This window comes from Marmota flaviventris, chromosome 18 (genome assembly GCF_047511675.1).
Source record: "Marmota flaviventris isolate mMarFla1 chromosome 18, mMarFla1.hap1, whole genome shotgun sequence".
Classification (NCBI taxonomy): Eukaryota; Metazoa; Chordata; class Mammalia; order Rodentia; family Sciuridae; genus Marmota; species Marmota flaviventris.
Genome location: NC_092515.1, coordinates 14,318,649 through 14,588,135, shown reverse-complemented (window position 1 = coordinate 14,588,135; position 269,487 = coordinate 14,318,649). Strand labels below are relative to the sequence as shown.

The 269,487-nt window shown below is 54.4% G+C and overlaps 13 protein-coding genes, 1 long non-coding RNA gene and 2 other non-coding genes across 22 annotated transcripts; 8 read left to right on the top strand and 8 right to left on the bottom strand.

Annotated features, from left to right (window-relative positions):
• Positions 1 to 23,519: 23,519 nt before the first annotated feature.
• Fbxo27 (F-box protein 27) lies at positions 23,520 to 28,595 on the bottom strand. 2 transcript variants are annotated; one of them, XM_027941479.2, is made up of 6 exons: positions 28,575 to 28,595; positions 27,930 to 28,319; positions 27,388 to 27,499; positions 27,206 to 27,301; positions 25,079 to 25,214; positions 23,520 to 24,407 (listed from the first exon to the last, which is right to left on the bottom strand). In XM_027941479.2, the coding sequence occupies exons 2-6, from the start codon at positions 28,291 to 28,293 to the stop codon at positions 24,264 to 24,266; spliced, it is 852 nt and encodes a 283-aa protein (XP_027797280.1). In that variant the 5' UTR covers positions 28,294 to 28,319; positions 28,575 to 28,595; the 3' UTR covers positions 23,520 to 24,263. The 2 variants fall into 2 exon arrangements, with proteins under 2 accessions (XP_027797280.1, XP_071460521.1); XM_071604420.1 differs by lacking the exon at positions 27,388 to 27,499 and having other exon boundaries at positions 25,079 to 25,158.
• Positions 28,596 to 76,330: 47,735 nt separating this feature from the next.
• Acp7 (acid phosphatase 7, tartrate resistant (putative)) lies at positions 76,331 to 89,841 on the top strand. Its single transcript, XM_027941197.2, has 12 exons — positions 76,331 to 76,448; positions 83,395 to 83,595; positions 83,828 to 84,010; positions 84,888 to 85,011; positions 85,244 to 85,306; positions 85,405 to 85,519; positions 85,594 to 85,701; positions 85,791 to 85,848; positions 85,928 to 85,995; positions 86,090 to 86,161; positions 88,626 to 88,763; positions 89,776 to 89,841. The coding sequence occupies exons 1-12, from the start codon at positions 76,331 to 76,333 to the stop codon at positions 89,839 to 89,841; spliced, it is 1,314 nt and encodes a 437-aa protein (XP_027796998.1).
• An 8,169-nt stretch (positions 89,842 to 98,010) lies between these two features.
• Pak4 (p21 (RAC1) activated kinase 4) lies at positions 98,011 to 137,048 on the top strand. 3 transcript variants are annotated; one of them, XM_071604293.1, is made up of 11 exons: positions 98,011 to 98,128; positions 100,839 to 101,020; positions 126,309 to 126,382; positions 127,428 to 127,665; positions 130,262 to 130,720; positions 130,888 to 131,325; positions 132,708 to 132,841; positions 133,356 to 133,482; positions 134,397 to 134,522; positions 135,615 to 135,749; positions 136,144 to 137,048. In XM_071604293.1, the coding sequence occupies exons 4-11, from the start codon at positions 127,462 to 127,464 to the stop codon at positions 136,297 to 136,299; spliced, it is 1,779 nt and encodes a 592-aa protein (XP_071460394.1). In that variant the 5' UTR covers positions 98,011 to 98,128; positions 100,839 to 101,020; positions 126,309 to 126,382; positions 127,428 to 127,461; the 3' UTR covers positions 136,300 to 137,048. The 3 variants fall into 3 exon arrangements, with proteins under 3 accessions (XP_071460394.1, XP_027797256.2, XP_027797257.2); XM_027941455.2 differs by lacking the exon at positions 100,839 to 101,020; XM_027941456.2 differs by lacking the exons at positions 98,011 to 98,128; positions 100,839 to 101,020 and adding an exon at positions 122,056 to 122,145.
• Positions 137,049 to 146,701: 9,653 nt separating this feature from the next.
• Positions 146,702 to 149,711, top strand: Nccrp1 (NCCRP1, F-box associated domain containing). The gene is made up of 6 exons (XM_027941196.2): positions 146,702 to 147,002; positions 147,419 to 147,481; positions 147,559 to 147,610; positions 148,169 to 148,264; positions 149,209 to 149,347; positions 149,459 to 149,711. Exons 1-6 carry the CDS (start codon positions 146,702 to 146,704, stop codon positions 149,597 to 149,599), a joined length of 792 nt encoding a protein of 263 aa, XP_027796997.2. The 3' UTR covers positions 149,600 to 149,711.
• Positions 149,712 to 150,725: 1,014 nt separating this feature from the next.
• On the bottom strand, positions 150,726 to 151,793 carry Sycn (syncollin). The gene is made up of 2 exons (XM_027941195.2): positions 151,399 to 151,793; positions 150,726 to 150,735 (listed from the first exon to the last, which is right to left on the bottom strand). The coding sequence occupies exons 1-2, from the start codon at positions 151,791 to 151,793 to the stop codon at positions 150,726 to 150,728; spliced, it is 405 nt and encodes a 134-aa protein (XP_027796996.2).
• A 16,639-nt stretch (positions 151,794 to 168,432) lies between these two features.
• On the bottom strand, positions 168,433 to 176,432 carry LOC114097309 (interferon lambda-3-like). The gene is made up of 5 exons (XM_071604184.1): positions 176,346 to 176,432; positions 169,158 to 169,235; positions 168,800 to 168,943; positions 168,609 to 168,704; positions 168,433 to 168,531 (listed from the first exon to the last, which is right to left on the bottom strand). Exons 1-5 carry the CDS (start codon positions 176,430 to 176,432, stop codon positions 168,433 to 168,435), a joined length of 504 nt encoding a protein of 167 aa, XP_071460285.1.
• A 2,837-nt stretch (positions 176,433 to 179,269) lies between these two features.
• On the bottom strand, positions 179,270 to 180,652 carry LOC114083001 (interferon lambda-3-like). Its single transcript, XM_027924124.2, has 6 exons — positions 180,643 to 180,652; positions 180,370 to 180,551; positions 180,008 to 180,085; positions 179,637 to 179,780; positions 179,446 to 179,541; positions 179,270 to 179,368 (listed from the first exon to the last, which is right to left on the bottom strand). Exons 1-6 carry the CDS (start codon positions 180,650 to 180,652, stop codon positions 179,270 to 179,272), a joined length of 609 nt encoding a protein of 202 aa, XP_027779925.2.
• Positions 180,653 to 183,125: 2,473 nt separating this feature from the next.
• LOC114083000 (interferon lambda-4-like) lies at positions 183,126 to 184,708 on the bottom strand. The gene is made up of 6 exons (XM_071604183.1): positions 184,600 to 184,708; positions 184,246 to 184,424; positions 183,764 to 183,835; positions 183,548 to 183,691; positions 183,361 to 183,435; positions 183,126 to 183,224 (listed from the first exon to the last, which is right to left on the bottom strand). Exons 1-6 carry the CDS (start codon positions 184,706 to 184,708, stop codon positions 183,126 to 183,128), a joined length of 678 nt encoding a protein of 225 aa, XP_071460284.1.
• Positions 184,709 to 188,704: 3,996 nt separating this feature from the next.
• On the top strand, positions 188,705 to 190,229 carry LOC139702652 (interferon lambda-4-like). The gene is made up of 6 exons (XM_071604182.1): positions 188,705 to 188,819; positions 188,971 to 189,149; positions 189,531 to 189,602; positions 189,675 to 189,818; positions 189,920 to 189,994; positions 190,131 to 190,229. Exons 1-6 carry the CDS (start codon positions 188,705 to 188,707, stop codon positions 190,227 to 190,229), a joined length of 684 nt encoding a protein of 227 aa, XP_071460283.1.
• Positions 190,230 to 192,699: 2,470 nt separating this feature from the next.
• On the top strand, positions 192,700 to 194,083 carry LOC139702651 (interferon lambda-3-like). Its single transcript, XM_071604181.1, has 6 exons — positions 192,700 to 192,709; positions 192,801 to 192,982; positions 193,267 to 193,344; positions 193,573 to 193,716; positions 193,812 to 193,907; positions 193,985 to 194,083. The coding sequence occupies exons 1-6, from the start codon at positions 192,700 to 192,702 to the stop codon at positions 194,081 to 194,083; spliced, it is 609 nt and encodes a 202-aa protein (XP_071460282.1).
• Positions 194,084 to 202,753: 8,670 nt separating this feature from the next.
• On the top strand, positions 202,754 to 204,397 carry LOC139702650 (interferon lambda-4-like). Its single transcript, XM_071604180.1, has 6 exons — positions 202,754 to 202,868; positions 203,020 to 203,198; positions 203,592 to 203,663; positions 203,736 to 203,879; positions 204,088 to 204,162; positions 204,299 to 204,397. The coding sequence occupies exons 1-6, from the start codon at positions 202,754 to 202,756 to the stop codon at positions 204,395 to 204,397; spliced, it is 684 nt and encodes a 227-aa protein (XP_071460281.1).
• Positions 204,398 to 206,874: 2,477 nt separating this feature from the next.
• On the top strand, positions 206,875 to 208,251 carry LOC139702649 (interferon lambda-3-like). The gene is made up of 6 exons (XM_071604179.1): positions 206,875 to 206,884; positions 206,973 to 207,154; positions 207,439 to 207,516; positions 207,741 to 207,884; positions 207,980 to 208,075; positions 208,153 to 208,251. Exons 1-6 carry the CDS (start codon positions 206,875 to 206,877, stop codon positions 208,249 to 208,251), a joined length of 609 nt encoding a protein of 202 aa, XP_071460280.1.
• A 6,237-nt stretch (positions 208,252 to 214,488) lies between these two features.
• Positions 214,489 to 214,591, bottom strand: LOC114082624 (U6 spliceosomal RNA). Its single transcript, XR_003581004.2, has one exon. It is a non-coding gene; the product is annotated as a U6 spliceosomal RNA (small nuclear RNA).
• Positions 214,592 to 215,833: 1,242 nt separating this feature from the next.
• Positions 215,834 to 215,906, top strand: Trnaa-cgc (transfer RNA alanine (anticodon CGC)). The gene has a single exon. It is a non-coding gene; the product is annotated as a tRNA-Ala (tRNA).
• Positions 215,907 to 220,517: 4,611 nt separating this feature from the next.
• LOC139702819 (uncharacterized) lies at positions 220,518 to 246,282 on the bottom strand. 3 transcript variants are annotated; one of them, XR_011705412.1, is made up of 5 exons: positions 246,212 to 246,282; positions 244,983 to 245,040; positions 243,279 to 243,447; positions 242,623 to 242,928; positions 220,518 to 221,147 (listed from the first exon to the last, which is right to left on the bottom strand). It is a non-coding gene; the product is annotated as an uncharacterized lncRNA (long non-coding RNA). The 3 variants fall into 3 exon arrangements; XR_011705410.1 differs by lacking the exon at positions 220,518 to 221,147 and adding an exon at positions 238,538 to 238,678; XR_011705411.1 differs by lacking the exon at positions 220,518 to 221,147 and adding an exon at positions 238,538 to 238,678 and having other exon boundaries at positions 242,623 to 242,914.
• A 6,409-nt stretch (positions 246,283 to 252,691) lies between these two features.
• Positions 252,692 to 264,295, bottom strand: Lrfn1 (leucine rich repeat and fibronectin type III domain containing 1). Of its 2 annotated transcripts, XM_027941510.2 has the most exons (6): positions 264,244 to 264,295; positions 261,782 to 261,814; positions 259,479 to 259,533; positions 259,195 to 259,214; positions 257,635 to 259,077; positions 252,692 to 253,757 (listed from the first exon to the last, which is right to left on the bottom strand). In XM_027941510.2, exons 4-6 carry the CDS (start codon positions 259,209 to 259,211, stop codon positions 252,857 to 252,859), a joined length of 2,361 nt encoding a protein of 786 aa, XP_027797311.2. In that variant the 5' UTR covers positions 259,212 to 259,214; positions 259,479 to 259,533; positions 261,782 to 261,814; positions 264,244 to 264,295; the 3' UTR covers positions 252,692 to 252,856. The 2 variants fall into 2 exon arrangements, with proteins under 2 accessions (XP_027797311.2, XP_027797312.2); XM_027941511.2 differs by lacking the exon at positions 259,195 to 259,214.
• Positions 264,296 to 269,487: the final 5,192 nt, after the last annotated feature.

The following is a 269,487-nucleotide window of genomic DNA, read 5'->3' as shown; positions in this document are numbered from 1 at the left end:
TATGAAACCACCCTTCAGCTCTGGTTTTCCTGAATGTTGGGTGGCCTGTGCCCTGGGGAAGAGGGAGGGAGATGGCAGAAAGCTCAGACTGACTATCATTGGTGCCATTCTGTCTCCATTGTCGCATTCCTATCTGTTTTCCACAACCTGGGTCATTCTGGGCTCCCTATTCCCATGTTAGAAATAATGAGGAGTGAGCTCTGAGCCGTGGCGGACGCCTGTAATCCCAGCAACTCGGGAGGCTGAGGCAGGAGGATACCAAGTTCAAAGCCAGCCTCAGCAACTTAGCAAGGCCCTAAGCAACTCAGCGAGACTCTGTCTCTAAATAAAATACAAAAAGAGTTGGGGATGTCCCTCAGTGGTTAGGCGCCCCTGGGTTCGATCCCTGGTTTAAAAAAAAAAGTAATAACAACAACAACAACGATCCGCAAGAAATCATGTGAGTGCTGGGAAGTGGGTCGTCAAGGCAAATGCACTTCTGCAGAAAGCCCCCTCCCAGCCGGAGTCTTGCGAGCGAGGGTCCTGGGCTCTTACCTTTTGCCTGCTCTTACCTCAAACCTAGCGCCACGCTGCCCTCCACTCTGATTGGAGGAGCTCCGGGCTTCCATCTCCGTGATTGGCTAACTTTAGAATTAGGGCGGGCAAAAGGGAAGGGCTCCAATTAAGGCTGTATTTCATCTTGAAGATGGACTCCCAGACTTTCTATTTCTCATGCCTGAGCCCCGTCCTAAATGTCATCATTTCCCTGTGAACCATGTCTTCTGTCTCCACCTGATTTGTCTACCAGAAATGTGTTCTGTTGGTGTCTCTCATTCACGGATGGTCTCTGGGGTCCACTGAATAACAGCCCATCGAAAATATCCACATCCCGAGCCCCAGGATCTGCAAATATATCACCTTACATGGCAAAAGGGACTTTGAAGATGTGTCAAGTTAAGGATCTTGCGATCAAGAGATTATCCTGGATTATCTGGTGGGTCCTGAATGAAATCGAAAATGCTCCTTCCAAGAGGGACCCAGGGGAGTTAGGCAGAGGGGTGTGGACTGAGAGCGGAAGCAGAGGCCGGAGGGATGTGCTTCAAAGACGAAGGAGAAGGCCACAAGCCAAGGAACGCAGGGGCCACTAGAAACTGAAAAGGGAAGCCAGGATTGGTGACGCGCTGCTGCAGACCCAGCTACTTGGAGGCCGAGGCAGGAGAAGCGCTTGGGTCCAGGAGTTTGAGACCAGCCTGGCCAACATAGTGAGACCCTGTCTCTTAAAAGAAAAGAGAAAACAAAACAAAACAAAAAACAACAACAAAATCACCCCTCCCCCCCAAAACAACAACAACAACAACAAAAAACTGAAAAAGGTAAGAACATGGATTCTTTCCTTAGAGCTTCCAGAAGGAACCAGCCTACTGACACCTTTTTTGGGGGGAGAGGGAGGAAGAATTGCTGGGGATTGAACCCAGGTGTGCTTTACCTCTGAGCTATATCCTCAGTCCTTTTTCTACTTTTCATTTTGATAGGGGGTCTTGCTAAGTTGCCCAGGGTGGCCTCAAAGTTGTGATCCTCCTGCCTCAGCCTCCTGAGTCACTGGGATTTCAGGTGTGGGCCACCACACCTGGCAGCCCCTGCTGACACCTTGACATTGGAGCAGGGGAGCTTATTTCCCACTCCCAACTCCAGAACTGCAAAAGAACAATTTTTGTTGTTTCAAGCTACTGAATTTGTGATAACGTGTTACAAAAATGACACACCTTGTTACAAATTACATGATTGGTTATGACAGCAGTGGGAAAACAAATAGGGTCTCCTTTGCCATCTCTTTGCCACGGTCCCTTGATGGCCCATCACTCTGTGTAGGTAAGAGTGTACTACAGGACTGTTTAGGCCATTTGTGCTGCTATCACAAAATACCTGGGACGGGGTGATTAGTACTGAACAGCCTGGTCTCCTTTGAAGAACTAGACCGGGGAAGAGAGTCAGCGGGATGGTTTTTGTTCAGCTGGCTGAGTCACCAGGGGGCTGTGGGTTGCCAGAGGGCTGCTGGCTAAGAGAAGAGAATTTCAAAAGACATGAAAAGAATTTGAAAACAGGATCTAGCTTTCATAAACGATATCTCCCCAGGGAAAGAAATAGGAGAGGTGTTTACAGGACGGGTGGAATGTGTACTGGTGGTGGTTTGCTGCTATGGTTTAGATATGTCCCCACCCCCCAAATCTGTATGAAAAAGGTGGGTGGCGCTGTTGGGAGGTGCTATGAACTGTAAAAGGTGGGGCCTAGTGAGACTCCCTCCCTAGTACATGCCCTCAACAGGGGTGGTGGGACTCTTGCCCTTCCTCTCTTTCTCCGCTTTCTGGCCCCAGATGTGAACATTTGCTCGGGCACATGCTCTGGTCATGATGCACCACCCTCACCAAAGGCCCACACCAATGGGCCGCCTGATCTTGAACTTGAATCTCCAGATCAGTGAACCAAAAGAAACTTCTTAAGTAGCCTGTGCCAAGTATTTCATTTCAGTGACATGAAACCAACTAATACAGTTGCCTTATGATTTCCAGAAAAGAGTCTATACTCATTAACAATTGAACTCTGTTTTGGGGGGAAATGCCAAACATTTACTGAACACACCAGATCTGTAAGAACTTGCTTATCACTGATCAGAACAGGATTGATAAAAAAAAAGAGGGTGTGTTCATGGGAGTTTGGAAAAAAACAAAATTTAGTTGCTGTAACAGGCATCCAACTTAAAAGTTTATTTCTCTTTCTCTACTCCTCTCCAGACTGAAAAAATGGCCTTCGTTCAAGAAGTGACTCAGGGACCTGGGCTTCTTCTAGGTCCCTGAACTATAACTTGCTGCCACTCTGTCACATCACATGTTGCTGGTCCAGGAAAAGATCAAAATGCAAAATTTAAAATATGTTAGTGATGGCATATTGCTTCACACCACGGTAAAATTAAAAAATGTTGCCATCATAAGTTGGGGACTCTGTATCTGTTAGCTACTGCTGTGTAACATATTACCCTCCCCCCCCCCAAAATAGTGGCTTAAAACAACAATTTTTATCTGACATCTTCTGTGGTCAGAAATCTGATGCCTCTGAATTAGGGTCTCTCTCAAAGATACAAGTAAGATGTCAGCTGGGACTTCGAGCCATTTCAAATCAATTGGGAGGATCCTTTCCCAAGATCACTGGCACGCCTGTTGGCAGGCGTCTGGTCCTGACTGGCTATTGGCCAGATGTTAGTTCCTTAGCAAGTGGGCCTCTCCATCGGGCAACCTGCCATGTGGCTCTCCACAGAATAAGAGAGTCAGCAAGAGAAGGCCAGTAAGACAGAAATCATAGGCTGACAAAGGAGAGAGGGTTTTGAATGTTCTCAATACAAACAACATATATGGGTGGTATTTTTTTGGGGGGTGGAGGTAACAGGGATTGAATTCAGGAACACTTAACCCCTGAGCCCCATCCCCAGCCCTCTTTCGAATTTTATTTAGAGACAGGGCTTTGCTGAGTTGCTTAGGGCCTCGCTTAGTTCCTGAGGCTGGCTTTGAACTCCTGATCCTCGGGCCTCAGCCTCCCGAGTTGCTAGGGTTAGAGCTGTGTGCCACCTCACCAGGCAAAATAGTATATGTTTATGGTGATATGTTAATTATCCTGATCTGATCTGATCATTATGCATGTATACATATATTTCTGTGTCGGACTACACACACACACACACACACACATAGAGGTCACTGTCCTTTTGAAGTCTCACTGCATCATTTTGCCATCTTTCCTTTGGTTACAAGTGAGTCACTAGGTACAGTTCACACTGAGGGGGAGGGGATTCCACAATGGTGTGAATACCAGGAAGTGGGGGTCATTGAGTGCCCTCCCAGATAGACACTGTCTCCTACAACTGTGGACAAAAGGGAGTCGGAAGTTGGGGACGATTAACTGTGCCTAGCACTGCACTGTCCCTCTAAGGGGAAAATCAGTTGAATGTATGCAGGGGACAGCGATGCTTCTAGACCCCAGTGGTGACCACAGTGACCCCGTGAGCTTCCCGGTGCTACAGGGGGAGGCGTTTGTTTCAAAGAAGGCCTCATGCTTTCATATTTGAAGTTAATTTCCAAGGTATTAAAGCTACCAATTAAAACATTGTCTTCCATAAGCTTCCAAGTTCTATTTACAAGGATTAATTCTATTTATAAACCTAAGAAATTTTAACAGCCACTTTCAGGAGCTGTTTGATTAATGTTCAACCAACTCGAGCTTCAACAGCCCCACATCCCACTTAGAATCTTAGCTAATTAAATTCCCTGAAATGTTCTGCTTTCGCAAATTTAAACTGTTCGATTTTTCTCCGGAAGCTCAACAGAAGTTTCTAAGAAGCAATACCTGCCCAGGCACTTAATGCTTATAATAAATTAAACATATCAAGGTCGGTTAAGCATTCTAGTTTCCTTTACTAACTTAGACCGAAAACTTCTTTTATTTATGTTTCAGTGAAAAAAAAAACCTCAAATCTAAAATAATGAATTACTCAATTATTCAATTTAGCTGGGAAGATGTACATTTATGGTTCACATTTGTCACACTTTTTTTTGGTACTGGGGATTGAACCCAGGTGCACTCAACCACGGAGCCACATCCCAGCCCTTTTTTTGTATTTTATTTAGAGACAGGGTCTCACTGAGTTGCTCAACGCCTCCCTAAGTTGCTGAGGCTGGCTTTGAACTCACGATCCTCCTGCCTCAGCCTCCTGAGCTGCTGGGATTACATGTGTGCACCACTGCGCGCAGTACTGGATTTTCTTAACAAATAGTTTTAATTCCAACCATCCCAAATGTTTCTTAAATATAATACACAAAAGTGTTTATTCTGTGGGTTTGGTTCCCGTCATCCCTGAAGGAAACAGAGACTTACAAAACCCTCAGGGAAAAAGGGAACTCATGAACCTGACCCACCAAAAGCAATTGACCAGCAGGGCAGTGGCGTAGGCCTGTAATCCCAGTGGCTCAGGAGGCTGAGGCAGGAGGATGGCGAGTTCAAAGCTACTCTCAGCAACTTACTGAGGCCCTAAGCAACTCAGTGCCACCCTGTCTCTAAATAAAATACAAAATAGGGCTGGGAATGTGGCTCAGTGGTTAAGTGCCCCTGGGTTCAATCCCGGTACCAAAAAAAAAAAAAAAAAAAAAGGTAATTGACCTACTCCCCCCACGACCTGGCTTTGTTAAACCCTATAATACTCTGCCCGTTGTTGGAGCCTGGCACCATTGTCCCCTTGAAAATGCGCCTCTCCACTGCTTAAAGAAGTGTTGCGATCTGCTGAGGGTGGCCTCTCTTTCTTCTTCTTTTTGTATCCTCTTTCACTTGCTTTCAATTCTTCTGTTCAAAGTCACGCTTCCCCGGCCTCCATGGAAAGAGGCTCTTAGGAAAACAGTTCACCCCCGTGTGGGGAGGTTCATTCTTGGTCAGAGATCGGGAGCCGGAGGGGAGACTTGGATTTCCTAGTTATGAAAAGACACGGACTGAGTCCTTTTTCGGTGGTCACCCTAACGAGAGCAGTTCCTGGGCAGCAAGGGTCTGGGCTGCGGCCTGCGTGCCAGGTTCTGGGGTGCCGTCCCCTCAGTTTCCCAACCACGACTGGCTCCTGAGTCACATGGTCTCTAGCAGAAGAGGCAGATGGAGGCACAAACCCAGGGACAAGGTTTTTCTTGGGACTCCGATAGAGCAGCATGGTGACACAGCATGGCCCGACAGGGGGGAGGTGCTGGCTCTTCTTCCTGGGTGAGGATCTCAGGGGTGGCACATCTAGGAATTTTAATTGGCTTTGTGCACATTTTCTAAGGGGTGTGTGTGTGTGTGTGTGCGTGTGTGTGTGTGAACACTTTAACCTTGAGGGAGGGGCGATCAGTCTGGGTCAAATGTTTCTCTCTCTCCCTGAATCCTCACATTTATCTTGTGAGAAGGATGAGTGGCTGCAGCTGTTTAGAGAACACATGGGGGAGGAGGAGCAAGCTCAAACCATGCCAGTTAACAGAAGTCAAGAATTCTGGGAATTTGCTGTTTGGGTGTCAACTCAACAGCTTTTTTTTCTTTTTTTCTTTTTTGGTTACAAGGCCACATCCTCAGCCCTTTATACTTTTTGTATTTTTCATTTTGAGCCAGGGTCTCACCAAGTGGCTGAGGGCCTTGCTAAGATGCTCTGGCTGGCCTCCAATTTGCAATCCTCCTTCCTCAGCCTCCCAAGTCTCAAGGATTGCAAGGTGGGCCACTGTGCTGGGAATCAATAGTTTTATTCTTTATGTTGTTTCTTCTTGGAGAGTCCTGGCAAGGCGATCCTGGCTTTAATGGTGTCCCTGGTTTCTGAACTGATTCGGCAGTTTGGGAGAGACTGAGTGAGAGGGTAGGGAAAGGGACATAGCATGCTTTCTTTGTGTGTGTGTGTGGGGGGGTGCCAGGAGTTGAACTCGGGCGCTCAGCCACTGAGCCACATCCCAGCCCTATTTTGTATTTTATTTGAGTCAGGGTCTCACTGAGCTGCTTAGTTAGCATCCTGCTTTTGCTGAGGCTGGCTTGGAACTTGTGACCCTCTTGCCTCAACCTCCCGAGCCGCTGGGATTGCCCAGCCGTAGCATGCTTTTCATAGCTAACAAGCCATGAGTTAAGGCCCAGGAGTGAATCTGCCCTATTTTAGGGGGTAGGGGGCTGCGGACTGGCCCATAACCAGTAACATCAGAAGGATGTGTGAAGCTGTCCCTCGGTGACTCACCGTGGATAGCCATGGGCTGGTCTAAGTACTGCCCAAAGCTACTCTAAATTCTTTCCACATTCAGTCGGGTCCAGCAACAACCCCTGGGGACAGTTAAATGACACCCAGTGTGCTGATGATATGACTCCAAATCCCTTTGCCTGGCTTTGCTCCTGGCCACGCTGAAGTCACGGATGGTGACCCAGAGATGAGCAGGCACAGCTCTGAGGGTCCCTCACGGGTGGCACAGATTGTCACCAGGAGAGCTCAGCTCCCGCCCTGTGTCATCAGAGTGTGGAGACAGCACAACAATCTGAAATCCAACAGGCTCCCACCCCCACCCCATCCAGTGTGTTAGCTTCCCACCCCCGCCCGGGGCCTGGTGCACTAGGCAGACCTCCCCCAGCCCCAGCTCCACTTCTTAAAACCTCAGAGGCCCCACAGGCTGGAGGAATGGAGGAGGAGGCGAGGGGCCCACTTGGGGGAGATCAGATGTCAGGCCAAAGGACTCCAAAGCCAGCCCTGCCCATCAGTCAGCCCGGGAGGAGCACCTGTGATTGGCAGCACCTATTATATGCAGAGCCTTGAGGGGGGGGCTCCCCCCTGAAGGTAGACAGCTGTCAACCAGGGGTTGTAGAGACCCTGCCTGATACTGGTGGCAAAAGTGGGACAGCGTATGCATAAATTCTGAAGGAAAATCAGCAGAGTTTGCTGTCGAATTGGATTTACTGTGAGAAGGTTGGGAGGGACGGGCGGGGGCCCACACAGGAGGCCGGGGCCTCTGCTCAGGGCAGTTGGCTAAATGGAGACACATCTCCCTAGAGAGGGGAGGGGAACAGGTAAGGACTGGTTCAGAGAGGCGCGAAATCAGATTTTCTGGGCTCATGCTCTGAACTTCAAGGCCAACGTTTTGTCTGGATTTTGTCACCATCACCTGAGCAAGGAATGCACTGAGGGAACAATCAACCCACAGATCATTAGACAGAAGTTTTGCAGCAGGACTCATCCCTCGCAGTGTGTTCTGATGTTTTCTATCATATTTTATTTTAAAAATTGCCTGGGCATGGTGGTGCATGCCTATAATCCTGGGGACCCCAGAGGCTGAGGCAGGAGGATCCCAAGTTCAAGGCCAACCTGGGCAATTTAGCAAGATTGTGTCTCAAAATAAAAAATACAAGAAGGGCTGGGGATGTCGCTCAGTGGTAGAGGACCCCTGGGATCAATCCCCAGTATCACAAAAAAAAATTTTTTTTAAGTGAAATAAAATAAAAATGAAGCAAGGTAAATTATGCCAACAAGGGGTCCCTAAAGGACTCTGACTCAGAGATAGGCACACTGTGTGATAGTCCATAAGTAAGTGGCCCAGGCTGGAGATGACTGAGGACCATGTGTGCTCTACTCACATGCTACAGGAGTGGCAGGACAGGCTAAGAATGTGTGGGGCCATGTGAGATGGGGCCAGTTAAATTTCAGCAGGTTCAATCACAAAGGGGAAGACAGGGAGAGATGTCACCTGGAGCTGATTGGTTTCTGCCACAAAACTATGGCAGGTACAGCACTAAGCTTGCACAAGTATGGTTTAATCCAATCTTCCCACAACCCTACGAGGAAGTTATATGACACAGGAGTGCTTTTGGTTGCAAGTAACAGGAACTCCAGCTAACAGTGGGTCTCAGTAACAAAAGGGTACTTATTGTTTTGCAGTATTGGGGGTGGAACCCAGATTCTTTATTTCTTGCACTGGGGATTGAACCTAGGGGTGCTTTACCTTTGAGCTATATTCCCACACATTTTTTTTTTTTAAATTCTGAGAGAGGGTCTTGCTGAGTTGCTGAGGCTGGCCTCAAACTTACAATTCTGCCTCAGTCTCCCAGGTCTCTAGATGATAGGCCTGTGCCACCATACCCAGCCAGAACCCAGATTCTTGAGCATGCTAGAAACGTACTCTACCACGGAGTCACAGCATCTCCAGCCTTTGAGGGCACTGATTTATTTAAGGAACACTTTGGGACAAGCTACCTCTGGCTTGGTCCAGTAGTTCAATGACATCTTCAAAGAGCAAGGTCGTTCCTATTCCTTTTTGCCATTAGCATGTTGGCTTTTATCTGTCAAGATGGCAGCCTCAGTTGCAGAACTTTATACTTAAAGGCAGGAAGATGTGGGAAGTGATGGCCATCCAGAAAAACTCTTCTGATGCCTCATTGACCAGAGCTGGGTCACATGGGCCACCTTTATCTGCAAAGGAGGCTGCAAGAGCAAGCATTCAGCAAAAGAGAGTAATTTCATGTGTTCGTCAGCTTTCTGTTACTATAACAAATACCTGCTCTAGTCAGTCTATAAAGAAAAAAGGGTTTTTTTTTTTTTTTTTTTGCTCAGAGTTTTAGATCAGGTGACCTGATTGGTTTCTGCCACAAAACTATGGCAGGTACAGCACTAAGCTTGAACAAGTTGCTTTAGGTCTGTGGTGAGGCAGCATGTCGTGGTTAAATGTGTGATGGAGGAAAACTGCTCATCTGGCTGCCAGGAAGCAGAGGAGGAGGAGGAGGAGCCTGGGGTCCCATAATCCCACAATTTGAGGGAACACCCCCGATAACCTAAAGACCTTCCTCTTGGTTTCACCTTTTAAAGTTTCCATCACCTCCCAATAGCACCACCCTGGGGACTAAGGCTCTAACACATGGGCCTTTAGGATCATTCAAGATCCAAACCATAGGCCCTGGGTTCCATCCCCAGCGCCACACACACACACACACACACACACACACACACACACGATCCAAACTAGAGCAGACAGCCATGCAGCCATGGATGGAGGGTTCCAACTCGTTGCCTGAGGCTGGACATACTGTTGCACTGAATTAAAAGTGGGGTTCTGTTAACAGGATCTCCCACGTGGGACTGGGGGGACTCCACAGTATTTAATAATGCTGTGGTGTAGCAGTGACCATCAATCCTGATGCAGGCTGGAGCAACTGACTGGGTTCCAGAAGCCCCCTAAGGTGGCCCTTTGGTTGTGGGATGTCAAGGGGACCTTGAGGAGGGAACAAAAGAGGGCGCTTGGCCAGGGACAGTCCCCTACCAGTGTGGAGGACCTTGGTATTTGAACCACCTGTTGGCTCTGTTCCAGATCCGCAGGAAGCCAGTCAAGAGCCCAGCCTCTTCCCCTGTGGCTCTGCAATCCCCTGGGGACGTTCATACAGCAGGACATGGCGCTTGTCTGTGTGAGGGAACAGACTCCCCAGAGGAGTTAGGCTGCGCCTTCGCACTTGGCATGCACCTCCACTTTCCGGCGTATCTATGATGTGCATGATATTAATTACATGCAGTAATTATAATTACCATAATCAGCCATCATCCCTCTGAGCCAGACTCGTTCTCAGCGTATCACACACATCCCCGCAGCCTGCATCCTGTTAGAGAGGGCCCGGGACAGGATGCAGCTTATGGGAGACCTGCCATCATTATGTGGAGGGGAGGAGGCCCTTAGGAAGTGGCTTGCCATCTGGGCTCGGTGACACATGCCTGTGATCCCAGAGGCTCGGGAGGCTGAGGCAGAAGGATTGAGAGCTCAAAGCCAGCCTCAGCCACGGTGGGGCCCTAAGCGACTCAGCAAGACCCTGTCTCTAAATAACATACAGAAAAGGTCTGGGCTGGGGCTCCCGGGCTCAATTCCTGGGACCAACAAAAAGGTTTGCCCAAGACAGCGGGTCTCCACTGGTGTGAGTCTGCCCCACCCAGGGCCCAGGAGGGACTCTGGCAGCATCTGGAGACATTTTTAGTTGTCCCACTAGGAGGAAGGGAGGCCCGGACATCTAGTGAGGAGGGCACAGGATGCTGTTAAATATTTGACCAGCCCCAGGACAAGCCCTCCCAGCCAAGAATCATCCAGCCTCTAAGGTCAATAGAACCAAGACTGAGAAACGCTGCCCTAGAGACCGTCACGCCCTTGGGACAGAGGCATGTAGGGAACAGCCACGGAAGCGGGATGAGTCATCGTCCCCAGCTGCCCACAGCGCGGTGTGTGGTCAAGAGTGGCACACACCGTGGTCAGCCATGCAACCAGCACGCTAGCTTCATACTAGGGGTTCGAAACATAGAAATTAACTAGTGATCATATTAAAGACACATGACTCTCAATTTACCCTTTATGCCCAGCTCAGAAACGGCTCCTCCCAGCTCCTGCCTCGAGCCACCTGATGTGGCAGCGAGGTTTACACAAGAGGCCAGCAAGAGAGAGAAAAACACGCCAGGGAGTGAGATTTTATCGGGGAACAAAAAATTCAGGGGAAAATTCCATCCAATGAAGGTCAAGGGGGGCAGCATTCCAAGGTCAGGGTCAGTGATTGGCTTTCAGGTCAGTGGTCAGCCACACCCCCACACGGACAAGCCCTCGCACCTGGGGAAGGGTGGGGAAGGCTCTGACACAGCTGGTCTAAGCACCTCACACCCAGCCAGGGAGGTAGCTCAGATCACGTGCGAGAACGGCTCCCCACGCTGTAGTCCAGTTGTGTGATGGACATTAGTGAACAACAGCCATCTTCACCAAAGGGGGTGGACTCAGGGTGATGTTGAATGAAAGAAGCCACCTTCACATGCAGGCAAAGCCACCTATGATACATGTACACCAGTGTGTGTGCGTGCAGGTACGTGTGCCCAGGTACACAATTCATGGATGGCGTTGGTGCTCTTGAACTTGGTATAAATGGATGCACAGAAACTGTAGGGTAGAACACTAATGGGGTGGGGAGAGATATTATTGCAGAACTCAGGATAGTGACAATCTCTGAGTAGGGCAGAAGGGGCAGGACCCACCGTGGGCTTCTGAGGCACTGGTCACTATTTGGTGGACACGGAAGTATGTATTTTATTATTGTTTAAAAATAAGAAACCATGAAAACACACACATGCACACACACACACACACACGCACAGTCAGTCAGAGCTTGTTTCTTATGTAGGGTTTCCTGGGAAACACTCTGAGCTGGGGACTCGCAGGCAGATGGTTCTGGGGGGCTCTGTGGGGTGACGCTTGTATGGAAGCGGGTGCTTCTGGGGTCTGGGGAGAAGGTACAGTGCCACCCAGCCTCAGCCAGTCCTACAGAGGACTTGGGACTGGGGATGGCCCAGTTGGGGAATGGCGTCAGACTTTTGTACACTTTTCTGAACAGACATAGAATGTGGCTGGCCCTGGGGATGGTCTCGAGCTTGAGCCAGACGGTTGTCTCTGGCTGCAGGGACGCCCTGAGACAGGCACAGCTGAGCCACCAACACCGACACTCCAGCAGCTGGGGGAAAGAGTGCCTCCGACCTGAAAGGGGTCTTTGTAGCAAGTAGCGGCACACACTGTGCTTTTGTGCCTGTGACATGTTTCCCAATAAAAAATTTCAAAAGATCTAATATAATATGCCATATTAACAAATTAAAGTAGAAAAGCACATTTGATAGAATTTGACACTCTCTTATAGTAAATAGTGATGGCCAACTAGGAATGAGAGAGAATCTTCATCTGATAAAAGGAACCTATCAAAACTCAGTAACCAATGCCCAACTTAATTAGAACAATCCCCCTTGCCAGGCATGGGGTGCACACCTGTCATCCTTGAAACTTCGGAGGCTGAGGCAGGAGGACCACAAGTTCGAGGCCAGTCTCAGCAACTTAGCAAGGCCCTAAGCAACTTAGTGGGACCCTCCAAATAAAAAATAAAAAGATCTGGGGATGTGGCTCAGTGGTAAAGGACCTCTGGGTTCAATCCCTGTACTGGAGAAGGAAAGGAAAGAGAGAGGGGGAAAGAAAAGGAAGGAAGGAAGGGAGGGAGGGAGGGAGGAAGGAAGGAAGGGGAAAACTAATCCCCTTAAAGCATTAACACAAAACTTCAGCAAGTCTGTGGGATATGAGGTCAACATAGGAAAAACATCCAATAGCACTTCTATACCAGCAGCACAATTATAAAACATAATTCTTTTTTTAAAAAAGATTCTATTCTCTTATATTTTTTTAGGTGTAGATGGACACAACACAATGCCTTTATTTTTATGTGGTGCTGAGGATCGAAGCCGGGTCCCACCCGTGCTAAACGAGGGCTCAACCGCTGAGCCACAATCCCAGCTCCTCTATTCTCTTATAAAACAAAAAGTCTGCTTAGCCCAAACGCCAAGAAAAGATTTCCCTGTTCTTTTGGAGTAAACTCTGAGCCTTATCACAGGACGACAAAGATGAGCTAACAAAGGAGACAGTGTCCCATCACAGAGGAGTCAAAGTGGACGGGTTAAACTTGACCAGAGGGGACAAAATGTATGATCCCACGAGGAATCTATCAGGTCCTTGGAACAGGCCAACACAGGGAGCCAGACAGCAGGAGGCGGGTGGAGTGGGATGGGGGTTAGTAGTGGGTACGGCGTCTCTGCTGGGATGATGAAGGAGTTCTGGAAGTGGATCCTGGGGACGGTCGCACCGTGTTGTCAGTGTGGTTTGGGCCTCTTCTGGATTATACACTTAAAATGGTTAAATGTTATATATATATATATATATATAATCATGTTAAAAAAGAAAGTGGCTCGGTGGACTGGGGCTGTAGCGCAGTCAGTAGGGTGCTTGCCTCGCATGCACAAGACCCTGGGTTCAATCCCCGGCACCACCAAAAAGAAAAAAAAAAAGTGAGTGGCTTGGGAGGCTGAGGCAGGAGGATCCTGAATTCAAAGCCAGCCTCAGGAATTTAGTGAGGCCCGAAGCAACTCAGAGAGAGCCTGTCTGTAAATAAAATATAAAAAAAGGGCTGGGGATGTGGCTCAGCAATTAAGGACCCTGGCCCTGAGTTTAATCCCTGGCATCAAAAACAAAATACATAAAAATATAATAATAATAATAATGGAAGAAAGGGGGAGAAAGAAGAATGAATTCAATATATTTAATTCAATATGTCTAAAGATGGAAAGTGTAACATTGAATGAAAACAAGTTGCCGGAGACCCATGAAGGTGACATTCTGCTACACCCGGACTTGGGTCTGGCCATGTGGAACAGACGAGCAAAATCACAACACCCTACAGGAGATCACGTCACTGCTGTCTTCACCCGCGCCTGCCTCCTCTCTCTGCGGTTCCTTGGATGTGGCTTTCCTCAGGGCCCGCTCTCCTCAGGGTCCAGAATGGAGCTCCGGCCATCACACACTCGTTCCAAGCACCCAGAGTGCTGAAGAGAAGGTGGAAAGTGGGCCGTGACTAAGCCAGAACTTAGTCAAATGCAAGGGAAGCTGGGAAATGTAGTTTTAATTCCAGGGAGGTTTTTCTAGCCAGAGATATTGTTATGGTTTCTATTGCTCTACTGGTAGGCGAGAATGGGCGTCAGAGGACACCGGGTGGGTCACCCCACACCATCTGTGACAGGAACTGCTACCTCCATCAGTTTCTTCATCTGTTTTCTTTTTCTTCCTCTCACCCATAAAAGCCATCAATATTGAGTGGGCCACCCAGTAGGAGTTCCCAGGCTCCTCTCAGCTAGATGTCCCCATGTGACTAAGTCCAGGCCAATGGATGTGGAGATATTTTGGGTGACTTCCAATTCACCTGCTTTAAAACTGAGCCATTTTCTCACATTTCCTTGTCGCCCTCTCCCCACTGGATTGGAAATAGTATTTCAATCGTTTCCTTAAACCTGGAGATGGAACGTGGTAGAAGATCCATCAAGGATCAATGCCACCCACCTGCCCAGCCTGCCCACCAACCTGTGGAGCATTAAATGACAGATGTGTTTCCTGTTGCTGAAGGTTCTGGGTTTTGGAGGGCTTGTTCCTGCATCCTCGCCTGCAACTTAATGAATATAGAAACTGATATCAGAAGTGAGATGCTAACTCCAAAGCATTAAAATAAACAAACAAAAAAAATTCTAAAGTGTGTGGCATTGTCTTAGTGATCGTACTTCAGAAGGAAAGACCAGGTACTGAGGGTGACACACTGGTGACTTGTTATGTCAAGAAAAATGTTCCGGGGGCCCAGGGTGTAGCTCAGTGGTACAGCACTTGCCTAGCACACGAGAGGCCCTGGGTTCTGTCCTTAGCACCACACACACACACACACACACACACACACAGTGTAGAAATGTCTTCTGTGATAATCAGGTTATCAGACCTTTGGTCACCTGAGCTTATAGGTTTCTAGGCAAATGCTTAGAGAAACTCCTTTTGGGGCGTACATACTGTTTGTACTCATGAGGGCTCTTCAGAGAAACAGAGCTAATGGGAGATCGGATACATTTTATTTATAGTCGTGCGTTGCTTGACGACATGACGTTCTAGGAACTGCATCCTTAGGTGATTTTGTTGTGTGAACATCAGAGAGAATTGAGCAAACTAAGACACCTCTGATGTTACTAGGCAATGAGACTCTGTGAGACACCCTGTGTGTGCACTCCCTGGCTGACGGGAACATCATCACGGAACGCAGGACCGCACGCGGACGCATGTGCTGACTTATTCATTGTGGGAATTGGCTTCAGTGCTTAAGGAGCCAGGAGGCCCCACACAAGCTGAGAACCGGGGAAGCTGGGGATGTGGCCATCTGAGTCCAAAGGCCTGTGACTCTGGAGCACAGTGGGGGGGGGGGGTCTGGGGGAGGGAAAGTAGGTGATGGTCAAAGTCCTGACCAGAGTCCAGAGGATCAAGGGACAAGAGCATCAATGTCTGAGAGCCAAAGACGGAGGTCCCAGCTCACCCAGGGACGGGGAGTCGGCCCTTTGTCTGCCCTCTGCTCTATGGACTGGGTGATGCCTGTCCACCTTGGCAAGGGTGGTCTTCTTTATTCAGCCTGCCAAGACAAGCCAGATCTCTTCCAGAAACACCCTCCCAGACATCAAGTTCTCCCAGCTAGCTGGGCATCCCCTAGCAGGTCAAGTGGACCTATAAAATTAACCATCAAGCAAGGCATGGTGGTGCACACCTGTAATCCCAGTGGCTTGGGAGGCTGAGACAGGAGGATCGCGAGTTCAAATCTAGCTTCAGCAATTCAATGAGGCCCTAAGCAACTCAGCGAGACCCTGTCTCTAAATAAAATACAAAATAGGGCTGGGGAGGTGGCTCAGTGGCTGAGTGCCCCTGAGTTCAATCCTGGTACCAAAAAAAAAAAAAAAAAAAAAAAAAATTAAGAATCAGACAGATAAAGAAGGAAGTTCTACATATTTAGAACAATCAAAGAAATTTGGGGTCTAGCTAGGTTCTCATTTCACATGAAACTCAATTCGGAAGTGTGCAGAAGAGAGGCAACATACAAGCTTGAAGTTTCTTATCTTTTTTGGTGGGTGGGGATCTCCCTATGTCCAGGTTGACTCCTGAGCTCAGGTGAGCCTCCTATCTCAGCCTCCCTAGTAGCTGGGACCATAGGTATTGCTACTGTGCCCCCTGAGACTTTTATTTTAATTAATTAATTAATTAATTAATTTTTGGTTCCACGGATTGAAACCAGGGTGCTTAACCACTGAGCCACATCCCCTATTTTATTTAGAGACAGGATCTCACTGAGTTGCTTAGGACCTCCCTAAATTGCTGAGTTTGGCGTTGAACTCATGATCCTCCTGCCTCAGTCTCCGGAGCTGCTGGGATTACAGACGTGGGCCACTGCCCGACAGTGAGGCTTCAGTGTTTAGAAGGGCATGCTGCCAAGGCTGGCCCTTGGCTGGCATCAGGAAGCTTGGATTTTGGAAGCGCTCCCACCACTCCCTGACTGATAAGGTAGTTTATTGTGACTAGACTGTGCAAACAAAGTGGTTCAGGCTGATCACTGTGTGAGCGAAGAGTACAGACTCCCAGAAGGGAGGGCACTTAAACCATATTGCTTGCGCAACCTTGTCAACGTGAGACTCGCTTATTAGTCCTGGAATCCAAGGTGCCAGATGTCAGCCAGGAGCTGGCCTTGCAGACTGGTCTCTCTAAAGATGCTAAGCATTTGGTGACAGTTGAATGGAAAGTAGGATGTTCACTTATCAGCTCTCAAACTATCTCCGCCCACATCCCGTGCCATCTGACTTCTTGTTGTTATTATTATTATTGGGCACCAGGGATTGAACTCAGGGACTCAGCCACTGAGCCACATCCCCAGCCCTATTTTGTATTTTACTTAGAGACAGGGTCTCGCTGAGTTGCTTAGGGCCTCGCCATCGCTGAGGTTTTGAACTTGTGGTCTTCCTGCCTGAGCCACCTGGTCCAACTCTGACTTACAATTAACAAAGGGCAACATCTTAGTTTTACAGTGAAAAATCCCAGCAAATACCCCCAGGACCAAGTGATCAAAGCCATTTGCACACATTATGGGTCCAACGAACCTCATGAGCCTCCTGCAACTTAACCTGACCAGAGGCCTGGTGGTCAGGGTGGAGGTAGAAGAAGTTCCCGAGGGACCTCTTGTGGCATTTCACAGCTTAGGTCCCACGGAGGGCTGTCTAAATCTGTGACGGTCTCAGAGTCCAAGTCCTATTCTTTGGCATGTGCCTGCTTTCTACTTAGCACAGCACCTGCTGAGGCTGAGCCCACAGAGACAGAAGGCTGTGGCCGGAGCCAGGCGAGCAGTTAGCACCGCGGCTGCAGGAGGCGAAGAGTCAGGGCTCCTCTTCAGCAGCAGTAAAGCCAAGAGGCTGCAGGCCAGAGGCTGTGCTCCAAGTCCCCTCGCTGCGCACGGCTGCCCTCAACCATTTCTCTCCTGTCAGTCGATTACTAAATGAAAGAATTAATCTGAAAAGATGATATGCTCCGTGATTCCAAGTGTATGGCATTCTGGAAAAGGTGAAACTGGAGAGAGAACAAAGATCCGTGGCTGCCAGGGTTTGAGAGAAGGGAGATGAGTATGTGAGCATCGAGCATTTGTAGGATGGTCAAACTATTCTGCATGACACTGTGTGTGTGTGTATGTGTGTGTGTGTGTTTTTCTTTCTTTTTAAAAAATTTTTTATTTTTATTTTTTGGTACTGGGGATTGAACCCAGAGGCACTTTGCCACTGAGCCACATCCCCAGCCCTTTTTAGTTTTTATGTTGAGACAAGGTCTTACTAAGTACTTAGGGCCTTGCTAAGTTTCAGAGGCTGGCCTCGAACTTGCAATCCTCCTGCTTCAGCCTCCCCAGCTGCTGGGATTATAGATGTGTGCCACCATCCCCGGCCATTATTATGTATTTGTGAAGGTCCATGGAATTTGTACGACACCAAGAGTGAACCCTAATGCAATCTATGGACTTTGGTGACAATGTGTCAACGTAGATTCATTGATGGTACCAAAGGTACCACCCCCCATGGGACATGCTAGTGGGAGGGAGGCGATGCATGTGTGGGGCAGGGGTATATATATTGGGAACTCTGTGCCTTCCACTCTTTTTTTTTTTTTTTGTGAACCTAAAACTGCTCTAAAAAATAAACAAAAAAAGGCAAAAAAATTTTTTTGCAGTTAGAATGAAAAAAAAATAGAAAGAATGTTCACTAGCCTGGAAAATGACCATCCTCTAAGGGTCGGGCATTTGATTTTTAACAGGGGCTCATTAGTCAGCTCTAAATTGCTTTTCTAAACTCTCAAAGTGAATTCCCATCTGGAGATTATGTTTCTTCACATCGTCTCCCTCCCCCCAAAGGCTCTGATAGGCCAAAATTATGGTAAAGCCATCGTTTTCGGAGACTGGCACTTGTTCTCAAGACCTGCACAGCATTCAATTATTCAAATTCCAGTCCTCTCACGGTGGCAAAGAGCAAGGCAGAAGCCACACCCACAGATTACTCTTGCAGATCTCTCTGCTCAGGTGACCTCTAATGTGTATTAGAAGCACAACTCTTTTGTGTGCTGGGGATTGAACCTGGGGCCTCACACTCAGCTACATCCCCAGCCCCAGCCCCCGGGCAGCTTTTCAAATTTTTCTCTTCCTCTGTTCCCACTGCAAGTTTACTCACGTCTTTAGCAGTCAACTTTTTTTTTTTTTTTTTGGCTTGGGCACTGGGGACTGAACCCAGAGACATTTAACCACTGAGTCACACCCCCATCCCTTTTTATTTTTTATTTCGAGACAGGGTCTGGCTAAGTTGCTGAGGCTGGCTTTGAACTGGCGATCCTCCTGCCTCAGAGTCACTGGGATCACACGCCTGCACAACCGCACACCCACCTTGCCGTAACCACTTGGCAGAGTTCATAATGGCCCAGAGATTTCAGCTGGGAGGAGGGTGGGCTCAGCAGCCTCTAAGGCTGAGGAAATCCCTGCAATCGTGTGTATTTTATTTTGTTTTTTCTTTCCATCTGGGTTACCTAAAGTATGGACCCAGCCTTGCAATTTTTTTTAAAGATTGTGTGTGTGTTTTTTTAAATTATTTTTAGTTGTAGATGGACACAATATCTTTAAAAAACATATTTTTTTCTTTAGTGGTCAATGGACCTTTGTTTTTTTTTTTTTCATTTATATGTGGTGCTGAGAATCCAACCCAGCGCCTCACACATGCCAGGCAAGTGCTCTACCCCTGAGCTGCAGCCCCAGCCCCCTGCAAACGGTTTTAACCATTTTTCTTCTCATTTGGAGGAGAACAATGCAACCTTTTAACATTTAGTTCATCTAAAACTCAGTGGGGGGGCATTTGACCTCTTTTGCTTCCCTCCTGGGACAGAGAGGGACAGGGCCAAAGGCCTCCCCTGCTGTGTTTTTTTCTGAGTGAGCTCCCACCCAGATGGGCCACGGTGGCTTGTGTCATGGCTCCAGACGTTGAATCTATGGTCTTAAGTTCCCTAGGTCACATCTGCCTCCTGCCACACGGCAGCTCATCCGCTGTTTCATACCATTGTAAAAGTCACTGATGCCAAAGTGGAGTCACTTCGGTACACATCCAACAAGAGGCACGAGAAGGAAGTCCCCAGACATGTACTCCCATGACAGGACTTACCACAGGATTCCCATCGTCACACAACTTCCCCAAGACACTGTTCTGACAGGCTGTGTGCACGCGAACACTCACCCGCCAAGGGCTGCGGTCAGCCTCCCGCGATCGCCAACTTCCCTGCAGCCCTCAGTCTTTGTAACTTTGGTTTTGAAATGACTTGTGTGGACTTCTTCTCTGTCTTTAAAATATTCTCCATCTGCTGGGCCTGGTGGCACATGCCTGTCATCCCAGTGACTCAGGAGGCTGAGGCGGGAGGATTGTGAGTTTAAAGCAACTTAGCGAGGCCCTAAGCAACTCAGTGAGACCCTGTCTCTCTCTAATAACACTAAAACAGGGCTGGGGATGTGGCGCAGTGGTTAAGTGTCCCTGGGTTCAATCCCTGGTACCAAAACAAAAAACAAATAAAAACTTCTCCTCTCCCCGGCTGCCTGGCTACACCTATGGCCAGCCAGAACGTGTGTATCCTGAATCGCAGATCACTTACTCCCCAAAGAACTCACTTATTCTGGAGAACTTGTTTGTTTCTTTCTTTTTTTAATATCTTTGTTTATTTTCATGTGGTGCTGAGGATCCAACCCAGGGCCTCACATGTGCGAGGCAAGCACTCTGCCACTGAGCCCCAGCCCCAGCCCCAGAACTTGTTTTTTGAAGTTTCTTTCTAGGTTGGAGCATGGGGTTGTGTCCTCTGTCTCCCTGTTTTCCTCTCCCTTAACTAGTGTGATAGGGATATTTTAGCTACTCAGGGTCATAAGACAAGGCAGAACCTGGAGGAATCCACACTCAGATGCTTCTGACCTCTGTCTCCCAGGAAGGTCACGAGTGTGTGACTTTCAGGGAAGATCATTGGAGGCATAACAACCAAAGCTCTTCCTGGGGACTGGTCACAAAGGCCCCTCTCCTTAGCAGGGAAGAACAGTGGGAAACTTCCAAGTTGAATCTTCCAGATGCCAGCCACGGGCCAACCCTGCCCGCAGGCCTCTCTAAGGATGGACCCTGGGACCTGCTCTGTGGATCCTTTTCTGAACAGATGGTTAGTGGATTGATGTGAGGTTCCTGATTTCGATAGTTGTAATTCTGCAGGAGGAAGCCTTTATTTATAGAAAATACACATAGAGGGGCTGGGGTGGTGGCTCAGTGGCCGAGTGCTTACTTAGCACATCCTGAGGCACTGGGTTCGATCCTCAGCACCACATAAAAATAAATAAATAAAAATAAAGGTATTGTGTTCATCTACTACTAAAAAATATATAGAAAAAGGAAATACAGTGAAGAATTTTATAGAGAGATTGATAAGGCATCAAGTGGGATATGCACTCCTAAATACTTGAGCATACATGAGGCTCTGGGTTCCATGCCTAGCACTGAAGAAGAAAAGGAAAAAGCTCTTTGTGCCATGCACTTCTTTAATATATACCATATATGTAAAAAAAATAATATAACAGGAGGGAATCCATAGGGGACGGGTGGAGAAAGAGAGGGATAGGTTATAAATTGACAACTACTAGGGCTGGGCAAAAGACCCGTGGAGGTTATCATACTCTTCTACTTTGTTTTGTATTTGGAATTCTCCATAATCACAAAATAAAATAACAGAAAGCTCGGTCAGCAAAGATGTCTTCTAGATGGGGTTACTTATGGAAGAGGAGGGAAATGGCACTGTGGGTGCTTTAGCTCTATCTGTAGCCTTGTATTTACACACACACACACACACACACACGCAGAACTTTAGAAACATAGATAAGCAAAATCACTAATAAATACAAAAATCTCACCACCATATATATTCATGCAGCGTAACATGCATGTGTGTGCATACATTCCTGCTGTGGTCTAGATGTTTATGTACCCACAAAATTTGCAGCCTGGAAGTTAATACCCAATGTGATTGTATTCAGAGGTGGGACTTTGGGATTGTCATGAGAGTGCCACCTTCATGAATGGGATTAGTGCCTTTATAAAGGGGTCGAGCAAGCCCCAGGCTCCTTCCAACAAGTGAGGAGACAAGTCTCGTCCATGACCCGCACAGATGGAGATGATCTGGGTTTCAAAGGGCTGGCTGCAACTTTGAACTAAGAAAGCGGCAAAAAATCACCCAACACAGACAGAAGTTTTTCAAATCGAGGGCAGGACGGCTCTGCGACATTAAGGGTCAGCTTCCACGCTGGAAAAAGAGCGCTGCCCAAGGTTCCTTTATCTTATAGCAGTGGGCATCAGAGGCAGGGATAAGGTTTCGGGGTGGAGTCTTGCTTCCTGATGTCTTGTGGTCAGCAGATTGACTGACATCTGGGCAGTCACACCCATCTCAGGTGCCGCGTGGGATCTTAGGCAGAGCTGGAGGGACAGGCGCACCTGCATCATGCGATCAGACAGGGAGCCCACGGTGCAGGCCTAGCCCCTCAAGAGGCCACGATGCACAATAGTTCACACACACAGCCCACGACAGCTCGTGACAGACAAGGACAGGCGCCATCTTGAAAACAGTCAGCCCTCAGCAGACACAGACCCAAGGGCAGCTTGATCTTGTGCTTCTCGTCTGCAGAACCTTGAGCACGTTTCCATTGTCCATAAGTCATCCAGTCTCATGTCGTTGGTGACAGCAGCCCAAATGCATGCAGACAATGCAAAATGAATGCATGTGACAGACACGTCTTCCAGGCAGTGGGTTCCCTCTTTCCGTTCCTGTAAAGGTTCACCTCATTCTTCATTTTCAAATTCCTCCACTCACCCACAAATGTCCTCTAGAGCGGAACTGGGTACTCTGGGACCACCCCCACATGTGGTTAGGACCTTCAGGTCTGCTGTAGACTGTCACAATCCCCTGTTCATGATCCTGGCGAAACTCCCCACATCTGGGTTGGCTCTTCAGTGGAGCACGCCCTGCTCCTTCCCCCACTCTGGCCCCCGACTTGCAATGGATTGGCTTATTTTTATTTATTTATTATTTTTACTTTATAATGGCATAAGATACTATGCATTACAAGGCGCACTGTGAATTTGGAATTCTCTTTCCCCAGACTAGACACGGGCGATCCAACACTCTCTCCTCATGCTGGGCATTGCTGGTGGACCACAGCTCCCGGTCACAATCAGGAGAGAAAACAATGGAGAGCGCCTACACTGTGCTGTTGCTAAGCCATGATGCTCCGTAGACTAGGTACAGTCAATGCATATTTGACTGATGGTATCAATTTACAATGGATAGCCCCATTGTGATTTTTTTCGGTACTGGGGATGAAACCCAGGACTCCCACTTGCTAGGCAAGCACTCTTACCACTGAGCCATCATACGTTTTAAAGAGCATCTGTATTGCAAGGCGAGACTGGACGTCTGAGCCATTCAAGATCAGGTGGACGTTGTGCAATACATCAAAAGCCACCGCACAGTGCCTTTGCTCAGGTGACCAGGCCTCAAACACCTCATTTATCCACCCAGCACCAAGTCAGCAGTGACCCTGGAATGGCCCAATCCTGCCATTGTGTGGTTCCATGTCACCTTCATGACTAAGGCCATGAATACGGTGTCACTTTGACCCTACACCCATCTGCTTCCCACCCACCATCTGCCTAATGCAAGGACACTGACTGGAAATTTTTGTCTGCATCAAACATTTTCTTGGTTCCTCTGAACCAAGTCATTAACTTAGGCAGTGACATGATATTTCTATTAAAAAGATCTGAGCCAGGTGTGGTGGCCCATGCCTGTAATCCCAGCGACTAGGGTGGCTGAGGCAGGAGGATCACAAGTTCAAAGCCAGCCTCAGCATAAGCAAGGTGCTAAGCAACTCAGTGAGACCTGTCTCTACAGAAAACACAAAATAGGGCTGGGGATGTGGCTCAGTGATCAAGTGCCTCTGAGTTCAATCCCTGGTACCAAAACCAAAAACCAAAAAACAAAGATCTGAGGCACTTTTGGCAAAATAATAAATTTATTATATATGATCACCAGATACATTCTAGATACATTATATATTATAGCTGATAGATTACTCTCTTGCTGTTCGGAAAACAAAATGTCAAAATGAAAAATAAAATCATTTTAAATATCACAATTACAGAGGTCCTTGAGGATCAGGGCTGGACTTGAGGTACCTCCTCATTTCCCAGGGAAGTCAGTGTGGGCAGATTTATCTCCAAATCCTGTTTGAACCTAGGTGACCTTTAGCTTCAAGGCCTGGGTCCAGCCCTGCAGCCCAGAAGGCCCCGGAGGTCAAGTTCACCACCCAAGGCAGCTGGAATCTGGCTAGAAAGAGTTCAGAGTCCAGTACAGGGCCTCCCTGAAAGGACAGCTAAGTCCCTGAAGCAGAAAGGAGAGGGGACAGAGACCAACAGAGGGGATGGGACAGAGGGGGCTGTGCTGAACTGCTGGTGGGGGGAAGAGGGGTGAGAAGGCCTCCTCAGGCGTCGCCTGTGGGTCTCCGTTACGCAGTGCTGTGCCCACCCAAAGCAGCAGCCGTAGGTAGACCTGATGGAAGACCAGGCTTCCAGTGGTTTCCAGAATCTGAATGCAGGGCCCAGAAGGACCCCTGGCTGGACCCTGAAGTTCTCAGTGTGCCAGGGAGGTAGAAGCACTTGGTTAACGAGGGGTCCCAGCCAAACGTCCCGGCGCCTAGACGGCATGGTCAGGCTCTCTCACAAGAAAGGCGTCCCTTGACTAGGACTGAGAGACTCGTATGATCACACTGGAGTTGGTCACACGGGCTCCATAGTGGCCAGCCCAGAACTGTGTGTCCTGCCCCCAGTGTTCGAAAGACACGAAACGGACGCCTGTCTTGATGTTGGAGAACACATGGGTGACCTGTAGATAGAGGAAGGGGTTGGTACTGTTATGTGATGGCTGAGATGGGGGGCAGAACCTTCTGGAAGAGGATGGCAGCAACATCATCTACCCTCCTACATGTTCTTCTAGAAGCTCGCTACTCCTTCATTAACTGGTGGAATCCAATCCCCTTCTCCTGGGATTTGGGTGGGTTTGCTTAGAACCAAGAATTTGGTAGAAGTGATGCTGAGTAGATTTGGCCAAGTGACTTCCCAGGCTAAGTCAGAAAAGGTGACAGACTCACTTTTCTTGCACCTCACCCCTGAGCCACCATGGAAGCAGCCTGACTGCCCTGAGGCCGCCATACTGTGAGGAAGCTCAAAGCAGTCCAAGCCCAGAGACCCCCGGGGAAGCTCTGGGACTCAATGAAAAAAGAGATTCTTGGCCAGTCACCAGTTGCCACCCACACACATCACCTGCCACCCTGCCCTTCAGCTCCAGGCCTTATCTGCAGGCCACTATCTGAGCATGAGGGTCTGAAGCCAGCACGGCCCACCTCAGCCTTTCTCCAACTACTGACTCAGGAGATGTGAAAGGCAACAAAAGGACTGCTGTTGATTTTAAGTCACTAAGTTTTGGGGTGATTTGTTACATAGCAATAAGTAACCAGTATGGACCCCACCATCCTTTCCCTACCCCGTCAGACTCACCTGAAAACAGATATTGTTGTTCCACTGCTCGATGGGGTCAGGCACAGCAGAGAATGTATCTAGGACAGTCTGGTCAGTGTCTAGAAGTTGGACAAGGAGTCGATACTTACAGCCACAGTCATGTCTGGCTCCCCACCTGTGGAAGGAGAGAGCCCTTGAAGGCTGGACTTGCCCCTCCATCTCTCTGGGTGTCTGCTACCTGAAGGCCTTCCCCAAATATACAAATCCAGCTTCTCAATGTTCTTCTGAGTGACCTCTGGACCCCTGGAACGCTGTGTCTGAGAGGTGTCTTTGTTTGATGGAGACTTGAGGATACTAGTGTCATAGGGCAGGGGCTGGTCATGCCTATATAGCTACAGGTCACTCCAGAGTGGGAGCTGGTCACTCCAAAAAGACCAACAATGAGGCTTTGGTAGCTTTGAGTCAATGTCAATTGATCTGAAGGCTGAGATTAACCACACAATCAGGCGGTGAATCAATAATGCCTATCAGATGAAGTCCCAATAAAAACTCTGTAAATGAAACTCGGTGAGCCTCCTGAGTTTCACCATGAAACTCATGGTGAGAGTCCATGAGTCTTGTCATACATCAGTGCTGGGAGGGTGACAAGTACTAACTGCAGGGGAAAAGACCAAGGGAATTTCTGTTTTATTTTTTGGTACCAGGGATTGAACCCAGAGGCTCCTAACCACTGAGCCACATCCCCAAGCCCATTTTATTTTTAATTTTTTCTTTCATCTTTTTTCTTTTTAATTTTTTAATTGTCAATGGACCTTTATTTATTTTTATGTGGTGCTAAGAATCGAACCCAATACTTGACACATGCTAGGAAGTGCTCTACAGCTGAGTCACAACCCCAGCCCTTATTTTTAATTTTTTTGACATAGAGTCTTGCCAAGTGGCTTAGGACCTCACTAAGTTGCTGAGGCTGGGTTTGAACACATGATCCTCCTGTCTCAGCCTCCCCAGTTGCTGGGATTACAAGTTTGTGCCACCTCGCCTGGCCCTATGTGCTTCTTTTGACTGATTTTACTCTGTATCTTCCTTGCAATAAACCATAATTGTATAATAGTTTTCTGTGGGTCCTTTAAGTGAATTAGTGAGAGTGGTTTTGGGAGTCCTCTAAACGTGAAGCTGGTATTAGAAGTGAGGGTGGTCTTGGGGACAGTGCCTTCTAACTCTTGGCTTTAAATTCTCACAGACATTGATGCCTGGCACTCACCCTCAGAAACATGATTTAATGGACATGCAGGAGTTTGAAAAGCCACCTGGGTGATGTGCAGAAAAATTTGGAACCCACTGATTCTTTTTTTTTTTTTTTTTTTTTTGTGGTACTTGGGGGGTGAGTGCTCTACAACTGAGTTACATCCTAACCCTATTTTGAGATAGGGTCTTGCCAAGTTGCTGAGGCTGGTGTTGAACTTGAGATCCTCCTGCCTCAGCCTCCTGATTTGCTGGGATTACAGGTGAGCACCCTGCTTCATTCTTTACAGTCAAATGATGTACCTGATCATAAGAGACAGGTATCACAATTTGACAAATAGTAATTAAATAAAAAATAAAATTTATTGGGAACGTATCTCTTAGATAAGTTTCAGGTAGGGGTTTTGTTGCCTTGACTATAAGTGAAATTGCTAAGACCCCAAATTCCAAAGTCAGTTGGCCTGGATCCCCGTTAGTCTTTACATCTGGGGACCACAAACGACAGTGAGGACTTTTTTTTCTCCCTTGTAAAGCTGAAGAAGGGGAAATGAGGAAGAGAGAGGAAAAACAACCAGGATCTTTCCACCATAGACAGGATCTGCAGCAGATGAATTTCAGAATAGGCCATATACAGCCATAGAGACTATGGGGTTTGGCTTCCTTAGAGTCACCTGAGTCATGTACCCCCCCCCAATCTTCATGTACTTCTGTTTCAACAAGACTGAGCTGGATCCAATCGGATGTTTTCCAATCCAGACCCCTTTGGAGAGGAGGAAAGGGCTCCAGGGTAGGATTGCCTCTTCCTCCCTGACCTGCAGTTTCTTTATCTGTAAGGGGTTGTTAGGAGCCCACATTGAGCTACCCATCAAAGGCCAAGCCACAGGCAGCCAGTCTTAGACAGGGGCTGCTTGTTATCACACTCACCAGTCAGAGACACAGATCTCAATCCTGCCACTGTCCAGCAGTTCTGGCCACAGACCCTCCTCCTCCAGGTCCAAGACCTGCTTCTTGCGGCACCAACTAGGAACGTGGGAGAAGGGTCCATGAGAACAAGCAGATCTTTCTCCTCCCCCACCTCCCAGTCCTTGGAGAGTAGGGGCTTTCACCGGAAGGAAGTTACGAAACAGGTTTGTGAAGGGGCCCCCGGCACAGTTCTCCTGTTTTCTTCCACCACCCAGCCATCTCCACCGTGCTGCACCATCCATTTCCGGAGGCCTTCTGTTAAATAAAAGGATGGTAATCCTAGCTACTGGAGGCTGACACAGGAGGACTGCAAGTTTGAGACCAGCCTGGGCAATTTAACGAGACGGTCCCAAATAAAAAAAATTAAAAGGGCTGGGGATGCAGTTTAGTGAAGATGGAATCCCCAGTACCGGAAAAACAAACAAACAAACAAAGCCTCCCAAACCCCTGAGGCCTGGGTCCAAGTTCCACTTTCCCACGGGAGACTGAGCACTGCCTCGCCCCAGCCCGGGCCATAGCTCCGCGGACCTCGCCCCTTCCCACCAGCTCCCTGCAGGCCCCGCCCCGCCCCGCCCCCAGGCCCAGGCGGACCTCGCCCCTTCCCACCCCCTCCCTGCAGGCCCCGCCCCGCCCCGCCCCGCCCCCAGAGGACCCCGCCCCTCCAGCTCCCGGCCGGCGCTCCCACCCTGGCCGCACGGGTTGCAGATGAGGTTGCGTCCCAACGGTCTGCGCACGCAGAAGCGGCCCAGAGGACAAGGCCTGGCGTCCCAAGCGGGGGGCAGGCAGTTGCGGACGAACGACATCAGGGCGCGGCCAGCGGCGCCGTGGTCCCGGGCCAGGATCAGGAGCCACAGGGCCTGGCCGTCCACCAGGGCGCGCCACTCCCGGCACACCCGGCGGCAGCGGGTGAGGAGCGTGCGTGGGGGCACGTGGCTCAGCACCACCAGGAGCAGCTCGGGTGGCAGTTGGCTCAGGTCCAGCGCCTCCTCGGGGTCCAGCTTCGGCCCGGGGACCCGGGTGGCCTGGCCCCTGGAGGCGGAGGCGCCCATGGTCCCCCAGCCGGAGCCAGCTGCGGCTGCGGGGAGAAAGGGTCAGGGCGTCAGGGACCGGCAGCCTCCGCGGCGCGCTACCTCCGCCGGCCCCGCCCTTGCCGGGCGCGCGTCCCGGAGTCTGAACAGCCCCCGAAGCACTCAGAGCCTCCCGCCCACCCTTCGCACCCCCACGTGTCCCCAGGTCCCCACCCTCAGCCCCTCCTCGCCAGCCCCCATCTCGCTCACAGCTCCCCGCCATCCAGCCCGCCCTAGTGGCCCAACTGTCCCCCGAGTCCTACTCCGGAGCCCGCCGATGTCCCTCGCGTGGGCCGCGCGGTGCGGCTCTCGGCCTCGCGCTCCCTTTTTACTCGCCGGCCCCTCCCCTCGGCTGGCACTCCTCTGCCGGCCGCGGTCCAATCCCCGGTGCCTTCCTCTCCAAACCCACCTCCTTCCCGCAGGCTGCGGGCGGCAGGGGAACGACTCAGCCCCTGGGACACCGCAGACGCGGCGGGGAACCGGCGGCGGGAATCCGGGCTCTGTCCCTCGCGATCCGCACCTTGTAATGTCCCTAATTCTGCAGAAGGCGCCTGGCACTGAACAACCGCAGTTATTTCGGTCCAGCATGAGGGCAGGAGACCTCCTTGGCGTTATCTCGTTTAAACTTTTCCATCACCTTTAAGGCGGGTCATGGTTATCCTCTTTCCCCAGGAAAAAAACAGACTCCAACCGCCAAAAATAAGCGTTCTAACCCAAAACACCAGACAGTCTTTAGGGACAGTCTCACTGCGGGCCCTCGTAGCAATCCCATGAAGTAGGCACTGCTCTGTTCCCATTTTACAGATGAGAAAACAGGCCCAACAGAAGCCAGGGGACTTGCCCATGGTCACCAGACTAGTAGTGACAGAACTGGGAATTGAACCCCGCTGTCTAGCTCCAGAATCCCCAATTTTAACCCATGTATCAGCTCTGTTCAATAAGTTTTTTAATTTTTCTTTTTAGTTATTCATGACATCAGGATTCAGTTTTACATAATTAAAAAAGCAGACTATGATTTGTTCAAATTTGGTTCCCAGTATTTCCCTTTCCCTTTTCCCTTCTCTCTCCATCTTTCTGTTGTTTTTTTATTTTTTATTTTTTTTAATTAATGCCTTCTGGATATCCATGATGGTAAGACTCACTGTGGTACCTTTCATAAAAGGACATAGGAAAGTTAGGTCAGATTGATTCCTCGGTTCTTCCCTTATCCAGCGCCCCACCCATTCCCCTTCCTCTAGCCCAGGGGCTTTTTCTATTTTGATGGAGTCTCCCCTGCCCCTCCGCACTTTCTTGCTCTCCTTATTTTGGACTGGCTCCCACATATCAGAGAAGGCATTGGACCTTTGCCTCTCTGGGTCTGGCTAATTTCACTTACCATCACAGTCTCCTCAATAAAAGTTACGATGATGAGTCATTTATGTTATTTTAAACACCAACAAACAAAACTGGACATGGATTCTTGGCCACATGGAACTTTCCTTCTAGAGGGAGAGGTATTGTGAACAAACAGACATAATAAGCGAATTATATAGCACTGGGGAAATTAAAAATAAGACCCCTGGCCAGTTCCCCCCCAAATACTCTCCACAAACGTGGAAAAGAATGAGAGCTTTAAAAATGAGTAGCATTGAGCCAGACCATAGAGGGCATCAGCCATGAAGAACCAACTGGCAATGAGTAAAGGACATCCTGTGCTAGGAAGTGATCAAAGCTAGGGAAACCTAGCAGGGAAGGGGGTGGGGCAAGGGCAGGCGGAGTGTGTGGGGGCAGACCTCCGGTCAGCGGGCTTCTCTTCACCAGTATTTAGCGGCAGAGTCCATTGGTGGAACCCTAGCACGGCTCATTTTCGGAGCAGAAAATAGCGATGGGCTGGAGCAATGGTCTGGGTTATTTAGGGTGGGGCAGGTGGGCGATTCCTGGGGTTCATTGTATTGGGGTCCTGCTGATCCCTTAGAGTGGAACAGGAATGTGAATGACATTGGGACTGAAGGTAGATGCACTCAATTCATGACCCGTGGAAAGGATGGCCTGAGTTCTTCTCTCTCCCAAGCTTTTTTTTTTTTTGGTACCAGGGATTGAACCCAGGGGCACCTAACCACTGAGTCACATCCCCAGCCTTTTTATATATCTTATTAGAGACCGGGTGGCGCCGAGTTGCTTAGGGCCTTGTGCTAAGTTGCTGAGGCTAGGTTTGAGTTCGTCATCCTCCTGCCTCAGCCTCCCAAGTTGCTGGGATTACAGGCCTGCTCCTGGCCTCACTCCAGTCTTCGCACCAAGTGCAGAATAAAAGCTGTGATGCCTTTGACTTAACATCTCCAGGAAGGAACTGGAATGAGACAATTGTGTGGGTCCCAATGAGACTGTTGTGGGTCGCCACAAAAGGACGGTGTGTGCTTTCCTCCTCCCCCACCATGGGCCTGCAGAGCAGCTGAACGCTCAGTCTAGTCACAAGGCCAAGGTGTCTGCAGGATGATAGCATCCACAGCAATTCCTGGGGTAAACTAAGCCCCCATTCCCCAAGGCCAGGGTGTTTGCGCAAGAAATAAAAAATCTTTAAAAATTGTGCCTCCAGCTGATGAAATATTACAGGCAGAGTCTCAAAATAGTTGGGGATATGGCTCCCTGGTGGAGACCCCTGGCTTCACTCCCTGCAACAAACAAACCAATATTGTTCCCATGAGGGGGCTTGAGGAGGGAAGCGAGCGTGAGGAGGTCTCTCGAGGGCTGAAGGAGGGCTCTGCTCAGATCTTCTGGGCTCGTGACACATCACAGAAGAGAGTTTAAGGATGGGTCGGGTTTTACCAGAGAGGACGAGCTTGACTAGGAAGTGAAAAGTGAGCGCGCTGCTCTCTAGGCAGTGTCCCTGCTAAAGTGACAGTGAGACACTGGCCAGGCTTAGGGTCAGGGTTTCTATTAGAGCATGGAATTAGGTGGGATAGGTCTGGCCTGGAGTGTTGAAGCCAGAATGAGACAGGCAGGCAGTACAGACAGGTAAATCAGGAGGATCAAGGAGGCCAATTCTGAGTGAATCTGGCAAGTTGGAGGCTGTCCCCCAGGGATTGGAATTTAGTTCCTCCAGAGCCCTTCCTCCACCCTTATCCAGAACCTCCCCCGCTCCAGCCTGTGGCCAAGATAACCTGTCCCAGGAATTGCCCCTCCCTAAGGGAGCTAAAAGGTGGTTGATTAATGTGTCCTGGGCCGCTCCATCCTGCCCTTCCCCCCCCAGCCCACCTGGTTCCCATCTTCGGGCCACCGCACCGAGTCACAGTGCACCGGAAGGAGAGAGATGAGGGGAAGAGGGCAGGAGAACAAAGGAAGCCTAAGACATATAAAAAGGGCAGAGCACCTCGCTTCTGGGGATACCCGGATACCAGCTGTGGCCCCATAGAGAAGTCTCTGTGACCCCCTTTCTAAATAAACCCTGCCTATAGGCTGCCTGGGCGCTTCTCTAATGTTCAAACTTCAACCTGTGGGGAAGCGGGATCAGTGGTGGGACTTCCCTTGGGATGGCATATATTGAGCAAGAACGAGTTTCCCCACTGCGGTGCTGGCCAGGCAGGTGGCTTCAGCTCGCATCTGTGGCTGACGGGTCATATTCATGGTCTAAGTCAACGGTAGCCCCTAGCTTCACAAGGTCAAAGGTCTCTTTCCATCCCTGAGGCTCCTCTGTTGGACTCAGCTGCCCTCAGAGGCCAGTCCACATTCCAACATGGACATCTCTCTACACATTCCTAAAATTCTATCTCAGTGGGACAGAAGGGCAGAGGCTGAAAAGTCCTTCTCTCTCAGTCCCCAATTCTCCTCCCCAGAGGTGGCCTCTGTCAATTTCTGCAATGACATCCCAGGCTATACTCTGAAAAAGGAAAACAATGAATGAGCTCAAGAAGGTTCTAGTTCCTAGAATATAATGGTTAGAAAGTAATGTTTCCTGGGGTGGGGGAGGGGAGGGGAGGAGGCAAGGCACCCAGGGGCCATTTGAGAAAGTTATGGGTCAGGGTAATGGAGGGTGCTGTTTGGGTCCCATGGAAGGTCACACCCAGAGAGTTGTCCCAATTCCTACAGTCATGGCACCCTAGGCTGGAGTCCCCACAGACTGGATTCGCTCTCCCGCCCCTGGAAGAAACAAGCTAACCAGGGAAAAAGGAATCGAGTTGCAGTTTGGTCAATTAGTGAGCTAACTACCTCTGCAGGCCCTACAAAAGTATTGCAATTTATAGAAACAAAAGCCAGGAAATCTACATATGTAGATGAGGTCGGTGGTGCTAGCTAGATATGTTATAATTGTGGTTTCATTGGCACCCTCAGGGCCAAGTGGGGCAGATTTTCAGTTTCTATTCTCAGTGTGAGAAAGCTGGGATGGAGAAATACTGGTTTTCAGGAAACTGAGGGCTCGGAGCTTTCCATTCCAAAGGGGGCTCTGTCACACTCCTATTATTCCATGTCCTGTGCATTCTCATGGAGGAGGTGTCAAAAGACAAAATCATGACAAATTGTAGTGTCGAGATCTTTACTGGCTGTTTTTGCAAGTCTAGAATCTGGTAACGCCTCGTCCTATAAAATAGAATGAGTTTTCTAATCAGCTGAGTAGAGGAGTTTGGTTGATAGGGAGAGACAAAGTCCAGGAGTTCAGGAAGGGTGAAGCAGATTGGTTGTTTCAAAGTTCCTTTTCTTGTAAAGCAAAGGGGATTCCTGGATTTGGCTCTTCTCTATCACTTTCCTGATGACTGGGAAGGTAAGATCACAACTCAGTGTCAGCTTGGTGACTTGGGACTTGAGCATGAGTGGCTCTACTTTGGTTGGTCTCTTGAGCTCAATCCAGCCAGTGGTCTCCTATGCATTTTATTTCACAGAGGAAAGCTGTTAATCTGCACTTAGAACCCAACAATGTCAAAGGTGTTAACAGATGCTGAATTTTCTAGAAATGTAAATACTAGGTTCACTGAATGAAGATCGTCCTTGGCTTTTCTTGGGACTTCTATCATGTTTTTTTTTTTTTTTTCTGCTATGGTTTGGTCATAGTTTAAGTATGTCCCCTGAAGGTTTATGTTGATAAAAGAAAAATTATGAAATGTCTTAAATTTAATTATAAAGGGCCAGAGGATGAAAGGGAGGAGGTATGGGGGAGGATGATCAGTTAAAAAGCTATGGGCTGAACAGAGCAACATACACATTCTAGAATTTGAATTAAAAACTGAACTCGTTGGCTAGGTGTGGGGGTGCACGTCTGCAATCCCAGCCACAGGGGAGGCTCAGGCAGGAGGATCTCAAGTTCCAGGCCAGCCTGGGCTCTTTAGTAATTTACAATTTAGCAAGACCCTGTCTCAAATAAAATAGGCCGGGGATTTAGTTAGTGGTAGAGTACCCCTGGGTTTAATCCCTGACACTGCAAAAAAACAACCCCCCCAATAAAAGAAGAATAGAAAAACTTAATACATCCTATCACAACACCTTAATTCATCCTATCATAACCCCAAATGATGCAGAAACAATTAATTGCTTCTTATGGACTTCCCTCCTATCCCAAAGCTTTCCCCACTCTGTGTAACCATCCTTCTCATCTATAGATCTAGTCAAAGTGGGGTCAATGTAAACATTTAAAATCTTCCTTCCCCAAATTTTCTTTTTATTATTTATTTATCTTTTTGGTACTGCGGATTAAACTCAGGGGCATTCGGTCACCAAGCCACATCCCCAAACCTATTTTGTATTTTATTAGAGAGAGGGGCTCAATGAGTTGCTTAACACCTTGCAGTTGCTGAGGCTGGCTTTGAACTCGTGATCCTCGTGCCTCAGCCTCCTGAGCCCCTGAGATTATGGCATGGGCCACCTCCACCATCCAAATTTTCATTTTTAAATACTCTGTTGTTTAGATCCAGTGGACACTTTCCCAACTGCTACATGACCTTCCTGCTGGGGCTGCAGAAACTTGTCCTAGGACTAGACTAGTCCCTTCTTTCTGGCTAGCATCTGTAGAGGCTCAATAAATCTTTCTTTTCTTTTTTTCTTTTTTTGTACCAGGAATTGAACCCAGGGGTGCTTTACCACTGAACCACATCCCCAACCCTTTTTATTTTTAATTTTGAGACAGGGTCTTTCTAAGTTGCTTAGGGCCTAGATAAATTCCTGAGGTTACCCTCGAACTTGCAATCCTCCTGTCTAAGCCTCCGGAGCCATTGGGATTACAGATATGCAACACTGCATCTGGCTCAATAAACATTTTTTATTTCAGAAATCTCTCTGTCTCTCAAGAGTACTAGTTTAAGATGGGTGAGATAGTGCACACCTCTAATCACCTTGGCTGGGGAGGTTGGGGCAGGAGGATCATGAGTTCAAAGCCAGACTTAGCAACTAAGTGCTAAACCTCAGTGATATGCAACTCAGTGAGACCCTGTCTCTAAATAAAATACAAAATAGGGCTGGGGACATGGCTCAGAGGTTGAGTGTCCCAGAGTTCAATCCCCACCCCCTTTCTTACCCCTGGAAAGGACTATTGGTCCTTTCCTATTTAACAATGTATTGAAATTTCATCGCCATTGCAAGGTATTAAGAAGGTGAAATCTTCTTAATGGTGGTGCACACCTGTAATCCCAGGGGCCCAGGAGGCCAAGGCAGGAGGATTGCAAATTCAAAACCAACCTCAGCAAAGCCAGCTTCTTTGGCACTTTTTTTGCACAACTTTTTTGGCACAGAGTTTAATCTCTGGTGCCAAAAAAAAAAAAAAAAAAGGTGGAATCTGACTCTGTTTAGAGGTCTGAGCCTTTGGGAGCTGATCAGGATTAGATAAGGTTATCAGGGTGGAGTCCCTATGATTAAACTGCTGGCTTCATAAAAAGAGAAACCAGAGGACACATGCATGTGCACATGCACGCGCGCACACACACACACACATTTTCTGTTTCTTTTTTTTAAAATATTTTTTAGTTGTAGATGGACACGATACCCTTGTTTTATTCATTTATTTTTATGTGGTGCTGAGGATTGAACCCAGGGCCTCACATGTGCTAGGCAAGTGCTCTGCCACTGAGCTACAGCCCCAGCCCACATTTTCTGTTTCTTGCCTTGCGATTTTCTGTGCCAACTCAAGAAGCAGCCAGCAAGAAGGCCATCACCTCCAGAATGAAAGCCAAAACAAACTTCTTTTCTTTATAAAAGTACCCAGCCTCAGGTATTTCATTATGGTAATAGAAAACAGACTAATACATCCTTCTGTTCAGTAAAACATCTCATGTAGGCATACCAGCTGTGGGTTTTACAGAGTTGTTGCTTCAGGGATTCCACATAAAAGGGCAAACATTCTGGGGATATACTAAAAGCACAGGTTCAGAGTATTGAGGTCTGCATTTGGAACACATTCCCAGGAGGTGCCTGAGTCATAATCATATCAAAACAAGTCTCTCTTGCATGTTGATCTACACACCTATTCTTTGAAGTACAAATTTTCTCTCCTTTTATTTTGCCCTTAGCTATAGTTAGGTCATTTTATTAACATTTGAACAATTACCCATGAAAACAGGTTTTGTTATTTAAGGACTTCATTTCAAGGTAGGAGAGGAGATGTGCGGAATTATTGGCTGGAAATCAAGGTCACTGGCTCCGGACGAGCTGGATCAACAAGGACGGTGAGGGAAAAGTGGGGTGGGGGGTGCAGGGCAGGATCCCTGCTGGAGCATGGGTGGGAGGCTGGAGGGAGAATCCTGCCTGTCTGGTTTGCAGAAGTAGAAAATTCCTGGACCTGGGAGTTGGGAAGTAAGTGCGCCACACCCGTTGGCCCAGGGAGAATACGGTTGTCACAAGTATTATCAGTGTTTTTTAATATATAGGATTACCTTTACCAGCACATGGTCATGCTGATGGCACTCCCAGGATGAAGAGGAGGACTCCTAGGGGTGTCCTGCTTTGGACCCTCCCAGCCGTTCCGCAGGCTGTGGGTAAGGTGGTTTCCTTAGGCGGGAGGTCCCTGTTACCTCTGCCTCCTTGACCCATCGGGTTCTTTTCCAAGCCTCCTCCATGAGTTTCCCATTCTGATGGGCCAGTTTTATTATTTGTTTTATTTTACGTATTTATTTATTCTTGTCACGGTGCTGGAGGTGAACCCAGGGCCTCACACATGCTGGGCCAGCGCTCTACCACTGAGCTACATCCCCAGTCCTGGGCCAGTGCTTTGCTCTTTAAAGCTTCTTATTTTGTTATGTTTAACCTTGAAAACTGGCTCTGATCAAAAAAACTGGCTCTGATTGTTGGTTGGTATGACTTCAATAGGAGGAAGCCCCTCTTTAGGGCAAAGAAGGTGTGTGGGTGGCTGGTTGGGGCGGCACAGTTTGTAATCCCAGCAGCTCAGGAGGCTGAGGCAGGAGGACCACGTGTTCAAAGCCAGCCTCAGCAATTTAGAGAGGCCCTAAGCAACTCAGTGAGCCCCTGTCTGTAAATAAAATGCAAAACAAGGGCTCAGGATGTGGCTCAGTGGTTAAGTGCCCCTGGGTTCCATCCTTGGTACCAGAAAAACAAAACAAAACTAATTTAGCTTAAGGCTCCTAATTGGTTTTTATTTGCCAGTCTAGAATCGGGCAACACCTCACTCGCCAAGATGGAGTAACGGGATGAGCTGAGCAGAGGGGCTGGCTTTATAGGCAGGAAAGAGTCGAGCAAAGAGAAACCGAACAGAAAGCAGATTGGTGGGTCCGGTTTCTCAGTTACTTTCCTTGTAAAGGTGACAGCAGAGAGTTCCTTATCAGGACCAGGAAAATTGGCCATTTTGGAATTTGACTTTTATCTCTCTCCCTTTCTCTTTTTCTCTCTCTCCTGGAAGATTAGATAAACAACTTAGTTTCCATTCATGTTTCAGCATGAGTGACTCCATTTTGGTTTGGTCCATTGGGCCTGGGGCAGGAGCTCGGCCCAGACCAACAGCCGCCTACCCACTTTATCTGACACCTCCAATAAACCCCCCGGGAAAGGGCGCGCAGCCCCTTCAGTCAGCAGAAGAATGCAAACTGGAAGAAAGGATTACGCATACACTGGAATCTGGAATGGCTAAAAACACCATCAACCAACAAACCCTCATTGTTGGTGAGAACATGGAACAACAGGCGCCCTTTGAAAGGGTTTGGGGGAGCGGGGTTACTGTCCTGTGCCTTGGAAAACTGCTAAGCAGCACCTATGGAAGGCAGGCCTGGCCGTGACCTTGGGGGCGTTCCGGGTGTATATGTGAGCTCCTCTGCACAAGATGGACAGGAGAATGTCCACCGCAGAAGGTACCAGCTTCAGCTAAATACAGAATGGATGGACTTTGGAGGCAGACAGTTAAGGAAATAAGTCAGACACAAAGGAGGAGCTTGATTTTTTTTTTTTTTTTTTTTTTTGGTACTGGGGATTGAACTCAGGGGCACTCGACCAGGGAGCCTCATCCCCAGCCCTGGAGACAGGGTCTCACTGAGTTGCTTAGGCCTTGCTAAGTTGTTGAGGCTGGCTTTGAACTCATGATCCTCCTGTCTCAGCCTCCGGGCTGCTAGGATCACAGGCGTGTGCCACCGTACCCGGCACATGCTGTGATTTCCTTTAATATATTTAGGAAAAGAGTGATGTTAGGGCCCAGGATGATAGTTGTCCTGGGGACATTACCTCACTGATGGCTAGAGACAGGCTCAGTTTGGCTTTTCTGTATGTATATTGTGTGAGAAGCAGAAAGTCTGGTGGTCCATTTTTAGGATAGAGTATTTAGCCTTAAATGTAAACTTGGGATGTAAGAAAGGCAGGGGGAGGGGACATGAGCAGAAGGGAAAGTCCCCAGTAGCTTTGGATCGGATGTGGCAGATCCAAAGTCCAGGCACTGAACAGCCCCTGGAGAAACAGGAGGTGGGAGGGGTCGGCCTGACCAGCAGGGACAGGGGTCTCTGTTAGGAAATAGTAACCTGGGGAAGGAAGTAAGAGCCAGGCTGGGGTGGGGCTGGGGCTGGGGCTGGGGCTGGGGCTGGGGCTGGGGCTGGGGCTGGGCTGGGGGGTGCCGAGCACTTGCCTTGCACATGGGAAGCACTGAGTTCAGTCCTCAGTACTTATAAAAATAAGTGTCCATCTACAACTAAAATACATATATTAAAAACAAGGAAGTAAGAGCTGCATGTGTGTCGGAATACACTCACCCAAGAAGGCTTTCCCACCACAGAGAACAAAGGGAGGCAGGGACAACCAAAGGTAGGTTTCTTCACATAACCCAAAAGGAGACCCTAAAACCTAGGTGATCTTCCAGAAGACTATGCACCCCATAGTACTCAGCCAGTGAGGAGTGGGGGAGGGACCCTGCACACGGGGGATAAAATGCTGATTGTGACCGTTCTGGGAGTCCCTGACCATGGGGCACCGGATCTTGCAAGACGGTCATTAAAGTCTATTTTTACTGTCCCCCCTGTCTCTGAGCCCGTTCTTTGAGTGTGAGTAGGTGAGCGTGTTCTCACCTATTACTCTTCAATAAAAGGTTAAAGCTGGATGCGGTGGTGCTCGCTGTAATCCCAGGGACTTGGGAGGCTGAGGCAGGAGGATCACAAGTTTGAGGCCAGCCTTGGCAAATTAATGAGACCCTGTCTCAAAATAAAAAAGGCCTGGGAATGTAGCTCTGTGGTAAAGTGCCCCTGGGTTCAACCCCTAGGACCAAAAAGAAAAATAAAAAATTAAAATAAAGCAAAGGGACAAAAACCCAAATCAAGCCTGGCTCTAAGTGACAGGGCTCCTGGTTTATCATGCTATTCTCCCTACTTTCGGTACCTGTAGAAGTTTGTTGGGTTCAGAAAATAGTACCCCAAAGTGGCATTTTGACATTGTCACACCTTGGATCTGTAAATGTCCCTCAAAGGCCCCTGTGTTAAAGGCCTGGTCCCTGGTGAGAGAGAGAGAGAGAGAGGGAGAGAGAGACAGCACAGAGAGGGGGGGGGGGGGAGAGAGAGAGAGAGAGGGAGAGGGGCTGGGCTGACAGCCAAAGACAGGAGGAGCCGCCCTGGTGCTGGGTGGGCTGGGGCGGGGGTGCCACTTCTGGTTTTGCCAGGTGGCTCTGGAGAAGTCATCTCCACTTATTTGTTCTGTGGCTGTTTATCTCTGAGACCTGGGACTGGAGGGGGCCATTCTTTCCCCATGAGGTGACTGCTTCTGCTTGGGGGGCTGTGGTCTCTCAGTGGGATGACCTTTTGCATGGGGGGCTCTGTTTTTCTGCAGGCTCAGGACCGAGGACTTCCAGGCGCCACTCCAGTGGGTCTGGGCAGGAAGTTGTATGAGGTGGCAGTTGGATGTCCCTGCAAATCCTGAGAATGCCGCCATTACTCTGATCTCGGTGCCTTGGGCTTTGGATGAACACGGCCTGGATGATTGACAGGCCACACGCAGAGCCCAGCAGGGACCTGACCCCGAGGTCAAGGACCAGCCCAGGCGGAGCCATGCTTCAACCCGCTCTTACCCGCCGGGCGCCAGCAGGCCCAAGTGAAGGGTCACATACCCTTTGTCCCTCTGGAGGTCCCTAAAAGTCTTAGAACCTCTCAGAAGTGGAGTGAGAGGGGCTGTGGCTGTGGCCCAGTGGTAGGGCGCTCGCCTAGCAAGAGTGAGGCCCTGGTTGGATTCCTAGCACGGCAGAAAATACATAAATAAATAAAATAAAGGTTCATGGACAACTAAAAAATATAGATATTAAAAAAAGTGGTGTTAGCAGAGGGGCAACCTGAGAAGTAGCCGCACTTGGTACCTATAGTCCTGCAAATTAAGTCATTTTCTCAGAAAGAATGTTCCACAAGCTGCCGGAGGAGTTCTTGAACTCGGTGACTGTAATACACCGTGGTCTCCACCTCCCCTAACCCGGGGAAAGGTGAGGAAGCACACAGCCAGACTGCGCCTGCGCAGGCTCCTCCCCTGCTGGGGAAGACGCCCCGCCCCCTCCTGAATAGGCATCACCATCCAAATGTCCTGCAGCTCCCCAGCTTCAGGCAGGTACAATTTGGGAAGTGATTTCCCTCCGTCTCCTCATTCACTACAAATAAATGTCACTCTGTGACCCTGTGCTTGGTGTCTGCTTCCTGATTCCCTCCTAGAGGCAGAGCCACTGAGCCTCTGACAGTGTTGGAAGGCCTGGGAGAGGACTGCAGGGCCCCGGCCTCTTCCTCCTTCTCTCTCTCTTTCCATTTCCCAGCCAGCAGGTGAGCCCAGTGCTCAGGAGTGCACTCCTGCCACAGTAAGCTGCCTCCCCACAGGCACCAAAGCCAGGAAGCCATTAGATCATGGAGGGAAGGAAACAGCCAACACTGGGACCCATTTTTTTTCTCTTTATAAGTTGATCGTCTCAGGTATAATTAGTTTCAGTAAGGAAAGGCCGATCTGGACCAACTGCAAAAGTAGTGTTTCCCTGACCCTCTCCCCTCCCCACTGAGCCCAACCCCATTTCTGCCTCCTCTGCCTCTCCCAAAACACAGGGAGGGTTTTCTTAGTTTTTCCCAGAGGTTCCCTTATCTGACTAGAGGAAACTCCTCCAGAAGGACTGAGCTGGCCTGTTCTTTGGGTGCTGCGGATCTTGAAAAAAATCACTAAGTAAAATTGCCTATGGCCCCACCCCTTCTGGGAACCAGGGCGCGGGGAAGCTTCTGTGGCTTTAGGATCTTGGGTGCCACTTCCCCTAGGGCTCCCTGTACCTGATAAAGTGCCTGCTTTTCTCCTGTCCCCTAGGGTCAGTTTGTTTGGTGGCCTCTGACCTTCACTGCAGAGGGAAGGAGGGAGGCCGCTCACCCCTACAGGTTTAAATATCTAAACTTCCCTGTCAGGAGCCATCTGAGGGCTGGGTGTGGATTGTGTTGCCCGCAGGAGCCCCTTGAGGGGACAGGCCTGGCTCCGGACCTCCCTGTCAGGGCCTGATGGCCTGATGCAGGTGCCCCTCCCCCTCCAGCTCTGCCTGAGACCCCACCCAGCATGAGATGGGGGTGGCCTGCCCAGATGTCAATCAACCTGCGGACACCCGACATCCCCGAGAAGGCTCCGCCCTCGAAGCCTTACCCCCTGCGGTGTCCCCACTACAGAATAAAGAAAATGCGGGCTCACGCTCTTTTCCAGCGGGGAAGCTGACCCCTGAGGTCGCAGAGCGTCCCTCCCTGGATTTGAAAAGGACTCTCAGTGTCGCCGCTTTCTGAGCTTAACGTCGCAGCCCGCTCTTCTGAACCAGGTCGCCTCCCCCGCGCGGGTCGTTGGCGAGACGGCCACTAAGATCCAGCGGTTCTGCCTCTTGGTTTTTCCCCCTCAAAATGAGAACAGGGTCTTGAACAGCTACGCCCTGCTCTGGGGAGGACATCGGTCCAGCAGGGGCAGCAGCCCAGGGGTCCACCAGCAGGTGACTACGGAAATGTAAAGTCTAGACAGGAGTCAGCCTTGAGTGGAAGGAGATCGGGCGACAGCATGGGTGAGCCTGGAGGACGTTACTCTGTCTGAGTCAGATTCTGTCCCCTTGTGAGGAACTTAGAAGACTCGAGTTGACAGAGACCCAAACTGGAAGGTGGTTTTCTGGGCCCGGGAGGGAGCAGGGGGCGGTGCTGGTTGATGGGAACGGAGTTTCAGTTCTTCAGGAGGGAAGAGTTCTAGAAAGTGATGTCCACACCTGAAAATGGTAAAAGTGGTCAATTTTATCTTATCTGGATTTGACCACGATTAAAACTCTTAACTGCAAAAGATCAACAATAACATTTTTCTATAAGCAACGATAGCTTTAAGGTAGCACAGCATAAACCCAATAAAAAATGAGCAATACTTTATGAGAAAATGTGTAAACTTTACTAAAGAGCACAGAAGAAGAGCTCGGTGAACTGAATGGACAGAGAGCGGTGCCCGGGTGACCTGGTGATATTGTGACACAAGAACATGGGGTCCCCCCATGGCCACATGGACGGATCCAGAAAGCACATCCTCAGTTCCAATGTGAAGGTGCAGGTTGTGACCACCCCCTGCCATTTATATAAAATTTATATAGAAGCACACGCAACAGTGCTGTGTCACAAATGTGGGGCACTTACCCCAAGAGGACAACACTACCTGAAATGTGTATCCTTTCCATTTATTTCAGGACAGTGGTTATGCCTTGGTGGGGGTGGGAGAAGAGAAGGTGCTATGGTTTGGATCTAGAATGTCTCCCAAGGGTGTTTAAGGCTTGGAACCTTTGAGAGGTGGGGCTTAATAGGAGGTCTTTAGGTCATTGGGGACACACCCTTGAAGGCTATTGTGGAGCCTGACCCCATCTTCCTTCTCTTTCTGCTTCCTGTCCATGAGGTGAGCAGTTCTGTGACACCAAGCTGTGATGAGCTGCTCCACCACAGGTCCAACACCCCAGGATCACCAGGCCATGGAGTGAAATCTCCATGATGGTGAGACACAATCAGTCTTTTCTCTGTATAAGTTAATGATCTCAGGTATTTCGTTATAGTAACAGAAAGCTGACTCACACAGAATGTTTGGTTTATGTCTCTGGAACTTAATTTATTTTAGAAAAAGAAAACAGAAAAATATGTTAAAATGTTGATCATATTAAATCTGAATGTTAGATCCATAGTATCTCTAGAATATTATTTTTGGTCATTTTCTGTAGTTTATACTTGAAGAAAAGAAATATATTGTTTTTCTCTAACCCTCATATGTTTGTATAGGATAAAACTCTTGTAACAAAAGGCAGATTAACAAAGAGAAAACCAAATAAGCTTATTATATTCAGTGCTCATTTTGCAGGAGAAAATTCAGTGATTATGATTATTGTTACTGGAGATTGAACCCTGGGGGTCTCAACTGTAGAGCCATATCCTTAGTCCTTTTTGTTTTTCTTTATGAGACAGGATCTTACTAAGTTGCTGAGGCTGGCCTCAAATTTGCTATACTCTTGCCTCAGCCTCCCAAGTTGCTGGGATTACAGGTCACGGAGGCCACCAAACAAACTGACCCTAGGGGACAGGAGAAAAGCAGTCACTTTTATCAGGTACAGGGAGCACTAGAAAGTGGCACCCAAGATTCTAAAGCCACAGAAGCTTTCCCGCGCCCTGGTTCTCAGAGGGGGTGGGGCCATAGGCAATTTTACTTAGTGATTTTTTTTCAAGATCCGCAGCGCCCAAAGAACAGGCCATAGCCGGGGACAAAGTTCTCCCGGGTTCTGGGTGATGGCTTTCAGTTTCTTCTTCTTCAGGGTTGACCTTCCCATTGCATGGAATGCCCGGATGGGGCTGCGGACAGCTCAGTCCTTCTGGAGGAGTTTCCTCTAGTCAGATAAGGGAACCTCTGGGAAAAACTAAGAAAACCCTCCCTGTGTTTTGGGAGAGGCAGAGGAGGCAGAAATGGGGTTGGGCTCAGTGGGGAGGGGAGAGGGTCAGGGAAACACTACTTTTGCAGTTGGTCCAGGTCGGCCTTTCCTTACTGTAACTAATTATACCTGAGACAATCAACTTATAAAGAGAAAAAAAATGGGTCCCAGTGTAGGCTGTTTCCTTCCCTCCATGATCTAATGGGCTTCCTGGCTTTGGTGCCTGTGGGGAGGCAGCTTACTGTGGCAGGAGTGCACTCCTGAGCACTGGGCTCACCTGCTGGCTGGGAAATGGAAAGAGAGAGAGAAGGAGGAAGAGACCAGGGGCCCTGCAGTCCTCTCCCAGGCCTCCCAACACTGTCAGAGGCTCAGTGGCTCTGCCTCTAGGAGGGAATCAGGAAGCAGATACCAAGCACAGGGTCACATAGAATGACATTTATTTGCAGTGAATGAGGAGAGAATTCACTTCCCAAATTGTACCTGCCTGAAGCTGGGGAGCTGCAGGACATTTGGGTGGTGATGCATATTCATGAGGGGGCGGGGCATCTTCCCCAGCAGGGGAGGAGCCTGCACAGGTGCAGTCTGGCTGCAGGCTTCCTCCCCGTTCACCACACCTGGATGAAGCCTCAGTTCCAAAGTAACCCAAAGCTGGGCACATGCCTAATCCCTTGGCTCAGGAGGCTGAGGTAGGGGGATCACGAGTTTAAAGCCAGCCTCAGCAGCTCAGGAAGGCACTAACCAACTCGGTGAGACCCTTTCTCTAAATAAAATACACAAAAAGGTCTGGGGATGTGGCTCAGTGATGCTTCTTGGTTCAATGCCCAGGACAAAAAAAAAAAGAAGTAACTCAAAGCAGTGGCTTTGGGTCCCACCTTAAGTAGTATTTAAGTAACAGTATTTTAAAGAGCAATAAATCAATCTTAAGCACAGTGACCACTCAGCTCCAGAGACAGGAACACGTGGGGAGAAGTAAATTCTGTTCCCAGATCTGAGCTAATAAGCAAGTGACACAGGACATCTATGTCTTTAGATGGGAGACAGGAGGGAGGTAGGGGGACCTTTGTTCTTGTGAATTGCTGTCCTGCTGGGGCACGCAGAGGAAAGGCACAGGACTTAACTATCTTCAGTTCCACAGTCCTCAAGATTTTAAGGAGAAAATCTGCTGAAGTTTGGGTCCTAAGTGTCTCCCAGAGACCCACGTGTTGGAAGCTTGTCCCCAGCAAGGCACGACTGGGGGGTGGTGGCATCTCTACCTCATAGACGGGTCAGACCAGGACTGACCCTTGGTCCTCAAGTTACTGGGGAAGTGCCCTTGAAGGGACAGTGGGAAGCTGGCCTCTTCCTCTGCATCTCTTTCATTTCCCAGCCACAGATGAGCAGTCCCACCCTGCCAGGCACTCCTACCGTGACATTCCGTGACATTCCGCCTGTGGGAGGCTCAAAAGCAACCGGGACAGGGCGGTGCTGGGGCTCAGGGGTAGAGCTCTTGCCTAGCACTGGGTTCCATCCTCAGCACCACGTATCAATAAATGAATAAAATAAATGTCCATCTACAACTAAATATATATATATATATATATATATATATATATATATGTATATATATATATATATTTATATTTACATATTTTTAAAAATCAGGTCATTCAAAAAAAGCAATGGGGCCAGGCCCTCAGGGACTAAAACTGTCCAAACTGTGAGCCACAATAACCCTCTTCTCTTATAAGTTGATTCTCTCAGGTAATCTGTTATGGTGAGGGAAAGCTGACTAACACAGTTTCCTTTATACTTAAAAATAGGTAACACTCAAAATAACCTCAGGAGTGCTCCCGGGGATGAGAACCAGCGCAGAGTCCTCAGACGGACTCATCTCTTCTGAGTGCTAGGAGGTCCCTGGAGCTGGCTGGCAGGTGCTCTAAACTAACCTCCTCGAGTTATCACACCTGTGCTGGTGCGTTCTGACCCTGCCCCGGGAGAGAGCAGGGATTCAGTGTGGGCCGCAGACTTGGAACCTTGGGGTTTGCCAAGTGGGAGGAGAAAGATGGTGCCTACGGCAGGCAGGGGAGGTGAGTCCTCAAGGCCCAGCAGGACTGACCCCCGAAGCCAGGACAGAACAGGGCCCGGATCATCAGTTCTGTTCACCAGCTGTTTCCACTTTCTGTCCGAATTCTTGCCCTCATGAACCTGAACCTCCTGAACAGCCCTAGGACCTCAATACCACTAACTCCATTTTACAGATAAAAACCCCAAACAAACCAAGACACAGAAGGTTAGCAGAAGTCCCCAGGTTCCACTCTGGCTTCTCAGTCTACACTTGTAACAATTCCTTGAGGCCCAGAAGGAGGCAGGAATGATCTGTTCCAGAATGTTCTGAATTGGTACTTTGATTTTAAGCTGCAAGCTCGTGAGCAGCTGGATCTCAGCAAGGACTCTCTGGCCCACCCTTTCCTGCCTTCAGCAAGTTGTAAAAATTCTTATGAGAAAGCTGCCTCCCCTGGGCCAACTCTAGAAGGTGACACTTATCACGAGTGACTGAGAATCGGTGCTGCAGTGGGTGTGGGTAGGTGGACCCCCCTCCCCCCACTAGCCTTGCACCCCTCCATTGGCCTCCTAGGGGCCCCCTGAATTCCCATCCGTAGCCCACACTCCTCTGTCTTGTGATTCCTTCACAAAATGTGTCATTCTTTTTGCAAAAAGTACAAAAGTTTCGGCTCCGTCCGTTTCTTGAAGTTCCTACTGTCTCGAGTGGGTGCCCGAGTAAAACCTGTTTTTCTCCTGTCAATCTGCCCTGCATCGATTTGCTTCCTAGCCCCAGCCAAGGACCCCACTTGAAAACTGAATTGGGTAGAGGGATTATTAGCTGCCCCTACAGCTCTGTGCCAAGGTCATGGATTTCTGGTGGGGAAGGACCAAGGCCTCAGGGCACCTGCTTCCACTTAAACCAAGGAGCCTCCTGTCAATGAGACTGTCTCCTTTGTCCAGTGACCAGATGAGCCAAGCAGCAAGGAAGAGCCAGCTCAGGTGCAGCCCTCGTGAATCTAGGTCTGGCTCCATCACCAGAGGTGGGCTGTGGCCTTCCCATCTGGGAAATGGGAGAGTAGCAATACCTAAATTGAGGGGGGGTTAGAGATCTGATGGAAGGAGGCGTATAAGATGTTCAGGCAAGTCCCTGGGGGAGAAGGCAGACGGGCTCGGGGAGCTCAGCTGTCCTCTGAGGGTCACCTCAGTGGCTGTATAAACCAGGGACAGAATTCCCACCAGAAGCTGGCTTCCCCGGGCCACCAAGACCACCATCACCAAGAGAGCAGTTCTTTCACTGGGGCATCATGGTGCCAGTGTGGGGGACAGGGACCCTGGATCTGGAGGCCGAGCACCCAGAGCCACCCCTGTTGGGAGTCTCCCTGAGAACTTCCCGGGCCTTTCAGATAAGGAGCCCCTAATGCACCGTGGCGGTGGGCAAGTTGCCAGTGGGCGGATAGCAAGCTGTTTTGAAAACCTTCTAATTGGCCCTCCCGTCTTCCGTGGTCGTGGACAGTTCGTGCCCCCCATGAATCTTACGCAGGGCGGACGGGCGTGTACCCTAGGTGATGACCTGACCTTTACTATGATTGGCCCCGGGGCTTCCTGGTTTAAGATAACTCTCACTTTCTATATAAGCTAGCACCAGCTTGCCGTAAAGTGCTTCGTCTTTGTCACTGCTGTCTGTGTGTGTGCATTTTAACCTTGGCCTTTCAACCCCTGCTGAGCTGGCAAGTCACTGGTCTTCTGACAGAAGCCCACGTTCTTCCTGGGTTCAACACAGGACACCCCGTTTGTTTCTGAGCCGGCCACGACTTCTGACGGAGCTCATAACTATCATTACGTGGCCGACCCACGCAGCACCTAGTTCAACGGAACCAGGACACTATGAGGAAGTGACACAGTCACTCACATATTCCTCAAGCATTTATTGAGCACCACATATTTACCAGGCCCCGGGCGAGGCCCTGGGGACAGAGCAGTGGAAGAGATAGGCAAAGTGTGTACCTTCCTGGAGCTGATGTTCTGCAGGACAAAACAGACCATAAATAAGGGAGGATGTAAATAAGTAGAATCTAGAAGGGTGGTAAGTACTAGAGAGAGAGCGAACAAATTTATGGGTGATAAATATGGGGGGAGGGGTTGCAGTTTCAGGCAGGGCTGTCAGAGAAGGCTGCACTGAGAGCTGACTTTGGGGCTGAGATCTAGAAGGGATAAGGGATTAAACCATATTGATATCTGGGGAAGAGGTCGTGCAAAGGCCCTGTGGCAGGAGCAAGGAGCAAGAAGACCCATGGGGCTGGAGCAAAATGGAGAGTGGTAGGAATAATACTCGGAGAGGTGAGGAGGCAGTGGGGGCATCCTGGGCCATAGGGGGGACTCTGTCTTTTTCTGAGTGGAAACTATGGGAGGATTCTGAGTAGGGGAGAACTTGATCTGATTCAGATGTTGATACTGAAGCAGACCAAGTACCCCTCGCCACACAAAAGACCCTTATCATAATTAAGCTTCTCCAAAGACCCTCCCCATAGGGACTGGGGATGTAGCTCAGTTGGTAGAGGGCTGGCCTCGCATGCACTGAGGCCCTGGGTTCAATCCCAGCAACACACACACACAAAACAAAAAAACTCAAAAACCCTTCCCCGTAAATACACTTCTTGTCTCTAGGATTTTACGAAGAGTATCAACAAGAGTTCACAGGATTCTGAAGACAGCTCAGTGTGGTTGGGAGCTTTCTTGTTCATGCCAGGTTTATAGACAAAAGGTGTGATAGATTCTGTCTCAGAGACAGCTTGTTGCTATGCTAAGATACTATCTCTGTTTTCTTGGTAAAAAGTGTGAAACCTCTGATTAGCCTAAGAATATGGGACAAAGAGTAATTGTCATGTACCTACCAATGTCATGTAACTGCCTTCCTGAGTGTAAATCTCCCAGGATTTCCAGACTTAGGGACCAGAGACTTTTCAGGCATGAGCCGCTGCAGCTTCAATAAACCTGCTTCCTGCCCCGCCTCCTCTGTCCCATCAATAGTGTGATTCACAACAGATACACACAGTGCTCGGTCTTTTCTTTCCCCTGTTTCCACACACACAACCCCTGTAACTCTTGGAATCTCCACAGTGATGAGGTGATGTGTCTTTGTTTTTTGGGGGGGTTTTGGTGCTGGGGATTTGTCGGGAGCCGCTCTGGAAATACACGCCCTTAAGTCCTGAGCAAGAGATGCTGAGCCATTATCACGTCCCACAATAACTTGGGGAGAAGCCATTCAAATGCGGCAAGAGGTCAGGTTTCAGGGGTTGAGTCTTGCTTCCTGATGTCTGCTGTCAGCTGGTTGACTGCCGTCTATCATTGTTGTGCTTTCTTTGCCGTTTTCCTAAGTTACTGGAATAGTCAGATTTTGTGAACCCAGCATTAGGTCACAGCAGGGTAGATGACGATGCTTTTCATTTAGAGACAGGGTCTCACTGAGTTGCTTAGGGACTCACGAAGTTGAACGTGGGATCCTCCTGCCTCAGCCTCCTGAGCCACTGGGATTACGGTGTGCGCCATCATGCCTGGCTGATAAGTGTCATTTTGCGTGTGAATGAGGTGTCTGAGGCTGGGGTTTCTAGGCCTCAGGATGGGGGCTGGTTGCCAGGGAAACCAATGTGTGATCAGAAGGTGGAACTTTCAGACCCCCAACCCCTGCACCTCCATGACAAATGAGTGAGGGCAGAGGGGCTGAAGGTCAAATTGATGAACTGCTAATGTGCGCCCCAAAAGTTCATATGCTGGGAACCTAACCTCCTAATCCATATGTTAATGGTATTTGGATGTGGGGTCTTTGGGAAGTAATTAGGGTTAGATGAGGTCATAAAGATGGGGCCTCCCATGATGGCATTAGTGACTATATAAGGAAAGAAGAGACCTGGGCCAGCATGCTTGTTCTGTCTCCTGTGTGATGCTGGGCACCATGTTATGACACAGCAGAGGCCCTCACCAGAATCCAGAACCATGCTTTGGACTTCTCATCCTCCAGAACCATGAACCAAATAAACTTCTATCTTGACCCATTATCCGGTCTCAGGTATTTTGTTATAGCAACAGAAAATGGATTAAGACATAAACCCATGCAAGCAGTCATGCCGGTGACATGAGGCCTCCATAAAAATCCAACTGCACAGGGTTGGGAGGACTTCCAGGCAGTGAACATAAGGAGGGTCCTGGATGGTGGCGGGTCTAGATGGGACACAGAATTTCTATGCCCCTTTCCCCACACCTCACCCTAAGCATCTCCTCATCTGTATCCTTTGTAATTTCCTTCATAACAAACGAGTGAGTGTAGGTCAAGTGCTTCTCTGAGGTCTGTGAGTGTCTACCACAGGATAGAATCCAAGAAGGTCATTGTGGTGTTTTTAGTCACTTTTTCACAGTGACTAAAAGACTCAACCAGAACAATGGTAGAATGTCGAGTTCTTCACGACTGAAACACTCAGGGTCACTCCAGGTGAACTGGGTGACCAGGTGATCAGGCGGGGCAGGCAGCAACCAAAGTTGGCAGATTTAAAAGAGCCGCTGAACAGGCTTTATTGAGATATCACTCCCGGGCGGAACTCGATCAGACCCACAGAGGGGACAGGGGAAGGGTCTGAGGAGAAACCGCATGGACTTCTAAGGGGCTTACAGCAGGAAGGGAAGGGCTTGGGACAGGAAAAGGTGTCTCTAGGGTCCCTTGCCCCCTTGGAGTTGGTCAGGGGAGTTGGCTGAACTCCAGGATTGGCCAGGGGGTCCTGCTGATTGACAGGTGTTAGTCAGGAGATCTGGCTGATTGACAGGCATTTCCGCAGGCATCTGATTGATGTTCTTTTCCGGAGCAGGCTGCTTTGTTCTAAGTTGCCACTAAGTCGCCACCAAGTCACCACCACCGACCTGACAGTGGGCTGCACGAAATAATCACACAGAGACAGAGAAATACCTTTTTTTTGGGTCCTGTGGCAGCTCCTCTGACCTTAGGGGTCCGTGGGAAGAGAGAGAGGAGGAGCACTGCTGAACCCTTTTATTAGGGAGAATCCATTCAAATGAGGCAAGGGGTCAGGTGTCAGGGGCTGAGTCTAGCTTCCTGAAGTCTGCTGTCAGCAGGTTGACTGCCATCTAGGAAGGCCACACCCAAAGGCAGAGCAAGAGAAGGGGACACACAAAGAGAGTTTCCATGGAACATTCTATCCCAAACGGGGCAAAGGGGTAGGATTACAAAAGAATAGGTGAGTGTCGCTCAACCCCAGGGGTATGGCTACTCAGAAGGGTGGCCTTGCTATCCCAGGGGGGTGGGGTGGGGAGAGGGGGAGGGGTGGGGTGGGGGAGGGGGAGAGAAGAGTCACCAGTCATGGCACTACCCATGGGACTAGGGACCTTTCAGATGGCCTTGCTGCATCAGCACTGGAAGGCGGGGTAACTCCATGAGGCTCCCCACAGTAGAGGGGGAAAATTTATTTGGGGGCTCAGGGTTTCAGAGGTCTCAGTCCATAGACAGCAGGTGACATTCCTGGGGCTCAAGGTGACCAGAACATCGTGGTGGAAGAGTATGAGAGGGAAGAGGCTCGTAGGACGATCAGAAAGGAGAGAGGGAGAGGGAGAGAGCAGGGCCGGGGTCTCCAGGGGCCAGACACAATATGCACCCAAAGCCACGCCCCCATGTCCCCTCCTGCAGCCGCGCCCCCCTCCAGTTCCCAGTCAGTGACTCCCACAGGTGACTCGGTCACTGAAAGGTTGGGGCTCTCACCACTCAACCCTTCTCCCCATCCTCCTGCCTTGCCTCACACAGGAGCTGACACGTGGGAGCCTCCACTGGTGGCCCTGGGAGGCCCAGGTAGCTGGTAGGAGGACGCGGTTGACTTGGGGGACCTCCGTGGGTGTCCACTGCAGAGTCGCTTGGTGTGAGGGGAGGGCCCCCTCCTGAGAAGTCACGGGGGGAAGGAGGACCTGCCTGGGCGGCTCCCACCTGCCCACAGGTGTCCACGGAGCCCCGCCCACTACACCTGGGAACAGCCGGGGGAGGGGCACACACAGGAAGCTGCTCTGGATCCCCTGGGCGACCCGGTGGGCTGTGCGGGGACAGGGGCGGGATCCGCCAGGGACAGGGTGTGGGGTGCAGGGTCCCCGTGATGGCGTTTGGGGAGCACACGGCTGTTGTGTGAAGCCCCGGCTTTGCCAACAGCGCGATGGGGGATCTCATGACAGAACTCATGGGGCCCGGTGGGGCTGGTGACCCCTCAGTGAAGATGTAGAGTCACCGAGAGAGGCGGGGGACTTGAGTGTCCACTTAGGAACCTGTGCACGTCAAATTCTCCGGAGTGACCAAGCACCAACTCTTCATGTCCTTTATTGTCAAATGTGTCATTTCTGGGCTAATTTAATGTCCCTCAGCAGGCAGGAGAGATGGTGACACTGTTAAGCGTCATGCTCTTCTGGCTCTGCTAATTTCTGAAGCCATTTATTTAAATGTTGGTGACCTAGGTGCCCCTGAGGCTGCCCCCCCTGCTGTGCCATCCCTGAGTACCAGCCTCCAGAGACTCTCCAAGGTTTCTCTGGGCTTGGTTGATGAGGATCCCAAAGGTAAGACTTCACCCGAGTAATATGAGTGAGAATTTTTCTGGTCATGTTAAATAATCGTGTTTGGAATTGTGTGGTATAAATGTAGAACCACCCATAGTCCACTCCGGCTGTTTTACACTCTTTAGGCCGTAAGCCCTGCATGTTTAGTCCTTCCACATTGACCTTGCCCCTGCCTTTAACCCACCAGTCCCCAGTGAGGATGACAGAAGTAAATAGCATGGCCTTGTGTCTGCCCTCCCCCAGCTCAGCTGAAGATTGGTGATAGATGGGAGATCATCTGTCACCATCACCTGGAAAGGCCTTGGTTTTGTGGAATCATGGTTTGAAAGTTTCTGGAGGAGAGAGGCTGTGTTAGTCAGTTTCCTGTTACTATAATAAAATACCTGAGATAATTAACTTATACAAAGAAAAGGTTCCTCTGACTCATGGTTTCGGAGATTTCAGTCTAAGATCCGATGGAGGCTTTGCTTTTAGGCTCTGAGGGGGCTGCCGGGTGGTAGTAGGATGTGATGGAGCAAAACTGCTCACCTCATGGCTAGGGAGCAAGAGAGAGGAAGAGGCCAAGGTTCCACAGCTTCCTGTGAGAGGAGGCCCCTGTGACCTAAGACCTCCCAGGCCCCTCCTCTTAACAGTTTGAACATCCCCCAGTAGTGCGGAGCTGGGGACCAAGCCTTTAACACATGAGCATTGGGGGGCATCCAAGATCCACATGACAGCCAGGCACAGTGGCACACGCCTGTCATCCCAGCTGCTCGGGAGGCTGAGCAGGAGGATCAGGAGTTCAAAGCCAGCCTCAGCAACTTGGTGAGGCGCTAAGAACCCAGGAGACCCTGTCTCTGAATAAAACATAAAAAAGGACTGGGGATGTGGCTCAGCGGGTAAGTGCCTCTGGGTTCAATCTCCACTCCCCAAAAAAGATCCAAATGATATCAGAGGCCTTGTAATTTTCCAGTTATGGGGAAGAAACTGGCAGGTCCTTAAGAGCCACGTGTCTCTTCCTGGCAGCAGGAGCTACAGGCTATGAATCACAGTTTCCGTGGTGGAAACAAAGGGATCTTCATCTACAGCAGGGAAAGGTGTAGACAGCTTCTCCTTAAAGGCACATCATCACCTCTGGTAAATCTGTTTCCCAAATAGTTAGCTTCAGCCTTGGACACTAAGGACAGCACAATTCTCAGATCACAGATCTGGTTCAAAGGAACCAGAACCGACCCACGTGTTTATATCTGCATTTTATCAGGCAGCACAAGCAGATTTTGATGATGCTTCATGCAGGCTGCAGGTTGTTATGTTTTAAGTAATAAAACCCAGTCTTCCTTCACGGGGTTTAAAAATAAAATACAAGCTGGGCGAGGTGGCGTACACCTGTCATCCCAGCGGCTGGGGAGGCTGAGGCAGGAGGATCCAGAGTTTGAGGCCAGCCTCAGCAATTTCGCAAGGCACTAAGCAACTCAGTGAGACCCTGGCTCTAAATAAAATATAATAAAGGGCTGGGATGTGGCTCAGTGGTTGAGTGCCCCTGAGTTCAATCCCTGGTACAAAACAACAACAACAACAACAACAACAAAAAAAAAACAAAACGGAAAACAACAACAAAACAATAAGAAGCCCTTGTGGGAGAGGCCAGGAGGGTCTGACAGTTGGCTTGGAACTGGGCAGGGGGTGAGGAGGCTGTCCTGGCTGCCTGCTGGTGGCCTGTGCAGGTAGTGGACCCCTGTGCTGCCTGCACCCCTCAGGTCGTCTGGGGGCAGCCCCCTGAGGACAGGACACAGGGCAGCAGGTGGACTCTCAGTGACCCAGATCGCTGGCCTCTCCCTATGAGCAAGTAGGGGCGTCCAGAGCCAGCCTGGGCACGCATTCTGGTGGCTGGTCAGTGGGGCCATCCCTTGCCAGGCTGCTGTCCCAGAACTGGGGTCCAGTCCTGGAGTCGCGTGGTGCTTCCAGCCAGCCTTGCCGAGAGCCGATGGCACCCTAAAGAGGACCAGGAGGACGGAGCCCCACATCCGGGAGGCCCCAGAGAGCCTGTGGCCCGGGCGAACCCAGTTCCTGGGCGGGAACCTCAAATCCTAAGGAAATCGCTACAAAATCCAGCCCCGCCCCCACCTGCACGGAGGACGCTCCCGCTGGGTCCCCAGAGAGGCGTCCCCAGGAGACCCCGCGACCGCGTGGCACAGGCAGGGAAATCAGCCCTCATTTCGGGGAAACTGAGGCTCGGAAAAGTGAAACCCAGGGCGCAGGGCAAGGGTGCAAAGCCACTTCACCTGGTGACTCCAGGCGACGCCACCTGCCCCGGGTCCCAGTGAGACTCCTCACCGAGCCGCAGTTGGGCTGCTGGGCTCCCTTAGGGGGACAGAGGAGGCTGGGGAGGCCATTGAGGCTTCAGGTGGGAGGGGACAGGTCTCTGTCCCCTGGGAGGCCAGGCCCTCTGAGGCTCCGAACCCCTTCCTGTCTGGACCTGGTCCTTGGGGAAGGGGAGCTGAAGGTCCCCTGTCTGTCCCCCGGGCGCAGGGCTCATTCCTGCTCACTCCCGCGTATCTGCTCCCCGGGGACCCCAGCTCAGGTTCCATCAGCCTGGAAGGGCCCCGTGCACAAGCCCACGGGACAGGTGTCCAAGGAAAGTGTCACCTTGCCCGGGGACACCGGGAAGCAGTCAGCCCATCGGTACCTCCAGGACTCAGGGGCCAGGAGCAGGCAGCGTGGTCCCTGTGGTGCTGGCGAGGACCACCTCCCTGTGGACCGAGCCCCAGGCTGGAAGGGGCACCCCAGCTGCCAGGCCCCCAGGTCAGCCGCGGCCACACCCTCACCCAGCCTCTCAGCAGACCCGTCAGGTCCAGCCCCACGCAGCCCGGGGCGGCACCTGCCCAGCTCCGCCCCCCACCGCGGCTGCCCCGCCTCTATCGACCCCACCCTGTCTGACCCACCCAGGATCCACCCCGTGTTCTGCAGCCAGAGGGCGCCTGTGAGCAGCTGTGTCAGATCACTCCTCCGCTCAGAGCCCTCCCAGGGTGTCATCCCGATGAGTAAAAGACAAGTCTTCCCTGTGACCCACAAGGCCACACATGACCTGCCCGTCACCTCTCTGACCCAGTGGCCTCCCACTTGCTCCCTTGCTCACCCTGCTCCAGCTACTCCTTGTGATTCTGTGACCACTTCAAGCGTGTTCCCACCCCAGGGCCTTTGCATCGGCTCCTCCCTCTTCATGGAACACACTCCCTCAGATCTCCTCATGGCTCCCTCTTTCCCCTACTCCAAGTCTTTGCTCCAGTGGCACCTTCTGGGCCCAGGCTCCCCCTTACAGCAGCCTTGGCTGTCACTACCTGTCCTTTCTGTCTCCCTTACCCTGCTGGGCTTCCTGGACTTCTCCACCAGCTCCTTCTCAGGATCTCAAGGAATCGCCATTGAACGTGGCCACCCTCCCACGAGCTCCCCACGAGGGCTGGTTGACTCCATGGTCCTGTTGGTGCTCTGTGCCTGGTGGCCTCCAGGGAGTGCTGACATTCCCTGGCTGGTGGCCACATCACACCAAGTTCCGCCCCAGCACAGTGCCTTTGCCTTGTCTGGACTGAACCTCTCTCTGACCCACATTTAAAGACACTTGCAGGGCTGGGGACACAGCTCAGCTGGCAGAGTGCTTGCTTGGCATGCACCAGGGCCTGGGCTCCGTCCCCAGACCACGACAACAATAAAGATGCTTGCTGTGGCAGTTAGGGCCACCCGATGACCCGAAATCTCCTGTCCCCATCCATCCACTCATCCCTGCAAAGATCCCATTTCCCTGGATCAGTGCATTTATAGGTGACAGGGATCAGGCTCCCTCTCTTCTGGTTGCCATAACAAAGTGCTCCCACCGGGTGACGTATGAACAACAGAAGTTTATTGTTAAAGACGGGAAGTTCAAATCTAGGCAGGTGCAGATTTGGGCTCTGGAGAAGGCCACCTGCTCACAGTGTCTTTTCCTGGGTCCTCACCTGGTAAGGGAGGTTTCCTTTATGAAGTCACCAGTCCCATCGGGAAGGCTCCCCCCCCAAGACGGGTCAACTCTCAGAGGCTCCACCCCCAATCCCATCATCTTGGCTGTTGGGATTTCCACATATGAATTTTGCAGAAAGTGTAAATATCCAAGCCAGAGTGGACCCAGACCTATTTGGGGCCATTATTCCGTCCACGAATATTCAGGCCCTGACACATAGTTATTGGCATTAAAAATGGTTCCAGCCAGACGTGGTAGCACAGGAGGCTGAGGCAGGAGGACCTCAAGTTCATAGCCAGCCTCAGCAACTTAGCGAGGCCCTAAGCCACTCAGTGAGACCCTGTCTCAATTTTTTTTTTTTAAGGGCTGGGATGTGGCTGGGTGGTTAAGCACCCCCGGGTTCATCCCCAGTACAAAAAAAAAAAAAAGTTCCAGGATAGATCTTTACGGATGGGGATCTGGGACTCTAGTCAGTTGGGTTTAAAGGTGCCCTCAACCCTGTTGCGGAGTTAGGGGACGCTGGTGTCGCACAACATACAGAAACAAAACCGTTACTTAATTGTCACCTGTGGTCACCTGCCACTAACAGGATCATCCACTCTACGCTGCTCTCCTTGTTCGTCCCTGGTGCTGAGGGCGGACCCAGGGCTCTGCGCGTGCTCCACCACTGGGTCCCCTCAGCCCGAGTTCTCCTTGTTATCCGAGGACGCAGCCGCTGGCCATCAGGGCTGCCGACTTCCTGGTTTTGGTGGGTGCTGAGTCTCCCCAAGCTCCTTTTAGGGGCGAGGGGCTTCTCAAGCACATCAGAGACTCTCCTGTGCCCTCACCAGCCGGACCACGCGGGGGTACGGGGCCCACTCCAGCAGGGACACGGTGGGAAAGCCGTGGACGTGCCAGGCCCTGGCCCCCAGATCCAAGCATGGAGGGTGCTCCACTGAGCACCCACAGGGCGGAGCCTGGCCCAGCCCAGGGTCATCCTGGTCCATGTCCTCTCCCTTGGTGCAATTAGCCCAGGAACGGGCGCCCCATCCAGTTCTGGCCAGTGGGGTGCAAGGAGGTGTTTAAGGGACGGTTTTGGAAAATTTCAGAATAAAGGATCCCAGGTTCCCGGTTGAGAGTGAGAATCTGTGTTCACTAGAACCACTGGAAGGAGGCCCGAGGGAGAACGTCTGCGAGGGGCGTGACCTGTCACCTGCTGCCCTGGGGAGGTGCGGATTGACGGCCACAAAGAGGGAGGTAAACGGCGGGATGACAGGTTTCCTTTAGGAACTTAAGTCACAGGACACCTGGCCATGGTGACACCTTACATTGGGAAATCGCGTGGGCTGTGGGATGGGCAGTCGCAGAGCGACCTGAGGGCGCCGACCACGGCAGGGTCCAGGGTGAAGAAGACACGGAGGTCTCCCTGTGGGGGAGATCTGGGCTTCCTGCATCAGTCCTTTGTGGCTGCAACTGGTGCAGCACGACACAGGGTCTCCTGCAGGGGCAACAGGCGATGGAGAAAATCAGAGACAAGGAGCCACAGAGACGTGATTGAGCGGAGCTGGGCCAGGCGGACACTGCCTGCTGATGGAGGAGAGTGGCCCAGGGCTAGCTCTGCGGGCTTATTCCACAGGGCCTCCCAATCAGGAAGCTGAACGGTCCAAGCCTCGGGAGTGATCAAGAGGCTTCTCTGTGCACTCAGAGGTCACAGAGCTAGAAACGTTTTTGCAGCTATCCTGCTGTTGCAGTGCCGGGATCTCCTGCTATCATCCTGCTGCACCCGGGAAGCCCACTGTCCTGGGTCATCTGATCACTGTGAGCGCCAGAGCCGAATGTGAGGCTGTTAGCATCCTTGGTTCCGCTTTTTGGCAAGGAATGTTTCCCAGATGGGAAGTTCAAAATCTGACACTGCAGCATCAGCTCTCCACACATTACCCTTTACTATAACCAAATAACTGAGGCTGTCGGCTTTGTAAAGAAAACAGGTTTGTTGTGGCTCACAGTTCTGCAGGCCCAAGACCCAGGGGCCGTGTCTGTCGATGGCTGTGTGACTCAGCTTTTGGTCACTGTGAGCAAAATACCCGACAAGAACAACTTAGAGGAGAGGGAGTTGATCCTAAAAGTGTTTGGGGGCTCATGGTTTTAGAGCCCTGCGCTTGGGTGAGGGAGCTACCCGGGTGTTAGCAGAGGAAAGTGGCTGAGGCCCTGGCGGCTGGGAAGCAGGGAGGTGGGGTGCGGTGGGGGGAGGGACCAGGGAAGATAAACCCTTCCAGGGCACACCCCTGTGACCTACTTCCTTCCCCTGGGCCCCACCTCCCAGGAGTCCGCCCGCCAGCAGGGGGTTAATCCAGGTGAGGTCAGAGCGCTCAGGTCCAATGGGTGCCTTAGGCTCCGCCCATGCACCTTGCTGCACCTGATTTTCCTTTTACACCAATTATACAAAGTCATGCGCTCCCCTTTTTTTTCCAGGATGGAGCCCTGGTTCATTCATGAAGCTGCGCACAGAGCTCCACCCGCTGCGCCCTGAAGTCACTCTGAGCATACAGAGCGGCTTTTAAGGCGAATCAAGTCTAAACTTCAAGAAAAATATTAAGTGAACAAGAGTCAAGAGGACCGTGAAGGCTGCGAGGTTCTCTTGGGCCGCCCGAGCCCGAGGTTCAGGACGCCTGGCCCAGGAGAAACCCTGCGCTGGTTCCCGCAGGAGTGACTTGGTCGCTGACCAGCTCTGTGACGTGGGCTAAGCCACCTACTCCCTCTGGCCTCAGTTTCCTCATCTGGGAAATCGACTCCACGTCCTGTGAGCACCAAATGGGGGAGAGAGAGAGGCCCCGGGGGCTTGACGCCAAATAGCTAAGGGAGGTGTGGGGGACCCAGGACCTGAGAGCTGTGAAGAAAGCCATCTTGGGCCCCTGACAAAGGCAGTCTCCTAGGAAGTCGAAGTGCCTGTGTAGGGGGTTGAAAGGCACAAACAGCCCCCACCGTGAACGGCTGTTTTTTTTTCGGTACCAGGGATTGAACCCAACCCAGGGGTGCTGAACCACTGAACCACATCCCCAGCCTTTTTTATTTTGAGACAGGGTCTTGCTGAGTTGCTGAGGCTGGCCTCAAAGTTATATATAATTAAAAAAATAATAATAGAAATAATGTCAGCACAGTGGACCACACCTGTAATCCCAGCAGCTGAGAGGCTGAGGCAGGAGGATCTCGAGTTTGAGGCCAGCCTCAGCAACTTAATGAGGCCCTAAGCAACTCAGTGAGACCCTGTCTCTAAATAACAATATAAAAAAGGGCTCTAGATGTGGCTCAGTGGTTAAACTCCCCTGGGTTCAATCCCTGGTACAAAAAAAAAAAAAAAAAGATAAAATAAATAATATTGAAAAATGCCAGGCATGGTGGTGCGGCTCTGGAATCCCAGTGGCTTGGGAGGATCACAAGTTGAGGCCAGCCTCAGCAATTTAGCAAGACCCTGAGCCACTTAGCAAGACCATGTTTCAAAATTAAAAAATGAAAAAAGGGGGGCTGGGGTGTGCTTAGTGGGGAGCACCCCTGAGTTCAATCCCCAGTACCGAAAAGACATAGTCTAAAGAAACCATGGAATTGCTGCCCCCAGAGTTAATGGGCACGTGCCCCCCGCCCAGCCCGTCTTGGTTTGGAGCCTGTTTGTGCAGGTGCCGGACGGTGGTGTTCCCAAAGAACCTGCTTCATTTGGGGCAGAGGGGTCCATGTCTGTGGGAGGAATGAGGGGTTGGGGGCGTTTATTCTTATGGTTAAACCATGAGGTGGTACACGCTGGTGTTGGGGTGGAGGTGAGATTGGGAGAGACCTTGATGAAGGGGACTTGGGCCCAAGCAGGTTGCAGTCTTGCCTGGCGTGGGCCTGGGCTGCCCGGATGCCCTCCTGCTGTGCTCCTTGGTGCTGTCTGGGGGAGTGTTTTCTTTCTGCAACAGACGCTGGATGGAGATAGAGCCATGCCGGAAGTGCTGGAGGTCATCTTTGAACACGGAGGCGACACGTTCCAAGATGAGATGCCATCATGCTGGAGATGACAGAAGAGGAAATGGGCAGAGGTGTCCCTTGCTGCTATTGCTGAGCCACCGTCCTGACCCACAAGTGGCTCTCCCTCAACCCTCCTGACTTGGAGTAATTATAAATGTCTTCATCAGAGAAGGCTCTTGGCACTGGGTTTCCTTTCACTAGAGCCCAAAGCATCTTGGGTATTATGCTGGGGTCACCAAGACCACCCTTGGGTTTGGTGAGTCACTAGAAGGACTTGCAGGTCTCACGGTTCTAATTCTCTACATTGAAACAATATGAAACCAATCAGAAAAGGGAAGAGGGGCATAGGGTACAGTCCAGAGGAAACAAGCACCAGCTTCTAGAATCTTCCCCTGAAATCGCCTAAGAGGCACTTAATTCTCCATCCACAATATGTGACAACACACGTGAAGTGTTCTGAACCTGGGAGTCCAGGATTCTTAGTGGGAGTTGGTTATGCAAGAACTGACTACAGTTGCTGAAGCTCCAGCAGCCCTGGAAGGAAAGCAGATATTCAACCACAAGATACCTTGTTTGACCAAACGACCTGGCCAAACTGGTTGTATGAGTCTATTTTCTGTTACTATAACAAAACACCTGGGGTTGGACCCTTTATAAAGAAAAGAGGTTAATTTAGATCACGTTTCTGGAGATTCAAGAGCATGGCACCAGCATCTGCTCAGTTGTGGCGAAGACCTCTTAGCCGCATTCCAACGTGGGGGGTGGCAGCACTGCAGGGTTGTGTGTGAAAGGGAGAGATCATGTGGTGAGATCGGAGGCTACAGGGACCCAGGGGCTTGGCTTTCTCTTTTTATAACAACGCACTCTGGCGGACACTAGCAGGGGTCCCACGAGGACTTCATTCATCACTTTCAAGGGTTCCCATGACTCCATTAAATCTCATAAGGCCACGCCCCTTAGAGGCTCCCCACCTCGCCATCACCACCTTAGCCACCAACCCTTGGGCGTGAATCTCATCCAGACCGCAGCCTGGGTGCCCCCGTAGTTCAAGACCCAAGTGGGCAGCACGTGCTTAGGAGGGCATTGGAGGAGTTCAGTTCCGGGCACCAGCCAAGGAACACGGGTCTCTCTGGGGACTGAGCAGGGACCTTGCTGAGTCAACTCTTCTCTGCACCAGTGACATCATTGCCCTCATTTTTTTTTTCTTGGAGGAAATGGAGATCTGGAGAGATTAAGAAATGTTCCCGGGGCTGGGGTGTGGCTCAGTGGTAGAGCAGCACCTGGCAAGCGAGGCCCTCACTAGAGCTGGTACCACGCTGCCTGGACTTTCACGCCTCCCAAACTCAGATAAAACCTCTTTTCTTCACAAGGTTCTCAGACTCAGGTATTTCATTACAGTAACAGAAAACATACTAATATGCCAGGGGAAGTTCTTTTTCTTTTCTTTCTTTCTTTTTTTTTTTTTTTGTTCCAGTGATTAGGAAAAGTCACCAGCACTTCCTGGGCAGGGAACCAGGATGCTAGATGTTCCAGGAGGCATCCCATGGTGCCCCAGACAGGCAGTCCCACACTGTGTCCCACTGGCCATTGCTGTAGGTAAAGAACTTATTCACAATTACCCAAGCCCAACCCTGAACTCCATTTTACACATAAACAAAATTTTAACTTTCTGGAAGGTAGCTACTGGGTAAAAACAAGAGAAGCCTGTTCATTGGCCATGATTTAGGTGCCTGCACACAGGCAGGACAGTGCCCCGTCTGTCTTCATTTGTGATGGTGCAGTCAGCATTCGGGAAGGTTCTGCCTCCAGCACCGATTCCTAAGCCCTGGGTGACGTCTTGTAGGTTAATCAGGCTCAGTCTTTTCATTGTTTTTCTATAAATTAATTTCCTCTTATTCTTCCATTATTACAATAAGGACATTATCCTGATTTCAAAAAAATTTAGGTGTGGGTACGTGACCATTAACCATAAACTGTACTTCAGGGTGATAAGAGCAACATAAAATATTTATTGTAGCATAATTTACAATGATAAAAATCAGGACATCAGTGGCCTCAGGGCCTGAATGATGGCAAGAGGAACAGGGCCATTTAAGCAGGTGTATTTTTAAAAATATTTTTTTAGTTGTAGATGGACGCAATTTATTTTTGTTTATTTTTATGTGGTGCTGAGGATTGAACCCAGGGCCTCATGCATGCAAGGCAGGCGCTCTCCCACTGAGCGCACCCCAGCCCTGTTTTGGATTTTATTCAGAGCCAGGGTCTCACTGAGTTGCTTAGCGCCTCGCTGTTGCTGAGGCTGGCTTTGGACTCACGATCCTCCTGTCTCAGCCTCCAGAGCTGCTGGGATTACAGGCGTGAGCCGCTGCGCCCAGCCAAGCAGGTGTATTTTATTGTGATTGTAAGATGAATTACAGCTCACTCAAGTGGAATAAAACATAAATTTTAAAATATCTGTATAGAAATTTTAAAAGTATATGTTAGAAGAAAGAAGTGTGGATCTGATGAGGCTTTGATATCAACGAAATGAAATTAGACTGGCACCTAAAAACCAGACAAAAACAGAATAGAATAAAGGTTCTGAGGATGGGGCAGGGCTCCGTGACAGAGAACTGTGTCTGGGCCCTGGGTTTTACACACACACACACACACACATACAATCTCAGTAGTGCCCTTATTAAGGATGAACAGGACATAATGAATTTTGCATGAATTATACAAAACTTTCAATTTTGTAATAGATACGTTTGTGTGTCTGTCTGTCTGTCTCTCTGAGTCTTGCTGGTCTGTGATGTAAATACGTTTCTTGTTTGAAACTGTAGTAGTCAAATATATGTTTTTTTTTTTTGATACCAGGGGTTGAGCCCAGAGGTACTTAACCACCGGGCCCCATTCCCAGCCCTTGTTAATTTTTAGTTACAGACAGAGGTTCACTAAATTGCTTAGGGCCTTCCTACGTTGCAGAGGCTGGCCTTGAACTTGCCACCCTGAGCCTCCCTGGGATGTACAGGCCTGTGCCACTGACCCAGCTCAATACATTTTTTGAAAACCCTAAAATAGTAGTTGCCCAACTTCCAAACACACTCCCCATCTCCCGGCAGCACATCCACCAGGAGGCGGGTGGACGGAAGCCCCTCACACACTCTTCCTGACGACGTCTGGTCTTCCAGCGTCAGCTAGGATCAGGTTGTCATGGTCTTACCTGGAAGCCCGCCAGTTAGGAGCTTGTGTTCGCTGGAAGATGACACGTGACAGCGGCGTTAGTTCTAGGGACCACGGGGAAGGAGGAGAAGGCAGAAGTAGTCAAGTTGTCATCATCTTGACAAGTTCATCGCGATGTCTACGTGTGACAGCCCAGGAGGACAGGGACAGAACTGGGGAATACCATCGCGCAGCGTGTCTGGGGCTGGCAGTGCCTCCACCTGCCTCCACCTGCATCGGGTCTGTGTCTGCACCTCACAGATCAGTGAGGAAGGAGCGATCCCACCAGGAAAGAACGCAGAGGATGTGAACAGGTCATTCGTAGAGAAGGACATTAATGGAGATCACAAGTATCTGAGTGAGAGAGGAGCTGATTGGCAGTAAAATAAGCGCAGATTCAAACCACACTGAGCCAGGCGCAGGGGCCCACACCTGGAATCCCAGCGGCTCAGGAGGCTGAGGCAGGAGGATCGCAAGTTCAAAGCCAGCCTCAGCAAAGGCGAGGCGCCAAGCAACTCAGTGAGACCCTGTCTCCAAATAAAGTACAAAATAGGGCTGGGGGTGTGGCTCAGTGGCTGAGTGCCCCTGAGTTCAATTCCTGGTACAAACAACAACAACAACAACAACAACAAAAAACACCACTAAAAAATGGAATTCCTGCCTGGCATGTGGGTGCACAGGGCTTGGGAGGCGGAGGCAGGAGGATTGCAGGTTCAAAGCCAACCTCAGCAACTCAGTGAGGCCCTAAGCGACTGTCTATCATCTGAACACTGCAGCCACCTCCCTGGTGTCTCTGCTCTGACCCTACCCACCGTCTATTCTCCTTGTACCCAAAGAGTATCAGAAGACAATTTGCCGTGAAGGTCCAGAGCCCTGGGGGTGAAGAGACCTTACTAGCTTCCAGGGGCCCAGGGGACAGAGAATGATAATCACAGCAAAAGACCCAGGAGCAGAAGGGCCTCTGACCTCTCAGGAGCAATATTGCAAGTGGGGGGGAGTGATGCTTGGAGAATTCTGAGAGAAACAGGTTTTTACGCCTGAATTTTCTACTCAGCCAAACTGTCAATCAGGATGGAAGGGCGGAGGGTTTTGAGTGTGCAAGTGCTCACCCACTTCCCTCCCAGGAAACCGTTCCCAGGAAGTTACAGGCAGGGGGAGCTCACCACGAGGGGAGCATCACCAGAGAGAGGAAGGACGGGCCCAGGACACAGGGGACTGACGCACAGAGGTGACAGGGGAATCCCCGCATGGGGCTGGGCATCCGGCTCAGACCCTGTGACCATGGGCCATGTTCTTGGGTGTCCTGGACTTGCCCTGACCGTGATCTCGCTCCCCCTTCAGGACCTAACTCCGACGCCCTGGGGACACCGTTCCCTCCCACAGCTGCTGCTGGGCCGCTCCTGGGAGCCGAGGGCAGCCTGCGGTGTGTTTGTCAAAAGGGAGAAACCCAAGCTGACAGCGCTCCTGCTGGCCACCCTGACAGAGACCCCCGGGGTGGCAGCCACGTGCCTTCTGGGATCACTCATGCTCTAGCCCACAGATTGTTCCAGAAGGCGTGTGTGCACTCTCAGGGACACGGGTCCCAGGCTTGACTTGGGTTTGGTTCTGCTCATTCTCTCTGGCCAGAGGCTGTCCCTCGAGAGTGGCCAGACCACCCTTCCCACACACACACAGGGCTCTTCTCTCTGAGCCACCGTATCTCGGCTCCGTGGCGCCCGCCCAGAATCCCAGAGGTTTGGGAGCCCGAGGCAGGAAGATGGCAGCCTCAGCAACTCAGTGAGGCCCAAGTAACTTAGAGACCCAGCCTCTAACTGAAGAATAAAAAGGCCCAGGGATGTGGCTCAGTGGTTAAGTGCCCTGAGTTCTAACCCTGGTACCAAAATAATAATAATAATAATAATAATAATAATAATAATAATAATAGTGCCCAGCCATCACCACAGAGTCTCATACAAACCAAACACTCCTTCACCATGTGATCTAATGATCATGGTCCTTGGTGTTCACCCGGGGAGCTGGACACTTATGTCCTCAAAAAACCTACAAGTGGGGCTGGGGTGGTGGCTCAGTGGCAGAGCACTTGCCTAGCATGTGTGAGGCCCTGGGTTGGATCCCTGGCACCACATAAAAATAAACAAATAAAATAATGGTGTGTCCCTCTACAGCTAAAATTTTTTTTTCCAAAAACTGTACAAATGGATGTTCATAGGAGTCTTCTTCTTCTTCTTTTTAATATTTTTAAGTTGTCAATGGACCTTTATTGTCATTTATTTCATGTGGTGCTGAGGTTCGAACCCAGCGCCTCTCACATGCCAGGCGAGGTCTCTGCTGCTGAGCCACCACCCCAGCCCCCACAGCTTTCTTCTTCATGGCCCCGGATGTGGAAGCAATCCAATGTGCTCCAGCAGGTGAGCAGATAGACAGACAGTGGGACTTCCAGAGAGTGAAGGAATAGTCAGGGCTCAAAAGAAAGGAGTGGTGACCTCGAGGGACATGGAAGACACCCAGTGGAAGAAGCCAGTCTGAAAGGGCTCCGCGTCGTTGGATTCCAACTACATACGACACTCCGGGAAAGCTCTGCAGACGGTAAAAAGGGCAGGGGCCGCCGATGGTCAGGGGTGGGTGGCGGGAGGGTTGGGCTGAGGGGCAGCAGAACCGTTCTGTGGGGTCCCTGATGGTGGACACGGGTCATCAGACGTTCGTGGAGACCCACAGAATGAACGGAGTGGACGCGATGAGGACAAACTGCACCCACGGGCCGTTCTGGGGGGACAGCGAGTGACAAGGGACCTCTCTGTCCCTTTCTCTCAATGATGCTGTCAACACAAAACGACTCTAAAAAAACGACGACTTTAGAAAAATCACAAAGAAACCAGACGTGGAAGATGGGTGAGATCCAAAAATAGTCGGGAGTCTTCTTAATAACCTGATAGCAGTGTGACTTTCTCAGTTTTGACACATGTGTCGCGTTCCGCGCGATGTCAACGTGCGGGGAGGCTGTGCGGGGAGGCTGCGCGGGGAGCGTGGGATTCTTCTCGCTCTCTTTACGCATCTGCTGCCAATCTAAAGCCCATCCCAGGAGGAGAGGAGAGAAAGGCTCAGTCCATGTCGGGCAAATCCATGGGTGCGCTGGGAAGAGAAGCCAGAGCCGGCGCCCCCTGTCACCCCAGCGCTCTGGAGGCTGAGGCAGGAGGATCAGGAGTTCAAAGCCGGCCTCAGCCCTTTAGCGAGGGGCTGAGCCACTTGGGGAGACCCTGTCTCTAATTAAAAAATTTTAAAAGGGCTGGGGATGTGGTCCCTGGTACCAAAAAAATAGGAAAACAAATATCGAGAAGCATGAGTAATTGATATAAATGTCACAATAATGGATACAGGGACTTGGGAGGGACAGACAGGAAGCACCCAAGTGCTCCTAGAAGTCCTGCTTCCTTACCGAGGAAATACACAGGCTTTTAGATTGCTGTTCCCTCCACTGTACCCAGGGCTTCTCTGCTCTGTTCCATATGGTGTGGAAAAGACAATGAAACCTTGGGGCAGTGTCTCAGGATGCCTGGTTGTCACCTAGGTGCAAGGGGACACTCCCAGGGAGTGTGCACACAGGGGACAGGCCTCAGTCCTGCGCTCTCTGGGAAAGCCCTTCCCTCCCAGACAAAACCGACTCCCCAGGGCTGTTCCACCCAGTGAGCACACAGGGTCCCTGTTCCTTCTCACAGACGGATCCCCTTCCACAGCAGCCAGGGTCCCAGCATGGACAGCTGCTTGTTCTGTTTTAGGGTGTTGGGGAGCAAACCCAGGGCCTTGCACGTGCTGGGCAAGTGTGTACCATTGAGCTACAGCCCCAGTTCTTTTTAAATTTAATTTTATTATTATTATTTTATTTTTATTTTTTTGAGACAGGATCTCACTAAGGGCCCAGGCTGGTCTCAATCTTTTAATCGCTTTGCCTCAGCTGCCTGAGTAGCTGGGACGACAGGTGCCACCCCGCCCGGCTCAAGCATATGTACTTTGAAGATGTCATAGATCCCATATGCAAGCCAGCCAGGTCCCCTGGCGTCTGCATTTTCTAAGACTTATCCAAACTAGTGTCCAGTGGCCCACGCCAAGGCCGGAGGGAAACCCAGAAGTCCTGGCGCAGCTTACTCAGAGACAGGAAGTCTGTGCTGGCTTCCTGCATCTGTGAAGTGGGTGCATCCCAATCCCTGCCTCACGGCCTTGCTATGAGGATGTCTGAAGCACTGGGAGCAGCGGCGAGCACCGAGCGTTCTGGGAATGTTGTTTAAAAAATACATTTGAAGAGATTGTAAAAGGTAATTTTTTTGTTTATTTTTGTGTGGTGCTGAGGATCGAACCCAGTGCCTCACGCATGCTAGGCGGGCACTCACCATGGAGCTCCAGCCTGCGCCCTAAAAAGGTAATTTTTAATGATTCCTATTGACTTTAAAATCCTCCACCAGCTGGGTGTAGCAGGGGCGCAGTCCTGTCATCCTAGCGGCTCAGGAGGCTGAGGCAGGAGGATCTCGAGTTCAAAGCCAGCCTCCACAACGTCGAGGCTCTAAGCAACTCAGAGACTCTGTCTCTAAATAAAATACAAAATAGGGCTGGGGATGGGGCTCAGTGGTTGAGTGCCCCTGAGTTCAATCCCTGGTACTAAAAAAATCAATCAATCAATCAATCAATCAATCAATAAAAAGGGCAGGGGGTGTGGCTCAGTGATGAAGAGCCCCTGGGTTCAATCCCAGTAGCCTCCCCCCCCCAAAAAAAAAGCCCTCCACCACCCTTGACTTGATTCCAGTGGAGAACGCAGCCAAGCCAACACTGAGGTGACAAGTATTGGGGCAAACATTATGAAATAGCTCCTTTTGTTGAGGGTTTACTCCATCCTGGGCCTCAATTCCAGGTCTCATGGAAACTTCTTCCTCACCCAGGACAGGGCGGGGCTGGGAGATGCCACTGAACTTGAAGCCTGAAGTCCAGGATGCAACGGCAGACTCCCCAGACACAGAGACATTTTAGGGACAGTGGAGCGCGGTGGCCTTGGAGCAAAGCCGGCTCTTCTTACTCACAGTGTGAGCTCAGGTGAGTGAGCTTCTCTGAGCCTCAGTTTCTTCTTCTGGGAAAGGAATTCCGAGGAGAGCGGAGGCCTCCCCTGGTCACGCACCCGTGAGCACTGGGTCTGTCACCGCGGCTTCCAAGCTCCGAGTGAGTCACTCTTCCTTCCTGCTGTAATTTGGAGCAGGGTGGCATGTCCCCAGAGGTGAGCTGTGCCCTGGGCACACCCCTCACCTCCGGTAGCTCACGGGCCCCTGATGCAAGACCGCACACACAGTCAGGATGAAATCATGGAGCCCAGAGTTTGGCACGGAAGGAAATGGATCTGTCCCTGCCACCTCCTCCCTATCCCAGAAGAGGACCAGCTACGGTCACTAGTCACAATCACCCCTGGTGGGGAAGGTGACCTTGGAGGACAGCTAATAAAGAATAGTTCATAGCCAGACTTGGTGGCACTGGCCTATAATTCCAGCAACTCAGGAGGCTGAAGCAGGAGGATCACAAGTTTAAGGCTAGCTTCAGCCATTTAGTGAGGCCCTAAGCAACTTAGTGAGACTCTGCCTCAAAATGAAAAGTACAAAAAGAAATGGGGTGTAGTACCCACACGAGGTACCACCCAGCCCCTTTTATTTATTTATTTTTTTTAAATTTTAAGACAGGGTCTCACTAAATGGCTGACGCTGGCCTCAAACTTTCGATCCTTCCACCTCAGCCTCTTGAGCAGCTGGGATTATAGGTGTGCACCATGTGGCCTATCATTTATTTTCAGTTTCTCCCAAGAACATTCGCACCCCAGGCTTTCAAATCAGGCCCACCAGGCTCCTACTCCTGCCTTGTGATCTTAGGTAGACGGCCCAGTCTCTCTAGCCTTGGTTTCCCCATCTACAAAGTGGAGTTGCTAACGAGGGTGCAGCATCAGTGCAATTGTTCATGCAAAGCACTTAGAATGCCCAGTGCCGTGGTGCACACCTGCAATCCCAGCAACTTGGGAGGCTGAGGTAGGAGGATCACAAGATCGAGGCCAGCCTCAACAACTTCGTGAAACTCTGTCTCAAAATAAAAATAAGATGGGCCAAGTGTGTAGCGCTGTGGTAGAGCACCTCTGGGTTCCATCCCCCGTGCAAAAGTAAGACCTAAAACACCAAACCCCCAAACACTTAGAATGACGTACAGCACACAGGAGTGCTCCAGACACAGTGGACATGGCAGATTCTTCCCCAGGGGGACCCCAAGACCTGTCAGTCCAGTCTCTGTCCCAGAGGTACGTGCCACCTTTCCTCCTGGAAGAAAGCTGTCTCCCCACACTCACGTCCTTCACACCCCACCAGGTCAGTGGCTTGAAGGTCACACAGAATTTTAGGCTTGTCCAGCCTCAGTTTCCTCATCTATAAAATGGGCTCCTAAAGTCTGTATCACAGGGCTCAGGAGTGCAGCTCAGAGCACTTGCCTCACACGCATGAGGCCCTGAGTCCCGTTCCCAGCACCACACACTAAAATAATACCCCAAATAATCAGGTCATTGTTGGCCCCTTAAATGGCCCATTCACACACAGAGCGCCCGGTTGGCTGCTGCTCTGGTTTTTCCGCCATGACTGTCACCAGCAATAGCTGTGTGGAGGTCCTCAGGGGTGTTTCCCAGAATTTTATTATGGACATTTCCAAACCTGTGGGGGCAAATGAAAGGCTTTTGCTGGGCACCGTGGCGCACGCCTGTGATCCCAGAGGCTCCGGAGGCTGAGACAGGAGGATCGTTGGTTCAAAGCCAGCCTCAGCCAAAGCGAGGCCCTAAGCAACTCAGTGAGACCCTGTCTCTAAATAAAATACAAACTAGGTCTGGGGATGTGGCTCAGTGGTCGAGTGCCCATGAGTTCAATCCCCAGTACCAAAAAAAAAAAAAAAAAAAGACTTTCACAAGGGACACACACTTACCTACCACCTGGATTCTATCATTAACATTGTACTATTGTTGCTCTATCACACATCTACTAATTCCTTTGAGTATCCAACAATTCATCTTATTTTGTTAGGATGAATTTCCAAATCACAGAATATTTCTATTAAGGTTTTTCAAGCAGGGTCAGGTACACTTTCCTGTAATCCCAGTAGCTCAGGAGGCTGAGGCAAGAGGATAGCAAGATCAAAGCCAGCCTCTGCAACTTAGGGAGGCCCTGAGCAACTTAGCAAGACCCTGTCTCAAAATAAAAAATAAAAAGGCCTGGGATGTGGCTCATTGGTTAAGGGCCCCTGGGTTCAATCTCTGGTGAGATATTTATGTGTTTTTTTTCAAGGACTCAGTTTATACCAAGTGCTATTTTGAGCACTGTTCTTAGTTGATGCCATCCATCCTTCTATTTGTCTAAATTTCTCCTCAACTCTCTACATATGTCAAGCATGCCGAATGGTATATTATCCCCACTTCACAGATGAGAAGATTGAGGCACAGAGCAGCAAAGGATTTATAGCTGCTAAATATTTGGAGTTGGGTTTGAACCTGATCGGAAAAAAAAAAACAAAAAAAAAACTGGCCTTTTACCCATTGATGCTCTCTCTTTTCTTCTCAGATTGGGTGCAGAAAGCCACACCATGGGACATCGTGAACCAGCAGGAGGGAAAGTCTGGAGGAGCCCAGTAAAGATAGCACTGGACCAGGGTGGTGTGGCCAGGTCGAACCCAAACCTTATGCTCCAAGGAGAGGCAAGCACGGGGTGATTACATAAAGTCCCTTCCGAATAATTGCAGCTATTATTTGCTGAGCTCCTTTTTGGGCCCCACCCTGAGTTACGGATGCTGTATCTTTCCAAGAATTTTTGAGGCAGGCACTGCTCTAGCCATTCTAGACACAGGACACCGAGGCTACAGGAAGGGCAGGCACTCGCCCAAGGTCACAGTGCCCAGGAGTGGCAGGACAAGATTCGAACGCCAGCTGGTCAGTTCCCTGAGCCACGAAACCTCCTCTGCTCTTTCTCCTTCTAACTATTAAGTCATAAAAGGATATTTTTTTTTCATAATTAAAAATAATTTAAAAAGTGAGGTCTCCCCTAAGAAAGTTGGTTCACTTTAAAATAAATGTCAGCCAAGAGCGTTTACTCTGAGAAAAATTAAAATCCCTACCTCACACCACACACAAAAAGTCACTTCCAGATGGATTGCCAGCCGACACGGAATGCAACATGGTGAAGCTCTAGGAAAATAACGTAACAGAGCATCAGCCTGTCTTGGAGGTATGCAAATATTTCTTAAACAAGATATATATATATATAGCTATCCAGGGCTCTGGATGCAGCTCAGGGGCAGAGCAATTTTGTACTATGCTTGAGGCCCTGGGTTTGATCCACAGGACTGAAAACAAAAACCAACAACAACAAAAAATCACTATCCAGAAAAGATTGATAAACTAGACTATGCTAAAGTAAAACCCTTTTTTTTTTTTAAAAAAAAGCCATTAAGTGGTGCACACCTGTCATCCTAGCAGCCCAGGAGGCTGAGGCAGGAGGACTGTGAGTTCAAAGCCAGCAACTTAGCAAGGTCCTGAGCAACTTACCGAGACCCTTTCTCAAAATAAAAGATAAAAAGGCCCGAGGATGTGGCTCAGTGGTTAAGTGCCCCTGGGTTCCATCCCCAGTACCACAAAAAGAAAGAACAAAGGCATCAACAGCACATAAACTGACAAATGGCTTGTATCCAGAACATTTAAAAATGGACAACTCAACAGAAACCAGCCGAGACACTTGAACAAGCACATCACAGAAAAAAACAAAAGGACAGACAGAAGGTCAATGTGTAAAAGAAAAGACGTTCTATGTCCTGACTCATGGGAAACGCAAATTAAAATGACAGCGAGCTGCCACCTCACGCCCACCAGGATGACTTAAAGAGAGACAGCCGACAATGCCGACGTTGTCGTGAGGGCCTGAAGCAATGGAAATGTCCCCTGGGGGCTGGTGGGAGAGAGATTGTTACAATGACCTTGGAAAACTCTTGGGTGGTATCCACTAGAGATGGACAGACATAGACCATGGGACTCAGGCATCCTGCTCCCAGGTTTATGTCCAGGAGAAGTGTGTGTGTGTGTGTGTGTGTGTGTTCACCCACAGAATCGGCTCTAGAATGTTAAGAACAGCAGCAAACACGGATCCCCACTGCCTGGTGGATAGGTAAATAGACCAGGGAACATGCACACAATGGATACTACTTGGCAACCAGGAGGAATGGATTGCATTTATCAGCCCAACCCAGATGAATTTCACAACAGTCATGCCGCGGGAGAGAAGTCAGCCCACGAGTCCACACTGCACATTTCTATCTGTTACCTATGCAAAAAAAAAAAAAGGCAAAAATGGAACTACTGTGGATCGGGAGGCATACCTAGGTAGGAAAAGCAAAGTCAGGTCAACGTCAGCAAAGTAGGTTTCTCCACATGGAGGGAGAAAGTAGTACCTGGGAAGGGTCAGGAGGGGGCTGGGGAGCTGTGAGGTGGAATTTCTCTGCCTGGATGATCGTCTCAGGAGGCTGAGGCTGGAGTTCAAGGCCAGCCTCAGCAACTTTTCAAAGCCCTAAGCAACTTAGTGAGACCCTTTCTCAAAATAAAAAAATAAAAAGGGTGTGTCTCAGTGGCAAAGTCCCTCTGGGTTCAATCTCCAGTATCCCCCCCCAAAAAAAAGAAAAGAAAGAAAGTTTAAAAAATGAGTTAGAAAAGTAGGCTCATTATCTTACAAGTGGTGGTGATGAGTTGTCTGGGGTTTAACTATAATTGGAAGGGATGTAGGATACTTGCTCTGTGCTAGGCACTGTTCCAAGTGTTTCATATCTATTCCTTTATTTAATCCTCACAACAATCCTTTGAGGTAGTTACTGTTATTATCCCCACTTAACAGATGGGGAAACTGAGGCATCATGAGGCTAAATCACTTGCCTAAGGCAGTCCGTTCTCTAGCTATCTGGCCCCAGAGTAGATGCTCTGGTCACCACCCCAAGATTATAGCAAGACCTGAGGGCCAAGTCCCACTCCACCACACAAGGCCCAGCACATGTGACTCTAATGGGGCCCTTGAACTTGGGTTGGCGGATGGACTTCCAGGGCCACAAGTACTTGGATAGGAGAAATAAAAGAACCAAAACCCTTCATCGCGTTTGCTTTTATTATCCTTCAAATGGATAGCCTTAAAATGCGGTCTGGAATCTCTATGGGTTCCCCAAGATCTTTTTTAGGGGTTCATATGTTCATAATGATATAAAATGTCTTTGTCTCTTTCATTCTTCAAAGGCTCCCAGACCTGTGACGAGACCGTCCCTCCGATGGCTTTTGGAATGAATGCATGCCTGTGCTTATTTTATTTCTTTCTCTATTTTAGTTTTCTACAGAGTCAATAGTAACAGACGTGACCCACAATATTAAAAAGTTCATAAGTTTTCAAAGTGACACTTCTGAGAGCCTTTGCTGTCCTTGAACTTCAGCTCGTCCTCCTGGGGTGAGGAACTCAGGGGACCACGGGATTATTTGTGAACACGGGGCTTTGTCCTTCGAGGAACTTACAGGGGGTTTCGAACCTATTACAGCCATTAGGGCGTCTCAAACGTCTTCCATGCACATCAAAACTTCTAAGTCACCTTATTCCTTTGGGCCTGCCACCCGAGTGACATTAAATGCATTAATAAATAAACACATGACATATTTGTTTTAAAAATATTTGTCTGTCTGTAATCAGCATGGTGTCTCTGTAACTCTGTGTTTGGTTTACACGTGTACAAACATGATCTTGAGAAGGGCTGGCCAGCTTGCCACAGGCGCTTTTAGCACAATGACAGTTAAGAATCTGTCCTCGTGGAGACCATCAGAAAAAATAAATAAATAAAACAAGGGGTGATGTCATGACGGAGGCCACAGTAGTGGTGGTTAGAGGTTCTTGAGTCCGAGATGCTTTTCTTTATATTTTAAGGTGCTATGGGGAACGGTGCAAGGTGGGGTGCAGAGGGTGGGGGCTCAAACCTGCAGAAGGTTCCTCTGCAGTTCAAGTCTCAAGTTGCCCGTGTGGGATTCTGGGTGCTGGTCAGCCACAGAAACCCACACTTTGAACTTACAAAGACAGGAGTGAGGTCATTTAGCTGCAGACAAGAAGGGGTAAAGAGGGGCTGGGGAGATGGCTCAGTTGGTAGAGTGCTTGCCTCACCCAAGGCCCTGAGTTCAATCCCCAGCACCGCAAGAAAAGGGGGGGTGGATCTTTTTAATGCATATTTTGGTGACAAACAGCCCCAACATTCAAATAGCTCACAAAGGTTTGCCAGTTTCTGGAATTCACGCATTCATACTAGTAAAAATACCAGGCTTAGGATGATGCACTTGAACCCTCTGCTATCCCTGGCACGGCAAAAACCGAACCTATATCTGGTTTGTATCCAGTCCTTACTGAGCCAGGCCGGATTTCCAGCATCAACTTGTTTAATTCGCACAGCAGCCCAGGGGTTATCAACTATTATCACCTCCTTTTTACAGGTGAGAAAACAGAAGTTCAGAGAAGTTGAGTAACTCGCCTAGTGCGCACAGCTCAGAGGCGGCACTGACATTCCAAGGGGGTCTGAGGAGTCGGCGCACTAAGTTCAGAAAGGGAAGAAGCCTCCAGGAGAAAGATGTCGCCGGCTGGGCTGGAGAGGCCGGGGATTCCGCGGTGCCCGCACACCTGGGTACCTGGGGACGGGGCATCGCCGGGCGGGGGCGGGTGTATGTACCTGGGGCTCCGCAGCTGGGCAGTGGGGGTGCGTGGGGGGACGAGCGCAGCCTTACCTGTCCCGGAGCTAACCCGGTGTCCGGCTGGGAGGCAGTGGCGACTGCGTGCTGTGCCTTTCTGGGTCCTCTTTCCTGTGCCCCACCCTGGGGGGCGGGCGGGCGTGGGGCGCTTGAGACCGGCCCGACCTGTGGGACCCGGGGCCCCAGCTGTCTGGGGAGCCGGTCACCCCGAGGCAACCAGTTCTTCCGGGGCTGGGACAACTGTGGGCGGCGGGAACCCAGCTGGGCGCCTGCAAGCTCATAAATAGTGCGGCGACACTGGTGGCCGAGACCAGCGTGCGTGCAGCCGGCGCCCGCGAGGGTGAGCCGCGGTCCCGGAGGGCGTCCCGGGTCCCAGCCGCCCGCCTTCGGGGGGACGGTTTCAGCCCCGATCAGCCCCAGATTGTCCCCGGGGAACCGGAGAGAGCCCTGGGGACAGAGAGGGAGGACGGAGAGGGCCGGGCGACAGCTGGGGGGAGGACGGAGGCGGGAGGACAGCGGCACTAAGGCAGGATGGGGTGCCGGGGGCCAGGGGAGAGGCTGGCTTCTGAGCGACCCGGTGATGGAGCGAGGGAGAGGGTCACTGAGACCGAAATGGAAGGCTGAGGATGGGGTCCCTGGGGACAGGTGGGACGCTAGGAATCTGGGCAATAAGGCCGAGGAGGCTGGGTTGCTCGAAGCCGAGTGGAACGCTGGGGATGGGGAACCAGGGACACCCCCCGCGCTGGGCGCCACCGAGTCCCCAGCCCGCTCCAGCTGTGAATTAGGGCCGTGCGCGGCCCCGGCGCCGGGCGGTCCAGGATTCAAATCCTCCCGGCTCCACCACGTCCTGGCCCTGCCACTGAGTCACCCGGTTGCTCAGTGTCCTCTCGGTGATAGGACGATGCTCGCCGCGGCCACCTCCTCCTGGGAATGCGGGAGGCGTCCCGGGTGCACCTGTGCTCAGTGCCCAGCGCGTCGCCAGGCTCAGAGCCTCGCGCTCGGCTCCCGCTGACGGGTCTCCTCTCTCTCCAGCATCTGGATCCCCAGCGCCTAGGAGGACCCCTGCCACCCTCCCTCCGTCCAGAGGAGGGACAGGCCGACGCCACTGCCCTGCGGGAGCCCCTTCTCTCCACCCCTGCTTCCTCCCGCGGTCCCTGCCTGCCCCCAGCGTCCCCCTACCATGAGCCCCCGCCGTGGCTGCTGCGCCTGCTGCTGGCTCCTCCTCCTCTCCTTGGGAGTCCAGCGGGCCCCAGGATACCCCAGCGCTGCCCCAGAGCAAGTCCATCTGTCCTACCCAGGTAAGTGTCCAGGGGTCCTGGCAATGAGTCTCCAGTGAGGCCCTGCCGTGCTTCCTTGGTTGGGGGGCAGGAAATCTGTGCCGAGTGCTGTGGACCCCAAGGCTGCTGGCTATTTCCTCCCGGGCCTCAGTTGTCTATCTCTGTGAAATGGGTCTACCAGTGTCCCGCCTCTGGCTGTGTGGGAAATGACGACGGTGTCCACCCCATCCTGGGTGCTCTCCTGCTCTCCAAAGGGGGCTGCTGCTGCCCCTGCTCACTGTGTCGCTGTTGTATCTTCAGGAACAGGCGTGTTAGTGCACAGTAGGCCCTAAGATCCATTGTGGAGGAAACTTCTAATCTTCCCCTCCCCCCAAAAGTACTGGGATTGAACCTAAGGCCTCTACCACTGAGCCACATCTCCAGCCTTTTTTTTTTTTTTTTTTTGAGACAGGGTCTCTCCTGCCTCCTGAGTGGCTGGGACTACAGGCATGTGCTTCCTCACCAACTCCTCCTTATCCTGAGTGGAGCAGTCACAGGGGCACATGTCTGTAATCCCAGTGACTCAGGAGGCTGAGACAGGAGGATCTCAAGTTCAAGGCCAGCCTGGGGCTCAGTCCCTGGGTACCAAATCCTGGTACCCCAAATAACTAATTAATTTAAAAAAGGAAAAGGTGTGAGATCTTGTAATCTGGACCTTCTGCATCCAGACCCCCTGGTTTTGAATCTCAATTTTGCTACTTACCTGCTGTGTAGTCTTGGGCAAGTGACTTAACCTCTTGGACTCCTCATCTGGACAATGGAGTAATAGGAGAATGACTTTGTGGTGAGTCCCTGTGGAGTGGCAGAAGTGAGCCTGGCATGCAGCAGTGATTGGCGTGCGTTTTTGTCTCAGGACAATGCTGAAGATGGTTGAGAACCTCAGAGGGAGCTTTAGTTTACATGTCCATGTCTATCAACATTCACCTACTTACTAGAAATGGGAACTGCAGCAGGGGGTGGCTCCATGGTAGAGCACTTGCCTAACACATGCGCCCCTTTGGTTCCCCCCCAAAAGCTGACACATTGAAAAATACTTATTAAGTCATTTAAAATGAGTAAGAACAAACACCTTCTATATTAGTATAAATGACTTTTTTTTTTTTTTTTTGTACTGGGGATTGAACTCAGGGGCACTTAGCCACTGAGCCACATCCAGCCCTAGTTCATATTTTATTGAGAGACAGTGTTTTTCTGAGTTGCTCAGAGCCTCGTTAAACTGCTGAGGCTGGCTTTGAATTGCAACCTTCCTGCCTCAACCTCCTGAGCTGCTGGGATTACAGGCACGAGCCACGGAGGATACAGGCATGTACCACCGCACCTTGGCTAAGTGACATTCTTAATGAAAAAAAAAATCCAGAAAATTCTATTTTGCCAAAAAAGAAATATAATAAGGACGAGGACAGTGGAATCGACTTAAATCTTTTATTCTGTCTTTTTCTTTTCTTTTTGTGGTATTAGGAATTGAACCCAGAGGTGCTCTACCACTGAGTGACAACCCAACCCAGTCTATTATTATTATTATTATTATTTTGAGAAAGGGCCTTACTAACTTGCCTAGGCTGGCTTCAAATTTGCAGTCCTCCTGCCACAGGCCCCCAGTAGCAGGGATCACAGACGTGCCACTGATCCCAACTAGATTTATACCTTTTAAAAGTCTGGCTGAACAGGTGACAACCAGACTGTCCCTCACTGCTCCTCTCCCAGTTTTTGTGGCACCTTGGTGCAGATGATGTAGGTGAAGGAGATCTGATCTCACCAGGCTTGTGGCTGAAACAGGGAGGAAGAGTTCAATAGGAGTTTCAGATAATTGTGGCTAGTTTTTCTTTGATACTGCACCAAAACACAACGTAAGTTTTTAAAAATTTATTTAGTCGTCAGTGAACACACAGTATCTTTATTTATTTTTATGGGGCACTCAGGAGCGAACCCAGTGCCCCACACATGTGAGGCAAGCGCTTTACCACTGAGCTACAGCCCCAGCCCCAAGTTTTTCCTTATTTTGAATAAAAATTTATAAAGGTTTTAATTTTGAAGTAATTGTAGACTTCCAGAAGAGTTTCAAGGGGTGTCTGGACTTCTTCTCTGCCCTGCATCCATCTTCCCCTCGGGGGACTCTCTTCCATCACCCCAGCCCTGTCAAGGCTCAGGCATGCCCATGGATGCCATGTTGTTTGTGAACTCTTGGGCTCCACCTCTGCCTTTACTCTAATCCACAACCCCAGCCCCTCTCGGCATTTATTTCTACCCATGTTGGTTCCTCAGTCTTTTCTTACTTTTAAGTCCTTGACTCCCCCAACCCCTGCTTTTTCCTCATTGAGACAGACTCTCACTATGTTGCCCAGGCTGGCCTTGAACTCCTGGGCTCAATTGATCCTCCTGCCTCAGTTTCCCCAGTAGCTGGGACTAAATATGCACACCACTGCACCTGGCTCCTTGACACTTTTTTTTTTTTTTTGGTGCCAGGGATTGAACTCAGGGAGACACACCCCCAGTCCTATTTTGTAGGGGTGCACCAGCACCCCTAATAATTTAGAGACAATGTCTCCCTGAATTGCTAAACACCTTGCCATCGCTGAGGCTGCCTTTGAACTTGCAATCCTCCTGTCTCAGCCTCCCGAGCCGCTGGGATTCCCAGCATGCGCCACTGCGCCTGGCTCAGGTTTAATGTTTTAAATAATTTATTTTGAATATCATATATAAATGTTGTATTCAGCATGTTTGAATCTGAACCTCAGAATGGTCTGTAGATTTTTTTTTAATTGAGACATAAGATCTGGATATCTTTAAGGGGCACATTATGAGAATTTGATACATGTATATAGTGTATAATCATCAAATCAGGATAATAAGCACCTTCATTTCTTTAATAATAACTATCATGATTTTAGATTTAACAGTGGTTTCCAAAAATATTACAGAGAATTCCCATTCCCCACCCCCACTCATTCCCTGTCTGTGAGCACCTTGTGTAATCATGGTACAATGACAAAAACCATTTTTTTTTTTTTACAAAAACCAATGCAGGCTCTCCCTGCATTCCAATTCCAGATTATATGATCTGGAGTCAGACTCTTCAGTTTCATGAGCCTCAATTTACTTCTTCATAAAATAGAGTGACAATAGGGACTACATAACATCCACAGCTTTACAACGGGACCTATACTCGACCTACACTTGCTCCAGGAAAATGGAGCCAGGCACAGCTGTGTGCATATTTAGTCCCAGCTACCTGGGAGGCTGAGGCAGGAGGATTGCTCAAGCCCAGGAGTTGGAGGCCAGCCTGGGCAACATAGCAAGCTCAAAATAAATAAATAAATAAAATAAAAATTAAAAAATTAAAAAAGCCAAACAAAACAACAAAACAGGAAACCAAGGCGTACAGGGCCTTGGACCCGCTGCAGGCCTGGTTCTGAGTCCACCAACTCCCCAAAGTCTGTGCTGTTGCAGGATCCAGTCCCGGATCTCATGCTACATTTTGTGGCTCCGCCTCCTGAGCCCCGTCCAATCTGTCAGTTTCTCGCTCCTTTGTCTGTGTGATCTGGGTATTTTTGAGTAGGATCAGGTATTTTGCAAGACGCCCCTCATTCTGAGTTTGTCTGGTGTCTCCTGATGGTGAATGAGGTTGTGAATTTAAGGCGACACTCCCATAGACGAGCTCTAGCGGCCCTTTCTCTGATTGATAGCAGAGGGTCCCTGATGTGGGTGTGGCTTTTGGCTGCTGCCGCTGCTGTTGACCTTGACGGCTTGGTTAAGGAGACAGATGCCTGCTGGCTTTCTCCGCCTAAAGTCATTATTCTCCTCTTCACAGTTAATAAATGGCTTGAGGGCGCAGCTCAAGACTCAGAAATCCTATTCTCCCCCAGTGTTCACCCACTAATTTTAGTATCAATCAGTGGATTTTGTCTGCAATAATTATTAGTGTGGTGCTTGCCTAACTGTGATAATTTTCTCATTCTCTCTTTCCACCTAATTGAACTGTTAGTATAAGGAGGAGTGGTCCCTCCCTCCTGCGCTTATTCAATTATTTACTCCTATCATGGACTCATGGGTATATCTTATTTTTCTTTTCCTTTTTCTTTTTGTGTTTTTGTTTTGTTTTGTTTCATTCTGAGGATTAAACTCAGGGGCACTTAGCCACTAAGTCACATCCACAGCCCTATTTTATTTAGAGACAGGGTTTTTCTGAGTTGCCCAGGGCCTCGCTAAGTTGCTGAGGTTGGCTTTGAATTTGAGATCCTCCTGCCTCAGCCTCCCAAGCTGCTGGGATTTTAGACGTGCACCACTGCGCCTGGCTCATGGATATTTCTTTTATTCCATAAGTGAATTCCAATGCTATTGTTAATTATTCTGCGGCTCACAGCGTCCCGGATTTGGTCCTTTGGGATTGCTCCTGATTGGCTTCTGTGTTCTTTCTTTCTAACCCCCCCCCCTGTTTTGAGCGCTTCCTCACTTTCTGACACCATAAATGATTTCCTGCCCCTTCCTGGGAATCACCTATTCTCCAGGGAGTCCGAACTCCTTTTACTGGAGAATGGTATTTAGACACCAGTCTCATCACCAGGTGTGCTCACTGGGCCTGGGGTGTCACTGGTTCATCTCTCTCAATAAGCAGAGCAAGGCGGTCCCTGCACACAAACACGCACACCGCACATCTAGATGTCTGTATTTGTCTGTGTCAATATCGACATCACGAGCTCCCGCTGATACCTCTGATTTCCACCTAACTTTCGTGTGCTGGAGGAAGAGCCCAAGTCCGAAACATTATGCTAGACCATCTGGTATTTTGACGCCTTGACTTGGTTGCTGACATTTAACTGAACCAACCCCTTTCCTTACTTGTGATCTCTTTCTCCAACACCGAGGAGTCTGACTCTCCCTCCCACCTACCTACGTGCCTGTTCCACCTTAGTGTATATGAAGCAGCCTCAGCAAGGACACTGGTCCCCCTCCCCCCCAGTTATTCTCCTCCCCTACTCCCTTGAGTGTGCTGTGCTAGTCATTTTTTTTATATCACGGGGGCCATGTGGTAGTGCTTATATTTCATATTGGGTTCCTTCCACACGCTGGGTGGTCTTATTTATTTATTTATTTACTTATAATATTTATTTTTTTAGTTGTGGTTGTCACAATACCTTTATTCCCTTCATTTATTTTTATGTGGTGCTGAGGATGGAACCCAGGGCCTTGCACGTGCTAGGCGAGCGCTCTACCGCTGAGCTACAATCCCAGCCCAGATCACACTCGTGTGCCTTTTTTTTTTTTAAATTTAATTATATTCCTGGAAATCATGCCATGACAGTGCATAGAGCTTCTTCTTTGTGTGTTGTACTAAAGATTGAATCCAGGATCTAGCACATGCTGAGCAAGCACTCTACCACTGAGCCACATCCCCAGCCCCATTTATCTTTTGAGACAGGGTCTCACCAAGTTGCTGAGGCTAGCCTTGAACTTATGATCCTCCTGCCTCAGCCTCTGGGATTTCAGACATGCATCGCAGCGCCAGCTCCTCATTCACGTTTGCCTCACTGTGTGGGTGGTGTTGAGGCTCCCTCCCATCCACAGGCATTTAGGTTGTTTCTGGAAGTTTACAATGACAACGAGTGCTGCCACCGCTGACCCTGTGCAGGCACACTTTCGTGTGCTGGAGGAAGAGCCCATGTCCGCAACATTATGCTAGACCATCTGGTATTTTGACGCCTTGACTTGGTTGCTGACATTTAAGAATTGGAAGCTACCACTTAAAAACCCGAATTTGCATATCTATCTATATTGTATGCTCCCGGGAGATAAAAGAAATCTCTGTGTAAAGATTTACTCTAGAAGTCGATAGGTTTGGTGGCGCCCCGCCAGTTCCTGCCTGGCAGCTCTCCAGAGCTGGGCCACCGCTGTCCCTCTTGGAGAGGGCGTGTTCCACGGTTTGCGCATGCTCCGTTGCCTGCTGCCTTACAGCTGGCCCTTGTCCCGGTTCATATCACCTCCCTGGCCTCCAGACATCTGCATTGGCATCTCTCGAATGACATCACGTGTGTGCAATGTTTAGTTAGCACAGAGCCGTGCACAGTGAAGAATATTGATAACGATATTCATTTAACCCTGACTGTATCAGGCATTGTTTCAAGTGCTTGGCTTCCAGTCTCAGTAGCCACCAGTGATTGGTTCTAGAACCTTCCATGAACACCAAAGCCTGCTGATGCTCATGCCCAAGTCATCCAGTGGCACAGCCTTTGCACATAACCTCTGTGCCTCTACCCGTGCACTTTAATGCCTCCCTAGATCACGTACAATACCTAACACAACACAAATGATTGCTCACTGAGTTGTTTGGGGAACCAGGCCAAGGGAAGACTCTCCGTGTGTTTACTACTGACTCATTATTTCCCCCCGGAACATTTTGAACCCCCAGTTAGTTGAGGGTCAAAAAGGATGTGGAAATCGCGGACACGGAGGGCTAATTTACTTTAAAACATATATTTTTAGGTGTCAATGGACCTTTATCATATTTATTTATATGCGGTGCCGAGCATGGAACCCAGGGGCTCACACATGCTAGACAAGGGCTCTATTAGATATATTAAATATATAAGTGCTCTATTATATATATTAAGCTTATTTTTAGTATTTATTTTTTAGTTATAGGTGGATGCAATATCTTTCTTTATTTCTGTGTGGTGCAGAGGATCGAACCAGTGCACCACCACTGAGCCACGACCCCAGCCCCCTGTATATCTATTTTTTCATCTAAGCTTGGTAATGACCTTGCAGGGGACCTGGTATCGTCACTCCGTTTACACCCAGGGGAACCGGGGCTGGGGCGGCGCGGCGACCGGGTGTTGTACTTGGGCAGCTCCCGGGTCCTTAGCCGACGGCTCTGCCAGCGCCCCTCCTGCCAGCCCCAGCGCCCAGGCCCCTGACCCGTGCCCTCCCGCAGGTGAGCCGGGCTCCATGACGGTGACCTGGACCACGTGGGTCCCCGCGCCGTCCGAAGTGCAGTTCGGGCTGCAGCCGTCGGGGCCCCTCCCGCTGCGGGCGCGGGGCAGCGCGCGGCCCTTCGTGGACGGCGGCATCCTGCGGAGGACGCTCTACATGCACCGGGTGACGCTGCGCCGGCTGCTGCCAGGGGCGCAGTACGGTGAGCGCCCAGCGGCCGGGGTCCCCGGGGGCCCGGGTCCCCGAGAGCTGGAGGCCCCCGTCGGAGACAGGAGCGCACCGATGATGCCCACGGGCGGTGGCCGGGTGGATTGGTGACCCTGCCCACCGCGCCCCCGACCCCGGGCAGCGGGACGGAGCCAAGGAGGGCAGGGGCCTCCCCTGTCACCCGGCCTGGGGCGATGCGCTGACCGTGGCCTTTCTCGTCCCCCCAGTTTACCGCTGTGGCAGCGCCCAGGGCTGGAGCCGGCGGTTCCGCTTCCGGGCCCTGAAGAACGGGGTCCACTGGAGCCCCCGCCTGGCTGTGTTTGGGGACCTGGGGGCCGACAACCCCAAGGCCTTCCCCCGGCTGCGCAGAGACACCCAGCAGGGCCTGTACGACGCCGTTCTCCATGTGGGTGAGGCATCGGCCCGGGCGCTGGGGACGGAGGGGCGCCCCGGAGAGGGAGAGGGACAGGGACCAGGCTGGCCCGGAGGTGGTGTCCGAGGGTCACCAGCCTGCCCAGGTCACAGTCCCAGCTCGGCCCCGTAGGGTGAGAGATTTTCCCTGTATAATAATGAAAATAGGTCGGGCCTGGTGGCCCGCAGGTCACCCACCGACTCAGGAGGCCGAGGCAGGAGGATCGCAAGTTCAAAGCCAGCCTCAGCAAGTTAGCCAGGCCCTAAGCAGCTCAGCGAGACCCTGTCTCTAAATAAAATATTTAAAAAGGGCCTAGGAATCAACAACAAGCCAAGGTGCTGCCTCTGAGTCCCTGTTGTTATCGCTGTCACCGTCCTCGGGGTCAGGGCTGGAAGATGGGGTGGGCCCTGCGTGGTTCACAGCACCAGCTCTGCAGTCAGGTCCCCTGATGGGACTCCTGGGTCTCACTTCCCAGCCGTGTGGCCTGGAGCCTCAGTTTCTCCATTTGCCACGGGGACAGTCGACACTCCCTTCTGGGGATGTTGCGGAGGTCGGAGTGACCGGGTGTGCGAGGCATTTGGAGTTGAGCTCGGGACACAATCATCCCCAAACTCTATGTGTACTGATGTCATTGTTGATCTGGGAGGGGACAAGTGACAGAGATGGGGGCTGGCGTGATCAGAGTGCAACAGACAGCATCCTCCGAGGGGGCTTGGGGACCAGACAGAGCATGTGCGGGTGGGTTGGGGTAGGGATCTGGGACCCAGGGGTGTCACAGCTCCCCCCAGCCACACCTGAACCACCAGGTCGGCTCTCGGTTCTGGCCAAAGCAGAGCCCCGTTGGTCCGACTCTCTCCCTGCCACTTGGCCCCCAGGAGACTTTGCCTACAACATGGATCAGGACAACGCACGCGTTGGGGACAGATTCATGCGGCTCATTGAACCCGTGGCCGCCAGCTTGCCGTACATGACATGCCCGGGGAATCACGAAGAACGCTAGTGAGGATCGAGGGCTGTAGGGGTGGCAAAGGCTGGGTCAGTTGAAAATGGCTTTGTCCTTCTTAGTGTCTCACCTTAGTCCCTCATGCTGCTGTGTCCCATTTGTAGTAGCCAAAAAAGAGGAGATGAGGGGTGGGCTGGGAGCTGGACGCTGGGTCTGACAGTGCAGAGGTGGGCTTGGGGCTGCAGCTCCCAGACCCTCACCCTCACCCTCTGACTTGCTTTTTTCTAGCAACTTCTCTAACTACAAGGCCCGATTTAGTATGCCAGGGGACAATGAAGGCCTGTGGTACAGGTAATCTGGGGAGAGCTGGCGGGTTGGCCTCGTTCCCCTGAAGGACCAGAGGTGCAGAGGAGACCCCCAGCTCTGACCCCTGCCCTTGGACCCCCCAGCTGGGACCTGGGCCCCGCCCACATCATCTCCTTCTCCACCGAGGTGTATTTCTTTCTGCATTATGGCCGCCACCTGGTCCAGAGACAGTTCCGCTGGCTGGAGAGCGACCTCCAGGTAGGTGGGTGGAGGCCCCTTGTGCCCGGGCCGGTCTCCTCTCTTCCTTGGCCTCACCGGGCCCTTCTCTCTAGAAAGCCAATCAGAACCGGGCGGCGAGGCCATGGATCGTCACCATGGGCCACCGGCCCATGTACTGCTCCAACGCCGACCTGGATGACTGCAGGTGGCATGAAAGCAAGGTGAGGACCCTCCGGGGCCGGGCGGGGCGGGGCGGGCAGCCAGGTGGCACCGCAGCCTGGGCCCCCCTCACCGCCTGCGCATCCACCAGGTCCGCAAAGGCCTCCACGGCAGGCTGTACGGGCTGGAGGATCTCTTCTACAAATACGGTGAGTGAGCCTTGCCACCCCCTGGCCCCGCCCGCCCGCCCGCCCCACTCAGGGCCCTGACCCCGTCTTCCTGCGTCAGGAGTGGACCTGCAGATCTGGGCTCACGAGCACTCCTATGAGCGACTGTGGCCAATTTACAACTACCAGGTGAGGCTCCCGGACAGACGGCCCAGGACCCTCGGGGCTGAGGTCAGTGTGGACACGGCCCCTGGACACGCCCGCCCTCCTGTCCCTTCTCCAGGTGTTCAATGGCAGCCTCAAGTTTCCCTACACCAACCCTCGAGGCCCGGTCCACATCATCACAGGATCCGCGGTGAGCCCCCGGGGACAGGGGCCTTGCTCTCTCCCCTTTGGATAGATATATGTGCATATATACATAGTTTTCTTTTCTTTTTTTTCCTGGTACTGGGGATTGGACCCAGGAAGGCTCTTCTTCTGAGCCACATCCCCAGCCTTTTTTTTTTTTTTTAAATTTTAAAACAGAATCTCACTAAATTGCTGAGGCTGGCCTTGAACTTGCCATCCTCCTGCCTCAGCCTCCTAAGTCGCTGGGATTACTGGCGTGCACCGCCGTGCCCAGCAAGAGGGTTTATTTTTAAAGTCGATTCTTACAAGCGATTAAGACCAAAGTCAGACTCGCCGGGGATCGAGATTCAAACGGTGCAGAGGGCAGGAGGTGAGCCTTGGCCGCCACGCCCCCCCTGCTGTTCTCGGTCCTCGTGTCTCTTGGGTGGCATTTGAAGCTGTTCCCTGCATATAGAAGTGAGTGATTGTCGAGACTGAGATGTGTTCTCGGATCCCCACTTTGCAAAGAGGACCTGGATCACGCTCAGACCCGGGGTTCTCAGTCTTGGGGCACATCAGCATTACCCAGGGGGCTTTTACAACTCAAAGTCTGGGCCCGCCCCAGACAAAACACGGGTCTTTGAGGGCGGGACCCTGACCTCAGACACACCTTGGAGCTACCACCTGGAAGAGGAAATAGCCGGTTACCAGGGTCTGCTGGCTTCTCCTCCTCCTCCCAGCCTCGGCCCACAGTGGTCACTATTCTGACCTTCCTCATTTGATTGATGGATGGACAGAGTGCTGGGGACTGAACCCAGCAGCCTGTACCTCTGAGCTCCATCCCCAGCCCCTTTTATTATGGTCCGACACACAGTCTTGCCAAGTTGCCGAGGCTGGCCTTGAACTTGCCATCCTCCTGCCTCAGCCTCCCAGGTCGCTGGGATCACAGGACCGTGTCGCTGAACTGGGCTCCTCTCATTTCCAATTGTGAAGTGATCTCAGACGTAGGGGCTGAGAGGTTGCAAACATGACATAAGGAGGTTCCATGTGCCCTTCACCGAGATTCCCCAAATTTGAACCTTTAGCCTCATTTGTGTTAATCTTACCCTCTCTCCTCTTAAGTCCTATTTTTAGATCCATTCAAGAGTACATTGCAGGGCTGGGCTGGGGCTCAGGGGTAGAGTGCGTGCCTGGCACGGGTGAGGCCCTGGGTTCCATCCCCAGCACCCCATAAAAATAAATAAGTAAAGGTTTTATGTTCATCGACAACTAAGAAAAAAAAAAAAGAAAGAAAGTCGCAGACATGAATTCCTTTTACCCACCTGTGTTTCCTTTAACAAAGGACATTCTCTCTCATCACTCAGTGTGATGACCAAAGTCAAGTCGCCAACATGGGTAATACACTGTCACCCAACCTACCGGCCTGATTCAGATGAGCCAATCAAGGCCAAAATAATCCTTCCCCAGCCCAGAGCTGGGCCGTGGTCACGTGTTGTGTTTAGGTGGCTTCTCTTTAGCTTCCTCTAATCAGGGACATTTCTCCACTCTCTCTCCATCTTTTGACATTGACAATTCTGAAGATTCTGTGACATTGCTTTGTAGCGTATCCTTCAACTCGGGTTTGTCCAACATTTGCCCATGATTAGATCAAAGTTCTACATTGGGGGGGACAGGGAGTAAGTAGCAGGGATTGAACTTGGGGGCCCTCAGCCACTGAGCCCTATCTCAGCCCTATTTTGTATTTTCTTTAGAGACAGGGTCTCACTGAGTTGCTTAGCGCCTCACTTTTGCTGAGGCTGGCTGTGAACTCGAGATCCTCCTGCCTCAGCCTCCTGAGCTGCTGGGATGACAGGCGTGGGTCTCGGTGCCTGCGAGGTCATGCATTTTTTGGTCACAACAGCAACCCTGGGTTGTCAGCGGGTCCTTCCAGGAAGCAGCGAGGCCTCTTGGACTTCTCGAGCCTCCTGTTTCCCAGCTGGGCATGTGGCCTGGTCTGAGTGGCTCCTGGCTCTTGCTTCAATCACTTGTCACCAAACGGGGTACAAAATGGTGATTTTTGAGTCTCCCTCCTCTCCGCCTGTGGAGGCTGCTTCTCTCCTGGCACGGACTCTTCCTGCCTCGGGCCTGGTGTCTTAGAAAGCTCTCTTAGAGGGTCCCCTGTGGCCGGGGGAGACCCACTGATCTCTTCTATTCTTCAAATGGCTTCTGCCTTTCCATGTGCGTCTCCCCAGCTTCGCGGTGGTCACCCCGGGAGGTATCTAGCTCAAGGGCCCGGGGCATTGGGGGGCTGCCATTGGGACACAGCCGGGTGCTTTTCCAGAAATCCGAAGCCCAGCGGGAGGAAGGCTGGCCAGGCCCCGCGCCCCCGGAACACGGCTGTCAACTGGCTTTGTCCCTCTGGGGGGCAGCAGGGCCTGGCCTGACGGGTCCTTTCTGTTCCTTTGGGTCCTGAACCTGCCCCAGCTCCGCCTCTGACCCACTCTTCCCCGCAGGGCTGTGAGGAGCGACTGACCCCCTTTAGCATCTCCCCGGGGCCCTGGAGCGCCCTGCGCGTGAAGGAGTATGGGTACACCCGGCTGCACATCCTCAACGGGACCCACGTCCACATCCAGCAGGTGTCTGATGACCAGGTCAGTGAGGGACGAGTCGTTAGAACCTGGAACTCAGGAATGAATAAGTCTCAGAGCTTGGGAGGCTGAGGCAGGAGGATCCCGAGTTCAAAGCCGGCCTCGGCAAAAGTGAGGCCCTAAGCAACTCAGTGAGCCCTTGTCTCTAAATAAAATGCAAACTAGGGCTGGGACGGGGCTCAGTGGTCGAGGGCCCCTGAGGTCAATCCCCGGGACCAAAAATAAATAAGTAAGTAAATAAGATAAAGCACTAGAGCTGGAAATCCTGGGTTCAAATCCTGCCTCTGCCTCTGGCTGCCCTGTCCTGATGCTCCCCTCACCAAGTACAGCCGGGAGCTGCGCTCAGACTCACACGCCTCGGGTCACACAGACGGAGTGTGCTGGGATATACCGGGTGCCTGGAGTCCAGGATTTGTGTTCTTTTAAAAAATTATTTTTGGTCCTGGAGATGGAACCCAGGGTGCCTTACCACTGAGCTACGTCTTTGGCCCTTTTTATTCTTATTTTGAGACTGGGTCTTGGTAAGTTGTTTGGGGCCTCACTAAATTGCTGAGGCTGGCCTCCAACTTGTGATCCTCCTGTCTTAGCCTTCACAGTCATTGGGATTACAGGTGTGCAGCACAGTGCCTGGAGTTGAGACTGTGTTCTTAATAACAGCCGCCTCCACTTCCCCAGTACTTGTCGCATCTGGGCTCCCCTTTTGCCCCTGTACACATATCTCATTTAATCCCCACAGTGTCTACGACAGAGGTTCCACCACTACCGTCTTTTTCTTTTCCTGGACTGGGGATGAGCCCAGGGCTTCGCACAAGCTCGCAAGCTCTCTCCCACTGAGCCACTTCCCCCGCCCTCAGCTCTACTTTTCAAATGAAGAAAATATCAACTCAGAGAGGTGTAGCAATTTTTCCAGGGCCACCCAGCCCTTCAGGGGCAGGGACAGGTGCTGAGCACAGGCCGCTGGCCCCCGGGCCGGGCTTTCAGCCCTCAGAGCCTTCCCTGGTTCTGTCCTCTGCAGGATGGGAAGATCGTGGATGACGTCTGGGTGGTGAGACCCCTGGTTGGCCGGAGGATGTACCACTAGGGATGGGGGCCACTGTCATCGGGCACTTGCCGCCGTGGACAGTACGACTGGACATTGCTGTGACTGGGTGGGGAGTCAGGCGGGTCCCGGCTCCCTACTCCCTAGAGGCCCTGTGTGTCCTGACGGGGCTGGACAGTGGGAGCCTGGCTGCAGGGGGACCGGCGTGACAGTGGAGCTGGCCCGGGTCTCGCCTGGCACAGACCCCCTCCTGGGTGGCATCGGGCACAGGCCTTGGGAATCAAAGGCTCCCAGCGGTGGCTCTGGGACAGGGGTCTGTGAGGGTGACAGGGACAGGAACTCGAGTCCACCACCTCCACCGAACCCTGCCCGGCTCTCTGGAGACGGTCTCTCCCGCTGGACTGTCAACCTGGGCCCGGGCAGAGCCAGCTGCTCCCAGGCAGCTGCACACAGACTCATTACATGAATGAAGGTCGCCACGTGTCCGGCTCTGGCCAGGGGACACTGGGGACAGCAATGAATCAGCCCCAGTCCTGCCCACTGGCAGCCCACAGGCAGCTGGGGAACCGTCATCCAACCCAGGTGACCAACGAGGAACGGGGGAACATCACGGAGGGACCAGGGCTGCGAGGTCACGGCTCAAGGCTGAGCTGGTGTCCCCTGTGGGCCTGGCATGTCCCGTCCCGGGCTGGGTGAGGCTGTGGACGTGCCTGGGCTGTGGTGTCCACAGAGGGCAAAGGCCTGGCACTGAAGCCAGATGGCCACTGGATTCAAGTCTCAGCGGTGGTGAAGTGTCACCCCCTTTCTCCACTGAGAAGTCCTACCTGGGCTGCTCCAGACATCCCCACCACGGCTGACTTTAGGGCTGTCCGCAGAAGAGTCTCTGCAGCAGAGTCCATTGTAGATAAACTTCCTATTTTCCTGTCGCCCTGTTTACTTGGCCACTGGCCAGGAAGATACCAGCACTCCAGGTGCTGGACACCCCGTCACTAGTTTTTCACAAACATGTATCCAGTAGAGTAGTTTGTAGAAATGTGCAGACAAGGCCTCTGGCCTCGGGCTGGGCTTCACAGAGATGTCTACGTTCCTTAGAGGAGAGAAGTTACCGCCTGGGCTCCATGGTGACAGCTGGCAGGGGGAGGAAGGAGAGGGGAGGAGAAGCTCCCCCCTTCTCAGGTGTTGTCCTTCAAGGGTTAACTTGCCCAGAACAGTGAGGGAAAAAGCTGCTTTATGTGAACTTCTGCAGACCGGGAACTTCTGAGCCCCTCCCCTTACATGCTGGGTATAAAACCCTGAAACTCCCTGAACTCGGGGTTCAGGGGATTGATTGATGACAGCAAAAGCTGTGCCCCCTGAGCCTGGCTGCAGCCAAATAAAACTGTGTCCTGCTGTCTCCGGTGCCTTGCCTCGTCTGTCCCTACAACAGGAGCACTTCCTGTGTGACTGGGGGCAAGTGACCCACCCTCTCTGAACCTCTGTTTCTTCATTTGTAAATAAGAATGATATTAAATGCGTGTGACAGTCCTGGTATTCCCAAGTCCTCTTTTTCTCGTGCCCCGCGTCCAATTAGCTGTAAATTCTGTGGACTTTGCTTTTAAAATGTACCCAGAATCTCTCCAGTTCCGCCACCTGCCAGCCCTGACCCTGGCCCTGTCTCTATTCACCTCCCGCCCACACTGGGGCTCCTGCGCTCTCCTGTCCCTGCAGTTCACCACCCACAGCCAAAGGGACCTGGAGCGCCTGGGTGGGTCATGTTCCCTCCCGCTCAGAGCTGGTCCTGAGATTTGTGTACTAAATAATAAGCCACAGTCCTCTGGTGGCCCATGCGCCCCGCCCCCTCCCTGTGCTCACCCCCCCTCACCCAGGGGCCAGGATGCTGTCCCCAGGTATCCACAGGGTCCCCTCCCTTCAGGGCTCTGCTCAGCGGAACCTTCCCCATAAGTTCTCCCTGATCACTGGGTCACACGTCCCCAGCTGGGGTGAGGCTCAGTGTGGAGCACTTGACGAACAGCCCTGGGTCCTGTCCCCAGCACCCCGAAATATGAAGACAAAGCAGCCCCGACATCTCCACCCTGCTCTACCTTGTGGAGCACGCTTAGATCTTGTGACCACCATCTGGACGCATTTCACTCATTTTTGGTCTCCTCCATCACCCCTAGGCCACGGGACAGTCTGCGGCTGTCCTGGTGCATAGTAGGTGCTCAGTAAACTGCCCGACCGCCTGGAGGAGGACTGGGTACAGGCCAGCACCTGGCACAGGAAGCGCATGACAAAGGGCAGGAATGACAGTGACTTAGGCGACTCACCCAGCCCCTGGGAGCTCCCACGGCCGGGTGCGCGGGAGGTAGGGAGGCAGGGAGGCAGGGAGGCAGGGAGGCAGGGAGGCCCGCGGGTGGGGCTCCTAGCTCCACGCATCTCCGCACATGCGCAGGAGGCTCCGGGTGGCAGGGGGGAGACCTGGGCTTCCTCAGGGCGGAGCGAGCGGGGTTTGGAAGGCTGCACAGATGGCATGCGACGCCGCAGAGGACGCGGGAGGCTTTGTGACCTGCTTTTCCTGCCTCATGAAATTCACATGGTCACATTGTGCATCCAGGCAATCACTGAGCTGCGCCCTCCCTCCTCCTCCTCCTCCTCCTCCTCCTCCTCCTCCTCCCTCTCTCTCTCTCTCTCTCCCTCTCTCCTCTCTCTCTAATTTTGAGCCAGGCTCATTAAGTTTCTTAGGGCCTCACTAAGTTGCTGAGGCCAGCCTCGAACTTCTGATCCTCCTGCCTCAGCCTCCTGAGTTGGTGGGATTACAGCTGTGGGCCACCACCGCCCCCAACTTCAGCTCCTTCATTTTGTTTATTTATTTTAAAATATTTATTTTTTAGTTGTAGTTGGACACAATACCTTTATTTTATTTACTTATTTTTAGGTGGGGCTGAGGATGGAACCCAGGGCCTCCCACGTGCTAGGAGAGCACCCTTCTGCTGAGCCACAACCCCAGCCCCAGCCCCTTCATTTTAAAAAATAAACCTTAGTCTTTCGAAACAGTCTACAGAAAAGTTGCAAAGACAGAACGCCCACAAACCCCACACCCAGCTCTCCCTTTCATTGAAATCTTAGTGTCTCATCTTGTTGTAATGAACCAATGGACAGGACCCGGGTGAATGGCCAGCCCAGGAGGCTGGGCCAAGGGAGGCCGTCTTAGAAGGCCGCTGACTGCAGGATCCCATTCAAGGCTTTGGGAAGGGAGTCTCACCTGTGCAGCCAGAGTGGACTCATTGTTGAATCCTAAAGCTGGGGGGGGGGCAGAGGGAGGATTAGGTGCCAAGGCACAGGAGGAAGCTCTGGGTGATAGAGATGTTCTCTCTCTGGTGCTGGGGATGGAACCCAGGACCCCACAAGGGGGAGGCAAGCACCGTACCACCGAGCCACACCTCGGGGACTATGTGATCTTTTTACGACTGCCTAGATGTGTTTTTGACTTGGAATTTTTCTTTTTAATTCTGCCCATTGCTTAATTTATATTATGTTATTTATTGATTCCTATATTTACTATGTATGGATCAAAAAAAAAAAAAAAAAAAAAGAGAGAGAGAGAGAGAGAGAGAGAGAGAGAAGTGGTTAGAAGCCCAGACCCTCCAAGCCAGGCTGCCTGTGTGGCTTTGGAGAAGTGACTTACCCTCTCTGTGCCTTGTTTGCACATTTGTAGAATGGAGATGACATGCTTAGACATGTTGTGGGGACAAAGGAGGCTGTGTGCATTAAATGCTCAGCACAGGCAGGGCCTGTGACGTGGAAGGCTCAGGGAGCATTCACAGTTGTCACTACCCAACATGCTGGGCTCCCCGATGGCATCAAGGGGTGTGTTCATGAGTGTGAGCCTCTGTCAGGGCCTCGGTGTTGAAGTCGGTCTCCCTTCCTGTTCCAGGTGGGGGCTTCGTTCTCCCTCTCCCCTGCCCCAGCCTCAGTTTCCTCATCTGTGAAGTGGCTCTAAAGGTCCCACCCTATAGACAAATGATGAGCAGTAAGTACAGTAAATACAGTAATGTGGGCAGAACCGTCAGAGAGGGCCAGGCGTAGAGGACAGGAGAAAGTCTGGCAGCAGCAGATATCAGATAACAGGGATTTAGATATTCCACGATCATCAAAAACCAATAAGAATAAAAATTCTTACAATAGTACTTGCAGGCTGGGCTGGGGCTCAGTGGAGAGCGCTTGCCCAGCATGAGGGAGGCCCTGGGTTCGATTCCCAGCACCACATACAAATAAATGAATAAAATAAAGGCCCATCAACATCTAAAAAAATATTTTGAAAATAGTACTTACCCCTGATGAATATTTTCCACATATACGTTTATGCCTAAGTCTGTCTGTCTTTCTCTCTCTCTCTCTCCATATTTGGAATTGAACCCAGAGGCACTTTACCACTAAACTACATTCTTGGCCTTTCAATTTATTTTATTTCAGGACAGGGTCTTGCTAAGTGCTGAGGCTGGTCTTGAACTGTGGTCCTCCCGCCTCAGCCTCCCAGGTCGCTGGGATCACTGCTGCACCACCACACTCAGCTGCCTTTCTTTCCCTTTAAGATCAATTCCAGAGTTGGAGTTGCTGTGTCAAGTGAAGAGTAGGTGACATCGTTGAGTCTCTTGATGGCTATCACCAAAAGGCTGCCTGAGAGGTTTTTAATTTTTTTTTTAATTTTAAGAGTCCTTCTTATTTTGTATTCTTACCAGCACTGATTATGATATTTAAAAGATTTTTTTTCTCAGCTAAGTACAATAGCTCATGCTTATAATCTTAGCAACTCAGCAGGCTGAGGCAGGAGGATCGCGAGTTCAAAGCCAGCCTCAGCAACGATGAGGTGCTAAGCAACTCAGTGAGAGCCTGTCTCTAAATAAGATATTAAAAAAAAAATTAGAGGCCAGCCTCCGTAATTTAGTAAAAAGTCTTGTCTCAAAATACAAAATAAAAGGGGCTGAGCTGTAGTTCAGTGGTAAAGTGTCCCAGGGTTCAGTCCCTAGTGTGTGTGTGTGTGTATTTTTTTCTCCCAAGATACCTAAAAAATCAGTTTAGTATGCATTTTATTCATTGCTTATTCACCAATTCCATTTTTCTCATTTATTGTTTGGATTTTTTTTTGTATTTCTGTTCATATCTTTTGCCTATTTTTCTGTTGTATAGACAGCTGTTTTATTGACTTGCAAGTGCTTTCTATATATGAAGGACCTAAAGCCTTGCTTGCTGTCCATACACAGTGATTCACCGTTTTCCTTGATACCTAGAAATCTACAATCTTTATTGTTATGAGTTCAAATGCTCCTCCCCTCTTCCCCGGTCGCCATCCTCTAAGAGTCACCTCCACAACACTCCTCCAGGGAGGCTCTGATTTTCTTCTTCCAAGGCCTTGAAGTAGGAAGGGGGGTCCTGCCCCACCCTGAGTAAGCTCTTGGGGCAGGTCTGTCACCGGGATTGTCCCAGGGGTCTGATCTCTACCTGGGTCCTCAGCTAAGGTACAAGGGGGCTTCCCCTAACACAGTTCTGCAGCCCATTGCCCTGAAACTCGGGCTGGGGCATCAGAGAGACAGACTGCGCCCGTTTCTCCTCCCATCACTGTGGCCTGGGTAGGATTCCATCCTCAGCCCCTGGTCTTGCTCCTTCTAGAGCAGAGATTCTGTGAGGAGTCAAAGGAGCACAACCCAGAGCCTTTCCTGCCGGCGAGGAGCCGCGGAATGCGGAGCGGGATCACACCATCTTGTCATACGTGCTCAGGCCACCAGGGGGCAGCAGAGGGCAGCCGGTGAGCCGCGCTCAGGTCCAGGGTTTGCCCCACGAGGTTGAGGCTGAGCGAGGGAAGAGGTTTCTTTCAGCCTCAGTGGCCTCCTGGACGAGCAGAGGTGGGTGTCAGAGCTCGTTGTTCAAATCAAATGGCTGAGCAAGGCGCGGTGGCGCACGCCTGTAATCCCAGCGACCTGGGAGGCTGAGACAGGAGGACCACAAGTTCAAGACCAGCCTCAGCAACTTAGGAAGGTCCTAGGCAATTTAGGGAAACCCTTTCTCAAAACAAAAAATAAAAAGGCGGGGCGCTGGGTTACACCTGTAATCCCAGCGGCCCGGGAGGCTGAGGAAGAAGGATCTTGAGTTCCAAGCCAGCCTCAGCAAAAGCGAGGCGCTAAGCAACTCAGACCCAGTCTCTAAATAACATACCAAAAAGGGCTGGGGATGTGGCTCAGTGGTCAGCGCCCCTGGGTTCAATCCCTTGTGCCAAAAACAAACAAACAAAAAAATCAAATGGCTAGAATTATGACTCTATCAAGAGTCATAATCATAGAAATGCTTGAAACACAGGAAATGTATTAAATCTTCAAAATGGACATGCTAGGATTTGGGAATGTAGCTTGGTGGTAGCGCCCTTGCCTAGCATGCCAAGTCCCTGGGTTCGATTCCCAGCACCGCAAATAAATATATAAGTGTACATTCCCTCTAACTCAACCGTTCTATTCATGGTAGTCTATTCAGAGGAAATAATTAGAGCTGTGCACAAATGTTTAGCTCTTTGGATTTTTTAGGAAACAGATTTATAGTAGCAAAATATGTATTAACAGTATAGATGCTCCAACAGAATAGAGTGTTTAAACAAATTAGAGTTCATTGATAGGATGCTTCTTATGCAGCCCTTAAAAATAATCTTCTGAAGAATGTTTAATAACATGGAAAGATACTAGTGATATCTTGTTTTTAAAAGACACAACGTTCTTTAGAAATGTTTGTCTCTGATCCTATTTATTTATTTATTTTAGTTGTTGATGGATTTTGTTCATTTATTTCTATGTGGTGCTGAGAATCGAACCCAGTGCCTCACGCGTGCTAGGTTGAGCCACAACCCCGGCCCTCCTATTTCTTTTTAAAGATAGGAAAATGTAAAGAGAACATACCTCAGCATCCATCATTCAGTCATGGTTTTCAGACATTAATGAACTGCCTACTGTGTGCTAGACGGTCTGTTGGGGCACAGGAGCTGCATCAAACATTTAAGTGCATCTCTGAAGAGTGGAATCACCAGTCGTTCAAAAACTACATCCCCAGCCCTTTTCATTTTATTTTGAGGCAGGGTGGCCTCAAACTTGGGAACCTCCTGCCTCAGCCTCCCAAATAGCTGGAATCATAGGCTGCACCACCATGCCCAGGCCATTTAACAAATGTTTATTGAGCACTCCCACGTCATGGATGCCAGCGCCCTGGGTACGCGACGGTGAACAAGGACAAAAATCCACTATTTTCTTGGAGCTGACATTCCAGCAGAGGAGACAATTGACAATAGACGCAATCAGCAAGCACTAGTAAAGGTTTTGGTAGCATCTGAGAGCCATGTTTGCTGCTTTAGGAGGGGTGGGCAGGAAGGAGCCCAGTAGGAAGGTGACATTTGAGGAAAACGCTGAAGGAGGAGCAGAGGAGCTAAGTGAACACCGGAGAAGAGCATGCTCCAGACAGAAGGGAAAGCCAGCGCAAAGGAAGACCTGCAGCTGAAAGTGCTCCTGATTTTTTTTTTTTTTTTCCCCAGGAATTGTGAGAAGACTGGAGGCTGGTGAGTGAGGTCATAGATGTCCGAGTTTATTCGTTTTTGAAGTTTAAAAGGGTTTTTAAAATTTTCTATTGTTTTATTCATTACTTTAAAAACTTATTTTAAAAAGGAAGACCAAACAGTGTCAGATGACTGTCCTTCAAAACCTATTCCCTACTTTTCTGGGATCCTGAGCCAGCTAGTCCCCCTTTGAACCTGTTTCTTATCTGTAAAATGAGTAATAGAAATAAAACGGGCTGCGCTGAGTGTCCGGCTAATCCCAGTAAAGCGTTTACCGCATGGCCGTCGCCTCGTGCTTAAGAACTGTTCCTGGCGATTATTAACCCATTGCTGTCTTCCGTCCCCTAATTCCTCCTGGGAGAAGGTGGGAGCGCGTGCGACAGGAAGACAGTCATTTCCCCTTTAAAACAAACTGGGGTGGGCCGGGAGTGGGCTTCTCCGCACCTTTTCCAAATTCTCCAATCCCCGCCTGGCATTTTCTGCCCGAACGTCTCCGATTGAACCGTCTGCACCAATTAGAAGCTGGAGCGGGCGCAGCCCCGCGCTCAGCTCCGCCCCTACGCAGGCCCTGCCCTCTGCCCGGTCAGCCCCGTTGCTATGGGGACTGGTGGGCGGCGAGGGGGAAAGCCCCGGATGTTCGTTGGGGATTCAACATGGCGGCGGTAGTAGCCGCGGTGGCGGCGGCGCCAGAGAGCTGAAGGCGGCGTAAGGGCGCGGAGTTCCGGGCCGAGCAGCCAGGCCGCCAGCGACGGTGGCGCCGAGCCGGTAGGCTAGGCGGTCTGGGCAGGGATGGGGGGGTAGGCCGGGCGCTGGCGGTGGAGGAGCTTTTAAGTAGGAGGGGGCGGGGCCGCCGGTGTCAAAGTTCACAAGTGGAGGGAAGGGTCGCGTGGAGAGGGTCGGGGGTCAGCGCTGAGGGGAGGGAGGCGTAGAGGAGATCCGAGGTCCCGCTCTGGGGGGCGTGGCGAAGGGCAGGGCAAAGTTTGAAATTTGAAGTGGGGGCGCGGAACGAGTCCCCCAAAAGTGTGGGGGGGTCAGGGTTACTAATTTGAGGGGAGGGTGCGCCTACATGGGTCAGAGGTCACAACTCCGGGGACGTTGGGTTGCAGATCTAAAGGCCACAACTAACAGGACAGGTGAATGAGTTTTAGGTTTGGGGGTCTTTTAGGGGGTCAAAGGGGGCGTGGTTAGAGGGGACAAAGGTCAAAATCTGACCGGGAGACTGAGGGTTCGGAGGATCTAAAACTGAAACCCAGGGGACATAGTGCTGGAGCGAAGGGGCAGGGACATCCAGAAGAGAGGTCAAAAGTGCTTCCTGGTGGTGGGAGTCGGGGAACCCCTCCCACAAATTTTGACGATAATAGCAAACACTGGGAAGGCGCTGGTCTCCTGCTAGCTCTCTTCCCCTGCTTCACTGTGTCCCCATCTAGCCCCCCACAGCCCCGTGGGGTCTCAGCCTGTTGTTAAGAACCTGAGTGACTTGCCCAAGGTCAGCTGGTAAGTTGTGCTGCCCAGAGTCCCCCTCTGGATTCTCTCTCAGAGCCCTGTGTTTCTGCCTCTCCAAGAATCAGTGTTGGTTAACGTTTAATGAGGGCTCACCTCGGCCGAGTGCCCGTGCCTGGTTTTGTTCCATGGCTGTCACAATCGGAGCAGTGAGTTCTGGAGATAAACCCACTTTACAGACAGAAAAAGAGAGGCTCAGAAAGCCGCCGAGGACAGGGGCAGATTCAGAGTCGGGCCAGAATGCTCCCAGAGCTCCTGCCTCTAGCTTCCACACTGACCATTCCCCAGTGGGTCTGGGTCTGGAAGCAGCAGGTTGGGCAAGGCTGGGCCACTCCCTGGGCAGGAACAGAGTGTCTGTTTGGCCTCCTTGGAAGGGTGTGATGTGGGCGGGTTCCCGTGGGCCTGTTGGAATGGGATGTTGGTGGGTGGCCCAAAGTTCAGGGAGACTGATGGGCTCATGGCTGGGAGGGTGTCCCTTGGGGGACCCTGTGAAAGCGGGATGTTGTGTGTTCTTGGCCCCCAGGCCCTCCCTGGGTCCTCAGTGGCTCCCACCTCCTTTCCTGCCGCTGTTCCCCAGCTCCCAAACTCTCCAGCTTCAGGCCAGGCCTCCTCGCAGGCTCTGACCTCCCTGTTCCCTTTGGCTGGAATTTCCCCGCCGCCAGCCGCTCTCAGCCTGCCCTGGGCCACCTTGCCGCCGCCCCCTGCAGCCTCTCCCTCTGCTGCTTCCCAGCCCTCTGCCCGCCGCACCTGTTTACTAGGGTGCGCCTGGAGTTCGCCTCTGTTAGAAGTGGGTGTTCCAAGCGCTGCCGGGCTTTGGGGAACGACCTAGTGGTGGCGGGTGATTGCTGGGCCCTGGGACTGCAGCAGAGGACAGGAGCCACAGAGCCCCCAACCTCAGGGTCTCCTGTGGGAGCAGACTAGAACCCAACGCCCACCTGTGACACATGGTGACGTCTCTGCCAACCGTGATGAGGGCTGGAGCGTCTCCATACCCTGGGCCTGGCCTGAGACCTTTGTCCCTGGGAAAGTCCCTTGAGGAAGCTCCGAAGGCGAGGTAGCTGGGAAGGAGCGCCGGGCGCCGGCTGCAGCGGAGGCCATGTGTGGGGTTGGGGAGACCCCGAGGCTCAGCCGGGGAGCAGGGGGGGCAGGAGAGGGGCCAGGAGTCTCCTCCCGTGTGACACAGGCACAGTGCTGGGCTGCCTCGTGGAAGTGCTGCGGGGATGCAGAGCGCCTGTCCCGGCCTGGATCGGGGGGCCTGGCATCAGGGGGCACGTCAGCACTAGGCTTGCTGCTGCCACTGCCACCAAGAAGGGCCTCGGAACTGGTGCGAGGCCTCGCTCCACCTGCCCCTGGCTCGCTCTGCGGCCGCCCCTCCCCCATGGGGCCTGGCATGGCTGGGAGCAGGCAGGCCGCCAGCAGCCCTCTGAGGCTCCCAGCTCAAGCCTTGTGGTGCCAGCTTGGCACAGCGAGGGGAAGGCTCGGCCGTCAGAGACCCACACTTTCAGGTTCCTGCCTCGTCACCCAGCAGCCTGGGACCTTGGGCAAGTGGTTTCTTATTAGCTAATTTTTACCTCGTGGTAGATTTTAGGCTGAAAATGTGGGGACGGGTTGTAGGGGTGCTCAGGAAGGTCAGAAGGGAACTCTCCCAGGTCCCAGGGGGGCCAGCCGTGCTACATGGCGCGGAAGCCACCTCTCACTGCAGCCTGCCTTCCCGGGCCCTGGGGGCAGTGGGAGCTTCCCTGCCCAGCGCAGGCACACGTCCCACTAAGCCTAGAAATGGTGTCCCGTCAGCATGTCCCCATGCCCCGTGCTTTTCATGTTCCATCTTAGACTTTGGATCTTGCTCTGGGCAGCGTTCATTTTTCCTGCCGTTGGGGTTTTGTGATTGGGTCTCAGGAGTTATCCATTTGCACTCTTGGTGGCCCTTCTGCTGGCTTCCGTCGGAGCTGTAACAGTGTTGCGGTGAACATTCTAGACTGTTTGCTGTATACCTGGCCGAGTCTGGCGGAGTCGCCTTGCAGTGGCAGTGCTGCCTGTGGCTTCACAGCCCAGGCCCAGCGCCTCCTGAGGGGTTTCCGTGCACCTCCCGACAGCTCCCAGCTGACCTCGCGCCACAGTCTGCAGCCACGTGACAGGAGGCTGTGGGGCACCCACCCGGTAAGCTCGTTGGGAACGTTGGAAAGATGGTTCATGGCACTGCCTTAGCTGGGGCTGGACACCAACGAGTCCCACATCAGAGGCGGAGGCAGGCTGGGAGGGCTTTGACCTCTACCCCCAGGGCAGGCAGGACGCTGACCAGCTTTGATTCAGTTCTCCTTGGAGAGCAGCTGCCAGGCTGGCGTTTGGGTGAGGGGCTGGGCTGACCTGAACCTGCTCCAGGGGCGAGGAGCGGGGAGTAAAGGTGGGAGGGGGTGGCACTGCCTCACTGCACTCTCGCATGTGACCAGCACAGACAGCCTCTGACAGACTTGCTGACTCCAGACAGTGACAGCCCAGAGTCAGGACTGTGAGGGAGGAGCCTCAGGCAGCCCAGGGCCATACCTGACCCAGCCTGGGACCAGCCTGGGAATTCCGCTAGGGCTTTCTAGAGAAAGGGACCAGAAAGGTTGATGAGAAACAGTGATCCGGGCTGGAAAGGAGGCAGAAAGAAAGAAAACAGGCAGTGGGTACGGAAGGTGCAAAGGCCCTGAGGCCAGAGTGCGAAAGCCCATTACATCAGCTGAGCGGGGGATGCGGTGGAGGAGAAAGGGGTGTGGCGGGGTTCGCCTGTGTGAGGGGAAGTCATTTAAGGGCTTTAACATCTGGTTTCCCTTTATAAGGACTGTGCAGGCCGCTCTGGGAGGGAGGGACCCAGGGTGCCAGGGAGATGAGGGGGTGCTGCTGTCCTAGTCCACGCAGGAGAAGAGGGTGGGTCGGTGAAGGTGACTGTGATGTGGGCTTGTCCCCTGTGCTGGCCGGTCTGAGTTCTGACCTGCATTAATCCGTGATCGTCCGGGCACTCTGTGAGACAGTACGTTACTGTCCCACTTTAGGGATGAGAACACAGAGATCCAGCCAGGGGTGACTTGCCTCCGGATATGGCAGGCAAGGCAGAGGCGGAACTGCACCCCAGGCTTAGGGCTCCAGAGTCGCTGCTCACTGTGGCCCCCCCTGGCCCCTTCCTGTCCCCTTGCTTCTTACCCAGGCTCCTTTTTAGACAGAAGCCCCGGGGACCCTCTGGACGCGGAGTCCCTCCTTCCTCAGGCCCCGTCCCGCTCCCCTCCGTGTGTGCCGCACCCTCCTGCAGCTCGTGGCAGCTGGACTTCCTGGCCAGACGCCGTCGGGGTGTCCCCGCAGCTGTTTCTTCCATCTCCAGAGCAGGCAGTTAAGGTGCTGCCAGCAGGAAGCCGTCCCCTTCCAAGTCGCGGCCAGGGAAACGGGACCCTTCCCGTCCCAGCCACTCATCCGGGGCCAGGACTTATTGTCTGCTAGACACATTGACCACAGGAAGCTCAGAGGGAACTCTCCAGGTCCCAGGGGAGCCAGCTGTGCCAGATGGCACGGAAGCCACCTCTCACTGCAGCCGTCTTCTGGGCCCTGTCCCCGTCCCCGGTGGTGGCCTGCCTTCCTGGGCCCTGGGGGCAGCGGGAGCTTCCCTGCTGGGGCGCACAGCTGCCCCCAGGGCGGGTGCTCCCCTCAGGGCTGAGGAGGGGCTGAGGCCACGGCCTGTGAGGTGCTGGGCCCGGGCTTGGCGCAGACCTGGGCGAGCCCTTGGTGAGCCTTGAGCTTGATGGCTTTCCCGGCCGCTGTCCTGTGGGCTCCCGGTCCTTAGCAGCTGTGGTCACCTGGCTCCCGTTCTTGGCTTCATGAGCGTCACCGCCAGGGCTCTGCTCAGGGACCCTGAGGACCAGGTGCTCCTGGCCCCCTTTCTTCCTGCTGTGTTTCGTTGCAGGAGGCAGGTTTTGCCGGTGTGCCTGGGTCACCTAGCCCCTGAAACGCGCTGGAAGTCCTGCACAGCCAGCAGGGTGGCCGCCCCGGGGCCGACGGCCTCCCTCTGGCTGCGGTCCCTTCCCAGAGACAGGGTGCCCGCGGTTTCCCTCCTCTTGCCATGTCTGTTCCTGGGAGCACCCCCGCCACCGCCACCGATTTTACCCAGAGGTCACAGGAGGCCGGGTCTGTCCTGCCCCTGGCATTTTCACTCCGAGGTTCTGGGTCAGAACAGCTGGTGCCGCCAGTGCCCGGCGGCTCGTGTGTGCCCCGCTGACCCCTTTCTGGGCAGGCCAGGCCGGTTTCCCTGCTGTTAACAGGGCCACACCTGCGTGTGATCGTGGCTGGGGACATCTTCTAGAAGTGGGCTTGAGATACGTCCCTTCAGCTCTGCCAGTATGTCCCACCCTGCAGACAGGTGGTGCCAAGTCACACTCCCACCCTGGTGTGTGGCAGCTCCACAGCTTCGCTGCCTTGGACGGTAACACCTTTGACCTTTGCCACTTTGATGGGTGACATCATCTTTCTCATTTTAATAGAGTGGAGTGGAGTGTGGTGTGTAGAAAGCTGTCGGAGTGTCCTTTTCTGAGTTGTCTGAACCTGATCATTTTCCTTTTCCGGAGAAGGGGAAGCAGGCCTAGGCCCCACCCCAGGCAGGTGACAGATCTGACCTCCCCCCAGCCTTCCTGGCCCCACCCTGGAGCTCTCACCTGCCTGGTGCGGAGCGGGCGGGAGGGCTGGGCTCGCCACTTCCTGGCTGAGTGTGCGGAGCAGTCACTGCCCCGTCTCTGCCCTGTGTCCTTGTCTGTAAAATGGGGATATCACGGCGCGTCCCAGTAGGTTGTTTTGAGGATATAAATGCACATTCAGCAGGTGAGATACTAAGTGCCAAGGACCATGGCTGCTGAGTTCAGTAGTTGCGATAGTACCTGGCCCACGCCATTAACAGGCGCGGTCTACGTGCCTTCTGCAAACTAACTCAATGGGCCTGTTCCTCCCATCAGCGCCAAGACTCGGTGTCATTATCATCTCCCTTTAATAGGGAAGGGATGCTAAGCATGGTGGGACACGCGTGCAGTCCCAGGTACTTGCGAGGCTGAGGCAGAGGGTCACGAGTTTAAGGCCAGCCCAGGCAGTGGGCGAGACCCCAACTCAAAATAAGCTTTAAAAAGGAAGCCAGGCTGAGTGGCGCACGCCTGCAGGCCCAGCGACTCAGGAGGCGGAGGCAGAGACACCACAAGTTCGAAGCCAGCCTCAGCAACTTAATGAAGCCTTAAGCAACTTGGGGAGACCCTGTCTCATAATAAAAGATAAGAAAGAGCTGGGGGTGTGGGTCAGTGGTTAAGCACCCCTGAGTTCAACTCCTGGTACCAAAAAAAAAGAAAAGGCAGGGCTGGGGTTGTAGTTCAGGGGTAGAGAGCTTGCTAGCATGCTGGGTTTAGGCCCCAGTGCTGGGAAAAATGGGGGAGGAAATGAGGACCTGGGTCACTCGCCCAGGGTCAGCCCTGGGTCACGGAGCAAACAGGACTGGGACTGGCTCCACAGGCCTGGCTCCTGCCCTGGGACCCCTCCTGCTGCTGCTCGTCCCTCCTTCCCACAGCCCCTTCTAGGATGTCCTCATTCCAGGCAGGCTGCGGGGGAGCTTTGAGGGGGCACTGTGGTGGTGGGGACATGGCAAAGTCCTCTCACTGCGAGCCTCGCTCCCTCCCACCCCAGGTGCTGGCCGGAAACTCCTGATAAAGCAGCCTTGTGTGAAGCTTCGAGCTTGTTCCCCAGTCTGGTTTCCCCACTCCCACGGGACAGAAAGTGGCTTGTCATTCTGGACTGAGGGAGATGCTAGGGACTCCCCACTAGCCCTCTGACCCCACCAGTGGCCATGGTCGGGCATCGGAGAAAGAAGGACACTGCAGCCACCGGCTCCTCGGGATACTCTCCCTGCAAGTGAGGAGCCCCTGCAGGGCCTTGAGCGAGGGGCCAGTCCCTTTCTGGTGCCCACAGGGGCCTCCCCAGGCCTGGCCTGCCTCCCCAAGTCTCCCACAGTGGCCACTCCCCGTTACTTGACTCTGACAGGCGTCTGCCAGCCCCTGCTCTCCAAGTGTGTGTGCTGCAGAGGGGCATGATGTGCGTGCCAGTTAGCAGAGTGTCACAGGTGGACAGACCTTCATCCCCTCCTGGTCCCAACCTCCATGGTGACCGCCATTTGTTCCTGATGGCCAGCGGGGCCTTGCTTTTCCAGAGAGCGTGTACACGGGTGTGCGTTCCCCGCCGCGGAGCGCCGCCCCTGCTGGCCGTGCGCCTGTCCCTTCCTTCACCCCTCCTTGCTGCCAGTGAGTGTCTGTTTCTCTCTCTTGGTGGCTTCCCTGTTCCTTGCTGCACATGCATTTCAGGAGCACGACGGGGAGTGCGCTGTTGGCACAGAGAGCCTGGTGTCACCACGATGTGTGTCCCCTGCAAGGTGGGGGTGACAGCGTGGTCACTGCACAGCCCCACACTGGAGACTGTCATTTTCAGTTGCCACTAGGACAGGTTTATTCTTCTCTCCTGCCAAAGTAGCACTTGGTTCTCGTTGGGTGGGTCCCCCTGCTCCTGCCCGCCTGTGCGGAGGAGTCAAGCGTGGATCCCTGATAAGCCTGCGCTGCGGCCGGGGACCCCGGGGTGAACCCCAACGTCAGCAGCCTGCACAGAGCCCTCCAGCCGGGGTACAGGCCTGGATCGAAGAGTGACACCAGGACAGGGCAGGACTCTGACATCCAAGCCCCCATCTTGTCCCCTTCGCCCCCTGCTGGGCCCAAGCCTGGTCTTGTCCCCAGCCCTTCCTCTCCTCATCCTGAATGGCAGCACCTGTCCCTCCCTCAGGCCACCTCACCGCCCGACCCTCCCCAGGGCCTCCTCGCTCTTCCCTGCTACCCTTGCAGCCTGTCCTCATAACACCTGGCCACATCACGCCCGGCCCTGACGGGGACCCTCTGTGACTCTCTCTGCCAGGGGAAGAGCCTTCAAGGCCCAGGGCCCTGACCCGGCCTTCCCGCCTGCCACACCCTCCGCGCCCTCCGCCCTCCGCCGTTCCTGGCCATTCCAGGTCGGGTCTCGCCCCAGGGTCTCTGTTTCTTCTGTTCCCTCTGCTGACAGCGCTGTCCCTCTGTCCATTCAGTCACCCTCAGAGACCCCTGCTCACAGGGTCTGCGGTGGCACATCCCACACCTGCGTTTTTCTTTGGCTGCCCCTGGCTTGACCTTCGCCTTGGTGCTCATCACTGTGATGCTCGTCACTGTTACTTACGCTAGGTGGTGATGGGGGGATCTGTTGGGTTGGGGTGCATCCCTGCCCCTTCGAGAACTTGGCGCACATTATTGGGGGTGGGCGTGTCACTGTGTCCCATATTTTGTTCCCATGGTTGGTGGGCAGTGGTCTCAATAAATGCTGGTGGGCTGGCGCAGGCACATGCCTGTAATCCCGATTACTCAGAGGCTGAGGTGGGAGGATCAGAATCACGAGGCCAGCCTCAGCAATTTAACGAGACCCTGTCTCAAAAACCAAAAAGGACAGGGGATGCGGCTGTGAGTAGAGTGCCGGGTTCAGTCTCCAGCACCAGAAAATAAATCCATAAACAAATGCTGGGGGGCTCGCCCTGGCTGAGCTGTGATGATTGAGGGTTGTCACAGTGTCTAATGGGATCTGCTGTGGGTGGGAGCGCAGCAGCTTTCCTGAGTAAAAGTGTCACTCTGAGAATGACCTGGCCTATCTAGGGGAGGAGAGGTTGTGGGCGCGGGATTCTGAGGCACAGCCCGTGGGGTCCCACCCCACGAGATCACAGGGCCCTTTGAAGAGTGGGGAGAAGAATGGGGCTGCCCGGGTTCCCATTCTGAAGCCCTCGGGCCGCGCACCTCAGGCCTTCCTGCCCAGCGCAGGCCTTTCTCAAGTCGTGCCCTTCACATCCTCGCCTGGCGCCTGGCGTGTCCACCTAGATGTGATTGTCTAGTTTTAAACACGTGCTGGCCTGCTGTGACCTCCAAGAGGACACAGTGGTAGATAAACAGACCCGGCTGCCACCCCTGGAGCCTGTCTCCTTGCCTCACAGCCGCCCGGGGCAGCCCTGCTCGGAGGCAAAGAAGGCCTGACATGACCTTGAGCTGGGGAGTCCTTTTTCTGGACACAGGATCCTCGTTAGACTGATTAGAGGGCAGGACGAGCCAGCGAGGTTTGCGCAGCCCGTCCTTCCTGGAACCCCGAGGTGGCCACACCCACCTGACCCATTTCACAGACTGAGGCTGGTGGCTGCCGTGGTGGCCAGTCCTTGGCGCGTTGCGGGCTGGCACTGAGCCGAGCGGATCCGCAGCGGCTCCTGGCCTGGGGACCGCGGGTGGAGCCACTCCCAAGCTCTGGCCTTGGCCGAAGCCTGACCAGGCCACTGCCCGCGTCCCACCGGCTGGCCGTCCTTTCTTCTTGATTTCTTATTTCTTCAAGTTGAACCCCGGGTCCGGGAGCGCCTCGCTTGGGTGTTTTGCGGCTTCCCCAGTTGGGGGCTTGTCTCCCTCTGAGGTCGAGTCCTGCCATGAATAACCGGGCTCCCTGTGGGGTCACTCTGCCGCCATCTCCCTACGGCTCTACATTCCTGCTCCTCACACGTGGCCGTGGCGCTGCTGTGTGTAGGTGTGAGGGCGGCCGGGACCCACGTCCCAGCACCAGGCATTCAAAACAGGCTGCCCACCCCGCCCTGGTGGCGGCTCTCGCTCCTGTGCCCAGCCGTCGGGGGGCTCTCCCCTGGTGCAGGCCATCGCGCACCGCGCTGTCCTCGCTGTCCTCCTGTCCCCAAATCTTGGCTGCCGTGAGAGGACCCACCCTCCCACTCGCTCTCCTCCGGAGCGTCCTGGCCGGTCCTGGCTTCATGTTTTCATTTAACTATTAGCGCAGCAGCTTGTCAGTGCACGCCCCCCACCCCCCATGCGTACTGGTCCATGAACTTGGTGTGCCTTGGTCATCTCCCAGCGTCTCTCGCAGAGTGTCACCCTTGCCCACAGGGGCCTTGCCCACTTCCTGGTCTGTCACCGTGGCAGGAGGTCTCTGCCCTCCCTGGCACCAGGCAGGTCTGGCCACAGGCTTGGCCTTGCGGGGGAGGATCTCTGGCGTGGCGGGGCCACCCCTCATTCCCTCCCTCTTCCCGACACCACCTCTGAGCCCTGGAAGAGGGTGGCAGGGCCCCCAGAGGGGAGGCTGTAATTTTCCTGAATGATTTCAAGGCTAATGAAAGGGTTTCCTTGACTAATCAGCTTACAGTTTAATTATCAGGGAGCAGGATGCGGGGAGCAGCTGTGCTGGGGTCTCCCCGCCACGTGGCGGGAAGGAGGTGGGGCCCAGCCTTACCCATGGGGGGGCAACAGCTGGGCCCACCCAGCACCCTCCAGGAGGTAAGCAGGGTGGCTGTCCCTGAGGGTCCGGGGTGCAGGACAGCAGGTGCTGGGGGGAGCAGCCCCTCCCCCTCTGCTAGAGGAGCCGCGGCCCCTGGCCAGGCCCCTCATGGCCTCACTTCACTTACTTTCGGCACCTCTGGAGGCCCTGCCCAGCTGGGGGCCAGCTCTGATTACAGTTGTTCTGTCCCTCCTCATCCTGCCCACACTGCTGAGTGCACTGGAGGGGCGGCCAGGCGGGGCGCTGGGGCTGGGAGCCCAGAGGAGCCAGGGCCCTGGGGTGGAGCTGAGGCGAGGGCTGGGAGTGAGGAGCAGGCCCGGACTGTGGTGCTGGGGCTCCCTGGGAAGGCAGTGGCTGGGCCCGGGATGGGGTGGGACCTGGGGATGGCCGTGCCAGGCTGGCTTCATTCCTTGCATTCCTCAGCAGGCCCCAGACTCTGGTGGCCCTGGTGGGGGAGGGTGGGCCAACCCCTGGACACTGCCCTGCGCTGCGCTGCCCCCTCCCCTGGCCGCCCCAGGCCTCACTTTACACCCTCGCCCCCTGGGGAGCAGTGAGTGCTGCGTCCCAGGCTCTGGCTATGGGCGCCTGAGTTACAGGAGTGACAGCAGACCCAGTGACTAAGTGATGACACAGTGGGAAGTAGGGCTGGTGTCCCTATGCTCTGGCAGGGGTGGCCTGCCAAGGCCCAGGTGGGCTTCTAGGCTGCCTCGTCTGCCTTGGCCGCCCTGGGTTCCCGTCCGGGGCTGTCCAGCCATCCGGGCAGCTGTGCCCAGTCCCTGCTTCTCAGCCTCTTGTCCCTCCCCAGCCCCTGCGGCTCTGCTTCCTCCCCCCTGGCAGAAGGGCCCGGCTCTGTGTTTTGCAGTGGGATCCTGCTGAGGCCAGAGGCCCGCCGAGTGTCTGGTGGCAAGGGTGCTGAGGCGCTGGGCGGCCCCCCTGCACTTGGGGTCTGACCCACAGTGGGGCTGGTGCTGGGGCTGAGTTGCAGCCTGGCAGGAAGGACACCAGACCCCTCCGAACCCAGAATCTGGCCATCCACTGCCAGTTTTCATTTGCAGCCCTCGGGAGGACTGCCTGCCGGCCCCTGGCTGGCCACCAGCACAGGCGGGTGCTGCAGAGCCCACGTGGCATCGCAGAGAACCTTAGTTATTTCATGGAGACCGCGAGTGATGGCCAGTGCTCCTGTGTGTCCCTGCCTGTTGGGGGCCGCCGGCCGCCTCTCCCCCGGTGCAGCTCCAACACAGCCTCCTCTGTGCCTCAGGGAGCCCCTGAGCCTCAGAGTTCCTGCTAGAGGATTGCTCGAGTTGGCTGTGCACAGGCGCCACGCAGAGCTGCTGCCCCGTGTCACAGTGGTCCCTGTGACCGTTACTCCTGTTGCAGTCATTAGAGAGGCAAGGGTGCAAGATCTCAGGGTGAGCGATCCAGGACTTGCCACTCTGCGATTAGGTCACATCTCCTTTTAAAAAAATGTGTGACTCTGTGCCGTGGAAATGCTCACACAGTCAGGAGAATGGCCTCCTGCCCTCTCCAGGTCCCTGGTACCAGCTTTAGCAGGTACCAGTCGTGACCAGACTTTCCCGGCTGTACCCACAACCCCTACCTCCCGATATTTCAAAACAGTTTCCAAAGATCGTGCACTTTACCCAGGAACGTTTCAGACTTAGTTATAATTTAAAAAAAAATTTTTTAGTTGGACACACACCTTCATTTTATTTATTTTGTGTGGTGCTGAGGATCGAGCCCAGGGCCTCGCACGTGCTAGGCGAGCGCGCTCTGCCGCGGAGCCCCAGCCCCCCAGACTTATTCATAAGCACGAATTCCTTCACGTCCTCACGTTTCCCAGTTGTTTTCAAGTCCTTTTCCTTCTGTTGTGTGTCGGTCCAGAGTCTGCCCTTGGCCTTGGTTGAAAGGCTCCGAAGCCGCCTTCCACCCTGCGTGTCCTGTGGTTTTCCCCAGTCTGCATCCAGCCCGGCCTCGTCCCCAGGGGCATCTCCTGGGCTACCTATAGCTGGGAGCAGGTCCAGAGGCTTGGCCTGAGGGGAGCACCTTCCAGGGGTGGCAATGTGTGAACCTGGGGGGCACTTAATGTCCGCGTGGCTTCCCAGTTAACTTTGAAAATTAAGATTGCCAAGTGGAAAAAAACGAGTGGATTAAAGCGGACCTTTTAAAGCTCTCCTCATGAGGCGGTGCCGGACACAGCAGGTGCAAGGTGGGGGACCCAAAGGACGGAGGCCGGCAACTCCCCAGGGCCGGTGTGTGACGGCTCCAGCTTCAGGTTGACCCCTGGGTCCCCGTAATTGACTCGTGGTGCGCGGCTTTGGGGTCCTATTCTGCTAAAGGCGCAGGCCCTGCTCTGCCCCTGCCTGCCGGGCCACCCCGGGCAGCTTTCCCAGCCTCTCCGCCTCTTCTTCCTCGTCAACAGGGTGGTGACCATGTCCTTTGGAGGACCAGTGCTCCAGAGCTGCTGTTCCTCTTGGGCAGGACCTTGGGCCTCAGCTGCCCACCGCCCTCAGGCTCTGGCTCCTGGCCCGCCCAGCCCCCCCAGTGTCCTCTCCCGACCCCCCAGGGCTCCCTCATTCTTTCTGATCTTTGCTGATGTGCCACCACGTCAGGAGCCTTCCCAGACTTGTCCTCTTGTACAGCACTTTGTCACTCTCTCCCTTTTCCCACTTATTTACTAGAACATCAGCCCGGGAGGGCGGGGACTCTGTCTTATTCACTGCTGTGGGTGACCCCAGTGCCTAGAGGAGTGGCTGTCCCCACGAGCGCATGATGCAGAGCCCTGACTGCAGATGAATGGGGTGGTCAGGTCAGACCTGCTCTGCTCTGTCCTGTGCGACCTGGGTCGGCGCCTTCCGTCTGAACCTCACTGTTCTCTGCCCGTCTTGCTTGGCGCTGCCGCTGCCCTGGTTCTGTGCGTAATGCTTTGTGGGGGCCTCATTGCTGTCCCCTGTCGCCAGCACAGGGCACAGAGGAGCCGGTCAGGGGCTGTCCCTGCCATGGGATGCTTCACCTGATCTTAAGTAATAATAACTGCTTCCAGCTTCCGTGACCGGCTGTGGTGCCCAGGGCTGACCGGGACTGGGACGCCTTGGGCTGTTTGGTGGCTAGAAAGGCATCCTGGGCTGGGACTGTGATTCCAGAAGGACGGCAGAGTGGCAGGTGTGGAAAGGCCTGGGTGTTCAGGATCGAGGGCTGTCGGCTTCCAGACCCGCCTTCCTTGCTGGAAGCGGACCAAGAACTGCAAGGGTCAAGGGCACTGCTGTGCCTGTGGTAGCACTTGCAGGCTGGGCCGGGGTGGGGGGACCGAGACTGTCCGTAGGCCACAAAGACACAGAGGGCACGCCCCGGGTCCGGCCATGCTGCCTCGTGCCCCTGCGTGGTGGGAGTCTGGCCCGCGCGTGGGAGCTCCACGTGCGGTTTCGTGACTAGTGATGCCCTGTGGCTGCCCCAGATGGAGGGCGTGGGCACCGTGGCCCCGGGACCCGCCTGTCGCTCCACTAGGTCCTTTTCCTTCTTTCTTCTTGTTGTCTGTTGTGAAGGACTTTGGATGTCCCCAGGAGAGCAGAGAGTCACCTTGCTGACGTCCCTCTGGCCCGCCACCCAGCTTAGACGAGCCTGTTGGCATGGCTGAGCCCGCAGCGGCTGCCCGTGTGCCCAGCGCCCTGCGCCCTGCCTGCCTGAGCCACAGGCCTGGCGCTGTAGGTCTGCGGGGAGGTGCGTGCGGCAGGCGTCCGCGGCGTTTTGCTCTCAGGGTTCCGCTGGGCACACGAGGGAAGCCCTGTGCTGTCCGAGCCTCTCCTTGGCGGGTCGGAGGTCCCTTCTCTGAGGCAGCCTTGGTGCCCTCTGTGATCCTGCCACCCCGGCTGCCTCCGCTCACCTGGCACCAGCCGCTTCCCCAGCCTTTGGAAGCAGCAGTGGAAGCTGGGCTTCCTGTTCCCAGTGAGCACGCTGGTGCCCAGGTCACCAAAAGGGACTCGCTTGCAGGCCCTGAGCACCTGTGCAGTGTTAAGGGTGCTCTGGTCCCCCTGGCAGGTCTGTGTCACGCACAGGGACCTTCCTGCAGGAGGGCCTTTGCCCCTCCCTCCACCCCATCCCCCGTTAGCCAGCTGCCTATGGCCCCTCGTGGGGACCTGATGGGGCAGAGATTACTCATGCTCCGCACCTGGCTGCCTGGGTTTGCCGCACAGCCCTGCCACCTTCAGTTAGTGACTTTGGACATGTGGCACCCCCCACCCTGCCTCTGCTGGCCTCTTTCCCATGTGGAGACTGCTGTGTAAGGGACATCTCATCCACGGAAAGCACTCAAGAGCGGGCGCGGAGATGGCTTTGTGTCGTGGAGGAGGGTTGTCACCGTCACTTGTTCACTCATTTAGCGGATTCACTGTGTGCCTCCTGGGAGTCCAGCCCGTCAGCCACCCCCGTGACAGGCTGGCGGTGACCTGTCAGGCTGAGGACCTGCCCCCGTGGGACTTGTAGATACATACCAGGTCCGGTGACAGCAGGGGCAGGGGGAGGGACCCCGTGGCTGTGGGAGGCCAGGCTTCAGGCTGGGAAACCTGGGAAGGGTTCCTGGAGGAGGGGACATCTGGGCTGAGGAGCAGGAGGTAGTGTGTGGAGGTCTGCTTTGAGGAGAGTTCAAGGCAAAAGGGTGGGAAGGGCCTGGCATTTTAAATAAATTATTAGTATTTTTAAGTAAACTTTTTGAGACCACCGTAGATTCACATGTAGTTTTAAGCAGTGTGAAGGGGGATCTGGTGCCCTCTCCCCTCTTCCCCTCAGTGAGGCCATCTTGCAAAACTGGGGACAAGCCCACACTCAGCGTGGACGTGGACAACGGTCAGGTGCGGAGCCGCCATCGTAGTAGCCCTCCTGACGTCCTCTAAGCCCACCCCGGCCACTCGCCCACCTGTTCCCGGGTGTGATCCTGTCGTGTGAGTGGAATCCCACCCCGGGCAGCCTTTGGAATGGGCTTCTGCACGCTCCTGCCCCCAGAGTGTCATGCGGACAGCGCGCACTGGGAGTCCCTTGCGTGTGGTCGCTGCCAGGTGCTGCGCCGACGCGTGGCCGTGCGTTGAGCCCTCAGTCAGGGAGGTGCGGGTGCTTGTCCCTGCCTTCGCCATCGCACTGAGAGCGGCTGTGGCATCCCCCTGCAGGTTTTCGTGGGGCACGGGTTTCGTACCTCTGGGGTGAACACCCAGCGGGGGATTGCAGGAGGGGGTGGCGGTCGCGTGTTTTGAGGCAGTTTCCCCGAGGGCGGCACCGCGGGGGTTCCCACCGGGAGTGGGTGAGCGGTTCCGGTTCCTGTGGCCTCGCCAGCACTTGGTGTTGTCACGGCTTTTTTATTCTGACTCTTCTAATAAGTGAAGTGACAGCTCGCCGTGGCTTCAGTGTGCACCTCTGACGGCTGATGACATTGGACATCCTGTCCTGGCGTCTCTGCCATCTGGCTGTCCTCCTTGGTGGGATCTCTCAGGCCTCTTATTTTTCTTTCTTTTTTTTTTGTTGTTGTTGTGGTGCGGGGCTGTGAGCCCCGGCCTTGTCCACGCGAGGCCTTGCACACTCCGGCCCCTGAGCTCTCTCCCCTGCGCCTGGATTGTGCGGTTTTGGCTCTTGAGGCCTGAGGACGCTCTGCTGCCCGGGACAGCAGGCCTCGGTCAGTGTGACCTGCAGACCTTCCTCCCGTCTCGGCCTGTCCTTTATCCTCTTCACGTGGACTTTTGTAGAGCAAGGTTTTTAATTTTGATGAGGTCACTTCATTAATTTTTCCTTTTACGGATCGTGCTTTTGGTGTCAGCCTAAGAGCCCTGCGCCTTGTGCTAGATCCTGAAGATAGTGCCCTAGTTTTGTTTTTTTTTTTTCCAAAATTTTTATAGGTGTGCATTTTGCTTTTAAGTTAACTATAGTGAGATAACCCTCCACACCTGCCAGAGTGGCTGCCATCACTAAACAAAAATAACCAGCGCTGAGAGGATGTGGAGAGAGCAGAGCCCCACACTTTGCTGTGGGCATGTGAAATGATACAGCCTCTTTGGGGATCAGCTGGGCAGTTTCTCAGGATAAACATGGAAGTACCACGTCACCCAGCAGTTCCACTCCCAGGTACACATCCAAAAGAAGTGAAAGCAGGCATGTGAACAGATACTCGTACACCCAGGTTCATGGCAGCATTACTTACTGCAGCCAAAAGGTATGAGCAACTGGTTCAGTGTGCATCCGTACACAAATGGAGAAATGAAATGTGGTGCACACAGTGGAATATTATTCAGCAATGAAAAGGAACAGTGCAATTATGTGGATAGGCCTTGAAAACATGCTTAATGATATAAGCCAGTTATGGAGAGAAAGAGTCTTTGATTCCACATGTGTGGGGGACTGAGAACGGGCAGGCAGAAAGTAGAAGAGAGCTTCACCAGGGCCAAATGGGCAGGAAGGTGGGGCAAGTTATTTTTGGTGGGATGGAGTTTTTGTTAGGAGTGATTCAAAGGTGCGGGTGTGGATGTGGTGGTGCACAACACTGTGAATGTATTTAAAGCCACCCAAAGTGAAGTACGAGTGGGTTAGTAGATAAAGCCTCCATAATAACTATGTTCACCACAATTAAAATAGCTTAATTTTTAAGAACCCGGTTCAGCCTCTTGCTGCAGGTGTGTTTCCGGGCTCTCTGTGCTGTTCCCTGCTCTGTGTGTGTGTCCCTTGCTGTGGCTCTGTGGTGGCCTTAACGCTGGGTGGAGTGATAACGTCTCCTCCTCTCCTCAGCCCCGCCCTGGGTCGCGCTCCCCTTGGGTCTGGCCTGGAGGCCCTTGGTGCAGGGTGGCACTGTGGCTTGCCCAGTCTCAGTCATCCTTGCCACCTCTTTGTCCTCAGCCCCGGTGTCCCACCCGTCACGAGTGTCGCTGTTTCTCGGTGGGCGGAACTCGGGGCGTCCCTCTGCACCTGCTGCTGTCCTGGCTCCCATCCTCGGTTGCTGGGCCAGCGCTGTCGCCTCACCCCTCGTCCACTCCACTCAGGCCCCTTGGTCTCATTCTGTCTGTGTGGAGCTTGACCCTCACTCCGTAGGCCTGGACCGTGCTGGGTCCACCGCCCGGGCGACGTGTGGCGGACGTGCGCAGGTTGGTCTCTGCTGAGGACCTGGGCAGGAGGTGGAGCGGCTGGAGCAGGTGACGGGGAGGAAATGAGAGAGGAGGTGGGCACGACCCGGGACCCCGCGAGGAGACGGCTTTAGCTCCGAGGCCTGAGTGCGTTTGCAGCAGAGAAGGACAGTCGGACTAGGCTACAGAGGTCTCCCTGACCAGCAGAGAGACAGCGGGGGCTTTGCCGAGGGAGGCCCTGGGGGAGAGGCCTTCAGATGGCTCCGTGAGAGTGAAGGCTGCTGCCCTCAGTAGGAGGCCGGCTGCGGAGATCGGAGGGGCTGGCAGCACCCCGTGCCCTGGGGCTCGAGCTGTGAGGGGACAGCCCCCTGGCACAGGGGGCCAGCCATTCCCCTCTAGGCGGTGGCCACAGGCAGGGCGCGCCTGCACAGCCTGCCGCGGTCGAGGAGCAGACGGTAGAGCCACCAAGTGGCACCAGGGGCTGGCCCAGCCCTTCCACGAGGGGACACTTGGCCAGGACAGGCACAGGAGACATGCGGTGCAGACAGACCGGGACGCACAGACAGACCGGGACGCGCATGCTGCTTTTTCTTTAAAATCATGATTTCACAATCTGCACTGCTCCAGGGGCAGCTCCCCGCGCCCTGTGAGGGCCCCCCCCCCCCCCCCCCCGCGGCCAGCCCCCTTCCTCCCTGGTCTTGGCTGCGTCTGGGCCTCCTAAGCAGCGCCTCCCCTCGCCTGGTCTTGAACTCTCAACAGAACCTGGAGGCGCTGTGTTTGCGTCTTGTGTTCAGCCTCCTCTGGCTGTTTACCCACACGTGCTGAGGCCACTCGTCACCCACTGGGTCGCATCCCAGGGAGCCAGCGGTCACCAGCTGGCCTTCCTCTGGGCGGCCCCTGCTGTTTCCAGCCCTGGCTGACTCACTCTGTGCTTCTCTGGGCTGCGTCCTGGGGGCGTGTGCCAGCGGGCGCCTGCCGGGTTCCGTGCGCCTCACAGCCCCGGGAAGCCGCCAGCCCTGCAGGGAGGAAAGTGACGTGCAGAGTGGGCCCTCGCGTGCTGCGGGGTCTTCAGAGGCGGGAGGCGTGTGTGCAGTGCCGCCCCCAGCGCAGGATCCCTGGCAGGGCCGCCTCCAAGACAGAGCGCACAGTGTCCTCGGAGCCTTGGGCTTTGGCACCAGGCGCCGTAGAGACGGAAAGGAAAGGGCAGGTGACTGACGCTGAGGACCCCACATAGGGACCTTGTTTCCTGCTGCAGCCAGGGCTGCCCAGCCCACCCCCTCCGGCCAGAGCCTGAACCAGCTGGTCTGGTTTGGGGAGGTGGCTGCTTTCTGGTGACTGCTGCTAGGTGCCCCACCCCCACAGGAGGTGGGGCCTGCGGTTTGGGTCTTCTGGGACCCCTCATACCTGGCCTGCTCTGGCCCAGGCCTGGTCCAGCCCCTGCTTAGAGCCCTTGGCTGGGAGGACAGCGGGTGGACAGGGCTGGGCTGCGGCTGTGGGCCCCTGGCAGGGTGCCGTCCGTCCTCGCAGCGCCTGCCCTGTGCATGGAGGGGACGTTGTCCTCAGAGACCTGGCTGCTGTTGGGAGGGGGGCAGAACGGGTGGACAGGACACAGGTGTCTGTCCACACACTCACCTTGTCACCTGCTTGCTTCACCAGGGTCTGGACCCTGTTCTGGCCCGGGCACCCAACAGGAAGGGGACGGATCTGCTGCCTATGAAGCGGACCCCCAGCAGAGGCCTGTCACTCAGCCCCTAAGGGGCTGCTCTCTGCTGACCCCACAGGGCCTCCAGGCCGCGTGTCCAGGGGCGGGTGTGAGTGCAGGAGGGAGAGAGGCAGGCAGGCCACCGGGCTGGGACCCAGCCTGGAGCCTCAGGGTCGGCTTCCAGAGCAGGTGCCGGAGGCCAGGCCATGCCCTCAGGAGGCTTTCAGCCCTGGGAGGGACTGATAGGTCACCGCACCAGGGGCCGTGCCCTGGGCCAGCAGGGAAGGTGGGGCCTGAGGGAGAGGGGCTGGATCCCCTCAGGGTGCTGGAGAGGCGGCTCTGGGCAGGCTGGCCTCCCCCTCAAGCCTGGTTAAGGTGCTCGCCATCTGTACCTGGGCGACACTCGGCTTCCTCCCTTTCCAAAATGGGCCTGCTGCAGCATCTGTCCCGTCCAGGGCAGCGGCTGGGTGACCACGCTCAGCTTAGGACCTGACCCGACCCGGAGCGCTGCTCCTGAGGCGGCCTCTTGCACTCCCCAGCGCTCGCTTCCCCTGAGACTGAGACGGAGATGGGCCAGCAGCCACCGACGCCCCCTGCACACACTTGTGCTCTTACCGTGGAGCCCGATGCCCAGTTACCAACACCGGCAAGTGGACGTCCTGCTACAGACACACACACGCGTGTGCAGCCTCGGTGCTGGGGCACTACACACAACGGAGCCCCCAGACCACCTCGCAGACACGCAGAATGGACGGCAGACACACAGAACCACGGACGCTGGTCACAGGGAGACCTGGCAACGCACCCTGAGCCCCTGGCAGCAGCCAGCACAGGAGCAGGGGCCCTGGAGCTGGTGGCTAGGGCTCAGTGCCTTGCTCACTGTGAAGCACGGGGCAGGGACATGTGCCCTGAGCCTGAAGTCCTGCCTGGAACATGGGGCACCAACAGAGTTCAGAGGCATCAGCGGGAAAACGGAGGGAGGAGCTCCGACACCGTGGACCCCATCAACTCTCAACCAACAGGGGGGCGGGCGAGGTGGCCCGGAGCGGGGCCTGCGCCCTCCACAGACACGCAGGGAGCCACGCACCCCAGAGAAGCAGGAACTCCCACAAGGGACACGCTGCAGGGACCCGGGGAGCCCAGGGACACACACTATGGAGGGCAGCCACCCCCAGAACACGGGATGCGCCCACAGGCACGCAGTCCACGGACCTCCCACGATGGCCGAGGGTTCCCGAGACAAGAGGCAGCAGGTACTGTGCCCCTCCAAGGGACTCGGGTGCGTTCCCAAAGTGCCTCGGTCACGGCAGGAACCCTCCCGCCCAGGAGACCAGACCCAGTAACGTGCAGAGCACCGAGGCCAGGAGCCTGCTGAGACTCGGGTCAAGTCCCCGCTGACGGCACCAGCACCACACAGAAAGGACCATGACCCGCCCTGGCCCAAGAAAGGTGTGGGCAGTGAGATGGCCCGGCCAGCTCCCTCCCCTCCTACTCCCTGAGCCTGGGCCACACCCTCAAAGGGGCGGCCAGTGGAGGTTCCAGCAAGGGGGACGAGGCGAGTGCACGCGCAGAACCAGCGGAGCAAAGTGGCTGGCCCTGCACCTGGCTGCCCTGGCGGTGCTGGTGGCAGTACTGGTGATGGCCCTGGTGACAGCCCTGTACTGGCAGCCGCTGAGCCTGGATGTGGCTCCCACCCACGGGAGGGAGGCGGAGGAGGAGGGAGGGCGAGCTGGGAGACCAGAGCTGGAAGCCCACGGCAGCGGGCAGTGGGGCGGCTGGTGGGTACCTGCTCCCGCCAAAATGGACGGTAGCTCCACGAGGACAGGACCTACTATCTGGCCACTGCCCAGCACAGGGATGGCCCAGGGGATTGCGAGTGGCTAAGAGCAAACCACCCAAACTCAGGTACCAACTCACTTCGGCAGGCTCAGCCTCCACTGACCTCCTCCACTGACCTCCTCTTTGACCCTGACGCCAGGCTGGCCCCCAGGGCTGGGAAGCCACAGCCGGGCAAGGCGGAGTGCCTGGGGCCCCTGGGAGGCCAGTAGGTTGGAGGCAGGCTCAGGTCAGGGTGCATCAGGGTGGTAGTTAGGTGCAGGGTGAAGGGCCCTTGGGCAAGGGCTGGGTGGCCTCTCTGATGTGCAAGGGTGTCTGGAAGGAGCCCCACCCTGGATTCCAGCCAGTGTTGTAGGAGCCAGCCAGGGGAGGTGAGGGGACACAGCCAGGGGAGGTGAGGGGACACAGCCAGGGGAGGTGAAGGGGCACAGCCAGGGGAGGTGAGGGGGCACAGCCAGGGGGGTGAAGGGGCACAGCCAGGGGAGGTGAGGGGACACAGCCAGGGGAGGTGAGGGGGCAGCCGGGAGGGGGCTGTGAACGAGAGAGAGGACGGGGCTGGGACCTGGACGCCTGCTGCTGGCCCATCTCTGTCTCAGTCTCAGGGGAAGCGAGCGCTGGGGAGTGCAAGAGGCCGCCTCGGGAGCAGCACTCCGGGTCGGGTCAGGTCCTAAGCTGAGCGTGGTCACCCAGCCGCTGCCCTGGACGGGACAGATGCTGCAGCAGGCCCATTTTGGAAAGGGAGGAAGCCGAGTGTCGCCCAGGTACAGATGGCGAGCACCTTAACCAGGCTTGAGGGGGAGGCCAGCCTGCCCAGAGCCGCCTCTCCAGCACCCTGAGGGGATCCAGCCCCTCTCCCTCAGGCCCCACCTTCCCTGCTGGCCCAGGGCACGGCCCCTGGTGCGGTGACCTATCAGTCCCTCCCAGGGCTGAAAGCCTCCTGAGGGCAGGGCCTGGCCTCCGGCACCTGCTCTGGAAGCCGACCCTGAGGCTCCAGGCTGGGTCCCAGCCCGGTGGCCTGCCTCTCTCCCTCCTGCACTCACACCCGCCCCTGGACACGCGGCCTGGAGGCCCTGTGGGGTCAGCAGAGAGCAGCCCCTTAGGGGCTGAGTGACAGGCCTCTGCTGGGGGTCCGCTTCATAGGCAGCAGATCCGTCCCCTTCCTGTTGGGTGCCCGGGCCAGAACAGGGTCCAGACCCTGGTGAAGCAAGCAGGTGACAAGGTGAGTGTGTGGACAGACACCTGTGTCCTGTGGGGTAGAGGACAGTGAGTGCTTGGGTTCCCGGGCCAGGGAGGGCCCTATCGGGCCTCGTCTCCCTCCTTCCTGCCCGGCCTCAGGGGAGGGACGAGTGAGTCCTAGTCTGACTCCCTGTCCCCTGGCTCACCACGCTCTCAGGTTTGCTGTGGCATCCATCCCCGCCCTGGGCGCCTCTGGGGATGAGGGGCACAGTGTCCGTTCTGTCTGTGCCCCATTGTCGTGGCCTGTTTAGGAGCGGGGGCTGGCAGGTAAAGGAAGCACCGTTTCTATTCAGCCACGCTGTGCCCTGTGCCCTCCTGTGCTGGGCAGGGATGGGGACACCAAGTGACTAAGGTGGCTGAAGCCCTGCTTTTGGAAGAGAATAACCTGCTCTTGGAGGGCGGCCTGTCGTTGTCCTTCTTCACCCTGGAGAACTGAGGCGAGCATGTGCCTGCGGGCAGCCGGGCCTGGCCGGGCCTGTGCTCTTTGATGTGTCCACTCATTCATTCGTTTGTGCGGGAGCAGCAGTGGTGGCAGAGCTAGCCTGGAGTGGGGACCCACGTGGCCCAAGCGTTGTTCTACGTGCTGTACTTGTGTCATCTCCATTTCTGTCCAAACATCCCCATGAGGTAGGGACTGTCATTACTCCGAATCTGCAGATGAGAGCACTGAGGCCCAGAGAGGTTGAATGATTTGTCCCAGGGACACACAGCTTGGGATGGTAGAGTTGGTACCTGAGTTTGGGTGGTTTGCTCTTAGCCACTCGCAATCCCCTGGGCCATCCCTGTGCTGGGCAGTGGCCAGATAGTAGGTCCTGTCCTCATGGAGCTACCGTCCATTGGCGGAAGCAGGTATCCATCAAAAGACCACTTGACACGGACAGTGCTGGCTGGGACGGAAGGCCACTCGGAGATGGCAAGGTATGGGGCAGTTGGAGGGTCAAGGAGGGGGCAACTGGGGGCCCAGGCCAAGTGTACAGTGTATGAAGGCACTGAGGGGAGGGTAGTGCCTTCTCGGCTCTCCCGATGACCAGCTTCCCAAGGTGAGGGCACCTCTGGGCTGTGTTGCTGTGACCTGTCCCCGTGTGGCCGCTGATGGGTTCTTGAGGCCTCTCTGTGGTCCGCCTCCTGCCCTCTTACCTAGAGCCCTGGCCACGAGGCTTGGGTGAGGTTAGTGAGGCTCCCTGCAGGGGGACAGCCTGGAGTTGGTCACAGTGGGCACGGATGGCAGTGTTGGGCACACACACCGGGCTCTTTGCTGAATTCCGAGGCATCAACGTCCGACTCTGAGGCGGAGTGGAAGAGCGGCCTTGGGGACTCCTGTCTGCCCTGTCCCTCCTCTGCCTGCTCCTCCTCGGGTTCAGGACTCCTGTTGGCAGTAGCGTCAGTCTTTGTCCCCAGGTCTTTACTGAGAGCTGCTGGTGCCAGGTGTTGCTCAGGTTGCCAGGAGCCATGCTCTCCTGGGGGGTCTGGGGAAGGGCCCACATGTGACACCCTGTGGCAAGTGCCCTGGGGAAATAGAAAGCAGACCCCAGCTTTGTCGAGGGTCGGGCTGGCTCCTGATGGCCAGCAAGGGGAGTCGCAGCTCTGGGCAGAAGGGACAGTGGGTACGCCACAGGCTTTGGCGTGACCAAGGGGGGAGGTCCTGGTGGCCAGGTGCGAAGACGGAGCCCCAGGAGGAGGGGAGCAGGGGGCTTGGTCCCTTTGTTGACGGCCAGCTCCCTGTCCCCAGGCAGTGTTCCCATCTCAGCCCTGGTCATGTGGGGAGTTGTCTCTGCTCATGTCCCATGAACCTCTGGGTCCTTCCTCTGGAGTGGAGCGAGCCCCGATTTCCCCTGCTGTGGTGTCTCCCTGGGGAAGGGGTGGAGCCCTCCTCCCTGGGCTCTGCCCATTGTCCCCTGCGGTGCCTCTGCTGCCCTCCCTGCCTGCAGCCCCAGGCCTCCTCTCCCGCCTCAGTCCCTCTCGCCCCCCCCCCCCAACCCCACACCTCCTGAACCCGCTGAGTTTCCTCCGGGTACTTCCGGACCTTCTGACTTGCCTCCTTCCAGAAGGTGAGCCCCGCAGGGACAGGCACGTTTCTGGCCGTCCTGTCTGTAGCTGAGGGCACCCGCCTGGTCTGGGAGAGTCCACCTCAGAAGTCATGACGGGCCGTCAAGTCGACGGGTGGGGGTGTCGGGGTCGCTTATGCATAGAGAAGGTGGGGACCCTGGGGGAAGGGGAGCTGGGGCAGATGTGGCGGGGAGGGAGGGTGGGGGAGATGTGGCAGAGGGAGTGGCGTGGCTGGGGTGGAGTGGTAAGGAGCCACGGGGGGCTGCAGAGGGAAGCCAGACCCCCCACCCCCCGCTGGTCAGCCCTGGCGGGAGCCGTCCTACCTTCCAGAAACAGTGGTGGACATGATGGCCGGGGGACAGGCTAGGCGGAGGCCTCCATGCGGGCGGGGGCCAGCAAGTACTTCCTCCCTGGCTCTCCCTCCCAGGGTTTCACGTTGGTGACTAGGAAAGGGTGTCTGTGACCCTGGCTGTGTCCCCTGGGCTTGCCATGGGCCCAGTTCCACTTGGGTCAGCCTGGAGGGCAGGGTGGAGGGCGGGCAGGAGGGTTCCTGGCCACACGTGTGCCCACGGGCACACACACGCCAGGTGGCTTCGTCACACGGGGAGCTTGTTCTTCCCCGGGCCGCACAGTGACGGGGCCTGGGCAGTGTGTCACTTTCCTCTCGTAAAAGGTGGCGGGAGGACGAGCAGGTGAGGGGCCACTGGAAACGGCCGCCGCCGCTGGGCCGGGCAGGAGCCGCGGGGGCTGAGGAAGGCGAGAGCTTTGCGTTGACGTGAGCACTTTCCGTGGTCCAGGGACACAGGTGCCTCATGTTCAGGATCCAGCACGACTTCAGGGGCACCTGTGCTTATCCTCTGGTCTCTTCCCGGGGTCCCTGGGTCGCTCTCTGCCCCTGGGTCCCCGGGTCCCTCCTGACTGTCCAGTGCCCTGGTCCTGTCTGTGGTGGCTGGGGTGGTGCAGCAGGCGCAGGTGCCCTGCCCTTCTCTGCTGTTCCCCAAGCGCCTGCGGGGGCGGGGGGGGGGACAGCATCTAGGTGTCGGCGTTGCAGGGAGCAGGGTGGGACAGTCCTTGTTCTCCAGAGCTGACCTTCGAGGGGAGAGGTGGACACAGAAGACTCACAGTCCCGCCGCACAGACTCACCGTCACCCCACATGGCCAGTGCAGCAGGGGACGATCGGCAGAGGGTGACAGGCAGGACGGGACGTCTGAGTGTAGACCTATGGGGGCAGGTGGGCAAAGGAGAGTCAGGGTGGCCCTGCAGGGGCACTCGCTGCGCAGCCGGGCAGGGTGACCGTGTAGCGAGCAGAGCGAGCGCAGGCAGGGGCGGCAGGAGGGCAGTGAGGTGACGGGCAGGCCCTGCAAGGACAGTGGCCCCAGGAAGCAAAGGGCTTGAGGCAGCTCATCCGGAGTGAACTGGACGGCCCAGAGCCAGCTCTGCTCGATGGCTTTAGAGAAGGACTTCACCTCTGTGAGCCTCAGTCTCCACATCTACAAAATGGGACCCAGAGTGGCCACTGTTCCCAGGTGCAGGTGGCCTGTGAGCTCCGCCTGGGCACTGAGGTGCGGGTCCCCTCATGGTGACCCCACGGTGCCAGGCGCAGAGCTGGGCCCAGAGAGCTGCGGCGGCGGTCCTGTCTCCCTGCTGCTGCACACACCGGGCGGGAGGCCGAAGAGGCAAGAAGCAAAAAAGGGAGGGAGGGGCCGGAGCCCTGCTGCGTGCTGCTCCCCACACCCCTCAGGACAGGACAGCCAGGGAGGAGGTGGGGACCCCTGGAGGGACCAGGGACCAGAGGGAAAGCGAGGTCTGGGCATAGAGCAGGCAGGGAGGGGGGGCGTGGCCAGGGCTGGCCGGGGGTGATGGTAGGCGAACCCCGCAGCCGGCCGCAGCCCCCCGGCAGGACAGGCAGGCAGAGCGCAGCCTCTGTCCGCTGCCTGGTTCACATCCTGGCTGCCTCTCCCTGGGCGCCCTGGACCGGGGGTTCCGCTCTCCGGGCCTCAGTTTCTGCATTTGAGGATCAGGGTGTGTCTTAGGCTGGCCACGAGGACAGACTCGGATTAGGCCCGAGAGCAGTGCCACACAAGCTGACCTCCGCTGGCGGCCACCACCGACTCCCACAGCTGGTGCAGCTGCAGGTTCAGGGTCAGAGGGGCCAGAGGTCTGTCCTGCCTCCCTCGCTGTCCCCTGGGCAAGTAGGCTGTCCCGGCTGCCTTTTTCCTTGTCTCTGGCGTGGGCTTGTACTGTCCCCTTCTTCCTCCTGGGTCAGACGCTCGGGCTAAATGAGGGGCGGGGCTGAGGCCTTGGGAGAGGCCCGGCTGCTCAGCCCGGGTGGCAGCTGCGGGTAGGGGTGCCCGGGTGCCCTGCGCTGAGCGCTCTCTGTGCGTGGCTTGTCCTGGCTCTGGCCCCGCGGACTCAGGCAGGCCTCAGCGCCTGTTTCCCTGTGTTCTGGTGAACAGCAGAGCGTTCAGGGGGACGAACAGGCTGGACGCGAACGTCCTAGGACTCGCTCGTGTGGCGCCTCGTAACCGCTCCAGGGAGCACTGCCGTCATCGCTGCCTACTGACGGGGGAGCCAGGCGCAGGCCCCAGAGCTGCCCGGGACAGTGCTGGAGCTCCCTAGACGGGGCGGGCCAGGTCCCCCTTCACGGGGGCAGTGAGGTCGCCCTGCCACTAACAGCGAGCCAGCTGTGGGCGCTCAGCTGCCGACTCACGTTCCCAGCGGGCTGCGGACCCGTCCCAGCACCCCTGCCCACGAGGCCAGGCGCTGGCCAGGACTGCAGCGCCTGGAGCCGGCTGGGTGGGGCTCCCATGGTCATTATAAACATGGCCAGTTCCTCTGTTTGTCCTGTCCTCAGGGCTGTGCCCAGAGGAAAGGGGTGGCCCAGGCAAATATCCGGAGGTGTGCCCCTCTGCCCCTTCCCCGCAAGGGCACATGAGGCTGTAGCCTGCAAGGTGGCTTGGGGGTGTATGCAGGGGCTGTGGGGCAGCGGGAGGCAGGCCACCCCGGACAGCCCCGCCCTCCTGGTCCTGGGTTCCTCTTATCTCAGTATCTGTTCCTCCCCCCCTGGGTTTAGTGAGGGGTCGTGGCTAACCCTGTGCCCTTAGCCGGCAGAGGCCATGGGAGCCGCCTTCGTGCCCGACAGTGGGAGAAGGAGCTGATAAACAGCACGGAAAGTTCAAGATGAAGAACAGGCTGCACACGGAAGACGGGGAGGGGGTGGGGACTTTCAAGGTTGTAGGGACAACCCTGGGAGCCAGGACTAGAGACCTAGAGTTGAGCCAGGGAGCAGAGAGTGGCCAGGGCCACCAGGCGGACCAGGGGTGCATGGCTGGAGGACAGATGGACAGTGTTCAGGGCTGGGGAGAGACTGCGCAGGGGCTTGCTGACCCTCCTGGGGTCAGAGAGGGGGCTGGGGTGGAAGTGGAGGGTGCCCTGCCCGCCCAGGTCTGCTTACCACACACCCGGGCCCTGGAACCCAGGGCCAGCAGAGAAACAGGGCCAGCGGGGGAACCCTGGCCAAGCCTGGCTCTGGCCACCCTCTGGCCTTTATGGACCAGTTGAGACAGGTTGGCTGCCTGTCCCCACCCGCTTCCCACTGGGCTCCTGCTGCCAGACCGGTTCCCCTGGTTGGCTCCCCAGGACGGCCTTCTCTGGCCAGGGCTGGCCGCCTCCCCCTGGGAGCTGCACTCAGGAGAGGAGCCCAGGAGCCAGAGAGCCAGGCCTGGGGTGGGGGCGTGTGGCCGCAGACCCTCTGCAAGTACCCTCTCCCTAGGCCATGAGACGGTGCCACCCTGCGCCCAGCACTGTCGGGCACGGGGAGCCAGCTGGGAACAAGACGGAAGTCCTCCTGGAGTGTCGCTCCTTGCCCTGCTCCTCCACTCCTGTGGCCCTCTCCGTCCAGAAGCCCCCCTCAGCCCGCACTGTCCCTTCCTGGCTGCTCCAGCTCCCTGGATCCCAGCTCAGACCACTCTGAGTTGTCTTTTTTTTGGGGCCAGATTTTTTTGCCCCATAGAGACAACCCCATGAGGTCAGAGACTGTCCAGGTCACCACTGTGTTCCTGCTACCAGCCAGCAAAGAGCTGGGCACAGAGGAGGCCCGTTGTCGAGTTCCTGAATGAGTGGACGGATGGATGGACAGACGGACGTTTTCTCCCTGTTTTACAGATGAGTCATCCGAAGCCCCGAGAAGGCACATCACCTGCCCTTGGGCACTTCTAGCCCAGCCACCCTCAAACCAGGTCTGTGTAACTCCAGGGCCCATGTATTAGGGCATTGGGGCGGGGCCCCACGGCAAGTGGCAGTGCCTGGAGCCCTCCTCCCACAGGCACCTGCACGGCCTTCCAATACTTGATGTCACTTGTGCCCAGCCGTGAGCTGGGCACGTTGTTCACTCATTCATTCCTCACAGCGCCCTGTGGGATTGGCCAGCACTTGGAGAGGTTCAGTCACTCAGGGTCCCAGGTAGCAAATGGCAGAGAGATTTGTGCTCCAGACACCTGGCTTCTCTGCCATCCTTTTGAGGGCTCCTGTAGGGTGCCACCATCACCCTCCCCTTGGGGGCCCCAGAACAAGTTCCAGACCCTAAAGACAGGTTCGTGTCATAGTGAGAGTACCCGGCACCCTGCCTGTCCGTGGCTGTGGGTGGAGTCGTAGCTGAAGGTGGGCAGCAGCTGGAGCCCAGGGTCAGGGCCGGGCCAGCAGGGTCAGGGCGATGGCTGAGCGCTCAGAACGCGCTAGGCCCGGGTGGGACCCGGAGGAGACTGGGCAGCCAGGCCTGCCCGGGCCCTGGTGTCTGTTGGAGGGGGTGATGGAAACATCGAGCAGGGGACACGAGAAGCAGCACAGACTTTTCACAAGTTAAACCATCGCTGAAGGTGACACGGTAGAGGGCCGGTGGGACGGGGTGGTTTTACTTGGGATGGGGAAGGATTCGCTGAGCGCTCAGTGCTGAGGAGGAGGGGCGTGGGGTGCCGGGCAGGGCGCCCAGGCAGAGGACAGCCGCCCAAAGACACCGAGGGGTGACGGAGGGCGCCCCGAGGTGAGAATGGAGAGTACCACGGAGGGCTGGGGGGTTCTTCCCGTTGACCCCGAGCGGGGAGAGCTGCTGGGGGCTGCGAGTGACAGGGCCGTGCCTGACCTCCGAGTGCCGGACGGACCTGGGGCCTGGAGGAGACTGCTGAGGAGGGGCCGAAAGGGACCCGGGCAGAGGAGAGGGAGCATCGGGCAGGTGTGGGCAAGCCCCACTGACCCCTGGCCCGCCACTACCAGCATGTCCTCCCGCAGGTGCCCTGGTAGAGGAGCCCGAAGCCCCGGCGCCATGTTTGGGAAGAGGAAGAAGCGGGTGGAGATCTCTGCGCCATCCAACTTCGAGCACCGCGTCCACACGGGCTTCGACCAGCAGGAGCAGAAGTTCACGGGGCTGCCCCGCCAGTGGCAGAGTCTGATCGAGGAGTCGGCCCGCCGGCCCAAGCCCCTCATCGACCCCGCCTGCATCACCTCCATCCAGCCCGGGGCCCCTAAGGTACACCGCCGCCTGCCACCGTCTCCCCGACCCCCACATCCCGGCCCAGTACTGGCCTCCCCACCCCCACCCACTTCCCTGCTTCCCCACCCCAAGCCCTTACTGGTCCACTGGCCTCCAGGCTCTGTAATCCTGTCCCCAGTGCCAGTCACCCAATTGCCAGCCTGCCCAGAGCCCCTTGGCAGTGGGGGGACAGGCCTGCTCCCAGGCAGTGACCAGCACCAAGTGGTCTGGGCTGGGGTAGGGCGCACAGAGGAGGCCCGGACCCAGGCCAGGCCTGAGGGTGAGCGGCTCAGAACGGTGAGCTGCGGGCTGTGGAGGAGGCGGGCGGGTGCCCGGGAGGCCTGGGGGGCTTTCACGTTTCCTGGGCTTTTCTGCCATCTTGAGCACAGCGACCAGGCTGGGGTTGGGGCCAGGACGTGGCTTCAGCCTGTACTCTGCCCCCTGACCCCACCCCCATGTGGAGTTTAGGAATTATGGTCCTGGTGGCCCCGGGGGTGGCCAGGCTGGCCTTGGGGTGCAGAGTGCCTGGTGAGGCCATTCTTCATCCAACGGTGATGGGACCCACAAGGGCTGCAGGCCAGGGCACTATAGCCAGGTTGTCCCCAGTGGGTGGAGATGGGCACGCCCGTTTCTCGGCAGACTGGCGCCCTGGCAGGCCTGTGGCTGACTCATCCTCCCCCAGTGCCCTGGCGGGGAGGAGGCCGAGGTCATCGGGTTGACGGTGGACGAAGTGCTGGGTCTCAGTCTGGGGCCGCTGGGGCGCTCGTGGCTCTGCGGGGTGCTGACTGCTGTGGCCTCTTTGCTCCTGCTTAGAAAGCAGGGTTCACGTCCAGAGCTGTGTTTGGGCTTCTCCTGCTACACACCAGCCACAGCCACAGCCCAGTGGCGGCCACCTCTGTAGGTGAGCACTGGTCTTCTGTGCCCACACTGCCCCTGTGGCACTCCAGGCCCTCCCTGTGGCCACTGTGTGCTGGCGGGGCCCATACTAGCTGGCTCTGCTAGCCAGGAGCCCTGCCCTGCAGCTGGCCCACCGCGAGGAAGGGGCTCCTGTCTTAATTCACACAGAGGTGACCCTCAGTCCAGCACTGTCCTCAGGCCCCACGGGCTTTGTGTTGGCTGCCCTGGGCCAGGAGTCCCCACGCCCCCAGGGGCCTCTTGGCCTCCTTCCAACCCCGCTGCCCAGCCACACCCTGCATCTCAGGGGAGGCCGGGCTTCCGGGCTGGAGCTCAGACTCTGGAGGCAGGGGCAGCAGCAGGCCACCAGGGGCTGTTTTTTGCACATTAGAGGAAGTCCCGGGCCCCTGTCCCTGCTGCCAAAGAGCCACAGCAGTGGTAGAGCCCGCCCCCAGCAGGTCCCATGGTTGGCTCCTGTGGCCTCTTCCCGCCCGCACCCTTCCCACTGGGCTGCTGCGTCTGCTGAGCACCTCTGTGTGCTGCGCAGCTCTGGGGCCCAGATGTCGCGGGACTGGAAACTGATGGGAGAAAACGGTCACTGCCCTAGGAACATGGCACGTGGCAGAGCCCCGCAGTGGACAGGTGTGCTCCTACTGCACTGGGGTCAGTCCCTGGAGAAAAAGAACACAGGGAGAGGCGGGAGGTGGGAGCTGGTGTTCTAGACTTCGAGGGGCTGGGGTCAGCCGAACCTGAGAAACCCAGTTTGAACAAAGACCTGAAGGGTGGGAGGGAAGAGGCCATGGCTCCCTGGGAGATGTAGGGTCCAGGTGGAGGGACAGCCAGTGCAGAGCCCTGAGACTCGCACCTTGTACGGGGCTTGAACCCTGAGGCGCTTAACCACTGAGCCGCCTCCCCAGTCCATTTTATTTTTTATTTTGAGACAGGGTCTCCCTAAGTTGCTCAGGCCTCACAGAGTTACTTAAGGCCGGCCTTGAACTTGGGATCCTCCTGCCTCAGCCTCCCAGGCTGCGGGGATAACAGGCGTGGCCATCATGCCCAGTGTGTCTGCAGCTTAGCGGGTGTGGGAGAGCCCTGAAGGCCACAGCTCTGCCTGAGGGGAGGCAGGTGGTGGCCACGGAGTGCGCGGGTGGCTGCGGGCTGCGTTTGCATTGGCCATGCGGCACCCAGGGCCCCCTTCCCTGCAGTTTGGGCCCAGGCGTGTCCACTGTCCCTGCACCCCACCTCTGGCCTCCAGGGGAGCAGAGAGCTGGTTTGGGAGTAATGACCCTGGCAGCTGTAAAGGAGGACGTGCCCAGCTGGGCCCCAGGCACAGCGTCCTGTCACTCACGGCTCTTCAGAGCTGACGATGGGGCAGGTGGCTCCCTCCTCCCACCAGAGCAGGTCTCTTCCCGTCCAGGGAGCCAGATGAGGGGTTGCCACCTAGGGGTGGCTCCTGTCCTGGCTCTGGGGTGACAGCCGGGCCCTGACGAGTGCTCCTTCAGCTCCCTCCTGCCCTGAAGTGTGGTGGTGGAGGGCCCAGTCCCCTCCCCCGCCCTCCCGTCCCCCTCCATCACCCCCTGGCATTTCTTCATTGCGTCTCTGTCTTGTCTCTGTGTTGTGTCGTCCTGTCTGTCGGATGCACTTCCTGTGTCCCTTCCTCCTTGCCTGGCCCCCACCCTGCCATTGCCCGGGACCCCAGACCATCGTGCGGGGCAGCAAAAGTGCCAAGGATGGGGCCCTCACGCTGCTGCTGGACGAATTTGAGAACATGTCGGTGACACGCTCCAACTCCCTGCGGAGAGACAGCCCGCCACCCCCCGCCCGTGCCCGCCAGGAAAACGGGATGCCCGAGGAGCAGGCCACCCCAGCCAGAGGGGGCCCAGAGAAGTCTGGTGGCCGAGGCCGGGTCACTGGCCGCAGCGAGGCGGGTGGCGGCAGTGGTGACAGGCGGCGGGTGGGGCCCGAGAAGAGGCCCAAGTCCTCCAGGGAGGGCCCAGGAGGGCCCCAGGAGTCCTCCCGGGACAAACGCCCCCTCTCTGGGCCTGACGTCGGCATCCCCCAGCCTGCCAATCTGGCCAGTGGGGTGAAGCTGGCGGCCGGCAGGCCCTTTAACACGTACCCACGGGCCGATACGGACCACCCGCCCCGGGGAGCGCAGGTAACCCGTCCCTCACTGTCCCCTGCCCCTTGCTTCACCCTCCCCGCCTGCCAGCCCCAGTCCAGGCCCAGCCCCTGTGCATCACTCATCCTGACCACCATGTGTCTGTCCCTCAGTTCGGAACAGAGCCGCGCTGGCCCCTCAGCCCCCTCTCTCTTCTGTTTCAGGGAGAGCCTCACAGCAAGGCCCCGAACGGGCCCTCGGCAGGGGGCTTGGCTGCCCCCCAGTCCTCCTCTTCCCGGCCTCCCACCCGAGCCCACGGCACCCCCAGCCCCGGCGTGCTGGGCCCCCACGCTTCCGAGCCCCAGCTGGCCCCTCCGGCCCGCGCCCTCGCCACCCCCGCCGGGCCCCCTGCTGCCGGGCCCCCTGGACCCCGCTCACCCCAGCGGGAGCCACAGCGAGTGTCCCATGAGCAGTTCCGGGCTGCACTTCAGCTGGTAGTGGACCCCGGGGACCCCCGCTCCTACCTGGACAACTTCATCAAGATCGGGGAGGGCTCCACGGGCATCGTGTGCATTGCCACCGTGCGCAGCTCCGGCAAGCTGGTGGCCGTCAAGAAGATGGACCTGCGTAAGCAGCAGAGGCGTGAGCTCCTGTTCAACGAGGTGGGTGGCGGGGCTGCAGCCAGGCCTCGGGACAGGGCAGGGCCGGGCAGGGAGGGTGCCTCTGGGTGGAGTGCCCAGGGGGCCGGGGCCTCGGCTCTCCCCTCCTGCTCTGTGCGCCAGCCACCTCCCCACTGGACGGTTCTGTCTCCGCCCTAACAGCGCCCACCCCTACGTCCCAGTGCACCTCCTAGCCTCAGGGGAGGTCCTGGGGCCCCCTGAGGCCCTCCCTCAGTGTCCTCTGAGCCTTGCCACCCATCAGGGTCCAGCTGGCCGACAGATCATCCCCTCAGGCCTGTTCCTCCTCTGGTTCCCTGTCTCCAGGAGACCCCACCACCCCGTCTCTGTCTCTAGGACAGCTCCCTGGACTCTCTTTGTCCCCCACCCACGTCTCTATGCAGCCTCCCCTCTTGGACATCCCCTAAACAGTCCCCATACAAGAGCCCAGGCTGGCCAGATGCACTGGTGCATGGCTGTCATCTAGCAGGTCAGGAGGCTGAGGCAGGAGGATCCCAAGTTCAAAGCCAGCCTCAGAATTTATTGAGGCTCTAAGCAACTCAGTGAGACCTTGTCTCAAAATCGTAAAAGATTGTTTTTAAAATCAGGCTGGGGTGTGGCTCAGTGGTTAGCACCTCTGGGTTCAATCCCTGGCCCCCCCCCCCCACCAAAGAGCCAGGGGTGTTTGCCATGTAGGCCAGCCACGTCCCACTCCGCTGCACAGACCTTCGCAGCGCCCGCCCCCGTGCTCTTAGGTGGAGCCCTGGCCCTTCACTGTCCCTTGAGGTCCTTTTTGATCCAGCCCCAGTGAGGCGCCTGGTCTGTCCAGCTTCCTGCTCTGGCTCTCGTGGCCTCTTCCATAGGCAGCTCCCGGCTCTGTCCCCAGGGAGTCTGGGTAGGAGAAGTGTCCCCCTCTGATGCAGGATTCCTCAGAGGAGCTCAGGTTGGAGGTCCTGGGGACAGCCCCTGTCCTCCTGTCTCTGCGTTTCCTGACCCTCCCTGGAACCCACCCTGTGCTCCCTGAACCCCACCTGCCCATCCCCTGTGGGCAGGGTCCCCGCAGGCCCGGCTTCCCCTTGCAGCCTCTCGCCCCTGCACGTGCGTCTTGTTCACCTCAGGCTGCGGGGCTCGCCCGTTCCTCTCCAGCGCCAGCCTGGTGGTCAGGGCCCGCCACCGCTCACCCAGGCGGGAGTGGAGGTCGGGGTCAAAAGGCCGGGTGGTGCATGGGGTGAAGGGTCGGCCCCCCAATGGAGGTGTCGGGCCTCCAGCTGGCTTTAAGGCCTGCTCAGGTTGGGCAGCGGGGAAGGCCACAGTGACCCGTGAGCAGAAGTGGGGGGGTGGAACCTCCCCGGGGGGCGCTGCGCCCTGCCTCACGGACACCCCCCCAGGTGGTGATCATGCGGGACTACCAGCATGAGAACGTGGTGGAGATGTACAACAGCTACCTGGTGGGCGACGAGCTCTGGGTGGTCATGGAGTTCCTGGAGGGCGGCGCCCTCACCGACATCGTCACCCACACCAGGTACGCGGGGGCTGCACCCTGGCTGACCACCAGCCTGCTGGCTCCCAAGCTCCCCTTCACACCCCCCTCCCGTGACAGGGCCACGTCCCCCCAGATAGGATGGGTAAGGCCACATCTCAGCCAGCAGTGCCATGAGCTCCAGCCTGGGTCCCTGTCCTCTTAGATTCTTCCCTGTCCCCACTCAAGGCAGGTCTGTGTCCCCTATTGACTGGGATTGTGTCTTCTCAGATCCCCCCACCCATACCCCAAGTCAGGGCCATGTCCGTCTCAGACCCCCGAAGCAGGGCCCTGTCTGCTCCTCGCCCACTGCCCCCTCGCTCCTCACCCCTCACCCCCTTGCCTCTCACCCACTGCCCCCTCGACCACTGCCCCTTGCCCCTCGTCCCTCACCCACTGCCCCCTCGCTCCTCGCCCATTCACCCAGTGCCCCTCGCCCCCTTGCCCCTTGCCCACTGCCCCTCGCCCCTCGCTCCCTCGCCCACTGCCCCTCGCCCACTGCCCCTTGCCCCCGCAGGATGAACGAGGAGCAGATCGCGGCTGTGTGCCTGGCCGTGCTGCAGGCCCTGTCTGTGCTCCACGCCCAGGGCGTCATCCACCGGGACATCAAGAGTGACTCGATTCTGCTGACCCACGATGGCAGGGTGAGGAGGCGGGTGGCCATTTGCTGGTGCTCCCCCACCTCTCCCCAGGTCCCCTCTGCCATTGGGGACACGTGCTGACCCTCCGTTCAGGGCTGTGAGGAGCAGTAAGCTGATCTGTTTCCCGTGGAATAGTCCAGACCTGGGCCCAGGGCAGGCGCCTAGACTGGCCGGGCCTCGGCCAGGTGCTTCTGCCTCCGCTGAGCAGCTCCCGTCCAGCCCGCAGCCCGTGGGCGCCCAGCCGCCGCCCTGCCGTAGACTGAGGTTCTGAATCCAGGGCAGTACCCAGAACTTGTATATAACCCAAGGGGGACGTCACTGTCCTCGGGTAAGGGAGCTCGAGGTCCCTTGTGTTCCTGCGAAGGCAGAGGGTGCGCGGTTTTCACGGAGCCCGAGGCGGAGACCCCAGGCTCTAGACAGGTGTGTTTGGGAACGTCTGTGAGCCTCCTGAAATCGCAGGCTCCCCCCGAGAGCGTGCTTTCTGGAAAGATCTAGATACCCTCAGTAGTCGGGAGGGGCCCAAGGTTCCAGACCCTTGGTTCTGGGGTCTTGGCTGTTGCCAAGGCAAGCTGTGTCTGTCTGTCTGTCTTTCTGTCTCCCCCACCCCTATGGGCGTGCACACGCACACACACACATACACACTGGGGCACAGTGTGTTGCTTGTCCCCATCCCCACCCGGCCTTTGGTATGTGCAGGACTCAGGCCACTTCCCTTAAGAGCCCCAGGGCACCTGGTGTCCCCTACAGAGTTTGTTCCAAGATAAGAGACCCCGAGGGCTCCGCAGGGGTTGGCTGCAGACCCCGGCTCTCACCTCTGGGCTGTGCCATGGCATCAAGGTGTCCAGGGCAAGGAGAGAGCCTGGTGGGCCCCTCTGCTGCCCCCAAGGCCACGCCCTGACCTGGCTCTCTGTCCCCAGGTGAAGCTGTCAGACTTTGGGTTCTGCGCCCAGGTGAGCAAGGAGGTGCCCCGGAGGAAGTCGCTGGTGGGCACACCCTACTGGATGGCCCCGGAGCTCATCTCCCGCCTTCCCTACGGGCCAGAGGTGAGCGCAGTGGCCCAGCTGTCCTGGTGACGTTTGCAACATGGCCCTGGTGCTGGGCTGAGGAGGCCAGTCTGGGCAGCGGTCGCAGGGACGGTGCAGTGGAAGAGGGCGGATGCGTGTTCTCGTCGTTGGTGGAGCTCTGGTTCTGGGCTAGGCCCGGGGCCTGGCAGTGGGAACAGAATGCTGGCAGAAGTGGTCACTGTGGGAAGGGGCCACGGCTGTGGGAGTTCACAGTGGGGAAGCCCGATCTGGCTTCAGGGAGCCCACGTGCCCTCATGGCCACTCTCAGTGTGCTGAGGGGCCCATCCTCTTGGAGAGGGCAGACACTCTCCAGCCATCCCGCTGCCAGCCCTAGCCTGTGTCCCCCTCCTTGCCCTGGCCTGTGTCCCTCCCGCCAGTAGCTGCTTGGCGCAGGACTCCTCCCTGGTCAATCCACAGGACTTGACCCAGTGCCTGGCCAGGAGAAAGGCACCCTGGGAAGCACATGGGGGACTCAGGCTGGAGTGGGGTCACCCTGGCAGGGGAAGCTGGTGTGACTCTGAGGGGACATCTCAGAACCGTCTGAGACTGACAGAAACCCTCATAATCAGATTTAGAAAAATGTGAAGGTCGTGGATCCCAGAACCGTCCCAGGCTTCCGACAGCCACCACGTGTTTGTTCCCTCCCCAGCCCTGAGTTCCTCGGGTGGCCCGTGCCCGGCAGGCGCCCCCCGATGGAGCAGAGGCGGCCTCTGGGGGAGAGGCTCTCCCCTGGGAGAGCCTCGCTGTTTCCTGGGTGTTTCTGCTGAAGCCCCAGGACTAACTCTGATTGGCTCAGCTTGGTCACGTGCCCTGTGTCCCCACAGCTGACCCAGCAGCCTAGGTCATGGCCACATTGGGCCACAGTAGACCTGGTGCACTGAGAGGAAGGGCTCAGCGGAGGAGGCGCGAGTGCCCTTAGAGAGCAGGCGGGCAGGGCCGGGCGGGCAGACCCTCAGGAGGAAGCCACCCTGGGTCCAGGGGTCCAGGAGCAACGTGGCGAGGGCAGACCAGATCCCGGGCGTCCCACGGACTGGCCGCTCCTTCTCAGTCAGCTTGCTGTCCCTCCCCCAGGTGGACATCTGGTCACTGGGGGTCATGGTGATTGAGATGGTGGACGGGGAGCCCCCCTACTTCAACGAGCCACCCCTCAAAGCCATGAAGATGATTCGGGACAACCTGCCGCCGCGACTAAAGAACCTGCACAAGGTTAGGCCCTGGCAGTGTGAGGGGCGGGTGGGACCGCGCCCCGGACATGGGCGCCCAGGGTCCCGCCCCTCATCGTCCCCAGAGGTGCCGCCCAGCCGAACACGCCACACGGCAGGGCCGGGACCTGCCCACTCGCCCAGACAGGTCAGACCCACTCCAGGGCCCGGCCGTGGCCACGTCCTCCCAGATCGCAGCCGTGGGGAGGAAGTGAGCCCCAGAGGCCGTGGGTCGTCACTGCCCCAGGTCAGGCTCTAACCAGGGCTTCCGGGCCCTCCCTGGTCAGCAGGTGCCATCCGCACATTCGAGGAGGCAAGGGAGACCTGAGGAGGTGGCAGCGGAGCTGGCCCTGGGCCCGGTGCGGGGCTCTCTCGACCCTCCCCTGCCTCCCCCACAGGTGTCGCCGTCCCTGAAGGGCTTCCTGGACCGCCTGCTGGTGCGCGACCCGGCCCAGAGGGCCACGGCAGCCGAGCTGCTGAAGCACCCGTTCCTGACCAAGGCCGGGCCGCCCGCCAGCATCGTGCCCCTCATGCGCCAGAACCGCACCAGATGAGGCCAGCGCCCTGGCCCTGAACCAAAGAGCCCCTTGGGTCACTCTGCCCTGCCGGAGGCCAGTAGGGCAGCGTCCCCACCCCTCCCAGCCCACGAGACACTCCGTGTGTCGCCACCTCCTCACGGGAGGCTGTGTGGGACCTACTACTGAACTCTGGTTTTGGACTTTGTGACTTTGAAAAACACAGGGACTTGGAGCAAGTGAGGCTCCTAGGACCCCCCACCCTCCGGGGCAGGCCCTCCCCTGTGTCTGTCTCCAGGACAGATGGATGGACGGATGGTGGCCCACACGTCACTGGGAACCTGCAGCAGGGTCGCTGCAGGCGGGGACATATGGAAGGTGTGTGAGTGCGCGTGCCTGCGTGTGCACCTGGCAGTCCCTCTGTCCTCAGCCCGCAGGTGGGCGTCTCTGAGACCTCGCCTGGCCTCCAGCCTCCTGAGCCATTGTGGAGGTCCATCATGAATGTCTGAGAGTGGCCTTCTCCAGAGCCCGCACCCCTGGGGCTGCAGGGGTCAGGGGGCCGCCCCAGCCCCGCCTCTGCAGCTCGTGACTACTGCACCAGACAGCCTCGGTTTTCTAGAGATCTATTTATATTGTCATTTTATAACACTAGCCCTGCCCCCAACTGGGGACAGACGATCCTTGTTCTGTGGGGTGGCACAGGGACAGAACCACTGCCTGAAGATCGGGTTCCTGCCCCGCCCTCCCCTGCCAAGTCAGTTTTACAATTAAAACATTTTCTTGTTTTGTGGGGTTTGTGCGTGTGGTGCCTGAGGCCCCGGCCTGGCTGCTTGGGGTGGGCTCGTGGGCAGAGGCCTGGTTGACCAGGATTTTGTGACGGTCCCCCACCCAGGCCCCAGACAGGAGTGGGACAGACCCCGGTCCTGGAAGCAGCCCAGCAGGCTGAGTCCATGGGCCACAGCTGCCAAATGGCAGTTTCCTGGAAACTTCGAGAGTGTTTTGAGCTGACCTCACCCTCATCGTGACTACTGACCAGACAGCAGATGAGCCAGTGACAGCAGACTGGCCACGCGACAGACGGGCTCTTTAGGGACCTGATGAAGTTGAGTGACCTGGAGCCGCCAGCCTGAGCTGCTTACTGGGTCAGCAGAGGGCGTCCCCTAAGCCGAGGGGCTGAGCCCAACAGGGTGGGAGCAGTGGGCGGGCACGGAGGTGACCACCTGCCTCCTCCCCAGCACCCAAGAGGGGGGCAGAGGCTGACAGGAGCTCCCCCTGGAGCCCACTGGGCACTCTGCCACAGGACCTCTGCCTGCTGGCGGGGTGGGCCCAGGTGGGTCTGCCAGACCTGCCCTCGCCTGGGCGTCCTGGGCGCTCACTGTCGGTGCCAGAGCTGTGCTCAGCCCGCAGGGTCCCCATGGGGACAGATTTAAGCCTGAGAGTGAGGAGCCGCCGCTGCACGAGAACCTTCTTGAGGCCCCGGGAATGGCACGTTCTGGAAAGAAGAGGCCCGAGCTGGCAAGACGAGGCAGAGACCAAGACCCAGCCACGAGAGCCCGCACGGGGGCCGGGGCTCCGGGGGCACGCCTCGCCTCGCACTGAGGCCTGGCTCCGTCTCAGCCCAAAGTGAAGTGGGCGGCCTTGGCCGTGGGCAGTTCTGCCAGTGCCCACCACGGGCTGGGGAGCAGGCTGCTGCTACGCTGTGCGAGTTGTTCCAGAAAATAGGAGCCCAGGCAGGCGCACGCCAGGCTCCCCGGTGACTGCTGGTTGGGGCGCCCTGTCACTGCAGTGGAAATGACGTCCTGGGGGAAGGGGAAGCTGCCAGGCCTTGTCCCCAGGGAGCAGCGGCTGCGGGTCAGCAGGGGAGGTGGGGGGGCAAACAGCCCAGCAACCCGTGAAGACAGGAAGCTGCTGCCACCCACGTGCCATGCTGGGACAAGGGGCCGGTGTGGTCACTTGCAGGAACACTGGGAGGCCCGCTTGCCTCTGCTGTGTACCCCCCCCCCGCCCCGCCTCCACCCTGGGCTTCAGGTGCCTCCTGCTGGCAGAGCTGGCTGGTCCCGCTGCGCCTGCCGAGTGGCTCTCAGGCCTCAGTCTGGGCAGAACCAGCGCTCAGAGGGGGGGGTGAGCCTGGTGGCAGCCGCCTGGGGCCACAGGGGCCTCACTTTGCCCAAGTGTGACTGACCAACCTCCATGAGCAACGGGAGGCCAGGAGGTGCTGTGGCCGTGCTCAGGCCCAGGGTCCAGGCAGAGGAGTCGAGGGGTGTTAGCCGTAGGCCAGAGGGCGGTGACGAGGCCCCAGATGAGCCACTTAACAGGTCAGACCAGTGCAGCAGCCTGGGAATGTAGAAATGCAAATTTGTGGGTCCCACCCCAGGCTGAATCAGACTGGGTGGAGCCAAGCAATCTGTACCCCTGCCATGCTGGGGACAACACGGGTGCTCTCCACTGGGCTGCATCCAGCCGTTGTCATTTTGAGACAAGGTATCCCTGAGTTGCTGAGGCTGGCCTCAAACGTGATCCTCCTATCTCAGCCTCCTGAGTCGCTGGGACTGCAGGTATGCGCCACCGTGCCAGCGGCAGTCTGTGGTCAAGGCCTGTTCAAGTGTGGAAACCCCTGAGGTCCACACTGCTCGGGTGAGACACGGACCCGTGTGGGATTCCCCCCTCTGAGGCGTTGGATCCCAGTGACCCTCCTTCCACCTCGTGCCTTCATTGGAACTAGCGCTCCTCATGGGATAAGGTACAAAAGGCCACACCACCACAAAGGGCTGGGAAAGGTGGGGCGCTCTCCTCCAAGGGTTTGACCCAGAAGCAGCAGCATTTCTCCGTGGGCCAGTGCCCTGTCACACACGGTGCCTGGGCGCGAGGCACTTGGGAATGCAGTCTCATTCTGCACAGCCCTGTGGCCCCCAAAGCTATGGAACTGTGATTCCTCGCCTCGGTGGTTCATTGAATTTTCTTGGCCTCAACTGAAGTTTTGAGTAACGGCACAACAGAGAACCCAGAGGCAGACCAGATCCGTGCAGAAGCTTCCTAGCCGAGAAGGATGGCCCACAAACCTACAGGGGAAATGTTAAGGCAGGTCGGTGGCCCCGCCTGTGATCCCAGCAGCTCAGGAGGCTGAGGCAGGAGGATGGCCAGTTCACAGCAGCCTCAGCCACTCAGACCCTGTCTCTAAAGAGCCTCTGGGTTCAATCCCCGGGACAAAAAAAATCATTTATAATAGGATTCAGAAATGGAGAAAATATTTGCAGTCTTACACTGATAAGACACCTTGGGGGAGATAAGAGGGCAAAGGGGCGAAGAGGAAGCTTAGAGAAGAAAGAACCCAAGACCAACAAGGACACGCAAAGGCGCAGACTCGGGTCATCAGAGGAGTCTAAAGTCGGACGACCCGATGCCGTCTCACGCGGTGAGCGGTGGATCAAGTCGGCCTTGGTCAGATTAGGCACCGGACACATGCAGCTTCCTGTCACTCCAGCAGTCACCCCGGGACTTCCCAGAGCTATGTGCAGTCTAGACACGGGGACCAAGCTCGAGGGTGTCCACGCAGCTTTATTTATGGGGCAGGAGCTGGACACAGCCTGCGTGCCCTCTCTGGGGACAGAGTGCAAAAACGGGGGGCTGTCCCCAGGATTCCTGTGCAGCTGTCAGAGCCAGGGACCAAGGGTGGCCCTGGGGAGGAGGGTCAGGCCAGTGAGACACAGAGGAAGTCCAAATAGCAGGTCCCAGCGTTCACATTACAAATTAAGGGCATAAACAATGGTCCTCATTTGCAAGTCAAAATACCAATTAAATACTACAGCCACCGACTCTGGGGATCAAGGGAGAAGCAAGACCTCGATGGCCCATGGCCATGCTCTGTCTATTTTCTCAGCAAAGGGCACTTCCACAAGTCTCAGGTATCACAGGTAAAAATGATCCAGGTAAACCAGGCGAGGTAGTGCACACTGTCATCCTGGCAAATCAGGAGGCTGAGATCGGAGGATTGCTAGTTTGAGGCCAGCTTCAGCCTCTTGGCGAGACCCTGTCTCAAAATAAAAAATAAAACAAGGACTGGGGGGGCGCTTACCTAGCATGTGTGAGGCCCTGGGTTCCGTCCTCAGCACCACATAAAAATAATGAAATAAAGGTGCGCTGTTCACACACAACGACAAAAAAAAAAAAAAGACTGGGGACGGGGCTCAGTCGTAAATCACCCTTGAAAAAAAAAAGACTCCAGGTGATTCCAATGTGTAGCCAGGAGTGAGGAAGGAGACGGCGGGTTCACCTGCCTCAGTGACTCCTGCTGCACCCACACTTCATGCCTCCTGGTAACACCCCACGTGTATCAGAAGACCCACTTCCCAGACGTGGAGACTGAGCCCCATGGAGGGGAAGGGCCAGGCCGGGGGCTGGTGGGGGTGCCTCAGCCCAGCCCAGGAGCCTCGGATTCCCTTATCCCCATGGCCAGACGGGGACGTCGGTGGGCAAGTGGGTGAGGACCAAGGGCCAAGTTTGGAGGGGCAGCCGCTGCCCGGGACGCTTGGCCTTGAAGGTCACCAAATGTTCTGATTTTTTATTTTTTGAGAAACCCCATTTCTCTGCTGAAGCCCTTCGATTTTAAAGGAACCAAATCACACAGACAGGAGCCATCGGCCACCATCAAATCCGACTGCGTCCCGCCTCTTCTAAGCCCCTGGTTTGACCTCATTCAACCCGAGTGGGCTGAACGGTGTCCCCAGGAGACGCGTCCTCCTGGGACCTTGGAGTGCGACCCTTGTGAACAGGGCCCGCAGCTGTGGCTGGGTCGGGTCTCCAGTCTCTGGGAGAAGCCGGAAGAGGCAAAGGATTGTCCCCAGAGCTCCCGGGAGGGAGGCCTGCTGACACCTAGATCTGTGGCTTGGGCTTCCAGGACGTGGGAGCCGCGGTCTGAGCCCCGTTTGTGGCCACGTGTCCAACAGCCCAGGAAACAGGAGGAGCCCAGGACCAAGGCCCTCCCTCGGCCCCTCCACAGATGTCACCCAGCCAGGAAGGGGTGGGGCACTGGGCCTGGGGTCTCTGCACATACTCACCATGCCACACGGGTCACTGTGCCCTGGAGGGACCACAGTGTGGACAGGAGAGAGTCAGCTTCTCTCTTCCCCAGGTGGCCAGTCCCTCCACGGGGCCAGAGAGGCAGCTGGGGCGGCCCAAGGAGACGCCTAGGACTGGGGGACAAGAGGGCTCGTTCGGGAGGTGGGACAGCTCAGCGTCCTTCTGCAGAAGCCCCGGGTCATCTTTGGAGTCCCGGGACCTCGGCGGCGTCCTCCCCGTCCTTCTTTCCCACCCTTCCTCTGACCCTCCGCCAGGTCCTCACGGGGCTGTGGAATCTCATCCGCGATGTGAACAGGTGACCCAAGCCCAAGGCACCAAATGCACCAGATGGCAAAGTCGACCTTCCTCCCTCTCCTCCCCGCCCCCCAGTTCCCCTCCCGAGACAGCCACTGGGACAAGAGTCTGCTGTCTCCTTCCACAAAAGCAGCACCCACAGGAAACAGCGCCCACGCACCCGCGGACTCGCTTTGCTTTGCGGGTCAGCATGATGCCAGGGACGTCTGCGTCTTGCTTTTTCCTGCCTAACAAAGCACCTTGGTGGCTGTCGCTTGATGGTACCTAAAAAGCAGCCTGGCTCTGATCGTGGCTGTGTAGTACTCCTCCCAACAGAAGAACCAGGACAGATGGAAACTGTGCTGTTGACAGACACAGAAGGAGCTTGTGGCTGTCGGTGTTCTAAACGACACCATGGCAGAGATCTACTGGCACATGATTTACCCAGCACACCTACACTTCCCCGGATGCTCACCTGCCCTGGGCCCCAGGTGATGTCTCTGGGTATCCCAGATCCTCTGGTCCTTCTCTGGCTCTGACCACCCCAGTCTCCGTGTCTCTCTTGCTGTCTCTATGCCTCAGCCTGTCTCTTTCCCTTTCTGTTCATCTCTTTGAGCCCAGTGATGCCCGACCACGGAGCCACATCCCCAGCCCTTTTTAGTTTTTATTTAGAGACCGGATCTCACTAAATTGCTTAGGGCCTCGATAAGTTGCTGAGGCTGGCCTTGACTTTGCCATCCTCCTGCCTCAGCCTCCCATGCCGCTGGGATTCCAGGTGTGCGCCAGCACGCCCCACACTCAGACTCTACCTTTGACTGGCTCTAGCTCCTTCTGAATCCATCTCTTCCTCCCCTGTTGCCCACCCCCCATGTCTGCCTCTGTCACAGCCGGGAAGGGGACAGACCTCGGCTCACCACCTGCCACCCCAACACGGAGCACTCAGCCTGCCCCACCCCAGCCCCTTCCAACGCAGCTGCAGCCTCCTGTCCTGCAGCCCTGGTGGGAGCCCGGCCTGCTCCCCCAGCCTGGGCACCCGCTTCCCGCAGGATCCCTCTTAGGGACATGCCGGCTTCTGGGGTGACGTGGGTTCTGCAGGGAAGCGGGGAAGCTGGCCCAGGTTCCGACTGGACGCTCTCCTCCTGGCCTCCTGGCCCTCCCTGCCTAGCAACCGGAGCCGCTGGGCCAGTCTGAACTGCGGACAAAGAGTGAACAAACCTGCCCAGGCCCTGCCCAGGCCCTGCCCTGGTGACACTGACATTCTGGCAGGATGAGCCAGATCATGACCCAGCAAACACGTTCAGGACTCCGCGGATTTCTGGAGCACAATAAATGCGAGAAAGGACGGGGCGTGGCAACAGAAAAGCAGAGCTAGGAAGTCTGACTCGCCCGGGAAGACCCCTGGCCATCCCTGTACATGAGGACAGCCAGCAGTGTCTTAGGAAGTGACGTCGGAGTGGAGATGAGGGCGGCGGTGGAGGCAGCTAGGAGAAGGCCATGCGGGCGGAGGGCAGCATGTGCAAAGGCCCTGAGACAGGAGTGAAGCTGGAGGGCCCAGGAGCACAAAGAAATATGGAGCACCGTGCGCAGGACGGGGTGCATGGGCTGCCCCAGCAGGAACCAGGGTGGACTGAAGCTCACTCCTGGGGAAACCCAAGGCTTCAAGAAGGAATGTCCTTTGCCAAGGACACTGTGATTATGGTAGGCGTTGTTACATCCAGGCAGCCCGGGTTCTGCACAATGCTCCATGTTGTGTTGCTGTGTGTGTGTGTGTGTGTGTGTGTGTGTGTGGCTGGGAGTCAAACCCAGGGCCTCTGCCAGCCCAGCACACCAGCATTACCTGGGAATTCATTTAAAATGTAAATTCTCGATGGGTGCCGTGGCACATGTCTGTAATCCCGGTGAATCAGGAGGCTGAGGCAGGAGGATTGCAAGTTGGAGGCCAACCTCAGCAACTTAGTGAGGCCCTGTCTTGATATAAAAAATAAAAAGGGCTGGGGATGGGGCTCACTGGTAAAGCACCCCAGGGTCAATCCCCCCCCCCAGAGTTAAAAAAAAAAGGCAAAGTGTCAGGACCACAGAATCAGGGGAACGGGGTAGAGGCCAGCAGCCCACAAGTTCTCTGAGGGCTCTGAAGGGCGCCTGAATTTGAGAACCACTGAACTAAGCTCTCCTGCCTGCCCGAGCCTTGTCCCTCTCCCCTGAGTGACCCCGACTGCAGTGGGTGGACAGTGGGACCCATGAGTGCTGCTTAATCTGGGGAAAAGGGTCAGTTGAGCTAGAGACCTCGAGGTGAGCTGATCCTGGGCCATCTGGTCGACCCACAGCACACTGACCACTGAGTGTCCTGAGAGGAGGGAGGCCCAGGGGCCACACAGGCAGGGGCTGCAGTGACGGGGCTGTAAGCAGAGGGTGCAGCAGCCACCAGACCCTGGGAGAGGCGAGGAAGGCCTCCCCCGTGCCTCTGGAGAGAGCCACCTCGAAGGGGCTTAAGGACAGGGAGCCTCCAGGGAGGAGGATCATCCTGGTGTCAGGGACAACGCGGGGCTTGGCCCTAACCTAGCCCCTCCCCAGGACACTGGCCCAGCCGAGAGCACAGACCCTGGGGCCCAACTGCCAGTGTCCAGGCCCAGCCCTGCCATTCCCTGGGCAGGTACTTCACCCCCCCCCCGTGCCCCAGTTTCCACATCTTTTTGGGGGCAATGGGGATTGAACTCAGGGGCACCCGGCCACTGAGCCACACCCCAGCCCTATTTTGTACTTTAGAGACGGGGTCCCACTGAGTTGCATAGGACCTCACCGTGGCAGAGGCTGGCCTCCAACTTGCAGTCTTCCTGCCCCAGCCTCCCGAGCCGCTGGGATTCCAGGTGGGCACGGGCTCCCGGCCTGATCCGCAGAGTGAAGTGTTTCTCAGGCTCCAGGCCCTTCCAGATTCCCAGCGTGGGGCTTGGGAACTAGCCTTTTTCTTTCTTTCTTTCTTTTTTTTTTTTTTTATGGACACACACCTTTATTTTATTTAGTTTTATGTGGTGCTGAGGCTCGAACCCAGGGCCTCGCACATGCTAGGCGAGCGCTCTCCCCCTGAGCCCAGGAGTTGGCCTTTTAAATAAGCTTCCCGGGTGATCTGACTCGCCCTAAGATCCGGAAACCACTGAGGGTGGGGACATGGGGGGCACGGGGTGGGGCAGCACTCCAGGAGGAAGAACGTCACAAGCAAAAAACCCAGGATGGAGCCTGCTCCGTGGCGCACACCTATCCCAAGTTCCAGCAGCCAAGCGAGACCCTGCCTCAAAAATAAAAGGGCTGGGAGTGTGGTTCGGTGGTTAAGCCCCCGGGTTCCATCCCCAGGATCAAACACCATACACCCTGCCATGGAGAGAACGGATCATGGAAATCCAGGGCCTGAATCCAAAGAGCTGGAGTCTCCTCCTGAAGGCACTGGGGAGCCATGGAGGGTTCAGGTGAGAGAGCGGCTGGCTGGGCGTGGTTATCGTGCCCTCCCACAGGGCTGTTGTGTGGTGGGTGGATCACAAGTGGGTGAGGAGCCCAGAAGGCCAAGATGTGGGCAGCATGGTGGGGTCAGCGCCTCCTGGACTCCTCAGGCCACTCCCTGCCCTGGATTCTGGCTCCACTTGGCAGAGGTCCTCCTGCCCCATGACAGGTCTGAGGCAGTGGGTGGGCAGCCCGGGCGAGGGTGTGCGCTGAGTGCCTGTGGTGGCCGGGAGTGTTCCTGGTTACGGGTGTGTTGTGGGTTCTGCTGGGGACTTCCGAGTGCACCCTGGGTGCACGCCTACCATCCGTATCCCCTGATGTGCCCCCCCCAGGGCCTGGCCACTTCCCGGGTCTCCCAGGCAGGTCACTTCGCCCATCCGGCCTCAGTTCCACTATCACCAGCTGCTGCTTCTGCAAGCTGAAGTGAGGCTGAATGAGTTCAAGACAGACATTAATGTGCCCATGGTCCCCTGTCTGCTTCTGGGTGAACCAGTGTTTGTTCCAGGGGTGGATTTGGCTCTGTGTCCTGTGCAGCGCTTCTGAGTCTCTAGGGTGTGCCCAACTCACCAGGTCCAGCTGTGCAACCTAGGGGAGTTACTTGACCTCTCTGTGCCCCAGTTTCCTTGTCTGCGCCCTGGGCATACCAACAGTGTGTGTGGAGGCCGGGTTGCTCCACCTACAGGACCGGGAAGAACGCCTGGCGCGCAGGCAGCCCTCAATTACCCAGCATCATCACTGGGGTGTCACCGTCTGTGACAGTTTGAGCACATGTCCCTGTGTCTCAAGGGAATGTGGAGCAGGAAGTGCCGTGGGAACAGGTGGGGGCCAGTCCTGGGGGGGTGGCCCCTATTTTCTCATCTGCAGAGTGAGGAACAGCAGCACCTCCCCGGGCTGCGCTGGGGTGCGGGGCGCCCCCTCCCCACCTTTGATGGGAGATGAAATGAACCGGAACCCCTAGAGCAGCACCTGCAAGCAGAGGCACTGTGGGGACAGCTAGTGACCGTCCCCACGGGGGGGGGGCACTCTGCGCCTGGCTTTTCTGAACCAGCGTGGGATGTGGCAGGAGGTGGCCCTGGGCACCTGGCCTCACAGGTTCCTCCACTCCCGCCGGGTCCCCAGCGCCCATCCCCCTGCGCCCATCCCCCACGGCAACGCCCCCTGGCCTGGGGGGGAGGGGGCCAGCAGCCCCGCGCCCTGCCCCCCCCCCGCGGCTCCCCAGGTCCCCACCTTGGCCTCTGCGCCTCCCTGGGCCTCTCCTGACTGCCCGGACCGAGAACAGCGGGCCGAGGGCGAGGGCGCAGGGGAGGGACCGAGGCTGGCGACCTCCGCGGAGGGACAGGGCGGGGAGGGGGTCGGGGTCAAGGAGCCCCTCACCTGCCGGGTCCCTTAACGAGGTGGCTCGGCCCAGGTGTCACACCCTCTCCGGGGCCAGCGGGTCCTCAGGTGGCCCCGGGAATGGGGCGGGGCGTGGGGGGCGGGAACCCCGGGAGGAGGGAGGTGGCCCCGGGCGCAGCGCCGTCCCCAACCGCCCCCGGCTGCGGCGCCCCGCCCCCCAGGTAACCCCGAGCCCCGCGGAGCCGCGACCGTCGCGCAGACCCGGGCGATGGAGGCGCAGCGGGACCGCGACGCGCTCGGCGGCGGGACGGGGGCTGACGCGCCCGAGAGCCCCCAGGAGCCGCCGCCGTCGCCGCCGTCGCCGCCGTCCCCGCCGTCGCCAGCCACCCCCGAGAGCCCGCAGCTCCCGAAGCCCGAGCCGCCCGCGGAGGCCCACGCGCGGCAGCTGCTGCTGGACGAGTGGAGGCCCCTGGGCGGGCGCCTGCAGCTGCCCCCGCGCCTCACCTGGAAGCTGCTGCTCGTGCGGCGGCCGCTCTACCGCAACCTGCTGCGCTCGCCCAACCCCGAAGGTGCGGACGCTGCACCGGCGCCACCCGGACCGTCTGGATCTTCATCTTGGCGGCTCAGTTTCCCTGTCCGTTGTTCCCACCCCCCTCCACCTTCTTCATCCTTCTCGTCTCCTGTCTTGTCCTGTGTCTGTCCCTGCGTCCCTCTGTCCTGCCCCGCATCTCCACGTCCTAGCGTCTCTGCCTCCACCTGACGTCCCTGGGCGTCCCAGCCTCTGCCTGTCTCTGTCCCCGGGAGCCTCTCTCCCCTGTTTCACCGCATCCCCCTCCGGATACCGACCTCTCCCGGGGTCTGAGTCACGGCTCCCTGCCGGGCTGGTCTGGCCCCACACAGTTCCCTGCCCTTCCAGTGCCACCCCGGGGCAGGGAGGTGACGGTGCGGAAGGACTGGCCTGAGGCTCCCCCTTTGTGCATTTCAGGGATCAACATTTACCAGCCAGCACCCCCTACCGGCCCCACCCGGCAGCCCCTGGAGGCTCTAGGTAGGTGCTCCCAGCGGCCGCTAGCGGAGGGTGGACCCCCAGAGGAACGGGCTGACCCTTGCCTCTTCCACCGCCAGGCAATTTCCGGGGATGGCACATTAGAACAGAGACGCTCCAGCAGGACCTCAGGTGAGCCGCAGGCTCTGGGGCCTGCCCCAGATTCCCTGCTGCAGCCGTCTTGGCTGGGCAGCCTGCAGAAACTGACTTGGCCTCTCTGGGCCTCCTTTCCTGCTGTCAACAGGGTTGGTCATGAGAGAGGATGCTGGCCAAGCGCCCAGCACAGGGCTGGCTCGGTGCGCCCAGCACCCAGTAGGTGCTCAGCCCATTCCACCATTACTGTTACTGTTCTCAGCCTCTTTCCCCGGGATGGGAAGAGTCACCTGAGGCCACACCTGTCCTCCATTATCCGCATCCCTGCTCTGTGCAGAGGGTGAGAGGGTGGGACTTGGTGGCTTGGAGTCTCACAGGCCTGGGTTGGGTCCTGGCTCTGCCACTTCTTTGCTGCTTGACTTTGATCTTAAGCCTCAGTTTTCCCATCTGCAAAAAGGGTTCAGATTGCATCGACTCCAGGGGGCGGTGGGAGCCAGACGGTCAGGCACCGCTGCGGGTGGGTCTCCTCCTCCCAGGGCCTGGGAGGCCGGGGGTCACAGCGGGTGCAGACCCCACCTCCCCTGCCCCCCTTTACAGCTGGACGGTGAAGCAGCAGTGCGTGAACCTCCTGGCCGAGGGCCTGTGGGAGGAGCTGCTGGACGATGAGCAGCCGGACATCACCGTCATGGACTGGTGCGTGCCCGCGCATGCGCTTGGTGGCCCAGGGACTCCCCAGAGCCCAGACTCCCCTGCTCCCCTGACACTGAGCTCCTCACTGACACCCCGCCCCACGCTGCAGGCCCCGCCGTGCCCAGCTCTCTGGCCTGTTCTCTGAGTCTCTCAGGTTTCAGCCTTTCCAGGCCCCTAAATCTTTGGGCTTCGATGAGGCTGTTCCTTTTTGTATGAATGCTTGTCCCCTCTGTTATTGTTTTTCCTTTCTTTCTGGTCCTGGGAACTGAACCCAGGGGCAGTCTACCCCTGAACCACATCCCCAGCCCTTTATTTTCATATTTTGAGCAGGATCTCACTAAGTTGCTAAGGCTGGCCTCTAACTTGTGATCCTCCTGCCTCGGCCTCCATAGTTGCTAGGTTACAAGCATGTGCCACTGTGCCCAGCTTCTCTGTTATTCTTGGGATGGATTCATATATATGAATACACACACACACACACACACACACACAGACTTTTTTTAGTTGTAGATGGACACTATACCTTTATTTTGTTTATTTAGTATTTTTTTTTAATGTGGTGCTGGGGATGGCCTCCAGCCTCATGTGCCAGGCGAGTGCTCTACCTCTGAGCCCCGGCCCAGGATGGCCTCCCTTGACTGCAGGAGTCAGTTGCTCAAGGCTGGGGGGGAAGCCTTCCCTGACCACACCCTGCTGGGTCACATGGGTTTGCCCCAGGGCTCTGGTCCCGTCCCATCCTGACCCCTCTGCCTGCGCCCCCCCTTCCGTCCTAACCAGATGTGGGACTGTGAGTCCCCTGAGGACAGGGCATGGGGCTATCTCGGTCCCTTGGCTGCCAGGGCCGTCCAGGCTGGGCCTGCAGACTGGATGGGGAGCGGGTATTGAGTGCCGGATGGGGACACGGTTGTTGGGATGTGGTGGCAGCCCAAGGCCCGACCCCCCTGCAGGTACGAGGACAGCCGACTTGACCAGTGCGTCTACGAGCTGCACGTGTGGCTGCTGGCCGCGGACCGTCGCACGGTCATCGCGCAGCACCACGTGGCCCCCCGGAGCTCTGGGCGTGGCCCCGCTGGCCACTGGATACAGGTGAGGTGGCCTGGCCCCGCCCCGCGTGACAGCCGCTGCTTCCCCACGACCTCGCGGGGCGGGCGGAGGGGAGCAGGTGGGCTCTAACCAGGACTCCCTCCCTCCGCCCAGGTGTCCCACGTGTTCCGCCAGTACGGCCCCGGGGTGCGCTTCGTCCACTTCCTGCACAAGACCAAGAACCGCATGGAGCCCGGTGGGCTTCGCCGGACAAGGGTGACCGACTCCTCCGTGTCTGTGCAGCTCAGGGAGTGACAGGCTGACCCTGGGCCTCCCAGAGCCTCCCCTGACCTCGGAGCACCCCCTGACCTTTGACCGCGACCTGGGCTTCTCCCCTGAAACCTTCACACATCCCTGAATGTCTGACTCTGGCACTCTGAGCTCCAGAGGCAGGGCCACTCCTTGTCAGATAGTAGGTGCTCAATAAACTTCCGTGAGTGAATGAATGGCCACCTGTGTCCTGGGATGCTGGGTGCCGCCCTGGTCTCCCCTCCCTAGAACTTCCCTCATTTCATTTCTCTTTGCAAACTCTCCAACCCTTGGCCCTCCAGCATCTTCATGAGCCCTGGACTTTTTGCTCTGACCCCGACCTCTGTGATTTCTTCACACTCCTCCCCAGTACAGACCACTCGACACCCCTCCCACCATTTCTCCTGTGTCTCTTAACCCCTAGACTCTTCCCAAGTCCCCTCTGGCCCCAGCCGCTGCCAGTCATCATGCCCCAAGGCTGTCCCCATGCCCCTCCCCCCACCTTCCCTGCGTCTCTGCTCTAGTCCCTCAAGGTCTCCAAACCCAGATATCCAGCAAGGGCACTTGTCCCTAGGGTGGGGACACAGGTCGTAGCCTGAACAGAAAGATCCAGATTTGAGCTAAAGTGTCTTCCACGTGTGGGGGGAGGGGGATTAAAAGTACTCAACCCCACCTCAAGGTTAAGCTCTAGCAGACCACTCCACCTGCCTGGGTTGGGGGGGGCAGGTCCCTAGAAGACCCCTGGTATCCCAGACCCGTCTCCTGAGGGTCCCAGCTACCTGAGGGCCAGAACAGCTCAGGGCAGGATTTGTACCCAAAGCCTGGAGATGTTTCACTACCAACCACCAGCCAGCTCCTCCCGCACTCCTCCTGCGCGTCTCTGCGTCCCACCCCAACTCCATATCGCAGCTGGTGGCTGGGCCACCCTCCCGGGCATTTGCATGGCCAACCGCTGTCCCCACAGTCCCACCCAGTCCTGCGTGGACGTGGGTCCCAAGCACACGCAGATGGCAGACGGACAACTTGTCAAGGGCTGTATTGCAGACAGGGTGGCGGATGGCGGGCTGAAGGCGCCCTCCTCCTGGGTCTTGAGGCCGGGGCTGGGTGGGGGCTGCAGTGGGAGACTCCGGGATCAGTAGCACCTGCAACGTAATCCGAGATGGTCACCAGGGCTGTCAGGGCTGGGTCCAGGGCGTGGTGGGGAGCTGGGGTGGGGGTCCAGGGCTCCGAGTCGGATCGGGGCTGCTGGCCCGGGAGTGTGTGGCTGGGGCTCCTGGGGCTCTTGGGGAGCACGGCTGGGCTGCTTTGGGGGTGACACAGTAGGTGCCAGCGTCTGGGGGCCTGGGTATTTGAGTGTAGGGTGGGCTCAGGGGCCTCCAGGGCTGGGCTGGGGACTCAGGGACTGATTTGAGGGTTGGGGCTGATCTAGGGGGTGCAGGTGGGTGGGGAGCCCCAGGGCGGCTGGTAGGGGTGTCCTGGAACGGTCCTGGGGTCTCCAGGGCTGGTGGATTAAAGCCTGAGAGTCCCAGAGTTGGGTGGGGGAGCTTTAGATGTGACAGTCTGCAGCAGGAGGCTGGCTGGGCCTGGGGCTCCTCCCCTCAGGCGATCCTCCCTGGGGAGCACATGGGGGGAGCAAGTGGATCCTTCCAGAAGGGGGCGGGGTCTGAGTTGAGGGAGCTGAGGGATCCAAGGCGCAGGGGCTGCCTGGCGCAGGCTGGGGTGAGGTGCCGGGGGACCCTGGACTTGGGGACACCCAGGACTGGCGTCTCTGGGTGGCGGCTGGGGCGGCCCCGGGGCGCGGGCACCTGCAGTACAGCGCGGAGATGGCGTTGGACCAGTCCCCGAAGATCCCGAGGCGCAGCTCCTCCAGGCGCGGGTAGGAGCCCGAGGAGAACTTGCGCGTCTTGCCGGCCTTGCCCGCGCGGGACCACACGGTGAGCTCGCAGCGCGGCGCCACCACCAGCGAGGACGCCGTGTTGGCCCAGCCCGAGGGCAGGAAGGGCAGGTCGGCGCCCGGCTCCACCGAGAGCTCGGCGCCCCGGCAGCAGTTGTCGTAGTAGGGGTCGCTCTTGTCGTAGAGCTTGGCGCAGGTGCGAGTCCCATCCTCGCGCTTGAGGTCGGCCGGCACCGGGCAGGTGCCCTGGGCACCCGGCACAGCCACCAGGACCAGGGCCAGCAGCAGCGGGCGCAGGAGGGACATGGTGACACGGCAGGGCTGGCCCCCTCGCGGTTTTATGCACCTGAGCCGTGGGAAGGGAGAAGGTGCAAGATAAGGACTTGGGAGGGAAGGAGGGGGCGCCCTCCCCCCCAGTGGGGACCTTCCAGTCCCAGGCCATGGACACAGGTGGAGGAGAGCAAGCTTGCAGAAAGCCTGGCACCTAGCATTTGACACGGCAAGGCCACCATGGTCAGTAGGCGGGACTTGAGGTCATTTGCAATACATAGGGTGGCTTGGGGTCCCTGCATGGGGAAGGCAGGGTTCTCAGGCACTGACAAGGCAGCCCAGGGTGGTGGCCCTGGCCTGTCATCCCAGGGGCTCCAGAGGCTGAGGCAGGAGGATCTCCAGTTCACAGCCGGCCTCAGCAAAAGTGAGACACTAAGCAACTCAGTGGGCCCTGTCTCTAAATAAAATACAAAATAGGGCTGGGGGTGTGGCTCAGTGGTGGAGTGCCCCTGAGTTCAATCCCTAGTACCCTGAAACAAAAACAAAAATAAAATGGACAAGGCACAGAACAATCCCCCTACTAAATAAGGAGAGGCAGGCAAAGGGAGAGGGAGGACCCAACCCTGGGAAAAGGAGAAGCTGGAGCTAAGGAAAGGCGCTCTGGAGGAGAGGGGAGGGGCCGAGGAAGAGCTCCTCACCAGGACAGGAAGATGATTCCAACCAAGACTGGACACCAGCATCTAGGGTTGATGATTCACAGAACCCTTTCAACCTTTGAAGACACCATACAAAAAAGGCATGGAGAAATTTTTGCCACACTCAGATAACAGAGCTGATAGCTATAATATATAAAGAGTGCTTACAAATGGACAAGAAGAAATCAGCACACACCCCAACACCCAACACGTGCATACACTGAAGAACAGACCCAGGAGGGGGAGAAGAAGGGGGAAAGAGGCTGCCACCCCACCCTCTTTCCCAAGAGCCAGGAGACAGGGAGGGAGGGAGGGAGAGAGATATGCTGGGACAGAATACAAGGCCTCGCATGTGTCAGGCAATTGCTCTCCCACTGAGCTACACGCAGCCCCACCAGGAGCTGTCTTAACCAAGTCTGGAAATCTTGAATCTGTAAAATAAATGGTGGCCCTGTTGAGCTGTATAAAGTGGGAACAATTTATCTGGCTCTGGTGGCACACACCTGTAATCCCAGCTACTCAGAAGGCTGAGGCAGAAGGACTGAAATTTCAAGACCAGCCTGGGCAACTATAGTAAGACCCTCCCTGTCCGAAAAATTAAAAGGGCTAGGGGTGTAGCTCAGTGGTAGTGCACCCCTGGATTCAATCCCCAGTACCAAAGCAACACAAAGCAAACAACTAAAACCACTGATTAGACTTTCCTAATTTTTTTTATTTAGTTGTAGTTTGGAGACAATTTTCTTTATTTATTTGTATGCGGTGCTGAGGATCGAACCCAGGACCTCACACATGCTAGGAAGCACTCTACCACTGAGCCACAACTTTAGCCCCTGATAAGACTTTTATATAGTAAACAAACAAACAAATACACCTGATCTGTCTGGGGAAATGATCTCAGTTCATACAGTACACAGCGAGCTCTCAGCCAAAGGAAAAAATTCAGGGGAACCTAGAAAGGGAGAGAGGCTGGGAGCTCAGGGCTGGATGGGACTGAGCGCAGCCCTGCAGGAGCTCTCCAGAGAGGACAGCGTCAGTGGCGCAGAGGGGCTGACGGGGGACGGGGCCATGGCTCTGTGAGTGAGCACGAGTCCGAGCCTCAGTCTTCTCATCTGTCAAGTGGGTATTGCTTCTTCCTATACCGTGTGTGTGTGTGTGTGTGTGTGTGTGTGTGTGTGTGTGTGATACGGGGGCCGTGAATTCAGAGAAAAGCCCAGGGAGCCAGACGGCCTGTGCACAACACCGCCCCCAAGGCCTCATGGGCGCACGGATCCTGACTTCTGCTGGTGCAGGATCAATGAGTTGATCCAGGTCACAGTGTTTAGAGAAGGCCCAGCTCTTGCCCAGTGCCATCGTCATCACTATAAAACTCCTAGCGGGGAGGCTGGCACAGAGTAAGAGCCATGAAATCTCGTAGACGTCAGCCGTCACCACAGCACAACACAACAACACTTTGTGCCTTCCAAGGCCACTGGGTGAGCCCTGCTGTGTCTTCTGCCTTGGGGGTGGGTAGCGCAGTGGTTAGGGATTTTGACTCTGCCACCTGCTTGCTGAGTGGCCTTGGGCAGGTGCACTTACCTCTCTGAGCATCGATTTACTCCTCCCTTCAGTGGATAAGAGAAAGTAAGGTTTCTATGTAAAGTGAGCTGTACTCATATGAAACGTTATGAGCACGCCATGTGATTATTACTATGATATAAATACTTGTTGTATGATGTTGAACAACAACAAGGAATGGATGTAATATATGAAGTGTGAGGGTGGGTCCCGGCAGGTGCCCAATCAACAGGAGCTTCATGACTGTTCTCACAGTGATCCGACCCCCGGCCCTCCCCTGGCCGGCTCCGGGTCCTTCTCCCCGCTTTCCTCCCGTGACCCCGTGAAATCTAATCTCCAGCTGCTCACTTCCCAGAGAGCCTCCTTGACAGAGCCCCGCCTCCTGGCACTGCAACGAGACACGTAAGTGTGGCACGGTCACCCACAGTCCCACCATGAGGGTCCCAGGAGCCTCAGACACAAAGGGCAGGGAGACCCTGAAAGGGAGGCAGATCCAGGGCCAGCGTCACGCAGAACCACGGAGACCAGGGCATGTCACCAATCCAGCACCTGCACTCACACAGGTAGGGGACAGGGCAGCTCCTTCGCACTGTCCCCAGTGTGACACGACTGTCACCAGTGCCTCCAACACCACTGGTGGTCATGGATTCTCACTGGTGAATTCCTCTCCCTCTCTCTCTCTCTCTCTCCTGGGGATGAACCCAGGCTCTGCGCTCTAGGCTCATGACTCTCAGGGAGCCTCACCCCAGCCCCTTACTGGTGACTTTGGAAGGTCTGCACACTTGAGTGCCAACGAATGCTTGAACCGCGGCCTGGGGACACGCTCACCGACACCCTCATTGGAATGTGCACACAGTGGAGTCCCACCGACAAGCCCCCAGCCCCGGCCCCCAGCCCTGCACCCACGAAGTCTCCGTGCACACCTGAGCCTCACACGTGCGTGCAGCGCTCCACGCAGGTGTGATCCCCCCTGTTTATTAGCACAGACTGCACAGGGCTAGAAAACATCGGCCTCTCTTCACTACACAATTTTTTTTTTTCAATTTACACCGAAGAACGTCCTGCCCTAGGGGAACCCATAAGCCCTTGAGAAAGTGGGACGGTAAGTCAATAATTGGGCACCACATGAATACAGTGCTAGCAGAGGACTTCGGGGCGAGAGGTGGGGAGAGAGACAGGCTTGAGGTTTTAATCTCCACCGCTGTTTTGGTTTGTCTATGAGACAGAATAAGAAGCCCTCTCTTCAGATCCCACAACCTTGATTCCACATTTTTCGGCAGACAATGAAAAGGACATGGCCACAGACTGCCACTGCCACTGGGAGGAAAGAGGAGGCGTCTGCCTCCCTCAGGATGGCATCTAGGCGCGAACGGCAGGCGGGTGGCACATGGTTCAGTTGACGTGCGACGGGTGTTGGTCAGATCGGCCCTGAGGTTCATGTTGGGCCATCAGAGCTCATTACCATTGTGTCATGATATGTCACCGAACAGGATTATTTTTATGTACAGTCACTCGTCACTGAACAATGGGGACACATTCCGAGAACTGTGTCGCGATTTTGTGGTGCAAACTTGGAATACGTACACAAACTAAAGCGTCATTAGGTGATACCATCTCAGGGACCAAATCCTAAATGTGGCCCCTTGTTGATGGAAATGTCATTATCTGCAAGCATGGCCGTGATTCCTAAGGGATGATATGACCTCAGGGAGCCATAAATGGTTGGGAGGCAGTGGTTCTCAAAGTGTGGTCCCTGGACCAGCAGCAGCAGCAGCTGCTAGAACACTAAGTTCCAAACCCCACTCAGTCCCACCAAAGCAGGGACTCCAGGCGGGACCCAGCCACCACCCCCAGGTGATTTTGATGCACAAGAACTTGGGCTTTGGTCCAGGGCTTCAGACATCACTGGTTGTATATTAAATTTAGATAATTTTCTGTATTGATAACCCCCATTTGCTCAGCTCCTTTAAAAGTATATTTTATAGCCAGGTGCAGTGGCAGGCGCCTGTCACCCTGCTGCTGGGGAGGCTGAGGCAGGAGGAACTCAAGTTCAAAGCCAGCCTCAGCAAAAATGAGACGCTAAGCAACTCAGTGAGACCCTGTCTCTAAATAAAATACAAAATAGGGCTGGGATGTGGCTCAGTGGTCAAGTGCCCTGAGTACCAAAAAAAAAAAAGGAAATTTTATATAATTTTCCTGGTTGCAAAACCTTAGCGATTAGAAAAAAGAACATTTATTTCTTGGGTGGGGGGTGTCTCAGGTGGATCTTCATAGGGCAGTGCCTGGAACCCAAATGCTTAAGATGAACTTGAACTTCTCCGATACAGTCAAGAAGATGGGTCACCATCTAACGTCAGGACACGGTTGACATCCATTTTCTCAGACACACCTGCGTGCAGGTGAGGGGTGCCTTTTCTCAAGGTTCCCTGGGTCCCACAGCTACCTTTGGGTCTAGGCCAGAGCTATGCATAGGTGACCCAAATTGCCCGTAGGCTCCCGCCCAGGGCCGGTTCTGACGCGCGGTCTGTGTCTCCCGCACAATCCAGGTGACGCCCGGCGGCCGGGGACACTCTTTTAAGTCTCCCCGAGACAGATCAAGCAAGAACACGGCCTCGACTTGGAACCTGCGGCGGGAACAGAGGTGAGCAAGGCCCGGGAAGGAAGGAAAGTGACGAGGGAGAAACTCGGACCAAGTCCAGAAGGAGCCGGGCGAGGAGACTCAACCCTCCGGGCGGGCGCAGCCTCGGCCCTTGCTGGCCAGGGAGGCGGAGCCTCCACGCCGAGCGCGGAGAGGGGCGGGGCCTCTACGCCAAGCGCGAGAGGGGGCGGGGCCTCGCTGGAAGCTGGACCGGGAAACCTGGATCCCGGAGCGGGCGCGAGGTGGCGCCAACGCGCAGAGGCTGAGCGAGTTGGTTCTGGATCCCTAGACCCGGGTTCAAATCCCGGCTCTGCTGCCTACGCGCTGTGTGACCTGGGGCGAGTAATCAACCTTTCTATGCTCCAGTTTCCCTCATGTGCGAAGTGAACGTGATTCACTCAAAAACTAGTTGCACCCGCTTGGAATTTTGAGATCTGCAGGGAAGTTGGCACTTGCTTTATTTTGGTAGTTGGTGCATCCCCCCTTTTTCTTTTTAATCAATGATGAGTTACAGCTGCACCCCTTTTAATAGTCTTTCCAAATGAGCAACAATAACCCGTGACCTAGTGGATCTTGTGTACTACATATTTGGGGTTTTCTCCTTTAATGCGTTCTTATTTCAGTAACAACGACAGTGACAACATTTCTTTCCTTTGTGCACTTGGCTTTTATTTCTTTTATTCTGTTTTCTTTGCCTTTATTGTGCTGTTCTTTCCTAGCACTTGAGATTGACATTCGAGTGCTGGTTTTCAGCCTTTTCTTTCCCCACATTTCTATTTAAGGCTTTATGGATTCTGTATAGGATCGCTGTGTGGCTTCCATGTGACAAAAAAGCCCAGTGTGCTGAGACCATTTCAGGCACACGAAAAGAGATCAGCAGTTTGCTAATGAAGATGTTGGTTTGGGTTATTGTTGTCGTTATTATCATTATTGGTGCTGAGGATTGAACCCAAGGGCTCTGACCACTGAGCCATGGTCCCCACACCTTTTTGATTTTTATTTTGAGACCGGGTTTCACTAAGTTGCTGAGGGCCTTCCTAAGTTGCTGAGGCTGGCTTTAAACGCGCGATCCTCCTGCCTCAGCCTCCGGAGCTGCTGGGATTACAGGCGTGCGCCCCAGTGCCCTGCAGGATTATTATTATTAATCAGGGATCTTGAAGACGGAGAAAGATTCAGGGCAAGAGGCCTGAACCAGCCTTTGGTGAGTTTCCTACAGCGATCATAACAAATGACTGAAACTCAGTGGCTTAAGACGTCACGTTTATTCTTGCAGTTCTGGGCATCAGGAGTCCAAACTGGGCCTCACTGGGCTGACGTGAAGGTGTCACAGGGCGGGTTCCTCTGGAGTGTGTGTGGGGGGAGGCCTTTTCCTTGGGGTTTCTGGCTTCTGGAGGCCACTCGCCTTCCTCCTTCATCAAAGCCGGCAGCATCTTCAAATCCCTTCCCATATCCTCCTCTTCTGCCTCTCTCTTCCTCCTTAAAGGATCCAGGTAATTGCTTTGGACTCCCCTATAGAATGCAGGGTGATTCCCATAGTGACGTTCTGCTTGGAATAAGTGTCCCCTGAAGGCACGTGTATGAAAGGCCTGGTCACCAGCCCTTGGTGCTGTTGTGAGAGGGTGGAACTTAAGAGGTGGAGCCTGGTTGGAGTCCTGGGTCACATGGGGAGGTCCTGGTCCTGCGTCTCTCTCTCTCTCTTTAGCACCTGGGTGCCATCAGGTGATCAGCTTAACTTTCTCACATGCTCCCGCCATGACGTCCTGTCCTGCTACAGGCCCCAAACCACCACCCACTGACCATGGGCTGCAACCTCCCAAACTGTGAGCCAAAATCAGCCTTCTCTCCTTCTAAGTCGGTTATCTAAGGCATAACCATCGTGGAAAGTGGAACAACCCACCCCCTATCCATGGGCGATATGTTCCAAGAACCCCACTGGGGGTCTGAGACCACAGATGGTACCCACTCTGTACGTGCTCTGTTATTTCCCTCTACATACAGACCTACGATGAAATTCAATGACATTTCCATCTTGACTAAGTGCTTATCGTGCACTGTGGCTGTAATTTTTGCAGTTTGAGGTGCCACAGAAAAACCAGCGTGAATTTCCTTTTCCTTTTTTACAAATTCACAGATAGAAGATTGGTTTTCAGCAGCTCTTAGCAACCTCAGCGTAGGACTTTTTTTCTTTGCTTATTAAGTCAAGAGCATTCACCTTTTCACTTAAAGCAAACATTTTATGGCTTCTCTTTGACATATCTGAATTGCTGGCATCATTACTCTTGTGTTTTGGGGAAATTTTTAAGAAAAATGGATGTTTCCGAACACAAAGACTGCAATACTATGACAGTTAATCTGATAACCAAGAGAACTACTAAGTGATTAACGGGCAGGTAGCATATACATCGAGGATACACTGGACAGAGGGAAGATTCACGTCCCAGGCTGGATCAAGAAGGACTGCACAAGATTACATCCTGCTACTCAGAACACAGTGTGCTAAAAAAAATACTTATGAATTGTTTATTTCTGGAATTTTCCATTTAATATTTTCAGACCACAGTTGGCTATGAGTAGCTGAGACCATGGGAAGTAAAACTATGGAAGAAGGAGGACGCCTGTATTTTAAGATCAGCTGATTAGTGACTTAATTTCGTCTGTAACCTCAACTTCCTTCTTGCTGTCTAACTTAATCACAGTTCTGGTGACATCTCTGGGGGCCATTATTCTGCCCACAGATAAGTATTTGGTTTTACCGCTAATGAGGAATATTTTTCTTTTTCATATCAAGAGAGAGAATTGCCGAGGCCATCTGGGGCTTCCCCGTGGCAGAGCCCAAGCTTCATGTGTCTTGTGCTTGATCATCAATAAGTGGCTTCCTCTTCATGGTCTTAGGTGGCTGCTTGGGCTCCATCCTTCACGCCTGCGTCATGACCAACTCATGGAAGAAGAGAAGGAGGGAGAGAGCTGAAGGGGGCGCTCATCCCAGAAGTGACGTAAGTGACACGCCTGTCTATGTCTTGCTGTCAGAGTTTAGCTCTAGCTGAGTCTGGACTCAGGTCAGCCCTTGGCCTGGCCACAATCAAGTTCCCTATTACTGAAAAAAGAACAGATATTGAGGACCTGTCCCAAAGGTTGGTAAGAGACAGGTCGGGTGGATGACAGAGAGTCAGACAGGGCGCAGGTCTCCAGGAAAAGGGAAATCTAGACTTTCTACAACTGGGTGCACAGAGGAGGGGAACGGTAGTAGCTCGCGGTCTCTGAAGATCGCCAGGGCCTGTCCAGGAACCTGCACATGTGCCCTTATTTGGCAGAAAGGACTTTGCGGATGTGCTTGAGTTGAGGATCTGGCAAGGAGGAGAGTGTCCTGGAGTATCTGAGTGAACCATAAATGGAATCACAAGTGTCCCTTTTAAGAGGACACAGGGCTGGGCACGGTGGTTGGGAAAGCATCCCCAGCAGCAGGAACAGAGGGAACAGCCAATGCAAAGGAATATTTGAGGACTGGCAAGGGATTTGTGGCGTCAGAGTGAAGAGGTAGGTGGAGAGCCAGAGATGAGGTCAGAGGGGGGACCTTTATAAGACCTTTGTCACTCTGATTAAGTTGGCATGGACTCACCCCAAGCAAGACAGAGCCATGGGATGGCAACCCCCCCTGAAGTCCCACTCTGAGAAGTGGACCATCCTTGGTCTGAGCCCGCTGGGTCATCTTGGTCCCTTGCCAGTGACTGTTTAGGTTAGGGCATGTGACACCATTTTGAGTAACACAACAATCGTTTACTCCTCCAACAAACACTTACTGTCAGGCACTGTTCTGGGCCCTGGGAAGGAGTAAAGCAGCTGAGAGCCCCCGCCTGGGGAACTTCCCTTCTAGCAGGGAGAGAGAGACGGCCATGAGCCCCGGGATGAGCGGCTTGACCGTGGGCTGGGGGTGGTCCACGCTGGGAGGAGAGCACAGGGCAGGGACCATCAGGAGCCGTGTGTCAGGGTGGAGTGTCAAAAAAAAAATTCTTTTTGGTACCAGGGATGGAACCCAATGGCACTCAACCACCGAACCCCATCCTCAGCCCTTTTTTTGTATTTTATTAGAGACAGAGTCTTGCTGAGTTGCTGAGGCTGGCTTTGAACTCGCGATCCTCCTGCCTCAGCCTCCCGAGCCGCTGGGATTACAGGCAAGAGACAAGGCACCCGGCCGGAGTCGTGATTTTTAATGAGATGTTAGCGTAGGTCAAAGGGGATTCTGATAAGAGGCTGTTGGGGAAGGGTTTCCTTCACAGTGAGACACACAGTAAAGTCTGTCCCTTTTCTTCTTCTGGACCTTGCCAGGGCATGGAATGCCTGTAACTTGTGACCGTGAGGAACTCCCAATTTGAGGATGCGGAGGACGCTGAGGCCGAAAATGGGAAGAATCTCAATTATTGTAACACTGGTGCGATGTCCTGAGTTAACCAGCCCTGATCGACCTCACCCCAGACTTCCTGTTATGGGAGATCACAAATTCCTGCTTCTTTATTTGTTTATGTGGTGCTGGGGATTGAACCCAGGGCCTCACATGTGCTAGGCAGGTGCTCTACCACTGAGCCACAGCCCCAGCCCCAATTCCTGCTTTTTAAAGCAAGTTGAGTTGGGTTCTCTCTTAAGACAACATCCTGATGAATTTATTTATGTCTCATAATGCAAGAAGATGGCTCTAATTGTTAATATGTAATGTGAGGTTTCATTAAAAAAAAAAAGAGAGAGAGAGAAAGTAACCTGTCAGTGCTGGAGAAGTTAACAGGTATCCATCAAAGACCAGGGATCAGCCAGCTATAGTGGCGCACACCTGTCATCCCAGAGGCTTGGGAGGCTGAGACAGGAGGATCATGAGTTCAAAGCCAGCCTCAGCAACTTAATGAGACCCTAAGCAACTCAGTGAGACCCTGTCCCCAAATCAAATATAAAAAAGGGCTGGGGATGTGGCTCAGTGGTTGAGTGTCCCTGAGTTCAATCCCAGGTACAAAAAGAAAAAAACAAACAAAATAAAATAAAATGGGCATCAAAGAGGCCACTTGCAGACTCGCAGGTGGTGGTGTGGTGGCCTTTGGTACCAAGGAGAGCAGCCTGTGACCTCAACCCTTGCTTCTAGGGCTTTCCATTGGCCACTATCTTCCATGGATCATTGTTCAGAGTATGGCAAGGGAGCCAGCCAATGAGGGATCCAATCTGAATAGAACTCAAGACAGCTCTTACTGCACAAGAATAAAACATTTTGAAACCAGAATGGGAGAGATGAGGGGCTGGGCTGTGGCTCAGTGGTAGATGCTTTCCCAGCATGCAGGAGGCCCGGGCTCGATCCACAGGAGCACACCCACACACAAAAGGGAAATGAATCCAAGGTGGCTTAGACCGTCTGATCATTTGCAATAGTTTCTTCCCTTCCAAAATGAGGAATTTGTTTCTTTGTTTGTTTTGGTACCGGAGATCGAACTCAGGGATGCGCCATCACTGAGCCACATCCCCAGCCATTTTTGTATTTTATTTGGAGACAGGGTCTCACTGAGTTGCTTAGGGCCTCACTAAGTTGTTGCGGCTGGCTTTGAACTCGCCATCCTCCTGCCTTGGCTTCCTGAGCCGCTGGAATGACAGGCATGCGCCACCGCACCCAGCAGGAATCCATTTCTTGGGGAATATTATAAATCTCTGCCTATTGATCTCAGGCTTGGCCATGTCACCTGCTTGGGCCAGGGCAGTGCGGGTGGAAGCGGAGTGACATGTCTCTAGGAGCCGGAGCATACCCACTGCAGGCTCTGATCTCTCCCTTGTGAGACTGTCAAATGTCCCTGTTGGGGGCTGCACCTTCATCTGGATCCCAGCAAGGAGCCAAGACAGAGCTGCCCTGGGTCCTGTCGATCGATGCAGAAAAAGCATTTTCTAAACCTCAACAGCCATTCGTGACTTTTCAAAATCTCTCAGAAAACCAGGGATGGGGGGGACGTCACTCAAGCTGGTGGAGCATCTGTGAAACCTGGGGCTCACATGATGCCGTCTGGTGAGACACTGAGCGCTTCCTCCCTACGACCAGGAGGAAGACAATGTCCTCTCACCAGCTTTTTCCAGGTACTGAGACTGGACCCACTGTCTCTTCCAGGTGTCCCATGGCCCCTGGGGATGCCTGCACCTGCCCCCCAGGCCTGTCCAGGTCCCCACAGGACCCCAGTGAGCTGCTCGGGGAAGCGTGTCTTTGGTTTTCCCCTCTGGCTATCCCCAGCCCTCCTGGTGCTGGGGACTGAACCAGGGATGCTCTACCACTGAGCCACACCCACAGCCCCCCTCCATTTTTTCCCTTTTTTGGGGTACTGGAGGTTGAACCCAGGGGTGCTTAAGCACTAAGTCACATCCCCACTCCTTTTTATTCTATTAATATTTTTTCTTTTGAGACAAATTCTCACTAAGTTTATTAGGACCTTGCTAAGATGCTGAGGGTGGCCTCCAATGTGTGATCCTTCTGCCTCAGCCTCCTGAGCCGCTGGGATTACAAGCATGAGCCACCACGCCAGCCATCTCTTGTCATCCTTACTGAACATACCACTAGGAGTTCCACTGATTGAAAAAGTAAGGGAAGGAATGGAAAGTTCAGGAAAAGGAGACATAGAACTCTTTACCGGTGACATAATCATCCACATAGAAGATCCAAGGAATCTACAGAAATAGTCTTGGAACTGCTGAGGGAGGTGAGCAAGGTCACAGGATACAAGGCAAATACACAAAAGCCAACATAGTTCTAAGCAACAGCAATGAATGCATCCCTCTGTCATCAAGCACTTACTGAGCACCTACTGTGTGGCAGGGACTGTTGTAGATGCTGGACACAAAGAAAAACAAACAGACAAGAATCTGCTTGGAACACTGAATTCAAACTCCAATGCTGCTGTGTGCACACCTGTAGTATCAGCAACTCGGGAGGCTGAGGCAGGAGGATCGAAGGTTTGAGGCTGGCTTCAGCAACGTAGCGAGGCCTTGTCTCAAAATAGGGCTGGGGTGCAGCTTGGTGATAGAGGGCCCCTGGGGTCAATCCCCGGGACCACAAAAAGAAAAAAAAAAACCTATAATACCATTTTCAGTAATGAAAAAAATGAAACATTTAAGTGAATCATAAAAAAACATGCATAGGACTTATATATACTAAAGGTGACAAAATTCTGATGAAAGACATCAAAGGAGACTTAAAAGCAAAGAGAGCTACTGTGTTCGTGGATGGGAATGCTCAAGAGACGCCCATCCACTCCGTACTGATAAATGGGTTTAATGTGATTCCTATCAAAACACAGGCAGGATTCTTTCTAGATTGCTCTAAAGTTTACTGCAGAGCTAAAGGATCTAGCACAGGAATAGAATAAAGTGGGAGGGTGAGGCTCCCTGACTCCAAGGCTTAGTGGACACACGGTAATGATGAAGACGGTGTGGTGTCCCTGCAGAGCTGGGCAGAGAGCAGGGGACAGACGCAGGGACTCACCCCCGACTGACTCTTGAAAAAAGTCAATTCCTGCTAAGGAAGGCCGGGGGATTCCACAGCAGGAGGACAGTAACCTCCAACCAATGGCACCAGAACATTCGGACATCGGTGAGCAGAAGGGACAGACTGCACACGGGTCCCAGGCTTTCATAGAGACTGCAGAACCCTGAAACCGGGCGCACCCCTGCCGTCCCAGCCACTCAGGAGACAGGGGCAGGAGGATTGGGAGTTCAAGCCCAGCCTGGGCAACTTCATGAGGCCCTGTCCAAAACAGACAGACAGCTGAAAACCTCTTAGAAAAGGAAAAAAAATGACTGACGGACTGTCGGTGGGGCAACAGGAACTCTTAACTCTACAAGGGTGTGAAAGCCACATGCACCGAGTGGAGATGGTACTTTGAATCTTGATCTCTTTCCCAGTCAGTGATGGGGTGCAGTGCTTTCTCTCCCCGCCCCCCGCCTCTCATGCTGGCCACCGAGCCCAGGGCCTCATGCACACTAGGCAAGGGCTCCACCCCTGAGCTCTATCCCAACTCCCAGGGACCATGTCTCCAAGAAGCCGGGCAGTGGCAGCCGCTGCAGCTCCCCGTCGCCACGTGACCACCGACACCCTGTAGCGGGCCGTGTTGCTGGGCTGTGGTGTCCAGTGGTAGATGGACCAAATGCATTTTTGACTTGTGATGTTTTCAGTCTGTTCATAAGTTTGTTGGACAGATCTCCATGGGAAGTAGAGGAACATCTGTTTAGAAGAAAAAATCTTTGAGATCAAGGGCTACACAAACAGCTCTTAGACTCGACACCAAGATCACAAGTCACGAAAGGAAAAAAAAAAGGTAAATTGGATGTCATCAGTATTCATATTTTTGTTCCATGAAAGACCCCAATAAGAGAACGAAAGACAAGATTGGGAGAAAATGTTTGCAAACCACATATAATGAAGGAGCAGTATCTGGAATGTCTCTATAGGTTTAACATCTCAAAATTGAAACACTGGGAGCAGGAAGACCATCGTGCACACCTGTGATCCCAGCAGCTCACTCAGGAGGCTGGGGCAGGAGGATGGCAAGTTCAAAGCCAGCCCCACCACTTAGCCGGGCCCTGAGCAACTCAGCGAGACCCTTTCTCACAATAAAAAAATAAATAAAAGGGGCTGGAGCAGTAGTAGTACTATTACTGCTACTACTAATAATAATGACACAAATAAGTGAAATAAAGACAACACTCTAATTAGAAAACAGACAAGGACAAGAAGAGACATTTCACCTAAGAGGCTACAAAGGAGCCCACGTCCGATATGTTAACGATCATTAGCCACTGGAAAAATGCACATGAAGACAACAATGAGATCTCACCACACACCTATCAGAATGATCAAAACAAAAAACTGACAACACCAAATGCTGAGGAAGATGCTGATAAACCGGTCACTCCTGCATTGCCGGTGGGAGTGGCAATGGTGCAGCTGCTCTCCACCATGTTTCTCTCCTGAAGAAAGAACTGGATGCAAGAGGCAGAGTCCTAAATGAGGTTCAAGACTCAGATTCCAGACCTTTCCCCAGCCTTTCAGGATTTTCATTTTATTTCTTTTTTCCAGGGTCTCCCACATGCTATTACTGGGTTACACCCCCAGGACTTCTTTTATTATTATTATTATTTGTTTGTTTTTTGGCACTGGGGATTGAACCCAGGGGCGCTCAACCACTGAAACACATCCCCAGCCCCTTTTTGCACTTTATTCAGAGACAAGGTCTCACTGAGTTGCTAAGTGCCTGGCTTTTCCTGAGGCTGCCTTTGAACTTGCGATCCTCCTATGTCAGCCTCCCAAGCCTCTGGGATGACAGGTGCCCGGCAGCACTTCCTGTTTTATTACAAAATATTTAAGACTTACAAAAGAATATTTGAAGTGCACACATGAGTCATGCATGTTAATGGTAAATGAATATTTATAAACCCCTTCAGTCAGTTAAACTCAGAACATGGCGATGCCGGGAGCCACCTTTGGGCCCTTCTTGATTCCATTCACCTGGTGCCCGGGCAGCCAGCTGGCACACGGCTTTATTTATTATCCCAGTGCTTCTCTGTTTGGTTTAATTATACAGGAGTGGGTAGTTTGATTGCTGTTAACGCTTACCAAAATGCCACCTTAGGCTACGCAGACTTCTGCAACTTGACGTTGGAACTCAATGTCATGTCCCCAGATCTGTTAAAATCTGCCATGGAATGAGGAGGGCCGGGGGTTTATTGGCAGGTGAAACCTGGGAGAGCTACAGAGGAGGTGAGATCTGGCAGGGAAAACCTGACACTGGGATGCAGAGGGGACACATCTGGAAAGGAATGGGGATTAGTGCCACCAGGAAGGGAGAGAAGCAGAAATCGTCTGTGGCTTCTCTGGTCTTGGCTTCGGAATGGAGGCGGATTCTGCAGGTGCTGTGGCTGGAAGCGAACTGTACCTCCTGAAGCTAAGTGGCATGTTCTCTTTTGGAGGGGCATCCAAGTGGCGTCCTTCCAAGGATGCCAGAGTTCTAAGATTAATCCACATTGAGAAGTGTAGCCAGACGCAGTGGCGCACGCCTTGAAATCTGAGCTACCTGGGAGGCTGGGGCCGGAGGATCATGAGTTCAGGCCAGCAACTTGGCTTTGCCTCAAAACAAAAATGGAGCCGGGTGCTGTGATGCACGCCTGTCATCCCAGGGGGTCTGGAGGCTGAGGCAGGAGGATCACAAGTTCAAAGCCAGCCTCAGCAATTTAGCAAGACCCTATTTCAAAACAAAACAAAACAAACAAACAAAACAAAACAACAACAACAAACTGGAGATGTGGCTCAGAGGTTGAGCACCCCTGGGTTCAGTCCCCAGTACCAGGAAAAAAAAAAAAAGCTGTTCATTAATTTTCTTTACTTTTTTTAATATTTATTTTTTAGCTTTAGGTATCTAGGTGGGTGGACACAATATCTTTATTTTACATTGATGTGGTGCTGAGGATGGAACCCAGTGCCTCATGCATGCTGGACGAGTGCTCTACCACCGAGCCACAGCCCCAGCCCTCATTCATTCTCTTACTGCATAGTTTCCCAGACCCCATTTCCTTTATCCATCCAGTTGGTGGCTCTTAGGGTGGTGTCTAATTTCTCGTTGTCACCAACAATGCTCCAAAGTACATTCTTGTGCCGGCTTCAGTGCACAGGTGCTGGAGTCTCCATTGATATATCTTAGAGGGAGAGTTTCTGGCTCATAGAGTCTGCATCTATTGGACTTCCAAGGTAATGCCAGAAGCTTCCCCTCGACTCCTTAACACGTTTTCACGGCACCCACCGTTCCCCTTCCACTTAGGCTAGCTCAAGAGGGTTTCTGTTGCTTGCAATCAAAATGAGTTCTAACCTACCTAGGCCCATCAAAGAAACGCCTTCTGGATGACATCTCTCTCTGGGACATTCCTCCCAAGAGGTCCCCACCCTGACAGTAGTCACCTGCAGAGTGCAAGTCGAAATCTCATTGCCACTGCAACAGCAACAAGAGGCGGAACTACAAGAGGTGACTGGGTCACGGGCCGCCACCTTCAGGATGGATGAAGGCTGTCCCTAGCCCGGGAGGGGGCTCCCGCTGAGTTCCCTGGATGGTCCTGCTCCCACGCATGCGCCTTTCCGGGCAGGCGAGAGGCCACGCCCTCCACGCGCTCTGTGGCCTCGGGCGGGCGCTCCCTGCAGAGCTGGCCAGAGCCCTGGACTCCCCAGCTCTGGAACTGGAAGAAATAAATCTCCCTTCTGTGTGGACTCTGCGGTCCCAAGGACGCGGTCACAGTGGCCGAGAATGGAAACCACCACCAAAGGCGGTGATGGCGGATGTGACACAGTCACGACCAGTGTCCTTAGAGACACACCCGGTGCAGACCCGAGCCCAGGAGGAGGCCACCGTCCTGCTGACCTGACCCGGACACAGCCCCCCCGGGCAGCTTGTTCCTTGTTACTGTTGGTCGTGTTTAAATCAGCGGCTGGGAAATGGCCCAGGACGTGCCGCCGAAAGTGTCCCTGGTGATCCCCATTTGTTCCTTGAGGTTCTCCCTCTCCCCCTTTCTCACTGTCCCCCCCCCCCCCCCCCCGTCTCTGTCAGTCACAGTCAGACACAGGGTGCAGTCACTTAGACAAACAAAGTCAATGTCACGGGCAAATTGTTTACTTTTCACAATGTGCATAAAAATCACAAGAATAAACATCTTTGGGGACTTTACAACCAAATACCTTTGGAGGCCGCGATCGAAGGGCCTCATGATATCTAAGGGGCTGGGACATGCAGCAGGGTGTGGGTCAGACGCACAGGTGTCCACTGGCCACACACTTCAGGTCGCGCATCAGGAGGCAGAGGAGGTTGAAGGTGACAGAGTCCTCGAGGCAGGCGGGGGACTCCTGTGGGGACCAGGGGCTCAGTGGCTGCCGTGGCCAGGGCCAGCTGCTCCAGCCTCCGTCCTCTGACACCCACTCACCTTCTCGGGGGCCTGCTGCAGCCTCTGAAGCCAGTGGGACAGGCGGTGGCGGTGGCGACCCTGGGGCCTGGGGCCTGCTGTGGGCTGAGCCAGGGCCTGTGGGCAGAGGAGGGCGTGTGAAGTGGGCCTGGGCACAGGGGACGTGCGGGTGTCACAGCCATGACCCAGCCGCCCAGGACCCCAGGACTCACACAGGCCTGCAGCTGGGACTGGATGTGGCCCAATGTGTGAAGGGGCTGGTCCAGGATGTCCCCCAGGGTCGAGTTGGCCATGGTCCCCAGGACCCGCAGCGTCAGGGCCAGCTCTGCCTGCAAGGCCACAGGGCGCTCCCACACCTGAGGGGGACAGAGACAGTGAGAGGTCTCCCTGAGAGAGCTGGGAGGGGACAGGGAGGGAGGGCAGGGAGAGGGAGGAGGAGGGGCAGGGAGAGGGCACAGCACAGCCAGTGCAGGCAGGCAGGACTGGGGAGGGACTGGTGAGAAGGACAGGGTCCCTGGGAGGCGCTGAGTGGGCCCAGGAGGCCAGGCTGGCCTGGCTCTGCCAGCTCACCTGCAGCTGCCGCAGGTCCCAGGGCCTGGGGAAGAGCGGGGAGCGGCACTCGAGGTCCTTGAGCAAGAGGGACTCCTCCTGGGGAGCAAGGGCACAGGTTAGCCCACACTGGAGGGCGAAGGTTAGCCTACACAATTGAGGTCCAGGGAGCCTCATGAAGGGGTCCTTCACCCTCTCAAAGCCTCACCTTCACCTCCCCCAGCTTCCTTCCTGGCTCCTGGGCCTCTTCCCCAAGAGGAGGCTGCAGCTCTCCCAGGCTCAGGGTCTCACACTTGCTCTCCTAGGGCATCTCTGACCTCAGTCTCCTCTTCTAGATCTCAGCCTCAAAATGCCAGCATTTTTAAATTGATTTTATTTTTTAAATACATAACAGTGGAATGCATTACAATTCTTATTACACATATAGAGCACAGTTTTCCATATCTCTGTTTGTATATAAAGTATGTTCACACCAATTCATGTCTTCATACATGTACTTTGGATAATGATGTCCATCACATTCCACCTTTATTGCTGACCCCCCCTTCCTCCCTTCCCCGCCCGCCCCTCTGCCCTATCTAGAGTTCATCTAATCCTCATCTAATGCTCCCCCTCCCTACCACACTATGAGTCAGACTCCTTATTATCAGAGAAAACATTCGGCATTTTTTTTTTTTTTTTGGATTGGCTAACTTCACTTAGCATTATCTTCTCTAACTCCATCCATTTCCCTGCAATGCCATGATCTTATTCTCCTTTACTGCTGAGTAATATTCCATTGTGTATATTTGCCACATTTTTTAATCCATTCATCTACTGAAGGGCATCTAGGTTGGCTCCACAGTTTAGCTGTTGTGAATCGTGCCGCTATAAACACTGATGTGGCTGTGTCCCTGTGGTATGCTGTTTCTAAGTCCTTCTAACTGATGGTTTGAATTGATTTTAGGAACCTGGTAAAATCCTGTGTGTAAATCATCACAAGGAGCATGCAGTCCAACACACCTCACAGCAATCCTACCAGAGAAACGTTAGGAGCAACTCTATTAAAACTAAGAAACAGGAAAAAAAAAATGCCAGCACTTCCCGCTCCACCCAGGCTGTCACCCCCGCCCGAGCTCCTGGGCGTCGGGCCAGGAGGGCACACCCCGCCGCCGCTGCAGGAAACGCGCCCACACTGCGGGCACCGGGAGCCTGGGGCCGGGGAAGCCCGGGGCGGGGCCGGGGAGCCCTGGGAAAGGGAAACCGACCCAGGTTCCGAGTTCTCCCACCGGAAGGCGACTTCCTGAGCGGGACGATTCCTGGCAGCTCGGGGTGGGTCCAAGAGGCCGGCCCGCCGGTGCGGGGCAGGTGTGGGAGGGGCTTGTTCTGGCCACGCCCACACGGGGGGCGGTGAGCAGGTACTGTCTTGGGGGAGAGGTTGTTGGAGGCTCCTAAAGGGAGGCTGCTTAGGGGAAGGGAGACCACCCAGAGGGAGGAGTGCTGTGGGATGGGAGGACAGAGAGAGTTAATAAGCCAAAGATAGAACTAAAGAAAACTAAGAGGGTAAGATGCGGCGCGCAGGCCTGTAACCCAGACCGGGAGGCTGACGGAGGAGGCTCACAAGCTCCAGACCAGCCTCAGCACCGAAGCAGGACGGCCTCAAAACACAACAGTGCAAAGGCTGGGGATGCAGCTCAGTGGTAAAGCCCCCTGGGTTCAATCCCCTGAACCAAGATAACAATTATCAAGAACATAGAGAATTGAAGGATTTGATCAGTGCGGGCCCATTCAGGTCCTGAAACATCTCACCGAACTGCATTCATAGGAACACTTGATACACGTTACTCGAAAAGAAAAGAAAGTGTGAAGATGGGAAGTTCATTGATTGGATCTGAGTGTGCACCGAGCAACAGGGACTTGTGATTGTTACTAAACGTATGGACCACAAAGTTTATTATCAGATGGTCACTCGTGAACCTGTGGGCCCGGTGTGATCTGCAGAGGGTGAAATCAAGGAAACATTTCTACCTGTTAATTCCATTTATAATTTGTTTTCTTCTTTCTTTAAAAATTCTCCTTCTTTCAATGTGCTTATTGGCCTCTGAGTGATAGCAAAGCTTCTTCTGGGTAAATTGTGGTCAGGTGTGGACATCCAGTTTCACTTAAAGCCTTTTGGGGTTCAACCCTCTTTTTTTCTTTGTTTAGAATTATTTTAGTGTTATTTTAGCCAGGCATGGTGGCGTATGCCTGTAATCCCAGCAACTGGGGAGGCTGAGACAGGAGGACACAAGTTTGAGGCTAGCCTCAGCATAAGTGAGGTTCTATCTCAAAATAAAAATTTAAAAGGTGGTGGTGGGGGAGATGGAGATGTAACCCAATGGTAAAGCACCCCTGGGTTCAATCCCCAATACCAAAAAAAAATTATTTTAAAACTGTACACATTTTGGGGGGGGATACAGTGTGATAATTTGATACAAGGATACGGTGTCAATATCCAGGCTTTAAAAATTATTCTTGTCAATTGTGAGCGTGCATCAGAATAATAAATAGTCAAAAACTTTTACACACACACAAATGAAAGGACAGCCCCCCACATCTGATACCAATGGGGAGACAGTAATGAAAGTGTCACAGAGGAGTTCAGGTGCAGCTAAAGCCTTTGAAGGACCCCGTTGACTGTGACCAACCCTTTCCTCTATTTAGCCCATCATTGGTCCAGGAAGTATTTATGGGGCGTTTGCTGTGGGTGGAAACTTCTAGACATCCCGGATCTACCAAGAACAAAAGTCACGAAGACTATGCCTGCCCCTCCTGGAGGTGTTCTAGTGGGAGGGCCAGACGATAGCAAAACAATGAATAATAACAACGAAGTCCGTTGCAAGAAGTGCTTTCGAGAAAAATTAAGCGGGAGATGGAGTGGGGTGTGCAGAGGGAGCCACGTGCTGTGAGACGGTTGCGGAAGGTGACATCATCACAGATAGAGGGACCGTCAGTGCCAAGGGAGCACGTGAGGGGCCCCTCACCGGCCCTGCCCGTCCTGACATTCCCACACATAAGACAGAATCCGCAGTGCACCACGCCTGCCACCCCAGCAGCCCGGGAGGCTGAGGCAGGAGGATTGCGGAGTTCAAAGCCAGCCTCAGTGAAAGTGAGGCCCCTCAGCAACGCAATGAGACCCTGTCTCCAAATTAAAAACAAAAAGGGCTGGGGTGTGGCTCAGTGGTGAAGGGCCCCTGAGCTCAATCCTTGGTACCTACGCCCTAAAAAAGATGGAGAGTCCTCTTCACACTTTGAAGGTGGGAACTGGGCTTCCTGTTGCCTTGACAGTGAGGGATTGGCGAGGAGACCTGGCTGAGCCTGCGCAGCAGGGACGCGCTGAGGGAGGCGGAGCTCGTCTCACACCTGTTCTCACCTGCACCTCCTGCCTTCAGAGGCGTGGGGTTTCCTGAGGACACTTGGCTGGGTTCTCTGTCACCTGACTCTTGCACATCTCAGGAGTCCCCTGAGGGGACACAGGGGCTGACTTTTCTTGTCCACCCAATCCCCTACCCTCCCTCCTCGTCCTAGATATGGAGACCAGTATTGGCCACTGTTATGGTGTGGAATTCCGTGGTCCCCAGGGCAGCAGTGTTCCGAGGGGCTTTGGGGGAGAGATGTCATCCGTGGATTAGTCCACGGGTGGATTCATGGTCGAATGGACTTTGGGGAGGTAGAGGAAATTGTGGGAGGTGGGGCGCAGCTGGAGGTGTGCCCTGAAGGATATGTCTTGTCCCCAGCGCTCTCTCTCTCTCTCTCTCCCTCTCTCTCTCTCTCACACTCTCTCCTTTCTGACCACTGTGCTCCCCACCATGATGGTCAGCCACAGGCCCAGAGACAATGGAGCCCAGTGACCTTGGACCGCAGCCTCTGGAATGTGAACCCAAATAACTCTTTGCTCCCCTAAGCTGGTTCATTTTGTCACAACTGTGGAAAGCTGAGGATGACTGCCCCCAAACTGAAGATTCCCTCTCCTCTCATCCTCTGGGCTCCCTGTGGCCGCGTGACTTCCCCCTCCCCAGGACCTAGCCTTGAAACACAGGCAGGTGGCCCTGCTCTGTTGGAATCAGGACCTGCCTGAGGGGCAGACTTTCCTGTGCAGATGAGGACAGACCCAGAGCAGGGCAGAACAATCCAGGGTGGGATGTGGTTTGGAAGGGCAGGAAAAAAAAAAAAAAAAAAAAAATATATATATATATATATATATATATATATATATATATATATATATATATTCATTCACTTCAACCTAAAATTTGACATTTCCTGTCTGTATTAGTCTCTTACGGCTGCTATAACAAAACAGCATAAACAGTGTGTAGAACAACTCAAAATGGGCAACGATGAATGGATCAGCCAAAGGTGTGCATCCAACTCAGTCCTGGGAAGCGAAAAAAAACAGTCACCAAAGGACAAATACAACGTGACCACACTTACAGGAAGTCCATAAAGAGGTCACATGCAGAGAGACACAGCAGGATGGTAGTTGCCAAGGTGAGGAGGAGTGGGGGGGCAGGGCTGGAGATTTGGTTTAGCGGGATGGACAGGGCCGGGCAGTTGTAGCTCCACAGGGTGAATCTGCTTCAAACAGCTGAACTGGAGGCCTTGAAGTGGTTAAGATGGCAGACATGGGGTATATTGGCTACAGTAGGACAGGACTGGGGGTGCAGCTCAGTGGTAGGGCACTTGCTTAGCACGAGAGAGGCCTGGAGTTGATCCCCAGCAACACAAAACCAATGCACAAATATGTAAATGGAAATTATTTAATCAAAAGGAACAGGAATAGGGACAAACCGACCAGCCAGTGCCTCAAAAACCAAGGAATTCTGAAGGTCAGACATCTGAACTCAAGGTTGGGGGGCCAGTTCCTTCGGGGTCCCCGAGACAGGGTTCACCTTTTCAGCTCTGAGACTCCTGCGTTCCAGGCTCCTGGCTCCCTCACGTCACTGCACCCTCCTGCTCCGCTTGTCACCCCTCCTGGAGGGACACTAGCCTCCTGTCTCCCCTGATGAGGCCCTCAGTGAGGGCACTGGACAGCCCAGACGTCCTGTCCCCATGGCCTTCCCTTCATGTCACCTGCAAGTCCCTCTGCCAGGCGGGGCTACACATCCTCAGGGCCCAGGAGTTAGGGCCGTGGGTGGGGCCACCATTCAGGCCACCACACACCGTCACAACGCGGGCATCCAGCCACAGGAGCGCCAGCAGACCTGTGACTGTCACCCGAGGGCCTCCCGCACACTCACTTCTGCCCCTTCAGGTCCCTTTAGCTCATCTCACTCCTGAGCACGGTGGTTGTTACGGCAGCCAAGTGACTCCGCCATGCCACACAGTGACGAAGAAGCTCGTGGACAATGACATCACGGCGGGAAACATCCTGATGCCAATGTTACGTGGCCCCGGGTGGCTCCGTCCTGGGCGCCTTCTCCTGCTGAGGAGGATCGGGCTCCGCCAGGCGCTGAGGCCCTGAGCCAGGACGCTGCAGCCCTGTCCTGGGGACTCGGAGCAGGACCGCAGGGAGCCCGGCCGGACACACAGAGTCCTCCTGTCCCTCTCTGACCTCCTGTCCGGGTGGAGGGCACAGGGCCCCGCTCCTGCCTTCTGCCATGTCCTGGTGTCTCGGTGACCTGCTCGGCTGGCGGTCCCCACCAGCGGGGCGGCCCTGGGCCTGGGCCGGGGCAGCGGGTCCGCAGCCGGACTCTTGTTGGCTTGGACAATTTAGAGATCCTTGTAAGAAACAGAGAAGAGAAATATTTTACTTTCCTGTTTTTATAAAAATAAGCAATCATGGGAATATATGGAGAGGGTCACCCCCAGGCCTGGGGAGGGACAGAGCCAGGGCAGGCCACATGGGCCACCTGCTGCTCCACCCAGGTCCCTTCATCAGGACCCCACCACACCCCCGTGTCCAGTGCTCGGGGCTCCTGGGGACATTCTTTCTGGGGAAAGGGAAGGACAGGGAGCCACAGGCAAGTGCCTCGCCTCAATCTAGTCCCTTCCGAGTGGACAGCCCATGGCCAGTGTCAGCTGCCACCAAGGGACTAGAGCCCCTGAAACGGCTGCAGGAGGGACAGCTCTGGGGCCGCCCAGTGCCAGAGCTCCTCAGTGGGGGGGAAGGACCCGGCTGCACTTGGGGGAACCTTGGACCCTCTGCTGTGGCCCCTCACATCCCTGCAAGGTGTCCCCTGAAACCGCCTCCTCAGAGGTGCCCCTCAGCGCTCCCAGGAGCCAGGCCTCGGCCTTCCTCCCCAAAGAGGTCCCAGTGGACTTGGCTCTGAGCCTCAGGAACAGGATCACTGGCTGCTGGGCTGGCCGTGGGGACCCGCGCATGGAGACAGGTGGAGAATGCAGGTTCCTGCCGTGCTCAGTGGCGCAATGGAGAGAGCCGTCACCCTGGTGGCAGGGGTGGGACGCTGGCAAGAGGAGGCTGCGAGGGACAGAATCCCTGGTGCCGGAGAAACTCGGGGAAACGGAGCAAGGACCCTGGGACCCGATGGCTCTGGCCGAGACGCTGATTCTCAGAGACACTGAGAGGCTCAGGAGATGCAGTGCCATCACGTCAGAGGGACCCCAGGTCCGTGCTGGTCCTAGAGGAAGAGGACACGGGAGAGCGTCTTCAGAGCGGTAGAGCCCCACGAAGGGTGACTCCCAGCCACCAGGGCCCCTGTCCCTGAGGGACTGGAGAACTGCCTTGGGGACACGGGGTCAGAGCAGTGACAACCTCCACTCCCAGAGCCCCCTGGGCCTGCAGGAGCAGCTATGTCCCCCTAGTCAGAACTGGAGGTGTCCCCAGCTGGGTGATCTGGCAAGGACTTCAGATGACAGTGACGCCAAGCAGACCGTCACCTTCATTTCTGGCTCCTCCACGTGTGTTGGCTTACATGGCACCAGGCTGTCCCTGAAGTCCTGGGGCCACAATCCTAGTTCAGCATCCAGGGGCCCCAATCCAGTGCAGCTGGAGGGAGGGCCCCACTCCTGGGGGCTCCCAGGGCACAACCACTTTCTCGCCCACTGGCCCTGGAGGTCCCCCGTGTTCCTTGGTGGTGGTCTCTGAACTCCACCCTCAGGATCTTGGGGTGTCTGGCAGGAGCCATGTTCCTCCTGCTCAGCCCCATCTCCACGGGGCCTCTCCCTGCCCACGTCTGGGAGCATAGGTCCCCCTATGGGAGGTCACCAGTCCCACTGCATTGGGCCCACCCTGATGGCTTTGCTTGCTTGATTGCCACTGTAGAGACCGTCTCCACAGAAGGTCACATTGTAGGTGGGGGACGAGGACTTCAGCATATCTTTGGGACAGCTGGAGGACCATAATGCAGCCTGGGCGGGTGGGTGAGGGAGAGGTCACCAGCCTGGAGCCTTCTCCTGTGACAGAACGTGTGCCAGTCCAGCAGGGGCGATGGAGGCTGGGAACTGGGAGCCCAGGTTTCCTGGTGGCACCTCAGGAAGAGGGTGGGAGGGGGGTGAGGCTGGGAATGTCCCATAGGGCTGGATGGCCTCCCGCTCTGGGGCCCACAGAGGGGTTTCAGGGGTGACCTTCTGACTTCCAAGGGGACAAGGGAACCCAGACCATCAAGACACCCCAAGGTGGCTCCGTCAGGGCCAGGAGGGGCACTCGGGGATGCTCCTAGAAGCCGGCTCCCTGATGGCCGTGGGCGTGCGAGGACCTGAGACAGGAGGCCAGGCAGTGACACGGACGTCCTGGGAAGGCAGATGCGATTGTCGCGATGGAGAGCGTGATCAGACTGGCCGCCTGCGGGTCTGACCCTGGAGACCTGGGGTAGAACAGACGTCTGGGGGGGGGGACAGGTGGGCAGCCATGGGGGGTCTCTGAATTTGCACAAATAAAGAAACCCAGGAGCAGGGCCCGGGCTGTGGTCAGAGGCCCCGAGAGGAAGCCCTGTGCCCTCGCCCAGGAGGCAGCCTGAGTAGGCTTCCAGGGCCGGTGGGAAGGAGGGATGGGACCCCGGGAGAGGGACCTACAGCGTCACAGCAGGGGTGTCCAAGAGCCGTTCCTCAGCCCTTCTGCCAAGGGGCCCAGGACCTGGGTGCTGCGCTGCCTTGAGCAGCTCCTGACAGCCAGGGCGCATTCCCTGACTTGTCGTTGCTGTTGCTGCTCCTGTTTGTCCTGGGGGCTGAACCCAGGGCACCTGGCCACGGGGTCCACAGGGAGCCCCCCACTTTATCACTTGGAGACGGGGTCTCCCTGCGCTGCTGGGAGGAACCTCCAACGTGGAATCCTCCTGCCTCAGCCTCTCAGCAGCTGGGCTGCAGGTGTGCGCCTCTGCCCTCCAGGGGTTAAGGTCAAGGAGGGCGTTTGTATGTGAACGAAGCCATTTAAAATGTAAAGGACACTTAGGACAACTTAGATATAAGAGATAATTAGTATCAAAAGCCCCTTTCTACTTACTTCATGTATCACTCTGCCCTTGAGGTCCACACGTCTCCTGGGTTGGATTATGTCCCCCATAGTGTGTGGGGAAGTCCTAACCCCCGTACCTCAGAGGGTGACCCCATTTAGAGACAGGGCCATTGCACACAGGAGCAGTTAAGATGAGGTCATGGAAGGGGGCTGGAATGAGTTAGGTCTGGTGTCCTCATAAGAAACCGAGGAAGAGAGAGGAAGGGGAGACCCCGGGGAGCAGAGGCCGTGGGACAACGGAGGCACACATTGTGGGTGCCTCTGAGGAAGGCCCAGGATGGCCACAAACTCCAAAAGGATATCCGAGGCTCATGGTTTCAGAGTCTTGAGTTTATAAAAAGCTGGTTCCATTTCTTGGAGCTCGAGATGGGGATGGACATCAGGGCGGAGGGTGTGGCAGAGGGAAGCAGCTCACAGGACGCCCAGGAAGCAGACTCCATGCCCAAGACACCAAATGGATACGCCTAGCCCCGTCCCCATTGCCCCGCATCCTTCAGCCACCCCCGGCCTCCAGTGACCGCTCAGTTAATCCCTCAGGGGTTAAATCCCTGATGAGGCCAAGGCTGTGGCCCAGCCATTTCTCCCCCAGACCTTCCTGCATGGTCACACACGTGACCTTAGGGGGGACACCACATCTGAACACACCAAAGACCTAGGACACTAAAACACGCTGTCCCTGGCATCGACGTGGCGGGGACGGAACACCCAGGGCCACTCTGCAGCTCTCCCGAGGTCCCAGCTCACTGGCAGCCAGACCTTGGCCGTGGTGGTATGTTGTCACCATGGAACCCTGCAAGGCCCCAGATTGTGTCTTTCTTCACCCACGGCCAGTTGTCACCTATTACCTGCCCAACACCGCCAAGGGGCCACAGGCCACTGCCCTGAACAGAATCCTGGGACAGAGGATCTGGGTGACTATGGAACCTGGGGACCCAGCAAGCCACACTGAGCCTCCTGTCAGCATGGGGACACCTGGGGAAGGGGTTACATGGAGTCCTGACCAGGCAGGGCCAGAGATCTATGGTGATGAGAGAAGATAAAATAGAACCTCTGTCCTGGTCCCCTCCCATCCTGGCCATGACAGTAAGCGATGACATCCCAGAGGTGAGGGCAGAAACCAGGGCCGTCCTCAAAGGGGGAGGGCGGCCATGATTCCTGGAGCATTAGGACTGTTTTCCAGGCGGGTGCACAGCTCTGGTCCCAGAGGGGCAGCGTCCCTGGGGCAAGGACCAGGACCAGGCTGCCATCCCGCTGCGGTGCCAGCAGAGGCCTCAGTCCTGAGCACCAGGGAGCAGCTTGTGGCCCCTGCCCGCGAATGGGAGGGCTCCCTGCAGGGTCCCAGGACAGCCCAGGGGACACTCTGACTTCTGCCCAGGAAACCAGGACCCCACAGTCTGAGACCCTGGCTCCCACGGCAGACCCCAGACAGGTGACAAGGGGCTGTGGGGAGCTGCAGGTGGGGGAGACAGAGATGGCCACCAACAGGACACACACGGACACGGGCCTCGCAGGAGAGCCTGGGACTCGCCGTTTATTTGCACAATGTTTACAAAAGTAGAAAAATAAACAAAATTCATTGGATCTGAGTCTGAGAGTCACACAAATAAATAAGGCCACGTGGAGGGCTGGGGACAATAAATTAAGGAGTGTCGTCGCTGACAGATGAGACCTGAGATTCCTCGACGGCTCAGCAGGGTGTGGGTCAGACGCACAGGTGTCCACTGGCCACACACTTCAGGTCGCGCATCAGCAGGCGGAGGAGGTTGAAGGTGACAGAGGCCTCGAGACAGGCGGGGTACTCCTGTGGGGACGAGGGGCTCAGTGGCTGCCGTGGCCAGGGCCAGCTGCTCCAGCCTCCGTCCTCTGACACCCACTCACCTTCTCGGGGGCCTGCTGCAGCCTCTGAAGCCAGTGGGACAGGCGGTGGCGGTGGCGACCCTGGGGCCTGGGGCCTGCTGTGGGCTGAGCCAGGGCCTGTGGGCAGAGGAGGGCGTGTGAAGTGGGCCTGGGCACAGGGGACGTGCGGGTGTCACAGCCATGACCCAGCCGCCCAGGACCCCAGGACTCACACAGGCCTGCAGCTGGGACTGGATGTGGCCCAGCGTGTGAAGGGGCTGGTCCAGGACGTCCCCCAGGGTCGAGTTGGCCATGGTCCCCAGGACCCGCAGCGTCAGGGCCAGCTCTGCCTGCAAGGCCACAGGGCGCTCCCACACCTGAGGGGGACAGAGACAGTGAGAGGTCTCCCTGAGAGAGAGCTGGGAGGGACAGGGAGGGAGGGCAGGGAGAGGAGGGGGAGGGGCAGGGAGAGGGCACAGCAGTGCAGGCAGGACTGGGGAGGGACAGTGGGCAGGGAGGGAGAGGGACCGGTGAGAAGGACAGGGTCCCTGGGAGGCGCTGAGTGGGCCCCGGAGGCCAGGCTGGCCTGGCTCTGCCAGCTCACCTGCAGCTGCCGCAGGTCCCAGGGCCTGGGGAAGAGCGGGGAGCGACACTCGAGGTCCTTGAGCAAGTGGGACTCCTCCTGGGGAGCAAGGGCACAGGTTAGCCCACACTGGAGGGCGAAGGCTGGACCACAGCAGGGGCCTGGAGGGGCCAACGGTAGGAAGAGGGCAGGTTCCCTCAGGGGAAGGGCAGGCTCCCTGCGAGAGAGACCTCAGGTCCCCCAGAGCAGCCAGAGCGGGAGGGAGCCCAGGGTGGACAGGGCAGAGGCCAGCCCTGCAGGGAGGCTGAGGGCCACCCACAGAGCTGCACGGGGAGGCCCAGGGAGGAGGCCAGGGCACAGGCAGGAGGGACAGGGACACTCACAAAGGCGTCTCTGGCCTTCCTGAAGGCCTGCAGCTCCCGTGGGGCCAGAGTCTTGAATTGGGCCATGTCACAGTCCCTGGCATCTGGGTGGGCGCTGAGGGGACTGGGCACAGGAACTGCCCGTGTCCTCGTCAGCACCGCAGACGTCAGCGTCAGGAGGAGCCAGCAGCCTGCAGCCGTGCCTGGAACCCGAGTGGACAGGGTCAGGGGCTGGGGATGCGAGGACAGAGCGGGGACTGGGGGCGGTGACCTGGGCCACGCTGTGGGGCTCACCCAGCTTCATCCTCGGGTCTGGTGGCCGTCAGCGATGGGAACACAGGGTGCGCCTGCGGCTGTGTCCAGGCTCTCTCCCGAGGTCCTTGGGTCTGGGTGCTGCAGTGTCCCCAGCTTCTGTCCCCGTGGTGCAGGGTGGACTGTCCCTGCAGCTCCATGGGGCAGCATTTATCCCTGCTCAGGGCAGCCCCAGCTGATGTAGGAAAAGCGAAAATGCGCCCAGGCCTGCGCTGGCCACCAGGGGAGCCCAGGCTGGGGAAGCCCGGGGGCGGGGCCTCGCACAGGTGAGCAGCTGAAGCGAAAGGGAAAGGGACAGGGACTCAGCCTGGCCATGGCAGGAGACTCCCAGGGAACCCTCAGCCCTGGGGCGGCCCTGAGTCACAGGAAGGGGTTCTGGTGGCTGCTGGGAGGGACCCAGGACTGGGGTGCACAGAGAGATGGGGACCAGCCTCGGGCAGGATGTCCCTTGCAGGGACGAGATGGCAGGGCACCCCAGGGAGCGGCTGCCCTGAAGATTGCAGCTTCCCACAGGGCGGGGAGGGGGCAGGGTGGAGGCTGCTGGCGGGAGGGTCAGGAAGGGAAGGTCCAGAGTGAGGAGGCCAGAGCACCCCACCCCTCTCCACCTGCTGCCCAGAGCAGGCCAGGGACAGAGCCCTGGAAAGAACTCGAAACTGTCCTTCCTGAGCACTGTTCCTTGCAGGGGCAATTGGCAACTGGGCAGCTGCCCTGTGCTGTGTCAAGTAACACAAAACAAAACTGGAGAGGCAGGGGCACAGCAGGGCGTGTGCAGCAGGCAGGTCCTGAGGAGAGGCTCTGAGCACAGAGCCAGGGGAATGAGGGACGGAGCCCACTCAGGGAAGGAGAGCCACCCCTTGTGCTGAGCCCTGTCATGTCCAGCTTTGCTCCAGATGCTTCATCTCACCTGGCACTGGACATGCACATTCGCACCCAGGGAGCACTGTGGCTTGCCTCCTTTTGCAGTAAGTAGTAAACTACAGAATCTCAGAGAGGTTAAGAGACCTGCCTAAGGACACACAGCAAGGAAGCAGTGAGGTCAAGACTGTGTTTCCTCTGACACTTGGAGGCCAATCCCAGTCTCCCTTGTGGTTGGGTCTCCTGGACCTAGAGCTCATGACTGTGAGAAAAGACAGTCCTCTGTGACACTTGCCTCCATCCCAAAACCTATGTCCCTCATTCACACTTCCAGGAAACGGATACACAGTCACACTCTCTGAGCTCTGATTCAGACAACGGCTTCCAAATGGAGAGCAGGATATGCCCAATGCACCTCCCAGTTCAGTTTCCAGTACAGGAGCCTTAATCCTGCCTGGAGGAGACACTGTACCCACTGCAAATCTGCACATTGTCACAGATTGCAAATCCCTTGGCACCACACTGCTTTTGTCTGTGTGAGTGTGAGTGTGTTAGTGTGAGTGTGAGTGTGTGGTGTGGGGATGGGACCCAGGGCCTTGCCCATGTTGGCCACTGCTCTGCCACTCTTCCACATGCCCTGTCATCTGCTTGGACAGTCAGCCCAGGCAGTGACCTGCAATCGCTCTGGAGCTCAAGGCCCTTAAGAGCTGTGTGGCCTTGGGGAGGAGGCTGCAGGTGGCAGCCAGGAGGGCTAGTCCCCTGGTTCGGACAAAGAGCACTAATCCGAGTATTTCTGTACCTGTGCGCAGGCTCCTTTGATGGACGTCATTTGGGAAGACCCCGAGGATGTCAGCAAGGACCTTACAAACACCACTTGCAGGTGTGCTGCTCCTTTGCAAGAGAAGCAGCCGCCCTCTCTGTGCAGATGGGGAGACTGAGCCTCCCACAGATCTCACTTTCCTGGAGTAGCTCTAATTGAATGGCAGGGTCAGAATTGACACTCTTGTCCCCTGATTCTGGGCATTCAGTCCTTCTTGCTGTTGAGGGCGAGTCCAAATGAAAACACAGAACAGAAAAGATGGAAGGCAACACTGTGTATGAACTGTAATAAATTAACAACAGGGGTCAGGAGCGCTAACAGGGACTTCACAGTACAAGGAACACACATGTAACAGAGTCCAGGGAAGACACTAATCCAGGACCAGGTGCCCTTCACTCCCCAGTTCCTTCAGGAATGGGGGCCCTTTGGATGTCGGTCAGAGACTCAGAGATTCAGACTCTCAAGGCGGCTTCCAGGGTCCCAATCAAGGGACACGATTCCTGAAGTGGGTTGAGGTTCCTGGCAACCTCAGTGTTGAAGGCAGCGAGGGTCGTGCCCAAGTTCAAGGCTCTTCTGCCTTACTAGCCACTGGAATAACTGGAGGTCATTCATCCACGATAAAGCCCCGCATCCTGGGGACCCACAACTTCTCTCAGGGAAGAGCGGGTGCCAGTGGGTCCTGGTGGGGCCAGTGTCTGGAGCCTCAGCGTCCATTGGCCAAGAGACATGCCCGGTCTAGGGCCCAACATCCAGTGGCTCCAGGTTCGGGATCCCCGCGAAGCCCAGCAGGTCAGACACAGGGTCCCGAGTGCGCCAGCAGCCTGAGGTCCCGCGTGAGCAGGCGCAGCAGGTTGAAGATGACAGAGGCTTCATGGCAGCGAGGCGAGTCCTGGAAGCCGGCAGGAGTCAGGACTGTCCTTCCCCAGGACCTCCTGGACAGGGCCCCGTCGCCCCCAGGCTCCTGGTTATCTTTCCACCCGCTGCTGTCCCCTCGGTGGGAGCCCTGCACTGCCCGCTGCACTCACAGCTCTGCGTGGTTTGTGACGCCTCCGCGGTGGCCTGGGGGACTTCCTCCTGGAGCCCTGCGGGATCAGCTGGAGCTGCAGGGGCGACGCGGGTCAGTGGGGCAGCCGCCGGCCCCTGCGTCCCTCCTAACCAGACCCAGACCCAGATTTCTTGGGCACCACGAGGACGAGAATCGCTGTCACTCACGCAGGTCTCCAGGTCGCGTCCCGCGGCCACCAGCAGCTGCAGGGTCTGGTCGGTGCCAGGGAGCATCTCCGGGTGTCGCAGGCCCCTCAGCACCTCCTGGGCGTCCGCGATGCTGCGGGCCACGTGGCGCAGCCCAGCACAGGACTGTGGAGACCCGATGGCAGTTAGAGTCGCCGCGCCAGCGCCCCGCGCCCCCTCCCAGGCACCTGGCCTCACCGAGGGCCGCGGATGGTCCCTCCGGGGGCGGAAGGAGCAGTTGCGTGGCCTCCAGCTCAGGGTCTCTTCCTCCTGCGGGACAAGCGTCAGGTGAGGCTGACACCTAATCGCGGAGCCCGCGAGGATGTGGGGACGCGGCGCGCGTCTGGCCAGGTGGCTCCCCCCCCCCCCCGTGGTCCCCTGGGCGCAGCAGCTCTGCGACGCGGGGTCGGGGCTGAGATGTGCCCCGCGCTCCATCGGCCCCGCCCAGCGCCGCCACCGGGACCCCCCGCCGCCCAGCGCGACGTGTCCCTCCGCTGGCGCCCAGCCTGGGTGGTGCTGGAGCTCGGGCTCTGGGGAGCGTCCTGCTCAGAATCCTGCTGCACAGTCCCAGAGGCGCGGGTCAGCGCTGGTCGCTGAGGCGCTGGGGACATGGATGGGTGCGCGCTGGCCGCTGGTGGGCTCAGGGCTGGGCGCAGGGCTGGAGGGCGGTCCCCACTCACATAGCTGTCCCTCAGCGCCTTGACTGCCGCCAGCGCCTTCGGGTCCAAAAAGCGGTAGTGCGACAGCAGGCAGAGCCTGGGCACTGTCCCCCTGGAGTCCGACTCCACACCCAGTGTCCACAGGACCCACAGCCACAAGGCCACCCAAAAAGCTCCGCTCCTGGGCCTCATCTCTGGTCCTGCAGGAGGCGAGGACGTCAGGGAAACCCAAGGATGAGCCTTCCAGGGCAGCCCCCTGCCTGTGGTTCCAGTGGAGGGGTCTCATCCTCAGAGAGCGTGGCTGATCCCATACAGGGACAGACCGCTTCGACCTCGATGGTCTCCACCGCTGCCCTCTCTCCCTTCACTCCTCACCCGTGTCTCCCTCCCCTGCCTTGGGCTGCTGCGGGACCCACCGTCCACCATCCTCTGTGTGGGGAGCTGAGCGCTGTCCACCTTCCACACTGCTCCCTGCTCCGGCCATGGCAGTGGCTTTTATGAGGGAGAGCTCGTAGCCGGGCTTCCCCAACCTGGGGATCCTTTCTGAACGTCAGCGCTGGCTCCAGTCCCCCAGGATCCCAGCCAGGGTTACCCAATAAATGGTCCTGAGCCAGAGGTGGCTTCCGGCCGTCCCTGGCCACCAAGTTCAATCTCTGCTCTCCCTCTGTCCTTTCTCTTTGTCCTTATCCTTCTTCTATCTTCATAACAGACCCCGAGCAAGCAACCACAGCGCCCCAGGCTGTGTGTTAAGCTTACTCGAATCCAGGTCATCTCGGGGTTTGAAGGACACACTATGTGGCTTTAAGGCCTGTCCCGTAATGCCATGGCCGCCTTGAAGCTTTTCAGGGTCTACTTTGCTATCTGTTTTCATTTCACCAGTCTCTTCTCTCGATTCCTTCCTTCCTTCCTTCCTTCCTTCCTTCCTTCCTTCCTCCCTCCCTCCCTCCCTCCCTCCTTCTTTCTCTCCTTTTTGGGATCCATCCCTCTTCTTATTCCTTTTACAACCAACGTTCAGCTCAGAGTCTCTGGGTCTGTCTCAGTCAATCTGTGTGTTTCAGTTTTGAATAAAGTTGGTCTCCATCTTTGATGACGGTACCCAGTCATGTTCATAGAATAAGGCCTGAGAACAGAAAATCACAAAAGAAAAAATAAAGACCTCACCTATGATGTCCCCACCTTTCACCCCACCTCTGCATCAGTTTTCCAGATAAAAACTTTCTAAAATGTTAGTTGTGTGTACCCTTTCTGATTATTGAGGTGACACTTTCTTATAAACATTAATATAAAAACACCACTTGGACAGTTGGAGGAAGCCTTGAGTCCCACTTCCTAGAGGTAGACCTATTTTTAACAATTTGTAAGTATTTCTCCTGTTCTTTGCCTTTCTGTGAGCAATTGCACTCCACCTGGAATCAGCTTTCCTCCATTTGGTAGCTGCTGTTCAGGTGTCTTCCTGATCTCTGTTGGCATCTTCCCACGTCTTTAATTACAGCGTATCAGTTAAGGTCAGCAGGCAACAGCTGGCCCAATCAATTTAGGATAATTTGAGGCGAGGTTGACACCAGGAGCATTTACGAAAGGATTGTGTCCTGAAGGAGAGTGACAAGGGACAGTGCAATTTCCTAGGGCCTGCAGGGGCCTGGGCGGGCACCCCTTGCCCTAAAGGAAGGAGCAAGAGGAGGATCTGGTTGCTGGTCCTGGGAAGGAGGGTCCCACAGATGGGTCAAGGAACAGATCAGCTTGGGTCGAGCCACAGGGAGGAAGCGGGAGGAGCCAACACCCTGCCCTCCTGTCCCTCTCCCTGGTTTTACTGCTAAAGGTCTCTTAGGGGCCAAAGGCCAGCCTCCTCCATCCAGAGCAGGAGGAAGGAGCAGGGACAGTGGCCTTGGGGAGACCAGCCTTTCCCAGCTTCTGTCCCAACAGGATCATTGACTAACCAGCCTCCTACTGGTTGGCATTGAAGTTTCCCCCATTGTTTGATTAAAGCCTTGGTTTTCAGTGGGGTTGGGAGAAGGGACCATGTTTCCCCCCATTATCTTAACAGTATCTTTCTCAGAGCCACGATTCCCAATTTTCAGTTTTAGCTTTAGTTTTAGTTGTTTTGATTATGCCTTTCGTATTGTATCCAAAAAGTCATCAACAAGCCCAAGGTCACCTAGACGTTGTCTTCTAGGGATGTTCTGGTTTGGCGTTGTACATTTAGGTTTATGCTACATGTTGAGTCCATTTTGGTGAAAGGTGTGGGGTCTGTATCTAGATTTATTTATTATTTTTTTGCATGTGATGTTCAAATGTTTCAGCACCATTTGTTGAAAATAATAAAAACCTATCATTTCTCCATTTTGTTGATTTTTTTTCTCCTTTCTCACAACTCGGTGGACCACATTTGTGTTGTTCTGTTCCTGGGCTCCACTGATCTATCCACCTATCATTTGGCCAACACCCCCCTGTGCTGACCGTCATAGTTTTGAAAGAAGTCTTCAGGTTACATCATGCCAATCCCCCCACTTTGCTTGTCTCCCTTACTATTGTGTTGCTCTTCTGGGTCTTTTGAATCTCCTTACAAACTGTTGATTTATCCGTATCCTCAAATAACATGCTTTGATTTTTTTTTTCAGTGCTGGGGATAAGCCCAGGGCTTTGAGCACCCCGGCAAGCCGGGGTTTGGGTTGGATGGCACAGACTGTGTAAAAAAGAAGTTGGGAAGAACTGACTTCTCACAATATTGAATCTCCCTATCCATGAACATGGAAGATCTCTCAAGTTTTAGATATATGTAATTTCTTTCATTAGGGTTTTGTAGTTTTGCTAATACAGATCTTATACCTGTTGTGTTAGATTTGTCCGTAAGTATTTCACTTTTGGGGGGTGCTAACGTAAATGATGTTTTTTTGTGGGGACTGGATATAAACCTTGTATGTGCTAAGTATGGGGTTTACCATTGAGTTATATCCTCAGCCCTATAAACAGTGCTTTTAATTGCAAATTCAAATTGTGCATTGTAATTAAACAAGAAAGTGATTGACATTTATGTATTAATCTTGTATCCTACAGCCTTGCTACAATTACATATTGGTTTAAAATTGTGGGTTTTTGGAGTTTCTTTTTTCCTACCAGGGATTGAACTCAGGGGCATTGGACCACTAAGCCACATCCCCACCCAATTTTGTATTTTATTTAGAGACAGGGTGTCACTGAGTTGCTTAGGTCCTTGACATTGATGAGGCTGGCTTTGAACTCAAGATCCTCCTGCCTCAGCCTCCTGAGCCGCTGGGATTACAGGTGTGTGCAACCGTGCCTGGCTCTATAATTGTAGTTTTAAATGCATCATATTGAACACACAGGACTATGAAGGAGGCTAATTATACCGAAACAAAATTACCAAACCAGAAAAAGAATTTTGTGATACAGTAATATAAGTGTCTCTTCATCGATGTGTTAAGGAGCAAGATACAGCAACTCGTCTAATAACTACTATACATTGGAGGTGGTAATAACTATAAGTGATATTTCAAAGGTGTGTGATACCGCTGTAATGTGCTGAAAAAATATGTGTCTTCTTTCAATGACTTTGTCGATATTAACAGATTCTAATACTATTGTTGTTTCTTTCTTCTGTTTTCTTCTTTCTTTGATTCTGGTGCTGGGAATGGAACCCGGGGCTGGAGAAAGCTAGGCAAGTGCTTGTCCTGTCCCATCATCCCCGAAGTAGAATACACATAAATTGTGAGCAGTGAGTATACCAATTCTGAAAATTTAAAATAATTGTTATGTTTTTGAGGTCTACTATTTTGAGTAAGGTAATAGGCGAATGGTTAGAACATTTGACATCATATATCTGTTTTCTATATTTATATACAGATGAATATATACACAAAGGGTATATAAGCTCTAGATGATTATTTGTAACCTATTTTAATGCATCTGCATCGATTTCATTGAAATATTCTCAGAAACAAAAACGTGGCACTTAATGGGTTAAAAACCACAATGAGATCCCATTCCATACCTACCAAAACAGCTAAAAGAGAAATCTGCGGTAAGACCCAATGCTGGTGAGGACGCAGAGAAACTGGATCACTCTCGCATTGCTAGTTAGACTGCAAAATGGCACAGCCACTCTGGAAAGCAGTTTGACAGCTTCTGCAAAAACTACCATGTGGGCTGGGGTTTGGGCTCAGGGGTGGAGCACTCGCGTTGCACAGGGGAGGCACTGGGATTTCAGTGGCTCCTGGAGTGCAGGAGGAGAAGCAGGCGGTGCAAAAAGACAAACCTGTGTTTGGAAAGGAGTCCAGGCCACTTGCCCTGGAGCAAGAGTTGAGCCAAGCCTGGCACCAGACCATTGTAGGGTAAAGTCCTCTGAGCCAGGCAGGGATCCCACGCGGCCTGGGGCCAGCGATGACGTTGCGAAAAGGGTACCTGGGACGGGGAAGCCTGGCGGGGAAGGGCTTCTCATCCACTCACATAAAAGTCACCATGGATGGCCCTGAGGCCACTGCGGAAGGTGGACACCACTCTGCACACCACACAGGAGACAGAGAGGGGCACCTCCAGGCATCGAGTGCACATCGGAGGTGAAGAGGGAGGGGCCAGAGGTGAGAGGACACAGGGCCTCGGGGTCCACGCGGTCTGTCCTCTGCATGCCTACAGCGCATGCTCTCTGAGGACCCCTCCACTCAACCAGAGGCAGGGGGCTGCCCTGGAAGGCTCATCCTTGGGTCTCCCTGACGTCCTCGCCTCCTGCAGGAGCAGAGATGAGGCCCAGGAGCGGAGCTTTTTGGGTGGCCTTGTGGCTGTGGGTCCTGTGGACACTGGGTGTGGCGTCGGACTCCAGGGGGACAGTGCCCAGGCGCTGCCTGCTGTCGCACTACCGCTTTCTGGACCCGAAGGCGCTGGCGGCGGTCAAGGCGCTGAGGGACAGCTACGTGAGTGGGGACCGCCCTCCAGCCCTGCGCCCAGCCAGAGCCCTCAAGCGGCAGCGCGCACCCATCCATGTCCCTAGCGCCCCTGCGACCAGCGCTGAGCCTCGCCTTTGGGACTGTGCTGCAGGATTCTGAGCAGGACGCTCCCCAGAGCCCGAGCTCCAGCACCACCCAGGCTGGGCGCCAGCTGAGGCGCACGTCGCGCTGTGCTGCAGGGGTCCCTGTGGTGACGCCAGGAGGGGCATTTCAGCCCCGCCCCCGCGTCGCAGAGCTGCTGCGCCCAGGGGACCACGGGGGAGCCACCTGGCCAGACCCGCGCCGCGTCCCCACATCCTCGCGGGCTCCGCGATTAGGTGTCAGCCTCACCTGACGCTTGTCCCGCAGGAGGAAGAGACCCTGAGCTGGAGGTCACGCAACTGCTCCTTCCGCCCCCGGAGGGACCATCCGCGGCCCTCGGTGAGGCCAGGTGCCTGGGAGGGGGCGCGGGGCGCTGGCGCGGCGACTCTAACTGCCATCGGGTCTCCACAGTCCTGTGCTGGGCTGCGCCACGTGGCCCGCAGCATCGCGGACGCCCAGGAGGTGCTGAGGGGCCTGCGACACCCGGAGATGCTCCCTGGCACCGACCAGACCCTGCAGCTGCTGGTGGCCGCGGGACGCGACCTGGAGACCTGCGTGAGTGACAGCGATTCTCGTCCTCGTGGTGCCCAAGAAATCTGGGTCTGGGTCTGGTTAGGGGCCGGCGGCTTCCCCACTGACCCGCGTCGCCCCTGCAGCTCCAGCTGATCCCGCAGGGCTCCAGGAGGAAGTCCCCCAGGCCACCACAGAGGCGTCACAAACCACGCAGAGCTGTGAGTGCAGCGGGCAGTGCAGGGCTCCCACCGAGGGGACAGCAGCGGGTGGAAAGATAACCAGGAGCCTGGGGGCGACGGGGCCCTGTCCAGGAGGTCCTGGGGAAGGACAGTCCTGACTCCTGCCGGCTTCCAGGACTCGCCTCGCTGCCATGAAGCCTCTGTCATCTTCAACCTGCTGCGCCTGCTCACGCGGGACCTCAGGCTGGTGGCGCACTCGGGACCCTGTGTCTGACCTGCTGGGCTTTGCTGGGATCCCGAACCTGGAGCCACTGGATGCTGGGCCCTAGACCGGGCATGTCTCTTGGCCAATGGACGCTGAGGCTCCAGACACTGGCCCCACCAGGACCCACTGGCACCCGCTCTTCCCTGAGAGAAGTTGTGGGTCCCCAGGATGCGGGGCTTTATCGTGGATGAATGACCTCCAGTTATTCCAGTGGCTAGTAAGGCAGAAGAGCCTTGAACTTGGGCACGACCCTCGCTGCCTTCAACACTGAGGTTGCCAGGAACCTCAACCCACTTCAGGAATCGTGTCCCTTGATTGGGACCCTGGAAGCCGCCTTGAGAGTCTGAATCTCTGAGTCTCTGACCGACATCCAAAGGGCCCCCATTCCTGAAGGAACTGGGGAGTGAAGGGCACCTGGTCCTGGATTAGTGTCTTCCCTGGACTCTGTTACATGTGTGTTCCTTGTACTGTGAAGTCCCTGTTAGCGCTCCTGACCCCTGTTGTTAATTTATTACAGTTCATACACAGTGTTGCCTTCCATCTTTTCTGTTCTGTGTTTTCATTTGGACTCGCCCTCAACAGCAAGAAGGACTGAATGCCCAGAATCAGGGGACAAGAGTGTCAATTCTGACCCTGCCATTCAATTAGAGCTACTCCAGGAAAGTGAGTTCTGTGGGAGGCTCAGTCTCCCCATCTGCACAGAGAGGGTGACTGCTTCTCTTGCAAAGGAGCAGCACACCTGGAAGTGGTGTTTGTAAGGTCCTCGCTGACATCCTCAGGGTATTCCCAAATGACCTCCATCAAAGGAGCCTGCGCACAGGTACAGAAATACTCGGATTAGTGCTCTTTGTCCGAACCAGGGGACTAGCCCTCCTGGCTGCCACCTGCAGCCTCCTCCCCAAGGCCACACAGCTCTTAAGGGCCTTGAGCTCCAGAGCGATTGCAGGTCACTGCCTGGGCTGACTGTCCAAGCAGAGGACAGGGCATGTGGATCAGTGGCAGAGCAATGGCCAGCACGGGCAAGGCCCTGGGTCCCATCCCCATACCACACACTCACACTCACACTACACACTCACACTCACACAGACAAAAGCAGTGTGGTGCCAAGGGATTTGCAATCTGTGACAAGGAGCAGAATTTGCAGTGGGTACAGTGTCTCCTCCAGGCAGGATTAAGGCTCCTGTACTGGAAACTGAACTGGGAGGTGCATTGGGCATGTCCTGCTCTCGATTTGGAAGCCGTTGTCTGAATCAGAGCTCAGAGAGTGTGACTGTGTATCCGTTTCCTGGAAGTGTGAATGAGGGACATAGGTTTTGGGATGGAGGCAAGTGTCACAGAGGACTGTCTTTTCTCACAGTCATGAGCTCTAGGTCCAGGAGACCCAACCACAAGGGAGACTGGATTGGCCTCCAAGTGTCAGAGGAAACACTCATAGTCTTGACCTCACTGCTTCCTTGCTGTGTGTCCTTAGGCAGGTCTCTTAACCTCTCTGAGATTCTGCAGTTTCCTACTTACTGCAAAAGGAGGCAAGCCACAGTGTTCCCAGGGTGCGAATGTGCATGTCCAGTGCTGGTGAGATGAAGCATCTGGATCAGAGCTGGACATGACAGGGCTCAGCACAAGGGGTGGCTCTCCTTCCCTGAGTGGGCTCCGTCCCTCATTCCCCTGGCTCTGTGCTCAGAGCCTCTCCTCAGGACCTGCCTGCTGCACACGCCCTGCTGTGCCCCTGCCTCTCCAGTTTTGTTTTCTGTAACTTGACACAGCACAGGGCAGCTGCCCAGTTGCCAATTGCCCCTGCAAGGAACAGTGCTCAGGAAGGACAGTTTCGAGTTCTTTCCAGGGCTCTGTCCCTGGCCTGCTCTGGGCAGCAGGTGGAGAGGGGTGGGGCACTCTGGACTCCTCACTCTGGACCTTCCCTTCCTGACCCTCCCGCCCAAAGCCTCCGCCCTGGGCCTCCCCCTCTGGGAATTGCAGTCCTCAGGGCAGCCGCTCCCTGGGGTGCCCTGCCATCTCGTCCCAGCAGGGGACATCCTGCCCGAGGCTGGTCCCCATCTCTCTGTGCACCCCAGTCCTGGGTCCCTCCCAGCAGCCACCGGAACCCCTTCCTGTGACCCGGGGCTGCCCCAGGGCTGAGGGTTCCCTGGGAGTCTCCTGCCGTGGCCAGGCTGAGTCCCTGTCCCTTTCCCTTTCGCTTCAGCTGCTCACCTGTGCGAGGCCCCGCCCCCGGGCTTCCCCAGCCTGGGCTCCCCTGGTGGCCAGCGCAGGCCTGGGCGCATTTTCGCTTTTCCTACATCAGCTGGGGCTGCCCTGAGCAGGGATAAAAGCTGCCCCATGGAGCTGCAGGGACAGTCCACCCTGCACCACGGGGACAGAAGCTGGGGACACTGCAGCACCCAGACCCAAGGACCTTGGGAGAGAGCCTGGACACAGCCGCAGGTGCACCCTGTGTTCCCATCGCTGACGGCCACCAGACCCGAGGATGAAGCTGGGTGAGCCCCACAGCGTGGCCCGGGTCACCGTCCCCAGTCCCCGCTCTGTCCTCGCATCCCCAGCCCCTGACCCTGTCCTCCCGTGGTCCAGGCACGGCTGCAGGCTGCTGGCTCCTCCTGACGCTGACGTCTGCGGTGCTGACGAGGACACGGGCAGTTCCTGTGCCCAGTCCCCTCAGCGCCCACCCAGATGCCAGGGACTGTGACATGGCCCAGTTCAAGACTCTGGCCCCACGGGAGCTGCAGGCCTTCAGGAAGGCCAGAGACGCCTTTGTGAGTGTCCCTGTCCCTCCTGCCTGTGCCCTGGCCTCCTCCCTGGACCTCCCCGTGCAGCTCTGTGGGTGGCCCTCAGCCTCCCTGCAGGGCTGGCCTCTGCCCTGTCCACCCTGGGCTCCCTCCCGCTCTGGCTGCTCTGGGGGACCTGAGGTCTCTCTCGCAGGGAGCCTGCCCTTCCCCTGAGGGAACCTGCCCTCTTCCTACCGTTGGCCCCTCCAGGCCCCTGCTGTGGTCCAGCCTTCGCCCTCCAGTGTGGGCTAACCTGTGCCCTTGCTCCCCAGGAGGAGTCCCACTTGCTCAAGGACCTCGAGTGCCGCTCCCCGCTCTTCCCCAGGCCCTGGGACCTGCGGCAGCTGCAGGTGAGCTGGCAGAGCCAGGCCAGCCTGGCCTCCGGGGCCCACTCAGCGCCTCCCAGGGACCCTGTCCTTCTCACCGGTCCCTCTCCCTCCCTGCCCACTGTCCCTCCCCAGTCCTGCCTGCCTGCCTGCTGTGCCCTCTCTCTGCCCCTCCCCCTCCTCTCCCTGCCCTCCCTCCCTGTCCCTCCCAGCTCTCTCAGGGAGACCTCTCACTGTCTCTGTCCCCCTCAGGTGTGGGAGCGCCCTGTGGCCTTGCAGGCAGAGCTGGCCCTGACGCTGCGGGTCCTGGGGACCATGGCCAACTTGTCCCTGGGGGACGTCCTGGACCAGCCCCTTCACACGCTGGGCCACATCCAGTCCCAGCTGCAGGCCTGTGTGAGTCCTGGGGTCCTGGGCGGCTGGGTCATGGCTGTGACACCCGCACGTCCCCTGTGCCCAGGCCCACTTCACACGCCCTCCTCTGCCCACAGGCCCTGGCTCAGCCCACAGCAGGCCCCAGGCCGCAGGGTCGCCACCGCCACCGCCTGTCCCACTGGCTGCAGAGGCTGCAGCAGGCCCCCGAGAAGGTGAGTGGGTGTCAGAGGACGGAGGCTGGAGCAGCTGGCCCTGGCCCCGGCAGCCACTGAGCCCCTTGTCCCCACAGGAGAACCCCGCCTGCCTCGAGGCCTCTGTCACCTTCAACCTCCTCCGCCTGCTGATGCGCGACCTGAAGTGTGTGGCCAGTGGACACCTGTGCGTCTGACCCACACCCTGCTGAGCCGTCGAGGAATCTCAGGTCTCATCTGTCAGCGACGACACTCCTTAATTTATTGTCCCCAGCCTTCCACGTGGCCTTATTTATTTGTGTGACTCTCAGACCCAGTGAAGTGTTTATTTTTCTACTTTTGTAAACATTGTGCAAATAAACGGCGAGTCCCAGGCTCTCCTGTGAGCCCCGTGTCCGTGTGTGTCCTGTTGGTGGCCATCTCTGTCTCCCCCACCTGCAGCTCCCCACAGCCCCTTGTCACCTGTCTGGGGTCTGTCGTGGGAGCCAGGGGGTCGGACTGTGGGGTCCTGGTTTCCTGGGCAGAAGTCAGAGTGTCCCCTGGGCTGTCCTGGGACCCTGCAGGGAGCCCTCCCAGGTCGCGGGCAGGGGCCACAAGCTGCTCCCTGGTGCTCAGGACTGAGGCCTCTGCTGGCACCGCAGCGGGATGGCAGCCTGGTCCTGGTCCTTGCCCCAGGGACGCTGCCCCTCAGGGAGCACAGCCCTGCCCCGTCTTCCAGGCTTGGGATCTCTGCTCCTTTCTCCCCCTCCTCTCTTCAGCCTGTGGCTGAAGAGCATCCTCTGGTCTTAAGGGCCCCTGTGCCTGGGTGGGACGCCATCACCCAACCAAGACAGTGTCCCTAGTTAAAGTCCGCAAGCCTTAAATACCCTTCATGTCCCTTTGTCAGAAGTTCCAGGGCTGGGCTGGTTGGCTTCCTGGGAGCCCTCGTGCAGCCTGTCCCAACACTTGGTGACTATGTGTCATGTGTGTCATTGTGTGTCATTGTGTGTGTGTCCTGGTGGTCCTGGCCCCTCAGGATGGAGGGGAGGCCTGGGGCTGGGCTCAGTGGGAGAGCGCTGGCCTGGAGTGTGGGAGGCCAGGCTTCGACCCTCAGCGTCACACAAAAATCAACAGCAACCAACCTACAGTGTCCGGCTACAGCTGAGGATGTTTTTGAAGTGAAGTGTGAGGGGATGGTGGGACAGTCCCCTCCTCAGCACATTCTCGTTCCCTTCACCCTCCTTCCTTCCTCCACGGGTCAGGAGGCTTGTGATGGGGTGACCCCGACCCTTGTACGTGAATGGTCAAGCCCTGGTCACCATGATCTTCCCTACCTTTCACTGAACATGGTCAGTCGCACGACCAATGTGTCCCCAGCCGATGACCGGGCACTGAACATATCCTTCCCTGCTCTGGTGCTACAGCCCCACTCCACCTGGTGACCAGGGACAGGTGTTCTTGACAGATGTTGGCTGCTCTCTTCCCTCACTGGGCATTTGGCAGAAGAGTACCGCGACGGGCCACCAGCTGACCTTCGTGTCCACTGGCACACTTGGCGGGTTCTAGGTAGAAATTCTACTCCTCTGGGAGGGCCGGCCTCTCCAGCCGCTGAGCCTCCTCTGGGGGATCCCTAAGGTGTCAGGGGGGGCTATGATCAGCAACGCCCCTCTGGTATTCACCCTTTGATTCCCAGGCTCATTTGTCTATATTCTGGGGACCCTAATGAGAGACTGAGGGTCCCTCTGAGAGCTATGGGCGTCCCTCGGTGTGCTCCTTGGTGTTGGTATTATAATGAAATACCCGAGGCCAGGCCTCCTTTGTAAGCACAGTAAGTTCAGACGCTGCTCCCAAGTGCCAGGGTTCCTTCTGCCGACGGCCTTCTTGTTGGCCAAGCCCTGAGTTGGCACATGGCCGGGAGGTGCTCCTGCACCTGGGGTCCTCCACCGTCTGTCCGTCTTCCAAACCGTGCGAGTTCCATCACCATGTTCCCATCTTGGGTCCGTATCTCCTCCCAGTCCCTTCCTGGGGCCCAGCTCTCGACACCACAGTGACTAGGAGACCCAAGCAGCACAACTGTGAAGGAGGAAGAGCTTATCTGAGGGCTCGGGGCTTCAGGGCTCTTAGTCCAGGGACAGCAGGCTCCATCCCGGGGGCTCAGGTGCGTCAGGACATGGTGGCAGAGAGGGTGGTGGAGGGAAGCGGCTCACGTGGTGATCAGGAAGCAGAGACTCCACTCTCCAGATGCAGGTACAGACCCCGATCCTCCACCCTATGCCCACCTCCTCCAGCTACGCCCCTGCCTCCAGTTACCCCCCAGTGAATGCCATCAGGGGGTCACCTCACTGATGACTCTAAGATTCCCACGACCCCATCATTTCCCCTGGACCTTCTGGCATCGTCTCACACGTGAGCGTTTGGGGGACGCCTCACATCCCCACCTTAGCAGCACCATGGTAGGTCGGATCCGTTTCTGCCCTCCACACCTCACAGTGGGGTTCACTGTGCACACAGGAAGCCTTGGGGGAGGCCCAGCCCAGATCCACGCCAAGGTGCGGTCTGCCTCACAGAGTCTCACTGCCAACCTGTCACCCAAGCTGCACCTCTAAGAGGTCGCTTGATGGCTCTGAGGGGCCATGAGCTTCTACCCAGGGGCCTGGGAGGAGCAGGAGGCCCAGCCCCCGCCACTGCTCGGCTTCCTTTGTAAGGAGTGTGTCTCAGCCCTGCTGAGGTTCTGCACGTCTGTCGCGCATCCGGTTTCCGTGACCCTAGGGGTTCTTCCTGGCCAAGGCCCGAGGTCAGGAAGGGCACAGCCATGGCTGGCTTATGCCAGGCCAGGTGCCCCCTGCCCTTCCAGGGCAGAGGCTCCTGTGTGCAGGCTGGGCTACTGGACACCTCTGCCCGGCAGGCTCCGCCTCAGCAGCGGCTCTGTGACAGCCTGGTGCCCGGGGGCTCGAGCACTGCTCCACACTGGCCCTCAACTGTCACCACAGCTGCTCAATCTTGTGCCCTCGGTTCTGAGCCGTGGCTGATGACGGGCTGGGATGTCAGCGACTGGCCCAGCCACGATTTCTCCTGGTTGATGAGTGCCACTTGGTGCTAGATTCTCTGGGGACCAGGACGTGAAAAGTAAAGGACCGTTACACTTTGAGCCGCCTCTCTGTTGTGCATTGAGTGGATCCCCAAAGACTGAGGTCCTGGAAGCTTGGTCCCCAGTGTGGCAATGGGGGGCGGTGGTGGGGCCTTTAAGAGATGTGGCCTCGTGGGGGGAGGTTAGGATGTTGGGCCTCTGCCCTCCGCAGGGATTAATTCTGGCTTTGCAGAGTGAGTTTGCTTTTGAGAGATCTGGTTGGTATGAGGGGAGGTCCCTCTACCTGTGCACCCGCTTCTGAGTACTGCTGAGTCCCTTTCCATGTCGTCCCTACGTTGTGATATATGGCAGGGCCCTCCCCGAGGCCAAATGGATGGAGCAGCTCCATCTTGGGCTTTCGGTCTCTAAAACTATGAGTGAAATGATCCATTTTGGCTTATAAAGCACTCAACCTAAGGCATTTTGCTATAGCAACAGAGAGCTACAAGGCTCTTTCAGCCCATCCATATGCCTTGGTCCCAGGTGTCCTCACCAGCATCACCTCAGCTTTCATCTCTCAGGCTGCTGACCAAGTGCCAGGGTGGTACCACTGCTCCTGTGTCCAGATCTGGTCACCTCGGGCTACTTCCCATTTCTCATGTGGACTATTTCCTTTGCCACCTGGACCTGTGCCCTTGGGAATCTTGCCTCCCTCCGGTGTGTCCGGCCCCTGGATTCAGCTGTGAACTCCTGTCCTTTCTCCTTAGCCTCCTGGGAGCCAGTCCACCCGTGGACCATGCACTGGCCTTTCATTCTCCACCATTGGTCCTGAGGGTACCTGCCGTGGGGCCACGGGACTGAGCAGAACAGGTGCTGGTTTGACATTGTGCCCGTCAGGGAGTCAGGACCCCTGTTCCAGAAGCCTTAGTGTCCCCTGGTCCTGCCTGTCCCGGATCCTGCACCCATCAGCTCCATTTTGGAATCGATTGCTGTTTGGTGTCCCTGATCTGATTTGGTGGGTCACTCTGTGTGTTGTGGCCCTGTAGTTCCTCTCCTCTGTGACCCGATAACGGGCTGGATGCTGCTTTGGGACCCTCTGTTCTTTTCTGTCGATGCCTTGACCTTGCTCCAGTCCCTGGGGGCTGCACTGGGACTCGCCCGTGGGGGCCCCGTGAACTCTGAGCAGGGCACTTTCTCACCACACACCTCTGACCGGAGGGTCTGTTGGGCCATCAGCCGGCCCTGGGCCCTAGGCTTCCTGTCCAGCACGACATCGCCCCACGTTAATGCCCGGGAATCATGCTTGAGCAACATGTCACTTTGACAACGTGCCTAGCAACCCTGTGGCTCTTCCTGAGTGACAGGAGGTGGGAGGCACTGGCTTTATTTGGAGGGGTCTGACAGCCCGGAACCTGGATTCCTAGAAACTTCACACCTGAGACCAGAGCTGGGCCTTCCTGGGGTCATCTACTCCCCCGGGAGGTCGTTCTTCCAATGTCCTCGTCACATCTTCCCTCTTCCTCTGGCGCAGGGATGGTCTGGGGGAGGGCGGCGTGGCCCCCACTCAGCTGATACTGATTACGGCAGGGCAGCAGGCTGCAGGCCCCGGCCAGGCTCCCCCTGGGCTCTGGACGTCCTCTGTCAGTGGGAACTCCTCGGCCTCCTTTCCAGTGGGGACCGGGGACTGCATTCACCCGCTCAGTGGCCACATAACCAAAGTCCTAGGACCTGTGTCCTCCTTGTAGCCAGGATTCCACGTCCAGCACAGCAGCTGCAGGATGACCTCTCCTGGGGGAGACTGCAGAGGCCCCTGTCATCTGTCAAGGTCCATCTGGGTTTGATGGGGACAAGGGGTGAATTAAATGGGGGTTCGAGGTGGACCCAAATTCCTGCAGCCTTCCACATTTGAGGATGGCCCTGGTGTCTGCCGTTACTTCTGGACACTATGACTGTGTTTTCCGTCATGGCCAGGATGGGAGGGGACCAGGACAGAGGTTCTATTTGGTCTTCTCTCATCACCATAGTCTCTGGGCCCCCCCCGGTCAGGACTCCATGTAACCCCTTCCCCAGGTGTCCCCATGCTGACAGGAGGCTCAGTGTGGCACGCTGGGTCCCCAGCTTCCATAGTCACCCAGATCCTGTGTCCCAGGATTCTGTTCAGGGCAGTGGCCTGTGGCCCCTTGGCGGTGCTGGGCAGGTAATAGGTGACAACTGGCCGTCGGTGAAGAAAGACGCAATCGGGGGCCCTTGCAGGGTTCCATGGGGTCAACACACCACCACAGCCAAGGTCAGGCTGGCAGTGAGCTGGGACCTCGGGAGAGCTCCAGAGTGGCCCTGGGTGTGTCTGTCCCCCCCAAGTCGATGCCAGGGACAGCGTGTTTTAGTGTCCTAGGTCTTTGGTGTGTTCAGATGTGGTGTCCCCCCAAGGTCACGTGTGAGACCATGCAGGAAGGTCTGGGGGAGAAATGGCTGGGCCACAGCCTTGGCCTCATCAGGGAATTAACCCCTGAGGGATTAACTGAGGGTCACTGGAGGCCGGGGGGTGGCTGGAGGAAGCAGGGCACTGGGGACAGGGCTGGGGGATACACCTGGTGCCTGGGGAGGGGAGTCTGCTTCCTGGGCGTTCTGTGAGCTGCTCCCCTCTGCCACACCCTCTGCCCTGATGTCCAGCCTCCCCTGGAGCCTGAGGAACCAGCCGGCTGTCCCCGGATTGAGACCTGGGAACGGTGAGCCCTCGGGTGAAGGTGTCCTGCTCTAGGACTGTTCTGGCTGGGTCCCTTCAGCCACCCCAGTGAAAACGCTGACAAAAACAGGCTTCAGGAACAGGGCAGCCCAGGGGGCTCAGAGGGACAGCTTCCACCGTCTTCCAGGTCTGGAGGCCGGAAGTCACACCTGGAGCCCTGGGCAGGCCGGTTCCCTCTGACACCTGTAGGGGAGACACCTTCCTCGTCTTGTCCAGCTTTTGGTGTTCTTGGGGGTGATCCTGGCATTCTTCAGAGGTACCCCCCAATGTCTGCCTCCATTGTCCCAAGGTCTTTCCTCCCTGGGGGCTCGCTGGGACAAGGACATCAGGGACACCAAAGGCATGAGCCTTCCAGGGCAGCCCCTGCCTGTGGTTCCAGTGGAGGGGTCTCGTCCTCAGAGAGCGTGGCTCATCCCATGCAGGAGACCCCGACGGTCTCCACTGCTGCCCTCTCTCCCTTCACTCCTCACCCGTGTCTCCCTCCCCTGCCTCCGGCTGCCGTGAGACCCACCGTCCACCGTCCTCTGTGTGGGGAGCTGAGTGCTGTCCACCTTCCACACTGCTCCCTGCTCCGGCCATGGTGGGGGCTTTTATGAGGGAGAGCTCTTAGCCGGGCTTCCCCGACCTGGGGATCCTTTCTGAACGTCAGCGCTGGCTCCAGTCCCCCAGATCCCAGCCAGGGTTACCCAATAAATGGTCCTGAGCCAGAGGTGGCTCCTGGCCTGTCCCTGGCCACCAAGTTCAGATTGTGTCATTTAACCCTTAACAACCTCGGGAAAGCAGGGTCCTGTCATCACTCCTTACAGACAGAAACCTGACATCCAGCAACTTAAGGGGACTGTCCCCAAATACACAGCTATTAAACTGAAGTGGGGTTTAAAGGACACACTAGGTGGCTTCAGGCTTTTCCTCTAATGCCATGGCCACCCTGAAGCGTCTCAGTGCCCCCTTTGCTGACTGTCTCCATTTCCCCAGTCTCCTCCCTCGGGATCGTCATCCATTTCTTGGCCTTTTTTCTCTCTCTCTCCCTCTCTCTCTCTCTCTCTCTCTCTCCTTTTTGGGATCCATCCCTCTTTTTATTCCTTTTCCAACCAACGTTCAGCTCAGCGTCTCTGGGTCTGTCTCAGTCAATCTGTGTGTTTCAGTTTTGAATAAAGTTGGTCTCCATCTTTGGTGAAGGTACCCAGTCATGTTCATAGAATAAGGCCTGAGAACAGAAAACCACAAAAGAAAAGAAGACCTCACCTATGATGTCCCCACCTTTCAGCCCACCTCTGCAACAGTTTTCCAGGGTATAAAAACTTTCAACAATTTTAATTGTGTGTTCTTGTCTCAAAATAAAATTGAAAAGGGCTGGGGATGTGGCTCAGGGGTTAAGCAGCCCTGGGTTCAATACCCTGGTTTTAAACAAATAAACAAAACCCTCATTTGAGGGATTGTGTGCAGGGGGAGTCAGGTCACTTTTCCAAAATTATTTGGATTTACCAACTAAAAGATGTGATGTTGGGAAGGGTGGGGAGAGGTGATAGAAACTTGCAAGGTATGCTTAAGACATTTTGGGGTGTATCTTCTAATGTTTTGGTAGTATTGCCCTTATGGGTTTTTAGAATAATTACACTCTAAACATTTTGATGTTTCATAAAAGTTCTGTGCTTTTTTAAATTCAATGCACCCAAGCATTTTCTAATACTTTCCTTTACAAAAAATTTTTTTTGGATGGACACAGTACCTTTATTATTATTTTTTTAATTTTATTTATTTTTTTAAGAGAGAGGAGAGGGAGAGAATTTTTTAATATTTATTTTTCAGTTTTCGGTGAACACACATCTTTATTGTATTTTATGTGGTGCTGAAGATCGAACCAGCACCCCGCACATGCTGGGTGAGCCTGTTACCGCTTGAGCCACATCCCAAGCCCATTTTATTTGTTAATTTTTATGTGGTGCTGGGGATCTAACCCAGTGCCTCACGCATGCTAGGCAAGCCCCCTACAACTGAGCCACAACCCTGGGCAATACTTTCCTTCTTTATAATTTTATTCATTTGTTTTAATGTGGTACTGAGGGTTGAACCCCGTCCCTGACACATGCCAGGCAGGTGCTCTACCACTGAGCCACAACACTAGCCCCAAGCTCTGTGCTGTTGAACAGGAAACTTACACTCAAAAAACATGAGTTTGGAATATTAGTGAGTAAGAGGGAATAGCCTCGAAAAAAGTCATTATTCATCCATAATTGTCAATATTCATTAATTAACTTAATGACAATTCAAAGTGGTCCCCTGAAGAAAGCATGGATATTTTGCTAGAACAGACCTCAGCCATTCTAATAGGGACAGGAGACAGCAACCATCTCCAACCACAACCCAGACATCTGCGATCAAATCCCCACTCCAATGGGCCTCAGTGTCCTCATTTGTACAATGGCGGGTAGGAGGATCTACCCACCGTGTTGGGGGAGAAAACCCAGTGGACACAGGAGGAGAGGGTAGGATGGGGCTTGCCCGCGGGAGATGCCCGCCCGCCTTGGCAATGTCATTCTAAGCCACGCTTAAGGACAGTCCATGGTTCTAGTTCTCAAGAAGAATCTACTACTTCTATAATTAGTAAAGAAATGAATATTACTTAATATCAGAACAGGAAAGTGTGTGTTCAGCAGAGGCAAAGAAAAGGCAGGGAAAGGAAGGAAGAAGAAGAGATGGGCAAGTAACCCCAAGGCCCAGGACGGGAGCAGGACCACTGCAGGGTGAGCTCCCAGGCGGCCACCTGTGCAGGTGGGCAGGGAGCCGCACTGTGGCTGGTGAGAAGGGAAGGTGGGCTTTCAGTGGCTCCTGGAGTGCAGGAGGAGGAGCAGGCGGTGCAAAAAGTCAAACCTGTGTTTGGAAAGGAGTCCAGGCCACTTGCCCTGCAGCAAGAGTTGAGCCAAGCCTGGCACCAGACCATTGTAGGGTAAAGTCCTCTGAGCCAGGCAGGGATCCCACGCGGCCTGGGGCCAGCGATGACGTTGCGAAAAGGGTACCTGGGACGGGGAAGCCTGGCGGGGAAGGGCTTCTCATCCACTCACATAAAAGTCACCATGGATGGCCCTGAGGCCACTGCGGAAGGTGGACACCACTCTGCACACCACAGAGGAGACAGAGAGGGGCACCTCCAGGCATCGAGTGCACATCGGAGGTGAAGAGCGAGGGGCCAGAGGTGAGAGGACAGAGGGCCTCGGGGTCCACGCGGTCTGTCCTCTGCATGCCTACAGCGCATGCTCTCTGAGGACCCCTCCACTCAACCAGAGGCAGGGGGCTGCCCTGGAAGGCTCATCCTTGGGTCTCCCTGACGTCCTCGCCTCCTGCAGGAGCAGAGATGAGGCCCAGGAGCGGAGCTTTTTGGGTGGCCTTGTGGCTGTGGGTCCTGTGGACACTGGGTGTGGCGTCGGACTCCAGGGGGACAGTGCCCAGGCGCTGCCTGCTGTCACACTACCGCTCGCTGGACCCCAGGGCGCTGGCAGCAGTCAAGGCGCTGAGGGACAGCTACGTGAGTGGGGACCGCCCTCCAGCCCTGCGCCCAGCCCTGAGCCCGCCAGCGCCCATCCTTGTCCCCAGCGCCCCTGCGACCTAGCGCTGAGCCTCGCCTCTGGGACTGTGCAGCAGGATTCTGAGCAGGACGCTCCCCAGAGCCCGAGCTCCAGCACCACCCAGGCTGGGCGCCAGCGGAGGGGTGCGTCGCGCTGGGCGGCGGGGAGTCACGGTGGCGGCGCTGGGCGGGGCCGAGGGAGCGCGGGGCACATCTCAGCCCCGACCCCGCGTTGCAGAGCTGCTGCGCCCAGGGGACCACGGGGGGAGCCACCTGGCCAGACCCGTGCCGCGTCCCCACATCCTCGCGGGCTCCGCGATTAGGTGTCAGCCTCACCTGACGCTTGTCCCGCAGGAGGAAGAGACCCTGAGCTGGAGGCCGCGCAACTGCTCCTTCCGCCCCCGGAGGGACCATCCGCGGCCCTCGGTGAGGACAGGTGCCTGGGAGGGGGCGCGGGGCGCTGGCGCGGCGACTCTAACTGCCATCGGGTCTCCACAGTCCTGTGCTGGGCTGCGCCACGTGGCCCGCAGCATCGCGGACGCCCAGGAGGTGCTGAGGGGCCTGCGACACCCGGAGATGCTCCCTGGCACCGATCAGACCCTGAAGCTGCTGGCGGAGGCGGGACGCGACCTGGAGACCTGCGTGAGTGACAGCGCGGATCTCAGCCTGCTTATGCCATGGAGCCCCACCGGTTTGCAGAGCTTTTCTGCTCCTTGGGACACCAGTCCCGATTCTCCTCCTCATGACACCCACCAAATCAGGGCTGGGTCGGCAGCAGGGAGGGTCACTGGCTGGTTAGGAGGATCTTTGTGGCCGGTGGCTGCCCCACTGACCCCAGTCGCCCCTGCAGCTCCAGCTGATCCCGCAGGGCTCCATGAGAAAGTCCCCCAGGACACCGCGGAGGCGTCACAAACCACGCAGAGCTGTGAGTGCAGCGGGCAGTGCAGGGCTCCCACCGAGGGGACAGCAGCGGGTGGAAAGATAACCAGGAGCCTGGGGGCGACGGGGCCCTGTCCAGGAGGTCCTGGGGAAGGACAGTCCTGACTCCTGCCGGCTTCCAGGACTCGCCTCGCTGCCATGAAGCCTCTGTCATCTTCAACCTGCTGCGCCTGCTCACGCGGGACCTCAGGCTGGTGGCGCACTCAGGACCCTGTGTCTGACCTGCTGGGCTTTGCTGGGATCCGAACCTGGAGCCACTGGATGTTGGGCCCTAGACCGGGCATGTCTCTTGGCCAATGGACGCTGAGGCTCCAGACACTGGCCCCACCAGGACCCACTGGCACCCGCTCTTCCCTGAGAGAAGTTGTGGGTCCCCAGGATGCGGGGCTTTATCGTGGATGAATGACCTCCAGTTATTCCAGTGGCTAGTAACGCAGAAGAGCCTTGAACTTGGGCACGACCCTCGCTGCCTTCAACACTGAGGTTGCCAGGAACCTCAACCCACTTCAGGAATCGTGTCCCTTGATTGGGACCCTGGAAGCCGCCTTGAGAGTCTGAATCTCTGAGTCTCTGACCGACATCCAAAGGGCCCCCATTCCTGAAGGAACTGGGGAGTGAAGGGCACCTGGTCCTGGATTAGTGTCTTCCCTGGACTCTGTTACATGTGTGTTCCTTGTACTGTGAAGTCCCTGTTAGCGCTCCTGACCCCTGTTGTTAATTTATTACAGTTCATACACAGTGTTGCCTTCCATCTTTTCTGTTCTGTGTTTTCATTTGGACTCGCCCTCGACAGCAAGAAGGACTGAATGCCCAGAATCGGGGGACAAGAGTGTCAATTCTGACCCTGCCATTCAATTAGAGCTACTCCAGGAAAGTGAGATCTGTGGGAGGCTCAGTCTCCCCATCTGCACAGAGAGGGCGACTGCTTCTCTTGCAAAGGAGCAGCACACCTGGAAGTGGTGTTTGTAAGGTCCTTGCTGACATCCTCGGGGTCTTCCCAAATGACCTCCATCAAAGAAGCCTGCGCACAGGTACAGAAATACTCGGATTAGTGCTCTTTGTCCAAACCAGGGGACTAGCCCTCCTGGCTGCCACCTGAAGCCTCCTCCCCAAGGCCATACAGCTCTTAAGGGCCTTGAGCTCCAGAGCGATTGCAGGTCACTGCCTGGTCTGACTGTCCAAGCATCAGGACAGGGCATGTGGATCAGTGGCAGAGCAGTGACCGGCACAGGCAAGGCCCTGGGTCCCATCCCCACACCACACACTCACACTCACACTAACAGACTCACACTCACACAGACAAAAGCAGTGTAGTGCCAAGGGATTTGCAATTTGTGACAATGTGCAGAATTTGCAGTGGGTACAGTGTCTCCTCCAGGCAGGATTAAGGCTCCTGTACTGGAAACTGAACTGGGAGGTGCATTGGGCATGTCCTGCTCTGATTTGGAAGCCGTTGTCTGAATCAGAGCTCAGAGAGTGTGACTGTGTATCCGTTTCCTGGAAGTGTGAATGAGGGACATAGGTTTTGGGATGGAGGCAAGTGTCACAGAGGACTGTCTTTTCTCACAGTCATGAGCTCTAGGTCCAGGAGACCCAACCACAAGGGAGACTGGATTGGCCTCCAAGTGTCAGAGGAAACACTCATAGTCTTGACCTCACTTCTTCCTTGCTGTGTGTCCTTAGGCAGGTCTCTTAACCTCTCTGAGATTCTGCAGTTTGCTACTTAATGCAAAAGGAGGCAAGCCACAGTGCTCCCTGGGTGCGAATGTGCATGTCCAGTGCCAGGTGAGATAAAGCATCTGGAGCAGAGCTGGACATGACAGGGCTCAGCACAAGGGGTGGCTCTCCTTCCCTGAGTGGGCTCCGTCCCTCATTCCCCTGGCTCTGTGCTCAGAGCCTCTCCTCAGGACCTGCCTGCTGCACACGCCCTGCTGTGCCCCTGCCTCTCCAGTTTTGTTTTGTGTTACTTGACACAGCACAGGGCAGCTGCCCAGTTGCCAATTGCCCCTGCAAGGAACAGTGCTCAGGAAGGACAGTTTCGAGTTCTTTCCAGGGCTCTGTCCCTGCCCTGCTCTGGGCAGCAGGTGGAGAGGGGTGGGGCGCTCAGGACTCCTCACTCTGGACCTTCCCTTCCTGAGCCTCCCCACCTACAGCCTCCACCCTGCCCCCTCCCCGCCCTGTGGGAAGCTGCAATCTTCAGGGCAGCCGCTCCCTGGGGAGCCCTGCCATCTCGTCCCTGCAGGGGACATCCTGCCCGAGGCTGGTCCCCATCTCTCTGTGCACCCCAGTCCTGGGTCCCTCCCAGCAGCCACCGGAACCCCTTCCTGTGACCTGGGGCCGCCCCAGGGCTGAGGGTTCCCTGGGAGTCTCCTGCCATGGCCAGGCTGAGTCCCTGTCCCTTTCCCTTTCGCTTCAGCTGCTCACCTGTGCGAGGCCCCGCCCCCGGGCTTCCCCAGCCTGGGCTCCCCTGGTGGCCAGCGCAGGCCTGGGCGCATTTTCGCTTTTCCTACATCAGCTGGGGCTGCCCTGAGCAGGGATAAAAGCTGCCCCATGGAGCTGCAGGGACAGTCCACCCTGCACCACGGGGACAGAAGCTGGGGACACTGCAGCACCCAGACCCAAGGACCTCGGGAGAGAGCCTGGACACAGCCGCAGGTGCACCCTGTGTTCCCATCGCTGACGGCCACCAGACCCGAGGATGAAGCTGGGTGAGCCCCACAGCGTGGCCCGGGTCACCATCCCCAGTGCCTCTGTCCTCGCATCCCCAGCCCCTGACCCTGTCCACTCGGGTTCCAGGCACGGCTGCAGGCTGCTGGCTCCTCCTGACGCTGACGTCTGCGGTGCTGACGAGGACACGGGCAGTTCCTGTGCCCAGTCCCCTCAGCGCCCACCCAGATGCCAGGGACTGTGACATGGCCCAGTTCAAGACTCTGGCCCCACGGGAGCTGCAGGCCTTCAGGAAGGCCAGAGACGCCTTTGTGAGTGTCCCTGTCCCTCCTGCCTGTGCCCTGGCCTCCTCCCTGGGCCTCCCCGTGCAGCTCTGTGGGTGGCCCTCAGCCTCCCTGCAGGGCTGGCCTCTGCCCTGTCCACCCTGGGCTCCCTCCCGCTCTGGCTGCTCTGGGGGACCTGAGGTCTCTCTCGCAGGGAGCCTGCCCTTCCCCTGAGGGAACCTGCCCTCTTCCTACCGTTGGCCCCTCCAGGCCCCTGCTGTGGTCCAGCCTTCGCCCTCCAGTGTGGGCTAACCTGTGCCCTTGCTCCCCAGGAGGAGTCCCACTTGCTCAAGGACCTCGAGTGCCGCTCCCCGCTCTTCCCCAGGCCCTGGGACCTGCGGCAGCTGCAGGTGAGCTGGCAGAGCCAGGCCAGCCTGGCCTCCGGGGCCCACTCAGCGCCTCCCAGGGACCCTGTCCTTCTCACCGGTCCCTCTCCCTCCCTGCCCACTGTCCCTCCCCAGTCCTGCCTGCCTGCTGTGCCCTCTCCCTGCCCCTCCCCCTCCTCTCCCTGCCCTCCCTCCCTGTCCCTCCCAGCTCTCTCAGGGAGACCTCTCACTGTCTCTGTCCCCCTCAGGTGTGGGAGCGCCCTGTGGCCTTGCAGGCAGAGCTGGCCCTGACGCTGCGGGTCCTGGGGACCATGGCCAACTCGACCCTGGGGGACGTCCTGGACCAGCCCCTTCACACGCTGGGCCACATCCAGTCCCAGCTGCAGGCCTGTGTGAGTCCTGGGGTCCTGGGCGGCTGGGTCATGGCTGTGACACCCGCATGTCCCCTGTGCCCCGGCCCACTTCACACGCCCTCCTCTGCCCACAGGCCCTGGCTCAGCCCACAGCAGGCCCCAGGCCCCAGGGTCGCCACCGCCACCGCCTGTCCCACTGGCTTCAGAGGCTGCAGCAGGCCCCCGAGAAGGTGAGTGGGTGTCAGAGGACGGAGGCTGGAGCAGCTGGCCCTGGCCACGGCAGCCACTGAGCCCCTTGTCCCCACAGGAGTCCCCCGCCTGCCTCGAGGCCTCTGTCACCTTCAACCTCCTCCGCCTGCTGATGCGCGACCTGAAGTGTGTGGCCAGTGGACACCTGTGCGTCTGACCCACACCCTGCTGAGCCGTCGAGGAATCTCAGGTCTCATCTGTCAGCGACGACACTCCTTAATTTATTGTCCCCAGCCCTCTACGTGGCCTTATTTATTTGTGTGACTCTCAGACTCAGATCCAATGAATTTTGTTTATTTTTCTACTTTTGTAAACATTGTGCAAATAAACGGCGAGTCCCAGGCTCTCCTGCGAGGCCCGTGTCCGTGTGTGTCCTGTTGGTGGCCATCTCTGTCTCCCCCACCTGCAGCTCCCCACAGCCCCTTGTCACCTGTCTGGGGTCTGCCGTGGGAGCCAGGGGGTCGGACTATGGGGTCCTGGTTTCCTGGGCAGAAGTCAGAGTGTCCCCTGGGCTGTCCTGGGACCCTGCAGGGAGCCCTCCCATTCGCGGGCAGGGGCCACAAGCTGCTCCCTGGTGCTCAGGACTGAGGCCTCTGCTGGCCCTGCAGCTTGATGGCAGCCTGGTCCTGGTCCTTGCCCCAGGGACACTGCCCCTCAGGGACCAGAGCTGTGCACCCGCCTGGAAAACAGTCCTAATGCTCCAGGAATCATGGCCGCCCTCCCCCTTTGAGGACAGCCCTGTGTCTGCCCTCACCTCTGGGATGTCATCGCTTACTGTCCTGGCCAGGATGGGAGGGGACCAGGACAGAGGTTCTATTTGATCTTCTCTCATCACCATAGATCTCTGGCCCCCCCCTTGTCAGGACTCCATGTAACCCCTTCCCCAGGTGTCCCCATGCTGACAGGAGGCTCAGTGTGGCACGCTGGGTCCCCAGCTTCCATAGTCACCCAGATCCTGTGTCCCAGGATTCTGTTCAGGGCAGTGGCCTGTGGCCCCTTGGCGGTGTTGGGCAGGTAATAGGTGACAACTGCCGTTGGTGAAGAAAGACGCAATTGGGGGCCCTTTGTCGGATTCCATGGTGACAACACACCACCACGGCCAAGGTCAGGCTGGCAGTGAGCTGGGACCTCGGGAGAGCTGCAGAGTGGCCCTGGGTGTGTGTGTCCCCCCCAAGTCGATGCCAGGGACAGCGTGTTTTAGTGTCCTAGGTCTTTGGTGTGTTCAGATGTGGTGTCCCTCCCAAGGTCACGTGTGAGACCATGCAGGAAGGTCTGGAGGAGAAATGGCTGGGCCACAGCCTTGGCCTCATCAGGGAATTAACCCCCTGAGGGATTAACTGAGGTCACTGGAGGCTGGGGGTGGCTGAAGGAAGCAGGGCACTGGGGACAGGGCTGGGGGATACACCTGGTGTCTGGGGAGGGGAGTCTGCTTCCTGAGCGTCCTGTGAGCTGCTTCCCTCCGCCACACCCTCTGCCCTGATGTCCAGCCTCCCCTGGAGACTGAGGAACCAGCCGGCTGTCCCCGGATTGAGACCTGGGAACGGTGAGCCCTCAGGTGAAGGTGTCCTGCTCTAGGACTGTTCTGGCTGGGTCCCTTCGGTCAACGTAGGGAAAACGCTGACAAAAACAGGCTTCAGGAACAGGGCAGACCAGGGGACTCAGAGGGACAGCCTTCACCGTTTCCCAGGTCTGGAGGCCGGAAGTCACACCTGGAGCTGTGGGCAGCCGGTTCCCTGTGACACCTGTAGTGGACCCGCCTTCCTCACCTTGTCCAGCTTTTGGAGTTTGTGGCCATCCTGGGCCTTCCTCAGAGGCACCCACAATGTCTGCCTCCGTTGTCCCACGGCCTCTGCTCCCCGGGGTCTTCCCTTCCTCTCTTCTTCCTTGACTTACAAGGACACCAAGGTTCAGGCCCCCTCCAATGACCTCATCTTAACTGCTCCCGTGTGCAATGGCCCTGTCTCTAAATGGGGTCACCCTCTGAGGTACGGGGGTTAGGACTTCCCCACACACTATGGGGGACATAATCCAACCCAGGAGACGTGTGGACCTCAAGGGCAGAGTGATACGTGAAGTAAGTAGAAAGGGGCTTTTGATACTAATTATCTCTTATATCTAAGTTGTCCTAAGTGTCCTTTACATTTTAAATGGCTTCGTTCACATACAAACGCCCTCCTTGACCTTAACCCCTGGAGGGCAGAGGCGCACACCTGCAGCCCAGCTGCTGAGAGGCTGAGGCAGGAGGATTCCAAGTTGGAGGTTCCTCCCAGCAGCGCAGGGAGACCCCGTCTCCAAGTGATAAAGTGGGGGGCTCCCTGTGGACCCCGTGGCCAGGTGCCCTGGGTTCAGCCCCCAGGACAAACAGGAGCAGCAACAGCAACGACAAGTCAGGGAATGCGCCCTGGCTGTCAGGAGCTGCTCAAGGCAGCGCAGCACCCAGGTCCTGGGCCCCTTGGCAGAAGGGCTGAGGAACGGCTCTTGGACACCCCTGCTGTGACGCTGTAGGTCCCTCTCCCGGGGTCCCATCCCTCCTTCCCACCGGCCCTGGAAGCCTACTCAGGCTGCCTCCCGGGCGAGGGCACAGGGCTTCCTCTCAGGGCCTCTGACCACAGCCTGGGCCCTGCTCCTGGGTTTCTTTACTTGTGCAAATTCAGAGACCCCCCATGGCTGCCCACCTGTCCCCCCCCCCCCCCCCCCCCGCAGACGTCTGTTCTACCCCAGGTCTCCCGGGTCGGGCCCGCAGGCGGCCAGTCTGATCACGCTCTCCATCGCGACAATCGCATCTGCCTTCCCAGGACGTCCGTGTCACTGCCTGGCCTCCTGTCTCAGGTCCTCGCACGCCCACGGCCATCAGGGAGCCGGCTTCTAGGAGCATCCCCGAGTGCCCCTCCTGGCCCTGACGGAGCCACCTTGGGGTGTCTTGATGGTCTGGGTTCCCTTGTCCCCCTGGAAGTCAGAGGGTCACCCCCGAAACCCCTCTGTGGGCCCCAGAGCGGGAGGCCATCCAGCCCTATGGGACATTCCCAGCCTCACCCCCCTCCCACCCTCTTCCTGAGGTGCCACCAGGAAACCTGGGCTCCCAGTTCCCAGCCTCCATCGCCCCTGCTGGACTGGCACACGTTCTGTCATAGGAGAAGGCTCCATGCTGGTGACCTCTCTCTCACCCTCAGGATAAAGGTCAAATCTCGGGACCTGTCTGTGGGACAGAAGGGGAGCTTGGTCACCTGCCAGCGTAAAATCCGGCCCAGGCTGGATTATGGTCCCCCAGCTGTCCCAAAGATATGCTGAAGTCCTCATCCCCCACCTACAATGTGACCTTCTGTGGAGACGGTCTCTATATTGGCAATCAAGCAAGCAAAGCCATCAGGGTGGGCCCAATGCAGTGTGACTGGTGACCTCCCAGAGGGGGACCTATGCACCCAGACGTGGGCAGGGAGAGGCCCCGTGGAGATGGGGCTGAGCGGGAGGACACGGCTCCTGCCAGACCCTGGGATCCCGGCCATCCCCCTGCAGGCGAAGGAGGCCAGGGAGGTCCTCCCACAAGTCGCAGGGGGCTGGCCCTGAGTTTTGGCCTTCTGACCCCAGAACTGTGAGACAAATACCGTGACTTTGAGGCAGCTGGTCCTGGGTACTTTTCTCCCCCAGCCCTTGGAGACTGGAGCACCGGCTGCACCTTCTGCGCATCTTTATTGTGGAAAACTGTGGATCGGGGCTCAGAATCTGGAGTTTGGTTTTCCTCTGGGCCTGTAAAATCAGGCTCGGAGTCCTCCTCCTCCCGTTCCTTGACCAGCGACCATCTTGCTGACACTTTGCGCCCCTGCTGCTACTGACTGTTTATGCTGCAGTGTGCGGTGCCCTAGAGTAGAATGAGACGGCGCCTCCCAATAGTCTGGGATCTCCTTCACCTGGGGACCTGCACCGTCCTGTCTGCGACTGCCACTAGACTCCCTGGAGAGTTGGGCCAACTCTCATGAATCATCAGGATAAAGGTCAAATCTCGGGACCTGTCTGTGGGACAGAAGGGGAGCTTGGTCACCTGCCATGACCTCCTGCAAGGGGGCCCTCAGTATCAGGGACTCCCACAAGGGAGCCATTCATCAGTGCGGGGAACTCTGAAAGGGGGGGTAGTGTTTTTAAATCCCTGAGTGTGCGAGTGAGGAACTATTTGTGGCTCCCCGCGTGCACTACAGGATCCCAGGAAGCCCCCACCTGCGGTCCCGTGGTGACTTCCTAAGGCATAACACTGATTCACGTCCTATAATGGGACCTCTGGCCAAGCCCAGGGTTTCTGCGGGTTCACCTTCAGCCACGAAGCATCTAAACTTCCTTTGGGAAGGCGGCCAGGCTGGCGCTGTGTTTGACACCCGCCTCCCCTGCCTGTCTTGAGACACGGACCCTGGGTGTCACTTTAAATGCAAGCTGCCGTGGGACATACATGTTTTCCCGTTTCTTGCATTCTAGAATTCTTCCTTATTCAGTTCCTCTCTAAACGGCTTTCTCTTCTCTCCAGATGGGCACAGGGAAGAAAAATGGAAAGATCCCAAATATGCAGATTTTCTTTTTCTTTTCTTCTTTTTAAAATATTTTTTAGTTGTAGATGGACAGAACGCCTTATTTTATTTGTTTATTTTTATGTGGTGCTGAGGATTGAGACCAGAGCCTCTTCACATGTGCTAGACAAATGCTCTGTCACTGAGCCACAACCCCAGCCCAAGTTTTTTTTTTTCTTAAAACCTTTTTCTGAGGATTTCATAGGCTCCCACATTCTTTTTTTTTAATTCTAATTTGTTATATATGACAGCAGAATGCAATATATAGTACACAAATAGAGCACAATTTTTCATGTCTCTGGTTGTACACGAAGTAGAGTCACACCATCCATACATGTACTTAGGGTAATGGTGTCCGTCTCATTCCACCGTCTTTCCTAACCCCACTCCTCCCCTTCCCCTCCATCCCCTCTGCCCTATCTAGAGTTTGTCTAGTCCTCCCACGCTGCCCCTCTCATCCCCTTTATGAATCAGACTCCTTATATTAGAGAAAACATTTGGCATTTGGTTTTTTGGGATTGGCTGACTTCACTTAGCATGATATCCTCCAACTCCATCCATTTACCTGAAAATGCCATGATTTTATTCTCTTTTAATATTGAGTAATATTCCATTCTGTATGTGTGTGTATATGTATGTGTATATATATATATATATATATATATATATATATATATATATATATATATATATATCACAGTTTCTTTATCCATTCATCTACTGAAAGGTATCCAGGTTGGTTCCACAGTTTAGCTATTGTGAATTGTGCTGCTATAAACATTGATGTGGCTATGTCCCTGTAATATGCTGTTTTTAAGTCCTTTGGGCATAGACTGAGGAGAGGGATAGCTGGGTCAAATGGTGGTTCCATTCCCAGTTTTCCAAGGAATCTCCACACTGCTTTCCATATTGGCTGCCCCAATTTGCAGTCCCACCAGCAATGTAAGAGTGTGCCTTTTCCCCCACATCCTCGCCAACACTTAATTGTTGTTGGTGTTCTCAATAGCTGCCTTTCTGACTGGATATTAAGAGATGTGCCTGTGGTAAAAATTTGCTCCCATTCTGTAGGCTCTCTATTCACTTCACTGTTTCTTTTGCTGAGAAGAAACTTTTTAGTTTGAATCCATCCCACTTATTGATTCTTGATTTTAATTCTTGTGCTTTTATAGCAGTCTTATTAAGGAAGTCGGGCCTAATCCAACATGATGGAGATTTGGGACTACTTTATCTTCTAATAGGCGCAGGGTCTCTGGTCTAATTCCTAGGTCCTTGATCCGCTTTGAGTTGAGTTTCGTGCATGGTGAGATACAGGGGCTTAATTTCATCTTGTTGCACGTGGATTTCCAGTTTTCCCAGCACCACTTGTTGAAGAGGCTATCTTTTCTCCAATATATGTTTTTGGCACCTTTGTCTAATACAAGATAACTGTAATTACGTGGGTTTGTCTCTGTGTCCTCTATTCTGTACCACTGGTCTACCAGTCTATTTTGGTGCCAATACCATGCCATTTTTGTTACTGTTGCTCGATAGTATAGTTTAAGGTCTACTGTAGTGATGTCGCCTGCTTCACTCTTCTTGCTAAGGATTGCTTTAGCAATTCTAGGTCTCTTATTTTTCCAGATGAGTTTCATAAATGCTTTTTCTATTTCTATGAGGAATGTCATTGGGATCTTGATTAGAATTGCATTCAATCTGTATACTGCTTTTAATAGTATGGTCATTTGGACAATATTAATTCTGCCTATCCAAGAACAAGGGAGATCTTCCCATCTTCTAAGGTCCTCTTTAATATCGTTCTTTAGCGTTCTATAGTTTTCATTGTAGAGGTCTTCCACCTCTTTCATAAAAATACGGAACACTTCACGAATTTGCTTGTCATCCATGCGCAAGGGCCAATCTAATCCTCCCTGTATCGTTCCAATTTTAGTATAGGTGCTGCTAAAGCAAGCCCACTCCCACATTCTGGGCTGACTCTAATCTGATCCAAAGTGCACTCTATGGTGATAAAGTTGTTGTATGCGCACCTTCTCTAGAGTAATTAATTACAGCCATGTCGTTTGGGGGTCTTTGTCTTTTCCTGAGCTCAAGTGTATTTTTTAATGACAAATTCACCTTTTCTCCTGAACCGTTAGTCTTGTTGTCTAACTGAAGTTTTTTGCCCTCTGTATTTCTTTCTGCTGTCTTGGCTCAGAGCAGTCGTTCAAGGGTTAACTCTCATCTACACGAGAGAAAGAAGGAGCCCTTCTCCTTTGAAGAGCAGGAAAAGGAACAGTGAGAGTAAATCTGCCTCCACAAGGATGAAAGGACAGCTGAACCTTTGACTTCAGCATCCACCATGACTAAGAAGACTTTATTCCGAATGTTCCCAATTTCACAGGCTCTATTTTAATTTCTAAAGGGCTCAGTCTGACAGTCTGTATAAGAAACCCTTATAGCTCTTTTGAATCCTATCTGGGGAAGTCATACCTGGCAAAAAGCTATAAAAATTTTTGTTTTCTGCTAATTTCCATGTCTCTGTGTGCACACCTGCGTATTCTAAGTTGTGTCTACTTGTGTGCTTGTGTCTGCATCATGTACATGGTACCGAAAGTTGGCACGTGGATAAAGAGTGCTCACACCATTAAAAATGGACCCAAATACCTTTCAGTTCAAGGGACTTAAAATGGTTAAAGAGATAAAACATTTTTTTTAAAGAAAACAAAAGCCTTTAAAATTACAAACACACACAAATTGTTTTCCAGGTGATCGGCCACAAAGGGTGTTATTTTCTATAAAGTGTTTAAAGTGTACTGTGCTTTGCTTCTAGGATTTTTTTCCTCCACAGAAAAGGATGGCTTAAAATGTCCACTAAACTTGGTTTTCATGAGTAACCCAAGTTGAAAATGGGTGAATCAGATTTAATGTAAATGGGGTAAACATTGTAAATGTGGGTTTTTTTAATTGTTGGCCAATGGCCTGTGTAACTCTACATCATGTACAACCAGAAGAATGAGAAGTTATACTCCATTTCTGTATGATGTGTCCAAATGCATTCTACTGTCATGTGTGACTACTTAGAACAAATTAAAAAATGCAAATGGTAAAAAAAAATTGTTGGTCAATGGTAAGAGAGTTTAAGATTGCTTTTTTTTTTTTCTGAGTCTTCACTTACAGCAAGATGACTAAGGTTTAAAATTCTACTTTCAGGGCTGGGGTTGTGGCTCAGTGGTAGAGCGCTTGCCTCGCATGTGAGAGGCCCTGGGTTCAATTCTCAGCACCACATAAAAATAAATGAATGAAATAAAGGTTCATCAACATCTAAAAAAATATTTTTTTAAAAAAATTCTACTTTCATGTATGTTTTATATACAAGGATTAAAAGAAGGAAAAATAATTCAAAAGATGATAAAATACTGTTGTTTTATTTGGACCTAAGAAGCATTCGATATTCTGACTCAAACTTTAGGCCCCTCAAGGCCAACACTCCTGGATTCTGACTCTGGGAAGGGTGTCACCAATGAGGGGGAAGCATCTGGGCCAGCTGCAGGGGCTCCCCCTCCCCACCTGCCCTGCACCCTTCACTCTCCAAGAGAAGGAAAAATCTGCATGTGCAAGTTTGTCTGTTTTAAAGGTTCCCGCCTGTCAGCCCTGGTTTTGGTGATCTCTTGTTTTTCTTATCTGTTACCTGCCCTTTACAACGTGGCATATTACATTGATCTCTTTAAAAAATCTTAGCTGGGGTGGGGATGTGGCTCAAGCGGTAGCACGCTTGCCTGGCATGCATACGGCCCGGGTTCGATCCTCAGCACCACATACAAATGAAAATGTTGTGTCCGCCGAAAACTAAAAAATAAATATCAAAGAATTCTCTCTCAATCTCTCTCTCTCTCTCTTAAAAAAAAGTAAAATAAAGATATTGTGTCCACCTATAACTAAAAAGAAAGAAAGAAATATTTTTTTAAAAAATGGTGCCACGAGGCATTGCCTCTAATATGCAAGGATAGTGGGACACCAAAAAAAGAGAGGAAGGAAGGAAGGAAGGAAAGAAAGAAAGAAACGGGGGGGGGGGGTTGTTTTACAAGAGTTAAATCCTTTCAACCTGGTGCTGTGTCTCAGCCTGGCCCCAGGCAGCTGCAGATCACCTGGCTGGGGGCTCCTACATTGAGTATCAGTAACCTGGTATAAGAAAAAGGCTCAAAAGGAGAACCTGGCACAACTGACAGTGGGGAACTCACTGAAGATCGATGACATTATGATAAAGATAAGGGAGACAGGTCAGGCTCAAGAATAACCTGTGCTGGGGCTGGGGCCGGGGCTCAGTGGCAGAGCACTTGCCTCACACATGTGAGGCCCTGGGTTCCATCCTCAGCACCACATTAAAAACAAATACAATAAAGATAGTGTGTCCATGTATGACTAAAACAATATTTTTTAAAAAATATATACTGCCACAGTCCAGCTGCAGCAAACTAACCCGGGGGTGACGAACAACTTGTGTAGATTGATGCAGCAGGAGTGGGAGCCATTTAGTGCAGGACAGGAGCAGTATTTATACATTCCACACAGCTTATCTAATTAGCATAAACTAGATACATCAGTCAACCAATAAGGAATCTCCACACTTAATGGCTCGCTTTTGTTACTTCTCAAACCACTCCCTCTGGCATTTTGCCAGGCACCATCCAGACTTGTTTACGAACTCTTAACATTCCCCTGGCAAAATGCCAGGTGTTATTTTGACTTGTTTACAGACTCTAACAATATACCCTGTGCTCCAACCTCTTGACTGCAACTTGGGAGAAAAAGATTAAAGCACAGTTTTTGTATATATTACATTGTCTGAACCCGCTCCTGGGATGAAATTTGTAATTTGTTGTGTGAATAAAATGCACAGATAACATTCATTAGGATTGATTCAGAATATGAATTTAAGACAGGGTCAGTTCCCCTCCCTCTCAGCCTTTCTCCAGGACCCTCATTAACCCTCATTAACCCTGGGTTCCTACTTTTTTTTTTTTTTTTTGCTAATATTTTTTAGTTGTCAGTGGACCTTTATTATTTATTTATTTATATGTGGTGTTGAAAATCGAACCCAGGGTCTCACATGTGCTAGGAAAGTGCTCTGCCACTGAGCCACCACCCCAGCCCAAGGGTCCCTACTTTTTGGATTGTTAATAGCTGCCCTGGGAGTCCGACTACCCCCTCTTGAAATATAGCAGATACCTGTGAAAAGGGCCCTTTCTTCTTCTTCTTCTTTTTTTTTGAGAGAGAATTTTTTTAATATTTATTTTTTAGTTTTCGGCGGACACAACATCGTTGTTTGTATGTGGTGCTGAGGATCGAACCCGGGCCGCACGCATGCCAGGCGAGCGCGCTACCGCTTGAGCCACATCCCCAGCCCCGGGCCCTTTCTTCTTCTGTGTCTCTGTGCACATGTTCGTGTTAGAGACCCAGCACGAGGCCTTCAGCCGCATACATCAGGAATTTTTTAAAGCAAGAAAAAGCCCCAGTGATAGGAAGGGCCCACGACGACACCAAATAACCTAGAGGTGGTGAGAGACTGGATCAGGCTCAGAATTTGGATTTTGTGTTCCTCTGGGGCTGCCGGCGTGAGATACAGTCTGGCGTTTTCTCTTCCTTTCCGAGGCCTGTTGCTGCTTCTCGACCAGTTTCTGCAGCACCTTTACAGAGTACCCAAGTGCAGGCCCCCGGCACGCTGATGTCCCTGGGCCCTGACACTAGACCTTTCCTGGCCCTGTGATCCCTCGTGGTCTATTTCCTTGTTCCCTTCGCAGAGGCCGCACATCCCCAGTGAGGTTTGGGGGAGCACTGACCTTTACTAAAATTGTCCTTGGGAAGTGAACATTGTCACATTGTCATGGAGCTGAAGAACAGGCCTCCAAAGCTGTCCCTGTCCTTTTACCCACTACACGAGCTTATACACATTTCTTTATTCAGGGAAGAAAATTTTGAAGCTCACCAAGTCAATGATTTTTTTTTTTTTTTTTTTTTGCTACCAGGGTTTGATACCTGAGCCACATCCCCAGCCCTTTTTATTTATTTATTTATTTTAATTTTGAGACAGGCTTCTGCTAAGTTGCTTAGGACCTCGCTAAGTTTCTGAGACTGGCTTAGAACTTGCGATCCTCCTGCCTCAGCCTCCTGAGTCCATGTGCGCCGCTGTGCCTGGTCCAAGTTAAGAATTTTGAGGAGGAAAGATCATGCTGAATTGCCAGGGGGCAGTCACGGGGATCTCAAGGAGAGAAGAAGTAGCACACACACAGGAGACACTGGGAACACACAGCAGAGAGCCCTGAGGGTGGAGGGCAGGGACCACCGCCAAGGAACACGGGGGACCCCCAGGGCCAGTGGGCGAGAAAGTGGTTGTGCCCTGGGAGCCCCCAGGCGTGGGGCCCTCCCTCCAGCTGCACTTGGACTGGGGCCCCTGGATGCTGAACCAGGATTTGTGGCCCCAGGACTTCAGGGACAGCCTGGCGACATGTAAGCCAACACACATGGAAGAGCCAGAAATGAAGGTGACGGTCTGCTTGGCGTCACGGTCATCTGAAGTCCTTGCCAGATCACCCAGCTGGGGACACCTCCAGTTCTGACTAGGGGGACATAGCTGCTCCTGCAGGCCCAGGGGGCTCTGGGAGTGGAGGTTGTCACTGCTCTGACCCCGTGTCCCCAAGGCAGTTCTCCAGGTCCCCCAGGGGCAGGGGCCCTGGTGGCTGGGAGTCACCCTTCGTGGGGCTCTACCGCTCTGAAGACGCTCTCCCGTGTCCTCTTCCTCTAGGACCAGCACGGACCTGGGGTCCCTCTGACGTGATGGCACTGCATCTCCTGAGCCTCTCAGTGTCTCTGAGAATCAGCGTCTCGGCCAGAGCCATCGGGTCCCAGGGTCCTTGCTCAGTTTCCCCGAGTTTCTCCAGCACCAGGGATTCTGTCCCTCGCTGCCTCCTCTTGCCAGTGTCCCACCCCTGCCACCAGGGTGACGGCTCTCTCCATTGCGCCACTGAGCACGGCAGGGACAGTATGCTCCACCTGTCTCCATGCGCGGGTCCCCACGGCCAGCCCAGCAGCCAGTGATCCTGTTCCTGAGGCTCAGAGCCAAGTCCACTGGGACCTCTTTGGGGAGGAAGGCCGAGGCCTGGCTCCTGGGAGCGCTGAGGGGCAGCTGCAGGCAGAGCTCCGAGGAGGCGTTTTCAGGGGACACCTTGCAGGGACGTGAGGGGCCACAGCAGAGGGTCCAAGGTTCTTCCAAGTGCAGCTGGGCCCTTCCCCCACTGCGGAGCTCTGCAGCTGAGTGGCCCCAGAGCTGTCCCTCCTGCAGCCGTTTCAGGGGCTCTAGTCCCTTGGTGGCAGCTGACACTGGCCATGGGCTGTCCACTTGGAAGGGACTAGATTGAGGCGAGGCACTTGCCTGTGGCTCCCTGTCCTTCCCTTTCCCCAGAAAGAGTGCCCCCAGGAGCCCCGAGCACTGGACATGGGGGTGTGGTGAGGTCCTGGGGAAGGGACCTGTGGAGCAGCAGTGTGGTCCGTGTGGCCTGCCCTGCACTGTCCCTCCCCGGGCCTGGGGCGACCCTATCCACATAATCCCAGGGTCACATGCTCTTGTACCATTCTCTAAATAAGCATCTCCCCTTCTCTTCTCAGGAAGGTCACCTGAGGTGTCCAAGCCAACAAGAGCCCAGCTGCAGACCCGCTGCCCCCGCCCAGGCCCAGGGCCACCCTGCTGGGTGGGGACCCCCCAGCCAAGCTGGGCATGGAGGTGCCAGGACGCGGGCGGACGGCAGGAGCAGGTCCCTGCACCCTCCACCCAGACAGGAGGTCAGAGAGGGACACGAGGACTATATATATACATATTTAGTTGTAGTTGGACGCAATACCTTTATTTTAATTACTTATATGTGGTGCTGAGGATCGAACCCAGGGCCTTGCATGTGCTAGTCAAGCACTTTACCACTGAGTCACAACCCCAGCCCCTGAATCTGTTTTTTTTTTTAAATCAAGTGTAACTGTGTTACTTGTCATAGTGGCCATTGTGAACTAATACGGTTCATCATTAAAGAGACCAGGATCTATTCCAGTTAATTTTTATGAAAAGGGACTTATTAGAAGATTTTAAATGGTTTACAGAAGTGTCAGGAAAGTAAGTGGAATAGATCCTGTACTGACAGCTCAGGTGGCACTTCAAGAACCAAACCACAGAACTGGGCCCCCCGAGACCATTTTCCTTCCAAGGTCAGAATGCTTAAGCAGGAATTGGCCACCACCAACATGATCAGGACGGCAGCACGACCAGGAACTGACACTGTGAAAAACAACTGTCCTCAGGAGACTGCTGGGATCCAGGTCACCACAGCAAGCAGACCTGCCCCTCACCCTGCAGCCAACAGACCCATGGCCACCGCCAGGCCCACCAGCCAAATCTTGCGTCCGTGCATCTGATGGGAGGAATCCAAACAGGAGACAGAGTCTGCCGGGTGGAAGTCTAAGAATAGGATTCTCGGTTTCCCAGTCCCTGTTGACAGGAAAATGTAACTAATAAGGTTCTTGAAAACACAAAATGAGTCAGTACACATACAAATACAAGTTCTCAGCACAGGATCAGTGTTCAAGAAATCTTAGCTCCTGTCTGCACCACCGATGCCTGTCCAGGGTCCTGAGTCTTCATTTCCCTCAAGAGCTTAATGATTTCTCCAAATGCTGTGAGGCTAGGGTCTCCTGGCTGGGGCTTCTTGGGAATTCTTAGCCAACAGTGAGAAGAGGCAACGGTATCAGGAAGGGAACAGAGAGCCCCATAAATAGCCTCAGGCTATGGGGAAATGAGCTACCAAAAGATTTCAAGAAAAATGCAAGAAAAACTTATTTTGACCTTGTTGTCGAAGAGCACCTTAGTGATGAAAGTTTTTCCATCTTAATGGAAACTCTGGGCTGCTTTCTCGAGAACCACAATTGATGGTGCAGAATCTGCCAGCTACTTTGTGATCAGAATCATCAGTGGCTGCTGCTACAGTCTCTGGGTAAGAAGTCGGGGAACAGAATGTGCTCACGATTGCAAGTCTCATCCCACAGGTGACTTCTTAATTTGAAGGAAGGACAGAAACTTTTACAGTGGGGAAATCAGACTAACTCCAGCTTACGCTGATCACCGAAAAGGGGACACGCTGACAACGCTCCTCCTGATCTGATGCGCTGAGGATACAGTACCATCCTGGAGCTATTTGGGGGGAAATGTTTAGACTGAATCTAAATCAGGAAGACAGGACCAGGCAAACCCAAGCAAAATATCCTATAGAACAACTCCCTAGGACTCTTCAAAATGTCAGTGTCATGAGACTAAAACAAACAAAAAGACTGTGGAACCATTTTAGACCAAAGGGAAGAAAGAAACAAATTATTGATTTCTAACTGTGATATACAGGTATTGATTGAACCAGACCTTGGATTTCAAATATATACATTTTTTTAAAGAGAGAGAGAGAGAATTTTAATATTTATTTCTTAGTTTTCAGCGGACACAACATCTTTGTTTGTATGTGGTGCTGAGGATCGAACCCGGGCCGCACGCACGCCAAGCAAGCGCGCTACCGCTTGAGCCACATCCCCAGCCCCAAATATATACATTTTTAATTGACAAAAATTATATATATATGGGGCTGGGGTTGTGGTTCAGCAGTACAGCACTCACCCAGCACGTGTGGGGTGCTGGGCTCAATTCTCGGCACCACATAAAAATAAAATAAAGGTATTGTGTCTAACTACAACTAAAAAATAAAAAAATATATATGTATGATGTACAACATATTTTGGAATATGAATACATTGTGGAAAGGCTAAATTCAGCTAATTAACATATACATTACGACATACGCTAGTCATTTTGTGTGTGTGTAGTAAGAACAATTCAAATCTACTCTCCTAGACATTTTTTTTTTCTTTTTTGTTACCAGGGATTGAACCCAGGGGCGTTTAACCTCTGAGCCACAAACTCAGTCCTTTTTTATATTTTATTTAGAGACAGGACCTCACTGAGTTGCTTAGGGCCTCACTAAGTTGCTGAGGCTGGCTTTGAACTCTTGATCCTCCTGCCTCAGCCTCCCAAGCTGCTGGGATTACAGGCGTGTGCCACCTCACCTGGCTTTCCTAGCCATTTTCAAGTATACAGCATCATTGTTATTAACTGTAGGCACCCCAGATCTTATGCTACCTGTGTTAGTCAGCTTCCCATTACTATAACAAAACAACTCAGATAATCAAGTTAAAAAGAGGAAAGGTAGGCTGGGGATGTAACTCAGTGGCAGACTGCTTGCCTGGCATGCACGAGGCTCTGGGTTCAATCACTAGCCGTGGAAAAAGAAGAAAAAAGATTTATTTTGGCTCATAGTTTCAAAGGTTTCAGTCCACAATCAGTGGGCCGGTGGCAAGACAGCATATCCCAGCAGGTAGAGCGTGGAGAAGCGATCTGTTCACCTTGTTGTGGTTGGGAAACAATGAGAGGGCGAAGGTGGAAGAGCCTGGGGTCACAGCGACCCCTTCAAGAGCATGCTCCCGTATGGCTGGAAGACTTCCAACCAGGCCCATCTCTTGGAAGTTCCACTGCCTCCCAGTAGCACCACAGACTGGGGACCTAGCCCCTAACACATGGGGCTTTGGGGGACATTCCAGATCCAAACCTTGCCACCCCACCTCATTGACATTTTGGATTCTTAGAACAGCATCTCCCCAACTTCCCCCTCCTCAACCCCCAGAACCTACCCACCACCAAGGTGCTCTCAGCTTCTATGAGCTAAAGTATATTATTTCAAAAAACAAAGCTGTTATTGGTATAAGTGGGTAAATTCGAACATGGAGTGTGTGTGAGATAATGTGTTTTGACGTCATTGACGGAATGTGTGAATTTTGGAGCACTGAGGTCTCTGTAGGAGAATGGTCTTATTTTTCGGAGATTTATGTGAAGTATTTACGCCTGAAATACTTTGAGGTCAGCAACTCAATTTCAAGTGGGAGAGAGAGAGAGAGAGAGAGAGAGAGAGAAGGGAGGCGGATCCCCTGGGACTCCTACCTGGTGTGCTTTGTACTATTGTTAAAATTTTTTCTACAAGAATGACAGTTTTCGAGATAAATAATTGAGGCTGAATCGACACGTATTTCTCATTAAGACCTTTACATGTTTCCAGCAATTGTAAGAGTTTCTTCCATTCCTTGGAGTGTCAGCCAGGGCCTCATTCACTCACCATTCACTGCATGCTGACTGTGAGCGAGGCTTTGTTCTAAGGGACAAAACACAAAAATCCTTGCTCTCGCAGGAGGACATCCTAGTGGGAAAAGCTCCCCAGCCCTTTTCTGCACCTGCACCCTCGACGTCTGGCTCCGGGCATGCGACAGAGAGTGCTAGGTGCCTGGGCTATGTCCACCCTCCGCTTTCCTTTGTAACAGAACTCCCATTTCATTTCAGGTGACTGTCCGGCCTGGCAAAGATATTTACCAGCCTCCCTTGCAGCTAAGATGGCTAAGGCCACACCAAAAAAAAATTCAAATATTTGGATGGGGCACCCAGAAACATTTCTTAAAGGGATTCAATAGCTGACAAGTGTCCTTCAGTCCTTCTTTATTATTTCTTTTTTTTTTTTTAATGTGAATATGATGGCTGAAGTTCCAGCCGCCACAATGAACCAAGAAATCAAACCCAGAGTGCAATCTATGCGCTGAGATTGGCAGAACAGAAGGCTAGAAGGAGCTTGATCCCTGCTGACAGTGTAGACGTGTAATCCTGACCTACCTCTGGACTCGTTTTATAGGAGAGAAGTAAATCTCTGTCTGATGGTCAGTCTCTATTCTCAATCAAATATGACTCGAAGCCCTTGGGAACCACGAACCAACCACCTAGAGCTGATGAGGGAAGGTGACCGAGGGCCGTTGTTTATGGAGTGCTATCGATGGGCCAGACGTCGGGCTTATCCAGCCGTCACAATCGCACTTTGAGATATACCCATTTTACAGGGGAGGACACTGAGGCACAGAGCAGTGGAGTCACTTGGCCAAGTTAACACAGCTAATGAGTAACGAGTGGTACAGCCAGGCTATGCATGCATCCATTTGGCACCAATGGTTGCTGTCTTGCAAAAACAGTGAAGCCCCCAGGCAGTGTCAAAGACTCATCTGGGTGGCCCTGTGAGCCACTCCTGTCGGACGCTCCATGTGGTCTTCCTGCCCACTGAGGGCGGGTGAGACAACAGGGCATTCACAGGTAAGTACCCGAGCTCGGACCTCGAGCTCTTGGAAAGACCCTCCCCACCACGAGAGGAAGCCCAGCCTAGATCTGAGTGATCGAGGACCACCAGGAAAGGGCAGCCACGTGAGCAGCCCAAGTGACCAGGACCCAGGCAGCCTCAGGAGTGGGCACAGGAGGGATCAGTAGAGGGACCACCAGGTCAACTCACGGAATCTTGAGAAATAAGAATCGCACTGCTGTTTCTGCCCCCCCCCCACCCCGTGTTGGGGTCATTTGTTACATGTCAATAGAGAACCAAAATAGGTAGGTAGAGATACAGGAAAGGACCAGAGGAAATATATAGAAAAGGGACAATTCTTTAACCAGCGTCTCAGTCTGTTGTGCTGCTATAAAGGATACCTACGACTACGTGATTTATAAAGTACAGAAATTCATTCCTCAGAGGTCTGGAAGCCAGGAAGCCCAAGATGGAGGTGTCTCCCTCTGGGAGGACATTCCTGTTTCCTTCTCTCATGATGGAAGGCAGGCGGGCAAGAACGCAAGCTGACCGATGGCCACGTGAAGCCTCTCCTGTGACACCATGGATACCAGTCAGGAGGGTGGAGCCAGCAGGGACTGATGGCCTCTTGGAGTCTGAATTTCCTAAAACTATCACACTGGCAACAGCTGAATTTTTTTTTCCTTCTTTTGGTATGGGGGGTTGAATCCAGGGGTGCTAAACCACTGAGTCACATCCCCAGCCCTTTTTTATATTTTATTTGGAGACAGATCTTGCTAATCTGCTGAGCCTGGCTTTGAACTCGAGATCCTCCTGCCTCAGCCTCCCGAGTTGCTAGGATTACAAGCTGTGCCACCACAACCCAGCAACAGCTGAATCTGTGAGAGGATCTTGGCGACCATTCATGGACCCTGTGTAATGTAGGACCCAGAGGAAGCCAGGGAGGGGAAGAATGAAGTCAGCATATCCAAGTGATCAGCCATCGGGCACTGACGTTCTCGGCTCCCAGAAGATGCCATTACATGAGAGATGGCACTGGACTCGGGAGCCTGAGATGTGGGTTAGGATCTTGGGATGAGCACTTTCTAGTTGTGTAATCCTTGGCAAGTTATTTCACTCCGCTGTGCATTATTTATTCAGCCTCAAATGCCTGTTATAAAACCCTGGAAAGTGCAACCTCATCGAAACAGAGGAGCTGGCTTGCTTCCTGAGGAAGGAAAGACGCAGGTGCATGCAGATGTCAAGGCTCATCAACGACACACTCTCAACGTGCGCGGCTCACTGTATAGAAATCCTACCTTCCCTGGACGCTTCTCTTCTGTGTCAGCATGGACAGGCTACAGTAGCCAGTTGTTCCATTAAACACCAGCTCAGGTGCCCCTGAGAAGGGGCTTTGAAGATGTGATTAAATCCACAATCAGTTGACTACAGTAAAGGAGAGGATTCTCCATGATCTGTGTGGACCTCATCTAATCACTTCAAAGCAAAACTCAGGTTTCCTTGACAGAGAAGAAACTCTACCCCTGCAGACGGCAAAGCCAGTTCCCTGCAATCCATCTCTCTATATCATTCTGTGTGTGTGCACCCCTTTTTCCCGGGTGGAACCCCGACTAATACATTAATAAAATGGTTTTACCAAAAGGTTGAAAAATATACATGAAGGACCCGGCACGTAGTTCAGTGGTAGAGCCCACGCCCAGCATGTGTGATACTCTGGTTTAGGTTCCCGGTGCAAAGAGGGGGAAGAGGAGGACAACAAAGAAGGAGAAGAGAAAAGAAAGAAAAATAAATCAAGAAGAACTATATGAGCCAGGCATGGTGGTGCACACCTGTAATCCCAGCGGCTCAGGAGGCTGAGGCAGGAGGATTAAGAATTCAAAGCCAGCCTCAGCAAAAGCGAGGCGCTCAGCAACTCAGTGAGACCCCGTCGCTAAATAAAATACAAAATAGGGCTGGGGATGTGGCTCAGTGGTCGAGTGCCCCTGAGTTCAATCCCCGGTACCAAAAACAAAACAAAAAAGGGGGCTAGAGATGTGGTTTCGTGGTTAAGCACAAAAAAAAAAGAAAAGAAAAAACTACATGAAAATAGAAAAATACCTATCCGTTTTTAAAAATAACATTTTAATTATGAATAAAAGTACTTGTATTAAGCAATTACCCATGCTCAGCAGGATTCCAGGTTGTAGAGATCCTACATAGACATAGACCAGGGCTAACAGAGTCCTGCACAAGGTTCACATCCTCACGGGGAGGAGCAGAATAAACAGAACTGCAAATAAACACATGTCACATAGGGCGCAGTGCCACACAGAAAGCGTAAAGCAGGGTTGGGGCAAAGTGTGCTGGCAGTACCCATTTAGCTGAGGATGAAGCAGGAAGCAAGTTATGCAAACATTTGGGGAAAGGATTTCTGGTGGCGAGAACTGCAAGTGCAAAGGTCCTGGGACAGTGCTGTGATTGGAGTGTGTCCTCCAAATCTCCTGTCTTTGGTCCCAGTGTGGTAGTGTTGAGGGGGAGGACACTTCAAGAAGCAGGGCCCAATGGAACATAAGTAGGTCATGGGGGAAGCTCTTAAAGGGATTAATGCTGGTCTCTAGCACAGGTTGTCATAAAGCAAGGCCAAGCCATGCACATAGCCCCTTTGGCATAAGGCTGCTTCCCTTTCCAGTTCTCCACCATGTTGTGAGGCAGCCAGAGGGGCCCTCTCTAGAGATCAAACAAGATGAGGCTGCCTGATTTTGGACTTTCATTCTCCAAAATTGTGGACTCAATAAACTTCTTTTCTTTATAAAATACTCAGCCTCAGGTATTTTGTTATAGCAACAGAAGACAGACTAACACAGGTTGTATAGATGACATCTGTTGTTTGGGTCTGTACAGCATGTACTGACTGCTGTGCTGGTCTGAGACCAAATGAGAGAGACCATAGTAAACTAATCAGGGGAAGTTAACATAATGAATTGTGAAGGAATGAGAGGAGATTACATACAGTGGAAAGAACTCTTAAGGGCACCCCAAGGCTGAGGAACAGTACCCAAGGAGGGACAAACTTGGAAGTGGGATTCAGGCCTTCACTGCTGGAAGATAGAAAAGTTCTCCAGGGAAGCAGAAGCAACCCTCTGGGTGCAGGTAAGCCACGGTTGGTGGGTGGATGGGTGCACAAAGAGAATTGGGGTGCTGCTGAGGGTGCTAACAGAACTAGGAAGTAAAGAGGACATCCTTTGCAGGAGGCTGAGGCTCTTCCATGTGGGGCACCAGCCAGGACAGCTCCAGGATAGACAGACGGATGAAGTCTGGGTCATCAGTTCACACATAGCCAGCCCATGTCCCCCAGCCCAGCCTGCACATGCTGGGGGCTGGAGAGAGGATGTAAGGACAGTGACCACCGGGCTAGCACCATATGAGGTGCCTGGAGATGCTGCCGCCACCTAAGTCAAAAGTGTGGGGGAGGGGAGGGGGGCTGGGGCTGGGGCTCAGAGGTAGAGCGCTCGCCTTGCACATGTGAGGCCCTGGGTTCCATCCTCAGCACCACATAAAAAGAAATAAACAAAGGAATTGTGTCCAACTACAGCTAAAAAAAAAAAAAAAAAGTGGGTGGGGGACCATGCTGGAGAAAGCAGATGACTTCCCGGGCCTGCACCTGGTCCCAGAGAAACCACAGGGCTCCCAGCAGGGGACAGACAAGCTCCCTTGGTAGAGCCTGGCAGGCAAGCCTCCCCTTCGCCTCCAGTGTCTCTCCAGCACCCTCTACTGGCCAGGCTGACCAAGTTGCTGGCTGGCAAAGGAGCCACAGTCAAGCCCTTGGTGTGCCCTGGTGGCTTCAGCCAACTACAGAGTAAAAATTTAAGGAAAGAAAAATCCAGAAAGTTTCAAAAGCAAAATGATTTTTTTAGGGTATATTGAACCCTATCCATGGGGGCCTGCCCTGCTGTAGCCCCCACCATCTCACAGGTCCATCTCCCCCATAGAGGTTGGGGTCTGACCCTTGCACTGTGTGGGTAGCCGTGGGAGTTAGCGTCGGTACTGAACATGCCCAGACTTTTTTTCTTGTCTTTATTCCCTAAACAATACAGCTACTATGTAGCATTTATGCTGCATTAAGTATTATACATAATCTAGAATGGTTTGGTGTACAAGAGATATACATAGGTTTTAGGTAAATACTATGTTTTTGTTTGTTTTTTGTTGTTGTTTACCACAGTACCGGGAATTGAACCCAGGGGCGCTCTGCCACTGAGCTCTTTTTATTTTTTATTTTTCCCCAGCTCTTTTTATTTTTTTATTTTGAGCAGAGTTTTGCTAAATTGCTGAGGCAGGTCTCAAACTTGCAATCCTCCTACCTCAGTCTCCCGAGTCACTGGGATTACAGGTGTGCACCACGGTGCCCAACTACTATATCATTTTAGATAAGGGAATTGAGCATCCTCAGATTTTGATGTCCTTTAACAAATGAATCCTCAAACACCAAAGGAGTATTGGTTATCACAGAGCAAGCAAAAAGAATGAATTTGGAGCCAAGAAGCAGTAAATTTAAAACCCACACAAATGCTCTCCAGCGCTGTGATTATCACTCTACTGAGCGCTATCCTTCCTCACGGAGAAGCCAAATAACACACTACCAAGCATGGTCCCTGGCACCTCTTAAGTATATCTGCATACACGTGACCTGGAGCAGACACGTGACCTGGGCTCCTCCAATCACATGCATCCACAGAAACTTGGATTCAAAAGTGAGCCACAGGGGCGATGGCTCAGGCCTGTCATTCTAGCAGCTGGTGAGGCTGAGGCAGGAGGATCTCAAGTTCAAAGCCAGCCTTAGCAACTTAGTGAGACCTTGTCTCAAAATAAAAAAATAATGGGGGCTGGGGATGTGGCTCAGAGGTTAAGTGCCTCTGGGTTCAATCCCCAGTACAAAAAAAAAAAGTGAGCTATACATGTCCACACAAAATCTTATATGCAAATGTTCATAACAGCTTTGTTCATAATAGCCAGACACAAAAGATCACACATGGTACAATCCAACTGACGTGAAATATCCAGAATAGATGCAGCCACAGAGACAGAAAGTCGATTAGTGGTTACCTGGGATTACTGAGGGGAAGGACTTGGGGGGCGGGGGACAGAGGGTGGCTATTAAGAGTGTGAGATTTCTTCTTGGGGTGGTAAAAATCTTCTAAAAGTGATTGTGGTGACAGTTTCACCACGCTGGATCTGCTGAAGTCCACTGAATTGTTTGTTTTACGTGGGCGAGCTAGATGGTATGGGAATCACACCTCAGTGAAGCTGTTACCAAAAAAAATATGTAATAAAATGTCAAGCAAGGATATGGAGTATGAAGTCCATTAAGACAGGCTCAAGTGTGGTGTCTGACTTTGCCACTTGCAAGTTGTTTGACCTCAGGTGGGTTGCTTCACATTTCCGATCCTTAGTTTCCTCATCTATAAAATTGGGATACCATCCGTGGGGTGATTGTGAGAAATAAATGAAGTGAATAATAGTACCTGGGATGTAATAAAGTGCTCAATAAATGCTGGATTTTATTATTAAATAAAAATAAGAAGCAAGCCCCAAAAGAAGGTGGCCATAGAACAGAGCGCAGTTACCTGGTGTCCACTGCAATAGAGCCAGGCAGGCGGGAAAGAGGTTTCTGGCTGGGCACAGTGGGCACATGTGTAGTCCCAGCAGCTCGGGAGGCTGAGGCAGGAGGATTGCAAGTTCAAAGCCAGCCTCAGCCAAAGTGAGGCGCTGAGCAACTCAGTGAGACCCTGTCTCTAAATAAAATACAAAATAGAGCTGGGGGTGTGGTTCAGTGATTGAGGCCCCTGAGTTCAATCCCCTATGCCCCCACACACAAAAAGAGTTTTCCTGGGCCGTGTCCTGACTATGAGCAGTTCTAAGCAGCATGTACAGAGATTTTCTCCAGAGAGGCCCTCGAGGTGTGATTGGGGCTTGTTCAGATCTTTAGTTTCATAATTTGCCTCTTGCTCCTCTCTCATAATCTGTGAGTTTCCCATCCCCTCCACTGCTCAAAAAGTGTCCAGTGTGAATTCTGTTGTCTGCAACTAAGAGCCCTAAGAGACACTGTTAGGAGAAACAGAGTGGGAGACCAGGAGGAGACTGCTGTGGTCATCCAGGTAAGAAGCTGATAGGGGACAAGATCAGGATGAGGGGGGTGTGGAGAGGGGACATGTGGGTGAATTTGGAAACAATTTGAAAGTACAGGGCTGGGCAAAATCAGCATACTACAGTGCCGCAGCCACATCAATGTTGATAGCAGCTTAATTCACAATAGCTAAGCCATTGTGAACCAATCTAGGTGCCCTTCAACAGATGAAAATGTGGATAAAGAAAATGTGGTAAGGGCTGGGGATGTGGCTCAAGCGGTAGCACGCTCGCCTGGCATGCGCGGGGCGCTGGGTTCGATCCTCAGCACCACTTAAAAATAAAATAAAAGATGTTGTGTCCACCGAAAACTATAATAAATAAATAAATATTAAAAAATTATCTCTTTAAAAAATGTGGTATATATACACAATGAAATATTACTCAGCCATAAAGAAGAATGAAATTATGGCATTTGCCAGTAAATGGATGGACCTGGAGACTATCATGCTAAGTGAAATAAGCAGGTCCCCCAAAACCAAAGGCCAAATGTTCTCTCTGATATGCAGATGCTAATTCACAATAAGCAGCGGGGAGGGAAGAATAGAAATTCATTGGATTAGACAAAGTGGGATAAAGAAAAGGGAAAGGGGATGGGAATGGGAAAGACCATAGAATGAATCGGACTTAACTTTCCCTTGTTCATATACGAATACACAGTCAGTGTGACTCCACATCATGTTCAAGCACAAGAAGAAGGAGTTATACTCCATGTATGTATGATAGGTCAAAATACATCCTACTGTCATGGATAAGGAAAATTAAAAGATAAAAAGTACAGGGGCTGGGGGTGTGGGCTCAGTGGTAGAGCATATGCCTAGCACACAGAAGGTCCCAGAGTCCCTCCCTAGCAGGGCTCATGAAAAAAAAAATTATTTTTAAAAAATCACCTTTAACCTGGGCACAAGGCCACATGCACACAGTCTCAGCTACTGGGGAGGCCAAGGCCAGAGGTTTGCTCTAGTGTAGGAGTTTCAAGGCCAGCCGACCAGCCTAGGCAACCGTGAGACCCTGTCCCCAAAATAATAATCGAGCTGGGGATGTAGCTCAGTGGTCGAGTGCTTGTCTAGCACGTGCAAGGCTCTGGGTTTGATCCCCAGCACAGCAAACGAATCATGTATTTAAAAAAAAACATAACAAAGAATCAACACAATGGGTTTTTTAAAAAAAAAGAAAGAAAAGCCACTTTAAACTGACTAGATAATAAATTAAGACATTTTTTTAAAAGAAAGTACAGCTGACAGAATTTGCTGATGAATTGAAAATGTGTGTGTGAGAGAGAGAGAGGCGGGGGCCGGTGGCGGGGGGCTCCACGGTTACAGTGAGGCCTCAGCCTCCTCATCGGGGAGGGAAGAGGAGAACATGCCCGCCTCGGGCCTTTGGGAGGCGTCTCATCATCGCGGGTATAAAGCACTTAGCGCATTTTGTGAAACACAGTCACTGTCATCATTATTTATTACGGGGTATGTGTGAGACAAGTCATCCAAACCCATCATCTTTCTTCTGGCACTCCCCCAAAACTCCTACATGTGTCCCCTAAGATTCCAAGAAAGGCCTCCTCCGTGCCCCAATTTCTTTAAAAACATCTACCTCCTTACTTTGTACTTTCGCCATCGCTAGAAAATAGGGGTGACTCAGGGCAACTTCCTCTCCTCCCACCACTCCCTGAGCGCTGAGGATTTTCCAGTCGGGAATCTCTTTCCAGAATTCCAGGCTCCCTGCTCCTCCCTCTTTCCCGATTCCCTGTGTCATCCGCTGACCACCACCCACCTGGGCTTCCCCAGCCCTGCCCTGCAGACCCTTCCAGGGCCTGGAATGCAGAATTCTCCTGGAACCCTGAGACCTGAGGAGTCTCATCATTACACACCATCAGGGGTTCCCAAACTTGAGGGTGCACAAGAATCATCAAGAGGTCTTGCTAAATCATGGACGGCTGGGTCCCACCCCAAGAATTGTTGATTCAGGAGCTCAGAGGATTTGCATTTCTGACAAGTTCCCAGGTGATGCTGATCTTCTGGTCCGCGGACCACACTTTGAGAATCACTGCTTTATCACAGGTGGCCACAGGTGTGATGGTTAAAACTCTTGATCCTCAACGTGGGAGCATTAGAATCATGTAGGGGCTGATCCACAGAGCTGCAGCATCAGCATGGCCTTTACAGAGCGGTAGAAATGCAGACTCTCTTGCTGGGTACGGTGACCCACACCAGGAGTCCCAGCCACTTGGGAAAATGAGGCAGGAGCATCGCTTGAGCCCAGAAGTTGGAGGCCAGCCTGTGCAACATGGTGAGACCCATCTCTACACTTTCACGCTGTCCACAGGTGATTCGTGGACATATTAAAGTAGAAGAAACACTGGCGTCAATGCCAGGGCTGCCTGTTATTAATTAAGATTTGGAGATTTGGAAGAGGAAACCCTCATGTTGAGGTCTCAGTTTCCTCATCTGTAAAACGGGAGTGATGGAAATGCCACCATCACAAGGTCGTAGTTAGACTTACATGAATTAAACGTAAGCATCACAGCACCCGGCGTAGGAGATGTGAGCTATCTTTGCCATCGTTATTATTTATTATTAATATCAGCTCCCACGAGTCTCTAATGTGCAGCCAAAGCTAAGAAATATGTAGCAAGGCCAAAACCTGTCCCTAGGACCCCAGGAGCTATGGAGAGATCCCTAAAGATGTCAAAACAGACAGACACAGAGAGGCGACACCAGGACAGACGGCAGAGCTAGAAACACAGACGTGGGCAGCACAGACATCAGAGACTGAGACCCAGGGATTCAAAGCCGAGTGGAACCTTCCAGCTAGGGGGACACAAGGTCTCCAGGGAAACATACCCAGCGAGGGACGAAGCTAAGGGAGGCTGACCCCTCCCCTGGTCAGCAGCCCCACTCCACGGCCCAGCCAGGTCCTCATCCCTCGCCACCCACCCAGTGGGCAGAGGCTGCGGGGCCAGCCTGGTCCTGGTGGCTGCAGCTGGATGGGGGTCGTCTCCTCACCTTCAGGGACTCAGACTCCTGGGAGAGGCAGCAGCAGGGGAGGTCGAGTCAGAGGCACCCAAAGTGGCACAGGCCGTCACCCTTGTGAGTGTCCCCGCAGGGTGATTGGGAAGGGGAGCTCTGGAGTCAGGAGGCCCGGGGCATGAATCCAACTCTGTCACCTACCAGCGCGGTGCCTCCTAAGGGGCCAGAGGGGTTCGGAGCACACCCAGGGAACACATCTTGGCAGCGCCTGGTAGAGGGGACTTCCGGAGTGCTCTACGGGTCGCCAGCTCCCACTTGTCCCACGGAGGCTAGCCTGGGCCCTCTTGCTTCCAGGGCCTCTCCGCTCCTTGTGAACCCCGCTGCCCCCTGTTGGCAGAGCTCAGTAGTGGCGCTTCCCATTGAGATCTGCCTTGTTCCCCAAGCTGGGGGCTCCTCCCGTCACTGTCCCCAGACCCATTCCCCCCGCAGGACCATGACAGGAAACCCGTGCTCATCCCTGGCGTCTAGGAGGGGCTTGACCATATCTGATGGGAGAAAAGACGAATTCCTTGGGCCCCAGCTAGGGCAGAGGGCCAGCTCCCACCTCTCCATAGGCCTGGGGCCTGGGGCCTGCTGCAGCAAGCGGGAGGGGAGGGCTGCTCTGGCTAGACCTGAAATGTCCCCCAAAAGCTCACTGTTGAAGACTTGGTCCCCAAGGCAGCAGTGTCCCGAGGTGGGAGGCGGCTGGATGATGAGGGCTTTAGCCTCATCAGTGGATTAATCCACTTATGGACTCATAACTTACTGGGTTCTTTTGGTGGAGACTTCGGGAGGTGGGGCCCAGTTGAAGGAGGTGGGTCCTTGGGGGCGTGACCTGGAAGAGTATTTGTCCCCAGGGCCTTCCTCTCTTGCCCTCTGCTGCCTGGCCACCAGGCGGGGCACATCTCTGCCCCACCGCCTCCCCCCACCACGATGCTCTGCCTCATCACGGGCCCCAGAAACAAAGGAGCCAACTAATCATGGACCAGAACCTCTGAAAATTTGACCCAAAATATATCTTTCCTCCTCTGAAATGATTTTCTCTGGCATTTTGTCACAACAACAGGGAGATGACCAACAAGGGCTTAAAGGAGTGGGGGACGGGAAGGACAAAGGGGAGAGGAAAGGTGTCTTTCTTCATCCGACTACCGGTGAGGGGAAGAAGGCCCACGAGGTCAAGTTGGGAAAACGCTTTGAACTCCCATCCTCCTGCCTCAGCCTCCCAAGCTGCTGAGATGACAGCCGCACAACACAAAAGGGACACAAAGTCTCCAGACAAACATACCCAGCGAGGGATGAAGCTAAGGGATGTGCCTGGTGCCTCCTTATCACTGATTAGATTAAATGACACATGAAAACATTGAAAGTGTATGTACCCATGGGGTGCCACGTGATGTTTTGACACATTGTGTCATGTTTAAATCAGGGAAAACATGCCTATCTCTTCCAACTGTCATCGTTTCTTCATGGTGAAAACATCCAAAACCATTCTTTGAGGTTTTTAAAATTTACAGTACACGATCGTCACCTTGCGTCACCCTGCGTCACAGTACCATGCACCAGCCCACCAGAGCGTCTCACTCCTATTTCATTATAGCTTAGTCCCCACTGGTCATTTTACCATCCCTCCCTCCACCCCACCAGCCCCCCCACACCGCATATGAATTTTAAGGGGGCACAAATAGGCAAACAATAGCACCCCCTCGGGGGTTCCTAGAGACACAACAGAGAACGCCCGGTGGCAGGACTGGCACAGCGGAGGAGGGAGGCGAAGAAAGGCGGGGAAATCCTTCTGCTCAGGGTCCCCCAGCTCAGCTCCTCCTACCCCCACCTCAGAATTTGTGCCTTGTATCCCTCTCCCCTGGACCAGCCCGCACCAGTGCAGCCATTGCCGGGAGCATTGCAAAGGGAGAGCAAGAGGTATGAAAATCTATACGGTGACACAGATGCCACCAGGAACGGGAACAGGTGTGTGGATCTGCTGTTGATGGGTGGGCAGAGAGAAAGCCATCAATTAAGAATGGTTGGCTAGCCCAGTGAGAGTGGTGCACACCTGTCATCCCATGGCTTGGGAGGCTGAGGCAGGAGGATCGTGAGTTCAAAGCCAACCTCAGCAAAAGTGAGGTACTAAGCAACTCAGTGAGACCCTGTCTCTAAATAAAATACAAAATAGGGCTGGGATGTGGCTCAGGGGTCGAGTGCCCCTGAGTTCAATCCCCAGTACCAAAAGAAAAGAAAAGAAAAAGAATGGTTTGCACATCTGTAGTCTCAGCATCTTGGAAGCCTGAGGCAGGAGGATCCAAGTTCCAGGGCAGCTCAGCAAATTAGCAAGGCTCTTGTCTCAAAATAAAATGGGCTGGGGACGTGGCTCAGTGGTTAAGCGCCCCTGGATTCCAATCCCCAGTAGAATGGTGTCAGGGTGAGCTCTATTACAAAAGACAGGGGTGGAGAGGGAGGAAAGTAAAAAAATACACCTTAAATAGAAAAAAAAAATGCATGGAATTAAAATTCTTCTTTTAGTATTTTGACCTTTTAAAAACATTTTTATTTTAAAATGCTATAGACTTCCAAGAAGTTACAAAAACACTACCAAGAGGCCCCCAGTACCCTCAGTCAGCTTTCCCTAAAGATAACATCTGACATTCTGAAAACAACATTGTCACAATACCGTGCACTCGATGACAGACCTTCCCGGCACCTCACCAGTCTTAGCAGACACTCGTTTCTTTGTGTGCGTCTTTGTGTATAATTCCGGGACATTTCATCACATGTATAAATCTCACGATCAACATGCAGAATTGCTTCTTTACCACCAAGAACCACCTAGTGCCACCCCTTTCCTGTTCCTCCCTCCTGCTTCCTTCCTTCCCCTTGACAACCACTAATCTCTTCTCCATCTCTATAATTTTGTCATTTCAAGAATGTTATATAGCCAGGTGGCGCATGCCGGTGATTCCAGCTGCTCAGGAGGCTGAGGCAAGAGTTCACAAGTTGGAGGCCAGCCTGAGTAATTTCGCGAGACCCTGTCTCAAAATAAAAAGGACTGGGGAGGGAGCTCAGTGGTACAGGACTTGCCTAGCAGGCATGGGCCCCTGGGTTCAGTTCCCATGAATCAAACAACAAAAAGTTGCATAAATGGAGACTTACAATATCTTTTTTTTTTTGTTCACTCAACCTAATGTCCTTAAAATCCATGTGAGCTATGTGTTATCAATGGTTTAAAGTCTTTTATTGCTGAATGTATTCTTTTGTGTGAGCGAGCCAAATTTGAACCATTTGGCTCTTGAAAGACATGTGTTGCTTCCAGTTTGAGTGTTTTATTTTGGGGGGGATTTTTTTTTTTTTTAGGCATAGATGGACCCAGTACCTTTATTTACTTATTTATTTTTATGCGGTGCTGAGGATCGAACCCAGTGCCTCACACATGCAAGGCAAGCACTCTGCCCCTGAGCCACAACCCCAGCCCCAGTTTAGCATCATTACGAACAGTGCTGCTATAAGTATTTGTTTCATGTTTTTGTACAAACATAAATGTTGATGGACACAGTGGCACACCCCATAATCCCAGCAGCTTGGGAGGCTGAGGCAGAAGGATTACAAGTTCAAGTCCAGCCTCAGCAATTTAGCAAGGCCTTAAGCAACTTGGCGAGACCCTGTCTCTAAATAAAATATATTTAAAAGGGCTGGGGATGGGGCTCAGTGGTAAAGCTCCCCTGGGTTCAATCCCCAGCACCAAAAAAAAAAAAAAAAAAAAATCTTCAGAATAAACGCCCAGGAGTGTGATTGCTGAATCACACGTGGTAAGTGTATGCTTAATTTTTAAGAAACTGACAATGTTTGCCTGGCATGTGCAAAGCCCTGGGTTCAATCCCTAGTATCACCACAAGAGTGAATCAATTAATCATTTAAATAAATAAATAAAGTTAAAAGAAAGAAAGTGACAAATGTTTTCTAGAATGACTGTCATTTGATAGTCCCGACCAGCAACATATTCACATCCCGCCAGCATTTGGTCGTATCAGTATTATCATGAATCATTCTAATCGGTGCATAGTGATAACTCAACATGGCTTTAATTTGTATTTCACTAATGACTAGTGATATTGACATTTTTCATGTTTATCCTCTTTGACGAATTACCCGCCCGTCCCTGTCTTCTGCCCACTTTCTATTGGATTGTTTATGGTCTTTATGGATCAGTTTTGAAAGTTACATGTGTGCAAATAGGTCATTAGCCCATGTTGGATATGTGATTTGCATTTTATTTTCAAGTTAGTGACCTGTTTTCTCATCTTCTTAACAGGGTCTTTCACAGAGCAAATGGTTATTTTCATAAAATGCAGTTGATCCTTTTCCTAGTTTAAAGGTATATTTCAGCAGGGTGTGGTAGCGCATGTGTGATCCCAGGATTGCAGATTTGAGGCCAGCCTCAGCAACCTAGCAAGGTCCTCAGCAACTTAGTGAGACCCTGTCTTCAAAGAGACAGGAAGGAAGGGAGGGAGGGAGGGAGGGAAGGAAAACATTGTGTCTTTTTTATTAAGCCAGGTATAATGGCACACACTGGTGGTCCCAGCTACTTGGGAGGATGAGGCAGGAGAATCTCTTGAACCCAGGAGTTCAAGGTCAGCCTAGGCAACATATTGAGACCCCACCTGATAAAATAAAAAAGAAAAAAAATAGCTAAATAAACCAAATCAAGCAGAAGGAAAGATATAATATGTCTTTTAGATCCATCTTTTTTCGGTTCTTCTGGAATTTCAGTGATATGAATATTAGATATTTTCTTGCTGTTCCAGAGGTCCTTGAGGCTCTTTTCATTAAAAAAAGAAAAATCAGTTTTTCTCTCTTTTGTTTCATTCTTCAATCTATTTACTATTTGCTCCTGTTGTTCCAAATGAATAATTTCTATTGATTTTCAAGCTGATTCTTTTTTAATGATTATTTTATTTATTTTTATGTGGTGCTGAAGATTGAACCCAGTGCCTCACACATGCGAGGCCAGCGCTCTGCCACTGAGCCACAGCCCCAGCCCTCACTGATTCTTTTCTCCATCATCTCCATTCACTAGTTGGCCCCACTCTGAGTTTTACTTCTCGTATTTTTTTCACTTGTAAAATTTCCATTCATTTCTTGTTTCTGCTATTTCTTTACTGAGACTTTCTATTTTAAAATTTGTTTCAAGAGTATTTCTGATTGCTTGTTGAAGCATTTTTACAATAGTTAACTTAAACCTCTTGTCGGCTAATTCCAATATCTGTTTCACCTTGGTTTCTCCACCTGTTGCTTGGCTTTCCCAATTCTACTTGAGCTTTTCCTCATTCTTGAGATGACAAGTATTTATTTATTGATTGTGGTGCTTGGGGTTAAACCCAAGGTCTCACATGTGCTAAGCAAGTGCCCTACACCTGTGATAAAATATATATATAATGAATCATTATTTCTTGTATCTTGGAATGTTAAAGACATTATATCATGAAGACTTTGGTTCCTTTTTAAATTTTGTCATTGCCAAGGCAATCAACAGAGTTCTGAGAGGGGCGCAGTGGTGCAAGCCTGTAATCCCAGCAGCTCCCAAGGCTGAGGCAAGAGGATCGCGAGTTCAAAACCAGCATCAGCAACAGTGAGGCACTAAGCAACTCAGTGAGACCCTGTCTCTAAATAAAATACAGAATAGGGCTGGGGATGTGGCTCAGTGGTTGAGTGCCCCTGAGTTCAATCCCTGGCACCCGTCCTCCCCCGAAAAGAAAAAAACACACAGAGCTCTGTTCACACATTCCCAGTGACAGCCACCTTGCACAGTGACAGCATCACAAGTTTGTTACATAGTAATTGTAGCACAACATGCAAAGAGAATAAGCTTATTTGCATGTAAAAGGAAAAACTGTATATCTATGCATATGTAATTTCTTCCTTCGCCAGAGGCAGGGGAATAATTGATCAGAAATGACTGCATAGGGTGCTTGGTGGGGTGGGAATTTGAGAGATGAGCCTCCACCATAGTTTAGGGAACCTAAGAGCTATGCCAGGCATCCGAGTTGGCTCCCTCCTGTGAGTGACAGTTTATGCCAAGTGAGGTGGGAACACGTGGTCTGAGAGCAACTGGCTTTCTCACAGGCACCTGGCCTTTCCCAGAATGAGAGTCTCAAGAGAACCAAGCAAAAGATGCTCAGTCTTTTCTGACCTAGTCTCAGAGTTTATGCAGCACTGTATAGTTGAAGGCCAGCTGTGTTCAAGGGAAAGGAACATATTTCTCAGTAGCAGAAGGACCTGCCGCAGTCTTTTTTTTTTTAATATTTATTTTTTAGTTTTCAGCGGACACAACATCGTTGTTTTTATGTGGTGCTAAGGATCGAACCCGGGCCGCATGCATGCCAGATGAGTGCGCTACCACTTGAGCCACATCCCCAGCCCCAAGGATCTGCTGAAGTCTGGCTGGGCAAAATAACGGGGGGGGGGGGGGGGGGGTGGTGACAAGCAACTTGTGAAGGTTGATACAGCGGGAGCCGCTTCTCTGTGGACAGCAGAGGTATATATACCCAACTAATTACACACAGCTTAACTCAATTAACATAAACTAGATACAGCAGTCAACCAATAAGGAATCCTCATCATCTTAATAATTATACACAGCTTAACTTAATTGACATAATCTAGACACAGCACTCAGTCATTAAGGAATCTCCATCATCTTAATGGCTCGCTGGCATTACTCAGAAACCACTCCTCCTAGCATACTGCCAGGCGCCATCTTAACTTGGTTGTGGCCCTCATCAAGGATCAAAGATTTTGAGGATGTTGCAAAATTATTCATCTCTTTCCACAATCTCAAAAGTCTCATTTATCATGCCAGATTCAGAATCAGGGCCCAGGAGGTCATCATCTAAATCAGATCCCAGTATTGGAGAAGCTACACTAGTGCTAGCATAGAGGAGCTCCCAAACATCTCTGGAGGGGAGGAAGTAGGCACCATAATGAGTATTTAAAGCTGCTGCCTGCTGGGCAGGCACAGTGGGTCACGCCTGTAATCCCAGCAGCTCAGGAGGCTGAGGCAGGAGGATCTCGAATTCAAAGCCAGCCTCCGCAACTCAGTGAGAACCTGTCTCTAAATAAAATACAAAAAACAGGGCTGGGGGTGTGGCTCAATGGTTAAGCACCCCTGGGTTCAAACCCCGGTACAAAAACAAAAACAAAACCCACCAAACTGTACTGCCCTAGTGGGATGAGGTGGCACATGCCTATCATTCCAGCAATTCTGGAGCCTGAGGCAGGAGGATCACAAGGACACAGACCAGCCTGGGCAACTTATTGAGGCCCTGTCTCAAAATAGGAACTAAAAAGGGCTGGAGATGTAGCTCAGTGGTAGAATGCCCCTGGGTTAATCCCCAATATGGGGATAAAAAAGTTGGAAGCCACTAGCTACCTATAGCAATTAAATTGAAATAGAATGAAAATTCAGGTTCTCTGTTGCATTATTTAAGTATTCAACAGCTGCATGTGGCTAGTACTATACAGTCATCCCCAGGTATCTGCAGGGGATTGGCTCCCAGATCCTCCATGGACACCAAAATTCACAGACACTCAAGTCCCTTATATAAAATGATGTAGTATTCATATATTCCTATGCACATCTTTCTGTACACTTTAAATCATCTCTAGATTATTTATAATACCTATTATGGTGTAAGTGCTATGTAAATACTTGTTATAGTGTATTGCTTAGGGAATAATGACCAAAATATAGTCTATACACACCCAATAGAAATGCAGTTATTTTTCCAGTCCACATTAATCACATCTGTGGTGCAGAACCCACCCTTACGGAGAGCCAACCATGGGACAGTATACAGACAGAATATTTCCACCACTGCAGAAAGTTCTACTGAGCAGGTGTGCCCTGTGATGCAGCAACCCTGCTCCTGAATATGTACACGTCTGGGCTTGGGTCTCCCCAAAGCCTACCCTGACCAAGAGTACATGTGGTCGATTTGGGAAATGCTCCCTAGAAGCGTAAGTGGGGACATTGAGACCAGAAGAGCAAAAGGCTAATAAATGTCAGGCATGGTGGCACACACCTGCCAACCCAGTGGCTCGGGAGGCTGAGACAGGAGGATCGTGAGTTCAAAGCCAGCCTCAGCAACTTAGTGAGGCCCTAAGCAACTCAGTGAGACTGTGTGTCTAGGAAAAAAAAGGGGGGGCGTTGGGGATGTGGCTCAGTGGTTAAGAGCCCCTGGGTTCAATCCCTGGTACCAATAAGTAAATGAATAAATAAATAAACAAACACAAATGAATGGTGCAGCCTGGAATAGAGGTGACAGTGAGCACACCCCCCTTCAGTTTTGCACCCTGTGACCCTCCCTTGCCTCACCCCAGTCGCAGCCTTAAAAGGGTCACCACCGTGAGCAACCAGAGCTCACTCACACTGGGGGCCCTCGGAAGACGCAGGAACCGTGTAGAAGTGCCCTCGGAGCTGGCCCCGGGGGAACAAGGCACCTGCAGGGTTCATCCCCCGACTCCAACCATCACTGGCCCGCCCTGGGGAATGGCCCTGGGGCTTCCGGTCTGCCCTGCAGCAGACGGGAAAAGGCCTCACACTCACCAGGAAGAGCCAGGCACCCGAGGCGGGCGGCTGTCGTTGTGTGGGAACTGCCCACCGAGTCTGCAAGTGGCTGCACCCGCGAGCTGACGGGATGTGGTAGGAGGGCACCAGCTGGTGTGCCGCAGTATATTCTAGAAAATCTCCCACACAGAGGACAGGTGTGAGCCTTGTGACGGTAGAGAACTGGAGGCAACCTAAGTGTCCATCTCTGGGGGAGTCGGTAAGCAACAGTGCTGTGGGCGCACCCTGGGATACAGCACAGCAGTGAGGAACGAGAACTTGATGTCCAGGGCTATAAGGAGAGCTCTCAGAAATGCAGTGTTCAGTTTCAAAGAAAAAAAGAGAGAAGTAGAAGGAGATTTATAGCACGATCTCATTTATGTAAATTGGAAACACATACACACACAAAATCACAAATTATGAAGGTCTATCCTTGCAGCCATATATCAAGCCCATTTGGGCACTTGTGAGGAGGAGGGGTGGCGGGGGGAATGGGCAATGTGGGGGGGGGACCGCAGAGGGTCTTTTATGGGCCATTTGTAATGCTGCGTTAGGATATGAAGAGTGTGATTAATAACCTCCTGCACCTAAGGACTAAGAAAAAGAAATAAAGGAATGAAACATGCAGGCCTCCTGCACATCAGAGCCATTTCTACCTGGTCCACGATGGTTATGACCGCAGGGCTGGTGACAGCAGAGCCATCAGCCTGATGCCTGTCTCCTGGAAGCCCTCCTCAAAGCCTGTTCCCCAGGCAGCCCCTCGGATCCCCAGGAAGTGCCTTCGTCCCCAGCAAATGAGGGGCTGCCTGCCCCTTTCATGCCACCCTGAGGAACAGAAAGAAGAACCGGAGACGGCTGAGGTTCTCTGCTCGCAGCCCAGCCCTGTAGCTAACCAACTGTGGGCCCACGGGCAAGTCACTGCCTTCCTAGGCCTCGGTTACCACATCAGTGAAATGGGGATGACCAGCGCATTATCCAGGGCTCTCCAGAGAACAGTCATGTGCCACGTAGCAGCATTTCTCTCAGCGATGGACCCTCTACACCACAATGACCCCATGAGATGACATCATCTAATGCCGGGCCAGTGGTGCACACCTGTAATCCCAGCAACTCAGGAGGCTGAGGCAAGAGGATTGTGAGTTCAAGTTCTTCCCAAACAACTCAGCAAAACCTTTTCTCAAAACACACACACACACACACACACACACAAACACACACAATTATATTACCTAGTGACATCATAACCATCTTAATTTGTGTAAGTACCTTCACACACCAACAAAATAAACTAACAATGCATCATCACTCAGAACCTGTTCCCAGGATGAAGCACTTAGGCTATGTGAGGAGCTATGTGCACAGCTAGGAGAGGGGGGGCTTAGGGGAATTTACTGTGGGCTAGTGTAATTATGGTGGCTGGGAAGAACCAGGGAGGTTGAGGGTGTAACTCTCATCTGAGGCCAAAGGCCTGAGAACCTGGGGGTCTGCAAGTCCTGAAATCCAAAGGCCAGAAAAGGTAAAGCTCTGAAGTCCCAGGGCAGGACAAGAAGGGTGCCCCAGCTCAGAAGAAAGAGCCATTTGTTTTGCCTCTGCTTTTTGGAGATACCGAGGATTGAATCCAGGGGGGCTTTCACACTGAGCTCCAGCTGGGCATGGTGCACAGGCCTGTAATCCCAGCGGCTCAGGAGGCTGAGGCAGGAGGATCACAAGTTCAAAGCCAGCCTCAGCCACTTAGTGAGACCCTAGGTAACTTAGTGAGACCTTCATTCCCAGCCCCATTTTTCCTTTTTTCATTTTGAGACAGGGTCTCACTAAGTGGCTGACACTGGCTTTGACCCTGAGATCCTCCCCCTCCTCCAGAGTCCCTGGGATTACGCCATGCCCAGCTCCTCTGCCTTTTTGTTCCATCTGGGCCTAGGCTGAGTGGAAGGGGCTCTGGGTGAGGGCGGCTCCTCCTCGCTCAGTCTGCTGACTCAGTCTCTTCCAGAAACACCTTCGCGCTCACATCTAGAAATGATGTTTCTCCAGCTACCTAGGCACCCCTCAGCTAGTCAGGCTGACACCCAACATTAACCATCACAATCACAAAAGGAACTACTCGTGGACTGTTAGGAGCATGAAATGAGCTAGTGGTGGAACGTTCTGGTACAAGGGCTTGAATCCAGGGCCACTCTACCACTGAACTGCATCTCCAGCCCTTTTTATTTTTCTGTTTTGAGACGGGGTATTGCTAGGTTGCCTAGGGCCTCCCCAAGTTGCTGAGGCTGGCCTTAAACCTGAGATCCTCCTGCCTCAGGCTCCCCAGTTGCTGGGATTACAGGTGGGTGTCCAACGCTGGGCTCACCTGGCCACGTGCATACCTGCTTACTCGCTGGCTCCACCCATTCAGATCTTCCAAATCAAGGGTCGCATGTGTTCCTGGCCAACAAGAATTCAGATTGCACATTTAGCTGGGGTTAAAAAAGCGGAGCCAGTAGCCAGGGAAGCAGCTGTGATTTGGCCAAGGCTCTAACAATCCCCATAGCATGGCGCGTGGTGCTGGTGACTATGGTGCTGGGCTCGGCCAGAACAGGACCTGTCCCCACCATCAAGCCCCCTACAACCAGGGTGGTGTGTCACGTTGACAGGTTCAAATCACTGTCACACAGGAGCTGGAAGCCCCACAGTCACTCTGTCCTGCTCAGCTGGCCGCCTGGCACACCGATCCCCGCCCCATCCTTGTCCCCACCCTCCACCCGCCTTCCTCCCAACGCAGCCCCTCCCCTGACCCTGGGCCTTTCTTTCAGCCATCTCTCACAGTCCATCCACCTCCTAACCACCCTCCTCCCACAGGCAGCCACTGTCCCCTCCTCTGCCTCCCTAACCTGACCTCTTCCCACCTGTCCCCACCCCCTGTCCCCACAGCCCTCTGTGACCCAGGGAGTCCCCTTTCACTTGTGCCTTCCCCTATCCTCCTGCCTCACCTGGGTCCCCTTCATCTGCAGTGTTCCCTTCTCGCTGCCTCTCCCGGGATCTCTCCTGTCCCTGTCACGTGCTCCATGTCACTTGTCTGTTCCCTGTTCTCCCACACTGTTCCCTCCTGGGCACCCTTGCCTGTCATCCTCACTGTCTCCCCTCGCCTGTTCTTTGTCATCTCTTCCCAGGTGTGGGAGCACCCTGTGGCCTCGCAGGCCGAGCTGGCCCTGACGCTGAAGGTTCTGGGGACCTTGAGTGACTCGGCCCTGGGGGACATCCTGGACCAGCCCCTTTGCACCCTGTACCCATCCACTCCCAGCTCATGGCCTGTGAGTGGGCTTGGCCCCCGGCCAGCTGGGCTGTGGCTCTGGTCACTTGCCCTGTGCCCCGGCCCCGCTCACGCCCTCTTCTCTGCCCACGAATCCCAGCTCAGCCCTTAGCAGGCCACAGGCCCAGTGGCCGCCGCCGCTGCCAACGCAGCCTGTCCCCCTGGGTCAGAGTTCTAGGAGGCTCCAGAGAAGTGACTGAGCGGGAGACCCACTGAGCTCTGGGACTCCTGGGAGCCCCAACCCGGCAGCCACCGAGCCCTCCCTGCCTCCCCACAGAGTCCCTGGGCTGCCTCGCCCTCCGTCACCTCCAGTCTGTTCCATCTCCTGACCCGGGACCTGAAGTGCGTCCTGTGGAGACCTGTGTGTCTCAGGTCTGGGCCACCCCAGCTTATCGGGGAGCCCAGCCTCATGTCTGCACTGGGCTCCGCCCTGATTTATGGAGCTACAGTCCTGACTCTCAACTCAGGACTGAGCTTATTTTTGTGCTTTAATAAAACATGTGCAAATAAACAGGAAGGAATTGGGACCTTCTGTGGCCCACGCATCATTCATGGTGCGTGTGGTTGTGGGTCAGTGGCTGAGCATATCTGTCTATGGTGCAGGTAAGATCCATGACTGGTCAGGTGACTGCTGTGGCTGTGCATCCAAGTGTCTTCCCAAACCCAGACCTAACCAAAGCTTCATAATTGTGCATATTCGTACCCGTGTTCACGCACAGATACGTGTGCATATTCAGTGTGTGTGTTTAGACATCTCTGTCTCTCCCGTCAATGAGAACTGCATCTCTCTCTCTCTTCTATGTGTACCTGGGATGGATGGGGATCTGTATCAGTCAGAACACTTTATTCTATAAGTAATAAAAAAAACTCACATGGGCAAAATAAAAATGGGTTTATAATTACACATAACAAAAAGTTGGGCCTGGTGCAGTGGCACATGCCTGTAATTCCAGTGATTCAGGAGGCTGAGGCAGGAGGATCGAGAGTTCAAAGCCAGCCTCAGCAACTTAGTGAGACCCTAAGCAACTCAGCAAGACCCTGTCTCTAAATAAAATATAAAATGGGCTGGAGGATGGGGCTCAGTGGTTAAGCGCCCCTGGGTTCAATCCCCAGTATCAAAAAGGGAAGGAAGGAAGGAAGGAAGGGAGGGAGGGAGAGAGGGAAGGGGATGGGAGGGGAGGAAAGGGGGGGGAGGGAAAATGGAATTACAAATATAGTCTCAAAGTGATCGAGATTCTCCCCCAAGGCTGAAGAGGAGCCCTCTCCTTGAAAACCTGCCCCCAGGAGGGTGAATAGCAGAATAAACTTGGAGCCCACAGGCGGGGGAAGTTGGAGAAGGGCTTAGTGGTTAAGCACCCCTGGGTTCAATCCCTGGTACCAAATAAATAAATAAATACGCCATTGCACCAAACCCCAGCCTTATATTAGATCACATGACTGAACATCTTTATGCTTCAGTCATGATCATTTGGTTTCTGTTTCTGTTTCTTGCAGCCAGACGTAGCCCCCAAAACACCTCTGTATAGCCAGCATGAAACACAGAGAAGGTGGTCACTTCGTATTTAATAATAAAAAATTCAATCATATAGGACACTCCTGAGTTCAAGCATATGACTCTTCAATTGTGGGTATTGCAGCTGGGGGTGGGATATGAAGGGGTGGGCTCGGGAGCCTGAGACAGGAGGATCGCAAGTTCAAAGCCTGCCTCACAACTTCAAGGCACTAAGTAACTCAGTGAGACCCTGTCGCTAAATAAAATATAAAATAGGGCTGGGGTGTGGCTCAGTGGTCAAGTGCCTCTGAGTTCAATCCGTTAGTACCTCCCCCCCCCAAAAAAAAAATCATGGGTATTTCTATGGAATAAAATAAATATGTCAATCTCTGGAGATGACAGACCTTAGAGAAGAGGCTTTGAACTGGATATATTTGGGTTCTGCCTGTCCATCATCCATTCCTTCTGGAAACAGCTCCCCAGTGTGCCCACCAAATGAAGGACTCCTGGCTCAGGTGTGATCAGTCGGAGCATGCCATCCCCAGGGCACGGTGACAGCCTTCCCTGTCCTCTCCCATGACGGCCTTGGCTTGGGCTCTGCTCTCTGCTCAGGGCATTCCCATCCCTCCCCTACCACCAAGGGGGGTCTCTGAGTCTCTCTCCATCCACCCCATGTCTTAGTAAGTAACAGATCCCCCTTTTCCCAACCCCTCCCAAAGGAGTACAGGGATTTCTTTTCCTTGTATACGCCCCACAAACTTTCTCAACTTGGTGACTATTTGGGGATGAAATTGCCAATACTCTTCTCTTTCTCAAGGGGTGCTACTAGGGATTGAACCCAGGGGCACTCATCCACTGAGCCACACCCCCAGCCCTATTTTGTATTTATTTAGAGACAAGGTCTCACTGAGCTGCCTCACTTTTGCTGAGGCTGATTTGAGCTCGTGATCCTCCTGCCTCAACCTCCCGAGCCACTGGGATTACAGGCCTGTGCCTGGCTCCTGCACCCTTCTTAATATGAAAAAAGGGCAAGTTCATGTTGGTTAACCTAATATTAGCAACCCCCTCCCCCAAGCCACACAACCTGAGCACGTGCCCCCCACTTGGCCAATCAAAGCATTCTATTCCCTTCGATGCCACAATCAGTGGGAGTGGGGAGGGCAGGTGACCTCATTTGAGCCAATCAGAGTCCTTCCCTGGGATTTTTCTCTTAGGACCAGAGCGCCTGCCATTTGACCTCTGGGCTAGGGAAGGGCTGAGTCTGTACGGAAATGACCCATGTTCCCCGGCACACGCAGCTGAACAGAGCTGAGAAGGAAGGAGGCTTGGCTGAGGGGTGTTCCTGTCCCTGAGTCCTGCTTCTTGTAGACTTACCCTTAATGCTGTTTCTTTCCCAGCTACATGAACCAAAACAAAAGTCACCTTTTCGTGCCTAATCCAGTTGAGCTGAATTTCTGTCCCTTGCCACCAAAAGGCCCTAACACTTGCCCTGATCCTTCAGGGTTCATTGGGCAGCTCCTCTGAGCTCCCCTCGCAGCCCTGATCCACAGCCATCTGCCAGTCTGAGTCACCATGGACACGAGTCACCACCGTCTCCAGTGCCCAGCACAGGGCCATGCACAGTGCCCAAATGTCACCCATGGGTGACTATATGCCCTCTCTCACTAGAGTGCCCATTCTCTGAGTTTAAAGCTTTAAATTTTGAAAAACAAGTATGACATTGACCTTGAGAACCATTTCCTATTAAATGAAGGGCTCGGGGCTCTAAAGGAAGATGGGCAGGGTGCCTTACACAGGGCAGGACAGGACCAGGGGGGCCCCAAACATGTTGATGAGTGAATTCCAAGTTCTGAGATGGCAGTTCTTTACTTTGTTTTGAAGACAGACACAGCCCACTCCAGAGCTGGGGTCTCCATGGAAATCAAACCACATACTCATGCAGAAAGCCCCCCACAGGCTTTCCACAGCTCTGAAACAACCTGCCACATCTTTTCTTTATTCTTATTATTGTTGAGGATGTTGTTGTTGTTATTGTTGAGGATGGAACCCAGGGGTGCTTAACCACTGGGCCACATCTCCGGCCCCTTTTCATTTTTAATTTTGATAGAGCCTTGCTAAGTTGCTGAGGCTGGCTTTGAACTGACAATCCTTCTGCCTCAGCCTCTGGAGTTGCTGGGATTACAGGTGTGCACCACCTCGTCCAGCAACATGTCACTTCTTAATCACAGCCTATAAGGTTCTGCAGAACATGCTCTGTGCTTGCTTCTCCCATCTCATTCTTCCCCTCACTCCAATCCAGACAAGTCACCTCCAATACACCAAACATACTTCTACCTCAGGGCCTTTGCACATGCTCTTCCCTTTGCCAGGAGTGCTTTCCCCCACAATGTATTTCTTCAGCTTTAATGCCACCCACATTCACTCCTCCCCCAACCTTAAATGGGTCTCATGGTCATACCCTGTGCCATCATCCTGTTTGCATTCTTTGCATGGCACTTATTTATCCTCATGCGCTATTTACTTCCTTATTTATGTTCTCCTCCCCTCTAGAGTAAAAGCTCCATAAGCCAGGGTTTTCTTATTGTGTTTTCTCTATTTTGTTTGCTGCTGTAGCCCCTGCAATGGGTCAGGCATGCAGCACATGCTCAATAGAGTTCTGTTAAGTGAAATGAAGACAATATAAGTCTGATGGTTAGGTTGCGGGATTTGGAGGTGATCAGCTGACCCATCATTGCTCTGCTCTTACCGGCTTGTGATCTTGGGCAAGCTCCTTAACCTGCCTGACCTTCAGTTTCCTCATCTAGAAAACTGACTGCAACACGGCCCATCTTAGAGGCCCACACTGCACGCATCAGATGCAGGCTTTCAATGTGATCTTGCTTATTATCAGAGTAACTCCACCTCGTGAGCGCCACGTACGGTGCACTGGGATCCACACTCTTTATTGTTGCACCAGGAGGGTTGGGAGCTGGGTGCCTGGCTGGTGGGAAGCACTCGGTACCTGGCGTCGTCCTGACTGCTGCAAGTGAGTGTGGCCGGGCCCCTGGGTGAGGGAGCCTCTTGGCCTGTGCCTGACGTGCCTCTGTCCTTGCTGCCTCCCACCCTGTCTGCCCAGATTCATCCTCCTCCCTCCTGCTCTGTTTCTATTTTTGTCTTTCTCTCCTCCTCCCCAGGCCTCAGGGGGCCCCTCACTGGCTTGAAGCCTTCTTCCTGCTTCCCCAAGATGAGGAAGGAGTTTTCACTGCAGGGTCCCTGCAAGGGCTAGGGTGCCCCAGAGCCCCTAACCAGCCTTCTCTCCCCAGCCCAGCCCTCAGCCTCACCTAAGACAGCCCCCTCCCACATCACCTCACATTCCCAGCTGACCCCGTCTCCACCTAGGACCCCTCAGATTCCACATCAGTGACTTACCTAGGCCCTCGCCCACCCCATCACTATACTGGCTTTAGATAGCTAAATTCAGCTGAAGTCATTAGGGCCATTTCCTGGCCTCCACACACAGCCACCAGAGGCAACCTGCCAGCTCCACTATATATTCATGGGGGTGGGGAGGCAGGGGAGGGGCCCTTGGGCAAATGATTTTACCTCTCTCTGGTTCAAAATCCTGTCTGTAAAATGAAACAAGGGGCCGGGTGCAGTGGTGCACGGCTGTAATCCAGCAGGAGGCTGAGGCAGGAGGATCACAAGTTTGAGGCCAGCAACTTAGGGAGACCCTGAGCAACTTAGTGAGAAGGCCACTCAAAATAAAAAATAAAGCCCAGAGTCGTGGTGCATGCCTGTAATCCCAGCAGCTTGGGAGGCTGAGGCAGAAGGATCAAGGCCAGCCTTAGCAAATTAGCAAGGACCTAAACAATTCAGTGAGAACCTGTCTCTAAATAAAATGTAAATCCAGCCAGATACAAGGGATGTGACTCAGTGGTAAGAGCCCCTAGGTTCAATCCCTGGTATGTATGTATGTATGCATGAATAAATAGATAAATGGGCTGGGGATGTAGCTCAGTGGTAAAGCACCCCTGGGTTCAATTCCCAGTACTAAAAAAAAAAAAATAAAAAACAAAGAACAAAGGCCTCCCACCTCACACAGTTGTAGGGGCTCAGAGAGTCAAAAATTCAATGACCCTCAGCAGAGTGCTGGGGTTATGAGGACAGACCCAGAAGGCAGGCCACCTGCCTTTTAGTGTTGAGATGGAGTTAGGCTGGCCTAAACTCCTAGGTTCCCATGATCCTCTGTCTCAACCTCCCAAGTAGCTGGGAACACAAGTGTGTCCCCAGCTTCCACTCCACCAGCCTTTTAAAATGCCAATTTTGCCACCTTCTGCTTCTGCCACCCTGGGCCGGTTAACTTTTCTGGACCTCAATTTTTCACCTGTACAATGGAATGACAATACTATACTGATGTCCAAAGCTGGTTGTGAGGATTAGATGACTTAAGTGCTTAGCCCATAACGGGCATCTCCCTATGTGTCAGCTTCTATTCCCAATTTGCTTGTGTGATTATCCCCTCCCCCCTAAGTCTCTCAAAAGATAGGAAGCTGTCTGCCAGTCCTCCCGGCCCGTTAGTCATCTTCTTTCAGTCTGACTTAGGAGTCCTTATGCAGCTATCTAGGTCATTCCCCCAAGACACATGACACACACTGGTCAGCAGAGCGGCCTCAGACACAGAAAAAAGTTTAATTCTGCTGCGGCGGAGGGTCCCGGCTCCGGTAGGGAGGGGGATTTGGTTTTGAATTTTGTTCGTGTGGGGATTTACTGGGGGGAACAAGGGAGGCTGGGGAGAGTCTGGTCCTTCCAGTGGGACCTGCCCGGAAAAATGGGTGATGGGGAAAGGAAATGGGGAGTCGGGGAGACTGGACAAAACAGGGACAGAGGGAGAAGAGACACGACGCGGGGACAGGGAAAGGAGAGACAAGTAGGGAAGGACAGAGACGAAGAGAGACGACAGAGGGAAGGACAGAGACAGACGAGCGGAGAGAGAAAGGAAGACCCCAAGCCAGACCCGAGGGGACCAGGGAGTAAGTGGGGTGGGGGGGGGGGGCTTTGGAGGCCGCCGCGGGACAGAATAGGATCTAGTCCAGCCAGATACAAGAAATGGGCCCCTCGCCCCTGCCCCGGGTCCCGGGCTGGGGGAGGGGGCTCGTGTCTCAGTGCTGCAGTGTGGGGGGGCCTGCCCCTCCCCGCGCTTCGCTGTGTAAGGCACCGGCTCCAGCGAGGTCCGCGAGCGCGCGGGGGGAGGGGCAGGAGGGGCGGGGCCTGAAGGGGAGGCCGGGCCCGCCCCCAGCCCCTGGCGCGGGGGCGTGGCCTCCAGCCCGGTCGGAGGCCGCCCCGCCCCTGGCGGAGGAGAAGCCAGGTCTCCCCTCTACTCCGACGGCCCGGCGCTGCGCGTTCTCCCCGAGTCCCGCCCCGGCGTCCGGGCGGCTGGGCGTTGGTTCTCGGCCCCAGGCGTCCCGGCGCCCGCCCGCCGCTCACACGGTACTCTCCAGCATCCACTCGGTGCTGGTAAAGGCCAGGCGCGCCCTGGCGGAGCCCAGCCCCAGGTCTCCATCCTCCCCGGCCGCGCCCCCTCCGGCCCCGTCCAGGTGCGGCGTGGACCGGTGGCGCTTTGTCCGCCGGGCGCGGCGCGGGTAACTGTGGCTCTGAAAGAGCGCCCCGTAGTCCCCGTCGAAGGAATAACGCTGCTGTGGCCTCGGCCGAGCCGGGGCGCCCCCAGGAACCAGAGCTAGAGTCGGGGGCGCTGAAGCTGGCGGCCCCAGGGCCCCTGAACGGCTCCTCCGAGGACCTGCCGCGGCCCGACATTCCTCCCCAGAAGTTTCCTCGGAGGGCAGCAGGCACAGAGAGGTGGCCGAGCCGCCCAGCGAGCGTCCTAAGACCGCCTCCGGCTCCGCAGAGGCCGCCTCCACCGCGGAAACCTTGGCCTCAACGGCGACGGCTGGGGTGGCCACCTCGCGCAGCGCCTCGTAGCGGTCCTGCGCAGGCGGCGGTGGGGCCTGCTGCGCGCCTGCGCCGCCGTTGGTCTGCGAGCACACATGGCTGACCCGTGGGGGCGACCTGGAGGTGCCCTTGACCCGGCGGCCATCCCCGTCGCCATACACCTTGTAGCGAATCATGAGCAGAACGATGAAAACGAGGACCGAGGCGACGATGACACCCCCGATGGCGATGATCATGGTGCCGCCCAAGAAATGGGCCCTCAGCGGGCGGCAAGGTGCAGGATCCCCAGCCGTAGTGAACTGCACGCAGCCCACCACTCTCGTGGCCGGCAGAGCTGTGGCCCCGTCGTCGTAGACCGCCAGCACGCACAAGTCGTAGGCGCGACCTGCCGCCAGATCATTCACCAAGAAGGTCTGACTGGTGGACGGGATCATCCTGCAGGAGGGGGCAGGATCAGGGCAGAGTTAGCCCTACTCTTGAACCGCGTCCTTTCACTTTATTCCCCACCCCTGGTGAACAGTGGGGACTGAACCATACTTCCTGTGTCTCACCCCCAACCCAGACGGCAGCAGCCATCCTCCATCAGCCTATATACCCAGGCTTACGCGACCACTGCTACAGGTCACCCTCTCATCTGCATGCCTCGACCTCAGACACACCTGGCTCTCTGAGATGCTATCAGCCATTCATTTGGATGACTACATCCTGGCTCCCGCATGGGAAGAGCGCTTCATCTTACATCCCCTGTTCTCATGGGACATGCTCCCTCAGAGCGTCTCATTCCTACTAAGACAACTACCATTCAAACTCCCTCATCTGCATATATCTAGCATACATGGGACTGGTGCTACGGGCCACACCCCTTATCTATATGCCCCACCCCCACATCAGTGGATACCCAGTTCAACAACTCACAAACCCTTATTCCCACTGGGACAAACGATGATTTCCTAGTTTCTCTTTTATACATATTTCTGCCTTTCAGGGGAAACCATGATGCAGGTCACACTCCCTCATCTGTATGCCCCACCTTTGGGTAAAACATAGCTTCTGGGTAAAACATTTACTTCTGGCACAATTTCCAAACGCCTCAAGTAGGCATTCCAGCTCATTAAGGGGCCACTGCTACAAGCTACTCTGCTTCTGACTGGAGTGTGGCTTCCAAGCCGCACCCCACAAGGCCATCTAGGGATGCTTCCCTCCGGTGCTTCGGATCGCGTGCACCCTTTGCATGCCCTGCTCTTTGTCCAGGTAGTAGAGGCAGCCACCCCTTATGTGCATGCCTAACTCCGCCACCAGAAGTCACCATATCATGCTTCCAAACATTCATCTTTAATTGGGTCAAATGTAGCCAAGCTCACATGCTCCTTTCCTGCAACAGGTCCCTCCCCTCAAAAGAGGAGGAGTATAGAGAAGTGGCTAAAAGCCAACCAAACCTGGGAGCCAGACTGCCTGGTTTTGATATCTCCTCTGCCCCTTACCAGCTCTGTCACCTCAGGTAAGTTTCTTAACCTCTGGGCATCATTTTCCCTTACAGAAATAATAGGAAACCCCACACCATAGAGATGGTGTGGGGAGTGAATGAGTTCATACATCCAAAGTCTGGCTCTTAATAACACCATTACTTGATGTCCCACCTAAAGTGGCCAGAAACCCTTGCTGGGGTTCCCACTCTACCTCGAGTTGCACTCCTCCTTGGCTATAAGACTCTCCCCTCTGGAGGACATTCCTCTAGGCCTTGGTCCCCTTCTATTGAGCACATCCTTTCCACCCTGTTGGCCACGTCTAGCCTCAGCTAACCCAGGACTGCCAGTCCACACCAATTTGCACACCCAACACCCAGCTTCACAAGCTCTTCTCTCCTACAAGGCCTCTGAGTGGCTCACCAGGGACTGGAACCACACCTTCCTCCACCTGGGACCATGCGAAACAGCTGCAACACTGCTGAAAGGCCCTGCCCATCTCCAGGGGCTGCATACCTCTCCAAGGCCCTCTTCCCCTCCAGCAGGGCCACCTTCTGGTCCTGAAGCCCCACCCCCAGTCATCCTGCCTCCCAGGGCCCACCACCATGAGCCACCCTCCCACCCAAAGACTTCAAGTATGGCCACACCCCCAAAAGGGCCATCTCTCCCACTTTTGCAGACCAGTGCCAGCCCAGCCAACACCCTTGGCCTCTGGCTTTAAGTCTCCCTTGTCCCTCCTCATCTCCTGTCTTTGAGCCTTGGATTCCTCTTGCTTCTTCCCCTAAATAACCAGTTGCTAGGGGCTCCCCCCTTTTCAAGGACAGAGGCGGGCTCCTTAAGGAAGCTTGGGCCCATGTGTCTCTAATTGGCTGCAAGACCAGAGCAAGCAGCTGAGCAGGCTTCTGGTTGGATGTCACCTCCACCCATGGCGGCAGTGAGGAAGTTAACCCCTGCAGTGCCACAGTGCAGGCATCTGCAATGGAGTTCCTGAATGAAGAACAGGAACTGAGGCCCTAAGGAGAAGAGAAAAGTCCCCAGCTGAGGACAGGGGACCATCAACATCAGTATATATTCAAGGTTTGGGGCCTTGAACCTTCCCCCATCCTGCCAGATGGTAGCCATGGGTCAAAAAGAAGCAAAGAAACAGGTGGAGACTCACAAAAACTGAGTCATTTACAGAAATGTATTATCCACCTCCCCTCCACCCTGCCTGGCAAACAGTAGGTGTTCAGTAAGTGTGTGTCTGCATAAAAAGGACAGCTCTGCTATTCCTGTGTGACCAAGGGGAAGTGCCTTTCTCCACTGAACCTCAGTTTCTCTGTTATAAAATGAGGAGAGGGCAGGGGGGGCATGGCAGAGCACTTGCCTAACAGGCCACTTGGCATCACAATCCCCAGCACCACAAAAAAATCAGCAAATCAAATCAAATCAGCGAGGGGATGACTGCCTGCTTTGCAACAGAGCTGGGAGTCAGCTGCCAGCTCTGGAGGTGTCTTATGAAGCTCTTTGTCTCATTCATTGTCTACTCTTGGGACACTGGGCCAGTCTATCTCAGTGGGCCCTGGGACCAGCACAGGATCTGACACACAGTAGGCATTTACTCAGTGTTTGGTGACCAGAATTGAGACAAAAATGAGGAAACCAGACAAGGGGAAAGAGAGGCATGTATGCATGCAGCCAACAGTGGGAACAGGCCTGCTCCATGCCAAGACCGTGGCCCAGAGAGCCAGGCGAGGATGGGGAGCAAAAGACAGGCCTTTCCGGGAAGTTTCCGCATTCCCAACAGCCGGGGCTACCCACAGTAGGGAATGGCTTTGGCCACTGTGGCATCCACAAGTACAGTTAAGCGCGAGGCAGGCACTCAGCAGCCCCTCTGCAGTGTGCACGAGGGAGAAGCATCTGTGAAGCCAACGGCTGTTCATGAGTGCCCACTGTGTGCCCATCTGTAGCCAAGAGTCATACTGAAAACTACCCCGATGGAGAGACACTGCGGGGCCATGACAGTGATTTGTGGTGCATGTAGGGCCCTGAGGGCAAGGACTGGATCTCTTGGTCTCCTTGGGTCCCCAGCACTCAGGTCAGGGCCTAGCACAGAGCAAAGTCTAAGTGCCTTCATGAGGAGAGAGAGAAGGTAGAGCAGATGGAGAGATTCAAGCAAGGAAGTAGGAGACAATGGGAGGAAGTAACTCCTTTGTCTGTCCATGCCGTCACACCAGGACAGTGACTTCCAACCCACGGGAGGGTGGAAATAACTTATATTTTTGTCATGCACTTTGTTTTCTAGGCTGGGGTTGTAGCTCAGTGGTAGAGCGTTGCCTAGAATGTGTAAGGCACTGGGTTCAATTCTCAGCACCACATATAAATAAAATAAAAGTCCATTTTTTCTGTCTCTATGATATACCCAATGTGTTGGTATAGTACTTATAATTCTATAATTCTGTTTATAATTTATGAATAGGAATCTAACTATGTGTGTGTATGTGTGTGTGTGTGTGTGTGTTTGGTACTCCCAAATGTGTAACTGATGAGGTGCACAATCAGACACCTTTGGTGAGCAGTGACATTGACCATGCATCAGGTGACAGAGGGATCACAGTGAGCTCCTTCACTCTTATGACTCCAGTGCCCAGCCCTAGTCTTGCTCATGTAGGTGCTCAACAAATATTTGCTAAATGAAAAGAAAACAAAGACAGTCAGGACGAAGGAGAGTGGAGAGAGGAGATGGGGACTGAGATGACCCTGCAAGGCCATCCAGAACCCCAGCTAAGCAAGAAGGCCACGGGAATCGGCTGGTGGGAGGAAGGGACCCTGGGCTGGGAGGAGATGGGGGTCGCAGCACCCACACCCACCTGTAGACGAGGGAGTCATCCACGGAGCTGTTGTACTGGACCTGGTACATGCGGATGCCAGGCACGGGCCTCTGGGCGGGCCAGCGGATGAGCACGGAGCTTGAGGTGAGTTCGGCTGCCACAAGCCGTCGCTCAGCAGCTGAATCGTTGGCACCAGGTCGGCCAGGCGTGGCGATGTCAGAGGAGCCAGGCTCGGTGAGAGGCGGCGGGGCAGCGGGCGGGGGCGCCATGAGCGGCAGAGGTACCACGCACACCTCCACAGGCGCGGTGGCTTCCCCCGCAGCATTGGAAGCGATGCAAGTGAAGGTGCCACTGTCCCTCAAGGTAGTGATGGTCACATCCAGCGTCCCGTCCCCACGGACCCGGGTCCGGCTGGAGTTCCCCAGCAGACGCCCATCTGGCGCCACCCAATGCACCACAGGCTCGGGGTCCCCCACAGCCCGGCAGCGCAAGCTGACAGCTTGGCCCTCCACCACCAGGGCGCGGCCCCCCGCCTGCCGCGTGATCAGCGGAGGTTCACACAGAAACTCCTCCTCTGGGATGGACCAGAAGTAGCGGTCGGTGAGGTGCTCGGGGGTGGCGCAGGTCTCCAGGTCGTCCTCCCGGGTCAGCCGCCGCAGCCAGAGCAACTCGCAGTTGCAGTGGAGCGGGTTCCCGCCGAAGCTGACCGTCAGCGGCGTGGGGGGCTTGGGACCGCTGCCTTGGGACCTTAGGAAGAGCCCATCCGGGGGAAGTTTATGGAGGCGATTAGAGGTCATGTCCAGGCGCACCAGTTTATGCAGCTGCACAAAGGTCCCCTCGGCGATGTGGTCGATGAGATTGTGGTCCAGGGTGAGGGTGTTCAGGTTCACCATCTGGCCCACTGCCTCCCAGGGCAAGGCCTCCAGGTTGTTGTAGGACAGATCCAGGTCCTCCACCGTGGACAGGAAGGCGTCGAAGGCAGCCGACTCCACCCTGCGGATCTGGTTGTTGCCAAGGATCAGGTGGCGGAGGTTGCCCAGGCCCCGCAGCTGGTCGCCGCGCACCTCCGCCAGGCGATTGCTGTCGAGGTGCAGGGCGCGGAGGGCGCGGAGGTCAGCAAAGGCGCCGGCCGCCACCTGGCCGATGGTGTTCCGGGAGAGGGTGAGGTGCACCAGGCTGGTCATGTTGGCGAAGTCTCGGCGGCGGACAGCGGCAATGAAGTTGTCGGTGAGCCGCAGCTCCACCACGCGACGGTCGATGGCGGGTGGCACGAAGAGCAAGCCCGTCTTGGCGCACAGCATGGTCAGCGTGGGCGCCACGTTCTGACAGATGCAGCGGCCAGGGCAGGGCTGGCCTCGAGATGCCCCCGCCCAGAGCAGCAGCAGAAAGGACAGGGCAGCAGGTGGCGGCGAGAGGAGCGCCGAGGAAAAGGGACCTGGAGCCATGGCGCAATGAAAAAGCAGGAGGAGCGGGAGGTGAGACCTGCAGGGAAAGACACAGTTACCCACGCTCAGGGCTCCTGGGACGTCCTGCTAAGAGTCAGGCCCGGTTTCCTCCCCGCCAGATCACTGTATCCTATAGGACAGCGACAGGACTCACCATCCGCCGGCATGCATTTCCTATTAACAAATTACAATATTTCACGCTGGTCGGCATATTCCCACTGCTCCTCCCTTGAGTGTCCCACCCAACCCCTGTCCCTCCTAACCCCTGTCCCTCCTCTAGGTGCTCCCAGACCTTTTACAACCTCCTGATCAGACACCTGGCCCAGCCTGGTACCTTCCATACCCAACAAATATTTTGAAATAACTATTGACTGTAGTTTAAGGCCATGGATATCAAAGCCGGACTCTCTGAGCTGAAATCCAAGCTGTAGTACTTACTAGCTGTATGACCTTGCGCAAGTGTCTGAACCTTTCTGAATCTCCGTTTCTTCATCTGTAAAATGGAGATAGAAATAAGTCTTACTTTTTTGACTATAATTTGGGTTAACAAATACGGCAGACTTAGAACAGTGCTTGGCATGTAAATTGGGATCAATACATGCTAGCAGTGACCGCCATCATCATCATTGAGTGCTTAATGTGTATCAGGCACAGAACTGTGCGCTATTATTAAAAGCAAGTATAATAAAATCAAACAGATTCAAGTGCAAATCCTGGTTTCCCCTGTGGCTAGCTCTATGACCCCACACCAGTGACTCCCCTATTTCCCCACTGTAATTTCTTGATTCATAAATGATGGTCACCATGCATAGGAATGACTGAACACAGACCCTGACATACAGTAAACACTCAATAAACATTAAGGTCTCCCACACACATACACACTTTTGCAGGGAGGGGCAGAGAGAATGTTCAAGTAGGAGGGGCTGAGGAAAAGACATCAGTCTCCCAGCTTAGCCTCAGAAAGTCCCTCTATGAGTCTGGCTTTGTCCTAGGCTTAGCTGAGTTCCTGAGCAGGGCCAACTTTGGTGCTCACATCAGTAGGTACACACGAGGCCCCATGCATGCCTACACACACACACACACACACACACACACACACTCATGCTATGCCTCTGCTCCAGGCAAAACCTTCCGGCAGGGATTCCCCCTGCGGCGGCTACAGCCCACGACATGTCATTTCCCATCACAACACAGGGTGGGTGGGGGGTGCAGAGGAAAGGATGGGAAGGGGCCGTCCCAGAAACTGCTTTCATCCCACCCTGCCTTGTACCCTAACCCCTGCTGGCCTCCTCCCAGAATCTGCCTGGGAGCAGTGGCCATGTGAGTCTTGATCTTTCCGCCTGTGGGAGGGGAACTGGGACCAAGAAGTCAGAGAGCTGTAGAGAGGCAGGGAGGGACAGGGGACAGAGATGGACTGGCAGGAACAGATAGACTCGGAGAAAGAGGCAGAAAAACAGGAAAAGTCTCAAAAGAAGAAGGTGCAGGGGGCGTGGCTCGTGGTAGACCCCAATGGGCATGTTCCAGGCCCTGGCTCCTCCCCAAGCACCTCAAAAGATCAATCAATCAATGTGAAAAGATGGGGTGACACTGAAGCAGAAAGACAGAAAAACTGAGAGTGGAAAGACAGGGGACAGAAGGACTGAGAGAAAGGGAGAGAGGAAGTGGAAGGGAGATAAGTAGAATAAAAAGGCCTTGGACAAAAACAGAGGAAGAGGAGTCAGAGATGGGGGGAGATGGAGACTGGGCTGAAGAGAGAAAATGAGACCGGGTCCCGGCACCCCACCACCTCTGAGCACCCACCCCCAAGTGTCCTTCTCTCCCTCTAGGACACTGTTCTGGATTGACTGAAATTCCTGGCCTGGAAAGTGGGGTTCCAAGGACAGGAGCCCAGCTCAGCCCCTGCTTGGCTGTGAGGTCTCCAGCGCTCAGAGCCCAAGCTTTGCAACAAGCACAGAGTTTTGTCAAAAGTGTACACTCCCTCAGCCAGAGGGGGACCCAAAGGACCCACAGCAGCAATGACAACAGCGAACATTTATTGAACGGCCCTGCGGTACTACAGGACAGGACCTGGACCCCACTGCCTGGGTTCCCACCCCAAGTTCCCGCTGTGTGACTTTAATCAGGTGACTCCTCCTCTATGCCTCAGTGTGCTCATCTGTAAAAAGGGATAACAATGGGACCTACCTCCCAGGACTGTTGTGAGGATTCAGTGAGATTGTATTTTATAATATGTTTCTAGTTCCCGACAAGGAAACCCTACATAAATGTGAGCGGCTGCTGTTATTATTATTACTATTATTAATTTATTACTTTCTCTTACTCTCTCTCAGCTACCCAGCAGGTTGGAATAGCAGGTCTTCCCCACACACGTCCAAACACATCTCATATCCACATCCAAGCCATTATTCATTTTGTTTCCTGAAACCCTCTTGTACCCATTTTGATATCCTGAGGGAACCCCTCTTTCCTGACCACCTTTTATCCATCCTGTGAGGAGATGCCTCCTGGCCTGAGACCCACCCCTGCCTCAGAGCCTCCTGAATGCCATGAGCCAGACATAATGCTCCTGGGCTGGCCACCATTTCTCAGCCTGGGGCTGGAGTAGGCAGGCATCTGGCCCCTCTGGACACTGCTGTACCCTGTGCCGGGATTCCTGCTGGGCAGGGCTCTCGACTCTAGCAGGTTGGACAAGCCCCATCACCCCACATCTCTCTCCCTGGCTCAAGGGCTCTACTCACCTCTCTTCAGCAAGTCAGGGCCTGGGCCAGTACCTGCAAAGGAATAAAACCCTCCTGTTAGCATCCTGAGGCTCCTTCCTAGGCACCAGGGCAGGGCTTGGGGGATCATCTGAGCAAATGAAATCCCTGGTGTGATCAGTCCCTCAGCCTTCTGCAGCAGTTCTCCAGTGTCTCAGAGGCCCCAGAAGTCATCTCTGAAAACCTAGGAGACTGAGCCTCAGGACTGTTGATTCTCCAAAACCCAGGAGTCCAGGATGTTGGCCACCAACTCCCCACCCACCTCTTCCCTTAAGATCCTGGAATATGGGATTTTCTCCCTTCTCTCTCAGACCCAGGACTCTAAGTTCCCAGGCTCTCAGGAGTTCAGATCAGATGCTTCCTCCTTTAGGACTCAAGGGTTTACATCCCAGTTCCCCAACTTTAAAGACCTAAGTTGGTACCAGGAGTTAGTGAGGGGATGGGCCAGCGGTTCCCATCTTTACCATCACCCTGTTTCCCAACCAACCTGTGTGGACCTGTCCAAACCCACACAGGCCCACGCCCAAGGTGCTACATCTGGATCTCCATGGACACACCAGCATGTCTGGGCGCTCCCTGCCTCTCATGGCTCCTGACCAACAATATGGGCACACTGTGTCCAGGGACTGCAGGCTGGACCTGGACATCCCATAGGTCATGCCAATGGGCCTCAATCCCAGTGAACCCAGAAGTGAGGTCAGCCTTGTGCTAGGGACACAGCACTTGCATCCTGTACTTAGGTTTGAACGTATATAACCCCTCTCCCCAGAGACCAACACTGAAGCACAAATGGACTCTCAACACAGAGGGACACACCTGCATCCAACATCACACAAACAAACTGACCTTCCCTCACACACTCACAGATGCACAGACACAACAGAGAAACCCACATGCTCACTAACAGCCAACCAGGTATCTGCACCTAACACAGATACACCTTGCACTCTCACCAACACACAGGGGCACCCCCAAAACATACACACCTGCACAATCAGCAGTTCATAGATGCACATTCTGAAATGCCCAAACACACTCACGACTCCACATTCTCACGATGCACAGTCATGAAGCTGATCTCTTCCCACACCGACAGACACACATGCATACACTAGCTGGTACACACCTCACACATGTACTCTGAACTACAAGTGTACACAGACACTTGCAAGGCTGGGAGATCCTGGAACAAGCAAACACAGGCACAAAAAAGATCCACCTTCTTAGGCACTCCTAGATGTTCACTCACAACAGACACATATTCATACAACAGTCCCGTGAGGGATTTACACACTTACAAATGCATACAAAATACTGAACCACAGTAGCACAGACAACCCACAGGCCCAGATTCACACTCACTCACAGTCATGGACACAGATTCCTTCCAGCCCTGAGGCACCCTCACCCCACCTACTTCCCAGACCAAAGAAATGCTAACATCCCTCCCAGCACACTCTGCACCGCCCCTCCTCAAACCCCGGCACAAGCCCGGGGCCAGAGGTCAGAGTTCAGCAGGTGGAATCTCAAAGGATTGGGGGTTGAGTCCCAAAGCACCATTCCAAGGAGATCTCCCCAGCAGCACCCCAGAGGTCCCCCAGCCTGGCCACTGGGTGCAGACAACTCTGGCCCCATCTGCAGATATCTGGCCAGTGGGGGAGTTAGGGTGGGGTGGATGGGGAAGGACCAGGTCTTTGCCCCCCCCACCCCAGAGCCCATCTGTCCATCCTTCGGCCTCTCATCCCTCCATCTGTCCACCTCCCGGCAGCCCATCCCCCCCCAGCCACCGGGAAGGGGAAGACATGGCCGTCTCCCCCAAGGACCGTTGAGGACCCCCCCAGTTGACATGGACCGAGGGAGCGGCAAACTCCCCTCCCCCAAACCCACACAGAGGCCTGGACCCACAAGGCACCGAGCCTCAGCCCCCGGCAGGAAACCTGACGTGGACTCACAGACACACACCCTCGGAGACACACAACCCGCAGACACACACACACACACACACACACACACAAATGGACACCGGAGCGAACACACCCGGCTACACAGACCCTCGGATGGACATCCAGCCCGGACACAAACACCCAGCGCGGCCAGCCGCGCACGCCGGCTGGGGGACCCGCACCTGGGCACACAACCCACGCACACACACCTGCACACGGCCCCTCCGATGGGCGCAAGGCAGCCCCCCGACACGCCGCCGGAGGGCCAGCGCTCGCGGGGACACACACGCACGGCCGGACACGCCACCCAGCGCGACACCCAGCACACACCCGGATGGCCACACTAGCGGGGCGCCGCACACGCCGGCGCCGGGCACACACAGGGCCGCGGGCGCACGCCGGGCCGCCGCAGCGCGCGGACACACTCGCACGCCCGCACGCTCACGCCCGCTCACACCGCGCCCCCGCCCGCCGCCTCCCGGCCGCCGGGGCCGCGCTCACCCAGCCCCGGGGGGCCCCGGGCCCGGCCCCGCCGCCGCCGCCTCGCTCCGCGCCATGGTGGGGGGAGGGCCGGGGGAGGGGGCGCGGTGCCGCGGGGCCGCCTCCCGCCCGCCTCCCGCCCTCCCGGCCGCCGCCGAGCTCCGCCCTCCGCGCCGCCCGCCGCCCGGGCCCCGCCGCCGCCGCCGCCGCCGCAAGGGGGGAGGGGGCGCCGAGCCGAGGGGCGGCGGGCGGGGCGGCCGCACGCCCCAGACCCCGGCCCCGGGCCACCGCAGACCCCGCTCCACTGCGGAGCCGCCGCGGGCCCGCCCCCGACCCCTCCCCGGCCCCACCCCCGGCCCCGCCGGCCTCCCCGAGACCCCCCAGACCACGCCCCAACTGGAACAGGGACCCCGGCTTTCCCTGCGGAGACTTGGGATCACGTCCCAATACCCAGGGGGACCTCAGACCAGGCCTCACCTCCTTTGAGGGTCCAGATCATGATGAAGAGCCACCCCAGACCCGAACCGTGTCTTATTCTCCTGGGTGACCTCAGACTGTGCCCTGCACCTGAGGGACTCCAGACCGTGCCCCCCAAGCACAGAGACCCTCGATCATATCCAAGGGGATCCAGACCACCCCTCAGGGACTTTAAATCGTATCCCAACATTCAGGTAGCCCTCAGACCACACCCCAACAGCCAAGGAGGACCCAGACCGTATGCCAAAGGCCAGGAGACCACCCGATCATGCCTTACTCACTCTGGGGACCCAGAGCATGTTTCCAGGACCGTAGCCATCCCGGACCACAGCCATCGAGGACCACAATCTTTAGAGACCTCAAACCAGGTCCCACTCCTTGGAGACCCCAGCCATGTCCTTCCACACTCAAGGACCCTAAGCCACTTCCTGCCTCCCAACAGGGACTCTGACCATGTCTAACTTCTAGAGGACCCCAAAATGTCTTTTTTTCCTCATGGAGGACCCTAAATTTTTCCCATTAGACCCCAAACCCTCCTCCAACCCCTGGGGGGCCTGAGATCTTTCCCTTTCTTCCTTTCCTCCAGGGCACCCCCTGGTTTCCAGAACCCTGGTTTGCAGGACTCCCCACCATTCCTGCTCCCTTGAAGACCTTGACTCCTTTCTCTTGGACCCTATGGACCCTTCCTTCTGGCTGTTAACTTTCTTTTTTTGGCGGGGGTGGGGGGTGGGTACCAAGGATTGAACTCAGGGTCACTCAACCATTGAGCCACATTCTCAGCCCTTTTTTGTATTTTATTTAGAGACAGGGTCTTGCTGAATTGCTTAGCACCTTGATTTTTGCTGAGGCTGGCTTCAAACTCGTCATTCTCCTGTCTCAGCCTCCCAAGCCGCTGGGATTACAAACATGTGCCACTGCACCCAGCCTGACTGTAACTTTCATGGAGCCCAGAAGGCCTTGATCCTTCCTTGTTCAGCTCCTTTGCTCCAATCTTTACCCCAGAGCTGACCTCCCAGGCCCTCCCTCAAACCCCAGTAAATGTCTCAGGCCACTCTCCATCTCCTGAAAAACTCACAAGGTCCCAAAAACCCAGCAAGAACTCCCCTCAAAATTTGTCCTTTTGGGTTCATGCTGGAGATAGAACCAGCCCCTGGTGCATGCTAGACAAGCGCTTTGCCATTGAGCTAGATCCCAGCCAATTGTTTTATTTATTTTAAGACAGGCTTTCACTAAACTGCTGAGCCTAGCCTCCAACTTACAATCCTCCTACCTCAGCCTCCCTGAGGATCATATTACAGGTATGTGCCACTGTTCCAGCTTCAAAATGTTTTATTGCAGTCCCCCAGATCCCTGGAGTCTCCAATCATTCCCATTTTTGATCCTACTGTATGGCAATCCTCCACCAAACCCCTTCTGAATATTCTTCCTAACTGTGCCAGCACATGAGGCCTGCCCTGGCCCCAGAGCAAGCTTGCCTCTGCAGATCCTCCCTGTAGTGAACCTTGACTCCACTCACAACTACCAAGTGCCTCAGAGGACACTCACAATCTCTACACTGTCTAGACTCCACCTCTCCGCCTTTACCCCCCACCCCCCAACACAGGCCTCATCTCCACCCCAACCCCATGGTTCCTACTGGAGCATGGGACCAGGGCAGGGGGATGGAAGGAGGGAAAAGGGTAAGAACAAAGGTCTGGATTATAGTGGTAGAATACCTGCCTCAAATGCACAAGGCCCTGGGGTCAATCCCCAGTGGTTAATCCCAACCAAGAACAAAACAAAACACAATCACACACCAAAAGTGAACACATATGCAGCACTAGTGTGTGCCAGCAGTGGTTCCAAGTGCTTCACGTATCTATATGAAGTTCATCCAATCTTCATGACGAAGAGTCCCCTTACTATCCCCATTTTATGGATGAGGAAAAGAGAGGCATCCAGGGGTTTGGTCTCTTGCCCAAATTCACCGGGTAGAACAGGATGAAAGTGAAGGGAAGAAGAGGAAGGAGGGCAGGCCTGGACCGGACTGGAGTGGGAAGGGGTGAGGGGAAAAAGATAATAAGAGAAACAGACACACAAAGATGGAGAACCAAAGAGCCTGAGGCCCGGCAGAGGCGCCTCCTTCACAGATCTGTGAGCTCGGGCCCCTGCCCACCTCCTGACCTCATTCCCAGCCACTCTTACCTCCCAGCTTCAGTGAGCCTTCACTACCCCCCAGCTCACAGCAGCCCCGGGCTTGGCTCTCTTCCCCCTTTCCTGGGCTGGTTCTTCTTTTCATTCAGGTCATAAACGTAATCCCTTCAGGAGACCTTCCCTTTCAAGCCCAATTTACACGCACGCGCGCACACACATACACACACCCCTCAGGTCCCACCAAGTGTTCCAGTGTCTGCAAATTACTTTGAAATGCATAAAAATTAAGATGAGTTGATGGACAGCTATGTAATAAAGCAAGCACTGTGAAATGTTCACGGTAGAATCTAGGTGGGAGATATACGGGTGTTCACTGGAAAATTATTTCAACTTTGCTGCATGTTTGAAATTTTTCATAATAAATGTTGGAGATGGAAAAAAGCAGGAGTATGCTTCTAGGGACTAAAGTGGCAGCAAAGCGCCCCAACAGCTCTTACCATTCGTAATACTTAACACTTCCTGAAAGAATCTTATCATTTATTTGTTTTTCTATTTATTGCTTATTTTGTGGTTCATTGGTTTGTTGTTGTTTGTTTTGTACTGGGGATTGACCCCAGGGACACTTTATTACTAAACTACATCCCCAGTCTTTTTTTTTAAAAATTTGAGACAGGGCCTCACTAATTGCGGAAGCTGGTCTTCCTTTAATTTGCAATCCTCCTGCCTCAGCCTCCTGAGTCGCTGGGATCACAGGCATGAGCCACTATGCCCAGTGTCATTGTTTATTTTCTAGTCATTGAAAGCCTCTGTCTACTGCCATACCACCCTGACCACCCCCATCTCATCTGAAAGATAAGCCTCTTCACAGCTTGGACACCGGAGACTGGCCCCTGTAGGTATTCAGTAAACGCGTTCTTGAGTGCTCCTTAAGAGAATGTTGGGGGCTTGGGGTTGTGGCTCAGTAGTAGAGCACTTGCCTCGCACTGGGTTCGATCTTCAGCATCACATAAAAATAAAATAAAGGTATTGTGTCCACCTACAACTAAAAATATATATGAAGAAAGAGGGGCGGGGGCTGGGGAGCGAGGCCGGCTGCAAACTCCCTTCAGATACCTCAGTAACCCTTCCCAAGCCTGCAATCACTAACAGGGAAGGGGTGTGCCCCAGCACCGGGGGATGTCCCTTGTCAGGAAGTGCTTGCTCACTGGCCTCAAGTGTACAGCAACAGGTGGATGTGGGCGGGGTAGTTGTTTCCTTGGGACCCTAATCTTATCCCAGACATCTTTTTTTTTTTTTTTTTTTTGTACCAGGGATTAAATCCAGGGAGGCTTAACCACTGACACACAACCCCAGCCCTTTTTTATCTTTTTATTTAGAGACAAGGTCTCACTGAGTTGCTTACTGCCTGGCTTTTGCTGAGGCTGGCTTTGAACTGGAGATCCTCTTGCCTCAGCCTCCTGAACCCTAAGAGTACTGGCAGGCGCCACCCCATCCCCGCCCAGACTTCCTAGGACCAATCCTCGTCCTCAACAATATAGGCCCCGCCCCAAGCCTAAGCTCCACCCCCTGTCTTAGGCTCTGCCCCACAGCAAAAACTACCCCCAATCTGACCCTTAGGAGTGACTTCCCAGTCCTCTCAGAGGAGGCCCACACTTCTTAGAGACCACCCCAAAGTATAGAACATCAGACTTCCCCAGCCTGGACCCCACCCACCGCCTACACCCTCAGCCTGAGCCCATCCTTCCGCTTTGGCCTCCATACTAACTTTGGGTCCAGGCATGGCGCTTCATGCCTAGACTGGGTTTTCTCCTCCCAACTCCTCCCTAAAGACCAGACTTTGAAATATAAGCCATGCTCACATTCAAGATTAGGAGGGAACCATCCCTCAGGGAAAGTCTAGAGGCCCGATTTAAAAATTAGGGAGCTTGGATCTGTGGGAGTCTAAAAGCTCGGCTGGCAGAACTAGAAAAGGTGGTCCCTGGTTGGTACCGCCCCTCTGAGGAGTCAGACTAAACCCAAAGCCACACCCCATGTGCTGACTCTTCATTGGATAACAGATTCTGTTCTGGCCTCTCTGATTGGTCCTTCCACCATTCTAGTCATACCCACTCTGCATTGGACTGCCTCCCAGAGTCTCCCTCTTTGATTGGTTTTTGCTTTCCAAACTCTTGGCTCCTGATTGGGCAAGTCCTTGTACATGCTCCCTTCTGATTGGATTATTTACAATCAAGAGCCTGGATGCCATGGATGGGTGGGAACTGCAGGAAAGGAGGGGAAGGAAGAGGAGGAGATGGTTCTCTAAATCTCTTGCTAAGAGAGAGTATGGCCATTGATCACAAGGTGACCTGGGGCTGGTATTTTAACTGTACAGACCATCTAGCCATGAGGCTTCAAGAGACCAATTTTAGCTTCTGTGCCTCAGTTTCTTCATCTTTAAAATTGGGGACAGTAATGGTACCTTCTTCGTGGGCTATTGTAAGAATTAAATTAGTTAATACATAGTGCTTACAGAAGTATGTTGTACATAGGGAGCCCCAACAGGAGAATTATCTATTATCATTTATTTGATTATGTAAGTGTATGACCTTGGACAAGTCCCTTTGCCTCTCTGACCTTCCCAGGCCAGTTCCTTGTTATCTTAATTGAATACTTCTC

Bases quoted from the DNA above. Each gene is read 5' to 3' on its own strand.
- Pak4 (XM_027941455.2), top strand. From the start codon at position 127,462: ATGTTTGGGAAGAGGAAGAAGCGGGTGGAGATCTCTGCGCCATCCAAC. The intron at 127,666-130,261 runs GTACACCGCCGC...CCGGGACCCCAG, and splicing joins TCCAGCCCGGGGCCCCTAAG to ACCATCGTGCGGGGCAGCAA. The intron at 134,523-135,614 runs GTGAGCGCAGTG...TCCCTCCCCCAG, and splicing joins GCCTTCCCTACGGGCCAGAG to GTGGACATCTGGTCACTGGG.
- LOC114083000 (XM_071604183.1), bottom strand. From the start codon at position 184,708: ATGGCCGGAGCAGGGAGCAGTGTGGAAGGTGGACAGCGCTCAGCTCCC. The intron at 183,836-184,245 runs GTGAGTGGGGAC...CTTGTCCCGCAG, and splicing joins AGGCGCTGAGGGACAGCTAT to GAGGAAGAGACCCTGAGCTG. The intron at 183,225-183,360 runs GTGAGTGCAGCG...GCCGGCTTCCAG, and splicing joins GTCACAAACCACGCAGAGCT to GACTCGCCTCGCTGCCATGA.
- LOC139702652 (XM_071604182.1), top strand. From the start codon at position 188,705: ATGGCCCTGAGGCCACTGCGGAAGGTGGACACCACTCTGCACACCACA. The intron at 189,150-189,530 runs GTGAGTGGGGAC...CTTGTCCCGCAG, and splicing joins AGGCGCTGAGGGACAGCTAC to GAGGAAGAGACCCTGAGCTG. The intron at 189,603-189,674 runs GTGAGGCCAGGT...GGGTCTCCACAG, and splicing joins GGGACCATCCGCGGCCCTCG to TCCTGTGCTGGGCTGCGCCA.
- LOC114097309 (XM_071604184.1), bottom strand. From the start codon at position 176,432: ATGCTGAAGTCCTCGTCCCCCACCTACAATGTGACCTTCTGTGGAGAC. The intron at 169,236-176,345 runs GTGGGCCCAATG...CTTGCTCCCCAG, and splicing joins AAGCAAGCAAAGCCATCAGG to GAGGAGTCCCTCTTGCTCAA. The intron at 168,532-168,608 runs GTGAGTGGGTGT...TGGTCCCCACAG, and splicing joins TGCAGCAGGCCCCCGAGAAG to GAGTCCCCCGCCTGCCTCGA.
- Acp7 (XM_027941197.2), top strand. From the start codon at position 76,331: ATGAGCCCCCGCCGTGGCTGCTGCGCCTGCTGCTGGCTCCTCCTCCTC. The intron at 85,012-85,243 runs GTGAGGATCGAG...GCTTTTTTCTAG, and splicing joins GGGAATCACGAAGAACGCTA to CAACTTCTCTAACTACAAGG. The intron at 86,162-88,625 runs GTGAGCCCCCGG...TCTTCCCCGCAG, and splicing joins ACATCATCACAGGATCCGCG to GGCTGTGAGGAGCGACTGAC.
- LOC114083001 (XM_027924124.2), bottom strand. The intron at 179,542-179,636 runs GTGAGTCCTGGG...CTCTGCCCACAG, and splicing joins AGTCCCAGCTGCAGGCCTGT to GCCCTGGCTCAGCCCACAGC. The intron at 179,369-179,445 runs GTGAGTGGGTGT...TCGTCCCCACAG, and splicing joins TGCAGCAGGCCCCCGAGAAG to GAGTACCCCGCCTGTCTCGA.
- Fbxo27 (XM_027941479.2), bottom strand. From the start codon at position 28,293: ATGGGCGCCTCCGCCTCCAGGGGCCAGGCCACCCGGGTCCCCGGGCCG. The intron at 27,302-27,387 runs GTGAAAGCCCCT...CCACGTTCCTAG, and splicing joins TGTTTCGTAACTTCCTTCCG to TTGGTGCCGCAAGAAGCAGG. The intron at 25,215-27,205 runs GTGAGTGTGATA...CTCCTTCCACAG, and splicing joins GAGATCTGTGTCTCTGACTG to GTGGGGAGCCAGACATGACT.
- Sycn (XM_027941195.2), bottom strand. From the start codon at position 151,793: ATGTCCCTCCTGCGCCCGCTGCTGCTGGCCCTGGTCCTGGTGGCTGTG.
- LOC139702650 (XM_071604180.1), top strand. From the start codon at position 202,754: ATGGCCCTGAGGCCACTGCGGAAGGTGGACACCACTCTGCACACCACA. The intron at 203,199-203,591 runs GTGAGTGGGGAC...CTTGTCCCGCAG, and splicing joins AGGCGCTGAGGGACAGCTAC to GAGGAAGAGACCCTGAGCTG. The intron at 204,163-204,298 runs GTGAGTGCAGCG...GCCGGCTTCCAG, and splicing joins GTCACAAACCACGCAGAGCT to GACTCGCCTCGCTGCCATGA.
- LOC139702649 (XM_071604179.1), top strand. The intron at 207,885-207,979 runs GTGAGTCCTGGG...CTCTGCCCACAG, and splicing joins AGTCCCAGCTGCAGGCCTGT to GCCCTGGCTCAGCCCACAGC. The intron at 208,076-208,152 runs GTGAGTGGGTGT...TTGTCCCCACAG, and splicing joins TGCAGCAGGCCCCCGAGAAG to GAGTCCCCCGCCTGCCTCGA.
- Nccrp1 (XM_027941196.2), top strand. From the start codon at position 146,702: ATGGAGGCGCAGCGGGACCGCGACGCGCTCGGCGGCGGGACGGGGGCT. The intron at 147,482-147,558 runs GTAGGTGCTCCC...TTCCACCGCCAG, and splicing joins GCAGCCCCTGGAGGCTCTAG to GCAATTTCCGGGGATGGCAC. The intron at 149,348-149,458 runs GTGAGGTGGCCT...CCCTCCGCCCAG, and splicing joins CCGCTGGCCACTGGATACAG to GTGTCCCACGTGTTCCGCCA.
- Lrfn1 (XM_027941510.2), bottom strand. The intron at 253,758-257,634 runs GTGGGTGTGGGT...CCCCTCCTGCAG, and splicing joins GATGACTCCCTCGTCTACAG to GATGATCCCGTCCACCAGTC.
- LOC139702651 (XM_071604181.1), top strand. The intron at 192,983-193,266 runs GTGAGTGTCCCT...CTTGCTCCCCAG, and splicing joins GGAAGGCCAGAGACGCCTTT to GAGGAGTCCCACTTGCTCAA. The intron at 193,908-193,984 runs GTGAGTGGGTGT...TTGTCCCCACAG, and splicing joins TGCAGCAGGCCCCCGAGAAG to GAGAACCCCGCCTGCCTCGA.